The 224,147-nt window shown below is 42.2% G+C and overlaps 1 protein-coding gene across 3 annotated transcripts; it reads left to right on the top strand.

Annotated features, from left to right (window-relative positions):
* The first annotated feature begins 16,400 nt into the window (after positions 1-16,400).
* LOC135547079 (collagen alpha-1(XVIII) chain-like) lies at positions 16,401-199,011 on the top strand. 3 transcript variants are annotated; one of them, XM_064975733.1, is made up of 43 exons: positions 16,401-16,573; positions 16,668-16,735; positions 123,925-124,466; positions 127,536-127,619; positions 127,880-127,942; positions 129,296-129,364; positions 132,566-132,647; positions 149,135-149,256; positions 150,320-150,346; positions 151,214-151,420; positions 152,148-152,174; positions 152,803-152,865; positions 153,417-153,500; positions 153,753-153,803; positions 154,457-154,585; positions 154,878-154,940; positions 157,088-157,132; positions 161,606-161,737; positions 166,381-166,452; positions 166,568-166,594; positions 166,764-166,862; positions 167,483-167,509; positions 167,792-167,881; positions 168,532-168,564; positions 176,441-176,476; positions 176,688-176,747; positions 176,888-176,965; positions 177,049-177,084; positions 182,308-182,361; positions 184,133-184,204; positions 184,290-184,346; positions 187,430-187,457; positions 187,970-188,023; positions 188,137-188,171; positions 188,660-188,791; positions 188,958-189,117; positions 189,779-189,843; positions 195,223-195,351; positions 195,515-195,547; positions 195,704-196,099; positions 196,222-196,419; positions 196,650-196,765; positions 197,501-199,011. In XM_064975733.1, exons 1-43 carry the CDS (start codon positions 16,563-16,565, stop codon positions 197,712-197,714), a joined length of 4,170 nt encoding a protein of 1,389 aa, XP_064831805.1. In that variant the 5' UTR covers positions 16,401-16,562; the 3' UTR covers positions 197,715-199,011. The 3 variants fall into 3 exon arrangements, with proteins under 3 accessions (XP_064831805.1, XP_064831802.1, XP_064831804.1); XM_064975730.1 differs by lacking the exons at positions 16,401-16,573; positions 16,668-16,735 and adding an exon at positions 104,444-104,909; XM_064975732.1 differs by lacking the exons at positions 16,401-16,573; positions 16,668-16,735; positions 129,296-129,364 and adding an exon at positions 104,444-104,909.
* The last annotated feature ends 25,136 nt before the right edge of the window (positions 199,012-224,147 follow it).

The raw sequence follows: 224,147 nt of genomic DNA, 5'->3' as shown, positions 1-224,147 counted from the left end.
CAGCACGGCCAGGTGGACTGGGGACATCATGGAGTCATCATGTCAGGTAGTCCTGAGGCATGGTCCTAGGGCTCAGGTCCTCCGAGAGAGAGAAAGAAAGAGAGAAAGGGAGAATTAGAGAGAGCATACTTAATTTCACACAGGACACCGGATAAGACAGAAGAAGTACTCCAGATATAACAAACTGACCCTAGCCCCCGACACATAAACTACTGCAGCATAAATACTGGAGGCTGAGACAGGAGGGGTCAGGAGACACTGTGGCCCCATCCGATGATACCCCCGGACAGGGCCAAACAGAAAGGATATAACCCCACCCACTTTGCCAAAGCAAAGCCCCCACACCACTAAAGGGATATCTTCAACCACCAACTTACCATCCTGAGACAAGGCCGAGTATAGCCCACAAATATCTCCGTCACGGCATAACCCAAGGGGGGCGCCAACCCAGACAGGAAGATCACATCAGTGACTCAACCCACTCAAGTGACGCACCCCTCCTAGGGACGGCATGAAAGAGCACCAGTCAGCCAGTGACTCAGCCCGTGTAATAGGGTTAGTGGCAGAGAATCCCAGTGGAAAGAGAGGAACCGGCCAGGCAGAGACAGCAAGGGCGGTTCGTTGCTCCAGAGCCTTTCCATTCACCTTCACACTCCTGGGCCAGACTACACTCAATCATATGACCCACTGAAGGTTCACTTACATGTGCCAAGTGAACCTGCAACCACAATACTTCAGTAACACTTGATATTCTCTAAGCATTACAGGGATATGTCTCTGAATATATACAGCAACACCTCCCCCATAAGCATTTCTGTCTCTTCTATAGCTGTTATATCCTTCTATTGTTAGTGGTGTATCATCTCGTGAATTATCTACAGTGGTTCCTCCTTTAAATGTTGTGAGCTTACACCACAGGACTTAGAGGTACCCAGCGTTACAGCGTCATTTCTCCAGACCACCGCAAGAGGGAGTTAGATCACTTATTATGCATTTTGGTCCCAAGGTTTTTATATGACCAATCATATTGAGTGGTTCCAATGACAAATTGGACACAAGCCACCCGTCCTTGTTGACTTACTTCAGCAAATGGCTGACAAAACATTACGGGGGAAGCAAAGTAAGTAGTAAGTAGTTATAACATCATAACGAGTCAAGCTAAAAATGTACAATTGAGAGGAATATGTTAGTTAATGTAGAGACAAATGATAATGAATATTTTTTTGTCATGAAGTTAATTTATGAAAATGGCTATTTAGCAAGTTAGCTGACTAGCTAACATTAGACAGCTCGCTATCTGGTGTAATGACATGAGTTTGACAATGTCATTTGTGTTGTTTAATGTTTTAGGGACTCCTTAGAAAACCAGCAAACCAGGCTGTCATCTTGGGAAACACTAGATTTAAAGAATCTAGCTAGCTAAAGCATTTACTGCAAATTAAATTTACAATTGTGTAAGTTTGCCTTGACATTCAACGCAGCTGAAGTAATTGTCACGAGTCCGACCGAGGGTGGTTCCCTTTCGCGGGTGGGTGGCGCTCGGCGGTTGTCGTCACCGGCCTATTAGCTGCCACTGATTGTCTTTCATTCCCCTCCTTGTATGTTTAGTGGTAGCACCTGTTTATGTTTTATTAGTTTGTCTTTATTAGACAGCCGGCCCGCCTGGTTGTTGTGCGGGATTATTTCAGTGTAACCTTCGGCTCTGTTGTAGAGGTACGTGTTAGTGCCTGGTCGTGATTTGTTCCGTTGTACATTTTGATTCCCTGTGTTTGGGAACGTAACTATTGTGAGCACCCTGTGGTGCGTTGGTGCTATTAAAGACGCACAGCATTGAACTCTCCGTGTCCTGCATTTGACTCCACACCCATGACACCCGGAGCATTACAGTAATATAGCCAGCTAACTATTTACTTGCTTATTGTGTAGTGGAGGATAAAAATAACTGTATGCCTATGTCACGTACATAAGGAGAGATGCATTGAGCAGTAGATGTTGAGTTCCACATAATTTATTAACAAAGTGAAACTTAGCAAAAACAAAATAATAAATCAATAAACTAACAACGAAATGTGACTACGTGGTGCACATGCACAAAACACAAAATAACATCCCACAACCCAGGTGGGAACCATGGAGAACTTAACTCAATTAGAGACAATGATAATCCGCTGCCTCTAATTGGGAACCATACCAAGCTCAGCAACATAGAACTAGGAAAACTAGAACACAACATAGACATACATATACTAAATCACCCCCTAGTCACGCCTGACCTACTACACCATAGAGAAACAATGGTTCTCTATGGTCAGGGTGTGACAGTACCCCCCCCCCCCACAAAAGGTGCGGATTCCTGGATCTGGCTATCGTGACAGGCTGAACGCCGTGCCTGGACTGGGCATTGGTGCAAAGGAGGACTCCGGTCATGGAGCTGGGTTGGACGCCGTGACTGGACTGAGCACCTCCACAAAGGAAGGCTCTGGCCTTGGAGCGAGACTGAATGCCATGCCTGGACTGGGCACCGGCACAAAGGAGGGCTCCGGCCATATAGCTGGACTGGACGCCGTGCCTGGACTGGGCACCGGTGCAGAAGAAGGCTCCGGCCTTGGAGCTGGACTGGACGCCATGCCTGGACTGGGCACTGCAGCAGAAGAAGGCTCCTGCCCTGGAGCTGGACTGGACTACTTGCCTGGAAGCTCCTGACCATTGACCCATGCTGGAGGTTCCGGAACGTTGACCGTCCCTGGAAGTTCCGCACTGTGGACCGTAGCAGGAGGTTCTGGACTGTAGACCATCACAGGAGGTTCCGGACTGTGGTACCGTCGCAGGAGGTTCCGGACTGTGGGCCGTCGCAGGATATTCCGGACTGGGGACTGTAGCAGGAGGTTCCGGACTGTGGACCGTCGCAGGATGTTCCGGACTGGGGACCATTGCCTGAAGCTCTGGACTGTGAACCGTCGCCGGAAGCTCCGGACTGTGATCCGTCGCCGGAAGCTCCGGACTGTGAACTGTCGCAGGAAGCTCTGGACTGGGAACCGTCGCCGGAGGCTCGGGACTGAGAACCATTCCAGGCCAACATAGAAATAAAAAAACTAGACTACCCACCCTAGTCACACTCTGACCTAACCAAAATAGAGAATAAAAAGGATCTCTAAGTTCAGGGCGTGTTCCGCATTGCGTCCAACAACAACATTGACCAATACGCTGATTCGGTGAGCGAGTTCATTAGAAAGTGCATTGATGATGTTGTTACCATAGCAAGGATTAAAACATTCCCAAACCAGAAACCGTGGATTGATGTTAGCATTCGCGTGAAACTGAAAGCGCGAACCACTGCTTTTAACCAGGGAAAGGTGACCGGAAACATGACCGAATACAAACAGTGTAGCTACTCCATCCTCAAGGCAATCAGACAATCAAGCGTCAGAGACGAAGTACAGTCACAATTCAACGGCTCAGACACAAGAGGTACAGTATGTGAGAATGCTGTTCATCGACTACAGCTCAGCATTTAACACCATAGTACCCTCCAAACTCGTCATCAAGCTCGAGACCCTGGGGCTCGACCCCGTGCTGTGCAACTGGGTACTGGACTTCCTGACGGGCCGCCCCCAGGTGGTGAGGGTAGGTAACAACATCTCCACCCCGCTGATCCTCAACACTGGGGCCCAACAAGGGTGTGTTCTGAGCCCTCTACTGTACTCCCTGTTGACCCATGACTGCGTGGCCATGCACGCCTCCAACTCAATCGTCAAGTTTGCGAACGACACTACAGTGGTAGGCTTGATTACCAACAACAATGAGACGGCCTACAGGGAGGAGGTGAGGGCCCTTGGAGTGTGGTGTCAGGAAAATAACCTCACACTCAACAAAACTAAGGAGATGATTGTGGACTTCAGGAAACAGCAGAGGGAACACCCCCCTATCCACATCGATGGGACAGTAGTGGAGAGGGTAGTAGGTTTTAAGTTCCTCGGCGTACACATCACGGACAAACTGAATTGGTCCACCCACACAGACAGCATCGTGAAGAAGGCGCAGCAGCGCCTCTTCAACCTCAGGAGGCTGAAGAAATTCGGCTTGTCACCAAAAGCACTGAAACTTCTACAGATGCACAATCGAGAGCATCCTGGCTGGCTGTATCACCGCCTGGTACGGCAACTGCTCCGCCCACAACCGTAAGGCTCTCCAGAGGGTAGTGAGGTCTGCACAACGCATCGCAGGAGGCAAACTACCTGCCCTCCAGGACACCTACACCACCCGATGTCACAGGAAGGCCATAAAAATCATCAAGGACAACAACCACCCGAGCCACTGCCTGTTCCCCCCGCTATCATCCAAAAGGCGAGGTCAGTACAGGTGCATCAAAGCAGGGACCAAGAGACTGAAAAACAGCTTCTACGCCATCAGACTGTTAAACAGTCACCACTAACATTGAGTGACTGCTGCCAACACACTGACTCAACTCCAGCCACTTTAATAATGGGAATTGATGGAAATTGATGTAAAATATATCACGAGCCACTTTAAACAATGCTACTTAATATGTTTACATACCCTACATTACTCATCTCATATGTATATGTATATACTGTACCCTATATCATCTACTGCATCTTTATGTAATACATGTATCACTAGCCACTTTAAACTATGCCACCTTGTTTACATACCCTACATTACTCATCTCATATGTATATAATTTACTCGATACCATCTATTGCATCTTGTCTATGCCGCTCTGTACCATCACGCATTCATATATCTTTTTGTACATATTCTTTATCCCTTTACACTTGTGTGTATAAGGTAGTAGTTTTGGAATTGTTAGGGTAGATCGTACTCGTTGGTTATTACTGCATTGTCGGAACTAGAAGCACAAGCATTTCGCTACACTCGCATTCACATCTGCTAACCATGTGTATGTGACAAATACATTTGATTTGATTTTGATTTAATTTGATCATCCCCCCCTGTTGGGGAATTGACCCCAGTCTCCCGCGTGCCCTCCCCATCTCAGGAAATGCCAATATGGAAGACTATCAAATGCTTCTCAAAGATGCCCTCTGGTTGTCAAACTAGCACTCTTGCAGCAACAAAATAAATGGCTGACAATTAAATGATGTGCTACAGAATGCTGCAGAATGCTTTTAAAGGAGGAACCACTGTAAGTGATTCTCAGAAATGGCTAATATATGAATGTTATCTGATGTTATTAAGTTATTGATTTCATGGACCTTGTTTCTAAGGCTACATATAGTATTAATATGGGCTATCTTCAACCCTTTCCCGGGTAGCATATCAGAGATAGACATAATACTGAAAAGAGCAAACAAAGCAAGAGAGAAAAATATACATTCAGCAGTCCATTAATCAATTGATTTGTGTGTGCAATTAACATATTGTTCAGTGTTGTGTTGTGTTGTGTGGTGGCTTATCTGGCATGCATCTAAAAAAATGTTGGGAAGTTTGCCCCATCAAGATTTACATGCTGAAAATCGCCACTGCCAAAGTCAGCCTTTTAAAGATAATAAAAGTATGTGCCAGGGATGGTCTTTAAACTGATACATATCTTCATTTATTTGAGAAGAACAATTTACTGCCTCATTTTGAAATTATAGCATAGAAACACACACACACACAAAACAAAGTTATTTGTCTGGCTGGATCCATTAAACATTACCTGATTAATTGACTTGGAGATAGGATCATTCAAGTTTGAAATCTATCTCCATGACCAAAATATTCTCCTATCTAATCTGGAGAATATAGAGACAAAAGTTTTTACTCCTGGAAGAGCGGGGATAATGGTGGCTATCTTGTGTAAACATATGGCTTTGAGAGGCATGTGGATGTGCGCTGGGGCAGGACTACAGCCGAGCAGGGATGGTTGGGACATGCCTGCACTGGCCAGGGAGAACGTCACTCATTTGAGGTGATGGCCCGTTGCTCTGTCTGGGCAGTCCGATTTGTTCAAAAGTCTTAGTGGCTTTGGACAGGTTAAAGCACATTCAGCAATATCAAGGGAACTACTAGTCAAATAACAAGGGATCAGCAAGGGATGTTAACAAAGGATCAAGCTTTTTTCTTTTGGACAATTGAATAACACTGACTGTGTTACATCATGCGCCTATTTTTGGTGATAAGTTGATAGTGATATCGATATCAGCCACAGTATTGTTATCTCCTTTAATGATAGACAGTGACGTTTTGGGTTTCCTGCCAGCAGAGTGAGGGATGTACTGTGAAGGTTAGCAGGGTTAGAGGCAACTTGTATTCCAACACCCCTAAATGTTTTCCTGTCCTTGTGACATCTCCGTATCGACCACAAAATAAACAGAAGATATGAATGCTACTGTCACCTATGTGGGTACTTTCCAGATATACTAGAGGATATAAATAAATATACTGGCATACCACACACCCCCGCAGCCCCCTCACCAGATAGCATATGAATATGCCATAAACCATAACAAAAATGTTTAGGAAAGTGGCTGTAAAACTGCATAATTTACTCTCAGCCTCATGGAAAAATGTATAGAATTGCAAGAAATTTGCTTTAAAACAGCAACATTTTATTTCAGTATCATGTAAAAATGTGCAGAATAACAGGACAACTAGTTATGTTATTAGGGTTACTCTGTGTTACTAACTTGAGCAGTTACAGTATACACTGCTCACATCCAGTTAGCATCTCCTATGTATTTGACCCCAGACAAGAATTTATAAGGGCAATTCCTTCCCGGTCAAATGACCTATCAAATCCTACTGATGTCAGGAGAGTATTTATAAGTTATGACTGCATCCTCTGTAGTACGTCATACAGCACATCTCGCCACGCTAATGTACTTTATTAGCTGACTTAACTGAGTTTAAGGGAATTGACCACAACCCTGGCCAATAGATTTATTTAATGGCCTGACTGGTAAACTCAATAGAATATCCTAAGCTTTGTTCAGAGAATGGTCTGCATGAACACCGTATTTCTACAATTTTACCTCTAACCTACACTAGTGAGTGGTGTCAACTTACTTAAATCATACGTCAAGAGTTGAATACATTGCACTACCTCCAGGCACATTTCTCAAGTTATAAAGGCCATCTGGGCCTCTTGAGGTCACACTTTCATGTTAATGTGAGGAGAAAAAAATCACAGCCAAAAGATAGTTGAATTTCCAATGTGTCATCAATATGCTTTCAACCATTTAGAAGTACAACCAAATTCCAATGAAAAAACAATGTCTTATTTTTGGTTTAGATGTCACCCAAATGTCTATCACCATTCAAAGCACAGCAAAGTCCAGATGGGAATACAATGTCAGATATTTTGTTTATTTATACAACATAAGTGTTATCACTGTGCTTCATCTGATAGCAGAACAAAATGACCTGGATTGCAGTTGAGATTACATTAAAAGTACATGGTGTAAGAGATTCTGCAACAATTGTGAAGATCTTCACAGACCTGTGATATCCTGTGCATGTTATCTTGAACATGCACACTTTATATAATTACATAAGAATAAATGTATAGGTACAGTATCCTCAACTGGGCCATGAATGTTTATTCATTTTAAGTTTGAATGTTATATTAAAATCTCACTACCATCAAATATTTTATTATTGTCAATTTCTGTCTGATATTGTAACGTCTGCTTCCAACTCACACTCTCAAACACATAGATCCCCTGAATGCAGCTCACTTTCCAGCTCACTTTCCAGTCCACTTTCCAGTTCACAAAGACATAGAACCCCTGAACGCAGCTCACTCTCCAGATCTCAATCACCAGAATTCTGGTCACCTGTTCACACACCTGTAGGTCATTTACACACACGATTTAGTTCTTTGCACCAAGGTATTGTTTGTTTTGTTACGCTTTCTATTCGGAGCTCTGTTCATTTTCCATATTAGTCCTCCTGTGTATCATAGTTTTCTGATTTCCTGTCATCAGCCTCTTGCCTGATCTCCCAGATTACCACATTAGCCTTTACCCTGCCTCTACCGTTAACTGTTTGGACTCCCTGTGTATGACCTTCTGCCCGTCCTTGGACCAAGCTACCTGCCACCTCCTGTGGTCCTTTTCTAATAAACACCTGCTGCTCCCTGCGCTTGAAACAAGTGTCTCTCTCCTATCGTATTCATTGCAGATATGGACACCATTTATCTTTAATCCCGTCACAGACAATATGAAAGTTGTCTGAATATTATTATAAAAGATACTTGTTAAAATACATTTATATTTACCTAATGCTCATGTGTCCCCAAACCAATTAAATATGGTTGTCAATATGTATGTCAAATCTCAGAATTTTACTATATTAAACCCTGAAATAGTGTCAACAGTTAAATAAAAAAATGCTTTCAATTCAGAATTTTAACATACGTCTAAATTTCTTGGGATTGTCCTTAACATTTCAGACAGCTCAGAAAACATAAAATTCATATTTATTAATTGTTGACATTTTATTTAACAAATATTGTCATGTGACGGGGTTGAGACTAGGGTGACAGGGTTGAATACTGTAACGGGGTTGAAGAGACACATCACTTTCCATATTAACTTGTTTAGTTTACTATCAAGATCCCTCCCAGATTTACCCCAAAACATTGCATGCATTGTATGCAATGATGTACTTGCGAAAGTATTCACACCCTTTGCATTTTTTTCTATTTTGTTGCCATACAACCTGGAATTAAAAGTTATATTTGTGGGGTTTGTATCATTTGATTTACATAACATGCCTACCACTTTGAAGATGCAAAATATTTTATTGTGAAACAAACAAGAAATAAGATTTTTTTTAAACTGAAAACTTGAGTATGCATAACTATTCACCCCCTCAAACTCAATACTTTGTAGATCCACCTTTTGCAGCAATTACAGCTGCAAGTTTCTTGGGGTATGTCTGTATATGCTTGACACATCTAGCCACTGGGATTTTTGCCCATTCTTCAAAGCAAAACTGCTTCAGCTCCTTTAAGTTGGATGTTTCCCCTTAAACCACTCGAGTGTTGCTTAGCAGTAGGGCCATTGTCAAGCTGGAAGGTGAACCTCCATCCCAGTCTCAAATCTCTGGAAGACTGAAACAGGTTTCCCTCAAGAATTTCCCTGTATTTAGCGCCATCCATCATTCCTTCAATTCTGACCAGTTTCCCGAGTCCCTGCCGATGAAAAACACCCCCACAGCATGATGCTGCCACCACCATGCTTCACTGTAGTGGATGGTGTTCTCGGGGTGATGAAAGGTGTTGGGTTTGCGCCAGACATAGCATTTTCCTTGATGGCCAAAAAGCTAAATTTTAGTCTCATGTGACCAGAGTATCTTCTTCCGTATGTTTGGGTAGTCTCCCACATGACTTTTGGCGAACACCAAACGTGTTTGCTTATTTTTTTTCTTTAAGCAATGGCTTTTTCTGGCCACTCTGCCGTAAAGCCCAGCTCTGTTGAGTGTACTATGGACAGATACTCCAATCTCCACTGTGGAGCATTGCAGCTCCTTCAGGGTTAACTTTGGTCTCTTTGTTGCATCTCGGATTAATGCCCTCCTTGCCTGTTCCATGAGTTTTGGTGGGCAGCCCTCTCTTGGCAGGTTTGTTGTTTAATAATGGATTTGATGGTGCTCCGTGGGATGTTCAAAGATTTTGATATTTTTTTATAACCCAACCCTGATCTGTACTTCTCCACAACTTTGTCCCTGACCTGTTTGGAGAGCTCCTTGGTCCTCATGGTGCTGCTTGCTTGGTAGTGCCCCTTGCTTAGTGGTGTTGCAGAATCTGTGGCCTTTCAGAACAGGTGTATATATACTGAGATCATGTGACAAATCATGTGATACTTAGATTGCACACAGGTGGACTTTATTTAAATAATTATGTGACTTCTGAAGGTAATTGGTTGCACCAGATCTTATTTAGGGGCTTCATAGCTAAGAGGCTGAATACATATGCACGCACCACTTTTCCGTTTGAACTTTTTTTAAACAAGTGATTTTTTTTATTTAACTTCACCAATTTGGACTATTTTGTGTATGTCCATCACATGAAATCCAAATAAAAATCCATTTATTAAGAAGATTCCTGGATGGCAGGAAGCTTAGCCTCAGTAATGTACTGGGCCGTACGTACTACACTCTAGCGACTTGAGGTCGGAGGCCAAAAAGTTGCCATACCAGGCGGTGATGCAACCAGTCAGGATGTTCTCGATGGTGCCCCCCATTGGAGGTGCCATAATACCCATAAAACCTAGCAATCGAACAGGGAAATGGTTCCAATTGTTATTCCACCATTTATTTTTCCCGTAGCAAATTTTTAGAAACACTTAAAATAAGGTCTGTGTTTCATGTAGGCTTACCCTTGTGTGATGTTTTGATAACCATGTAAAACTCTGTTTACTCTGATTCAAAAATGTGAATTATCATCAAAGTAGACATCATGCAAGACTAAAAATCTATGCAAGCTCCTACACATCATCTGACACTTTTGCTAACAGGTACTGTTTCAATATAAAACTTGAAATTTTGTAAATTATTTCATCACTCTAGAGATTCTTACCTTTGCCCTGATTCGGCAGTCTCGTCCAACTCATAATGGCATTTGTAGCTCTTTATGACAGCCACACCAGCAGGTAATTATTATTTCAGTTTTGGGGGTAAATACAGGCGAATATATTGTTAAAAGCCACCGTGTCCTCGAGAGATATACACAGCTATCAAAACGTCATGCCACGGGAAACCTACATGAAACACTGCCCTTATTTTAAGTGTTTCTAAAATCACCTATCTGAAAAATGTATGGTGGAGAAATTATTGGAACCATTTCCTTGTTTTGGTTTTATAGGTATTATGAATCATGCTGTGGTACTCTATACTGAACGATGTAAGAGCAGCAGGACAATGTCAAACTATGCACCTTAACAGACACAGTAGGTTCACACAACATTGCCGAGGCCAACTGTTTAAATATGAATCAAAAGTTAATGAAATGTAATATGTTTCTCAGCATACAAGGTGAGTAAAGAGATACCTGTCTATTTCTGTGCAACTTGTTGCTTATAGCATATAATAACAGTCAAGGAAATGTACCCACAAGTGCAGTTACAATGTTGTCTGTTAGGTGGCACCAGCCATCTAATATCTATGAAGAACACTAGCCAAAATGATATGATGGCAGGCATATACAGTGTATTAGGAAAGTATTCAGACCCCTTGACTTTTTTCACATATTGTTACATTACAGCCTTATTATGAAATTGATTTTTAAAAAGTCCTCATCAATCTACACAGAATACCCCATAATGACAAATCGAAAACAGGTTTTTAGTAATGTTTGCAAATGTATAAAAAAAAAGTATTTACAAAAGTATTCAGACCCTTTGCTGTGAGACTCAAAAGTGAGCTCAGGTGCATCCTGTTTCCATTGATCATCCTTGAGATGTTTCTACAACTTGATTGGAGTCCACCTGTGGTAAATGCAATTGGACATGATTTGGAAAGGCACATACCTGTCTATACAAGGTCCCACAGCTGACAGTGCATGTCAGAACAAAAACCAAGCCATTAGGTCGAAGGAAATGTCCAAAGAGCACCGGCCTTCATAGTACAGTGGCCAGACGTAAGTCACTCCTCTGTAAAAGGCTCATGGAATTTGCCAAAAGCCACCTAAAGACTCTCGCACCATGAGAAACAAGATTCTTTGGTCTGATGAAACCAAGATTGAACTCTTTGGCCTGAATGCAAAGCATCACGTCTGTAGGAAACCTGGCACCTTCCCTACAGTGAATTATGGTGGTGGCAGCACCATGCTGTGGGGATGTTTTTCAGTGTCAGGGACTGGGAAACTAGTAAAGATCGAGGGAAAGATGAACCGTGCAAAGTGCAGAGAGATTCTTGATGAAAACCTGCTCCAGAGTGCTCAGGACCTCAGACTGGGGCGAAGGTTCACCTTCCAACAGGACAATGACCAAAAGCACACAGCCAAGACAATGCAGTGGTGGCTTTGGGCCAAGTCTCTGATTGTTCTTGAGTGGCCCAGCCAGAGACCGGACTTTAACCCGATCTAACATCTTTTGAAGAGACCTGAAAATAGCTGTGCAGATATGCTCCCCATCCAACTTGGCAGAGCTTGAGGGGATCTGTCACGCCCTGGTCGAAATATATTATGTTTATTCTTCATTTATTCGGTCAGGCCAGGGTGTGACATGGGTTATTGTGGTGTGTTTTTGTCTTGGGGTTTTGTGGGATGTCTAGCGTTAGTCTATGGCTGCCTGAGGCGGTTCTCAATCAGAGTCAGGTGATTATCGTTGTCTCTGATTGGGAACCATATTTAGGCAGCCATATTCTTTGTGTGTTTCATGGGTGATTGTCCTTAGTGTCCTTGTTCCTGTATCTGTGTTAGTTTACACTAGTATAGGCTGTTTCGGTTTTCGTTACGTTCTTTGTTTTGTAGTGTTTGTATTTAGATTTGTGTTACGTTTTGTTCATTAAACATGGATCGCAATCTACACGCTGCATTTTGGTCCGATTCTCTTTCACCGCATGAAAACCGTTACAGGATCTGCAGAGAAGAATGGGAGAAACTCTCCAAATAGAATGTCACATTGTTAAAATACTGCTTCATCGTAATGTACAATCAAACACAAAATATGTGTAGGCTGTGCATACAATTAATTAAATGTTTGTGTTAGAAAACAACATATTTAAGTAATCCATGTTCCTAAAGTAGGCTATAGGGCTTTATATACTCAAGATGGAAATGGTTGGCTATTACATTGTTAACATAACATGTTATTATTATGTAATATAAACATATTATTGTTATATTATTATACATACTTGCATCAATAAATGTTTCTTAAATCTGATTAAATTAGTAATATTATCTAAAAAACAAAACTTAACTAATTAGAATTATATGTATTTGACCAAATCAGACAAGACAAAAGCTTTTCAATGGATGCTACAGATGATATCTGGCCATGGTGGATGTTGATGGCTTTCTCAATGGCGTATAGGTGAGTCACATCTTAAACTGTGTACACTGAATTGGTGTTATGGGGGGATATCATGCTGTGTAAACTATATTGAACTCTCTGTTTCCTGTGCCTGACTTCCCACTCACGACACCCAGAACGTTACAGATGGTAATTACATTCCCGAGTTCCCGGAGTGTCCTGTAAGGATGTAGGAGGTTGCATGAGCTAGGATCAGGGCCATCCAGCAGGTCTCCTATGTGGAGGAGCAGTGAAAATAGCTGAAGGAGTGAATAAAGAAGAGATGTTAGTGAATGTCCCACAATCTGCAGTGAATGCCATGCAGGAGTAGGATCCCGACACACTAATAGTGAAGGTGGATTTTGTTGTGTTTATAGCGCAAGTGATAAATTGTGCTACTCGAACTAATAAAAAAAATCAAAGCTATACATCATTGTCAAGGCGGCAAATAGATTTCTGGCTCTCCAAGGCTTTACGGCTGAAATATTACAGTGAGTACTGAATGACGAGGTTCCTCCTCCCAGGTTCATGAGCCTGTATAGTGATCTGACATTTAAATCCAACTGAAGGAGTTTTTGTTTGAAATTCAGGGTAGTAGCATGAATTTGGTTAGTGTTTTTTATTTATTAATTAGTATGAATTTGTTCATCAAAAACATATTTTATTTTAGGGGTATTTTTACTACCCCGTACAGCAGGTGGCGGCACTACACATTATGAGCGTAGTCTGTCAATAAACCTCAAAGAAGAAGAAGAAAAAAGAAGACCACCTCATGCAGTCAGGCCCCTACAGGGCGAGAGAGGCAGGTTGCAGTTTCCTGAGTTAGGAGTAGTGCAGATGTTGTCATATGCTGAGGCAGTGAAGAAAATAGAGTAAGATGGGTCATGGGCAGTGGCAAGCGGTCATTCAGGGCAGAGCCCCACCTGTTTTGAACCCACATTTTTAGCAAAAAATGTATAAATAAATACATACAATACATACATAAACAGTGGGGAGAACAAGTATTTGATACACTGCCGATTTTGCAGCTTTTCCTACTTACAAAGCATGTAGAGGTCTGTAATTTTGATCATAGGTACACTTCATCTGTGAGAGACGGAATCTAAAACAAAAATCCCGAAAATCACATTGTATGATTTTTAAGTAAAAAATTAGCATTTTATTGCATGACATAAGTATTTGATACATCAAAAAAGCAGAACTTAATATTTGGTACAGAATACTTTGTTTTCAATTACAGAGATCATACATTTCCTGTAGTTCTTGAACAGGTTTGCACACACTGCAGTAGGGATTTTGGCCCACTCCTCCATACAGACCTTCTCCAGATCCTTCAAGTTTTGGGGCTGTCACTGGGCAATACGGACTTTCAGCTCCCTCCAAAGATTTCTATTGGGTCAGGTCTGGAGACTGGCTTGGCCACTCCAGGACCTTGAGATACTTCTTACGGAGCCACTCCTTAGCTGCCCTTGCTGTGTGTTTCAGGTCGTTGTCATGCAGGAAGACCCAGCCACAACCTATCTTCAATGCTCTTATTGAGGGAAGGAGGTTGTTGGCCAAGATCTCGCGATACATGGCCCCATCAATCCTCCCCTCAATACGGTGCAGTCGTCCTGTCCCCTTTGCAGAAAAGCATCCCCAAGGAATGATGTTTCCACCTCCATGCTTCACGATTGGGATGTTGTTCTTGGGGTTGTACTCATCCTTCATCTTCCTCCAAACACGGCGAGTGGAGTTTAGACCAAAAAGCTCTATTTTTGTCTCATCAGACCACATGACCTTCTCCCATTCCTCCTCTGGATCATCCAGATGGTCATTGGCAAACTTCAGATGGACCTGGACATGCGCTGGCTTGAGCAGGGGGACCTTGCGTGCGCTGCAGGATTTTAATCCGTGACGGCATAGTGTGTTGCTAATGGTTTGCTTTGAGACTGTGGTCCCAGCTCTCTTCAGGTCATTGACCAGGTCCTGCCGTGTAGTTCTGGGCTGATACGTCACCTTCCTCATGATCATTGATGCCCCACGAGGTGAGATCTTGCATGGAGCCCCAGACCGAGAGTGATTGACCGTCACCTTGAACTTCCTACATTTTCTAATAATTGCGCCAACAGTTGTTGCCTTCTCACCAAGATGCTTGCCTATTGTCCTGTAGCCCACCCCAGCCTTTTGCAGGTCTACAATTTTATCCCTGATGTCCTTCCACAGCTCTCTGGTCTTGGCCGTCGTGGAGAGTTTGGAGTCTGTTTGATTGAGTGTGTGGACAGGTGTCTTTTATACAGGTAACAAGTTCAAACAGGTGCAGTTAATACAGGTAATGAGTGGAGAACAGGAGGGCTTCTTAAAGAAAAACTAACAGGTCTGTGAGAGCCGGAATTCTTACTGGTTGGTAGGTGATCAAATACTTATGTCATGCAATAAAATGCTAAACAATTACTTAAAAATCGTACAATGTGATTTTCTGGATTTTTGTTTTAGATTCCGTCTCTCACAGTTGAAGTGTACCTATGATAAAAATTACAGACCTCTAGCAAGGGCATTGAAGATGAAACGTGGCTGGGTCTTTCAGCATGACAATGATCCCAAAAACACCGAACGGGCAACAAAGGAATGCCTTCGTAAGAAGCATTTCAAGGTCCTGGAGTGGCCTCGCCAGTCTCCAGATCTCAACCCCATAGAAAATCTTTGGAGGGAGTTGAAAGTCCGTGTTGCCCAGCAACAGCCCACAAACATCACTGCTCTAGAGGAGATCTGCATGGAGGAATGGGCCAAAATACCAGCAACAGTGTGTGAAAACCTTGTGAAGACTTACAGAAAACGTTTGACCTCTGTCATTGCCAACAAAGGGTATATAACAAAGTATTGAGATAAACTTTTGTTATTGACCAAATAGTTATGTTCCACCATAATTTGCAAATAAATTCATTAAAAATCCTCAATGTGATTTTCTGGATTTTTTTTCTCTTATTTTGTCTGTCATAGTTGAAGTGTACCTATGATGAACATTACAGGCCTCATCTTTTTAAGTGGGAGAACTTGCACAATTGGTGGCTGACTAAATATTTTTTTTGTCCCACTGTATGTTTCAGTAAGATTGGATTTTTTAGCATTTATAGCAATGTTTAACAATTGTACTGCAGGGACAGAATGTAAATTGCAGAAAATTGAGGCATTTGTCACAGCTGCAGAGGTTTTAGGGTGTGCGAGACTTTTCCTCAGAAGAGTTACATGGTGTGTTAAGTGGTGTAAGGGAGTTATACTACAGTGTAATAGGTGGCGGTAAAGCAACATTTATTGGATGCCAACCGCCACTAAACATCATTGAAGAAGAAGACGCAGAAGGCCCAGACAGAAAAAATGCACTCTTTAGGACCCAGAAGGATTCTCCTTTGTCAGATTATGTAGGTCACTTTTCTCTCCCACAATTTTCTCTGTAACCAGCAGAGCCGACAGCCGAGCATCAGCTGTTCAACCGGCTTGGAATCAATCGTGGGGGACCAGGGAAATAGCGAAAAGTTTTACATTTATTTGCCCAGAAATCACATGTAGCCTTTGAACTTGGTCACTACCAAAACAGAGATGGAAATGAGGTATTTTTTAAAATTCATTTACACTCTTGGGGGATGTAAAGAAATCGAAAGATATGATTATTAATTTAATACACGATGTGCTACCTCGTTGCAGGTGTTGCTTGTGGCCACCACTGTGCTTCGTCCTGGTTCTTCTGACACCAGTAGCATCGCAATGGCCAGGTAAGCCCTAAGAAAAACTATAAACAATTTGGAAATGTAGCTGCTCAGATGTCTACAACTTGTTGGGTCTTTGTCTCTCGAAACGTCGTAATGTTACCGTTGACAGAAACGTTTGGGAAGAGTGTTGGTAATGTAGGGTTACCGTTTTAATAAAACAGTAACATATTGAAATACACTTAGACGATGGTTTTACAACTTTCATTGACCAAAACTATTGGAAGGTTGACACCTGTAGGCTAATGTAAGGTAGGGGCTGTCAATAGGCCTGTCTATGCTAAATTACCTTTTGTCCTGAAAATAATCTACAGTTATTTGGGAAATGCTGTTTGCGATGATGTAACTGTGCTATAATGTAACCAGCGTCAGCTATTAGAAACAGTGTCCGTGTCGTTTCTTATTGTAGACGGTAGATTACTTTCTTCGAGTCAATATTTATTGTATGAGTTATTTTATATTGGCACTGCTGATAAGGAACCATCAGGGGAGAAAAGAGTTGCAGGTGTACCGGTTAATAAACAACCTCAGGCTGTATTTCAACTTGCAAGGCTTTCTGAATTATTAATTTGATCATCCCTGCACGTTTTTTTTTCCTGAAATAAGTGTAAATGGACTGAGTGATTGATATATTTAATTCCATGTGATCTTATAGACCAATAACAGAGTTCCAAACCTGTTGGCCAATTAGAGCAAATTTTCAGTTTTCCTGCATTGGACCTTTAAAGCTGCATCCACAAAAAATCTCTCTGTCCAATTACAAAATGTGTAGATTTGCAGGAAAGTAGCTTGGAAACGGCAAAATGTTCTCTCTGATGACAAGAGCCAAATCTTTAAAATTTTCCTAGCCGTTGCCGGAGATTTGGTTAGTCTGGCCATGCACTGCAGAAGTCCTAGTAAAACTCATTGTATGCTATTTTTATCCAACTCTAGTTGTTTTCTGATTATGATGGGGTCCCTGATTAATTTGCCATCACCAGAGGGGTCCCCATTCCAAAAAAGTTTGAGAACCCCTGCTCTAAAGCAAAAATATTGGTGAAAGTAATAATACAATTAGTTTTCATTGGTATTTGGTGAATTATGTTGAACTGTGTTTTTAAGATTTTGGTCGATTCAGTGATAGTTGCTCAGTGAAAGTGTGTTCCATAGCATAGTCCCATGGATAGCATAGTTCCACAAGCGAACACTATGTGCTGGATTGACATTGTATACCCAATAAAGATTGAGAACTAGTCTATTGAACGTCGATAATCAGGTCAGGATGCAAAGAGAACGATATCTTTCATCTGAACTTACAATTCCACTTTGATGTGCACAGAATGGCTTTGGTCTGTTGACAGGGGCTTTCTCAAGTCCAAAGTCTGCCCTCAGAACTCACATTCCTTCACTGTTTGTCCAGTGTCTTGCTTTATATCTAACCAGAGGTTGGGATGGGGACCCTTGAGTAGAGCTGGGATGATAAAATGAAAATTAACATCACCGACATTGCCTTCCTCTTACCAAAGCATTTTGATTATGTTGGTCATTTACTACACAACTGTTTCTGTAAATTGTTCTAAAACCATTATTTAGTCAACAGTAATAACCTATGCATTATTTTAATACTTGCTATGAAAGTTTATGTGCCTATCCCTGTTTCACTGTGGGCTGCTGACTCTCACTCCCTCTCCCAACCGTGAGCAAATAGGAACTGAGAAGCACAAGCATGACCGTTGCTCAAAATGCTATTGCGGGGAAAAATACATTTTTCATAGCAGCTACTATTGTGGTTATAGAGAGGAGTTTCACAGCTTTCTATAAATATAGAATGTATTTCTCACCTCTTAATATTGAGTTGAGTGCACCACTTCACAACCGGATTAGGAACTAGTTAGTATGGTTTTCATGCTCCTGCAGTGCGCGCCGTGCAGTGAATATGCCTACATCAAGAGAGCGTAGTTATGGTAAAAAATGTTTTGATTTATCAGTATGTATTTTTGTTAATATCGCCCAGCTCTTCTCTGGAGTGTACTAAGCTCTACAGTGCACACTAGTCTTGAGAAAGTGGAGTTACATAATTTAGTATGGAATAGTTCCATTCTGAATCTCTGAATCTCACTGCAGCTCATTATTGAATTTTTCAAAGTTCTGTCCATTGAATTGTACAGCTGTCAGATTGAATACAGGGAGGAGATTGACACTTTACTCACTTACCTCATAGAAGCTGTAGTCAAAATTGATAGATTGGGGAGCATTATCTACATAAATGTAATAAATGTTTTGCAATCATTAATGACGCTTGTTATTGTGTTAATAGTAGTAAGAACTCACAAGGGAAAGCTTAGTGGTGTAATACTGTGAGTAGGTGTTATGTCCAACGAGCTGGGATATTTTACACCTGTATAATTTGGTCCAAATGTCTTTCACATGATTTAAATAACTATTGCTACATAAGAACCAAGTCAAACTAGAATTGAATCATGTTCACTTTACCTAGCTCATTGGGATACATTTCTCCATTTTAAACAGTGTATTGTTGAGACCAGTGCCTCTGATAAAGCCTTCAGACTTTTACAAAGTGCCACGTTGGCAGCAAATACTTCAGAAACACTCTAATTCCAGTTGAAAATACAATGTTGGCGACAATGCCGTGGAGCTTATGGTGCCATTAGTTTGGTGAATCCTTATTTGAGGCTAAATTGATTTTATTGATGTATTATATTAAGTTAAAATAAGTGTTAATTCAGTATTGTTGTAATTGTCATTATTACAAATAAAAAAAATAAATTGGCCGATTAATCGGTATCAGATTTTTTTGATCCTCCAACAATTGGTATCGGCGTTGAATAATCATAATCGGTCGACCTCTAATACACACATATTATTCATATTCCGGACACCTGCAGCTAATTTCCTGCAATTCTATCCAATGTGTTATGGGGTTTTGTACTGTGTTTTTATATACTGTATTCTCGATATACATTTGAATTCGTAAGTTTACAAACACTTGGGTTGGAGTCATTAAAACTCGTTTTTCAACCACTCCACAAGTATCTTTTTAACAAACTATAATTTTGGCAAGTCAGTTAGGACATCTACTTTGTGCATGACACAAGTCATTTTTCCAACAACAGACAGATTATTTCACTTATAATTCACTATATCACAATTCCAGTGGGTCAGAAGATTACATACACTAAGTTGACTGTGCCTTTTAAACAGCTTGGGAAATTTCAGAAAATGTCATGGCTTTTGAAGCTTCTGAAAGGCTAATTGACATAATTTGAGTCAATTGATGGTGTACCTGTGGCTGTATTTCAAGGCCTACCTTCAAACTCAGTGTCTCTTTGCTTGACGTCATGGGAAAATCAAAAGAAATCAGCTAAGACCTCAGAAAAAAATGTAAGACCTCCACAACTCTGGTTCATCCTTGGGAGCAATTTCCAAACGCCTGAAAGTACCACGTTCATCTGTACAAACAATAGTACGCAAGTATAAACACCATGGGACCACACAGCCATCATACCGCTCAGGAAGGAGACACATTATGTCTCTTAGAGATGAACGTACTTTAGTGCGAAAAGTGCATATCAAACCCAGAACAACAGCAAAGGATCTTGTGTAGATGCTGGAGGAAACGGGTACAAAAGTATCTATATCCACAGTAAAATGAGTCCTATATCGACAACCTGAAAGAAGCCACTGCTCCAAAACCGCCATAAAAAAGCCAGACTACTGTTTGCAACTGAACATGGGGGCAAATATCATACTTTTTGGAGAAATGTCCTCTGGTCTGATGAAACAAAAATAGAACTGTTTGGCCGTAATGACCATTGTTATGTTTGGAGCAAAAGGGGGAGGCTTGCAAGCCGAAGAACACCATCCCAACCATGAAGCACGGATGTGGCAGCATTATGTTTTGGGGATGCTTTGCTGCCGGAGGGACTGGTGCACTTCACAAAACAGATGGCATCATGAGGATGGAAAATGATGTGGATGTATTGAAGCAACATCAAAACATCAGTCAGGAAGTTTTAAAGCTTGGTTGCAAATGCATACTTCCAAAATTGTGGCAAAATTTACATTTACATTTAAGTCCATTTGGCAGACGCTCTTATCCAGAGCGACTTACAAATTGGTGAATTCACCTTATGACATCCAGTGGAACAGCCACTTTACAATAGTGCATCTAAATCATTTAAGGGGGGGGGGTGAGAAGGATTACTTTATCCTATCCTAGGTATTCCTTAAAGAGGTGGGGTTTCGGGTGTCTCCGGAAGGTGGTGATTGACTCCGCTGTCCTGGCGTCGTGAGGGAGTTTGTTCCACCATTGGGGGGCCAGAGCAGCGAACAGTTTTGACTGGGCTGAGCGGGAACTGTACTTCCTCAGAGGTAGGGAGGCGAGCAGGCCAGAGGTGGATGAACGCAGTGCCCTTGTTTGGGTGTAGGGCCTGATCAGAGCCTGGAGGTACTGCGGTGCCGTTCCCCTCACAGCTCCGTAGGCAAGCACCATGGTCTTGTAGCGGATGCGAGCTTCAACTGGAAGCCAGTGGAGAGAGCGGAGGAGCGGGGTGACGTGAGAGAACTTGGGAAGGTTGAACACCAGACGGGCTGCGGCGTTCTGGATGAGTTGTAGGGGTTTAATGGCACAGGCAGGGAGCCCAGCCAACAGCGAGTTGCAGTAATCCAGACGGGAGATGACAAGTGCCTGGATTAGGACCTGCGCCGCTTCCTGTGTGAGGCAGGGTCGTACTCTGCGGATGTTGTAGAGCATGAGCCTACAGGAACGGGCCACTGCCTTGATGTTAGTTGAGAACGACAGGGTGTTGTCCAGGATCACGCCAAGGTTCTTAGCGCTCTGGGAGGAGGACACAATGGAGTTGTCAACCGTAATGGCGAGATCATGGAACGGGCAGTCCTTCCCCGGGAGGAAGAGCAGCTCCGTCTTGCCGAGGTTCAGCTTGAGGTGGTGATCCGTCATCCACACTGATATGTCTGCCAGACATGCAGAGATGCGATTCGCCACCTGGTCATCAGAAGGGGGAAAGGAGAAGATTAATTGTGTGTCGTCTGCATAGCAATGATAGGAGAGACCATGTGAGGTTATGACAGAGCCAAGTGACTTGGTGTATAGCGAGAATAGGAGAGGGCCTAGAACAGAGCCCTGGGGGACACCAGTGGTGAGAGCGCGTGGCGAGGAGACAGATTCTCGCCACGCCACCTGGTAGGAGCGACCTGTCAGGTAGGACGCAATCCAAGCGTGGGCCGCGCCGGAGATGCCCAACTCGGAGAGGGTGGAGAGGAGGATCTGATGTTTCACAGTATCGAAGGCAGCCGATAGGTCTAGAAGGATGAGAGCAGAGGAGAGAGAGTTAGCTTTAGCAGTGCGGAGCGCCTCCGTGATACAGAGAAGAGCAGTCTCAGTTGAATGACTAGTCTTGATCCAAATCAGTCAGGTTTCAAGAAGGTCATTCTGAGAGAGATAGCGGGAGAGCTGGCCAAGGACGGCACGTTCAAGAGTTTTGGAGAGAAAAGAAAGAAGGGATACTGGTCTGTAGTTGTTGACATCGGAGGGATCGAGTGTAGGTTATGAATGCTTGTATTTATTTTATCACATTCCCAGTGGGTCAATGGCTTAAGGACAACAAAGTCAAGGTATTGGAGTGGAAATCACAAAGCCCTGACCTCAATCCCATAGAAAATGTGTGGGAAGACCTGAAAAAGCATATGCCAGCAAGGAGTCCTGTAAACCTGACTCAGTTACAGCAGCTCTGTCAGGAGGGATAGGCCAAAATTCACCCAACTTATTGTGGGAAGCTTGTGGAAGGCTACCTGAAAAGTTTGACCCAAGTTAAACAATTTTAATGCAATGCTATCAAATACTAATTGAGTGTATGTAAACTTCTGACCCACTGGGAATGTGATAAAATAAATACAAGCATTCATAAATCATTCTCTCTACTATTATTCCGACATTTCACATTCTTAAAATAAAGTGGTGATCCAAACTGACCTAAGACAGGGGATTTTTACTAGGATTAAATGTCAGGAATTGTGAACAACTGAGTTTAAATGTATTTGGCTTAGGTGTATGTAAACTTCTGACTTCAACTGTATGTACTGAGATCATGTGACGGATCATGTGTATCACATGATTGCACACAGGTGGACTTAATTTGTAAAATAATGTGACTTCTGAAGGCAATTGGTTGTACCAGATCTTATTTAGGGGCTTCATAGCAAAGGGGGTGAAGACATATGCACAAGTTTTTATTTTATTTTTTATTTCACTTCACCAATTTGGACTATTTTGTGCATGTCCATTACATGAAATTTAAATTTTAATGCAACAAAATTGGAAAAACTCCAAGGGGGATGAATACTTGCAAGTTTTACAAGGCACTGTGGGTAGGGTAGTGTGACTATGCATAGATAATAAACAGCGAGTAGCTGCAGCGTAAAAAATGGGGGGGAAATATTCCAGGTGGCCATTTGATTAGCTGTTCGGCAGACTTATGCCTTAGGGGTAAAAGCTGTTAAGAAGCCTTTTGGACCCAGACTTGGCATTCCGGTACCGCTTGCCGTGCAGTAGCAGAGAGAACATTCAATGACTAGGGTGACTAGATACTTTGGCAATGTTTAGGGCCTTCCTCTGTCACCGCCTGGTTTAGAGGTCCTGGATGGCAGGTATCTTGGCCCTAGTGATGTACTGGGCAGTACACACTACCTTCTGTAGCGCCTTGCAGCCGATGGCAACTGCTCGGTCATACTAGGCAATGATGCAACCAGTGCTCTCTGCTCTCTGGTGCAGCTGTAGAACTTTTTCAGGACCTGAGGACCCATGCCAAATCTTTGCAGTCTCCTGAGGGGGAATAGGCATTGTTATGCCCTCTTCACGACTGTCTTGGTGTGTTTGGACCATGATAGTATGTTGATGTAGACACCAAGGAACTTGAAGCTCTCAACCTGCTCCATTACAGCCCTGTCGATGAGAATTGGGGCGTGCTCTGTCCTCCTTTTCCTGTAGTCCACGATCATCTCCTTTTTCTTGAGGGAGGGTTTGTTCTGGCACCACACTTCCAGGTCTCTGACCTCCTCCCAATAGGCTGTCTTATCATTGTCAGTGATGAGGCATACCACCGTTGTGTCGTCAGCAATGATGGTGTTGGAGTCATGCTTGGCCACACAGTTGTGGGGGAACAGGGAGTACAGGAGGGGGCTGGGCACGCACCCCTGAATGGCCCCTTTGTTGAGGATCAGCATGGCACATGTGTTGTTGCCTACCCTTACCAACTGGGGGTGGCCCATCAGGAAGTCCAGGATCCAGTTGCAGAGGGATGTGTTTAGTCTCAGGGTCCTTAGCTTAGTGATGAGCTTTGAGGGCACTATGCTGTTAAACGCTGACCTGTAGTCAATGAACAGCATTCTCATGTAGGTGCTCCTTTTGTCCAGGTGGAAAAGGACAGTGTGGAGTGCAATAGAGACAGCATCATCTGTGGATCTGTTGGGGCAGTATGCAAAATGGAGTGGGCCTAGGGTTTCTGGGATGATGGTGGCGATGTGAGTCATGACAAGCCTTTCAAAACATTTCATGGCTACAGGCGTGAGTGCTACGTGTTGGCAGTCATTTGGGCAGGTTACCTTGGTGTTCTTGGGCTCAGAGACTATGGTGGTATGCTTGAAACATGTATTTATTACGGACTTGGCCAGGAACAGGTAAAACATTTAAGTGAATCAGAGTACATATCCTGGGAATCTGTCTGGCCCTGCGACCTGTGAATGTTGAACTGTTTGACGATCTTACTCACATCGGCTACGGTGAGCGTGATCACACAGTCGTCTGGAACAGCTGCTGCTCTCATACATGCTTCTGTGTTGCTTGCTTTGAAGCAAGCATAGAGGTAATTCAGCAACCCTTTGTTGTCCATAATATTTTGCAAGACCTGCCACATCCGACAAGCTTCGGAGCCGGTCTAGTAGGATTCAATCTTAGTCCTATATTTATGCTTTGCCTGTTTGATGGTTCGTCAATCAAGGTCAATGGCAGCTTCCACAGGTATAACAAGCAGTGAACAGCTACCATGCTCATTCTGTTCAGGTGGCGCAATTAGAGCTGGGCGAATGTATGTTTTTGCGTGATATTCCAAAGGTGGGAAGGCAGGCGACCCAAGCTTAGGCCAAAATAAGCCCAGAGAAACGCATTGAGTTTATATTGGACAGAATGTGGTGAGAGTGATACCTCTCGCGTCACCTCTTCCTCTCTGTTTACACACACACACAAGTAGCTCCCCCTGCCACAACAACAAAGACGAGATCACTTCTTCCTCTGAGAAGGGTCTTCAACTAGCTATGCATTTGAGGTTTGATCCAACCTTTGTAAAGATACCATTTTTATGTCTCAACTACTCAAATTGCGCAGAGCAGACACTGCTAAAATGGGAGAATTAACAAACATTTATTGTGGAAAATTAATTCTTAGTTTGTCGTGCGCAGCATTCCAGTACCAGAAAACATCTGAACTCATGAGGGGCTGCAGTTGCTCGCATTCCCACATCCAACATAATTTTTGTTAATTTTGATCAATTCCACACAGTTTGCCATAGTGTAGAGCAAATTTGCTGTTTTAAAGCAAGTCTACTGCAATTCTGCAAATATTCCCGGTGGCGGAGCGAAATGTCTTATGGCTTGGGGGTAAAAGCTTGGTAGCTGGTAGCTGACGTGCACATTTTTTTGTTAACCTTTTATTTAACTAGGCAAGTCAGTTAAGAACAAATTCTTATTTACAATGATGGCCTACCAGAAAGCAAAAGGCTTCCTGCGGGGACAGGGGCTGGGATTTAAAAATAATAATAACAATACATTGACATATAAGAGAAACTGCTGATGCCCAACACGCTTTCGAAATTGTTCCTTGTGTATTCTACCATTCTTTCTTTGCAATGTTGACTGAGTTCCTAAATTAATCGGATACATTTTTTGGGGGGAATTTAATCCGTGGGCCTTTAGTTGCCCATCCCAGATATACGGATTTGGCAACTTGTTCTCTTTCTGAGAAGGTAGGCCACATGGTTTCAAAAAGTGGACAGGCTAGCATGCTGTTCAAACAGCTGGAGACAGACAGAAGAGTGTGTTCATAACCATTTAACTGTTCTGTCTTGTTGGCTAGCAAACAGATTCAAGTTGGCTAAACTTGAAATATAGAGATTAGCTGGCTACTCACTATCACGTGGGCTTGTGGTTGAGAGATTGTTTGAGAGCTGTGTTCTTTTTCTATAATGCCTGCTACAAAGTTAATAATTGTTAGTGAATGTGCACTATGCATGATTCTGGTTAAATTTGTAACAAAAATATTTTAATGGACTGACTTGAAAGCCAGATCAGTGATTATTGTAAACAAATGAGTGTGTCTTATGATTGTGGAAGGTTTATATTTAGCCTAGGTATAACTTCACAAGACTTGAATTCCATTATATTATTACTGAGTGTTTTGAAATGCAGTGTATTTGACCTTTTATTATACAACAAAGCTTTTTTGCAGAGAAAACATTTAGCTATAGATCATGAATCATCCATAGTTTTAAAATAACTGAGATATATATGATTTCAGGCCATGTCTCCCAGCCCAAGGCCATGGTGTCTAATCCATAGATTTTCCGGTCAATAAACTGATTTACCCATGGTTGAAGTCTCTAAGCGTGCCCATTGTCATGGCTGGGAATGTTGTTGCTAGGACATGAGTCATGGTGTAGTACAGTTTCTTGCCCACTCTATGCAAAGTGCCACTGTAGCCTGGCCAATAATTTAACCCACTTGACTGTTGTGGGAACTGGGAATAGCTGGGGGTTGAAAGGTTGTGTGCGTGTGGCAAATAGTTCAACCCACTTGACTGGTATGGGGGTTGACGTGTGTGTGTGTTGCAGGCAGGGCTCTGCAAGCTAAAGTCTTGCTGTGTTTGGGTTCTAATTATATTATTAATTGTAAATACTTGCTAGTACTCACATATTCCATTACTCAGAATTAGGGATGCACAATATATCGGAATCGTCCGATATTAGCTAAAAATGCCAACATTGGTATCGGCCCGATGTCTGTCTAGTTTAACGCCGACGTTAAAAACCAATGTCAAAGCTACGATGCATACCTAAACACAGCAAAAAAAAGAAATGTTCTCTCTCTGTCAATTGTGTTTTATTTTCAGTAAACTTAACATGTGTAAATATTTGTATGAACATACGATTCAACAACTGAGACATAAACTGAACAAGTTCCACAGACATGTGACTAACAGAAATTGAATAATGTGTCCCTGAACAAAGGGGGATTCAAAATCAAAAGTCAATCAGTATCTGCTGTGGCCACCAGCTGCATTAAATACTGCAGTGCATCTCTTCCTCATGGACTGCACCAGATTTGTCAGTTCTTGCTGTGACAGCCTTATTTTAAAATTGATGGGGATTTTTTATTTATTATTTAATTCAATCTACTCACAATACCCCATAATGACAAAGCGAAAACAGGTTTTTAGAAATGTTTGCAAATGTTAATAAAAAAAGCTATTCATTCCCTTTACAAAGTACTTTTTGAAGCACCTTTGGCAGTGATTACTGCCTCGGATTTTCTTGGGTATGACGTTACAAGCTTGGCACACCTGTATTTGGAGAGTTTCTCTCATTCTTCTCTGCAGATCCTCTCAAGCTCTGTCAGGTTGAATGGGAAGAGTCGCTGCACATCTATTCTCTCTCCAGAGATATTAAACTCTGGGCTCTGGCTGGGCCACTCCAGGACATTGAGACTTGTCCTGAAGCTACTCCTGTGTTGTCTTTTCTGTGTGCTTATGGTCGTTGTCCTGTTGGAAGGTGAACCTTCGCCCTAGTCTGAGGTCCTGAGAGCTCTGGAGCAGGTTTTCATCAAGAATCTCTCTCTCTTTGCTCCATTCATCTTTCCCTTGATCCTGACTATTCTCCCAATCCCTGCTGCTGAAAAACATCCCCACGGCTTGATGATGCTGCTGCCACCACCATGCTTCACCGTAGGGATGGTATTGGCCGGGTGTTGAGCAGTGCCAGGTTTCCTTCAGATGTGACTCTTGGTATTCAGGCCAACGAGTTCAATCTTGGTTTCAGCAGACCAAAGAATCTTGTTTCTCATGGTCTGAGAGTCCTTTAGGTGGTTTTGGCAAACTCCAAGTGGACTGTATTGTGCCTTTTTTACTGAGGAATAGCTTCCTTCTGGCCACTACCATAAAGGCCTAATTGTTAGAGTGCTGCAGAGATGGTTGTCCTTCTGGAAGGTTCTCCAATCTCCACAGAGTAACTCTGGAGCTCTGTCAGGGTGATCGAGTTCTTGGTCACCTTCCTGACCAAGGCCCTTCTCCCCCGATTGCTCAGTTTGGGTGGGCGCACAGCTCTAGGAAGAGTCTTGGTGGTTCCAAACCAATTTTTTTGATGCCCTTCCCCAGATCTGTGCTTCGACACAATCCTGTCTCGGAGGTCTACGGACAATTCCTTCGACCTCATGGCTTGGTTTTTGCTCTGACATGCGCTGTCAACTGTGGGACCTTTTTATATAGAGAGCAGTGTGTTTCCATATCATACAATTATTTAATCCATTTTAGAATAAGGCTGTAATGTAACAATTTGTGGTAAAAGGGTAGGGTTCTGAATACTTTCCGAATGCACTGTAAATGTTAATAGACATGGGTACTCCAGCAAAAATGTTATATTTGGGCAAATTCGTTTTTGCTCAAATGCTTTCCATTAACGTCTATCAGGTTAGCAGCACATTGAAGTTCAAAGACTAAGTTGAATCGTGAAAATATGCATTACACAAAGTATCCCATCCAGAAATGCCATGTTTGTCCCTGAGAAGGTGAGGTGGAGAAACCTCTGTCGTCACTCAAACCAGCTGCTCTCTTATTGCGTTTACATTTGAATGTCCTTCAGATAAAAAGTGTTGGTCTTAGATCATAAAGCAGTGACCACTCTGAGGTGAGATGATTATTCCTGCGTGGTTCTAGTTGGAGATGTGGAATGAACTTTGGGAGTGATTTTTGGCCTGACTCCTAGCATAATTGTTGGCCATCTGGAAAGGTTGCGTGTGGCTTAGTTGGTAGAGCATGGCGCTTGCAACGCCAGGGTTGTGGGTTTAATTCCCACAGGGGACCAGTACTAATAAAAAATGTGTGAAATGTTTGTACTCGCTACCGTAAGTTGCTCTGGAAAGCAGAAACCCCTCCTCCCGAATGAATTGTGTCACAGCATGGTGACCAGGGCTTTGAATTTTTTATTCAAATGTGCAATCTGTAGCTTTCATCTCCTGTCAAGTGTGGCCCCCAAACAATTTTTTTTGTTTGCCTGAATGTGTTTTCTAGTTGGCTTCCCATTTTATTTTGAACTGGTGAAATGAAGTTAATGTTTGTACCTTTTTTAACCGCATGAGAGATCAATTGCTTGGGTTCACAACGGGTGGGTCAAAACGAGTAAATGAAGATTCGGTTTGGTTACAATTATGTAAACAAATCATGCCTCCTTTTGCCAAGCTCCACGTTCAAATCACCCCTCCGTCCACTTCGCTTGCCTTCACTGAATGGGGCACCGTTATTTCATCACCTCCAACGCGTTCAAAGGATCAGACGTTTAAGACTGAAAAGCCCAATATGGATTGACCATGCAAGGACTGCTTCAAGCAGGATGCACAGCCATCTGGTTTGCATGCCCTGCCAGAGGACCCTATCATGCAGAGCAGGTCATTGGAGTTCGCTGGTCCCTAGTGGTGGTGAGTACACCTGTAGCTAGACCATAGACTGCTGGTTATGTATCTGCTTATGTGTATTTTGATAATCATTTTCACTCTCATTGCTAGCATAGCTGACATTTTAGCAAGCAAGCTACCCTAACTAGAAAGCTGGCTAATGTTAGCCTACCTCAATACAACCCGGATTTGGTTTGGAAACACTATCATTTCTAAAGAAGGCATATAATTATTAGGAAAACCTTTTGTCATGATTGAGACGCCAGATTGACTTTAGTTGTAATATAACTTTAGCCAGCTAACTAAGATTGAGGGACCACCGTATTTTAGATGGCAAACATAGGCATTGGTAGCTATTTTTGAAGAACTTTGTGGCTCAGTCGGTAGAGCATGGCGCTTGCAACGCCAAGCGTCGTGGGTTCGATTCCCGCTGGGGCCACCCATATGTAAAAGTAGTGGCCCCAGCCGACTTGTAAGTCGCTTTGGACAAAAGCGTCTGCTAAATGGGATATATTTTTATATATTTAACTTTGCTAGTAACAGTAATGGCAACATTGGCATCTCTCTAAAGTAAATGTGACAACATCATAATATATATTTCCTACTAATTATTTGCCTACTTTAGCAATGTCATTGTGTTTCCAAGCCACTCTTAGTGTAATTTAGACTGTCACAATGGTCTCAGACTTTTTCCACATTTTGTTACATTACTGCCTTGTTCTAAAATGGATTACATTTGTTTTTTCCTTCATCAGTCTACACACTTTCCCCTAATGACAAAGCAAAAACAGGTTGTTAGAAATGTTTGCTAATTTATTAAAAATGTACAACTGAAATATCACATTTACATATGTTTTCAGCCCCTTTACTCAGTACTTATGTTGTAGCTCCTTTAGCAGTGATTAAAGCCTGGAGTCTTATTGGGTATAACGCTACAAGCTTGGCACACCTGTATTTGGGGAGTTTCCCCCATTCTTCTCTGTAGATCCTCTCAAGCTCTGTCGGAATGGATGGGGAGCGTTGCTGCACAGCTATTTTCAAGTCTCTCCAGAGATGTTTGATTGGGTTCAAGTTTGAGCTCTGGCTGGGCCCACTCAAGGATATTCAGAGACTTGTGCCGAAGCCACCACTGCATTGTCTTGGTTGTGTGCTTAGGGTCGTTATCCTGTTAGACTGGCGCAAAGGTTCACCTTCCAAGGTCCTGAGTGCTCCAGAGCAGGTTTTCATCAAGGATCTCTCTGTACTTTTCTCCATTCATCTTTCCCTCAATTCTGACGTGTGTCCCTGCCACTGAAAAACATCCCCACAGCATGATGTTGCCACCACCATGCTTCACCGTAGCGATGGTGCCAGGATTCCTCCAGACGTCATGCTTGGCATTCAGGCCAAAGTGTTCAATCTTGGTTTCATCAGGCCAGAAAATATGTTCTCATGGTCTGAGAGTCTTAAGGTGCCTTTTTGGAAAACTCTAAGCGCCCTCATGATCCTTTTTACCGAGTGGTTTCTGTCTGGACACTCTACCATAAAGGCTTATTGGCGGAGTGCTGCAGAGATGGTTGTCCGTCTGGAATGTTCTCCCATCGGGTTCTTGTTCACCTCCCTGACCAAGGTCCTTCTCGCCCGATTGCTCAGTTTGGGCGGGTGGACAGCTCTAGGAAGAGTTTTGGTGGTTCCAAACATCTTCCATTTAAGAATGATGGAAGCCACTGTGTTCTTTGTGGACCTTCAATGCTGCAGACATTTTCTGGTACCCTTCCCCAGATCTGTGCCGCTGCATAATCCTGTCTGGGAGCTCTACGGACAATTCCTTCGACCTCATTGCTTGGTTTTTGCTCTGCCAAGCGCTGTCAACTGTGAGACTTTATATAGACAGGTGTGTGCCTAAATAAGGGGATTCTGTTTTTATTGTTAATACATTTGTAAACGTTTCTAAACTTGTTTTCGCATTGTCATTATAGGGTATTTTGTGTAGATTGCTGAGGTTTTATTTCATCCATTTTAGAATAAAGCTGTTACGTAACAAAATGTTGAAAAAGTTGAGGGCTTTCCCAAGGCACTAAGTATTTGATGCAGCTATGGTGGAACTAGTTAACCCATGTCTGACTACAACAGTGTACTAACTAGCAGCAACAAACTCAAACCAACCCAGGACCATAGCGAAACATGTCAAAGTTGGTTGCATAGTGTAACGGCGTCACTAGCCTGAATCTAATCCAATCTGGAGCCATTCAGTCTGCATCTGTAAAGCATAGAATGAGCTTCCAAACAAGATTACACTATTTCCCGAGCTATGTTTATAATTGAGAGATGATGACAATCGTTTACCCTGTTTTTCAAAGTGCACAGTTGGGTACCAGACTGATCCCCTGGTCATGAAAGGATGCCGGGACCTACGAGAAGGAGCAAAGGTGGGTATCATAACATGTCGTCCACAATGTGATTGCAGTGGTTTAGCGACCTCAAAATAATTTCAATAATTGTTCACTTGCTATTTTCACAGCTTGGCAGGCAAGACCTCAGAATAAAAGTATCATGCGACACAAGTACTCGAGTTACTGCCCTGATGACACAGGCGGCTTCATCAACAACAGGCAATGTGTTATGATGTGAAAAAATTCTGTTTGATAAACTAGTAAGCTCATTCCCCAGTCAAGCAGCTACAACTAGTAGAGTATTTTTTGTTGTGAAGTGCAGTAACAAAAATCTTTGTCCTTTAGACAATTCAATTCACCACTTGATTGTCTATAAAATCACCCTGTCACAGGCCTTCCCATTCATCACCACCTCATAAGATTGCCTGCTGCAGTTTGCAGCCGAACATGCAGCATAGGGAAGACCAGCAATTGTACAAATACACAAGGTAACCTTCGTTACTTTAATACATTTGATAACCCAATTGTGAAACATAATTTATGTAAACTGACATTTATTTGTTACTTGTTTTCTACTTGGATGCATATAATGTCCAGGGCATAACCTAGTCTGGTGGAACCAGCCTGATCGCTGTCTTCATTCTTTTTCACTTTCTATTTCACTTCAGTTATAAAATGTAAAGGTGAACGCAGCGAACAGGTTAGTTCCACCAGGCTAATCATAACCATCATTAATAATGTAATACATGCTCTGTCTGTGTGTGACCGACCAGTATTTTTGGTGAGGCCAGGAGCTGATCTTTGCAACAGTGCCCATCAATGGGGCTCTGTCAAAGGCCTCACCTCTTGCTTGCTCACCAACATTCGTCAATGGGGAGAACAGAATTCTGTAGGTTTAGTCAGACCTGTTCAAACTTGAACATAGTATATGTTTTTGTGTCAGATATTACGTATCCCTAACTACCATTGGTATTAGAACAGTTACTGTGTGTAAGTGTTCACAGATACATGAGGTACAAAGAGACCTGGCACTCAACACATCCACAATGAGGTGATGACTAATAATACAGTACATCACAAATGTCCAGTAATACAACACCCTTTTCATTCCATGTGTCAGTGATGAACTCTGCCTCAGCTCTGCCTATTTCTACAGATGGACTGGAAATGCTATTGCCAGACTGCAGCCTCAGTCATTTGATGGGGAGACCATAATTGGCTAGATTCAGTCTGATCTGTTCAAGCTTCAACATAGTACTTGTTTGTGTGTCAGATGTTACCAATCCTAACTGCCATTGGTAATAAAACAGTGATGATGTGTGCATGTGTTCACAGAAACATGTATGGAACCTGCACATGGAGACTTCCAAGTCCAAACTGACAGACGGCCTAGATACTGACATTGGAAAGACCTGGCATTCAAATTTTACTACACAACTTTTATTTGTACTGTCTTTTTTTATTATTCAATTGAATGGTATCAGTCAAATTGTATTGTGCACCAGGATTAGGGAACTCCTGTTCTATACGGGACACCACACAGGAAGGTATGGCCACTCTGGCATGTTTGCCAAGATAGCCCCATTACCACCAGACAAAATGCCACAAGGCATAGGCATCTGTATCAGCTGGGAATGACAATGAAAAGTGCACATTGTTATATTAGCGGAACAATACTTCTGTGGTATTATGCAAAGGGTTATTTATTCTACATGGATTTCTTCCTACATTTGAAAGTTATTATCAAAACACTTACTTTTGAATATCTACATAAATTCAGCAATTGCATTCTCATTTTACTCTGTAGGCTACTGACCTATTCAATGTTTCCTCTGGCATCTCACCATACATCTGTCTGTAGTTATTGAACTCAACCTGCAGGACATTTGTTGTGATTGAGTGGGGCGAAACAGCTGTGGTCAAGGTTCTGACAGGTGGGTGTGTCTTGGTGGTGGCAAGGACATACCCAAGAAACAGCCACATCAAACAACATCCCCAAGCCAACGCGCGTTTGGCTTCTGTCATGGCCGCCAGCATTTCTTGAGGAGGAAGCCAAAAAATGTGATATAGATTCTGTACTCCTATAAAGATGATAGACCAGTCCCCTCTCAAATATCTGCTTTGAACCATCAGACATTGGATTCTGATGTGCGCACAGAATAGGGGGTTAATGTCAACAAAAGCGGTGCTATTTGCTATCATCTATCTTCCCTTTCAGGAGAAGTATTTTACAAAACATCCTTTAGAATCGCACTGACAGCTGTTATTAGTATTTTAATGTGCTGTCTCCGCTTACTGTTTCAGGTGCTCTCGCCCAGACTCATACCAGCCCAATGTCAAAAAACTGGTTTGACAGTTCCAAAACACAGAGGGAAACAATAATTACTGCTTATGTTTTAAGGACGGTGGATTTGTACCTCCACTTCTTGTGTACCTAGCCATCTCCAGTGATAACAGCACACTGAGCCACCTTCTAGCTCACATAAGTCTTTCCTGTTCAATGTGAAACCCTCACTTGTTTGCTCTTCTTTCACAGCTGTAATGTAAGTGAAAGCTAACAGAACTTGATGCTTCACCCAGCAAATGACAGGTCTCCCGATACCATGTTTCCCTGAAATTGCAATTCACTTCAGAACGGGGTGCCAAGTAGAGGTCTGAGTGGGACTGATTTTTTTTTCCATCCCACTCCTGACTGCACCTGCAGCTTTTCATACCACATACGCCCTCTGGCTTTCTGTCCGACTCGCTCCCACAAGAACTGGTCCCGAACCCAACCGCATTCCCGCAATGTTATTTTAGGTGTATGTAATGGAACTCTCTTGCCAGCCATGGTCCAGGCAATTTTGTGCCCTATAATATAATATAGGGCACATAATAATATCAAAATCTGCAAAATAACCAGCTATTCTTAATTAAGTTGCCCATTATATTAGGTAATCTGCATTAGGCCTACTGGGCTATACCTACCAATAGATTAAATGTAATTTGTAGAGAGCAGAGTTGGAGAGAGAGTGGACACTTGCACATAAGCCTATCTTTTTAGGAGAGGGATGATTTTCAGACGGACACAGATTTGGGTGATCAATATACATTTTTAGGAAATGAAGTAAACTACAGTAAATTTCCTTGGAAAGATAACCTCATGCTTCACCGCCCATGCATAGGCTGTAGCTTACTCCTCTTGATTTCGCACAACGAACTAGGTTGGCATAGGCTAACGCATACAAAGCAGAAAGGCTTTCCAATCAATCTGCGGGACCCCAAAAATATTTTAATCCCAAAGTTGTCCATCTGACCGCCTGCTCCCACCTGCAGCATGAAAAATGCAGAGCGAGCCACAGTGATCTCTGTCAGGACTCGCATATTGAAAAAAAATATTTGTAGATATACTGTTAAATGGTATAGGTCATTCATTTAAAGTACATATTGAAGTTAGAAGTAAAAGCCTACAACTATTTTAGCACTGTTTCATGCTGCGGTGAGACGAGCCTACTCCTTCCTCCCCGTCAGGGATCGCTCCAACTCTCGCACCTGTACATAGCCCATCTATAATTTAGCTCAAACATCTCTTCCCCTACTGTATTTTGCTCCTTTGCACCTCATTATTTATATCTCTACCTTGCACATTCTTCCACTCCAAATCTACCATTCCAGTGTTTTACTTGCTATATTGTATTTACTTCGCCACCATGGCTTTTTATTTGCCTTTACCTCCCTTATCTCACCTCATTTGCTCACATTGTATATAGACTTATTTTTCTACTGTATTATTGACTATGTTTGTTTTACTGCATGTGTAACTGTTGTTGTATGTATTGAACTGCTTTGCTTTATCATGGCCAGGTTGCAATTGTAAATGAGAACTTGTTCTCAACTTGCCTACCTGGTTAAATAAAGGTGAAATAAAAATAAAAAACTGCTGACCCTCCACATTGTACAGCACCATATTTTCCGTTACATCCAAACGCCATAATATTAATCAAATCAATTAAGCAAGTACCAGTCACAATTTGACACACCGACTCATATCTAGGGGCATTTTCCATTAGGATCTGTGAGAATATCTGAGAATACCTAAGGGGCTTTTATCCTTTTCTAAATGAATTTATAATAATTATCACTTTGTTTAAATAGTTGCAATATTTTGGAGATTTTGTTTTCATTTAACCAAAGAGTGAGTGAGAAAAAGCCAATTCTTGAACATGGGGTGAGAACTTCTCACCAATTTGTAAATAAAGCCAGTTTGTTATTTAAGTTCCTCCAGATACAAATAATAATAATTTGAATATTTAGCTGGCATCACTTGCTTATATTCAGTCAACACATAGTTGAATTTGGAAGTTTAAATGTGAGCTGCTCTGACAGCTGGTGCTTAAAGCTGGTGAGGGAGATACGCGTTTCTAGTTTCAGAGATTTTTGTAGTTCGTTCCAGTCATTGGCAGCAGGGAACTGGAAGGAGAGGCGGCCAAAGGAAGAACGAGAGCGTACAGGTCACAGTGGTGGGTAGTATATGGGGCCTTGGTGACAAAACGGATGGCACTGTGGTAGACTGCATCCAATTTATTGAGTAGGGTATTGGAGGCTATTTTGTAAATGACATCGCCAAAATCGAGGATCGGTATGATGGTATGTACAAGGGTATGTTTGGCAGCATGGGTGAAGGATGCTTTGTTGCGAAATAGGAAGCCAATTCTAGATTTAACGTTGGATTGGGGATGTTTGATGTGAGTCTGGAAGGAGAGTTTAGTCTAACCAGACACCTAGAATATGTGGACAGCTACAAATACCTAAGTCAGAACCGTCCAGAGTAGTGATTTTGGACGGGCGGGCAGGTGCAGGCAGCGATCATTTGAAGAGCATGCATTTAGTTTTACTTGTATTTAAGAGCAATTGGAGGCCACGGAAGGAGAGTTGTATGGCATTGAAGCTCGTCTGCAGGGTTAACACAGCATCCAAAGAAGGGCCAGAAGTATACTGAATGGTGTCGTCTGTGTAGAGGTGGATAAGAGACTCACCAGCAGCAAGAGCGACATCATTGATGTATACAGAGAAGAGAGTCGGTCCAAGAATTTAGCCCTGCTATCGAGTCTGCCGATGAGGATGTATGGATTGACAGAGTCGAAAGACTTGGCCAGGTCAATGAATACGGCTGCACAGTATTGTTTCTTATCGAAGGCGGTTAAGATATCGTTTAGGACCTTGAGCGTGGCTGAGGTGCACCCATGACTAGCTTTGAAACCAGATTGCAGTACAGTACTGGGCTATTTTGCTCAAGAATCCCTGTGTCGTGTGGACGAGAGACCGGGGTTCAAATCCCTGTCGTGGAGGAAGGAGTAGGCTTGTCTCAGAGCAGCATGAAACAGTGCTAAAATAGTTGTAGGCTTTTACTTCTAACTTCAATATGCTCTTTAAATGAATGACGTTACTGAGTCAGGTTTGTAGGCCTCCTTGCTCACCCACTCTTTTTCAGTTCTGCCCACACATTTTCTATGGGATTGAGGTCAGGGCTTTGTGATGCCCACTCAAATACCTTGATTTTGTTGTCTTTAAGCCATTTTGCCACAACATTGGAAGTATGCTTGTGGTCATTGTCCATTTGGAAGACCCATTTGCGAACAAGCTTTAACTTCCTGGCTGATGTCTTGAAATGTTGCTTCAATATATCCACATAATTTTCATGCCTCATGATATCGTCTATTTTGTGAAGTGCACCAGTCCGTCCTGCAAAAAAGCACCCCCACAACATGATGCTGCCACCCCTGTGCTTCACGGTTGGGATGGTGTTGCTCTGCTTGCAAGCCTCCCCCTTTGTCCTCCAAACATATAATGATGGTCATTATGGCCAAAATTTTCTATTTTTGTTTCATCGGACCAGAGGACATTTCTTCAAAAGTACAATCTTTGTCCCCATGTGCAGTTGCAAACCGTAGTCTGCCTTTTTTTATGGCGGTTTTGGAGCAGTGGCTTCTTCCTTGCGTAGCGGCCTTTCAGGCTATGTCGATATAGGACTCGTTTTACTGTGGATATAGATACTTTTGTACCTTTTTCCTCCAGCATCTTCACAAGATCCTTTGCTGTTGTTCTGGAATTGATTTGCACCTTTCGCACCAACGTACGTTCATCTCTGGGAGAGAGAACACATCTCCTTCCTGAGAGGTATGACGGCTGCGTGGTCCCATGGTGTTTATACTTGCGTACTATTGTTTGTTCATGGTACCTTCAGGCATTTTGGAAATTACTCCCAAGGATGAACCAGACTTGTGGAGGTCTTCAATTTTTTTCTGAGGTCTTGGCTGATTTCTTTTGATTTTCCCATGATGCCAAGCAAGGAGGCAAGCAGTTTGATGGTAGGCCTTGAAATACATTCACAGGTACACCTCCAATTGACTCAAAGGCTAACTGACATCATATCAGAAGCTTCTAAAGCCATGACATAATTTTCTGGAATATTACAAGCTGTTTAAAGGCACAGTCAACTTAGTGTATGTAAACTTCTGACTCACTGGAATTGTGATACAGTGAATTATAAGTTAAATAATCTGTCTGTAAACAATTGTTGGAAAAATACTTGTGTCATGCACAAAGTAATGTCCTAACTGACTTGACAAAACTATAGTTTGTTAACAAGACATTTATGGTGCGGTTGAAGAATGAGTTTTAAAGGCTCCAACTGTAAATTTCTGACTTTAACTGTGTTAAGAATATCATGGAATATTTGCACGTTTTCATTTGTCCTTGCTTATCTCAGAGCAGAGCAAACCGGTGCTGAAATAGACATCCGCAGTGGGAAGACTATGTTTTCTGTGTGTGTCTTCCTTCAGTTACACATCCTTGGAATAGCAGAAAAGCACTACGGTCCGAGCGGCCCTTGCTGTGCCTGGTGAGAAGTTGGTCAAGTTCTGTTGTCAGAAGACGAACCCACCTTGTATGTTGACTCTGTCGGAGGTGGAGTTCCAGAGCTCACAGGTGTGCCTGTTATGGATTGTGGCTCCATCTCGTTCCTGGCTGTTTGCAACGCATGAGTTAGTCAATGATTCGTCTGACAAACAAACTTTGCGTCCTGCAGTCCCAGGCATGGATCAAAGCTGGCGAGACATTCAATAACGTCATCTTCACAGACGAATCAACCGTGGCCCTTGAGCAATTTGCTCAAAATTGCTACAGAAAAAAAGAAGATCAAGAAGATTAACGAAAGCATAAAGATGTTGATGAAGAAATGTTTTGAGTTAGAAATGTAAACACTTTTGAGTACTTAAGTACTTTTGAGTACTTAACATGCAAGTTGAGGGATTTTCACAACAGTTGCCGGGCTATAAATAGTCTATTGTCCTGCTAATAGGAAACATTTACATGATGGGCTACGGTCTTTATTGTATCCCCAATGTCACACATTTGTATCTACCTTTCCAATTGCTTTTCTAGTTTGGGATTTACAAATGTGCGCTTTTAATTATTAGTTACATTGTTTTAGTTCGAACTTGCAGACTTTTTTTCTTTAAATGATTGTTTTATGTAGGATGCTACATTTTTGACCTGTTACAATTGTAAGTAGGCCTAATAAAAAAATCCTACTTCTATTTGGCTGTTCAGCCTCATAGCCTACCTCAGCAGTTATTTTTTATAGGTCTAGGCTCCAAAGAGATAAACTCCAATTTCAGCCTTCTTGTTGTTTGTGAAGTCAAATTAAGATGAAGATTATTGTTGAAAGAATTGCTCGACTGGTGTAGGTTTTCGCCATCTGTTAGGGTGCAATACTTGCATAACAAGTTAGCTATATTTTCAGCACCAGCCACTGATCACCTCCGATTGATTGCGCTGTGGTTGCCGCCAGTTGTTTTTAAAATTGAATCTTTATTTAACTAGGCAAGTCAGGTAAGAACAAATTATTATTTACAATGAAGGCCTATCCCGGCAAAACCCGGATGAAGCTGGGCCAATTGTGCCTTGTCCTATGGCACTCCCATTCACGGTCGGATGTGATACAGCCTGAATTTGAACCAAGGACCATAGTAAAGCCTCTTGCACCGTGTGTAGGTAGATGTGGAAAGATGGATACAGATGATTTGTTGCAAGTTGGGGTGGGGGGTTGGGTTCACAACAAGCTTGGCTATTAGACAATTCTTTAGTAAAGGTTGAATAGTCTATTGTTCAGCTAATAGCCATCCTGCTACGCTTGTGAAAAATAATAATAATACTTTTTCCACTTTCCACATGTTAAATATTCCAATTGATAGTGTTTTTAGCCACAATCGGCCCCAACCCCAATTAATTCATTTGGGCACAGTTCATAGCGTGCTGGACTTCGTGCTAGAATGTTGTGAGTTCGAAACCTGCTTGTTTCTGCTTGTTTCATTACATTGTTATGCCGGTCTCAGCAAATAGGCTGGATTGTTACTACCATCTCGTTCCTCGCTCTCTTCTACGCGTCATTCAGCACGCTTGTGGGCGTGCTGGCAGGATGTACTGTTTTTTATTCTGTATATATGAATTACAAATCTGCCTTTACTTAAATCAAGTTTCTAGTCTATTACATAGTTACAATGTGTAATCATTGATGTCCCAGGAGCAGGAGTGGTAAACACTGTTGAAGTATATAATTGTAATACATACTTGCAGACACGGCATCATTCAAATAATGGAGTTTGATACACCTGGTATTGGCTATGACTGAAAAAAACTTGCTAAAATAGCGATTTTCCTAAATTAACTTTATAACAAAGAAATATGCACAATAGTTTGCAATACGCATAAGCTGTGACGCTGGGTACCTCTAATTCACGCGGTGTAAGCTCACAACTTTTATATGAACTGTGTGCTGAGCAATGACTGTGGCTCTGTCTGGTGGGAGATTGATTTGCAGTGGATGGAAAAGATGTTGGCATTCAGATGTGCTCATGCCCTTCACACACTCACCTTTTGCAAGTTTTTTTTTATCCACTTCCACAGTGGAAGAACATGAGTTAATCATTGAATCAACATTTTTCATCAGACATTTGACAGGGACTTGTGTGGGTGTATGTGTGTTTCTGCTAGAACAGAGAGTGCCAACAATCAGTGCTCTGCTCCGATGCTCAACCCTTATTTTGGTTGATTGGAAATCAACATGGACTTTTGAAAAATCTGTATTCCACCTTCAACACCTTCATACGAAAGTGTTCCTGTTCACTCCAATCGGCCCTCTCAATGGTCAAAGAAGCCCTGAGAACCTCCATAATTAAAATGCCAGTGATCCAAGAAATCCGCAGCCTAAAGGTTGATGAAAAATGTATGCGCATAATGTTCAGGATTAAAGTGTGATTTCCCTCTTGCTCACTTTCTTTTATTATCCGATTTCCTCCAACCCCATCAACTGGTAAACTCTTGCTCAGCATGAAACATTGATGACCCTCTTCCTACGTGGAGCGCCCCTCTCTACATTGAGAGGTGGGAGCTGGTGGGGTGCCAGCTATAACCACTGATGGCTGTGGACAGGCAACTTCCGCTTACCCGCATGTTAAAAAGCCCATTCTGCTAATTATAATTCTGTCGAGGGGCAGTGGGAACCACAGTGGTCAAACAAAGAAATGGTTCCAATCATAAAAGTAATCTTGTCCGAGAGAGATTTACACGGTTATCAAAACGTAATGCCAGGATAAGCCTACACGAAAGACAGCACTTATTTGAAGTCTTTTGAAATCTAAAGTCTTTCTTTTTTTTCAACCCCCCCCTTTTTCACCCCAATTTCGTGGTATCCAATTGTTAGTAGTTACTATCTTGTCTCATCTCTACAACTCCAGTACGGGCTCGGGAGAGACGAAGGTCGAAAGCCATGCGTCCTCCAAAAGACAACCCAACCAAGCCGCACTGCTTCTTTATACAGCACGCATCCAACCCAGAAGCCAGCTGCACCAATGTGTCGGAGGAAACACCGTGCACCTGGCGACCTGCTTAGCGCGCACTGCGCCCGGCCCACCACAGGAGTCGCTAGTGCCTGATGAGGACAAGGATATCCCTACCGGCCAAACCCTCCCTAACCCGAACGACGCTAGGCCAATTGTGCATCGCCCCGTAACCTCCCGGTCGCGGCCGGCTGCGACAGAGCCTGGGCTCTAACCCAGAGTCTCTGGTGGCACAGCTACCACTGCGATGCAGTGCCTTAGACCACTGCGCCACCCTGCCTTAGACCACTGCGCCACCCTAAAGTCTTTCTAATATTCTAACCATTTCTGTTTGACCACCAGGTTTTATGGGTATTATGACTCATACATAAAAAATAGATTTATTTGTCAGATGCTCCGAATACAGCAGGTGTCAACCTTACTGTGAAATGCTTATTTACAAGCCCATTAACCAACAATGCATTTCAAGAAATAGTTAAGAAAATATTTACTTTGATTACTTTAAAATAACAATAAAATAACAATACTGAGACTATATACAGTGGTACCGGTACTGAGTCAATGTGCGGGGCTACAGGTTAGTCGTGGTAATTTGTACCTGTTGGTAGGCGTGAAGGGACTGTGTAAATATTCTGGGTGGTTATTTGATGTATTGTTCACCAGTCTTATGGCTTGGGGGTAGAAGCTGTTAAGGAGCCTTTTGGACCTAGACTTGGCCCTCCGGTCTCGCTTGCTGTGCGGTAGCAGAGAGAACAGTCTATTTCTTGGGTCTATGACTCTATGACAAGTCTATGACTTGGTATCTGGAGTCTTGGGGAAACAAATGTGGCCTTCCTCTGCCTAGTATATAGGTCTTGAATGGCAGAAAGCTTTGCCACAGTGATGTACTGGGACGTATGCACGACCCTCTGTAGAGCCTTATGGTTGGATGCTGAGGAGTTGCTATACGAGGCGGTGATGCAACCAGTCAGGATGCTTTCTGTTGCAGCTGTATAACTTTGTGATGATCTGGGGACCCATGCCAAATCTTTTCAGTCTCCTGAGGGGGAAAAAGTGTTGTCGTGCCCTCTTCACGACTGTCTTGGTGTGTTTGGACCATGATAGTTTGTTGGTGATGTAGCCACCAAGGAACTTGAACACTTGAGCCTCTCCGCTACAGCCCTGTTGATGTGAATGTGGGTGTGTTCGGCCCTCCTTCTTCCTCTAGTCCATGATCAGCTCCTTTGTCTTGCTTATGTTGAGGGAGAGGTTGTTGTCCTGGCACCACACTGCCAGGTCTCTGACCACCTCCCTATAGGTTGTCTCATCGTTGTCGGTGATCAGGGCTACCACTTGTGTCATCAGCAAACTTAATGATGATGTTGAAGTTGTGCTTGTCCACGTAGTCGTGGGTGAACAGGGAGTACAGGAGGGGCCTAAGCACTAAGCTGTAGTCTCAGCCTAATGCTGAGCTGTAGTCTTGCTCACATTGGCTACGGAGAGCGTGATCACACAGTGTCCGGAACAGCTGGTGCTCTCATGCATGCTTGACTTTTGCTTGCCTCAAAGCGAGCATAAAAGGCATTTAGCTCATCAGGTAGGCTCGCGTCACAGGGCAGCTCGTGGCTGGGTTTACATTTTGTAGTCTGTAATAGTTTGCAAGCCCTGCTACACCCGACAAGCTGGTGTAGTAGGATTTAATCTTAGTCCTGTATTGATGCGTTGCCTGTTTGATGGTTCGTCTGAGGGCATAGCGGGATTTCTTATAAGTGTCCGGATTAGTGTCCCGCTCCTTGAAAGCGGCAGCTCTAACCTTCGCTTCCGGAAAATAGTCCGGTCTGTGCTATCAAAATCAGTCCTGTATCCTAGCATCCGTATCGTCTGACCACTTCCGGATTGAGCGAGTCCCTGGTACTTCCTGCTTTAGTTTTTGCTTGTAAGCGGAATCAGGAGGATATAATTATGGTCAGGGTTGCCAAATGGAGGGCGAGGGAGAGTTTTGTATGCATGTCTGTGTGTGGAGTAAAAGTGGTCTAGTTTTTATTTATTTTTCCTCTGATTGCACGTGTCATGCTAGTAAAAATGAGATAAAACGCATATAAGTTTGACAGCATTAAAGTGCTGCTTATGGATCAGCATTTTATTCTTTTCTTATTGCCTTATACAGCTCATTGAGTGCGGTCTTAGTGCTAGCATCGGTTTGTGGTAGTACATAGATGGCTACGAAAAATATAGATAAACTCTCTTGGTAGATAGCATTGTCTACAGCTTATCATGAGGTACTCTACTTCAGGCGAGCAATACCTCGAGACTTCCTTAATATTAGACATTGCACACCAGCTGTTATTGACAAATAGACCCCCCCCCCGCACACCTCTTGTCTTACCAGGTGTAGCTGTTCTGTCCTGCTGATGCATGGGAAACCCAGCCTACTGTATATTATCTGTGTCATTATTCAGCCACGACTCTGTGAAACACAAGATGTGACAGTTTTTAATGTCCTGTTGGTAGGATAGTCTCGAACAGAGATCATCCTATTTATTCTCCAATGATTGCACGTTGGCCAATAGAACGGATTGTAGAGGCGGGTTACCCATTCGCCAATGAATACTCACAAGGCACCCCGATCTCCACCCCCTGTATTTCTGTCTTTTCTTCATGTGAATGACAGGGATTTGGGCCTGGTCTCGGAGAAGGAGTATATCCTTCACGTCGGACTCATTAAAACCTCTTTGGGCTAGGTGGGACGCCAACATCCGGTGAAATTGCAGAGCGCGTAATTCAAAGTACAACATTCGGAATATTAAAATACAAGTGTCTTACATCGTTTTAAAGCGTAACTTCTTGTTAATCCAGCCGCTATGTCAGATTTCAAAATAGCTTTACGGCGAAAGCACACCATTCGATTATCTGAGGACAGCGCTCCGCATACAAAATTGCAAACATTTTCCAACCAAGCAGAGGCATCACGAAAGTCAGAAATAGCGATAAAATAAATCACTTACCTTTGAAGATCTTCCTCTGTTTGAAATCCAAAGGGTCCCAGCTACATCACAAATTGTCATTTTGTTTGATAAAGTCCTTCTTTATATCCCAAAAAAGTCAGTTTAGTTGGCGCACTTGACTCAGTAATCCACCGGTTTCCCTCTTTCAAAATGCATACAAATGAATCCCGAAAGTTAACAAAAAACTTTTTCCAAACAAGTCAAACAACGTTTCTAATCAATCCTCAGGTTCTCTAATATGTACATAAACTATCAAATTTAAGACCTGAGAATAGTATGTTCATTACCGGAGATAAATAACGGAGTGTGCACTCTAATCCACGTGCGCCACAACACTACAGCCGAAATGGGAGCCACTTAGAAAAACTACAAATTCTAGCTAATTTTTCTAAAAACTAGCCTGAAACTCTTTCTAAAGACTCTTGACATCTGCTGGAAGCCCTATGAACTGCAATCTGGGAGGATTTCCATTGATTTCCCTGAAGACAGGCATTTTAAATGGTGTCGCGTCCAAAACAACGTTTTCCGGATGGATTCTCCTTGGGTTTTTGCCTGCTATGTCAGTTCTGTTATACTCAGACATTATTTTAACAGTTTTGGAAACTTTCGAGTGTTTTCTACCCAATACTACCAATTATATGCATATCCTAGCTTCTGGGGCTGAGTAACAGGTAGTTTACTTTGGGCACCTCATTGATCAAAACTTCTGAGTACTATCCCCTATCCCAAAGAAGTGAAAGAAAAGCTCTTCGTCCAGGTTGAGGTGTGTAACCACTGTTCTAATATCCATAAGCTCTTTTTGATCATGAGAGACGGTAGAAGCGACATTAAGTACAACATAAGTTACAAACAATGCGAAAAAACACATAAAATAGCACAGAAGCCTTTAAAACGGCAGCCATCCCCTATGCCGGCATTATAATACGCTTACTATCTACTCTATTAGGTACTCTATTCACAGGAACACGTTGGGAGGAGGGGGAGGCTTTTATGGGAACCCAACCTTTTCCACAGCATCCAAATGCAAATCTGGGAAGAGTTTTGGTGTTAGGTGACTGTTTCATGTCCCAGTTTAATGACGATTCAGGATATAATAGCAACATTTAGGCTATGTCTCCACAGCTTTCATGAAACTTGTATAATCATGATCCCTTTAAGTAGGACGTAGCCTTGCTAGGCCTAGTATTGTGCAATTAGTTAGTTTTGTGACTCTTTATTAACCAAATGAAAAGTTCAGAAATATAAGTGGTAATCGTTTATAAATGCCAGAGTTTTTGAAAAACATTTTAAGGCGTAATTCTCTTAGTGCTAAATCATATGCTTTATGTTCGTCTAGTTCCATTAACATCAGTCAGTACGTCAGCACTCTGTCTGAATGATGGTTGCCATGGCTACTAGGTACAGACTTGTTAGACACAAAGCAGTGTTTGGCCCCAGTGAGAGGGAGAAACTGGATCCCCGGACCTGGTACTTTGTCCCCTTCTTCAGCTTTAAGGAGTGTTTACATGTTTACAGGGAAGAACAAAACCAGAGAGCCCCCCCCCCAATAGAAATCCATACCATTGAATGGAAACTGAATTGGAATAACTACCATTGTAAGGTAGTTATTAAATAAAGGTAACCAAAAGTAAAGTTTAAAGCTATGCAGTGGGGAGAAGCTTTCTCAAGGCCCTATATATATTTACATTGCACCTATTTGGACCTCAGTCATGGCTATACCCCTCTTCCTCCTCTTATCTCCTGACTGACCATCAAGATGGGCAGCCGTTTCAACATCTGAAAATTCCTCCTATTCATCTGTCCTTCAGGAGTGGCAGTCTCCATAGACAGTTCTCGTCTCGCTTGCTCACAAATCTCACACCATGGGGGGGGGGTGAAAGAAAATTTGCCCCTGGGTAGGGGAGATTAACATTGAGTGCACAGCGACAAAAAGGGGATTTGCAGAGTCTGTTACCTCGTCCTCTGGTCTCTTTACGGATGCCGATAATGGGGGTTGTGGGTTGAATATGGCATAAGTTGAAACGCACATTTTTTTTTTTGCTCGTCTGTAGATTTTTATTTTTTAATGCAATACAGATATTTTGATTTGACATGTACACATGCATAGATATACTAAATTCAGGGGGGGGGGGTTAAGAAATTTTGGGCAGTATACTGGGGTATTTGGAAAAAGCCACGTTATATGTTTGAAGTTTTTCAATATTTTTTAATATTTGTAGCTACTTTTTGATGTAAATTCCTGGAGTCAACTTGTGTAATACTTTAGGAGATAAAGTAGATTGCATTCTTCATTTCACCTGCCACATTATTTTACATTATGAATCTTACTGTAGTTCCCCAGAACAGTTGAGCCAGTCATGTGTTTGTTTGTAAATAGCACAACGGGAGATAACAGGAGCTGGTGAGTCCATAGTGTTCCAGATCTATCGGCGAGTCTATGTTGTGTGGCCCACATGAGGTGATGAAGTTACACTTGTATGTAATTCACTACTAAATGTTTGCCATCAGTTATCTCCAAATGGCAATCTGCCAGAAGTCAAAGCACTCTGGATGTGTTATCTGAACAGCTGCCATTTGTTCCATGTGCTTCCTACTAGCATTTTCTTTCTCCTCCTTTATTCTCCCCTCTGCTCTGTGTACAGATGCATGTTTTTCTGAAGGAAGAGCAGCATCACAACTTTGTTCATTTGCACAATTTCGCTCATTTACTTTCGCTTGTAAATGTCCACACACTGAAAATGACACCCAGTAGCTACTAGCTATGCTTGCATAATTTGAGCTGGATTTGCTTGTCTTTGCAGTTACTTTGTTGGTTTTTGCTTGTTAGAATTCAGCGAACAGCGTCTATGATTTCGCTATTAGATTGCCATACAGCTAAAGCCTAGAATTAAGTAATTACAAAAGTTTGACTTCTCTGTAAAGCATGAACACTGCTCTTGTTTGGTCTCTTGTGGGGGCATTCCCTGCATGGGTCATGCCACTGCATCCTCTAATATCTCAACAAATATCTCAGTGTCACCTAACAGCTATCAACTCCTCTGCTTGAATCTGGTTCTAGGCTGTATTGTGTGCTTTTGTGTTGGGTTGAGGTTTTTGATCGTTGTAGAGAAACTCTCATCTTGCCATGACTAATGGTATATAAGAAGGTAAAACATGTTCACTAAAATTCTCTTAAATGTTCACTAAAACCAAAAGGTGTTGAGTATTCACCTCCCTTTTAGAATATATTATCAATGGACAATATTGGCTGCAAGGTGCCTCGAAGAGGCACAGAGAAGGGACAAGAGGGTCTCCTTTCACAAAAAGCCTGTTTCAGCACTTGATGCCAAAGAGCCAAACTGAATGCCCCAGCTCAGAGGCTGCTAAGGTCTCATTCGTGAATCGAGTGTGGGGTGGACAATGAAGGAAGCCCTATATTCACTTTGGCCGGTGTGGCCAGATGGCACAGTGCCATGCATTGAGATACACAGAGAGGATAAGAGGAGAAGGTGACTTAAGCCGACCGTAGGGTCGTTAAAGCATTTTAGGGAACCAGTGAAATATTTCAAGGTGATTATTTTGGCCCAAGCCAGTGACATTATCAATCTTGCTGAGTGGGAGGTCCAGCAGTCTTGACATGTCTGTCATTATTGGCCCGTTGGCAGAAATATCCAATGAGGCTCCATTTTGTGCCGTCGGAAAGAAACTAACAGAGGCGGGCCCTATGTTTTCACGTTGCCAGTTTGCAGCCATAGTATCTTGTTCTGAAAATGGACTCTTCTTCTGGAGATATCTTTTTTCTGTCTCATATAGAACCGACACGCTGTCAGATACATACAGATTTGCATTGCCTTGAGTTTCCTGTCTTGAAGCTGCCGGTCTCAACTTAATAGCCCACAGCAAGGTGAAAGTAAAGAGACAACCTTGTCAAGTGGATTCTGTGCCTCTCAGTATGGCGTTAACTGGGCTGGGAGGTTGGTTAGAATCGGTTTGTTCACCCACACCCTACAGCTAATATTACTGTCTTTGTATTACTCTCAAAGGTGTGAGGGATATATTTCTTTAGTTAATATAATACTTCCCTCCCACTCTACTGTATTCTCTTTTCTCCCAATGTCTTTCTTTTTCTTCCTCACTGAGTGAAATAAATACCCGGTAACGTTATACCACGCCTCTGACAGAGAATAAATGTTGATGTTATCATGTGCTTATATGAATGAAGTTGTAATGTCTTATCGTGGCAGAGAGCAAATATCTTCCTCTCAATCCAGAGTAATATTTGCCTGCCCCAGAATGTCTGCCTGCCTTCCACCTTGAAATTGAATGCTTCCCTCTTATCACACACACCAAGGAGCAGTCAAAATGTTTAGTCCATATTAGTTATGCTATATTATACTCCTTATCGTTTATAGCTGGAGAATGTCACCTATGGCTGCTAAGATAATTCAGTGATTCAAGTCACATTTCCATTCCTTGTATGAACATATCACAGCAAGTGTGTAAATAGAGTAGCTGTCATAAACAAGCTGCAGATGTCAGTTCTACGTACCCGCCTGTAACCCTTTAATTACAGTGCATTCTGAATGTGGACCCCTTGACTTTTTCCACATTTTGTTATGTTACAGCCGTATTCTAAAAATGATTAAATCATTTTTTTCCCTCATCAATCTACACATAATACCCCATAATAGGCAAAAACTGTTTTTTAGACATTTTTGCACATTTATTAAAACAAAGAAACTGAAATGTCAGATTTACATAAGTGGTAAATTCAATTGGTTGTACGTGATTTGAAAAGGCACACAGCTGTCTATATAAGGTCCTACAGTTGAAAGTGCACGTCAGAGCCAAAACCAAGCAATAAGGTCGAAGGAATTGTCCATAGAGCTCCGAGACAGGATTGTGTTGAGGCTCAGATCTGGGGAAGGGTACCAAAAAGATTCTGCAACATTGAAGGTCTCCAAAACCACAGTGGCCTCCATAATTCTTAAATGAAAGAAGTTTGGAACCACCAAGCCTCTTCCTAGAGCGAGCCACTCGGCCAAACTAAGCAATCGGGGGAGAAGGGCCTTGGTCAGGGAGGTGACCAAGAACCCAATGGTCACTCTGACAGTGCTCCAGAGTTCCTCTGTCAAGATGGGAGAACCTTCCAAAAGGACAACTATCTCTGCTGCACTCCACCAGTCAGGAATGATGCAAAGATGAACAGTGTGAAGTACAGGGAGATCCTTGATGAAAACCTGCTCCAGAGCACTCAGGACCTCAGACTGGAATGAAGGTTCAACTTCCAACAGGACAACGACCCTAAGCACACAGCCAAGACAACGAAGTGGCTTCGGGACAAGTCTCTGAGTGGCCCAAACAGAGCCCGGACTTGAACCCAATCGAACATCTCTGGTGAGACATAAAAATAGCTGTGCAGACACTCTCCCCGTCCAACCTGACAGAACTTGAGAGGATCTGCAGAGAAGAATGCGAGAAACTCCACAAATGCAGGTGTGCCAAGCTTGCAGCATAATACCCAAGAAGTCTAAAGCCTGTAATTTGTAAAAATTTCTAAAAGCCTGTTTTTGCTTTGTCATTATGAGGTATTGTGTGTAGATTGATGAGGGGGAAAAAACAATTGAATCAATTGTTTTGAATAAGGCTGTAATTTAACAAAATGTTGAAAAAGTCAAGGGGTCTGAATACTCTCCGAATGCACTGTACCTACCTTCTAAGTGTTGCCAAATCACTTCCATGTAGCCAGTGACTGCCAGACTGAATTCTCTCTCTCCCCTGAGATCAAGAGTGGCCACAATTTTCAAAAGTCCCTCTCATGGATTAACATGCCTTACCTTGGTTTTAGGGAAAGCAGAGGAAGAGAGCCGTGGCCTGCCTTTACTCTTTTTGCGCTAAACTGCCCACTGGGGGACAATGAAAGCTGGCACCCTTCTTCATTCTCGGCCAGACTTAATTGAGGGCCTGATATTGTCATCCCGATGAAAGTTCCCTTTTCCCGCCCACTTTTCCTCCTGTGTACCTGGGCCTCTGATGTAGCTACAGGCTGAACGTCATCCCCTCCAAGCTATGTGACTCTCTTTATTACTGCGAATTAAAATGTGATTTGAAGGTAGGGGTAATCTTCATTTTGGCTCTTGTGGTGCTTATAAAGGGGCATCCGACCCTATGGGGACTGTCTTCCATCAGCATTCAAGGGAGACTGACAGTGTCTGCTTTTTTTGTGTTGCTTGAATATCAGAAAAAGTTCCATCTGCTCATTAGAGGTCGACCAATTAATCGGAATGGCCGATTAATTACGGCCGATTTCAAGTTCATAACAATCGGAAATCTGTTTTTTTGGGCGCTTTTTACATTATTATTATTATTTTTGTTTTATATACCTTTATTTAACTAGGCAAGTCAGTTAAGAACACATTCTTATTTTCAATGATGGCCTAGGAACGGTGGGTTCAGGGGCAGAACGACAGATTTTCACCTTGTCAGCTCGGGCGATCCAATCTTGCAACCTTACAGTTAACTAGTCCAATGCTATAACGACCTGCCTCTCTCTCATTGCACTCCACAAGGAGACTGCCTGTTACGTGAATGCAGTAAGCCAAGGTAAGTTGCTAGCAAGCATTCAACTTATCTTATAAAAAACAATCAATCATAATCACTAGTTAACTGCACATGGTTGATGATATTACTAGATATAATCTAGCGTGTCCTGCGTTGCATATAATCTGATTGAGCATACAAGTATCTAAGTATCAGACTGAGCAGTAGGCTCAGCAGCAGGCTCGTAAGCATTCATTCAAACAGCACTTTCGTGCATTTTGACAGCAGCTCTTCGTTGTGCGTCAAGCATTGCGCTGTTTATGACTTGAAGCCTATCAACTCCCGAGATGAGACTGGTGTAACCGAAGTGAAATGGCTAGCTCGTTAGCGCGCGCTAATTGCGTTTCAAACGTCACTCGCTCTGAGCCTTCCAGTAGTTGTTCCCCTTGCTCTGCATGGGTAACGCTGCTTCGATGGTGGCTGTTGTCGTTGTGTTGCTGGTTCGAGCCCAGGGAAGAGCGAGGAGAGGGACGGAAGCTATATTGTTACGCTGGCAATACTAAAGTGCCTATAAGAACATCTAATAGTCAAAGGTTAATGAAATACAAATGGTATAGAGGGAAATAGTCATATAATTCCTATAATAACTACAACCTAAAACTTCTACCTGGGAATATTGAAGACTCATGTTAAAAGGAACCACCAGCTTTCATATGTTCTCATGTTCTGAGCAAGGAACTGAAACGTTTAGCTTTCTTACATAGCACATATTGCACTTTTACTTTCTTCTCCAACACTTTGTTTTTGCATAATTTAAACCAAATTGAACATGTTTAATTATTTACTTGAGGCTAAATTGATTTTATTTATGTATTATATTAAGTTAAAATAAGTGTTCATTCAGTATTGTTGTAGTTGTCATTATTACAAATAAATAAATAAATAAAAAATTGGCCGATTAATCGGTATCGGCTCTTTTGGTCCTCCAATAATCGATATCGGTACCGGCGTTGAAAAATCATAATCGGTCGACCTCTACTGCTCATTATTCCACAAGTATAAGATGTCCTTGACAGTCAGCACCCAGGCAGCGAGGATTAACACAGAGGAATGGGAAATGGAACTCACTGTGCCCTAGAATGAGTTTGAGCCAGTCACAGGTTCACAGACTCTATGCCCTCTCAAATACATTTCCAGTGGGCGAGCTGACATTTTTCGTTTTTCGCACTTTGGGATCTGTGTTGGGCCTGAGCCCTCTCGTGTCAAGGGCCACATAAACCTACAAAGTGAAGCTCTATGATGAAATGGGGGATCCTTATTAAATACAAAAGAAAGTACAAATTTCTTCACAGTCAAATCTACTGTCAAAGTCTAGATATGCATTGACATGATCTTGGCGTGCAGTGCAAAGCTGAAATGCAATACTCAAGCGTGTGCCTTGCTGTTTCTAAGAACTGCAAAAGGACAAAGAGCTGAGCTGACCATGGAGTGATCTAACAGACTCTGTTTCCCTCAGACCTGAGCAGCACTCAAAATGAGATCTCCATACACATTTTCTGATGAATCCTTCCCCCCTTCAATGAAGAATCTTATTTATTTATGCATTAAAATGCATCAACAAGCATGAAAAATGGATCCCCGAACCCGTGTATAAAGTTAGAGGATGTGCATATGTGTCAGGATTTGGCCAGGGTTGTTCCGGGTTTTGGTCACTAGATGCCCCCATTGTGCTTTTTGACCTTATGTTTTTTCCCTTGTTCCCCATTATTATTTGCACCTGTGCCTCGTTTCCCCTGATTGTATTTAAACCCTTAGTTTCCGTCAGTTCTGTGCTCTGTGTTTGTATGTTAGCACCCAGCCCTAGTGTTCTGTGTATTCTTGTCGATTCCGGTGGATGCTCTTGTGGAATTCTGTTTTTGTTTTTGAGTATCTCTTGAGGCTTTTTTGTGCTATTCCTACCACCTTTTGGATTTGCCATTTTTGTATTGAAGGACTTCTCCTTTTTACTTTATTAAATACACCGTCTTAAGTACTGCTGTGTCTGCCTCATCTTCTGGGTTCTGCTGACTATTCGTGGCTCAGTTGGTTAAGTGACTGTTTCTCACTCCGGAGACCCAGGTTCGTAACCGGGTTCTGACAGAAGGCTCTGTGTTTCTGTCAGGACCCGGTTACGAACCTGGGTCTCCGGAGTGAATGGTCAAGACAAAAGTGTTAAGTGCCTTTGAACGGGGTATGATAGTAGGTGCCAGGCAGCCCAGTTTGAATGTGTCATGAACTGCATCGCTGCTGGGTTTTTCATGCTCAACATTTTCCCGTGTGTATCAAGAATGGTCTACCACCCAAAGGACATCCAGCCAACTTGACACAACTGCGGGAAGCATTGGAGTCAACATGGGCCGGCATCCCAGTGGAATGTTTTCGACACCTTGAAGAGTTCATGCCCCGACGAATTGAGGCTGTTCTGAGGGAAAAAGGGGGATGCAACTCAATATTAGGAAGCTCTTCCTAATGTTTGGTATACTGTGTTTTTTCACATACCTAGAATGCGTCATGAACGATTGCGTTGTTTCCCCACTATTCGTTGATTTCGGTAGTGCATCCACATATCTAATTGACCAGCCGTTGTCAAAAGCTAAATGAGTATGACATCTGGGCATTTAAAGTATACTAGTTTTGTTTATGTCGCATACTATTAAACTTTTCTTTCACATATTCAAAGTGAAACAAACAGGGATCTAATCTGAGTGTTATAATTAGAGGTGTTGGAAATGACAGACAGACCCTTCAGTCTGTGTGTGTGTTCTTCTTACCTATAGTAACAGCATTTCATGTAAACATACCAGTTCAGCTTTTTGTATCATCTCCCAATTATAACTTCAAAAGGTTATTGTGGAAGAGTGGATGTTTCATTTGTGTACAGTTTTACTTTTGATTGAGCAAGGGATGTTATTTGTTTGCAGTGATGGTATTCCATGGATTCTGTTTTCCCTTAGTACAGTATTCTATAAGTAAGTGCATTCAGCATAAACATCATAGTACTGAATGGAATAATAACCCAAGCACACATTAAAATACACAAAGAAATTGATAATTAGCCACAAACATTTTGCTTTGGCCATCTCAGTCTCCTGATTTGAAACCCACTGAAAACCTGTGGTTTGAATTAAAGAGGGTTGTCCATAAGCGCAGACAAAGGATATCAAGGATCTGGAGGGATTCTGTATGGAGAAATGGTGTAAGATTCCTACCAATGTGTTCTCCAACTCATAAAACATTTCAGCGCCGTTATCGTCGCAAGGTGAGGTATTGAAAACGGGTGTCAGTCATTTTGACCCGTAGTTCTTTGAGATAAAAAAAGATACAGTTCCTTGTGAAAGTATTCGGCCCCTTGAACTTTGCGACCTTTTGGAGAAAAAAAAATTGGGCATGCAAAATTATTCAGCCCCTTTACTTTCAGTGCAGCAAACTCTCTCCAGAAGTTCAGTGAGGATCTCTGAATGATCCAATGTTGACCTAAATGACTAATGATGATAAATACAATTCACCTGTGTGTAATCAAGTCTCCGTATAAATGCACCTGCACTGTGATAGTCTCAGAGGTCCGTTAAAAGCGCAGAGAGCATCATGAAGAACGAGGAACACACCAGGCAGGTCCGAGATACTGTTGTGAAGAAGTTTAAAGCTGGAGTTGGATACAAAAAGATTTCCCAAGCTTTAAACATCCCAAGGAGCACTGTGCAAGCGATAATATTGAAATGGAAGGAGTATCAGACCACTGCAAATCTACCAAGACCTGGCCGTCCCTCTAAACTTTCAGCTCATACAAGGAGAAGACTGATCAGAGATGCAGTCAAGAGGCCCATGATCACTCTGGATGAACTGCAGAGATCTACAGCTGAGGTGGGAGACTCTGTCCATAGGACAACAATCAGTCGTATATTGCACAAATCTGGCCTTTATGGAAGAGTGGCAAGAAGAAAGCCATTTCTGAAAGATATCCATAAAAAGTGTTGTTTAAAGTTTGCCACAAGCCACCTGGGAGACACACCAAACATGTGGAAGAAGGTGCTCTGGTCAGATGAAACCAAAATTGAACTTTTTGGCAACAATGCAAAACGTTATGTTTGGCGTAAAAGCAACACAGCTCATCACCCTGACCACACCATCCCTGCCTGCTTTTCTTCAGCAGGGACAGGGAAGATGGTTAAAATTGATGGGAAGATGGATGGAGCCAAATACAGAACCATTCTGGAAGAAAACTTGATGGAGTCTGCAAAAGACCTGAGACTGGGACGGAGATTTGTCTTCCAACAAGACAATGATCCAAAACATAAAGCAAAATCTACAATGGAATAGTTCAAAAATAAACATATCCAGGTGTTAGAATGTCCAAGTCAAAGTCCAGACCTGAATCCAATCGAGAATCTGTGGAAAGAACTGAAAACTGCTGTTCACAAATGCTCTCCATCCAACCTCACTGAGCTCGAGCTGTTTTGCAAGGAGGAATGGAAAAAAATTCAGTCTCTCAATGTGCAAAACTGATAGAGACATACCCCAAGCGACTTACAGCTGTAATCGCAGCAAAAGGTGGTGCTACAAAGTATTAATTTAAGGGGGCTGAATAATTTTGCACGCCCAATTTTTCAGTTTTGGATTGTTAAACAAGTTTGAAATATCCAATAAATGTCGTTCCACTTCATGATTGTGTCCCACTTGTTGTTGATTCTTCACAAAAAAATACAGTTTTATATCTTTGTTTGAAGCCTGAAATGTGGCAAAAGGTCGCAAAGTTCAAGGGGGCCGAATACTTTCGCAAGGCACTGTATAAAAAAAAAGCTAGCTTCTATTTACGCACCATTGCATCAATTTAAGTAACATAGTGAAATAATCCCCGGCAATTTAAGATGGTGATTTTGCTTTTTTTTTGCATGGGCCCTTCCACATCTGCAGTGGAAAGTGGCAGAGCTACAGCAATGTTTGTCAGACCAGAATACCTCCCAAACTCGTTTAAAGGTAACCCATACAAATTAATGGAAGTATGGAGGTAGTTTTGTGGAATCAAAAACGAGGGGTAAATATGTGTAAATCTCCTAGATATAGGGCAGACACTTCAAAACCTTATTCTTAAATTTTCTGTATTTTTGACCATTTATGAATGTGTTATTCAATGCATATCTATGGGCAATGGGATCCTAAAATTCAAAATAAAATAAATAAATGATCCATGGTATGACCTTCTTAAACAATTACCCCCACCCCCCAAAAAGCTTAAACGTTTCAGAAATGTTAGAAAATTAGCAATTGTATTAGTATAAAATAATATAATAAATATTTATCTTTAATAAGGGTGTCAGTAATTTCAGATCCCACTGTATGTAAAATGATATTCGTATTTGTGGATTAATTGACTTCTACCTGATCCCTTTTATGAAGGTTTTCGATCACAACAAAGAAAATGCCATTCTCGGGTACATCAAGGTTTTTTTGTGTTGTGCCGGCCATTGGTTGAGACACAACATACTTTTGAATACAGGGTGAGTGTCATGTTTTGGCTGATGAATGTACTCAAATTTGAATAAAATTCAATGTTCACCTTTTAAATGGTACCACAAAGATGGTTGGAGGGCTTCACATCAGAGAATGTTGAGTTGAATGGAAATATCTGTTTTGTTAAATTATGCTGTCAATCCTCCATAGGAAACTGATTAGAAATCATAGATATGTATATGAAAAATATATAATATCGATAATAGAATAGACATTACCATTTAAGTTGACATTCGACGATGGGTGGAAGGGTGGACCAGCCGTCATCTTTGCGGTAGTAATTAGAAATAACAAACATTTAAATGGCGTACCAGCTTAATTGCAGTGGTCTGAAGGGATCGGCCCATTCTATGAATTCTATTTCAATGATTGAAATGACACCCACCCTGTTCAAGACCATGTTGCGTTTCAACCGATGGTGGGCACAACACAACCTCAGATGATGTGAAAAAGGGTATAAACAACAAAAATATGTGAATATAAAACAAATCTGTGAGTTTACGCATTTTTAGATGATTGACCTGAAAGGTTTAAAAATTAATACTTTTTTTTCAATAAATAATCAAATAGTTTCGCAACACTGTTTGTATGCTTTTTTATGGTATCAAACTCAACTGTTGATCTTATCCAGTGATGAATACATGGATGTCTCATGGTATAGTGGTGTATACAAAATGGCTAAACTTTGAGCACCTTTATCTCCTGAATGTTTTGGCATTTAATTCCAAAAAGTAACTTTCTGACCACTTCTTCCATGAGCAAACATGTATGGAAAGTTTATTGAAATCAAAAGGGATGCTGTCAAAAAGTTATCGAATTCAAATAGATTTACCAAATCGAAAAACTTTAATGAAAGGCATCAGGTAGAAGTAAATTCAACCAATTATACGTATATAATTTAGCATATTTTAGATGACCATGTTTTCAGAAATTTGATTATATAATCTTGAAGCCCAATGGAAAAATAGTATGGGACAGGATCCAGGAAGTAGGCGGGACAATCATAGCCTATACATAATGTTAAGAGGTCCAATGTTAGCGGTATGCTAGCATTTTTGGGAGTGTGACGTGCAGATTGCAAAATCTAATTCAAACTAGAGCTAAAACATGCTAGCATACCGCTAACATACCTGCAGTCATTGTGGTAACGCTAGTCAGCATTGGCTTGTGAAAATACCTCTAACTTCCTTCATACTGCACTTCGAGACATAAAAATGTCATCCATTTGAATCGTATAAACGCTATTGGTTGGTCGTATAAACGCTATTAAAATGGTTGTCCTACCCAGTTTTCTTTACCTCTTCCAATGTCTACGCAATTTTATACCACAAAGCTATTTTAAGAAACTGGATTCAATAGTAACTCCATTTTTATGGGATAACAAGGCAGCCAGAATTTCAAAGAAGCATTTATGCAAGTACAAAATAGAGGGGGGCTTTGGCCTTCCTCACTTTAAACTGTATTATTGGGCTGCTAATCTGAACATTGTGTCTTTCTGGAGGGAAAGTTTACCTGCGATGAGACAGAAGGATATGCCTGCATGGCTTTGATTGAGCAGGCTTCCTGTCAACGTTCCTCACTCCCTGCACTTGTTAATAGCCCATCATTTGTGAAAAAATCCATTTATGACTCTAACCCAGTCATTTGTCATACGCTTAGGATCTGGAAAAAGATTAGGTATTTTCTTAACATACCCATTGTATACATTGACAGCCCGATTTGCCTGAATCATGCATTCCACCCCGCATTGGATGATGTGGTGTTTTCACAGTGGAGGGAGAAGGGGCTCACAACAATTGGTCATCTATAAATAGATGGTCAGTTAGCTTCATTTCAACAATTACAGGGAAAGTTCAACATGCCAACAACACATTATTTCAGATACCTCCAAATCAGGATTTTCGTAAGGACACATATCCCACAGTATGGCATGAAGCCAAATAGTCCTACATTAGATAGCTTGATCCTTGTCAAACCCCATTCAAAAGGGCCGGTCTCTAGACTGTATGATGTGCTACAGGCCCACATAGAGGTATCCACAGACACCATTAAACGGGCTTGGGAACAAGAACTTGGGTCAGAAATCTCAGATGAAGACTGGGTAGAAGCTCTCAGGAATATAAACCACAGTTCAGTGAATGCCAGACACAACCTTGTACAGTTTAAGGTGATATACAGGTTACATTACTCAAAAGTAAAACTGCATAAAATATTCCCGGACACCTCACCACTGTGTGAGAGGTGCAAGCAGGATGAGGGGACGTTGACCCACTTATTCTGGACATGTCCTAAGTTACATGTTTACTGGGCTCTCATTTTTGATTACTTATCTAGAGCCTTTGATAGAGTTCTAGCCCCAGACCCATTGACCGCTCTGTTTGGTACAGTTGATGGGAATAACCACGAAGGGAAAGCTGTCTCCCTTTGTACTCTATTAGCCAAAAGGCTCATATTGCAGTTTTGGAAACTGGAGACTGTACCTACCTTTGAAATGTGGTTACGGGATTTAGGGAATGTAATACATATGGAAAAGATTCAATACAATACCTCCAATAGAAGTCCAATGTTTTACAAAATATGGCAGCCGATACTGGATAAATGGTCTAGTCCCGCTTCATAACTGGGTTGACGATCTGCTGCTACTCTGTGCTGTACTCCACTCAATATTTATTTTTTGGCTTAACTACACTGCTTGTAATGACTATATGCTGTCTTCATACATGTACCACCTAATAGGATTTTGTTTTATTTTGTGTATGTGTGAGTTAGGTTTTGTTTTGTCCTCTAAATTGGCCATCCCATTCAACAGTACAATGAATGTCATTGTTAGTATTGCTGTCTTTTTTATTCGATTTTTTATTGTAAAATAATAAACATATTATAAAAAAAAGAAATATATCACCTTCTGAAAAGTTACAGTTGGATTCCCAGCTTACCTTGTCCAAAGCTGTAAACCAGGTTAGGCAGAGTGAGACAGTAAAAAGACAGCAGATCATACTGCGCGACAGCAGCTCCTTGCAGAACCAAGAGAGTGAGGAAATACATTGCTCAAAAAAATAAAGGGAACACTAAAATAACACATCCTAGATCTGAATGAATGAAATATTCTTATTAAATACTTTTTTCTTTACATAGTTGAATGTGCTGACAGCAAAATCACACACAAATTATCAATGGAAATCAAATTTATCAACGCAAAGTGGAAAACCACACTACAGGCTGATCCAACTTTGATGTAATGTCCTTAAAACAAGTCAAAATGAGGCTCAGTAGTGTGTGTGGCCTCCACTTGCCTGTATGACCTCCCTACAACGCCTGGGCATGCTCCTGATGAGGTGGCGGATCTCCTCCCAGACCTGGACTAAAGCATCCGCCAACTCCTGGACAGTCTGTGGTGCAACGTGGCATTGGTGGATGGAGCGAGACATGATGTGTTCAATTGGATTCAGGTCTGGGGAACGGGCGGGCCAGTCCATAGCATCAATGCCTTCCTCTTGCAGGAACTGCTGACACTCTCTAGCCACATGAGGTCTAGCATCGTCTTGCATTAGGAGGAACCCAGGGCCAACCGCACCAGCATATGGTCTCACAAGGGGTCTGAGGATCTCATCTCGGTACCTAATGGCAGTCAGGCTACCTCTGGCGAGAACATGGAGGGCTGTGCGGCCCCCCAAAGAAATGCCACCCCACACCATGACTGACCCACCGCCAAACCGGTCATGCTGGAGGATGTTGCAGGCAGCAGAACGTTCTCCACGGCGTCTCCAGACTCTGTCACGTCTGTCACATGTGCTCAGTGTGAACCTGCTTTCATCTGTGAAGAGCACAGGGCGCCAGTGGCGAATTTGCCACTCTTGGTGTTCTCTGGCAAATGCCAAACGTCCTGCATGGTGTTGGGCTGTAAGCACAACCCCCACCTGTGGACATCGGGCCCTCATACCACCATCATGGAGTCTGTTTCTGACCGTTTGAGCAGACAAATGCACTTTTGTGGCCTGCTGGAGGTCATTTTGTAGGGCTCTGGCAGTGCTCCTCCTGCTCCTCCTTGCACAAAGGCGAAGGTGGCGGTCCTGCTGCTGGGTTGTTGCCCTCCTACAGCCTCCTCCACATCTCCTGATGTACTGGCCTGTCTCCTGGTAGCGCCTCCATGCTCTGGACACTACGCTGACAGACACAGAAAAACCACAGCTCGCATTGATGTGCCATCCTGGATGAGCTGCACTACCTGAGCCACTTGTGTGGGGTGTAGACTCCGTCTCATGCTACCACTAGAGTGAAAGCACCGCCAGCATTCAAAAGTGACCAAAACATCAGCCAGGAAGCATAGGAACTGAGAAGTGGTCTGTGGTCACCACTTACATAACCACTCCTTTATTGGGGGTGTCTTGCTAATTGCCTATAATTTCCACCTGTTGTCTATTCCATTTGCAAAACAGCATGTGAAATTTATTGTCAATCAGTGTTGCTTCCTAAGTGGACAGTTTGATTTCACAGAAGTGTGATTGACTTGGAGTTACATTGTGTTGTTTAAGTGTTCCCTTTATTTTTTTGAGCAGTGTACATGCATTTTCATACAGAGCTAAAAAAAGCGGAGGGGAACACAGAACAGAGACAGACGTGGAGAAAAGAGTCATAGACAGCACCAGTAGCTAGTTCAAATGTTTGTTGCAAATCTGGGAAATCCCCTTTCCACAGATGGAAAGATTGCCCAGCAAAGGATGCAGAATGCAGGAAATTGTCACAGCAGAGGACACTTTTCAGCTGTCTGTCGATTAAAGCAAATGCATGAGGTTTCAGCGGAGGTACAGCCGGACAGCATCTTTCTGGGAGAAGTGAAGGGAAACACTACTGGCTGGCATACAGCAGAGACTGACCACAAACCACTGTTGGCTCTATTAGGGACAAAAGCACTGGACGACTTGCCTCCCAGAGTTCTGCGCTTCCACCTCAGATTACTGAGGTTCACCTACAAGATGGTGTATATGCCAGGGAAGGCACTGATCACAGCAGATGCACTCTCCAGGGCCCCAATTAAACGTCCATTATCAGAGGAGGAGCAATGTACCTAAGGTACAGGTGTCCATTAATGCAATAAGGGACAGTCTACCTGCATCTCAGACCAAACTGCAGCAGATTGCAGAGGAGCAGCAACGAGACCACATCTGCCAACAGATAGTGCAGCAGTGCAAAAAAGGATGGCCCAGGCAGGAGGAACTGCCTCAACTGCTGAAGCCCTATTGGGTGCACCAAAGTGACTTCCATTGTAATGGAGACCTTCTCATGAAAGGACAACGGATAGTTATCCTCGAGACTCTACAACCAGAAATGCTAGACAGAGTGCATGATGGACACATGGAGAATGCAGACTGAGGGCTCAACAGTCAGTGTGGTGGCTTGGTCTGAGTACTCAGATTGCCAAGCTATTGGCCCAGTGTGAGGTCTGTACAAAATGTCAACCTTGTCATCCGGAGCCAATGATGGCAACGGAGTTGCCAAAACGGCCATGGCAAAAGGTAGGGGCGGATATGTTCTATTGGAAAAATGACACTTATCTGCTAGTGGTAGATTGCTACTCAAGATATATTGAAATAACAAAGACACCCATAACCACATCAGCTGGTGTTATCAATGGATTAAAGTACATTTTTTCCAGGCAAGGGGTCGCTGAGGTCCTGGTTACAAATAACGCTCCCCAGTTCTCTGCAAGCTCATTTTCTTCTTTTGCTGCAGAATATGACTTCATACATGTGACCAGTAGCCCCTACCATGCACAGAGTAATGGTGAGGCAGAGAGAGCTGTGAAAACAGTCAAGGGACTGCTGAAAAAGAACAAGGATCCATACAGGGCTCTGTTAGCTTACAGAGTTACACCACTGCATCATGGGCTGTCACCTGCTGAGCTCCTGATGGGCAGGAGGCTGCGTTCCCCATTGCCTGTCTCGCCGGCTCAGCTTAAACCCTGATGGCCTAACAGGAAGGCCTTCGCTGAGATGGACAAACGTCTGAAACAAACGCAAACTGGTGACACCGTGCTAATCGGAGACACCGTGCTAATCGGAGACACCGTGCTAAGGAGAGGCCAGAGCTGACCGAAGGTCAACATGTGTGGATTACAAACTCAGACACCAGCAAAAGTGCTGAGGAAAGCAGATGCCCCACGCTCCTATGTGGTGGACACAGGCTCAGAAGAGGTACGAAGGAACAAACCACACCTCAGAGCTCTTCCAGATCTAGCAGCCACACAGACTGAGGCCACAGAAAATGCACAAAAAGAGGATGAAGGAGGGAGAATGCTCACAGAGCCACAAGCGTGCCCAAAAAGGAATGTGAAGCCACCAGAGTGGCTGAAAGACTATGTTACGTGAAGAGAAAACATACTGTTGGGGACCATACCCAGCAAAAAGAGACTGCACGTACCTAAGTTAATGTTCATACTGTGTGATTTAATGCTTTCATACTGTTTCAGGATGGGAAGTAGCATGTTAGAGAATAATACTGGTTTCTAAATTGCATTTCAGTTATGCTTCAGTGGTTATGCATGTTGAGTTCTTGTTCATGGGAGAGGGGAAGATGTAGTAGGATGTCCCTTGGGGGTATCCGTACCTATGTAGGACATGCGAGGGTTAGGTTAATAAACAGGCTGGAGCTAGAACCTCGTTGTCGCGCGTCCTTATTTTAGATATTACTACAACAATAATGCAAAATATGCTGGTTTCAAAGCTGATTGTCAACAAAAACATTATTTATTCATGGTCTTCCTCGCCACCAAAAACTCATTCACTTCTTCGTCTCCCTCACTTCCTGTCTGGTTTCCATAGCCACGTTCTGCCTCACAAATGATGTCATTATTGTCTTAAAGAGAAAGCACACACTTTCATTGGAGGTTTCTTCTATGCAAATTGTTGATCAGTACAATAAAATATGTTCTCCTAGCCGTTGCTAATAAAATGTCTTGACAAAGTAAAAATGATTATATAATTGATTCATTAGTACATGGCTGTCTCTAAAATAATTGCAATAAAAATTTTCAAATGTAATGATATTGAACTCAAAAGATGATTGAACAGAGCAATAACTGAGGTGTATCTGTCTGGATCAAGTGCCATTCTGTGACTGGCTAACACGCCTTAGTTTATTTATTTATTTTTTTTGGACTGTTTTGGTGTTGAGTATCGTCATACTAAACCTGGTATCAGTATCTAAGTCAAAACGCTGGTATCGTGACAATACTACTCGGTGTATATGTAACGGATGTGAAACGGCTAGCTAGTTAGCGGTGGTGCACGCTAAATAGCATTTCAATCGGTGACATCACTTGCTCTGAGACCTTGAAGTAGTGATTCTTCCTGCTCTGCAAGGGCCACGGCTTTTGTGGAGCGATGGGCAACGATGCTTCGAGGGTGACTGCTGACGTGTGCAGAGCATTCCTGGTTCGCACCCAGGTCGGGGCGAGGGGACGGGCGTAAAGTCTATACTGTTACATATAGTCATACCAGGTGGAACATCATACTGGTCATTTTGTCTTTAAATATCCTTACATATGGAGCAAAGCGTCATGAGCTGTTTTGTGCCTTACAGTACATGACATGGACTTGAAATGCCCTCTGCCAATTAAGCCTCAATTTGGGATGGTCCCTCTCTTATACACTACAGTGTTTTGACTTTGACAGCTGAGATCATTTGGAAAGATATATTTAGGAAGTCAATGGCTCATTCATGCTCTTTTTCGCTCTTTGAGCTCAGTTTCTCCCCTTCACTTCATTGACATTCGTCACATCAGTGAAACAAAAGCCTAACCCTATTTTTCTGCTCACTGCCAGTGGAATTCTGTGGCCTGGTTGCGCAGCGCAGACTTACCTTGTCATGAGGTAGGGATTATCAGTGTAATTAGTACACTTCTGAAAGGGTCTGTTCCCACCGCTATCTGGTTAGGGGATCAGCTGAACTGCCCCCATCTAATATTGCCCCCATTTTTCTTCTATCCCACAAACCACCATGCAGCAAGGACTCATGGTCAACGGAAATTAACTGATTATGAAGAGAAGTTTTGCCTTGATATCCTGGAGTTGAATCAGTTTATGAGAATAATAATAGGTTCTTGTCCCCAGTTTATAAAAAAAAATGTACTAATGATTCAGCAATTTGTGATGAGCTCTCTTACTTATCTGAAAGGATAAACTTGTAAGCTTCCCTCTCTGAAAGTCCCCTGAGTCTCTCTGTTTGAATAGCATCAAACTTGAATCAAACTTGTTGCCAAGTCCCTGCTGAGTTTGTATTTGAACAGATGCTAAGTAAAGGACTTGTGCAAAAGTAGGTCAAGTGGTGTATGGAGAGGCCTCAAGTGTGCGAAACTTGTTGATGGTCCTTCTCCTGTTCAGTGTTCCCCTTTTCCAATTGATTGTCCATTTGATGGTTTATTTGTCACAGTATCATCCTACATTGGGATTTTCTGTCCTCTAAAGCCCTATTCGAACGGGATACGTTTTACTGGGGGAGCTCAGGTAATGTAATTATGTGCACAAGCACAAATCACCATAATTTTACTCCCGTCTGAATCTGTCATGTCAGTAATTTTTACTTGGTAGGAAGGTTATTATCCCAGCCCTAAAAACCTACTGTTTTTTTGGCAAACTCCGATGTCCTCTGATAATACTTATCCTGTGCAAATCGTCATTCCTGTGTTTTGAGGGACGTTACAGAGTTTAACATGTGCTGCATCCAGTTTGGCTAAGAACATGGGAACAAATTGATGCTTAAAACAAAGTGCTATGCCTGTAGCCTACAGATTGATTATCTGTTTTGTCATATATCAACTTTCCAAGTGCCATACTTTTAAAATATGAAGTGGACGATATTGTGCCAATGAATTGATAAATTGTCAAATTCGTCAGGTAAGTAAATGTATGCATAGGTGCATTAGGCCAGTATCAGGCTATCCCTAGACATTTGAAATATCTTCACACCTAGAAGAGCCTCCAGGCTTCCTTCATAATGGTCAATTGTGAATGAGGGAAATAAAATGTGTTACAGAGGCAGTTTTTTAAAACAAATCCTGTCCTAATCGTCTGCTGGAAAAACGGACATGCCGGGGTAATAATTACATATCCAACGTTCTATACTAATACCAGTTACTTAGTTGTCTAGTTGAATAAAGGTAAAAAAATATATATATATATGTATGTGTGTATGTGTGTGTGTGTGTGTGTGTGTGTGTGTGTGTGTGTGTAGAGTTGAAGTCGTAAGTTTACATACACCTTAGCCAAATACATTTAAACTCAGTTTTTCACAATTCCTGACATTTAATCCTAGTAAAAATTCCCTGTTTAATCCTAGGTCAAAATTCACCCAATTTATTACTATTTTATTAGTCCCGTGTGAATAGGGCTTAAATTGGACATGGACAACCATTCAAAGCTACAAATGTAACAAGTCAACATTTTGTTAGGCTCGTCCCGTTCTTGTTATGAATGTTGTTTTAGGTGACACAACTTTGGCAGTACATTGCATATTTACTCTGATGTCTGGTGACTAACACTTGCAGACATATTATGCAGTAAGATAAATCATTTTTTTTTAAATTTCATCACCTGAAAAGGGAAGTTCCTCTCCATAGATTATTTTGTTGTTAGACAATGTGTGTTGAGGAATTGGTTCTACGACGACCCCTTAAAATATTTAAACTGGCCTGTCTTCATTACTTCTCTCAATGTCTCCTTATCTCCAGATGAATGTGCTTAGGACTTGTCTAAATAGGTCACTGGCTAACAAAGCAACTGTCTTTTTGATGTTTTGCAGACTGGCAGAAAAGTGGTGATTCATCAGACCAATTTTCTTTTGGAGTGCTAGGTTGTGATTCCAAAGTTTCATTGCTTTAAAGTCTGACCTCTTGAAAATCCTTACAGGCCCCAACAAGAAGCACAATGTTGAGATGGAGGAATTGAAAAAGATAATTGTGTTATGTAATCCTCTTCAGGGTTCATTTTTTCATGAATCATGTGGAGGAAATCACCCCTCCTGTGAGTTTATGGTCACAGTCTTTATAGGTGCGAAATCCCCTAGACAGTGTATTTATAGCCCATTATGTAAGATTTAATCCAGATTGTGACCCTTCTCTTAGGGCTGAAAAATTAATCAAATTCAGATCTAAATATCGATATTGTTATGTGCAATATCAATATCGCAAGAGGCTGTGATTTCTTCCTTTCTTTGACACTCCCTTAATATGACAGAAACTAAACTATGGTACCTCCTCCAATGAGATGCTTTAGGCTCTGATCATTCACTCTCTACATGCACAGAGGATGCTGACAAATCAGAAGCATGCTCTCTCACTTTGGCACATGCTGTCCTTGCTTAGAGCACGCAGTTAGTCGGCAGGTAGCCTAGTGGTTAGTGTTTTTTGTTGTAACCGAAAAGTTGCAAGATCGAATCCCCGAGCTGACAAGGTAAAAATCTGTCATTCTGCCCCTGAACAAGGCAGTTAACCCACTGTTCCTTGGCTGTCATTGAAAATAATAATTTGTTCTTAAATGACTTGCCTAGTTAAAAAAAATTATTTGAGGAGAGAAAGGGCTTTACCAAAGCCAGTGCAGTATGTGGTTTAGAAACTCTGTGGCTTTATCTCCGTGTCGGAAACATGAGTGCTGCTAGTGCTAACAAGAAGGTCAATTTAATGCCAAAGAAGGGCGCATCTGCAGTGGTTTGGCAGTATTTCGGCTACAGGCGAACCGATGTCAACCACATGCAAGTGTTGTGCAAAATGATCCTCAGACTTGTGAAGACCACAATCAACATGGCAAATGTGTTCAATAATTTGAAGAAGAACCATCACCTACTTATTAGGATTGAATGGTAAAAATAAAGCCTGACAGCAGCAAAACACCTCAACCACAACCAGCAACTGTCAAGACTTCTGCCAAAGTCGGATCCTCTCCTTGTTAGGGCGATGTTCGGCGGTGGACGTCACCGATCTTCTAGCCATCGCCGATCCATTTTTCATTTTCCATTTGTTTTGTCTTGTTTTCCCACACACCTGGTTGTCATTCCCGCATTACATGTTGTGTATTTAACCCTCTGTTCCCCCCATATCTTTGTGTGGTATTGTTTGTTGTAAGTGCTTGTGCACATTGTTGTCTGGTGCGCTACAGGTCTTGTACCCATTCTTTGTTATTCTGGATGCCGGTGGTTATATATATTTATATTGAACTGCTCCGGTTATTACCCAGTTCTGCTCTCCTGCATCTGACTTCACTGCCACCAGTTACGCACCCCTTACAGCAACCTACATTAAACAGGCATTGATTGCCAATGCGTTTTCAAGTGTAATGCCCTATGAAAAAACATCCCGTAGACACACAGAAATCACTGAGTCTATCACATAGCCAAAGACATGATTCCTATTTACACAGTCAGCAAAGACTGCTTCAAGGTGATTAAGGAGCTGGACAGGATATACAAGATTTCATCTCGCACATATTTCTCCCAAGCTGCCATCCCAACACTGTATAACAAAATGAAGGGAGAAGTTGAAATGTCATGTTGAATGACTGGATCAGACTCCAATGTTTGGACACAGACTGCACCTTGCAATATGTAGGCTATGTGTTACATGTTAAGGCTATTTATTTATTTACCAGTTCAATGATGATTTAACCTTTTTAACCATATTTTACCTTTATTTAACTTGGCAAGTCAGTTAAGAACAAATTCTTACAATGACTGCCTAGGAACAGTGGGTTAACTGCCTTGTTCAGGGGTAGAATTACATAATCATAAGCTTCCTATTCCATCTGCAGCCAATGGTGCCTGAATAAATAATTAACTTGGGTTATTTAAGAACTCATAGTGGTAAAATAGCTGGCTGTTAGCAGGTGGCTGTAGGCAGAATGGGATATCTACATCGAGGCCACTGCCTTTACCACATCAGGTGTTCCTCACACCCCTGTATTGACTTAGTGCCTTAAAGTATTCACACCCCATTACTTTTTCCATATTTTGTGTTACATTACAGCCTGAATTTAAAATTGATTCAAATGTAGATTTTGTGTCAATGGCCTACACACAATACTACAATGTCAAAGTGGAAGTGTTTTTATAAATGTTTACAAATTAATAAAACATGAAAAGCTGAAATGTCTTGTCAATAAATATTCAACTCCTTTGTTTGCAAGCCTAAATACGTTCAGGAGTAAAAATGTGCTTACCAAGTCACATAATTTGCATGGACTCACTCTTTGTGCAATAATATTGTTTAACGTGATTTTGAAATGATTATCTACTCTCTTTACCCCACACACATAATTTTCTGCAATGTGCCAGTTCAGCAGGGAATTTCAAAAACAGATTCAACCTGAGAGACCAGGGAGGTTTTTCAATACCTCGCAAGGAAGGGCAACTATTGGTAGATTGGTTAAAAAAAAGCAGACACTGAATATCCGTTTGAGCATGGTGACATTATTAATTACACTTAGGTTGGTGTGTCAATACAGCCATTCGCTACAAAGATACAGGCGTCCTTCCTAATTCAGTTGCCGGAGAGGAAGGAAACCACCCAGGGATTTCACTATGAGGCCAATATGGACTTTAAAACAGTTAGTTTAATGACTGCAATAGAAGAAAACTGAGGATGGATCAACAACATTGTAGTTACTCCATAATACTAAACTAAATTACAGAGTGAAAAGAAGGAAGCCTGTACATAATAGAAATATTCCAAAACATGCATCATGTTTGCAGTAAGCCACTAAAGTAAATTGCAAAAAATGTGGCAAAGAAATCAACTTTATGTCCTGAATAGAAAGTGTTATGTTTGGGGAAACATCACTGAGTACCACTCTTCATATTCCCAAGCATGGTGGTGGTTGCATCATGTTATGGGTATGCTTGTCATCGGCAAGGTTTATGGAGTTTTTTTAGGATAAAAAGAAACAGAATACAGCTAAGCATTGGCAAAGCTGGTTGTCTGGTTTCCACCAGACACTAAGAGACAAATTCACCTTTCAGCAGGACAATAACCTAAAACTCAAGACCAATGGGTGTCATGGCTTGCACTGCTTGGCTCCAGGTTAGTTCACTCTGAAGTGAGTCTAGACTACCACAATGCTTATAGCACAATAGTTCAAGCAGTCATGAAATAAGTATGTGTATCTAGGCCTAGCTGCTGTTTTCACATCACTTAAAATAGGTTATATTGCCTGTGATATGTAAACCTTGTTTAGTGCAGCAATAGCATGTTGTTTTGATGGACTGTAATTATTGGTAGTGTAGTTATAGTTTTGTTCTAGAAAGTGCCACAGTTGATACACACTATTCTACGGCATCTTAGTCACTTTTAAATTGTGTTTACATATTTCATCATCGATTTCATACAGTGGAGAGAACAAGTATTTGATACACTGCCGATTTTGCAGGTTTTCCTACTTACAAAGCATGTAGAGGTCAGTAATTTTTATCATAGGTACATTTTAAGTGATTAATTTGCATTTGATCACCTACCAACCAGTAAGAATCAGTTACGTACCATCGGTTACGGCTTCACATATGAACTGGAAAGGATTGTCTATAATCCCACTGAGTTTAGCCCCACCTTTCACGACAATTGAGTGCTTGAGTGTTGTTGTTTTGGGCTAATGTTAGCTAAGTATCTTGCATTTGGAATGACGTATTTGGAGTAAACTTGAGTGTACCACAGGCATGTATCAACTGAAGAGTTACCTGAAGCTTGAGAGGAATAGGAGATGCAGTAGAGCAATACAGTGCTGAGGCAGAGGGCTCGTAATGAGGACGACTGGCGGCTTCTATGAAATGTGTGTGTTGGGCATTCTGTTGCCCAGAGCTGCTGAGGCATCACCCAGGTGTGTTCCATGCATTGTGAAGGATAAGTCCAGTGTCTATACGACTCAGGCTGGCTCTAAAAGATTGTCACCAGACTCCATCTTCATCAACCATCTCCCTGAACACCTTCTTCTGATCAAGCTATGAAAGTACAACACCATTTTTTTAATGTTAATGTTTAAAGTAAAACACACCAACAGTAGATGTGCAGGTATTATTTAAAAATACAGTATATCAACTTTTAAATGATGAAACACTTTGGGTTTAGAAAAAGTACTTCACCAAAAACAGTAGAAAATCAATAAATGAATAGCTATGAATACATAAATAAATACAACTATTTCATAATCATGGCCTCTAAAGTGGCCATAAGGCGTACCTCCCTGAAGTACAACATTAACCAAAACATGAGTAGAGTTGTGAACTTTCTGTAGCTAGAATGCCACATACTTTACCAAATTGAAGTGCCAAGGTGAAACGGTAATGACAGCAGCTTACCATTACTTTCACCATAACAGGTTATGCGCAATGAAACTAGAACCATTCAGGCTGTAACTAATATTGCATAGCATGAACAAGGCTTGGGCTGGATACCGGGGTATTTGGAAAAGGCCACGGGTGGGATTTTCAATAGCGTCAATACTGTTAAAGTTTATCAATAAATGTTTATTTGTAGCGACTTTTTTAGTTAAATACCTGCAGTCAACCTGTGCATTATGTTAGATCAAGCAAATTGCATTTCACCTGTAACCTTATTTTACATTATGAATCTTACCGTAGTTCACCAGAACAGTTGAGCCAGTCACGTGTTTGTTTGTAAATTGCACAATGAGCGAAAGAGAGAGCAGTCCAGCTTTGTATCGACAGGGGTCTGTCACGCCCTGGTCGTAATATATTGTGTTTGTCTTCATTTATTTGGTCAGGCCAGGGTGTGACATGGGTTTATTGTGGTGTGTTTTGTCTTGGGGTTTTGTGGGGTGTTGGGTGTGTGGCTTCGTGGGGTTATCTAGCAAAGTCTATGGCTGTCTGGAGTGGTTCTCAATCAGAGGCAGGTGTTTATCGTTGTCTCTGATTTGGAACCATATTTAGGCAGCCATATTCTTTGAGTATTTCGTGGGTGATTGTTCCTGTCTCTGTGTTTGTTGTCACCAGAGAGGCTGTATAGGTTTTCATGTTCCGTTTGTTGTTTTGTATTGTTCGTTCGTTCGTTCTTCGTCATTAAACATGTATCAAAGATACCACGCTGCATTTTGGTCCGCTTCTCCTTCACCAGACGAGAACCGTTACAGGGTCGTGTTTTGTATTGAAAGTCAAGTGTTTTTTTGCTTCAATAGAAAGATCAGGGACGTGCAACTATAGATCCTACTTAACAGAAAATACATTAGTGCAACATCAGGCAGAAAATTGCTTCATTTTCATCAGATGACAACAGAATTGCAACACTATTTGGCTGGTAACCACACGAGTAAATGAGCTTATAATGGAAAAACGTTTTTGTTGTTATAGATTTAAAAATAGACTTGAACACCACCGCTGAAGCTTTCATCTTCCAAGTTGTTTTGTTGTTTACCTGAATAGATCTAGCTATCAAAAGTCGCAGCCCCCTCTTCCAATGCATTGTGGCTGCATCCAATGCAGTGTTTAGTGAATTCTGCTAGATGAAAAGCCGAAATGAGTATAACCTTCTGACATTTAAAACATACTAGATTTTTCAAAATTCGAATAATTTAAAACGTTCTATTTTTGAATACTCGGACTGCGTCATGCGTGATAGCGTTGTTTCACGCAATTGGTTGATTTCAGTAACGTGTTCCCATATCTAATTGACAAATGATTATCAGTTGTTGTCAAAGCAGAAATGAGTATGGCATCCAGCCATTTAAAGTATACTTGATATTCAAAATGTCACATACTATTAAACAAAACAGTTTTGCATACTAAAACGGTCTACTATTTAGTAACAGCCCCTTTATCTCTGCTTTTGATTCATCTCTGCTCCCCTCCACTGAATTCCAATGGCCGTTAGTGCGGTATCCTTAGTGAAAGGTCTGGCCTGTGAGGAATTCCCCGGCCTGCGAGGAATGTCCCGGTAGACAATAGAGCCTGGGTTCACCTCTCTCACCACCAAGCTGGGCCCAGTCAGAGAAGGGAGGAAGAGACTAGAAAAATGGGCTAAACCCAGGGCTCAGCGCAGGGATTGAGTGTGTGTGTGCTCTCGTTTTTAAGTGTATTTTCTGGGCCTTTGTTGCAATGTCACATCTTTGATGTTTGGGATGAAAAGACCCCTCCCCTCCCTTATCTTCCATAAGCATAGCTTTAGCCAGTTAAGGTGCATTTTGGGTCCCCTACACCACTGGAACCTTCTAGTTACACACAGGCTTTTTGTGTCGGTCTGCCTGGGAGCCTCTTTCACATGCAGCACTTTGGTAATGCCCAGCCTGAACATGATTGGAATGCTTTTTTCAATTAATTTTTTACATATTTTTCTTGTATAAAGGCTCTTTTGTTCCAACAGGATAATTAAGTTGGAATGTATTCCCATCACGGGGGCTTGAGTTTGGGTATGAGAGGAAAGAGAGAGAGGGGGAGACAGACAGGCCTGGGAGAGAGAAGGTCTTATCTGTCCAACACTTATTCCAACACTGTCGTAGCGGTTATAGCCATTGTCTTCCACTTTACAACTTTTTACCCTCAGAATTTTTGAGGTCGTTCAGCAGTCTTTGTTACTCATCAAGACACTAGCATTTCCTAAACCGCCATCTTTGCATGCTTATTGTCCGGTCTTGTGTAGAGGCTGTTCTTCTACAAACACAATGACTTTCCTTTGTTTACAGAGGATTATGTAAATGTGTTCAATGAACATGAAAAGCGACAGCATGTCCTCTTTTTCCTCTATTAGCCTTTCCGGAATACATTCCATAACCTTAAACAAAGGGAAAATGCCTTAGAATTAACTAAGAAAGTGAGTCATGCTGTGAGGTCGCAGACTGCTTGAACCGCAGGGTCAGCTGACACTGTGAAGTGTCAGCCATCTTGACTTATCCTTCTCTGGCCACTGGAGTCCAACTTAACTCTGATGCACGTACAGCAGTCAGGGACATTTCTGCTGAAATGTCAGTTTAGTTGAATGTTCGTCACAGTCCATTTGGCACATTCTATGCATGTTTGACTTAGATGGACCATGTAAGAACATTTAGTTAAGAATAGAAGCAATGATGTGTGCACAGTAAGCAGAATAAGGGCCATATTCAATCAAAAGTAAATCAAGTTAAATCAAGACTTTGTTCCACCATTTCCCTGCACCAGTCTGGTTTTGTCTAGTTCCAGACATGAACCTGTGTGAATTAAAGTATCTTTCACTGTCCTGCAGCAAACTTCCAAATAAAGCTTTAGGTTTTGATTAAATATGGGGCCTGACTCTCTCACTTTGTAAGCTGTTATTGGAAAATGGCATGTTGAAGCGTGTCTGACAGACAAATTCATCAGTTGGTTATCATTTGGAAGTGCAATAAAGCTCCTGAAAATGACTCCCTTTCAATTTCATGGTTGCAGAAGAATGCCTCCCAAACGCCACGGTCCCATGGGCCTTTCGATGTTCAAACCTGTGACCATTTGTTGAGTCTCATTTCAGGATTAAGAGGTCAGAGATAGGCATGGATGGTTGATGGATAGACCCTAGTAATGCCTTCACTGCCTTGTGTTCTCAAAACAGGCTGAGTAACAAGTGTTTGGCAAGCCTTCTTGAAAAATCCTACCACTGAAGGAAACTATCGAGTTAGTAGACAGTTGCCATATTTTATCTATGTTATAAATAAAAGATACTATCAACTGCTGTGTCCCAGCTATATCCTTAATGCATGCGAGGGATACTTATAGCCACCCGAGTTATCCTAAATACCCCGGGAGGCTTTCACCTTCTGTATCTGAGACTAAAAAAGTTAGAGCTTGGTGTGGGCTCACATTGGACAATGGCTTGTTGTTCCACGTAATACTTGCTTTCAGGATAGTCCTACTCCAAGCTTGTTTGTGTCTCTGATTTCCTCCCTCAAGCTGAAGAAATCAAATAGAAAACAGAGGTCCCAATGTAAACTGTCCAGACTATAAGGTATAAATGTTTGTAGAGCTGGCTCTCGCATGCAAGAAACCCCTGGCGATACAACAGATTTGCGTTCATTAAGCACACGATAGCAACACTTTTTGCATTGGAAAATGAGAACAAGGTCCTCTGAAATGTATGCACCACCCAGGCGCCTGGATTTCCCCCCTCTTACTTAGCGGGGGTAGAAGAGTTCCGATTCAGCTGTCTGCTTGTCCTGACTCATTGCTTTGCTTGCAGAGGAACTTTATTTGTTTTGGCATGAGTCACTCGTCGGAATTACTTTTGTGAGTCTGTGAACATTTTTGGTGGGATATCAAGACACGCCATATGAACCATAGTTGTCGTTAAAGCGACTTATACCTCTATCGAAACACCAGTCATTCCATTTCATGTCATTCTCTCATATCTATACTCCTTTGTCAAATACTGCACTTTGTTACTTGACTCTAAAGTGTAATTTCACCTTGCATTGGCTGAGAGGGTAAGACTGCTCAGTAAGCCAGAAAAAATGTGTTCGAGCCATGGAAAGGTAGGCCTGTTCAAGCATTGAGACAAATATAATGTCCAATCCTAATGACGCCTCATCCTGTGGGTCATGAAAAAGTTACGCTTTTGCGAAGTCCTGTTTTGACATACACACCATGACCAGAAGTATGTGGACACCTGCTCGTTGAACTTATAATTCAGAAACCATGGGCATTAATATGGAGTTGGTCCCCACTTTTCTGCTACAACAGTCTCCACTCTTCTGGGAAGGCTTTCCACAGATGTTGGAACATTGCTGTGGAGACTTGCTTCCGTTCAGCCACAAGCATTAGTGAGGTTGGGCACTGATGTTGGGCAATTGGGCCTGGTCCGCAGACAGTGTTCGAATTCTGTGTAGGATCGTCAAGCTTTCCCACACCGATCTCGAAAACCATTTCTGTATGGACCTCGCTTTGCGCACGGGGGCATCGTCTTACTGGAACAGGAAAGGGCCTTCCCCAAACTGTTGCCACAAAGTTGGAAGCACAGAATTGTCTAGAATGTAATTGTATGCTGTAGCGTTAAAATTTCACTTCACTGGAACTAAGTGGTCTTGCCTGAATCATGAAAAACAGCCCCAGGCCATTATTACTCCTAGTGAGTGTTGCAATGGAGGACAGACTATTTTTATGTGCTACGCACTTCAGCACTCCGCACTTCCGTCCGTGAGCTTATGTGGCCTACCACTTCACGCTGAGCCATTGTTGATCCTAGATGTTTCCATTTCACAATAAAGCACTTACAGTTGACCGAGGCAGCGCAGAAATTTGACGACCTGACTTGTTGAAAAGTTGGCATCCAATGATGGTGCCACGTTGACGGTCCATGAGCTCTTCAGTAAGGCTACTGCCAATGTTTATCTATGGAGATTGCATTGCTGTGTGTTCGATTGTATACACCTGTCAGTAGTGGGTGTGGCTGAAATAACCGAATCCACTAATTTGAAGTGGTGTCCACATACTTTTGTATATATAGTGTGTCAGCTTTTTTCTGAATCTATTCCTTGGGGTGAAACAGTCATTTTATGATGGTAGCCAGGACCCATTAAAAATAGTAACAGTCAAGGAAAGGCTTTCTGTGTAAGCGGAAATAAACGGCACTTGCTATGAGGGCAAGACACACAATGCAACAGTTTAGGTCAAGCCAAGTCGTAATAATATTATAAAAACCAACGTTAAAGCGGCGTAAAAGGACACTTTGCACCAAATCTGGATTTTTCTAACTGTCTTATCTGCTTGATATCAATGTTTGAAGAGGGTTAACAAAGTGGATACATGTACACACACTATATATATCTGTTCACTTCATGAGGGCATTTTCCTATAACATGCAGGGCCAGTATACATAACAAACCAAACATTGGCTCCTTCATGAGGACCTTACTGTTGGAATGTCTCATTGCACCTGTATTTAGAAGCCTTCTAATTTCCTATCTTCCACTGAAATGTTGACAGAAGACCGTCCACAGACTTGAGGGTGAACAGGGTGAAAATGACGTCTCTCCGCCACTGTTGTTGAATTATGTTTATCTCCAGTAGAATAGAGATGGGCGATGTGGACTTAAATCCATATCGTGATAAATTGACCCATTTTTGCGATAACGATACACCTCAAAAAAAATGTTTTGCTCGATAACAAATGCAATAAGAAAAACTGTAAGACAACTGAGATAATAGTTTACTTTTTTAATCATAGGCTATTTCATTTTAACTATCCAATACATTCATGATTGATATTTTGATGTGCAACCAGTCAAAAGAGAATCCAGAATTATCTGATTTATTTTTGGCTCTTCAGAAAATTTCCCAACATCTTTGTACATATTGGCCTATAGGGTGTATTATACACCACCTAAGGAAGTGGGAACTTTAAACACTTAGCTAGATTGCTAACTTGAAATATGATATTGTTGCTAGATAGCCATATAGGCTAATTAATTCATCTATCAGTAAATGTAGGCTAATGTCCTGCAAAAACGTTCCAGCGCTAGGCCTAGGCTACTTGATGTAGGCCTAGTCACTGCGAGTGACAAGCTCCATTCCATGGGCGCATAAAAAACTACAGCCTACTGCGGTTGTAAAGTGGTGCCATGAACTTAATATTAAGAGGAGAGAAATACATTATATACTTACAGAAAGCTGTCACTCTCCTTTCTGTAACTAGAAAAACAGTAGTTGCTTTGAAAACTGTATTTTTCCTGCAATAACATTTTGAGCAGCGGTCATATGCTTTTGTGCTGCTTCTCAGAATGCCTCTTTCCCTCCTCCATGCGCACAGTGGTGAAAGGGAGTGAGAGGCAGCAGCTGTCAGCGAAAAAGGGACAGGCAGATACTTTCATAGCTGGAATTACCATAATGGATATGATATTATTGTTGTTGACCAAATAATGGTTTTAGAACAATCTACAGAAAAATCGGTAATTTTCGGATGATCGTCTCAGCTCTACAATATAATGTGCTTTATTCTCTTCCATTTGTCAGCACTTCAGTTGGGGTGTGCGTTGTGTTCTTTTGTTTTACTGCCATCCTTCAAATATACCCAGTATTATAAGTCTATGAGTAATTTAATGTTTTTCGTCAAAGTAGAGCTAGCTTAAAATGCTAGAGGGAGCTTAGCTTGCTAACTGACATGGAGTTCCTTTGGCGTGACCACTCCAATGTTTCTGACAGATTGCATTTTTTCCACCTTTTCATCATTTTGATGGGGGTCCTTTGTTTCCAACCCCCACCCCCACCCCCTCACCCCACATTCTCTTTCCTTTTCTGTTAGTTTTTTTCTGGGAAAATACCCTGTAATAACAACAGGCAATTTTTCCAAGATAAATATGTACACTGCAAATCCCGAGGGGACAAACAGTCAGATGCACTTGATGAGTGATAGAAATGGTCATTGTTGCGAATGGAGCATTTGTTAAAAGAACACCAAGGCCAAATTTGAAGGATTGGCAGTCTTGTCTTTCCATACTGGAAATGGGTTCTTTACTCTTTACATTTTTTAAATTTAACCCTTATTTTGTCTTTTTGAACTTTTATGGATTTTGTATCAGTTCTTCCCATTCCAAACCAGATGTTATGATCCCAGAAGTCAACACCTCCACTTCCTGACTTCCGCCTCTGCTCTGTCCGCTCTTCACTGAGGTGAGAGTGAGGCGGATGACATGACCTGCGTGCCAGCTCCGTTCATTCACATCCAAATTACAGCTCATCACCTAGCCAACCCCTCCCCTCCCCACTGCACACCCCCACCCTTTCTCATTGAGCTATCAAACCACAAAGCCCTATTCTCCTGTCCGACTCAGGGCAAGACAGACCACAGTGAGTACAGTCCATATTTCAGCTTACTGACAATTTGCTCATTGGCAGAATCCACTGGCTTGTGTCTTGCGAGCCTTCACTGAAACGATAGAATTCTTGGAACAATAATTGTGAGGTGAAGCTTTGCCAGAAGGTTGGAGTTTACAGTTCACCGAAAGGAAAATACTTTGGCTGGAATCCAACCCATTTATCTGAGGGGACAGGATAAGGCTTGACATTTGGTCTCTGAATAAGGACCATCTCCCTCATTTTTGTGTCTGATGTTATCATTAAGAAGCCTCGACTTCCTCCGAGTGCTTGTATGTAGCACAGGTCTACTCCTCTTGGGCAGCTGCCCTTGCACTGTTCCTCAAAGTACCCCACCCCCCCTTCCCAGTAAACCAGCTGCTGTCTGCAATGTCCCCCACCCATCACCATCACCATCTCCACCACCCCAATCACTCCCCTTGCTCCTTTTCAATGGAGATTTTGAGCAGGGGAAGGCTCTCTTTCAGTTTGCAAGATTGATGGTGGTTTAAAAGACAGACTGGTCACAAACAAAGTGACAGGTGGATTTTGTGGTCAGGGTTCAACCCAGATGTAGTCATCGACAGCAGGGCACAAAGCTCAGGCCCTCCATTTTGGTCACACTGGAACGGACGACTTTCAACTCAGCTACTTGACATTGGTGGTTACCCTCATCTAATCAGAATCGAACCAGGCTTACCCCAAATGGGGTTGGGTTAGGGTCAAGTGGCTGAGCTTTGCACAGCACCTTGTGTGTGTGTGTGTGTGTGTGTGTGTGTGTGTGTGTGTGTGTGTGTGTGTGTGTGTGTGTGTGCGCTGACTGCCCCCATGCGCCATTGGCCAGTAATTTCATTGTATTGTAAAAGCAGTAGTTGTGTGGTGTAGTTCTTGGTGAGAGTTGCTAGTTAAATCATGTGTGCTCAACCCTTTTACACTTGAGATGGGCATTTGAAATATTTTTTTAATAATAATAATTTAATAATAATATTTAATATATCTAGACTCTTTTTCTTGTTTGCTGCGCGTGTCGGTACCGCTTTGTTTGTGCAGGAAGGGCAAGGGCCTTTGTGTGGGGAGGGAGGTAGAGGTCTTCATGGGTCCCAAAAGTTGCACCTGTTCCGAAATGGACTTGGGGCTTTCCCAACTAGACCCAAAATGCATAAAGTTAAAAAAATATTTATATAGATACACATTTTGAATGGACCGAGGACAACTAGACCTGTTCTGTGAAGACCTTGACGGATCTCTTTCTGGTTCAATCAGAGTGAGGGAAGAAAATACTTTTTTTTTAAGCTACATTATTAACTGGAGCTTATTAAGCGCAATAGGAAGGAGAGAGGTACTGCTCTAGCAGGGGCTGTACTGTGAGCGAGATGAGAGAGCAACAAACCAAACCGACTTGCACAATAGTAGACTAATAGCTGCCATAGCTAGGTTATTTATCATCAAATATGATTACGTAGTACCTGTCTTGGACGGCATCAAACTGGGAGACGCTAGTTATTGTAAGCTAGCTAACGTTAGCTAGCTTGGCTTTCTCATCCTACAGTTACAAATAACAACATCTCCATTCAGATTATGAAGTAGCAGCCTGCCTGTTGGCTCTTGGTCATTGTAGCCCGTCCTTCTCCTCTAACTTTTAATTACATAATTTTAATTTTTGCCACTCACGGAGCAAGGCTATATTACTGTAGCCTATTGCCTTGATGAGTTTTGATTTGCCAACAACAAGCTACACTCACCACGCTTCACTCTCGTGAAATTAAGAGTTGCAGTATAAATTATAACATTTTTCACTTCTTTTTCTACTGCAGCAGTTGCGTTTGGATCTGTAAGGGCCCTTTCGTCTACGCAGACGACATCATTCTGTATACATCTAGCCCTTCTTTGAACAATGTGCTAACAAACTCTCAAACAAGCTTCAAACCCATACAACACTCCTGCTGTTGCCTCCAACTGCTTTTAAATGCTAGTAAAACTAAATGCTCTTCAATCGATTGCTGCCCGCACCCTCCCGCCCGACTAGCATCACTACTCTGGACGGTTCTGACCTAAAATATGTGGGCAACTATAAAAACCTAGGTGCCTGGTTAGACTGTAAACTCTCCTTCCAGACTCACATTAAGCATCTCCAATCCAAAATTAAATCTAGAATTGGCTTCTTATTTTGCAAAAAAGCCTCCTTCACTCATGCTGCCAAACATACCCTCGTAAAACTAACTATCCTACCGATCCTTGACTTTGGCGATGTCATTTACAAAATAGCCCCCAACACTCTATTCAGCAAACTGGATGTAGTCTATCACAGTGCCATCCATTTTATCACCAAAGCCCCATATACTAACCACCACTGCGACCTGTATGCTCTCGTTGGCTGGCCCTCACTACATATCCGTCGCCAAACCCACTGGCTCCAGGTCATCTATATGTCTTTGCTAGGTAAAGCCCCGCCTTATCTCACCTCTCTGGTCTCCATAGCAACACCCACCCTTAGCATGCGCTCCAGCAAGTATATTGCACTGGTCATCCCCAAAGCCAACACTTCCTTTGGCCTCCTTTCCTTCCAGTTCTCTGCTGCCAATGACTGGAGCAAATTGCAAAAATCTCTGAAGCTGGGGTCTTATCTCCCTCTCTAACTTTAAGCACACCCGACTACCTCATCCCCGTATTATTACTTATTACCCTCTTGCTATTTTGCACCCCAGTATCTCTACTTGCACATCATAATCTGCACGTTTATCACTCGAGTATTAATGCCCATGGAGGGTGAGCTGATCTAACTTTGATGTAATGTTTTTAAAACAAGTCAAAATGAGGCTCAGTAGTGTGTGTGGCCTCCACGTGCCTGTATAACCTCCCTACAATGCCTGGGCATGCTCCTGATGAGGTGGCGGATGGTCTCCTGAGGGATCTCCTCCCAGACCTGGACGAAAGCATCCGCCAACTCCTGGACAGTCTGTGGTGCAATGTGGCATTGGTGGATGGAGCGAGACATGATGTCCCAGATGTGCTCAATTGGATTCAGGTCTGGGGAACGCGCGGGCCAGTCCATAGCATCAATGCCTTCCTCTTGCAGGAACTGCTGACACACTCCATCCACATGAGGTCTAGCATTGTCTTGCATTAGGAGGAACCCAGGGCCAACCGCAACAGCATATGGTCTCACAAGGGGTCTGAGGATCTCATCTCGGTACCTAAGGGCAGTCAGGCTACCTCTGGCGAGCACATGGAAGGCTGTGCAGCCCCCCCAAAGAAATGCCACCCCACACCATGACTGACCCACCGCCAAACCGGTCATGCTGGAGGATGTTGCAGGCAGCAGAACGTTCTCCACGGCGTCTCCAGACTGTCACGTCTGTCACATGTGCTCAGTGTGAACCTGATTTCATCTGTGAAGAACACAGGGCGCCAGTGGCGAATTTGCCAATCTTGGTGTTCTCTGGCAAATGCCAAACGTCCTGCACGGTGTTGGGCTGTAAACACAACCCCCACCTGTGGACGCCAGGCCCTCATACCACCCTCATGGAGTCTGTTTCTGACCGTTTGACTAGACACATGCACATTTGTGGCCTTCTGGAGGTCATTTTGCAGGGCTCTGGCAGTGCTCCTCCTTGCACAACTGCGGAGGTTGCGATCCTGCTGCTGGGTTGTTGCCCTCCTACGGCCTCCTCCACATCTCCTGATGTACTGGCCTGTCTCCTGGTAGCGCCTCCATGCTCTGGACACTACGCTGACAGACACAGCAAACCTTCTTGCCACAGCTCGCATTGATGTTCCATCCTGGATGAGCTGCACTACCTGAGCCACTTGTGTGGGTTGTAGACTCCGTCTCATGCTACCACTAGAGTGAAAGCACCGCCAGCATTCAAAAGTGACCAAAACAAAACAGCCAGGAAGCATAGGAACTGAGAAGTGGTCTTTGGTCCCTACCTGCAGAACCACTCCTTTATTGGGGGTGTCTTGCTAATTGCCTATAATTTCCACCTGTTGTCTATTCCATTTACACAACAGCATGTGAAATGTATTGTCAATCAGTGTTGCTTCCTAAGTGGACAGTTTGATTTCACAGAAGTGTGATTGACTTGGAGTTACATTGTGTTGTTTAATAAAGTAAAGTGTTCCCTTTATTGTTTTGAGCAGTGTATACTTGTGATAATGACAATTCCAACAATACTGTATGAACAGTATAACTTAATATATTTTATATTTTATTTCATTTATTTCACCTTTATTTAACCAGTTAGGCTAGTTGAAAACAAGTTCTCATTTGCAACTGCGAACCTGGCCAAGATAAAGCATAGCAATTCGACACATACAACAACACAGAGTTACACATGGAATAAACAAAACATAGTCAGTAATACAGTAGAACAACATAAAACAAAAAGTCTATTTTCAGTGAGTGCAAATGAGGTAAGATAAGGGAGTTAAGGCAACAAATAGGCAAATTAATTACAATATATATACAATATAATACATCAATATAACAATTTAGTCTGAAATAAATAATGAATCATATTCAAACGGGAATACTTTCGCAAGGCACTGTATATATTGTTATTTTTTACGGCTGCTCTTTATTTACTTGTTACATTCATCTCTTATTCTTATCTGTATTTTTTTGAAACTGCACTATTACTTAGGGGCTCGTAAGTAAGCATTGTGACTAATACAATTTTATTTGATATCTACGCTAGCCAGATACGGTGCCTTGCGAAAGTATTCGGCCCCCTTGCGTTCTACTGCACGCCCAATTTTTCGGCTTTTGATTTGTAAAAAAAAGTTAAAAATATCCAATAAATGTCGTTCCACTTCATGATTGTGTCCCACTTGTTGTTGATTCTTCACAAAAAAATACAGTTTTATATCTTTATGTTTGAAGCCTGAAATGTGGCAAAAGGTCGCAAAGTTCAAGGGGGCCGAATACTTTCGCAAGGCACTGTAAGTTAGCCAACTAACTAGCTAGCAAAGCTAATTGGAGGCAATTTTGCTGCTCTTCATATCCTTTTGCACAACAACTCCATTCGGATTAAAAAACAGCCTACCTGTTGGTTACTCATTTTAGTCTACTCCTTTCATTAAGGTAACTTAATTCCATAATTTGAATTCCATTTGGCATTGATTAGAAGTATCCCACTACATCTGCTAGGCTATATATGGAGCCTCTGACTGTAGTGCCTCTTTGATTGCCCGGCAATAACAACAAGCTACAGGCATGGAACATGTGCAGGCTACTGGTGTCTTTATTTAGGCACACCTTTTAAAAAACAACATAAAAAAACAATGTTAAAGTCATGGTACAAACAGTACTTGTATGTAGTGATGTCACATGAATAATTCTATTTAATTCCGGCAAATAATTTTCATTGTTAAAATATGGCTATAAAACTCTCACAAGTTATCAAATATTTAAGTTTGTTCGTATATTAGATGAATCAATTGACCGTGCCCTTCCCTATTTTTACACTAGCTGCAAATAAGCCCAATTCTTAAACCACCTCACCCTTCACTCTCAGTAAATATTTAGCCAGTCAGTCTGAACCCACAGGGTCCTCTTCACCTCTGTGATCCCACCTGCCCAGCCCTGTCCAGTCAGTCACAGACAAGCAGACATCTGGATTCCTGGTGGGGAGTGCCACTTTGTTCATTCTGGGTCTGGGAAGCAGGTAAATTATTAGCAGTAGTTGGTTTACTCCTCACCTTTACACTCCACTGATTTCTGGCACAAAATGGCTACTGGCGGCCTCCCGGGTGGCACAGTGGTAGCTGTTCCACCAGAGACTCTGGGTTTGAGCCCAGGCTCTGTCGCAGCCGGCCGCGACCGGGAGGTCCATGGGGCGACGCACAATTGGCCTAGCGTTGTCCGGGTTAGGGAGGTTTTGGCCGGTAGGGATATCCTTGTCTCACTGCGCACTAGCGACTCCTGTGGGGGGCCGGGCGCAGTGCACGCTAACCAGGTCGCCATGTGCACGGTGTTTCCTCCGACACATTGGTGCGGCTGGCTTCCGGGTTGGATGTGCGCTGTGTTAAGAAGCAGTGCGGCTTGGTTGGGTTGTGTTTCGGAGGATGCATTGCTTTCGACCTTTGTCTCTCCTGAGCCCGTATGGGAGTTGTAGCGATGAGACAAGATAGTAACTACTAACAATTGGATACCACGAAATTGGGGAGAAAAGGGGGTAAAAAAAATAATAATTAAAAAATGGCTTCTGGCGACAGTGGCATCACACAAATTGATGTTGCTGCACATTGGTGACATGGATGAGGTGAATTTCCTCCCCCTCAAATCGTAAAGCGCTTTGAGCACCTGGAAAATAAACTATAAATCACATCCATCAAGAGCTCCTCCTATGCTCAGTCTCCCTCTGTGGATGGAATGGTGGTTTGAGCTCAGTCTTGTCCATGGCCGTGTTTGAATATCCCCTTAATTTAGCCGTTGCTCAAAGTGATCACTGATCCAGCCATTCACAGAGGAAGGAAGAATGCATTCTTAAAAGGATAGTTCAACCACATGACGAAATAGGTATTCGAACATGGCCCATGTCCCTATGTCCCATGACCCCTGATCTTGGTTGGCCTCTGCTCCTCGCCCTTGCCCATGTTCTGTCTGAACTGTGTGAACAGGTCCGTCCTGTGGGCTGTCCCTTAAGCCCTGCTAATAGTCTTGTGATTGAGCCTCTCCACTTCTAATGAGGTTGAATACTCTGTGGCTGGCTGTGTCACCCAGCAGAGCTCTCCAGGATTTGAGGACTCCCTCTTGTGTTAGAAGGGCTGTATTGCATTGCATTGGTGAATTGGATAGAATTTGTTGTTCACGATTCGTTTTCGTACCTCAGGTGCGTAGGCTTGTGCTACTGTTTAAAAATAGGATGTATTATCAAACATCTTGGCACTGTATAAATATGTTTCGTGGCCTTATGTCAGAATGTTATGTAGATTTGGCAGCATTTTGAAGCAGAATTCTCACACATACCTAATATTGGCGCACACAGCGTGTTAGTTTCTGATCGCGTCATTCAAGATACATTGTAACAAAGAACACGTTCCTGTAGTCTGACGGGTGCTTATGAGATCAATATTGCAAAATTGTTGAAAGGTTTTCGCTCTGGGGGTGGCTGCTGACTTGTTAGACGTTTATTACGAAAATAAGCAGTCTTCTAATTAATTTATCTCAGTAAACATTGTTTATGGGCCTACTGGTGGATTTTTCTGTTCACCCCCTCCCCTGAACAAAGCCCCCTCTCCACTTCGTTTATTGACGTTGGATGAGAGGCGTTGAGCTTCAGGATAGTCAGCAGTTGCATTGTCGTTGTGCACGTACCTACCAATCCCTCTGTTCGTTTACCTGCACAATCACATGCTTTATCTGACAGGAGGTGCCAGCGGGTTCACTGTTGACAAGCCTTATTAATACACATACAGCGCATGTTTATGTTTCCACAGGTGTCTCTTTGTTTGGAGAATGTCTCTCTCCTTCCTTGCACTCTCTCTACCTCTCTCTCTCTGTCTCTCTCTCTCTCTCTACTCGCTCTACTCTCTCTTTTTATATTGTAAGCACATGTTCTTTTATCTGTTTGGATCAAGGCCCAATTATGTCAGGGTTTTCATCACGACCACTTCAAATCAATTAAATCAATGTTATATTCTATTACATTTATGTATCTTCTAAATCGTATGTATTACGGTAACACCTACATTTTTACCAATTGGAGGAACTGTTGGTCCATAAATACAATTTTATGCAGATATCCTTCAATATTTGTAAGCAATCGGATCCCTTGTGGTTTGTGTTGGATTACAGTCAGCCCCACTTATAAAGTTATAGAAATGATTAATCTGTCAGCCATAACACATATTAACATTGGTCTCATTTGATTAAGTATGGCAAAGTTATCACTTTCTCAAAATGTATTGTAGAGTACAGTTATTTGGTCATACATTAGGCAGCACAGAGAGCCACTTGCATGAAGCTGACTTTTCATCCACTGCTGTGTGAATTAAATGTATACATCAGGGCATTATTCTAGCAGCGATTCTGTCCTGGGTGCATATTGAATGGAACAGTGTAACATTGTACTGCGTGTGTTCTTGTTATTATTATTATTATAATTACACTTGTTGGTTTCATAATACCATCATCGTTTTAAGAATGAGTCAGAACATGGTTGTGTGTATATGGCAGCTGTAGAGAACGTGTGAATTCATTGATATGTTATAGCTATCATACTGTATCCATGTTATAACACAACAAAAAAGCACATCCTTTTGATGGTAGAAGAAAGTGACATCCAAAGTGTTTGAGTTGTGCCCACTATTGGTTGAGACACCTCCAGGATTAGAAGTAGAATCCAGTTGCTCATCAATTACTGAGCGGAATGCCTGGTGGCAGGAACATAGTGGCCCAGCTCTAAAGTTGGCTAACCTCCCTCTCTTTCTTTATTTATCCCTCTTTCTTTCTCTCTCCCCCCTCTCTATCTTTTCCCCAATCTCTCTCTTTCCCTGCCTCTTTTTCCCCATCCTTTTCTTTGCTCTAACCCCTCCATCCTGTCTTTCTCTCTCTCTCCCTCTCTCTATCTCTCTGTACTCTCTGTACTGTATCTATTTGACTGGGCTGAGCACTATGGGCTACATTCTCCCCTGTTGTTCAGGAATGTAGCAATGAAGGCGGGGGATGCTGCTTCTGCTTGCCTGAGCAGGACCACGAGACCACGTAGGGCTGAGCTGGCTCTTGGGTTTGTCTGTACAGGTTGGGTTTGTCTACGAAGAACGAGTCCGCTGAGAGCAGACATGAAAGATGTCTGTCAAATGAACTCCCCTCCCTCACTCCTTGGTTGGAGCCCCCTCTACCCCTCCTTGTCCTCCTCTCCTCTATCTCCATAAATGCAGCTGAGCTGCGACACATCTCTAACAGCATCTGTGAAAGGCCTCTCCTTCCTTATCTGCCAATGGCTTTGTGATGTCTCTCCTTGTTATAGCCTTTTCAAACACTCCTTCAGGTGCTGCGATAGTGCCCTGGGAAACTTGTGCACACACACACACATAATTGTCCATACAGTCTATACACACCACATATTTATATTCCAGACTCTGACATTGCAAGTTTTGATATTTCTTTATTTTTGTCATTGATTATTTGTGTATTATTATTGTACTGTACTGTTAGACACTTACTGCACTGTTGGAGCTAGTAACATAAGCATTTCACACCTGCTAATCTGTGTACTCAACAACTAATCCATTGCTGGAATGCTCCTCGCAGTGTGCACATTTCTGCTCTGGCCCAGCACGAACACACCCAATTCAACTTTGTTTATTCTTTGTGTTGGTGCTGGGCTAGAAGACAAAAGTGCACCCTCTGTGGGTCCCCTGGTTATGGATTGACAAACACTGCTATAGGCATAGCAGTTCTGGGATGATTACCTTCTTGAAGGCGTTTTGAGATGTTCCTTTGAGTGCTGCCATCTGCTGGAATGGGTTACCACTGATGTTTTCATGACACCATAGCTACGGTAACATCCTTGGCTTTCATGCAGGACATGAGGAGAGTTGAGAGGGAATCTATACCTGAATTGTGTATTTTCAGCTTTGCATATCTGGATTTGGGGATTTTCTCCCATTTTTCCTTGTAGATTTTCTCAAGATAGGGAGTGGCGGTGAACAGAAATCTTCAAGTCTTTCCACAGATTTGAAATTGATTCAAATCTAGGCTTTGGCTGGGCCACTTGAGGACTTTCACATTATTGTTCTGAAGCCTTTCCAGCGTTGATTTGGCTGTATGCTTGATGTCCTTGTCCTTTTGGAATGTAAATCTTCGCATTTTGTCATTTGCACTCTGGAGCAGGTTCGCATCAAGGATTTTCTTGTATTTAGCCTCATTCATTGTTCCCTCTAACCTTACCCCTCTCTCAGTCCCTGTCGCTGAAAAGCATCCCCATAGCATGATATTGCTACCACCATGCTTCACGGTAGGGATGTTGTTAGACAGGTGTTGAGCTATGCCTGGTTTTCTCCAGACATAGCACTTTGCATTCATTTACATTTACATTTAAGTCATTTAGCAGACGCTCTTATCCAGAGCGACTTACAAATTGGTGAATTCACCTTCTGACATCCAGTGGAACAGCCACTTTACAATAGTGCATCTAAATCATTAAGGGGGGGTGGTGAGAAGGATTACTTATCCTATCCTAGGTATTCCTTGAAGAGGTGGGGTTTCAGGTGTCTCCGGAAGGTGGTGATTGACTCCGCTGTCCTGGCGTCGTGAGGGAGTTTGTTCCACCATTGGGGGGCCAGAGCAGCGAACAGTTTTGACTGGGCTGAGCGGGAACTGTACTTCCTCAATGGTAGGGAGGCGAGCAGGCCAGAGGTGGATGAACGCAGTGCCCTTGCTTGGGTGTAGGGCCTGATCAGAGCCTGGAGGTACTGCGGTGCCGTTCCCCTCACAGCTCCGTAGGCAAGCACCATGGTCTTGTAGCGGATGCGAGCTTCAACTGGAAGCCAGTGGAGAGAGCGGAGGAGCGGGGTGACGTGAGAGAACTTGGGAAGGTTGAACACCAGACGGGCTGCGGCGTTCTGGATGAGTTGTAGGGGTTTAATGGCACAGGCAGGGAGCCCAGCCAACAGCGAGTTGCAGTAATCCAGACGGGAGATGACAAGTGCCTGGATTAGGACCTGCGCCGCTTCCTGTGTGAGGCAGGGTCGTACTCTGCGGATGTTGTAGAGCATGAACCTACAGGAACGGGCCACCGCCATGATGTTGGTTGAGAACGACAGGGTGTTGTCCAGGATCACGCCAAGGTTCTTAGCGCTCTGGGAGGAGGACACAATGGAGTTGTCAACCGTGATGGCGAGATCATGGAACGGGCAGTCCTTCCCCGGGAGGAAGAGCAGCTCCGTCTTGCCGAGGTTCAGCTTGAGGTGGTGATCCGTCATCCACACTGATATGTCTGCCAGACATGCAGAGATGCGATTCGCCACCTGGTCATCAGAAGGGGAAAGGAGAAGATTAATTGTGTGTCGTCTGCATAGCAATGATAGGAGAGACCATGTGAGGTTATGACAGAGCCAAGTGACTTGGTGTATAGCGAGAATAGGAGAGGGCCTAGAACAGAGCCCTGGGGGACACCAGTGGTGAGAGCGCGTGGCGAGGAGACAGATTCTCGCCACGCCACCTGGTAGGAGCGACCTGTCAGGTAGGACGCAATCCAAGCGTGGGCCGCGCCGGAGATGCCCAACTCGGAGAGGGTGGAGAGGAGGATCTGATGGTTCACAGTATCGAAGGCAGCCGATAGGTCTAGAAGGATGAGAGCAGAGGAGAGAGAGTTAGCTTTAGCAGTGCGGAGCGCCTCCGTGATGCAGAGAAGAGCAGTCTCAGTTGAATGACTAGTCTTGAAACCTGACTGATTTGGATCAAGAAGGTCATTCTGAGAGAGATAGCGGGAGAGCTGGCCAAGGACGGCACGTTCAAGAGTTTTGGAGAGAAAAGAAAGAAGGGATACTGGTCTGTAGTTGTTGACATTGGAGGGATCGAGTGTAGGTTTTTTCAGAAGGGGTGCAACTCTCGCTCTCTTGAAGACGGAAGGGACGTAGCCAGCGGTCAGGGATGAGTTGATGAGCGAGGTGAGGTAAGGGAGAAGGTCCCCGGAAATGGTCTGGAGAAGAGAGGAGGGGATAGGGTCGAGCGGGCAGGTTGTTGGGCGGCCGGCCGTCACAAGAAGCGAGATTTCATCTGGGAGAGAGGGGAGAAAGAGGTCAGAGCACAGGGTAGGGCAGTGTGAGCAGAACCAGCGGTGTCGTTTGACTTAGCAAACGAGGATCGGATGTCGTCGACCTTCTTTTCAAAATGGTTGACGAAGTCATCTGCAGAGAGGGAGGAGGGGGGGGGAGGGGGAGGAGGATTCAGGAGGGAGGAGAAGGTGGCAAAGAGCTTCCTAGGGTTAGAGGCAGATGCTTGGAATTTAGAGTGGTAGAAAGTGGCTTTAGCAGCAGAGACAGAGGAGGAAAATGTAGAGAGGAGGGAGTGAAAGGATGCCAGGTCCGCAGGGAGGCGAGTTTTCCTCCATTTCCTCCATTCAGGCCAAAGAGTTTAAAAAATGTCTTATCAGACAACATAATATTTTTTCTGATGATTTCAGAGTCGTTCACATGCCTTTTTGCAAACTACAGGTGTGCTGTCATGTGCCCTTTTTCAGGAGGATCTTCCATCTGGCCACTCTCCCATAAAGCCCAGATTGGTTGGCTTTTTGTGCCCAAGTGCTGGGTTGAGGTCAGGCTATGTGCATGCCAGTCAAGTTCTTCGACACCGATCTCAACAAACCATTTCTATATGGACCTCGCTTTGTCCACGGGGGAATTATCATGCTGAAACAGGAAAGGGCAATCCCCAAACTGTTGCCACAAAGATGGAAGAACAGAAACTTCTCAAATTTCATTGTATGCTGTAGTGTTAAGATTTCCCTTCACTGGAACTAAGGATCTGAGCCCGAACCATGAAAAACAGCCCTAGACCATTATTCCTCCTCAACCAAAGTTCACAGTTGGCACTATGCATTGGGGCAGGTTCTCGTTCTCCTGGCATCCACCAAACCCAGATTTGTCAGTCAGACAGCCAGATGGTGAAGCGTGATTCATCAATCCAGAAAACACATTTCCACTGCTCCAGTTGAAGTCCTGTATTGCTGTTTTAATTGTTTGATAGCTCGTTGGAGGTTATACCGGGATTGCATTTTAGCGTCCGGATTAATGTCCCGCTCCTTGAAAGCGGCAGCTCTAGCTTTTAGCTCAGTCGGATGTTGCCTGTAATCCATGGCTTCTGCTTGGGATATGTACATCATCGATGCACTTATTAATGAAACCGGTCTCTTGTATTGTAAACTCCTCAATGTTATTGGATGAATCCCAGAACAAACAGTACCAGTCCAAAGTTTGGACACACCTACTCATTCAACGGATTTTCTTTATTTTAACAATTTCTACATTGTAGAATAATAGTGAATACATCAAAACTATGACATAGTACATGTAGTATTCAAAAAAGTGTTAAACAAATCAAAATTAATTTTAAACTAGCCACCCTTTGCCTTGATGACAGCTTTGCACACTCTTTGCATTCTCTCAACCAGCTTCACCTGGAATACTTTTCCAACAGTCTCGAAAGAGTTCCTGCATATGCTGGGCAGTTCTTGGCTGCTTTCCTTCACTCTGCGGTCCAACTAATCCAAAACCATCTCAATTGGGTTGAGGTCGGGTGATTGTGGAAACCAGGTCATCTGATGCAGCACTCCATCGCTCTCCTTCTTGGTCAAATAGCCCTTACACAGCCTGGAGGTGTGTTGGGTCATTGTCCTGTTGAAAAACAAATTGTAGTCCCACTAAGTGCAAACCAGCTGGGATGTTGTATCGCTGCAGAATGCTGTGGTAGCCATGCTGGTTAAGTGTGTCTTGAATTCTAAATAAATCACAGCCAATCAGCACCCCCACACCTCCTCCTCCATGCTTCATGGTGGGAACCACACATGCAGACATCATCCGCTAACCTACTCTGCATCTCACAAAGACAAAGCTGTTAGAATCAAAAATCTCAAATTTCAAATTTGGACGTCCTAAGTACATATTTACACCAGTCTAATGTCCATTGCTCGTGTTTCTTAGCCTAAGCAAGTCTCTTATTCTTTTACATGTCCTTTAGTAATGGTTTCCTTGCAGCAATTCGACCATAAAGGCCTGATTCTCCTCTGAACAGTCGGTGTTGAGATGTCTATTAATTGGACTCTGTGAAGCATTTATTTGGGCTGCAATTTCTCTAAAGAACTTATCCTCTGCAGCAAAGTAACTGGCTCTTCCTTTCCTGTGGCGGTCCTCATGAGAGCCAGTTTCATCATAGCTCTTGATGTTTTTTTGCGACCGCACTTGACAAAGTTCTTGAAATGTTCCTGATTGACTGACATATCTTAAAGTAATAACTGGATTGTCGTTTCTCTTTGATTATTTGAACAGTTCTTGCCATAATATGGACTTGGTCTTTTACCAAATAGGGCTATCTTCTGTAAACCACCCCTACCTTGTCACAACACAACTGATTGGCTCAAACACATTAGGAAGGAAAGAAATTCCACAAATGAACCTTTAACGAGGCACACCTGTTAATTGAAATGCATTCCAGGTGACTACCTCATAAAGTTGGTTGAGAGAATGCCAATAGTGTGCAAGGCTGTCATCAAGGCAAAGGGTTGCTACTTTGAAGAATCTCAAATCTAAACATTTTTTGGGTTACTACATTATACTTTGTGTTATTTCATAGTTTTGATGTCTTTGCTATTATTCTACAACATGGAAAATAGTAAAAATAAAGAAAAACCCTTGAATGATCTGGTGTGTCCAAACTTTAGATTGGTACTGTATTCCAGTCTGCTACCATGTTCTGTTGCCTATCTTTTGCTTCATCGAACCACTTCTGTATTGAATGCGTCACTCGTACTTCCTATTTGAGTTTTTGCTTATAAGCGGGAATTTGGAGGATAGAGGTATGGTCAGATTTTCCAAAAGGAGGGCGATGGAGAGCCTTGTATGCAGTTCTGTGATTGGAGTAAAGGTGATTTAGAATGTTGTTGCCTCTAGTTGCACAGGTGACATGCTGGTAATGAGATGAAACCGGATTTCAGTTTCACTGGATTAAAATCACAAGCCAGGAAAAGTGCTTCCTCTGGGTGAGCATTTTCTTGTTTGCTTATGGCCCTATACAGCTCGTTGAGTGCGGTGTTAGTGCCAGCATCCGTATGTGGTGGTAAATAGACAGCTATGAAAAATATACATGGAAACACTCTTGGTAAGTAGTAGTTTATGACATCCTTGGAGAGCTCTTTGGTCTTGGCCATGGTGGAGAGTTTGGAATCTGATTGATTGATTGCTTCTGTGGACAGTGGTCTTTTATACAGGTAACAAACTGAGATGAGGAGCACTCCCTTTAAGAGTGTGCTCCTTATCTCAGCTCATTACCTGTATAAAAGACACCTGGTAGCCAGAAATCTTTCTGATTGAGAGGGGGTCAAATAATTATTTCCCTCATTAAAATGTAAATCAATTTATAACATTTTTGACATGCGTTTTTCTGGATTTTTGTTGTTAAAATTATAGACTGATCATTTCTTTGTCAGTGGGCAAACGTACAAAATCAGCAGGGGATCAAATACTTTTTTTCCCTCACTGTATGAGTGAATGACAGAAAAGTGAAGTGTGTTTTTTGTGTAAATTTGAATATGAATGTGAGTTGGTAAAGTGAGAAGTGTGTGTCATTTGATACACCCATGTCTGGAGTCCACGTACCTGTGCTTGTTTATTCACTACTGCCCTGTCTTCATGGTGACTTCCAGTAAGAGGCCAATGACCCTCGCTAGCTGTAACAACAAGGGCCAGGGGGGCTGCCAAAAGGCCCCTGGGTGTGTGGAGTGTTACTAAAGATCCCCTCATTGCAAGTTGGTTTATTGTCACCGTCGATCCTGCCTGAGTTATTTCCATGTTCTGTTTGTTTGGCCTGCAGTCAAAATGGCACCAACACTAACGGTCACCCTCTTGAAATGGACCCAGATATGTTGCACACTTCGAACTAGCTGCAGTCTTATGGCCCCCAGTCTATGTCTTTCTTACGTCTTATTTTCACCATTCTGCTTTATCAAATATATGAATGAGAGCTAGGTCTGAGGTTGTAAATAGAGTTGCAAATACCCATAAATGATTCACACAAGCTATATTTAGGCCTAGCCATTGCATATTTGCTGTACGATTTAAGAAGACACCTAATCTCAGATGTTGTGTATTGTGAATAGTAGTGCGTAGTGGCAGATGATTGGACGGCGTTCGGATTACCCTGTTTTTGTTGCCGTTTTTAATTACGCAAGTCCATTCATTGACCCATTGACAACGGCAGCCTTACGAGTCATTCCTCGGGTTATATTACATAGGTATTGTCTGAAGAAGGGGAAGCAGGTTAGGAGACAGTGCTTTGGTATCACTCCTGCTTCATATGAACAGTCATACCATTTTGTCATAATTTCCAGTCACAATTTGAGTGACAAACTCCAGGAGAGGTTTATTGAGACTACGGCTTTATAGCCTATTGATGTCTCTTTCTTTGTACATGCTATGTAATTTTTTTATGGGTCAAATTCATCTTCAATGAACTCTATGTATTCTTATAAACGAGTGCCTCTAAAAATGTTTCAGGTTTCTTTTGACTTTTGACTAGTACTTTTCTGGAAAGATGTCCTCCCACCTTCCTGTTTGTGGGAAGAGTGTTCTGCTCACAATAGGTAGCAGCTGTGGAGGAGAGGTGGGTTGGATGTGAACTGGACAAGAGGAAGCGGATGTTTCAAACCCACGCACAGATTGTCTGTGATTTCAGCGCACAGGGCTTTACGAGTGATGCCAAAAACACAATAAGCATGCAATTCAACCATTTTCTGCTTCTTGTCCCAGTTTTTCACGTCGATGGGCATCCAACTGCCCTTGTCCACTATACACATTTCCAGTGCCAGTCATTCAACAGCCACCTCCTGATTGCACAGAATAGGTTCAATGCCAAGTTCACATCTGCCACACTATGCCTCCACGAACCCCTCAGACTTGGTATACAATCACGGCTTCCCAAAATATTTTGGACTCTGGCCAAAGAAGATATTACATCCAATAATAGTTACTGCATGGTGTAACAAGCATTCTCAGGCCAGGTCCTTGTTGGGTGCTTTTCACATAGGGTTTCTTTGTAGTTAATTTGGCATCTGTGCAAATGTCGGTTCCTTGATGGTGTTAAGTGGTGATCCCTTGTGACTCAGCTCAACTGTGATTCCTTCCAACAGTAACCTCTGAGCCTATTTCAGTATGCTCCAAACTGAAGAAAACAGACATGGGATTTCACACTTGGTTCCTTTCAGCCAATTTTATGTGAAGTGTGAACACTCCAAAGGAACTCAGACACCTCAAAAGAGCCCCTGGAGCAAACTGAACTGAGACCATCTCGAGAGGTGGTCTGAGTTCAGTTCGCTTGAATTCTGTGGTCCGTGGACTTCCCTTTGGTCCTGTGGACTTCCCTTTTTTAGACAAAATTTAACATAAAGTTCCCCAGGTTCCCTTGTTATTATTCCTGCACCACACACTAGACTACTACAACACCGTTTCCCCTGCCAGTGCCATAAATTCTAACATTGGTGACACAAAAGAGGGAAGATGATGATGTGCAGGTTCGCAGGAAAAACGTGAGCTGTTTATGGATATTGATTAGCGTCTGTCAAGGATGCACATACATTCCAAAATGTGTGGATTTTTTTGTTCAGATTATTGGTTTTTAATATGTTCTCTATAGGATTAGAGTGTTTTGTAAATTATTTATTTGATTGGGGGGTTTGAATAGTGTGAGAAGACAACATATTTGGGGAGGATCACAATATAGGGTACAAAATCAATTCTAGCTCTTAAAGGGGCAATGGCCTACATGGGGTGTACAATGTTCAATTCTAGCTCTTAAAGGGGCAATGGCCTACATGGGGTGTACAATGTTCAATTCTAGCTCTTAAATGGGGCAATGGCCTACATGGGGTGTACAATGTTCAATTCTAGCATTATTTAATACGCAGTTATTCTTCTGCTATGTATTATGTTACCAATAATATTGACATGTTCAATTCTGATCGAATGGATTGTCCTCCACATGGTAAAAACCCAGAGTGCATTGAGTGAATGTTGGAAAAACCTGTTGGTTCCTTTCTAAACATAACAATGTGAATGCAAAGTGGACTAGGACCACAAAATAGACTAAGTGAACTGGAAAAAGAGTTGAATCCTCATTCAAAGGCAAATGCTGTGTGAATACAAAGAGAACTGTGTTCTTTTGTTTTATTTTAGCCCATAGTTCACTTTAATGTCGGCTGAGATCGGTTCTTTTAAAGAGGACTATATGTGAAAACACCCTTAAACAGGGAGGAATGCAGATTTTAAGTTTTCCCGTTGCATGCCGTAATGAACATGATCCAGGTGTCTCTGTCTGATGTGGGATTGGGACGTTCTCCTGCAATATCCCGAGCTAATATCTGGACACTTTCAGAATTATGCCCCAAAGGGAATTTAAATTAATGTAGACTTTATTTTTTCAGGACAGTCATTTGACTTCCTCTGCTGCTGGAATAGTACTGTTTTAGTGTTGTTTCGATCTATGCAGCATTTACTTTCTGATCTTTCTCTCCACTGGTGGGAGACGGTTCTTCTGAAATGCTGTAATTTGTGTATTACACTTCATCAAGTGCTATTCAAAATATCTTCATTTGATTGGCTTACCTACAGTGTGATTATTTTATTTTATACTGGAACAGGAATTTATGGTCTATGTCACCCAGATATCATTAGTTAAAGGAGTAAAGTTTCAAGTATGGGTCCATCCAATTTACTGAGAATTTGTGTGCATGAAAGTCTAAAACAACACAAATTAGAAATGGTCTTAGTTGTATTATTCCATTGTGCATAAATACAAGTTACAAAATGCAGCTTAAAACCTTTATTATGGTACTGCTAACCTTTTCCCAACATGCCAAGGGCCCTCAAGTAAAAAATGTAAACAAATTAAAGAATGGTGTCCAAGTTTCTTAAAACTGAACTTTGTTGTCTTTGTTAGACATAACAGTGCATACCTCACACATCCTCACAAATAATTATCAGTTACAAATGAACATGCCTCACATAAGAAGACGACAGGATGTTTTCGATCTGCGTTATCTTTACAGCGGACGTGAAATAGATGGTGAAAAGCTGGGGCATTTGCCTTTAATTTTCAACTGCACTCAATGTACTCTCGTTTCGTGTAGATTTCCTGTGTTGAAAACTTTCTGGCGCTGTCACTCAAAAGGCAACTTACACGGCATCAGTTCAATGGAATTTTTCTCTACATCGTCGGGGACGTCCAGGAATAAGCAAATTTCCTGATGCGGAGGAGACTCCAGCAGAGAACACGCCAAGCAAAGGATATTCTTGGGCACCCACTCTTTTGGCCTTCTCCGCCCCTCCCAGACCTATGAAACATTGCAAACCCTGTGAACTCTCTTTGTCACACATTACATTTCACATTAAGACACCTTTAGGCCCTGCCTATTCATTTCATAGCTGCAATAACAACACTTGTGTGAATTCTCCAGTTGATTGCATCCATGCAGTATGTTTCTCTCTTTGGGGACTGTGGGAGACAGACGGCTTTGGCATCTGATGCAGTGACGGAAGGGAGTGAGGGACACACCCACAGGAGATGGAGCAGAAGAGGGTCAGGTTGTGTCTGGTTGTCAGGGATGGAACTAATTACAAATACTCTTGTTACTGTAATTGAGTAGCTTTTCCATGCAATTTTAGCATTTTTCAAAGACGATCATTTAACTTTTACTTAAGTATGTTTTGACTGAAGTATTGTACCTCTACCTCATTAAAACCATCCGTTACAGAGTACAATATTTTGTAGGCTATAGTAATAGTAATAGTAGATCATGAGGGCAAGGAAAGTTTGCTATTGAGCCCCTCCAAAAAAAGGTAATCGTTGTTTAGTCAGTGACCAATCAAACAAAATGTCACGCATCACACCAATATAGGCCAATCATATCAAGCTGTGCGCACAAAGTGAATAGAGATTTTATAAAATGCAAAAATAACTTAGTTTAGTTCGAGACGTGTCATGAAAGAGAGGAATGTTTTTATATCAAAGCGGTGTGTGTGAAAACAATGGAGACGGAGGAGACTGTGACCAGTTCTTCAAGCACAAGAGAGGTGATGCAATGCAAGCTTTGATTACCCAGGATGGCAGAGGTGGCAGCCTACACAAACTCTGCCTCGAACTTCAGGAAATATTTTAAAGGTAAGATAACTAGCTCGCTAGTAGAGATAGCTATCTAATATTCATGACACAGTATTTAGAGAGACCTAGGATTTTTTTTGCTATGTACTGTAAATTGTCTTTGTAAATTAGGATAACGTTAATCTAAAAGCCAGAGACTCAGTTAGTCCAACTGTGCATATACAGTGCCTTGCGAAAGTATTCGGCCCCCTTGAACTTTGCGACCTTTTGCCACATTTCAGGCTTCAAACATAAAGATATAAAACTGTATTTTTTTGTGAAGAATCAACAACAAGTGGGACACAATCATGAAGTGGAACGACATTTATTGGATATTTTAAACTTTTTTAACAAATCAAAAACTGAAAAATTTGGCGTGCAAAATTATTCAGCCCCTTTACGTTCAGTGCAGCAAACTCTCTCCAGAAGTTCAGTGAGGATCTCTGAATGATCCAATGTTGACCTAAATGACTAATGATGATAAATACAATCCACCTGTGTGTAATCAAGTCTCCGTATAAATGCACCTGCACTGTGATAGTCTCAGAGGTCCGTTAAAAGCGCAGAGAGCATCATGAAGAACAAGGAACACACCAGGCAGGTCCGAGATACTGTTGTGAAGAAGTTTAAAGCCGGATTTGGATACAAAAAGATTTCCCAAGCTTTAAACATCCCAAGGAGCACTGTGCAAGCGATGATATTGAAATGGAAGGAGTATCAGACCACTGCAAATCTACCAAGACCTGGCTGTCCCTCTAAACTTTCAGCTCATACAAGGAGAAGACTGATCAGAGATGCAGCCAAGAGGCCCATGATCACTCTGGATGAACTGCAGAGACTCTGTCCATAGGACAACAATCAGTCGTATATTGCACAAATCTGGCCTTTATGGAAGAGTGGCAAGAAGAAAGCCATTTCTTAAAGATATCCATAAAAAGTGTTGTTTAAAGTTTGCCACAAGCCACCTGGGAGACACACCAAACATGTGGAAGAAGGTGCTCTGGTCAGATGAAACCAAAATTGAACTTTTTGGCAACAATGCAAAACGTTATGTTTGGCGTAAAAGCAACACAGATCATCACCCTGAACACACCATCTCCACTGTCAAACATGGTGGTGGCAGCATCATGGTTTGGGCATGCTTTTCTTCAGCAGGGACAGGGAAGATGGTTAAAATTGATGGGAAGATGGACGGAGCCAAATACAGGACCATTCTGGAAGAAAACCTGATGGAGTCTGCAAAAGACCTGAGACTGGGACGGAGATTTGTCTTCCAACAAGACAATGATCCAAAACATAAAGCAAAATCTACAATGGAATGGTTCAAAAATAAACATATCCAGGTGTTAGAATGGCCAAGTCAATGTCCAGACCTGAATCCAATCGAGAATCTATGGGAAGAACTGAAAACTGCTGTTCACAAATACTCTCCATCCAACCTCACTGAGTTCGAGCTGTTTTGCAAGGAGGAATTGGAAAATATTTCAGTCTCTCGATGTGCAAAACTGATAGAGACATACCCCAAGCGACTTACAGCTGTAATCGCAGCAAAAGGTGGCGCTACAAAGTATTAACTTAAGGGGGCTGAATAATTTTGCACGCCCAATTTTTCAGTTTTTGATTTGTTAAAAAAGTTTGAAATATGCAATAAATGTCGTTCCACTTCATGATTGTGTCCCATTTGTTGTTGATTCTTCACAAAAAAATACAGTTTTATATCTTTATGTTTGAAGCCTGAAATGTGGCAAAAGGTCGCAAAGTTCAAGGGGGCCGAATACTTTCGCAAGGCACTGTATATATATATAATTGTGTGTCTACACAATAGGTACAGCTAGGCATGGACTCATCGCAACATTAGACAACTTGTTAGGTCTGAGAACGTGATGAACTCACTACAGTCCCAGTATCTGTATGGAAAGTCTGTCTGGGCTATTGTATTGTCCGTGATATGATGAACTAAGTTGCCACATAAAGCAGAATTTATTTGCTGAAATATTCCATATTTGTATGTTGTGTATTTACAACTAAACAGGTTTGGTCTACACAAAACATAATCTTGGCACAATGACAGAGGACGAGACAGAGCAGCATTCATCATATGAAGATGATTTCTTCTCATCACTGATGCCAAAAAGGTCACAAGGTACAGGGGAGTTGGATGGGTACCATGCCTGTGTGTCAGACAAGATGGACTTGCTTCATTCCTTTCCATACATAAAGAAGCTGTCCCTCAAAATGAACAAGGGCCTGCCTGCCTCTGTGAAATTCTTAGCCGTGTCGGACTGCTCTTCACTGCAAAGCGAGCCAGGATCGACTTGATTCACTTTGACAATCAGTGCCTGATGAAATGGAACAGCATGTTCAGCATGCTCAGAGAGATGTTCAGAGAGAAGTAGGCCTTAGAACAGAACTCCTTTTGTTTTTGCTCAAGGAACACTAAATAATCTAATGTACTCTGTACATGGAGCCTATATATAGTTTGTCAATCTAATACAGCCCATTTTCTATTTTGAGGAGTTTACTCATTAATTTAGCATAGGACGCTAGCGCTGTGATCACGCTGGTGGGAATGCACATTGCTTATGTGACTGCATAGGACAACACATCAAGTCCTTCATCCTCAACCAGGGATCATCAACTAGATTCAGCCGCAGGCCGTATTTATTTTTCAGTGGATGGTCTGGGGGCCGGAAAAAGCAGGGTCGGCAGTTAGCCTAGCAGTTAAGAGTGTTGGGCCAGTAACCAAAATGTCACTGGTTTGAATCGCAGAGCTGACTAGGTGAAAAATCTGTAGATGTGCTCTTTGCGCAAGCCACTTGACCTTAATTTCTCATGTAAGTCGCTCTGGTAAAAAGCGTCTGCTAAATGACTAAATTGTAAACATAATTACAAATCATTTTTAGACTGCAAATTGACCTCAAGAAGCCCACACAGATGTAATATTTGACTAAGACATAATCATTTCAAACCTTGCTTACATTTGTATACGATCATGTGTCTCTATTATGAGTGGGAAGACTAGGGACAGATTTCAACTTCTTGCGACTAGCAAACCCGTATCCGGGAGCGTAATCATAGCCTCAAGTGCATTACCATAACGCAACTTTTCCTATTCATGAAAATCGCAAATGAAATAAATATATTCAAACACAAGCTTAGCCTTTTGTTAACAACACTGTCATCTCAGATTTTCAAAATATGCGTTACAGCCAACGCTAGACAAGCATTTGTGTAAGTTTATCATGGCATATTGCTATGCTAGGCTCTGCTGGCAGCAGGCAACATTTTCACGCAAATAAGAAAAGCAACCAAATTAAATAATTTACCTTTGAAGAACTTCAGATGCTTTCATTCAGGAGACTCCCAGTTAGATAGCAAATGTTCCTTTTTTCCAAAAATATTTTTGTCGGCGAAAAAGGTCCCGTTTTGTTCATCAGTTTTGGCTGAGAAATCGACTGAAAAATACTTCAACTATAATGCATTATCATAACACAACTTTTTCTATTCATGAAAATCGCAAATGAAATTAAATAAATATATTCAAACACAAGCTTAGTCTTTTGTTAACAACACTGTCATCTCAGATTTTCAAAATATGCGTTACAGCCAATGCTAGACAAGCATTTGTGTAAGTTTATCATGGCATAATGCTATGCTAGGCTCTGCTGGCAGCAGGCAACATTTTCACGAAAATAAGAAAAGCAACCAAATTAAATCATTTACCTTTGAAGAACTCAGATGCTTTCACTTAGGAGATTCCCAGTTAGATAGCAAATGTTCCTTATTTCCCAAAATAATATTTTTGTAGGCAAAAAATGTCCCGTTTGTTCATCCTGCTTGGCTGAGAAATCGACCGAAAAATACTTCAACTATAACGGCAAACTTTTTTCAAAATTTGCTCCATAATATCGACAGAAACACGGCAAACGTTGTTCAGGATCCATCCTCAAGGTGTTTTTAACATATGTATTCGATAATATATCCGTCGAGGCATTTGGTTTCTCATAAGAAACGATTGGAAAAATGGCTACCTCAGTATTTTACGCACGATTTTTCCGGGAGACACCATGCAACCACTCGCCCTATATGGTCCCTTACAGCCATTCTCCAATGGAAATGCCTAAAAAGACGTCACAATGCTGTAGATACCTTGGGGAAAACGTGGAAAACGTATGCTCACTCCAAGCTCCTTCACAGCCATATAAGGAGTCATTGGCATGAGGCGGTTTCAAAAAATGCAGCGCTTCCTGATTGGATTTTTATCTGGGTTTCGCATGTAACATCAGTTCTGTGGCACTCACAGACAATATCTTTGCAGTTTTGGAAACGTCAGAGTGTTTTCTTTACAAAGCTGTCAATTATATGCATAGTTGAGCATCTTTTCATGACAAAATATCTTGTTTAAAACTGGAACATTTTTCATCCAAAAATGAAAATAGCGCCCCCTATATCCAAGAGGTTAAATTAAGATCACTTGGATCTGATTTCCTGGTATTATTACAGTCTATTGTGTCCAAAAATAAAACATTTATTTTTGATTTATTTATAGAAGACTCGGGGTGACAAATAAAAGGACCCGTGGGCTGCCAGTTGGGGAACCCTGTCCTAAACTATAATAATCAAAGAGAGTTCTAAAGGAGATTGGTGTTGTGGATTTTTATGACGTTGTGACCACAATGAAAGAGTTATCACTTGGACTGCAAATGTAAATAAATCAATAAACTGCTTTATTCTAAAGTTGTCAGCACCTCCTCTATCTCTTGTGCTTGTGGTTGTGGTCAACTTAGTTTGGAGTGACTTGTTCATTTCCTTAGAAACTGGCAAACAATCGGCAACAATGGACATTTCATTTTGACAGTGTTGTGCCAATATCCTCTCCAGTGAGGGAAAATTATATTATGAGTCCATTAGCCTGTGTTTCAACTACAAGTGATCATTCATACAGTCCCAAACCATCCTTTCTGCTCTTAATTGCGAACCCCATGTGGCCACTGGGGAGAAACGCATGAGAACAATATACCAGATTAGTTAAATCGCTGGATGTGTCTGCAAATAATTACACAACACACACGCACACACACGGACACAGAGGTCTAAGGCACTGCATCTCAGTGCAAGAGGTGTCACTACAGTCCCTGTTTTGAATCCAGGCTGTATCACATCCGGCCATGATTGGGAGTCCCATAGGGTATCGCACAATTGGCTCAGTGTCGTCCGGGTTTGGCCGAGGTAGGCCGTCATTGTAAATATTAATTTGTTCTTTATTGACTTGCCTAGTTAAAGGTTACACACACAGATACCACACCACACTGACCAAAAAGTCAGTACAACATTAACAATGGCACATAGCCCATTTTCAAAGGGATTAGTTGTTTTTTTAGGGTCAGTCGCTCTTTAAGAAATTGTATTATTAGACTATTCTCTGGATCATAATATACAATTTTGACAGTGTTTCTTCCTAACCAAAATTGATCTTTGCATTACCGCTGTCATATGACAGATAGCTAATAGGCTATTTTATAATTTGTCTGGTGAAATTAATAAGTGAATGTTCACCACATATGTTTATCTTTCACAGAAATGGTGGAGTATATAATGCATTTACAGTTTACGTTTATAACCCTCTAGACTTCAGATGAAATGACAAAGGTAAACAAGCAAGACCATAAAACCCTGCACATTCTCTATGCCCTTCCATCATGCGCCTACAATTTTCACATACTTTAGTTTTTTAAGATAGGCTGGTGGATTTTCTACTTTTCATGTTTGTACAAAGAGGTTAACTCAGGGGGAACAAATGGCCCTTTTCTGTAAAACATTGAAAAGCACCAACATTTACATTGAAAGTCAACCAGCTTTTTTCTCTAAAGGTATCCTTTCTAAAGAGACCCTTTTCACTGCTGGGACAAAATGTGGGTAGGAGGAGGAGGAGCTGTGGGAGGGAAAAGTTACAAGGGCAACCAATAAGGATGAGACCTCCTTATCCCCGCCTTCGAATTAAGGCACTTCTCTTCACTTTTCCCCCTCTGGCTGGTGGTCTGCAGTGTGCTGGAGGAGAATGGAGCATGTGGAGTGAATCAGTGGCAGTGGGCATGTCACAGTTCACTCTGGGAACTTTATCAACACTGCTGGTGGAGTAAAATTTGGGCAGCAGCGGGATGGATTGCAAGATTGGATTCCAGCTGAGTATCTCCCTTTTGGTGGTAGTATTGGTGGGCCGTTGTGAGGCGTTGTGGTTTTCCTGGGGCAGTACAGATGGCACCACTGAGGCCCCATCGCTTGACAATGAGGGATCTGAGAACCCAGTGACTAGCAATGAATCACCAACGCCAGAGAACATTGAGGAAATGGGGGCAGATATCATTGACATAGAAAGCGGGATACATAAGTTTGCGCAAACTTGGAACCAGAATGCAAAGGCCACGGAGGCCCCCAAGCTGACCACTTTGAGGTCAAAAGCCAGGAATGAGCGCCCAATGGAAAAGGGTGCCGGTCGGCCCACGTCAAGGGGAAGCAAACCTGGTAATGACATGTCCACAGTACAGGGTGTGGGATCTGGTCTCTGGGAGTGGTCAGGGGTTGGGAGTGGGTCTGGATTTGGATCCTGGTCGGGATTTGGGTCTGGCTCTGAATCCGGATCTCGGTCTGGATTTGAATCTGAATCTAGTTCTGAATTTGACTCAGAGTCTGAAATCAGACATGGGTCTCAAATTAGACCTGTGTCTGGAATTGGGTTTGGGTCTCAATCTGGATCTAGCATTGAATCTGGATCTGAAACAGGAGCCTCTATTTGGGATAGCCAGGAGGGAACAGTTTTACCCACAGACCTCATCGGTTTAGCAGAGAATGTCAATGTGCTTGCAGGGAAAGAGAATGAGATGCTGGGTATTGTCAAGGTGGACCTAGCAGAAAGTGTTTTGGATGCGCACAACAGAACAGCTGAGTGGACTGCTACGGTTTTCCCCTTAGACAGTCCCAAGCCCGTCCCAAGTGTTAATGTCTCTCTTGAGACAACTCCCAGTAACAGAAGTAGCAACAGAGTAATTAACAGTAGCTCTAGTTGGAACGCCAATAATTTTAACTCGACAGAGTATTCTGATGAATACACTGTCTCAGGTGATTTTCTAACCCCTTTTGACAGCAACCACTCTCTCTTAGCTACTAGTGAGACGCCGGCCCCGGAATCCCCACGTTGCTGGCCAATAGATTTCCATTTGCCTTTCTGCAAATCCATGGGTGGCGACAGCTTTGTGTTGCCCAACTATTTCAATCACAGCAGTGTGAAGGAGGTCCGGGCTGTTTTGGGCTCTTGGGCGTGGCTCTTGAGGTCGCACTGCCACCATAGCCTGGAGTGGTTTTTCTGCCTGCTGCTGTTGCCCAGGTGCCCCCGGGGACTGCCACCGCCTTTGCCTTGCCGCAGCTTCTGCGAGGTCCTGCAGGACAGCTGCTGGACAGTCCTCGATGAGGGCAGCCTCCCTATGGAGTGCCACTCTTTGCCTGATGAGGACAATGGGTATCAGTGCTTGTCAGTTAGTAACCAGAAAGGTAATCCCTGGTTAAAATGTATTCCCTTTTTGGAAATCCATTTTCAACCATCCCCAATCCCACCCCCTGTTTGTCTTTTTTTGTCACCCAGTAGTCCTTGGACATTTATCTCGTGTTTTTTGGGCTAATCCTGACACAGTGTATTTTAAGTGTATTATATGAAGGTTCAGGGGACTAACCAGTGTATTTCTGTTTGCAACTCAACCCTTCGGCAACAACAATGGTGTGTGCAAAGACTAAACAAGCATGGCACTAGTGTTTTCCTCACAACCCAAACCGGTCGCATGTCAATGTATGTCCAAGTCGTCCGGTTGGCAAGTGACTAACTAAAATGTATAAGAATGTGTCACATACACACATGAACGCACACACATTCCCCAGAAGTAAAATATATACATTTTCTTCTGGATAGCTATAGACTTTAGCATAATGTAAGTTAGGTGCAGGATAAGTAGTCTACTTTTGAGGGAGAGAGACTTGATGAAGCTGAAGTTGGAAGTTTATGCATATAGAGTTTGAGATGATGTAATAAAACCAGAGTAAGGGGCTAAAGGTCACAGTTGGATTCCGTGTTATATGATTTGTCCCTCCCAGACTTAAATGGAGTATTTGTAGAGACATTTTATTTCTTTCATGTGCACTTAAAGGAGTGAAGGTCACCCCGGCATGTAGTGTACATTCTATACATAATCTTTTGGCATGCCATCTTTATATCAACAAGCTGTCACGTGTATTCATAGAATAAACCATTGCAATACACATTACAAGGAGTACATGGTAACTTTGAAATGAAAATGATTTCATTTTGGTTGTATGAATTGCTTGTCAAAGTTTGTGCATTCTGCTCTCTACATGGTCAAATGAGCTGTCGTATTACATTGAGCACAAGGGAAGTGATTATTTTATTTGTGTGGTTTGGTGTGATACATTCAACAAGCCCACCTTTGTGTGTGACTATACTTGCATGACAGTTGATCTTATTTTAGCTTGGTGACTGTTTCAACTTGGAGTCATATAGACACCAGTTGCAGCTATTTCAATGGCCTTGAGCATGATGGGGGAAAGATAAATGCTGCTGGTAGAAAACAAAAATCCTTTCCCTGTCCAACATAAACCCTGTTCAGTCTGCATATAAAAGTGGGAAAATTGCTTTCAGCAACAAACTTGTTTTGGATGCCACTGGGTGCACATGCAACATTTTTCTTCTGCTAGTTGGGTTGAGCAATAATTTGCCTATGCCATCAGTGTACCAGGATGGTAGCTCATTATATTCAGTTAAGTCAGCTCTCAGCCATCACTGACCTTTCTAGCCTCCGATCTCATGATTAAATCCCACCCTGCTGTTATGGTACAGTGAGAGGGGGCTCTCAGGATTCACTTTTGGCCTAAGCATGCTGTGGCAAAATCTCTTAACCACATGTTGCGCTCCAATTGACTTTCTTCTCTTTGCCAGGTAGTAATGTGGAAACACATATGCTTATGGCTTCTATGTCAAATGAGTGCATTTTCTTTTTTAGGCGTTTTTCTGAATCTGCACATAACTTTTCAAATACTTCAGCAGACACATTTCCTAAAATGGAAAAACATGAAACATAAAAATATTCTTACAATGTTGGAGAGGAGGTGGTGTAGGTACACTACATGACCAAAAGTATGTGGACACATTCTTGTCGAAAATCTCATTCCAAAATCATGGGCATTAATATGGAGTTGGTCCCCCTTTGCTGCTGTAACAGCCTCCACTCTTCTGGGAAGGCTTTCTACTAGATGTTGGAACATTGCTGCGGGGACTTGCTTCCATTCAGCCACAAGCACATTAGTGAGGTCGGGCACTGATGTTGGGCGATTAGGCCTGGCTCACAGTCGGCGTTCCAATTAATCCCAAAGATGTTTGATGGGGTTGAGGTCAGGGCTCTGTGCAGGCCAGTCAAGTTCTTCCACTCCGATCTTGACAAACCGTTTCTGTATGGACATTGATTTGTGCACAGGGGCATTGTCATGCTTAAAAAGGTAAGGGCCTTCCACAAACTGTTGCCACAAAGTTGGAAGCACAGCATAGTCTAGAATGTCATTGTATGCTGTAGCATTAAGATTTCCCTTCACTAAGTGGCCTAGACTGAACCATGAAAAACAGCCCCATACCATTATTCCTCTTCCACCAGACTTTACATTTGGCACTATGCATTCGGGAAGGTAGCGTCCATCAAACCCAGATTTGTTCATCGGACTGCCAGATGGTGAAGCGTGATTCATCACTCCAGAGAACTCGTTTCCGCTGCTCCAGAGTCAATGGCGTCGAGCTTTACACCACTCCCATAACCGCACTTTCAGTTGACCGGGGAAGCTCTAGCGTGTCAGAAATTTGACAAACTGACTTGTTGGAAAGGTGGCAGCCTATGACAGTGCCACGTTGAAAGTCATTGAGCAGCCATTCTACTGCCAATGTTTGTCTATGGAGATCGCATGGCTGTTTGCTCCATTTTATACACTTGTCAGGCACGGTTGTGGCAGAAATTGCCGAATCCACTAATTTGAAAGGATGTCCACATACGTTTGTGTATATATAGAGTACATTTCAATGAATAAGTCATTCAAAAAGAAGAGACACCTTGTTTGCCCTATTAAGACCCCATAAATGTTTACAATAAGTAGTTGTTTAAAGGTACTGAAAATGGCTCCAGATTACGAAGTTGTCAAATAAATATAGTGGTGGAGACTGATGCCATTTCACCCTGATCAGGGTGGTGTATTTGGAGTTTCAGTGCTCACATTCATATCATCCGGCTTTGCACTATCTCTTTTTACGGCACTGCTATCTCTAGACGGCTTGCTCCACTGACAGGTTTTAGTGGACAAGATGTCTCTGGTCCGACACTAAGTGAATCTGTAGAGTGAATCTGAAAAGTCTCAGAAATGTAGGAAACACCAATGTGATTCTCTGAAACATTCAGAGTATGTGCCAGGCTAAATTAAATAAGTCACATTGTAAATGACCTCAGGGCAAGTCATGCTATGCACTCATGTTATAAAATGAGACCTTGAGGGCAGGAATTTTATTGCCGATATCCAAGAGCAGTTGTTCAGCACTGAGGCTGAGGCATCTGTGCTTGGTATTGCCTATTAGAGCTGCCTTGAGGTACACCTCTATTTATCCATTACAGCCTATCATCTAGGTCAAGACCAAAACAAAAAAAATCCCGCTGACAGACCATCTGGTTGCACTCACCCACATCATGGTCCCTTGGTTGAAGTCCATCAGCCTGTGCAAAACAAATGGGTTTTGGGTTAACAAATGGCTCTCATATTACTTCGTTTTTGGGTGATCACTGAGATGCTGAGTATGCCACATTAACATAATTGCCCTAAAACATGCACAAATGTGTGATTTACTTTTGTAAACATTTGTGGTCATACTGTATATTACACTACTCATGTGGTACCTGTTGCGATAGCAAAATTGCTTGATTTTCTGAAGTGAACTGCAGTGGTGCAGCTCAGTATTGAAATGTTAACAGGTTGACGGCTTCAGCTTTCATTAGACTGCAGGTCACAGTTGAATAGCCGAGCTAATGTGTCACAACCTGTAAAGACCAACCCTAAAGCCAAAATCGGTCTGTTTCGTTGTTTATTAGCCCAGGGTAACTCAATATGGGTATTTTCCCAACCCCCAACACTCTTCCACCAAATACTTCCCTCGCTGGTAAATACTTTCATGGTGTTGTGTGTGTGTGCTTCGTCATGGCTACTATTTCAGACACTTCCCACTATCTACAGTTCCTGTGGACATCGTGTGTGGGAGAGGGCACTTTCTTTATCCCTATCTGTACCCCCTCATGCCCCCACTTATCATTTGAATGGTGATGGGCCGCTTATGGAAGAGTCTCTCATCGCTTCCCTTCATAATTCTGAGCTGGAATTTGGGCGGGTGTTCAGTGGGTTCACAGGGGGTTGTCATGTTGACTTCATCAGGGCCCTGCACAGCAGAGTACAATGAGGCAGTTTACACACTTTCTATATGGAGAGATGTGTGGGAGGGTCACTGCCAATGGGAACATTGCACTGCTGTTGCCCTTGTGCATGAGTGGATCAGATAATGGGTAGTTCAACCACTTCAACAACTGGGAGCACCTCAGTGGCATGAAATCAAATGGTTTAACTCATTAGCCATGTTAGTAATGTCTAGGGTTTTGTCATGGTCACTTGCTTTCCTTTGAAAGATAAGCTTTTACAGATTTCAGGGTTGTTGGGGTCAATTGCATTTACATTTGATTTGTTTTAACGTGGCATATTGGAGAAATGTCCAAGAAAGTCCTCTTTGAAAAGAAGGAGACATTGGGTAAGGGCATTGACTGACCTAGTATGGGGTCCATTCCTGCAGTGGTCAGCAGGTGGAGCTAGTACCTAGTTATCCATGCTCTTAGATGCCCCCACATTTCTATATCATTAATGATATTCTCCCTTCAATGTGTACCATACCAGATTATGACCTGATGATGAATGAAATTGTCTCCCTGAATTGTGTATACATTGGCCTATATACAGCATGACCATGTAAAAATGGAAAAGAAGAATGACCTGTAATATTTGTTGGCACCTCTCCAATGCATTGTTTTCTTTTTGTTTTGTGTTGCTTTGTATGCACTTACATCATTCAGTAGGCCTATTGGCCATTTCATAGGCTACAGGCCTATGAAATGTGGGTTCACAGGGGGTTGTCATCTGGATGGGATAGGGTGGGTGGGAATAGAGATAGGAAAGTCATGTTGATGTTAGGCTGTATATGTTTGTGCATGTGTATGTATCTTGTTTGTTTATTTTGGTCTCGTCTGAATAAATAAACTATATAAAAAGGAGACATTGCTTCGTAAAAGGGCAGTCTGCTGTTCAAACAATAACAAAGTAGCCACCCCGCCTCTGCGGGATGGAAAAATGTAATCACTCTTAAATTCATTGACTATGTATGCAAGGACTATACAGCTATGATATCAAAATTATAGTTTGAACAATGTTTTGAGGCTCTACAGTGTTTGTTTACAATGCATTGATTACAAACAAACGAGTAAAACAAGCTTATATGTTTGGTTATAGTGGGGTACGACAGTTGAACTAGGCTCATGAGGCATTTATATAGTTATGTTCTTAAAGAATCAATTGGTGTAATACCCCAAAAATCACAATTGCCCATGTAGTTTAACTTTAATTTAACATTTCTGGAATTTACTGAATTTAAATAGTTAATCCCAACGTCTCTAACTGCTACGGTGGTCCGTATGTCTTCCCCACTGCCAGACAAACTCTGGCAGTGGGATCATGTATATATTAGGGTATGTGTTTGTGTTTTTGTGGCTTTGCGGTTTCTATTCCCAGGGGTTCATACTATACTGTGTCTGACACTGATTATCCACAATGCAGTGGTTCCATGCAGGGAGTTTAATATTGTATCCCATGACAGGAAGGCTTAAAGCTGGCAGAGATCTCACGTAGGTGTTCGCCATGGAAAAACTTTTCTAAGCTGCACTCTGAGGGTTCCAATTATGGGCACAATGTTCTCAATCGTTCACTAACAGAAGCTCCTAGCTCCCTGGTTTCTGTTACAATGGGAAGGCCAATTAAATGGTCCTTAGTATAGTAGAGATACAGAAGTCATTTTCAGCTGGAGTATGACCATGCAGAGTACCTCTTGATTAAACAGTTTTCAATGCATAGCATTCCCATCTCGTCATTTTCTGAGGTGATACGATTAGGGCCCGGTACCGAGTCTGCAGAGCTTAAGTGGTACCCACTCCGGCAGCACTTGGCTTTTTGGAAATCGTGCTCAAATCTTACTGCTGGCAAATCCCACACACACACAGGCCATAAGTTATGCGCTATGGTCATATTCAAAGAGAATGCAATTTAGGCCTCGTCACCAAAAGTGCAAAAATGTTGGATGCGTGGAAAGGGTACAACCTGGTGGTCATCAGAGTGCAATGCATTTCTTTTCCACCCACATTTGAATATGACTTTACCTTGAATGCATCCTCCATATGCACCATTGAACTCTCACTTGTTTCCAATGGGGAAAATGAATGGAAAAATAAGTTGGAAGTTTCCTTGCCTGTCTGTGTGTTATTTAAATAAGAAACTTGATAACACAGAAGTCCCAAACGCTAGTGTCATGTTTAGATATCAGATTTCAAAATCCTTCTAGACATTTTTGCACAGTGAGGTACTAGCCAAACCAGATCAAACCAGACACATCTGATATTCTAAATTTCTTAAAAGAAGCAGTCACATCTCTTTACTCAATGAGGTTCTGTTTAACTCCAATAATATAATAGACAAAACTCAAATTACCAACAAGTTGAAACAACATTTTATAGCAGCAGGCCATTTATTTGAAAGGGGCAACTCTGAAAAGACTGTTCATGACACATGCATCTCTGATGCACCCCTGTTCAATCACAGACATGCCTGCTATTGTAAATGTTGAACAACTGTTCTCTCTTCAGCAAGTCACTACTAAGAAAGTTCTTGACGCTCATTTAGTTATTGTTGTTAAAAAAGTCCACTGGGGCAGACATGCTTGACCCGTGTCTTCTACGGCTTGCTGCACCTCTGATTGTGGAGCCCTTGACACATATTTTTTTATCTATCCATTATCTTGGGTATTATTCCTTTGTTCTCTCACTCCACAAAGGTAGTGATCCCTGCAATCATAATAATTAGCGGCCAATCTCAAAACATTCACGTTTAGCAAAAAATGTAGAACTCTTGGTAAATTCTCAGGTGTGGTCCTTTTAAAATAGAAATTGTATTCTGAATGCTCAACAGGACACAGCACTATCTCGGCTGCTTCTCAAGTAATAAATTACATAGTTAATGAACTACACAGGAAACCACACTGCGATGCCCTTTTATATAGATCTGTCGAAAGCATTCAATACGGTTGATCATACAGTCCTGCAACAGAGGCTACCCGTAATTGGTCTAGACCGAGCGGTCTACTGCTGGTTAAAAAATTACCTGCACGATAGAAGTCCTGTATATCTGCTGATGGAGTTCAGTCTAATTTTCTTAACATAACCAAAGGAGTGCCACAAGGCTCAGAATTAAGCCCTTTACTGTTGATTACATTAATAATGTTAGCTTGTCCCTGAATAATAACTGGGGCCATCCGGATGCCCCCTCAGTGCAGCAGGCCATTAACGATATTCAGCTTTGATTCAATTCAAGTATTGCTTACAGATTGCTTACAGATGTTAAATGTTGATTAAACCAAGTTTGTTGTTCTCCAGGTCTTTTCAAATTTAACCTAAAGATCTGCGTAGCGGCACTTCAAGGGAGCCTAAATTAAGCCAATCCCTCATTAGTATTTAGGTATTTGGATTGATGAAAATGGTCTTTTAATACACACATTGAATAACTGAGAAAGATTGGTAATTAAGATTGGTTTCCTTTATACAAATAAATCCTGCCTTGCTTTTGAAAACAGGAGGAAGATTGTTAAAGCATCGCTCCTCCCAGGACTTGACTATGGTGATATAATCTACATGCACGCAGCAGCTTCTGTTTTAAAACCTTTAGATTCAGTCTATTACTCAGCCCTGCATTTTTTATCATAGGAGACAATTTTCATTCATATACAGTAGTTCTGTTGGCTGGGAGTCTCTGACTACCAGAAGTGCCCAACATTGGCTGATATTTGTATATAAAGCAGTTCTCCAGACACTCCCATACTACCTCACCACTTCTTAATTGGAAATCCAGCCACCATCAGATTTGCTTTCAAGACTGGCTGGTTCTCGAGGTTCCACGAGTCCGGGAAGATTGTTTTTAGTTATTGTGCCCCTAGAGCTTTGAATGACCTGCAGGCCACATTGAGGCTTGACTCTCTGGTCTCGAAGGGTCAGTTCGGGACTTTAATTAGGAATGTGGTGAAGGAGAACTGCACTTGCTTTGATAGATTTGTGTTTTTATCTGTTGCTTTTGAATGTGATTTGTTTTAATTGTAAATGTTGTTTCGTTTTTTCCAGAGCACCCTTGTAAATGAGACTCTGGTCTCGGTGGGTTTCCCCTGGTTAAATAAAGGTTACATTATTATGTTTTTTTTTTAAATTGTCATTCGTGCCACTATATATGAGAAATATGAGAAAAAAATATCTGTACAAAAAACAAATCCCTTTGGAATGGTAATTGTCTACGTATTTTATTTCAACCCTAGATTTTCAAATCTCTTATTCCCCAACAATTTAGGAACCAATGCCAACAGGACCCTTTCAGAAGCTGCACTTTTTTTCTGCCTGATTGGCATATATCAAGTCTTGTTAAACTGTCATAGGATGACAAAAGCTTTTCTGGGTGTTGAATGGAGATCCTAGTTAAAATGCTAATATTATAGGGCTGGACAGTATACCGGTATTGATGCATGGACCGGTTTCGTTTTTTTCTTTACCTCCTATTTGGTTTTGTCACTCAAGGAGTGCGTTTGTTGTTGCTCGGCCACAAGATTGTTTGCCGTTCACTCTTCAGTTTGCATGGTCATTGCAGCAGATGCAACAATATGTTGATGACAACGATGCTGCTTTCTACTTTGCTTCTGAATATAAAATTGCAAGTGTTATATAATTACACTTAGTTTGCGTGCAATATGTTACCGTCTACAAACAGCTAATTGTCTTTTCTTAGCAAATTGTGGTTAAAATAAATCATTAGTCACTAATCGCTAGCTAGCTCGCTGGCTAGCTAACTAGCTAGCTGACTAGCTAGCTAATACATGTACTGAGTCAGATAAACGTAGCTAGCTAATACAGCCTAATACCTGTGCTGGTGTAAACTTAAATCAGCATGTTTTTTCAACAGCATCTTCTAAATCAGAGAGGAATAGACGCTGCTTAGTGACATGAAGTAAGATACAACATTTAATGTAGCCAAAGATGATAGGATCCGACTCCCCTGAGAAACACTGACCAACACTTTGGGTCCTACCCTGTGACAATAAAGCCTCCATAGAGATCCTACTAGAATTCATATTCCTAATTCTATGAATGCCTCCTTGGCTTTTTAATTTGGTGTCATGTCAAACAACACTGTATTCAAAGTGCCCACTATTCCATTCTGAATAATCATTATATTTCCATGATTGCAACAGTTCACCTAAGTGTTTTGACCTAGCCTAGGCAGCCGATAGTGGCTGCTAGATCTGCACTATTGATGTGCATTCCCGGTAATACACTTATGTCGCCCGTGGACCGGCTCATACATAAAGCGTCCTCCATTCAGGGGATAATTTTCCTCATTAATTAATTAATTAATGCACATAATTAATTAATTGTATTGGCGAGCCAGCAGATTTTCCACCACCATTTTTGGATTTTCAGACAACTTAGGATGTTGCACACCGCATTCAGCCAAGGGTGTGCAACGTCCTAAGTGGTGTGAAAATACCAAAATGGACGTGGAAAATTGTGTTAAAGCTAGTTAAAGAGGAAAATGATGCCCTTTAAGCCTGAATGGAGGATACTTAATATACGAGCCAGTCCACAAGGGACACGACTGTATTACCGGGAATGCACATCAACCTTAGTGCAGATCTAGAGGCCACTATCAGCTGCCTAGGCTAGTTTTGATCTATATCGCAATTGCAATATTTTGTTAAAAATAAGGCCTAGATTTCTTTACCCATATCGCGCAGCCCTATTTGGCAGTGTGTAAATTGGCTCAAATTATATAAACTTTAGTTTTGAAGTTTCTTTGAACAGAATAAAACAACCTGAATTGAGAAATCCCAATTTAAAATCACATAGAATGTATGTGTTGCCACTCTAGGGTCATGCACAACTCAGAGAGCATATGTAAAACTTGTATTATTAAAAAACACAAAAGACCACCAAAGACTGTCAAAAATGTGAAACATATCGTGATATGATATTTGGGCCATATCGCCCAACCCCTGCACACATACCAATTTGTTTTCATCATTTCAAATGACTCACTGCCTTTTAGACGACACAATACGGGTGCATTCACCAACATCAGCAAAGGCATTCCTTTGGCTTTAGGTTTGAAGGGGAAAGCCTTACAATCATAAATTATAAAGCCGGTAATTCAATTGACTTCCGTTTCTCGTTGTGTTGCAAGACCCTTTGCCATTGTTTTTGACGAGTGATTGATTCTACATTGTTTAATAGGCACGTCAACATCTCCCAGCTTATGTCAGTATGCTGAGCAACATAGGTTATTTTAGGGACTATGGAAAGAACCACACTGTGGATGCTTGTCACTCAGCAGCACACATTGCCATGAACTGTCAGATGTGTGCCTAAGATATCAACTGAGTCTCCCTTGATATTGTTTATGGCCATGCCTGTGGGTGAAACTAGATCTGGTCGGCATAATAGGTGAACTGTTCCACAATGAGGGGGCTTGTGTTTGGGAAACTCAGAATGCTGTAGGAGCACACAGTTCCAGGAAAATGAGGACTCGTGTCGTAGAATTGGCAAGGCACATCGAAAGATCAGATGACCGTATCATAGGAGAATGAGGTAAGGGCATTAAGAAGGTGGAGAGGAGGCAAACTTTCCCTCCAGATGGAACGTTATGATCGCAGACTGAGGGACTATTGTCACAAGACACAGATCTTTGTCTTTTTGTTTTATCCCAAAAACCCTGAGACACCCCCACGTGTCAGCCAAAGTGCAACACCCCTGCAGACGTGTAGGGGTTAAGTGGTGCCTTGCACAAGCGCAGGAAATTATGACTAGGACCTCGATGCCAGCAAACCTCCAGTTGCCAGCCCACTCCCCACCAGACTTTTTACCATTGAGAACTGGCAGAGAGAGTTAGGGGGGTTCCTGTGTCGACCTGCAAGCGCAGGCCTGCCCGTCCATCTGTGGCCCCTCGAGCTGTCATTCTCACTTTGTCCTGACTAACATCTTGTAGGGCAGTGCGAATGATGATTTATTGTTTTCTGTTCAACAGTCATGAACCCACAACTCCCTCTGGTGATTTGAGTGGGGCCCTCACTTGCAGCAACAAATCCCGAGTCCTGTTTAGGGTCATATGTCTGCTTAATTCGGTCATATGTGACAGACCGGCTCAATTTGGTCTTATGTAGCAAAATTTGAAATGGTGTATTTCACATTGGATGAAAGTAGAGACCCAGAGCTAGAAAATGGTACATCCTACACTTCAGTTGAGGAACAACAGGAAAGTAATTCCGCATTGAAAGTTGATAAACGTGTCACCTCACTTTTGAGAAAATGGCCTTTGAATGTTTTGGTAGACCTACTGAGAGTTCTTCTTTGTCTACACCCATTCAGCATTGTTTACACCCTCTTAAGCTTTAGCCCCACCCATCTCGTTAAGGGTTGATCCGCACGTTCTGTCCTAACAACAGCAGTCAAGCACCCAATCTAACTGGCTAACGTTGGCTAGCTTTCTAAGAGAATAGCTCACTCTGACTATTTTCCTCTGCCCTAGCAGAGCTGGTTTGGTTGTTTTTATGTTATCCAGAACATTGTTGACTGCAACTGTGCTGCTGGCATCAATTTACGTTTTTTTGCCAACATTTACGGGCACCGGCCATATTCAATGGATGTTGAGCATTCGTAGATGTGTCCGTTATTCTGCGCTCTGGCTATCTAATCCGATTTCCGATTTCTCTTTTGTTGTGCAAGAGCGCAGAATAATGAATTTACCAGCCACATCTATCAACAGTTGTCAAAGTGACATCATTAATATTCTATTGAAATGGTTACTTGCATAGTGGAGTATTTTATTAAGATATGTACAGTGGGGCAAAAAAGTATTTCAGCCACCAATTGTGCAAGTTTTCACACTTAAAAAGATGAGAGAGGCCTGTAATTTTCATCATAGGTACACTTCAAGTATGACAGACAAAATTAGAAAAAAAATCCAGAAAATCACATTGTATGATTTTTTATGAATTTATTTGCAAATTATGGTGGAAAATAAGCATTTGGTCACCTACAAACAAGCAAGATTTCTGGCTATCACAGACCTGTAACTTCTTCTTTAAGAGGCTCTTCTGTCCTCCACTTGTTACCTGTATTAATGGCACCAGTTTGAACTTGTTATCAGTACAAAAGACACCTGTCCACAACCTCAAACACTCCAAACTCCACTATGGCCAAGACCAAAGAGCTCTCAAAGAACACCAGAAACAAAATTGTAGACCTGCCCCAGGCTGGGAAGACTGAATCTGCAATAGGTAACCAGATTGGTTTGAAGAAATCAACTGTGAGAGCAATTATTAGGAAATGGAAGACATACAAGACCAATGATAATCTCCCTCGATCTGGGGCTCCACGCAAGATCTCACCCCGTGGGGTAAAAATGATCACAAGAATGGCGAGCAAAAGTCCCAGAAACACACGGGGGGACCTAGTGATTGACCTGCAGAGAGCTGGGACCAAAGTAACAAAGCCTACCATCAGTAACACACTACGCCGCCAGGGACTCAAATCCTGCAGTGCCATACGTGTCCCCCTGCTTAAGCCAGTACATGTCCTGGGCCGTCTGAAGTTTGCCAGAGAGAATTTGGATGATCCAGAAGAAGATTGGGAGAATGTCATATGGTCACATGAAACCTAATTGGAACTTTTTGGTAAAACTTTAAAGTGTACTGCTAGCTAGCAAACAGTACACTTTAATTTGAAACGAAAATTACTTTCTAACAAAATTAGAAACGTGTAATGTCTTAAAATGTTGCTAGCTGGACTTTCCTACCCGTTATACATGGATGGCTGCTTCTCCCTCTGTCATAGATGCCATGGTTGCCCTTAGTTTGAAGATGTAATCCGGAGGTGTTTTCTTCATCTCCTTAGCTGTCATACTTAAATTCCACTGATTACAAAATTCGATCCAACAGAAAGTGGAGAGCAACACTTATGCAGTTCTACTACGCAATATATATATATATATATATATATATATATATATATATATATATATATATATATATATATATATATATATATATATTACTCTTAGACAGGATTACCTACACGTACTGACCAACTCAAATAGACAGAAGCGTGCTACATGGCAGACCGTTCTGAACTCATCTCTCGGCATGTCCAGCCCACTCATTATCTCAGCCAATCATGACTTGCGGGAAGGATGCTATTTTTCTGTTGCTAAACCAACTAGGCTCATGATTTAACTATTGTATTCCTATTTACAGATGGCATACAAGTTTTGTATTAAGGCAGATGACAGTTCACATGTTCTAGATGTTCTGTAAAGTAGTGACGTGTGACATATGCCTAGTTTCCTGAAACGAGTCACATATACAGTATTATGCATGTTGAACATTCAAATGTAACATTATAGTGTTGATATGCGCACATTAGTGTCAGAACATGACCCACTTGAGAGTTGTTTGGATTTTTTTTCAGTTCTGTCAAATGATGTTCTAATCTCTCTCACACTGATAGATTGGCAATGCAATAAACGAGACACAGGAAGGGGCCCCTGTTATTTGTTTTTTTAAATTACGTTTATAGGAGTGCTCTTCCGTAGCTTTGGCATTGGGTTAAGTAGATTACCTCATATATTTTACCTTTCAACCTAAACACCTGCAGGCCCTAATGGCCTACACTTCTCATAGATCCTCAGGAGGACTTTGAACCTTGTGTAATGACTCATAGAACTTGTTTATCCATCATCTGAAGGTTCTCAAAGAATGTTTTGTAAAGGAGGAAAAACATGTCAGCTGATGCTCAAAGATGATCAAACAAACTTGTAGAGGCTTTGTAGGAAAAAAAAACATTTGTTTTGCATTACTTCCCATTTGAAGTGTCTTCTTTATCCTTGACTGATAAGATTTTTATCTCCCATAAATGCAATATTTATAAAGATGTATTGATTTATATTTTGAATTAGAATTATGATGAAATAGGACAATTTGTGCAAGGTTATTTGCTTATCACCGTGCGATAGAGGTGCATTTTCTCACTACAAATCACAAGATGCGGATTTGAGGTCAAGAGGACACACACGTCTTTGTGTTCTCTGTTTCTTTCCAAAACTTCCCCCATTATAATACACTGATCCCATACCATTCACCCGGGGTGACGGAAGAGGGAGCACAGATATTTGGGGAACACAGCTGTAGGTTTCCTGTTGCACTGACATGATAGCATTTAACAGATGTCACCGAATTAAAGGGGAACTGTTGTGTGTGTGCTGAAAGGTGTTAGAGTAGAAGTCAGGAATTCTTTTAAATAAATTCCATAAAATGAATTAATTCACTGATTCCATTCGGTTAAATTCAGGTATTGATAGAATTTGAGAAATGTATCATTATTTTGTATTTTTTTTATGGAATTAATTTCTTATGCAGAATTTATCCTCATGCAGAGTATGCAGTGCATGATTATCTTCTACTTACAAAACTACAGCCTGGAAAATCTTAGACTTACAGTACCAGTCAAAACTTTGTTGCACCTACTCATTCAATGGTTTTTCTTTATTTTACTATTTTCTACATTGTGGAATAATAGTGAAGACATACCTATGAAATAACACATATGGAATCATGTAGTAACCCAAAAAGTGTTAAACAAGTCAAAATATATTTTATATTTGAGATTCTTCAAAGTAGCCACTGTTGCCTTGATGACAGCTTTGCACACTTTTGGCATTATCTCAACCAGCTTCATGAGGTATTTACCTGGAATGCATTTCAATTAACAGGTGTGCCTTGTTAAAAGTCCATTTGTGGAATTGATTTCCTCCTTAATGCGTTTGAGCCTTGTTGTGACAAGGTAGGGAGGTATACAGAAGATATGCCTATTTGGTAAAAGACCAAGTCCATATTATGGCAAGAACACCTCAAATACGCAAAGAAAAGTGACAGTCCATCATTACTTTAAGACGTGTAGCTTTGATGTATTCACTATTATTCTACAATGTAGAAAATAGTAAAAATAAAGAAAAACCCTTGAATGAGTAGGTGTGTCCAAACTTTTGACTGGTACTGTGTGTTTCTTTGTGATAATCTTGTGATTATAATTATGTGTTGTGATGAGTGTCATAAGCATTCGGTTTACATGTACATCTACAGTATACCCCTGGAACAAGAATCTGGGTGATAATATCTCAATGGTCTTAGGAAGTGTTTTCAGTATTTACTGCATCTGATCTAACTGAAGCATACAGTGTTAATTAACTCTGTTTTCAATTGAGGTACAATCAAGGATGATCATCCTCCCTTTTTTATATTAACTTTTTTTCCAAAACATGATTGCGTGAGAAGTGATTCAAATTTCGAAACACAAAGGAAAAGGCGGTCGGAGGCACTTGTTAGAAAAAGCTTACAAAGTCTATTCAATCAGACTTCCCGTTTTCTGTTCAGCTGTGTCGAATTTTGTTAACGATCTTGTAAGATCCTAGTCACTTCAAATTTATACAGACAAAAAGGTCCACAGACACTGGTCGTACACTTTGTGCCTTGCAATATTGCATACAGTCAGTCATATCCGCCTTGGATCTATTTGAAATGCTGTCGTTTGAAATCAAAAGAAGTATGGGGTCACTTAAAGTAATGATTCACCCATTTTGAATGCTATGTTGTTTTTGCGCATCTCTCAGCGATGTTCTGTCGATTACCTGGGTCATTTCATGATTTCATCTGTATCTGAGCTATTCCCGTTCAAGCATACGTACATTTGGCCGGTATGACATAGCATTTAAGACTCCCAAGTGGTGCAGCGGTCTAAGGCACTGCTTTTTGGTGCTAGGGGCACCACTGCAGACCCTGGTTCGATCCCGGGCTGTATCACAACCGGCCGTGATCGGGTGTCCCATAGGGCGGCGCACAATTGGCCCAGCGTCTTCCGGGTTATTAGGAGAGGGTTTGGCCGGGGTAGGCCGTCTTTGTAAAATAAGAATTTGTTCTTGACTGACTTGCCTAGTTAAATAATATAAAGCCTCTCTCACTACACTGGAAGTTAACAGGAGTATGACTTTTATATCGCGAAAACGTCTATCATACATGTCAGATTTCAATACTGGCTGATGTCATAACATGGGAGGTTGTCTTCTCTCGAATGAGCCATTGATCATGCTTTTGCGATATTCCAACCTCAAGGAATTTATAATTTAACAGAGGGACTAACACATTTCTCCTATTTGTCTGCCTCTTCAGTGCATTGCATAGTGCCGTTCGAATGTCAGACTCGACTCACATCGATATGCTGGTTGAACATGGTGAGATTGTAGAGTCCTATATTGATGGAGCAGTTTGTTTGGTGATTTTACAGCTAAATAGCTATTTCACATGCTGATATTGACTTTAGTATTATTGTAGCTTCGTCCAGCCAGCCCATAGAGAGAGCATTGCATTGTGGGCTTTGTAGTCGACTTGAGCTGCAACAGATTACCGCAACGATTTTCACATGTTGCTACCAACCTTTGCTCACTAAAATATTTTTCTCACATATTAGTGTTATGTAACACTGGGAATTATAGGAATAAGCGGCACCACACCCTAATAGCATTTGTATTCATTAAATATGCACATACTGTGTTTGCATGTAACACTAATAATTTTTTTCTGGACATTGTATGAAGTCAGCCTACATTTTTTGTTTCATTTTGTTAAGACACTCTGGACTTACACACAGCAGATTGTGGATAAATATTTATTTCATAATATCTGTAAATACTTTTGAGGAAAATGTCATCGAGAATTTTTTTGACAACATATCAACAATTCCCTATGTATAAGTCTGAAGAATTTTTCAAGGTAACCACACAAATTGTGATGAATGCAGATGCTTCTGAGAGGCTGAGAAAAATGTGTTGGCATGCAGGAAGAGTCTGACTTTCGGGAAAAGTACACTGAAATTAGACTACCAAATGCCAAACACCTATTTAGACCCAATCACCATCTCTTCAAAGTCAGTTACTACATATATTCCGGTTTGTAGCAGGACTTTTATATTATGCGATTCAATGAAGTGAGCTTTGAAATTATGGATGGATGTCTATTTAAGTGGTTACATTTCATGACATGTTGATAATGCTAGTATGATAAACTAACAAAAATATTTCATCTACTTTTTGAAATGTTTATTTTAAATGGACCAAAATCCCCCAAAATGTCAAAATTGATATGAAGCTGCAAAAATTACATTTTTGCGTGTGGTGCCTGTCCTTACCTGACCCCATGTTAAAACCAATCTTAGACTGGTTAGCATGGAGTTCCCCTTATCCAATGTCAGTGAGGGAAGAATGTCATGTCGGCATGCCTTCACAAGGGGCTTTGGGCTAAAATAACTCCATCTGTTGAAGGGATCTAGATTCTTGTAGGTCCCAGGAGAAGTGCTTTTGGGGGGATGCTTTTTGAGGGATGTCATAGTTGCTATTAGTTTTTATAACCCACTCCATTATTTGAAGGCAGGCAATAGGAGTTGGCTTGTTTGAATTGGGTCCTTTGAGAAATGCTCACATATAGGGTTGGCTTTCAAAAGATAAGAGCAAAAAGTCATTGTAGCTTTGTAAAGTATTTTTGCACAGTGATTTGTTTGGCTGTGTGTCAGTTGCAATTAACTTCAGCCATATAATGTATTTGTTTGTAATGTTTCCCTGATATCTAAGTTGATTGACACGTTGATATGTAATGCACAATTTATCTTGAAGTTGTGATAGATGTTTTACAAGTCCAAGGAAGTTTCCCATGTCAGGTGATATTTATCTTAAATATTAGACCAGGAATCAATGAAATATCATTACATTAATGCAGATCTTCAAGTGACTCTGGACACTGGGTACTTTAACATTGCTGCCCCCTTCCCTCCCCAAAAAACTCACGAAACACTACAAAGAAAGTGTTGGCGGTCTGCTTTTACCTCACAGACCAAAACCCACTGTGTCAAACCCCAACACACTAATAGAGCACGCTAACACACTCTCGCCATGCAGCCCACCCCATCATCGGCGTTTCCTGTGTGCTGTGTACTAACTTCCTGTTTCTCTACTGTAGATGAGATCAGTGTCTCCCTCCTGCAACTGATCGGGGACCCTCCCCCAGACGAGATCACCAAGATCTATGGTCCCGACAACAGCCCCGGCTACGTTTTCGGTCCCGACGCCAACACGGGCCAGTTGGCACATGCCCATCTTCCCAGCCCCTTCTACCGGGACTTCTCCCTCCTCTTCAACCTGAAGCCCCAGTCCACCAAGGGCGGAGTCATCTTTTCGGTCACAGACGCCTCGCAGAAGATCATGTATGTGGGCGTCAAGCTGTCGCCGGTCAAAGCGAACAAGCAGAATGTCATCTTCTACTACACGGAGCCCGACTCGCAGGTGTCGTACGTGGCGGCCACCTTCCCCGTGCACAACCTGGCCGACCAGTGGAACCGCTTCTCCATCTCCGTGCTGGACGACAAGGTCACCTTCTACATCAACTGCGACGACCAACCCCAGGTGGTACGCTTCGAGAGGTCCCCGGATGAGATGGCGCTGGAGGCCGGAGCCGGAGTGTTCGTGGGCCAAGCCGGAGGGGCCGATCCCGATAAGTTCCTGGTATGTATCATGCTATGACTGGACTTTTTAATATCAGAGTTGGGGTCCGTTGTGTTTCAACTTGGTCAATGCGAAAATGTGTCATTTGTAATTTCCTGGATTGAAGGACTTGAAAGGCAATTCTACCCCAAAATCTCTTATATTTTACTCAGGGCCCTATCCTGAATAGCCTATTAGCCTATGGTATAATAATAGCATAAGAGTAGGATCTGTAGTCCGCAATTCTGGCTCAAACTTGAGCAGAAATCAGAACGTCCTACGCAGTCCAAGATGAATTCATAGTTTTGACTTATGTGCACTTATCTCAAGCCCTACTATCCTTATAACATTTCCTACTTGACAAATATATCGGTGTCAGGGGCAAGTGGAATCGGAAATCAGACCAGTCAGTGTTGCCCTCCTAGTCATGCTGATTCAGACACGTGAAACCGAAACCGTCGTGTTTGGCAACCCCTTTATGATTTGATTGCCTTTAATTGGCCTGCTTTAAATCAAAACATAAAAGTGGTCTGACCCCGACCATCCCCTGTCTCCTCCGGGGAAACACAGAAGTATAATTGGTGGACTTCATGGTGGGGGATCATTTAGCTCCAGTTGGCTCTCCCCTCCATCCCCCTGTGTAAGTGCTGCAGCTGACCCTACTGTCCCTCTGCAGCACCCAGCACACAAATACAGGTCTCCCTGTAAGTAGAGAGCACAAGCAGACAGGTGCTTCTGTGACCAGGACAATTGGCCTTATGTTCCGAGCACAAGCAAGATGGTGCCTATTGACGGCGCCCTTTGTTTAGTTTTTTGCTGACATCATCTGAATTTGTTGTATCTCCTCATTCAGTAGATTGTAGGGTAATATTTAAGCATATGAATCACATAGTGGTCACTAATATGCAGTTTAAAAGTGTATAAATAAGTAGCTAGTTAGGTCTTTGTGTGCTATAAGCTATTCATCAAGCCTTTATTCACTGTTTTATTTTCTACTTGTGTGAATAAGGAAACAATGAATATGCTACTTATATTGCAAATCGGTGGCTTAATGTCATTCCTATACTGAAGTGTTACCAGTTGTACATTAAAATCTGTAAGTCTAAGACCTAACATTCTGAGAATGAACCCTGTTTGAAATTAATGAATGAAATTGAGTACATTTTATTTCAGAATATTGGCTTGCGCTGAGACACTGTTGCTAGGATAAAGCAAAAGTTGAGATTGAACTTAAATTGATCCCGCTCCAATAATAAGATTCAAGTCAGTATCGTAAGCTAGTGTTTCCCAACTCCAGTCCTTGAGTACCCCGTACATTACAAATTTTTATTGTAGCCCTGGACAGGCAGACCTTATTCGCAAAAATATGTGCTGTTGGGAGTACTCAACATAGTAAGCCATGCAATCATATGATGTCAGAATGAGAACAGGTAAGACATTTGACCTGCATTTTGACAAATAACGCAACATTGAATCTTTTTTATTGCTTGACTAACTTACATATTTCTGCAATGATTCATTAGTTCCCAGACAGCATTGTAACTATTGTTTTACTTTCTGTCTATGCATTTACAGATGGTAAACCCTGTCTGACTAAACCAAGATAATTGGATGATTTAAAACATGGTCAGAGGAAGCAATGATATCTTTATTCCAATAAAGCATTAACGGGCAACTCGAGGGAGTCTTTTTGTGCGTATTAACCCTGAGGTAGACATAGAAAAAGATTGACGGACGTGGGTTCGTTTTATGTCCATGGCATATCCTTTAAAATATGTGAATGTGTGTAGTTCTACCCACTTTTGACTGATTTTGCTGGGCATTTTCTGGGCATGTCTTCAAGCAAAGTACACCTCAGGGCCTCGGAATGCTCAGAGCAGAATCCCAAATAGCTCTCATTTGGGTTCAAGACAGCTCAGTCGGTCTGTCCTATCTTGACAAGACCAAATGAGGGGATTTAGACAAAAGGGTTTGGCCAAATGTCAGGGCATTGTCTCTTTTGTTCTCCAAGCTGTGTGGAAGGGAGGTTTTCATCTTTTTAAAGACAGTTCTTAGAGACAGCTGAGGCAAACAATGGTTGTTTACATAGACCTCAGGCATTGCCCAAGTTCCGACACTTATCATTGCATTATCTGTTGACTCAACGCAGGGTGTTGAACCCTTATGCCTGCACTGAGGAGGTATAAGCCAGAGACATGTAACTACTCAAGTCAAATGTATAGATCGTCCATGAGATTGACATGATAGTTTTAACATATTTAAAATTAAAATAAAGCTATACATTGTTCATTTACACATACTCAAATGACAACAGAAACATAAATAACAGAGTAATATAACCTGTTATTATTGGTTATGATAGGGTAAGATAGCACCTGCTCCCAGGCCTGGAAGTAACAGTGGAAAACGAAAAGGCACATAGGGTGCCTACAGCTTACTGAAGAAAAAGTCCTCATAAAATCAACGAAATAAATATATTTGATAGCTATTTAGGGACATTGAAGGCTCTGTGAACACATTTGTGGACATTCATCGAAAGAGAAGCTCTTCATATCTAGAGCTTTTATCCGTTTAAAACATGTTAAAAGCAAATTCCCCTGAATCACATGATTGGCTTTTTGTGATTGACTTGATAAGATGCTATTAATGCGATACATTGAAAGAAGCTCCTGTGGTGGAGAGTTTGATGGACTGGGACCGTGGAAGAGGAGAGTCATATCACATGCGTCCATTTCATTGCTCAACACTGGGACAACTGTAATAAACCCCTCAGCTTCTTCAACGAGGGGGGAATTCCACAACAAATCCACCACACAGATCAGGTACACATGTTTGAAGACACAGGACTTCAGAGGGAAGATTTATGTTTGTTTATGTTTAGAGCAGGGCCATGGCTTGTGGGTTTAATGGTGGGAGAAGAATGCAGACGTGTACAGGCAGAGGACCAGCTGTGCAGCGCACCGCAACATGCCTTGTTTTACATCACCCCACACATACAGACACCAGACATCAAAGACAATGTATTGACAACTGTCTGTGTGTGTGTCTGCCTGCGTATATGCGCTTGCCTGTGTGTGTTTTCCTTCATAGGGGGTGATTGGGGAGCTGAGGGTTGTTGGAAACCCCCGGGCTGCTGAAAGACAGTGTGAGGAGGAAGGGGACGACTCGGATGTGGTAAGTGACCCTTGACCTGCCACCCATACATTAACATAGGTGGGGCAGCGTAGCGCTTATATAGTTGTTGCCTTAGCAGGATATGTGGTGGCTTAAACTTAGAGGGAACTTGGGAAATTAGAGGGAACAATAGCAACCAAACAGAAGCAAAGGGGCTGAAGTCGGAAGGGACCTACCTGAAGAAACATGAGTTTTTCATTGCAAAACGTTTTGCTACGGGTTTGCACTAATGAATACACCCCTGGTCTCTCCCTGCCCAGGCTTCAGGAGATGGCGGAAGCGGCGATGTGGAAGGGAAACTGGACGGGAAGAAGAAAGGCTCGGTAAGATCGTTTGACATTTTTAATGTTAAAATTAAGGTTAAAACCAGGTTATCCGTGACGTTTCAAAGGTCAGAGAGTGTGAGCTGCAAGGCTTGGCTATGTACTGGTTGTAGGTTTGGTAATGTCAACACATGATGGGTTTTTACAACACTGAACAAAAATATAAAAGCAACATTGTGCACGAATTTGTTTACATCCCTGTTAGTGAGCATTTCTCCTTTGCCTATGTAATCCATCCACCTGAATGGTGTGGTACATCAAGACGCTGATTAAACAGCAAGATCATTACACAGGTGCACCTTTTGCTGTGGACAATAAAAGGCCTCTCTAAAATGTGCAGTTTTGTCACACAACACAATGCCACAGATGTTTCAAGTTTTGAGGGAGCGTGCAATTGGCATGCTGACTGCAGGAATGTCCACCAGTGATGCTGCCAGAAAATGTAACATTAATTTCTCTACCGTAAGCACATTCAACCGGCCTCACAACCGCAGACCACGTGTATGGCATCATGTGGGCAAGCGGTTTGCTGATGTCAACGTTGTAAACAGATTGCCCCATGGTGGCGGTGGGTTCATGGTAGGGCAGGCATTTGCAAGGGACAACAAACACAATTGCATTTTATCGATGGCAATTTGAATGTACAGAGATACCGTGACCAGATCCTGAGGCCCATTGTCGTGCCATTCATCCATTCATCGTGTGTTATTGACTGTACGTTTGTTTACGTGTAACTCTGTGTTGTTGTTTTTGTCGCACTGCTTTGCTTTATCTTGGCCAGGTCGCAGTTGTAAATGAGAACTTGTTCTCAACTGGCCTATCTGGTTAAATAAAGGTGAAATAAAAATATTTAAAAAATCTGCTGCCATCACCTAATGTTTCAGAAAGATAATGCCCGGCAACATTCCTCAAGGATCTGTACACAATTCCTGCAAGCTGAAAATGGCCCAGTTCTGCCATGGCCTGCATACTCACCAGACATGTCACCCATTGAGCATGTTTTGGATGCTTCAGTTCCCGTCAATATCCAGCAATGTCGTACAGCCACAGCCACAATCAACAGCCTGATCAACTCTATGCGAAGGAGATGTGTCCTGCTGCATGAGGCAAATGGTGATATCACCAGTTACTGACTGGTTTTCTGATCCATGTCCCTACCTTTTTTTAAGGTATCTGTGACCAACAGATGCGTATCTGTATTCCCAGTCATGTGAAATCCATACATTACGGCCTAATGAATTACAATTGACTGATTTCATTATAACGCTGTAAAATCTTAGGAATTGTTTTTTGTTGTGTTTATATTTTTTGCGCAGTTGTTGTAGAGCCTCCTTTGTCTTACTCTCCCCATAGGGTACTTTCAAATGGGACGCGGAGGTACAAAAATATGTGTGGGTTGAGGACGACAGACCGACAGTTACGGTATGTGCCCTGAAATCCATTTTATCTGTATATGTTGCCGTTCACTCACAAGCATGTGAATTTTTCACCTTTTGATGTGTCAGGACTTCACTCCTTTCTCGTGAGCGGCGGACACAAATCAAATCAAATTGTATTTGTCACATGCACCGAAAACAACAGGTGTAGGTAGACCTTACAGTGAAATGCTTACTTACAAGCCCTTAACCAATAATGCAGTTTTAAGAAAATACCTAAAAAAGAGTTAGAAATAAAAGTACCAAATAATTAATGAGCAGCAGTAAAATAACAATTGCGGGGGCACTGGTTAGTCGAGGTAATTGAGGTAATATGTACATGTAGGTAGACTTATTAAAGTGACTATGCATTATTTAGTAGGGATGTAGGGAACTCTGTAAAACTATGTAGGGCACCTTATTCACTACTATAGGGCACTACTGTATGTTGGGAATAGGGTGAAATTTGAGATGTAACCATCCACAGTTATGTACTTTTAACATATGGTCGACATTGAAACCAAGTTATCTGGCTATTTCAAACTATAGGGAGCTGTATGGGGAGGGGGTGGGTAGTGGGGAATGTATATGGCCAATTTGACTGTGGGTCATCACCTGGACAATGTCCTAAACTAACACGAGCATAATCTCCCCCACACAAACACACAGACGTGGACCATGCATTTTATGATATTACAATACCCTCTACAATAAGCAAATGTTGCAGCACAACCTCGAGCCTCCATACAACGGCACTGTCGGGGCACGCCGGTCCAATTACAGTGGAAGACTAGGTAGACAGCCAGATGTGTCTGTTCCAGCTCAGGGCGATGATATCGCCAAAGTTCCTGTTTTGTTATTTTGACTGGTTTCTCAATCAGACTTAAAAGTTGAGAGAACAGGAATAGGGAGGTAATGGAAAGAGATGACAGGGGAAGTTGGCCTGTCTTTGGCCTGCCAGACCTTGTAGGTTCCACAGGGCTCCAGGTGCACAGGCCAACTTTGAAGCCTTGTGCCACTTCACACGGGCTTTCCATCCTCCCGACGTGTTTATTAGCATTGAATGGAACAGCTGTTACCCAACATACTGGTGACTTTGACTTTCCATCAAGTTGTTTCATTGCAACATATAATGCCTGTCTGACCAGATTGTCTGAGTTTTAGCCTGTTTGACTCCCGCTCAAGCTTGGGAATGCAAAGAAGGAAACGCAGAGTTATCTGAGGAAACTTTCTGTTGTGCGACTGACGGCGGATTTGTGTGTGATTGAAGGACTTGTGAGTTGTCATCATTACACAGTGCACTAAGGGCAGGATTTCACTCAAATCCGCACTGCAGAAAAAAGCGACAACATCGTTTCTGCTCCTTTAAACAGCTTTTGGTAGAATGAGTTACCTACCGTCAAGCTTAAGAAAACTCGGAAACTCCCATTACGCAATTGTCTGGGTGAAAGTGCGTATAATTTAATATTGTCTGAGATATGTTTTCTTTTAAGACTCTGCTCGTGACAGTGAAGTAAACAGACTTCTTATTTCATTACATTTCTCACACAATTGTGTCTCGAATCTCATGTGGAGTCCGGGATTACGCGTGTGTATATTCGGTGTGTGAATCTGGTCCTTGTGCCAACTTTACCTTGTTGCATCAGCTTTGTGGCCTAAATAGTTTTGTTCAGAGAACATATAGCAGACAAGTTTAAATCTGCATCGGGCAAAATTTGGCTTGTGCCTTCTATGGTTAAATTATGCTGTGTTTTTCAAATCCATCACCACCAAGTGCCTCGTCTGTCCCCACCCTCTTCACTCCCACCTCTCAGAAACGATGAATGCATGGGAGTATGCATGCAGGTCTGTTTTATTATATATATATATCCCCTTGGATCTGTCATATAACAGTCATGAGTCAAATTCTTCACACAGTCAACTTCAGGCCCTACAAAAGGAATAATGTTTGCCCACAGAGGAAACTGCTTAATTTTGTGAAGAATTCCATACTTTTTATTTCAAATTGCCCCCCTCCATCCATCTATCCATTCATCTGTCCCACCCAGTACTCCCCTCTCAGATTCCACAGGAGACAATGTGAGGCGTGTCACCTGGTGAAGAATGAGTTTAGAAAACGGGGGTGTTAGGTGTTATCTTCCTCTCACTGAGGGGGATGAGTCTGGAAATGGCCTCCCCTCTTCCCCTCTGCAGATTGTCCCATCTGTAGAGCGCTAGCAGTGATGACAGATCTTTGGCAGTACTTCCTTGTCTCTACTCCCCAACACACACAACCTGACACTTACACCCAGACACACACACTGAAACATGTACACACACACACACACACACACACACACTGAAACATGTGCACACTCTGACACACACACCCTGACACTTATACCCAGACACACACACTGAAACATGTGCACACACACACCATCTCCTCCACTCTATTCTCTGACCACTATCTTAAGAGCTGGAGCCCAAAACGGGTCACATTCCTGTTGCCAGACATGTTCCTCCCAACCAAAATACCCGCTGCTTGGCGCCATCCCATCCACTCCCAGTGGGAGAAAGTACACCCACCATCTCGCTCACTGGACCAACTCACTGTTGTATATTCATTCATAATGGGCGCACATAAACTTGGCGCCAACATCACAGCTCTTTGCAACACCACTGTAGAGACTACCTCACAGAGGGGAAGAGAGAGTGTGTTTGCTTGGTAATCGGTATCAATTTGTTTAGGGTAAGCTAGCCCGAGAGGAAATTACATAATGGACACCGTCTAGTCTGTGCTCGTCTGCCAACCATTACCACTGTGCTAGTCTGCCAACAAGTAGCACGTATGATTACGCCATAACAAAATAAAACACAAAACATATAGTACATACAGTGGAGTCTGAAATTATTGACATCATACCCCCAAGGCTAATCTCCCCTGTTATTGGTAATGGTGAGAGGTTAGCATGTCTTGGTGTTATGGTCTTTGACCCTGACCCAGTTGGGAAGCCAACTTTGAGTTGTCCTTGGAGCTGGATGTATTTTTATGGTCATATGAGGTCATATTATTACCCCATAACAACAAAAACATGAACATGGTTTTCTTTGTTTAAGATCTACAAATACTCATGTGGGATTAATATGCATGTATTTTTTCCTTTGGAGCTCAGCTGGATATATTTTTATGTTTGTTTTTCAATGCTGTTTTAACGTCTTTCTCCAGACTACCCCTCCGTCGTCACGCCCAATTCAGCAGCCCCCAGTGACCCGGCAACAACCAGAGGTGTCTTCCAAGAAAGAGACTGGTGAGTTCAATAAGGTCATAGTCTAGATCAGGACTCCTCAGCCCTGTGTCTGGAAAGCTAACCTACTTTAGGTTTTAACCCCAGTTGTAAATAACTTGATTCAGCTTAACAAGCTTATTATTGGAATCAGCTGCACTAGATTAGGGTTGGAGCGAAAACCTACAGGACGGTAGCTTTTCAGAAACAGAGTTGGAGAGTCCTGGTCGAGACAAGACAGAATGTTGTATGGGTTTGCAAGACCACTCGTCACATTGGCTGACTATTGTAGATGAGTTTGTAGCACTTTATAGTAATATTATTATAAGATAAGATGTACTTTATTATCCATGAACTTATAAAACACAAATGTGTCTTTATACACAATCCAACCCCCCGAGCATCATTTATAAGACGTGTGATTTGTGTAACATGTGTAAGTCATTAACACATGCCTTATAATTATCTATTATTGGCTTGTAAAAAGTTATTATAAAGTGTTACCAATGTGTTACATGCATCTGTATTATATTTTTATGTAGTAACAGTGGATAATTGATAAATATTGACATGGACCAAATTTGACATGATGGTTATGATGTTATGAGAAAAGTTCATGGTTACCATACCATATGCATGCTATGTGTGATGACACTTCATTTTCATGATTTAGGTAGACTACTGGTTATTTTCAGTGGTGAAAAGTAATTAAGGAAAACATACTTTAAACTACTACTTAAGTAGTTTTTTGTGGTATCTGTACTTTACCTTGTAATTTCAATTTTTAACAACTTTTACTTCACTATAAGGGCACACGGCGATACACAGGAGGCAGATCGTTGGAGTCTTAGATGTTTATTATTCCAAAAAGGGGTAGGCAAGAGAATGATCGTGTACAGGCAAAAGGGCAAAAACAGTTCAGAGTACAGTAGGGTAGGTACCGAAGGGCAGGCAGGCTCGAGGTCAGAGCTGTCAGAATGGTCAGGCAGGTGGGAATGGAGTCCAGAAAACAGGCAAGGGTCAAAACCTGGAGGACTAGTGAAGAGTAGAGAAAAAGGAGTACATGAAAAAAACAACTGATTGAGTTGGCAAACATACAAGACGAACTGGCACAGAGAGACAGGAAACAGGGATAAATACACTAGGGAAAATAAGTGACACCTGGAGGGGGTGGAGACAATCACAAGGACAGGAGAAACAGATCAGGGTGTGACACATCACTACATTCCTAAAGAAAATACTGTACTTTTTACTCCATACATTTTGCCCTGACACCAAAAGTACATTTTGAATGCTTAGCAGGACAGACAATGGTCCAATTCACACACGTATCAAGAGAACAACCCTGGTCATCCTTACTACCTCTGATCTGGTGGACTCACTAAACACATATGCTTCATATGTAAATTATGTCTGAGTATGGCCCTGGCTCTCAGTAATATATCCATCACAAATAGTACAAACTTGCCCAAACTGTGAACTGGACAGATAAGCTTTTGAAAACTTCTGGTATGAGACATACAGTAACTTCAGAAAGCATTCATACCACTTGACTTATTTCACATTTTGTTGTTACAGACTGAAGTAAACATTTATTAAATAATGTTTTTTTCTCACCCATCTACACACAATACCCCATAATGACAAAGTGTAATATTTGTAGAAATGTTAGAACATTTATTGAAAATGAATGACAGAAATATCTCATTTAAATAATTATTCACACCCGAGTCAGTACAATGTAGGAGCACCTTTGGCATCGATTACAGCGGTGAGTCTTTCTGATTATGTCTCTAAGATGTTAATGGATAACATTTGCTCATTTATTGTTTTCAAAATTCCTCAAGATCAGTCATTGATAAACAACCATATTCAGGTCTTGCCATAGATCTTCAAGTAGATTTAAGTCAAAACTGTAGCTTGGCCACTCAGGAACATTCACCGTTTTCATGGTAAGCAACTCGTGTAGATTCATCTCCCAGTGTCTGGTAAAAAGCAGACTGAATCTGGTTTTCCTCTAGGATTTTGCCTGTGCTTATCTCCAATCCATTTATTTTTTTATCCTGACAAACTACCCAGTCCTTAATGATTACAAGCATACCCATAACATGATTTAACCACTACTATGCTTGATAATATATAATAAAAACCACTGAGTGGTACTCAATAATGTGTTGTATTGGAATTGCCCCAAACATAACTTTTTGTCCTGAATAAAAAATGTTAATTGCTTTGCCCCATTTTTTCAGTATTACATTAGTGCCTTGTTGCAAATATAATTATATTTTTATTCTGTCCTTTTCACTCTGTCAAATAGGTTAGTATTGTGTAGTAACTACAATGTTGTTGATCCATCCTCAGTTTTCTCCTATCATAACCATTCAACTCTGTAACTATTAAAGTGGCGGCAGGGTGGCCTAGTGGTTAGAGTGTTGGACTAGAAAGGTTGCAAGTTTAAATACCTGAGCTGACAAGGTACAAGTTGTTCTGCCCCTGAACAGGCAGTTAACCCACTGTTCCTAGGCCGTTTTTGAAAATAAGGATTTGTTCTTAACTGACGTGCCTAGTTAAATAAAGGTAAAATAAATACATTTTTTTAAAGTCACTATTGGCCTCATTGGGAAATCCATAGCGGTTTCCTACCTCTTCAGCAACTGAGTTAAGGACACATATACCTTTGTATTGACTAGGTGTATTGATACACCCTCCAAAGTGTTATTAATAGCTTCACCATGCTCAAAGAGATATTCAATGTGTACTTTTTTTACCCATCTACCAATAGGTGACCTTATTTGTGAGACATTGGAAAACCTCCCTGGTCTTTGTGGTTGAATCTGTGTTTGAAATTCACTGCTTGACTGAGGGACCTTACATACTTTTGGTCATGTAGTGTACAATTATGTGGACACCTGCTCGTTCAACATCTCTTTCCAAAATCATGGGTATTAATATGGAGTTTTGCTGCCATAACAGCCACCACTCTTCTGGGAAGGCTGTCCACTAGATGTTGGAACATTGCTGCGAGGACTTGCTTCCATTCAGCCACAAGAGCATTAGTGAAGTCAGGCACTGATGTTGGGCGATGAGGCCTAGATCGCAGTCGGCGTTCCAATTCAAAGGTGTTCGATGGGGTTGAGGTCAAGGCTCTGTGTAGGCCTGTCAAGTTCTTCCACATCAATCTCGACAAACCTTTTCTGTATGGACCTCACTTTTGTGCTGATTGGCATTGTCTTGCTGAAAAAGCAAAGGGCCTTCCCCAAACAGTTGCCACAAAGGAAGCAAAGAATCGTCGAGAACGGCATTGTATGCTGCAGCGTTAAGATTTCCCTTCACTGGAACTAAGGGGCCCCAGACCATTATTACTCCTCCACCAAACTTTACAGTTGGCACTATGCATTGGGCTAGTTAGCGTTCTCCTCTCATCCGTCAAACCCAGATTTGTCCGTCGGACTGCCACATGGTGAAGCGTGATTCATCACTCCAGAGAACACATTTCTGTCACGCCCTGGTCTATATTTATTATGTTATATTCATTTATTGAGTCAGGCCAGGGTGGGACATGGGTTTATTTGTAGTGTGTTTCGTCTTGGGGTTGTGTGGGGTGTATAGATTAGTCTATGGCTGCCTGAGGCGGTTCTCAATCAGAGTCAGGTGATTATCGTTGTCTCTGATTGGGAACCATGTTTAGGTACCCTGGGTTTCACTCTGTGTTTGTGGGTGATTGTTCCTGTCTCTGTGTTTGTTGCACCAGTCAGGGCTGTTTCGGTTTTCGACGTTTGTTATTTTTGTATTGTTCGTGTTTCGTCATAATTAAAGTATCGAACGAACCACGTTGCATTTTGGTCCGATCCTTATTCCACCTCTTCGTCAGAGAAGGAGGTAGAAGAAAGCGGTTACAATTACCACTGCTCCAGAGTCCAATGGTGGGGAGCATTACACCACTCCAGCCAATGCTTGGCATTCGCATTGTGGTCTTAGGCTTGTGCGTGGCTGCTCGGCCATGGAAACCCATTTCTTTAAGCTCCCAAAGAACAGTTATTGTGCTGACGTTGCTTCCAGAGACAGTTTGGAACTCAGTAGGGAGTGTTTCAACCGAGGACAGACGATTTTTATATTCTACGCACTTCACACTAAGCGGTCCCTTTTCTGTGAGCTTGTGCGGCCTACCACTTCGTGCCTGAGCCGTTGTTGCTCCTAAAAGTTTCCACTTCACAATAACAACACTTACAGTGCAGCACTAGCAGGACAGAAATTTTAACAACTGACTTGTTGGAAAGGTAGCATCCTATGATGGTGCCATGTTGAAAGTCACTGAGCTCTTCAGCAAGACCTTTCTACTGCTAATGTTTGTCTTTTGAGATTGCATGGAGGTTTGGCTGATTTTACACACGTAAAATGTTTTCTATTTCTTTGTTTTTGGCCGTGTGTGGTTCCCAATCAGAGGCAGCTGTCTATCGTTGTCTCTGATTGGGGATCACATATACGTTGTAATTTTCCTTTTGGGTTTTGTGGGATCTTGTTTTCTGTTTAGTGTTTCTGCCTGACAGAACTGTGCGCTTTCGTTTTCACGTTTGTTATTTTGTGTTTGTTGAAATAAAATAATCATGAACACTTTGCACGCTGCGCTTTGGTCCACTCTTCCTGCCACCAACGAGAGCCGTAACAAAATTAAAGGGGGTCCACATACTTCTGTTTATATAGTGTATGTGTGGGGTCCAGAGATGAGCTGGTCATTCAAAAACCATGTTGAACACAATTATTGCACACAGTGAGACCAAGCTTATTATGGCAAGTCTTTACTCCTGAACTTATTTAGGTTTGCATTAAGAAAGGGGTTGAATACTTATTGACTCACAACATTTAAGTTTTTCATTTTTTGTGAAAATTTCTAAAAACACAATTCCGCTTTGACATTATGGGGTATTGTGTGTAGGCCAGTGACAAAACATCTCAAATGAATCCATTTTAAATTCAGGCTGTAACACAACAAAATGTGTTATTGAAGTTATCGCAATAGTGGTATTTAAACTGTAATTTACTCTGGAGGGTTAACTTTCCTGAGTGAAGGCAATCATGTTTACATTGACTGCATTTAGACCTTTAGAACACACTATAAATGTGACAAGTGAGAGTCACCTAAACTGAAGTAGTGAGAACAAAAATTTCAATTCACTTCCTTGCCCCTATCCAATCAATAAAGAACAATGAAACTAGCTTTGCCAACTATTGGGGCCGTTATATTTATTTATTCTCAGACTACAATTGGTATTGTAGTTCATGCCACAACAATGCATATTTACCTGTGTACCAATAAATAGTGTAAAAATACTTTTCAGTCAATGTTGATGACAGGTTTACTGAGTCCAATCCTGGTGATCCAGGACCGCAAGGTGGGTTACTGAGGGCAACAGAACAGCTGGGGTGTCATCTCAATAGTCTGAAATGGACAGTGTAGCATGTAAATCTTGGTGGGGCTAACTCCCCAGAATGTTTTTCGATGCATGCCAGAAAATCCACTACACCACCCAACACAACAATAAACAATACATTAATTCCACTATAACGGTGTCAAATGATGCCCACAGTCTGTTAGGGTCTACATAAAGCTGTCCCAACCACAGAGCTTCGTTTCAGCACAATGGAGTGGATGCTTACCACAGCTACACCTGGCTATTATCGGGGCCTAGTCTGGCAGCGAAACAGTTCATTTGGTCTCATTTGCTGCCTTTTTAAAAAACATAGCTGCTATGGCTGACTTGCTTAAACAAATGTGAGTTCTACTGAAAATGAAGATGTACGAAGTATGGCATAAGGGAACGATGAGCGGATGAAAGGCACTCCGTAATTTCGATGAAGACATTAATGAGCGAGCTAATACGGACATAGTCAATATAATTATTTGTTCAGCACTTTTGAAATGTACAGCGACATAATTTAGAATATGGGCTGTTCTTACAGTAATCTCCCTTTACACCAAGTCAGAACCGTAGGATAAATAAAAGAGGCATATAAGCAGACAATGAATATTCGATGATGAAATTTGTCTGAAACAGGCTATAAGCTGTGCACCACCAAGTCAGAACAGTAGGCTAAGTTATAAGGGGGAAAGGGACCAAATTATTAGGGTGAGGCACATGGGCTACTAAAAGCTTACTACACAACATGCTGACCACACCAAAATAAATGTAAACATACATGTTATTCAATCACTGCACCCACACTGCTCGCGCGAGCGTCTGTGTTGGCAAGCGCTAAAATAGAAGTCAGTTCTATTTGTGAGGCTGAACGCGTTGCAAGTCCTGCCTCTCTCATTTCCTTATTGGTTTATAGAAGCAGATACCCACATGCCATCTCCTCATTGGTTATACCCACATGGGTGATTGAAAGATGAACTGTGGGTGGTCGGTCGTGGTAATACACCTATGAAAGTTAGATGCCAATCGCCATATAAAATCCAAAGAAGAAAAAGCCCGGAAGGAGGAGAGATGAAAAGAAATTATTTGGTTGACCGTTTTATGTATGGATTAATTATCGGAGTAGAGGACCTTGTGCATTTCAGGTAAAATAACAACTGAGCGTTTATATACCAGGACGAATTAGCTAGCAACAGCAAACTAGCTAAATATGGCAAATTAGCTAGCAACTGCAAGCTAGCTAGCTACATTGCCATAAATGTTTCATGCTTTTTGATCTGTCCCCAAATTAATATAATTGGTTCAGAGTTTGTTTTGATATTTCAACCTGCGTGTCGTGATCGTGTTTGGTGTGGAGGGACAAAATTAATTTGCGCACGATGGAGCACGTGCGCGTCCGGTTTGGGTATTGTGTTAGCATTACTTTCTTAGATACAGTATACGTATCTCCCTCGCATATTAAATCATTTATGCAGCAGCATAAAATATATTTTTGGACGTTGTTGTGTGGTGCTCACCTGAACGGGAAGGGGATGCGGCTGTCTTGTGGGCAAATTTTGCCATCAAAGTCTGGCATTCTCTGGATTTAAGGTGCTTTTAAGAGAACTGGGAACTCTGGAATTTTGACATCAGTAATCTTCAGGTCGAAGTTCTAGAAAGAGGCAGGAGTTCCCGACTTGGAATTACGAGTTCGATGACTGTTCAAAACTGTTTTTTTCCCTCCCAGAGTTCCCAGTTGTCTTAAACTTAATGAAGTCTGACATTTCCCAGTATTTGTGATTTCCAACTTGTGTAATGTTGATTTATTTATTTTTATTTCACCTTTATTTAACCAGGTGGGCAAGTTGAGAACAAGTTCTCATTTACAATTGCGACCTGGCCAGGATAAAGCAAAGCAGTTCGACACATACAACGACACAGAGTTACACATGGAGTAAAACAAACATACAGTCAATAATACAGTATAAACAAGTCTATATACGATGTGAGCAAATGAGGTGAGATAAGGGAGGTAAAGGCAAAAAAAGGCCATGGTGGCAAAGTAAATACAATATAGCAAGAATAACACTGGAATGGTAGATTTGCAATGGAAGAAAGTGCAAAGTAGAAATAAAATAATGGGGTGCAAAGGAGCAAAATAAATAAATAAATTAAATACAGTAGGGAAAGAGGTAGTTGTTTGGGCTAAAATATAGGTGGGCTATGTACAGGTGCAGTAATCTATGAGCTGCTCTGACAGTTGGTGCTTAAAGCTAGTGAGGGAGATAAGTGTTTCCAGTTTCAGTGCTTTTTGTAGTTCGTTCCAGTCATTGGCAGCATAGAACTGGAAGGAGAGGCGGCCAAAGAAAGAATTGGTTTTGGGGGTGACTAGAGAGATATACCTGCTGGAGCGTGTGCTACAGGTGGGAGATGCTATGGTGACCAGCGAGCTGAGATAAGGGAGGACTTTACCTAGCAGGGTCTTGTAGATGACATGGAGCCAGTGGGTTTGGCGACGAGTATGAAGCGAGGGCCAGCCAACGAGAGCGTACAGGTCGCAATGGTGGGTAGTATATGGGGCTTTGGTGACAAAACTGATTGCACTGTGATAGACTGCATCCAATTTGTTGAGTAGGGTATTGGAGGCTATTTTGTAAATGACATCGCCAAAGTCGAGGATTGGTAGGATGGTCAGTTTTACAAGGGTATGTTTGGCAGCATGAGTGAAGGATGCTTTGTTGCGAAATAGGAAGCCAATTCTAGATTTAATTTTGGATTGGAGATATTTGATATGGGTCTGGAAGGAGAGTTTACAGTCTAACCAGACACCTAAGTATTTGTAGTTGTCCACGTATTCTAAGTCAGAGCCGTCCAGAGTAGTGATGTTGGACAGGCGGGCAGGTGCGGGTAGCGATCGGATGAAGAGCATGCATTTAGTTTTACTTGTATTTGAGAGCAATTGGAGGCCATGGAAGGAGAGTTGTATGGCATTGAAGCTTGCCTGGAGAGTTGTTAACACAGTGTCCAAAGAAGAGCCAGAAGTATACAGAATGGTGTCATCTGCGTAGAGGTGGATCAGAGACTCACCAGCAGCAAGAGCGACCTCATTGATGTATACAGAGAAGAGAGTCGGTCCAAGAATTGAACCCTGTGGCACCCCCATAGAGACTGTCAGAGGTCCGGACAGCAGACTCTCCGATTTGACACACTGAACTCTATCAGAGAAGTAGTTGAACCAGGCGATGCAATCATTTGAGAAACCAAGGCTGTCGAGTCTGCTGATGAGGATGTGGTGATTGACAGAGTCGAAAGCCTTGGCCAGATCAATGAACACGGCTGCACAGTAATGTTTCTTATCGATGGCGGTTAAGATATCGTTTAGGACCTTGAGCGTGGCTGAGGTGCACCCATGACCAGCTCTGAAACCAGATTGCATAGCAGAGAAGGTATGGTGAGATTCGAAATGGTCGGTAATCTGTTTGTTGACTTGGCTTTCGAAGACCTTAGAAAGGCATGGTAGGATAGATATAGGTCTGTAGCAGTTTGGGTCAAGAGTGTCCCCCCCTTTGAAGAGGGGGATGACCGCAGCTGCTTTCCAATCTTTGGGAATCTCAGACGACACGAAAGAGAGGTTGAACAGGCTAGCAAGTAATAGGGGTGGCAACAATTTCGGCAGATCATTTTAGAAAGAAAGGGTCCAGATTGTCTAGCCCGGCTGATTTTTTGGAGTCCAGATTTTGCAGCTCTTTCAGAACATCAGCTGAACGGATTTGGGAGAAGGAGAAATGGGGAAGGCTTGGGCGAGTTGCTGTGGGGGGTGCAGTGCTGTTGACCGGGGTAGGAGTAGCCAGGTGGAAAGCATGGCCAGCCATAGAAAAATGCTTATTGAAATTCTCAATTATGGTGGATTTATCAGTGGTGACAGTGTTTCCTATCTTCAGTGCAGTGAGCAGCTGGGAGGAGGTGTTCTTATTCTCCATGGACTTTACAGTGTCCCAGAACTTTTTTGAGTTAGTGTTTCAGGAAGCAAATTTCTGCTTGAAAAAGCTAGCCTTGGCTTTTCTAACTGCCTGTGTATAATGGTTTCTAGCTTCCCTGAACAGCTGCATATCACGGGGGCTGTTCGATGCTAATGCAGAACGCCATAGGATGTTTTTGTGTTGGTTCAGGGCAGTCAGGTCTGGGGAGAACCAAGGGCTATATCTGTTCCTGGTTCTAAATTTCTTGAATGGGGCATGTTTATTTAGGATGGTTAGGAATGCATTTTTTTTAAATATCCAGGCATCCTCTATTGACGGGATGAGATCAATATCCTTCCAGGATACCCCGGCCAGGTCGATTAGAAAGGCCTGCTTGCTGAAGTGTTTCAGGGAGCGTTTTACAGTGATGAGTGGAGGTCGTTTGACCGCTGAACCATTACGGTTTATGTCCAATGGCCGATGAGCACCGATATGTTTTATCTATAATTCCTCTTCATATGACAAGGATTGAAAAGGATTTGCCAGTAGATTGTCGAATTGATTCATGACGATGACTGCTTGTCTAGCTTGCTAGCTAAGATTTTAAAGTATGATGTTGCCATGATCAGTTCAAGCAAAGCCACATGATCTGTGGCCAATGACTTTGAGCCTTCTTGGATGGGCAATCTATGGCAGCACCCAAGGGGCTTGATTTTTCGTGCTCTCCCTGTAGATTTTGCGGTGACGTGGTCTCCCCATGAGTGACATGAGCCACTCACGGCGCAACTAGAGAACATTGCCAACCCCTACGCTCTGTATTTTCCGCTGGCTGCCCCACCACCACAGAAAGCACTGAGCTAGGCTGAAACTAGTAATGCACCGATATGACATTTTTGACCGATACCGAAATCCGTTATTTTCTTTGCCCCAAAAAACAGTACGATAACCGATATTTAAAAAATGTACAGCCTTTTAAGCATTCTAGTACGGTTAAATAGTTAACACACACACATGGACGCAGCAGTCTAAGGCACTGCATCTCAGTGCAAGAGGTGTCACTACAATCCCTGGTTCGAATCCAGGCTGTATCACATCCGGCCGTGATTTGGAGCCCCATATGGTGGCGCACAATTGGCCCAGCGTCGTCCGGGCCGTCATTGTAAATTAGAATTGGTTCTTAACTGACTTGCCTAGTTAAATACAGGTTACACACACTACACTGATCAAAACTTAATTTTGTTGGCATTTATGTATGTCCCCATTACCAGTAAAACATAATCAAAGCCTATTTCTTTCACTTACTTGCTGTGCTGTTTGGTTGTTCATTTGTTCAGTCATTTCATGCTCAACCAGGATTTCTATGGAACGCCGTTTGGGTCTTTGCATGTCAAAAAAGATAACACTTAGACATGTCAAATAACACTCTTTGATATGTCAAATAACACCATGTCAAACAAGCTTGTTAACACCGTGTCAAACAAGCTTGTTGACCAATCAGGCCTGAACTTGACTGCACGGCACATAATAATTTAAAGCTTTCATTAACTTTTGTCGTAGTTTTTACACATTGATTACACCATCACTCGTATATCATGTGTCACAACGATTCATTGATACGTATGCTGTGATGATGGTAAAGTTGTCTCGCGCACCTACTGTGATGGTCATAAAAAAAGTTAGCTCGTTCATGGATGCAAACAATTTTCTTCCCCCAAAACATGGCAAAATGAAAATCTGTTTCTGTAGTTATAGCTAGGTTTCATAATCTAAAATAACCCTCATTTATAAGACAGTTCTTATTTGATTAACGGTGGTTGGACCCATCTATGTGAAGCTAGCCACAATAAGGATTAGCCACAACAGTGGACTTTACAGTTAGCCTTCAAAATAAAAGTATGGCATAATTCTTATATTTGTATATATTTGCATCACTGTCAATTACATACTTTTATTTTGAAAGCAAACTGCAAATTCCACTATTGTGCCTTATCCTTATTGTGGCTAGCTTCACAATACATAACCCGGTCAAGTCGAGCCTCACTAGCCAGTTGAAGATAACTGGCTGCTTATAACCTTAGGTTTGGCCAACAGGGTTAAGTAGCTGTCTAACTAACTATTCATTATTTATTATTTTCATGAACTGAAGTTCAATTTCAATAGGCGAACAACAAGTGGCAAACTAGCTAATACTTACTCACAAGGATTCCTATGTCATTGCTAAGAATACTGAAAATGACTGCAGTTTCTACTGGTCATTATTTTCATGGTGGTTATATTGGTGCTAGCTAGGTTCCAAGCCAAAGCAAGCTACCCCAGAAGTTGCGGTCGAACAAATGATGCTTTATTACCAACGCGGTATTGTAAACACATATTTCGTGAACTGTGTTTGCTTGTTTTCTTTTTTTTGTACAGCTTTGACAGTGCTACTGTATCTTTTTTGACACGCAATGACCCAAATGGCATTTCAAAGTGTATATATGTCATGTAGCTAAAAGCAGTGACGGTATTACTGTGTATCTCCGGTAGGGCAACATCTGAAAAAAATCACCCACGACAGAGAACAGTTGACTGTCATGGGCAATGAGTTCCATTATCTTGACTTTAATGGATTTCACCTTTGAGGTGTCTCGCTGAAATGTTCTTACTCTTTCAAATGACGGCACAACATTTTGACTGCTCCATCCACACAGCAGATCTTGAGGGCTATGTTAGGAATGCTGTGTTGCACCTGTAGGGCAACATTTCATGTGGCGTCATTACGTCATGTACCTACGTTGTAAAGGTATGCATGGTAGCTTTGACATCGGCGTTAAACTAGATATCAGGCCGATACCGATGTTGGCATATGTTCACCGATATATCATGCATCCCTAGCTGAAACACCTGCGTTTTGGTGCTGCCTTATTCAAGAAAGCAAAAAAGAGAGCATGTTGTATGCGGCTTTATTAACACAATTCATTTTTTTTATATTGTTTTGCAATCTGATATGTGATGTATTAATGCCAAAATAACATGCAAAACAGGCAAATATATAGACACTACTGTTCAAAAGTTTGGGGTCACTTAGAAATGTCTTTGATTTTTGTTAATTGTTAATGTTGTAAATTACTATTGTAGCTGGAAACAGCTGATTTTTTTAATAGAATATCGACATTATCAGCAACCATCACTCCTGTGTTCCAATGGCATGTTGTGTTAGCTAATCCATGTTTATAATTTTAAAAGTCTAATTGATCGTTAGAAAACCCTATTGAAATTATGTTGAGGTCAGGGCTTTGTGATGGCCACTCCAATTCCTTGACTTTGTTGTACTTAAGCCATTTTGCCACAACTTTGGAAGTATGCTTGAGGTCATTGTCCATTTGGAAGACCCATTTGCGACCAAGCTTTAACCTCCTGACTGATGTCTTGAGATGTTGCTTCAAAATATCCACAATTTTCCACCTGAATGATGATCTATTTTGTGAAGTGCACCAGTCCCTCCTGCAGCAAAGCACCCCCACAACATGATACTGCCACCCCTGTGCTTCACAGTTGGCATAGTGTTCTTCGGCTTGCAAGCCGCCCCCTTTTTCCTCCAAACATAGCGACGGTCATTATGGCCAAACAGTTCTATTTTTGGTTCATCAGACCAGAGGACATTTCTCCAAAAAGTATGATCTTTGTCCCCATGTGCAGTTGCAAACCGTAGTCTGGCTTCTTTATAGCGGTTTTGGAGCAGTGGCTTCTTCCTTGCTGAGCGTCCTTTCAGGTTATGTTGATATAGGACTCGTTTTACTGTGGATATAGACACTTTTGTACCTGTTTCCTCCAGCATCTTCACAAGGTCCTTTGCTGTTGTTCTGGGATTGATTTGCACTTTTCACACCAAAGTACATGCGTCTCCTTCCTGAGCTTTATGACGGCTGCGTGGTCCCATGGTGTTTATACTTACATACTATTGTTTGTACAGATGAGCGTGTTACCTTCAGGTGTTTGGAAATTGCTTCCAAGGATGAACCAGGCTTGCAGAGGTCTACAGTTTTTTGTTTGAGGTCTTGACTGATTTATTTCGATTTTCCCATTATGTCAAGCAAAAAGGCACTGGGTTTTAAGGTAGGCCTTGAAATACAATTCACAGGTACACCTCCAATTGACTTAAATTATGTCAATTAGCCTATCAGAAGCTTCTAAAGCCATGACATAATTTTCTGGACTTTTCCAAGCTGTTTAGAGGCATAGTCAACTTAGCGTATTTAAACTTCTGATAAAGTGAATTATAAGTGAAATAATCTTTTTGCAAACAATTGTTGGAAAAAGTACTTGTGTCATGCACAACGTAGATGTGACTTGCCAAAACAAGACATTTTTGGAGTGGTTGAAAAACAAGTTTTAATGACTCCAACCTAAGTGTATTTAAATTTCCGACTTCAACTGTATATATATATTTTTAACTAAACAGGTAAGGCTCAAAGCAGGTGGGTTTCTGCCTGGAATTACAAGTCGCCACAGGAAATAGCTGCCTCCTTGTTTCCTTAATTTTTTAAAAGTGATTGGGTGAGTGACTGACTTTTTTTCCTCATGGATTTTCAGTGAATATAGACAGCTAGAGATGCAGGTGCCATTTGGTTAGCTAGCAACAACTTGAATGAATGTTATACACTTAGCATATCTCTTGCATTCACAAATTCACTCTGGCTATCTACTCCAATTTCCAAACACTCTCTTCTCTTGATAATATGTAAATAGCCTAACCAGCTCTGCTACGGCAAGTAAAATGGGGAGGGGACACTACTTCACCGCAAAATCTACTGGGAGAGCTTGAAAAATCAAGCCCCTTGGGTTCTGCCATAGATTTACAGTGAGGTGTTCTCTCATTTGTTTCTGGACGTAGCTAGCTAGCCTACTTAAGCCAGTTAGCTTGAGTGCTTGGTTGGGATAAGCATGCGTTGGCAGGCAAGCTGCAGAAGGACGAGGAGGCTTCAATTCCCCATCGTTTAGCAATTTTGACGGCCAACTATATGAAAAAGTTTTGTGTTTATCGAATGTTTCTTAGCTAGATTTGAGCTCATCTTGCTCTAGCTAGCATTAGTTGTTGATCTTGTTGTTGCTTATGTGTATAACTGAGGGAGCGCCTACCTTTTCATGGTTTATTGATCAATATGACTGTAAAGTTCTCAAATGTAAGAGGATTCCCGTGGTGTTTCCATATTTGCAGAAATGGATTTTATTTGCAAAAATCGATTGTAGCTTTTGGCGAATGCGTATTAATGATCTAAAGTCGCACTGTTGCAGCTGCCTGTAAACACACAGTCCAGTTCAAAGTGAATGATGGCAGCGCCGTGTGGCAAATAGCTTGTTTGTATAAAGGTCTTCTGTAGCTCTGATTGGCTATAGCTCACCAGTCTGTGTTGACTCTGGTCCTGGACAAGATGCATGTTTTTATTTGGTTTTATTTACTGCAGTGTCTATTAATTGTCCAAACACACTGCCGCTTTCACAATGCCTTAGTATACGTAATTCCTAAAAATTGTAAGAATTTATGAAAACAACCATATCCAAGTGGTCGCTTGTCAGATTTTCTTTTTAAGTGTCATATTCTTCCCAGGGGTGTATATGAACAGATTTTAATAAAATGTCATGTTGCTAAAATGCTGTCAGTTCCACTTTAAATGCAACAGTGTTTCACACATAAGTTATTTTCAAAGAGATGGCTAACAACAACAAGCACGCTGCAATAAAAAACACAGTTCCACTCACCAGATGATGATCACTTGAAACTTAGGTTATTCTTGAAAAGAAAGAAAGAAAATCATCCGCCCCATGGAAAAAATGTGTAGAATTGCAGCAAACTTGCTTTAAAACGGCTAAGTTTTCTCTACGCCACATGGTAAAATGTGCAGAATTTCTGGAAATGAACTTTGTGATAACAGTTGCTGCAGCCGCTGCAAACTACTGACAAGAAAAGCTGTCTAGCTAGACCGTGGGAAAAGTACTGCTCGCTATTGCACAGTGACCTGTTGGCCTTCAACAAGGCAAAAGTTTCCATACATTTTTTGTAAAAAAAAAGGTCACACTCAATAAGTCAAAATGTGTTTGGTTGATTCCAATGTCACTACTAAATTTTGCCCCAATACTGTTGAATGGCAGAAACCTTTATCTAGATTTTGATTGCCTAACCAATGACTGCCTCAGCTAGCTAGATTCTATCTGAATGTCTAAAGAATCCATATGTTGTTCTGAAATATGAATACAGAAATACTGGACATTTTGATCTCTTATTATGGTGGTTATTTTGGTAAAATTACAATCATTGTCTTGAATTGGACTTGCATTTTTCTGGTCTCAAACCCCTTGTCCCCCTCCCGATCTTGATCTTGACTCGGTCTCGGACCCCTTGTCCCACCTCCGGTCTTGGTCTTGACTCAGACTCGATTTCCTCCGGTCTTGGTCTTGAATCAGTCTCGCTTTAGGTGGTCTTGAACACAACATTTACCAGGTATTTGCTTTTATCTCCACATCAGTGGAGATGGAAGAAAAGGGACACAGAGAGGAAGTCACTTGAGATGCACCCACAAAGTGTCTGAGTTGGATGCTCTCACTCTGGACTGCAGGATATGCAAGACTCTGCATGTTGCATTGCCATGCAATGGGGGGGTCTATCCAAATTAAAGTGCCTGCTTGGTTGGTAGAATTGGGCAGCAGGGTAGCCTAGTGGTTAGAGCGTTGGACTAGTAACCGGAAGTTTGCAAGCTCAAACCCCCAAGCTGACAAGGTACATATCTGTCGTTCCTGAACAGGCAGTTAACCCACTGTTCCAAGGCTGTCATTGAAAATAAGAATTTGTTCTTAACTGACTTGCCTGAGGACTAGGCCAAACATGGATTTACCAGGAAAGATGATGGGAAATAATGTGCATGCAGTTGTGGAATTTTAACTCTGTCAAGAAGGTTATGACCATATCCTCCAAGGCTTCTCAACAACCTATAAATTACAGTCGGTAGTAAGGACACAAGGATGCTCTGGCCAACAAACGAGAAAGCCATTTCCTGCCGGTAAACTGGGGAAGGAAATGTTGGTTTAGGATAAGGATGCAACCGTTCATCATTTTGTAAACATTTATTTTCAGGAGGTAATAACTTTTGCCTTTCTTTTTCTCTATCTTTCTTTTGTTTTCAAGGCCCAGGTGGATCTAGAGGAGAGAAGGGTGACAGAGGAGAGAAAGGAGACAGGGGTCCTTTCGGTCCAAAGGGAGATTCTGGGTCTGAGTTGGGCACACGAGGAGGGGCACGTGGAGAGAAGGTGCAGACTTATTGAATAATTTTAAACAAACAAAATAGATGACACATTCATACAGTGTACTAATTAAAATTCCACGAAACAACATTGTTGGTCTTAAACTTCAATGAAAAAACATGTGTGTTCAAAATGTCTATTCATTTTCTATTTATTTTCTATTGAAGTCTATTTTTACAACACCTTTCATACACCAAAGCAGCTCAAGAAGCTTCATATGCTCTAGGTGCATTAGAACCTGAGTTCAATATCCATATAGTGAAGTGAATACAGGATAAACGCTGAGTGTAACAAAAAAGATTTCGATGACATAGGCTGACCAGGTGAATCCAGGTGAAAGCTCTGTTCCGTTATTGATGTCACTTGTTATATCCACTTCAATTAGTGTAGAGGAATAGGAGGAGACCGGTTAGGGATCTGATCCTTTTTTTCAATTTTCACCCAAAATTACATATCTAACTGCCTGTAGCTCAGGAACTGAAACAAGGATATGCATATTTCTTGATACCATTTGAAAGGAAACACTTAAGTTTCTGGAAATGTTGAATTAATGTAGGAGAATATAACACATCAGATCTGGTAAAAGATAATTCAAAGAAAAAAAATGTTTTTATTTTATTTATTTTTACCATCTTTGAAATGCAAGAGAAAGGCCATAATGTATTATTCCAACACAAGCACAATGTAGATTTTGCCCAATAGATGGCAGCAGTGTATGTTAAAGCAAGCATTGGAGTCAACATGGGACAGCATCCTTGTGGAACACTTTCGACACCTTGTGGAGTCCATTCCTCATGAATTGGGGCTTTTCTACGGGCAAGAAAACAATACTAGGATGGTGTTCCTAATGTTTGTTATATTCAGTGTATGTGTTATTTCTTAACCACTTAGTCTCAATGCTCAATGTCACAACACTTGCTAGTTGTGGCATGATGCTTTTTGAAAGAACTCATATAGGGACCAGGTGAAGCCTGCACCCATACCTCTTATTGCTTTCAAACACACCAAAATTGTTTGGTCATATACATATGTAGATACTAAAATGTTCTTTTGTGTTTTTTTCCTGCAGGGAGTGCCTGGAGAAAAGGGAATGAAGGTATGTTCAAATTATCTATTATTATCACCTTGTTGTGGTCCCAAATACCGTTGAATGCTCCCTCAGGTTTATTATTTATTGTCTGGTCGAAGACCTTAAGGTTGAAACGTTGCACAATAAAACTGCACGGGCATTCAACAGAAAGCAGGTGTTGGGCTTTTTAAAATTATATATCTTTGGGCTCCCGAATGGCGCAGCGGTCTCAGGCACTACATCTCAGTGCTAGAGTCTTCACTACAGACACCCTGGTTCTAATCCAGGCTGTATCACAACCGGCCGTGATTGGGGCTTACCATGGGGCGGTGCACAATTAGTTTGGCCCGTGTAGGCCGTCATTGTAAATAAGAATTTGCTCTTAACTGACTTGCCTAGTAAAATAAAGGTTAAATAAAATTAAAGCATTTCTGACTTTACTTTTTGTACCATGCACCTGCAAGTTACTGGATGTGTGTGTACACTACTTCTTAACCTGTTGTCCTAATAACCACATAATAATGAATGGCACTCCAATTGTCGTGTTCATGTGCTGGTCTTTTGTATTTTATTATTGGTCTCCTCCATACCTTTTGATATAACCTCATTATGATCAGTCAATGCATTTTGAACCTCCTGAACTGCAACAAATTATGACAACTCCCACCATTATCATCTTCTTTATTATCTTTATTTAAAGTCACATTTACATCTAGTATGTGTAGCATGATGTACTAATTACTCTACCCATATTGTTATGAACAACACAACCCGTTTTATTTTTAAAGGTTGTTCCTGAAGCTAACATAATGCTTTCCCGTCTCCATACCAAGAGGGTATTCTTTGGAAACAATAAAGATGTATAACTTTTTGAATGTCCTATTGTCTCCATAGGGAAAAGCAGGCTTCGGATACCCTGGGTCGAAGGGCGACCCCGGCCCCGCTGGTCCCCCCGGACCGCCAGGCTCCCCGGGGCCCGCGGCTGAGGTGGTATCACGTGGCGACAGCTCCGTGATTGGGACGGTTGCGGGTCCCAGAGGACCAGCTGGAACTCCGGGACCTGCAGGCCCTGAGGGGCCCGCAGGAGCTGATGGAGAGCCTGTGAGTTGCCTGCCCTGACCTTCCACCTCAATACCAGCAGAGGGCAATCAATAAGAAAGTTATTCAGTCAGCCGTGATCTGATTCTCCATATTTATCCCACTGCACTTGCACACTCCCCGTCATGGATTTAAAAGCATTGGATTGGGGTAAACATTGGCCTAATGGAGTTTCAACCATTGTTAAATCCATTAGAGGGAAAACATCTTACTGTGTCCAACCTAACCTCGAACACTTCGGAAGGTTACAGCTCTCATGGTCACTTCGGGAGAAGTATTGAGAATCGGAACGTGGCCACAGTAGGATGATTTAAGCCTTATGGGTAATCCTATATCTGTGCCTATCGACAACTTCTACCTGGAGTAGTGCTTAGCGTTTATGGCCAAGTGCAACTAACAGGTATAACTTAATTATTTAGTGACATCTTAGACCAGGATATATTTTTTCTTTTCTTGATAATAAATAACCATACTTTATTAGACAAGTTGTAATTAATGGATTGCATAAATTGGAAAATATAAAGTAATGTGTGTACTACCATGAGTTTTCCATTCATATAACCTGTACGACCTGTGCGGGTAATCTAAGTGCGTATTGATGGTTTAACACCTGGAGATAAAATGGTGGTCAACAGTGGTTGCAATTAACCTGTAGTTTTAAATAATTTCCTTTTTGATCAGTGTCGTAGACCATACTTTTAATGATGTTTTATTTTCCTCCTCTTCACAGGGTGATCCTGGTGAAGATGGTTCTCAAGTAAGTTGCAAAAAAGCGGAATTACATTTTTGCCAGCAGCACAGTTAGTCACTAATGCTCTGGATGACATGAAAACAACCTATCCAGCTCTGCTAGGGTGTTCTCTCATTTGTATCTGGAAGTACAGTAGTTAGCAAGTTAGCCAGTTAGCTTGGGTGCTTGACTGCTGTTATGAGGTCAGAACGCTCTGTTCAACCCTACTCCTCGGCCAGAGCGTCCAGTGTGTGCTCTGAATGCTCCGAAAGCGAAACGCTCTGAATTTACGAACTGACAATGCTCTGAATTTATGAGCGCACTCTGGCACTCCAGATTTGAATTTAGGAACACACCCGAAATCCTAAGATGTCTAGCAAGTTATTTGTTATGCTAACAAGCTAGCAAGAGGTTGCATAGCAACAGCATCAACTTCTGGTAGACAGGCGAAGCACTAGTACGCTCAACTGAAGGGATAACGCTCGTTTACAGTATACTAAAATTTGCAAATAGTATGTAGTATATACTCATTAAATATGTAGTATACAGTATGTTATTATGGGTATTCAAACACAGCTTAGGATTAGCATATTTAAGTGCCAATACTTGTATTTCTCAAGATACTAGTCAGCTCTCTGGTCTGTCTCTTACCCAGGGCCTTGTTGGACCGCCAGGCTTCCCTGGAACCCCAGGAGACTCTGGGCTCAAAGGAGAGAAGGTACTAAATGCTGTCATGGCATGAAGAAGCTGGCATAATGTAGCCTGGTCCCAGATCATTTTGTGCTGTATAACCAACTCTTATGGTTGTTTGGCAAGACACTGAACATAGGAGTTAGCAAGAAAACACAAACAGATCTGGGACCAGGCAGGCATTATGCAGCAGTCATCAGTTGCAGTCTGTTATCTGTGGATTGCCCTCCCCAATGAGTCAAAGACCAGTGTCAGCATGAGCGGGGGATCAATCCAGTTCAGAAAAAGTCAAAGAAGACTTATTGATTGAAATGTTTCAAACACTGCTTCAGATCTTGTGTAAATAAACACATGACCATATTGAGATGTACCCCTTGTTTGTGTCCCAAATTGCACCCTATTCCCTTTATAGTACGCTACTTGGGCTCTAGTCAAAAGTAGTGTGCTATGAAGGGAATAGGCTGCCATTCGGTGCGCACCCCATGGCTAGGTTATTCAATGCAAGTTTATTTGTCCCCTTAGGGCAATTACTAGCTAATTACTAATGCAGTCAATCGTTCATGTGTGTCTGCTCCACAGGGTGACCGTGGTGAGGGCCAGCCGGGCCCCAGTGGACCTCCCGGACCCCCAGGACTCCCAGCGCCATCCAGTCACGACCGGCCGGTGAGTCCACATTGACCTCAGTCATTTGAGCCAAAATTCTAGTTATGTATTTTCTACAACCACTTGCAGCTAGCAAAGGACACTGAAACCAACACAACAGGGTTGTTGATACCAAAAATTGTCAGTTGAGATCAACAAATCATATTTTAGCTAAATTATTTCAGATGGGAAGAAGGGGCAAGAGAGCTGCTGTAGTTGTGGAGCACATGACTTCTATGACGTCTGTGAGCTATTTCACCTTCTTTGTTTCAGACCTTTATGGACATGGAAGGCTCTGGGTTCCCTGACTTGGAGGCTCTTCGGGTAGGTCCACTTTTCTTATATTGGCTCCACTCTATAAGCAAAAGGGCCATAGATTGCCTTGTCATCCAACACTGGTTCAGGTGCAGTTGTTAGGAGTGTAGGGTCAATTTGCCCCTAGATGCTGGTCTTTGGCATTTTTTTTGCATTTTCCCAACTAATGGTTAAGATTAGGATTGGAGGAAGGAAAGCTGATCCTAGATCTGCACCTAGGGGAAACTTCATCCCAGAGCGTTGTTAGGGCTCCACTACACCTGTATAAACAACCCAAACTCAGTACATATTGTTTTATGTATTCGCCTGACAAAACATCCAACTCAAGGAGCGCACAGCGTCCTACCTCAAATTGGATCCCGTCTTGAGCTGTGAAATGCATTTGAAGGAATTTGGAAAGGCCTTGATTTACTTAGCCGATGTCAAGCTGAAACTATTACAAACTAGGGTTCATGGATTTCCATCAGCAGTTTACTCTGACAAAAATGTATTCATTTAATTTATTTTTATTTGACTAAATTGACTGAGAATTGTACATTATTTTTGCAGCAACAAACTAGGAGAACAGTTGCAGGAGGAGGAGAGGAGTTGAATGTGCAAAAATGAAATATGCAATAGTCATGATTCGTGATGTATTCTCTGTGTATTTTCTGGGGTGTTAGGGACTGCCTGGTTTGCCTGGCCCTCCTGGACTCCCCGGGGCCCCAGGTCCTGCCGTTGTTGGTACAGGGCTCTCTAGCTCGTTTGGCCCCCAAGGTCCCCCAGGACAAGATGGTGCCCCTGGTCAACCGGTAGGTCCTCAGGAGATGGACCCTTCTCTCCGTTTGTTTGCCTTTCATGTAACATACCACAGTGGAACCATAATAGTCATAAGCATTTGATTGTGTTTTTATCCATGATTATTTGGGATGGATGTGCTGTGCTTTATCATCATGTAAGACGGAAGGTGACCTATCTGCAGTGAAAGGACCATATGAGTAATCAATTGATCCACCACACTGCTGATAGTGTGCAAAGTGTAATGATTATGATGATGATTAAGTTAATAAACATAATATTAAGTACTAAACTTGTGCTTTGTAGGGGTTACCCGGCCCACCTGGTACTGATGGTCGCCCAGCAGTTGCAGGGGCCAGGGGAGAGAAGGTGACTGAAAAAACACAAATGATTCTAACGATCAAGTTCTTTCCATCTGTTAGTCATGGCTTCTTTTGTCATTACCAAATTACATCATTGATTGTTTTCTGAAGATAAGTACCTATGGGATTTGAATGGGATCAATTCAAGTTGATCACCTCTACATTCGGAGTTGCAATCTACTGTGGAGATAGCCTGCAGAGTTCTGTAATACTATCCAGGTCTATGCCAAAACAGTTCGAGCTTCTACTTTTAAAAATCCATCTCTCCAGAAAAAGTCCCCCACTGTTAATGCTTGTTATAGACCCCCTCAGCTCCCATCTGTGCCCTGGACACCATATGTGAATTGATTGCCCCCCATCTATCATCAGAGTTCGTACTGTTAGGTGACCTAAACTGGAATATGCTTAACACCCCGGCCATCCTACAATCTAAACTAGATGCCCTCAATCTCACACAAATGATCAATGAACCTATCAGGTACAACCCCAAATCCGTAAACATGGGCACGCTCATAGATATCATCCTGACCAACTTGCCCTCCAAATACACCTCTGCTGTTTTCAACCAGGATCTCAGCGATCACTGCCTCATTGCCTGCGTCCGTAATGGGTCAGCGGTCAAACGACCACCACTCATCACTGTCAAATGCTCCCTAAAACACTTCTGCACGCAGGCCTTTCTAATCGACCTGGCCCAGGTATCCTGGAAGGATATTGACCTCATCCCGTAGTAGAGGATGCCGGGTTGTTCTTTAAAAGTGCTTTCCTCACCATCTTAAATAAGCATGCTCCTTTCAAAAAATGTAGAACTAAGAACAGATATAGCCCTTGGTTCATTCCAGACTTGACTTCCCTTGACCAGCACAAAACATCCTGTGGCGTACTGCACTTGCATCGAATGCTGGGGGTGATTTATTGATCCACCTCTATGCAGATGACACCATTCTGAATACATCTGGCCCTTCTTTGGACACTGTGTTAACAAACCTCCAAACTAGCTTCAATGCCATACAGCACTCCTTCCATGGCCTCACACTTCTCTTAATAAGTAAAATTAAATGCATGCTCTTTAACTGATCGCTGCCCGCACCCCCCTGCCCGATTAGCATCACTACTCTGGACGGTTCTGACTTAGAATATGTGGACAACAACAAATACCTAGATGTCTGGCTAGTCTGTAAACTCTCCTTCCAGACTCATATTAAGCATCTCCAATGCAAAATTTAATCTAGAATCTGCTTCCTATTTTGCAACAAGCCTCCTTCACTCATGCTGCCAAACATACCCTCGTAAAACTGACTATCCTACCTATCCTTGACTTCGGCGATGTCATTTACAAAATAGCCTCCAACTCTACTCAGCAAATTGGATGCAGTCTATCACAGTGCCATCCGTTTTATCACCAAAGCCCCATATACTACCCACCACTGCGACCTGTATTCTTTCGTTGGCTGGTCCTCGCTACATATTCGTCACCAAACCCACTGGCTTCAGGTTATCTATAAGTCTTTACTAGGTAAAGCTCCACCTTATGTCAGCTCACTGGTCACCATAGTAAGACCCACCTGTAGCACACACTCCAGTAGGTATATTTCACTGGTCATCCCCAAAGCCAACACCTTATTTGACCTCCTTTCCTTCCAGTTTTCTGCTGCCAATGACTGGAGCGAATTGCAAAAATCACTGAAGTTGGAGACTCATATCTCCCTCACTAACTTTAAGCATAGGCTGTCAGAGCAGCTTACCGATCGCTGCAGCTGTACACAGCCCATCTGTAAATAGCCCATCCAACCAACCACCTACCTCATCCCATATTTGTTTTTCTGCTCTTTTGCACACCAGTATTTCTACTTGCACATCGTCATCTGCAAATCTATCACATCTATCACTGTTAATTGCTAAATTGTAATTACTTCACCACTATTGGCCTATTTCTTGCCTTACCTCCTTACTTCATTTGCACACACTGGATACAGATTTTTCTATTGTGTTGTTGACTGCGTTTGTTTACCCCATGTGTAAATCTGTGTTGTTGTTTTTATCGCACTGCTTTATCTTGGCCAGGTCGCAGTTGTAAATGAGAACTTGTTCTCAACTGGCCTACCTGGTTAAATAAATGTGAAATGAAAATATTTAAAAATTCCCCCTCTACAGGGTGACCCAGGTGAACTCGGTCTTCCGGGAGCAGTCGGCGCAAAGGTGGGTACCGAGCCTTTTACTTTACCTTGTCAAAGACTCAATTGAAAACACAGAAGTCAGATTTAAAAACATACAGTGTTCTACAAGGGCTCAAGCTTTTGCTCTTTTCCTCTCTTCCTCCAGCAAAGCTCCTCCTCCTACTTTCCTAGCTATCTCTCCAACCTGTTATCTTCTTACTGTATGTCGTCTTGCTCCCCTAGACCTGCTAATATGCAGCAGGTACCAGGTACCCAGCATGGGAGTGTGGACTTTCTGTGTCTCTAAGGCATGGTTGTGTTCATTAAGCACCAAACAGATGGAAACAGGGAGGGGCTTCCTGAACTTTACTTGTAAAAGGTTAATAAAAAAATATGTTGGGTTCCCTAATGAACACGACCCAGGTTTATCTTACTCACACTTCCCTGAAGAGCTACTGGGTGTGCAGGCTTTTGTTCCAAATGCCTGCACACCCAGTATCTCTCCAAGACCAGAGTTGGTGACCCTTGATTTTGTGCTGTACTAAATGTAGTTTTAAAACCATGTTAAGAATGTGGAATGCCTAAAATGAATCAATTTAGCGTGTGTGTATGAACTGTAGTGCTGACCCAATTTAGTTGACTGGTCGATTGTTTGGTCAAAAGGCTGTTGGTTGACTGAGATTTCTTTAGTCGAGCAGTAGCAAAAAAATAATTATTTTCATTGTGTACATGACACCTGTCTGATTCGTGCCTGTCCATCACTCTGACACTCTGACATTGCATTAGGAGACGAGAAAAAAGCCCTTGCCTTAAGAAAGTTAAAGGAGAGAGGAAACCCCAATTTATTTAAGTCTATAATCAACAGCCTAACCGTTAAATGTGTCTGGCTTTATAAATCATCCATACAGTGTATTCAGAAAGTATTCAGATCACTTCCCTTTTTCCACATTTTGTTACGTTACAGCCTTATTCTAAAATGAATGAAAACATTATTTCCACCTCATCAATCTACCCCACAATACCTGATAATGACAAAGCAAAAACAGGTTTAAATTTTTGCACATTTATAAAAATAGGAAAAACATACCTTATTTAATAAGTATGCAGTCCCTGTGCTATGAGGCTCGAAATTGAGCTCAGCTGCATCCTGTTTCCATTGATCATCTTTGAGACGTTTCTACATCTTGATTGGAGTCCACCTGTGGTAAATCCAATTGAGTGGACTTGATTTGGTGATTCTTGATTCTATATAAGGTTCCACAGTTGACAGTGCATGTCAGATTAAAACCCAACCCATGAGGTCGAAGGAATTGTCCGCAGAGCTCCGAGACAGGGTTGTGTTGAGGCACAGATCTGAGGAAGGGTGCCAAAAAATGTTTGCAGCATTGAAGGTCCACAAGAACACAGTTGCCTCCATCATCCTTAAATGGAAGAAGTTTGGAACCACCAAGACTTCCTATAGCTGGCCAAACTGAACAATTGGGGGAGAAGGGCTTGGGTCAAGGAGGTGAACAAGAACCTGATGTTCACTCTGACAGACCTCCACAGTTCCTCTGTTGAGACAGGAGAAACCTCCAGAAGCCCAACCATCTCTGTAGCACTCGACCAATCAGGCCTTTATGGTAGAGTAGCCAGATGGAAGCCACTCCTCAGTACAGAATATTTACTCAGTACTTTTTTGAAGCACCATTGGCAGCGATTACAGCCTAGAGTATTCTTGGATATGATGCTACAAGCTTGGCACACCTGTATTTGGGGAGTTTCTCCAATTCTCTGCAGATCCTGTTAAACTCTGTCAGGTTGGATGGGGCTCGTCGCTGCACAGCTATTTTCAGGTCTCTCGAGATGTTCGATCAAGTTTAGTTACGGGTTCTGGCTGGGCCACTCAAGGACATTCAGATACTTGTCCCGAAGCCACTCCTGCGTTGTATTGGCTGTGTGCTTACGGTCGTTGTCCTGTTGGAAGGTGAACCTTCGCCCCAGTCTGAGGTCCTGAGCGCTCTGGAGCAGGTTTTCATCAAAGATATCTGTACTTTTCTCTGTTCATCTTTCCCTCAATCCGACTACTCTCCCAGTCCCTGCCCTCCCACAGCATGATGCTGCCAACACCACGCTTCACCATAGGGATGGTGCCAGGTTTTCTCCAGACTTGACGCTTGTCATTCAGGCCAAAGAGTTCAATCTTGGTTTCTTCAAACCAGATAATCTTGTTTCTCATGGTCTTAGAGTTCTTTAAGTGCCTTTTGGCAAACTCCAAGTGGGCTGTCATGTGCCTTTTTACTGAGGAGTGGCTTCCGTCTGGCCACTCTGCCATAAAGGCCTGATTGGTGGAGGGCTGCAGTGATGGTTGTTCTTCTGGAAGGTTCTCCCCTCTCCACAGAGGAACTCTGGACAGAGCCCCAGAACCATCTGGCTGAGGGGAATTTTCTCTAGGTTAATCTCTTTGTAGGTGAGGGCTTTGTGGTGGAATGTGTGGGCATCGCAACCTTTTAGTATTTTGATAAGGCCCTACTCCCCCAATTGCTCAGTTTGGCCGTGCGGCCAGCTCTAGGATGAGTCTTGTGGTTCCAAACTTCTTCCATTTAAGAATGTTCTCCCGAGTGGTCTAAGACACTGCGTCTCAGTGCAAGAGGCGACAGCAGTACCTGGTTCAAATCCAGGGTGCATCACATCCGGTCATGATTGGGAGTCCCATAGGGTGGCACACAATTGGCCCGGCGTCGTCTGGTTTTGGCCGGGGTAGGCCGTTATTGTAAGTAAGAATTTGTCTTAACTGACTTGCCTAGTTAAATAAAGGTTAACACCAACAACAACAACAACAAAAATATATAATATATATATAATATGACGGAGCCCACTGTGTTCTTGGGGATCTTCAATGGTGAAGACATTTTTTGGCACCCTTCCCCAGATCTGTTTTGGCTGTTTTTAATCTTTGCTATGATAAAGGATTTACTTTTTTTAACAGCTTCTCTGTTATTATTTACACTTTATTTTGTGTTATTTACACTGTTCAAGTTGTCCAAAAAAGTATATTTATAGTCATATTAACACTCCTTTTTCCTTCTTGTTCTTCTTCTTATAATTATTATTATTTAACCACCATCGTGCCGTAGGCCTAGGACCGCATCCAGTTTATTTCTAAATACCGTAACTTATTTAGGCCTATATTTCAGTATTTATATAGGCTACTGTATCAATCAATCATTCATTTGTTCATGTCATCACACAGCGTACGAGTCATTCATGATTTGAAATGCAATCAAGCATTTTAGTTTTAAAATAAAATAACAAAGCAACCTTGAATAGGCTAATTAGCGTAAACGATAAATAAACCGTTACATGACAGCAATTGTATTCACAAATACATGCAACTGTTTTTAGTCTGCTGAAATAAAGACTTTCCCCCAAAAAAGGCATTACAACAGGCTCTCTGGTATGCATATCATTTATTTTGCGTTGTTTACATTGTTCCAAATGGTCAGAAGAATTATATTGCAATCGAACAGCACCTGTTTTTCAATTTTTCTGACACATGCGTTATGATGTTCGAAGTATATAACCAATTTATTGATGTGACTATGATATACTATAGGTCAGGGCCTATTGGTCACGTACATGCGATGCATACATGTGTCACTAAAGAGAGCAAGGATTTCGGGTGATTTCAGTAACAGAACTTTCAGTCAAAAATCGCTGTAATTATATTGCAGCTTCAGCAACATGGACAGCGCAATAAACACTGTCGATGTTCTGCTCTGGTCGCCTGAGCAGGGAGGAAAGACAACGAGTGCTAGTCACACAGTCACTCGCTGTAAAAAAAAATAAAATACACAGCACAGCAAGTCTGAGCCCAGCCCGGCATAAATCAATTGTAGTCTGACTCGCTGTAGTGTGTTTGTGTCTTCATTATTTAATCAAACAGTTATCTTAAAGCGTCAGACAAACTCAGTGCATATACTTGTCTATATATAGTGTCTATATAATGAAAAATACACATTTTACATTTTTGACCAATCGATTGGTTGAAAGAACAGACAACTTTTTCCGACTAAGGTTTTGTTGTCTGGGACAGTCCTAATGATCTCTAAGTCATGTTTCAGGCTAGGGGACTATTTCAACTGTCCTATGACTGTATCTGCAGTTGGTCAGTTTCTCCTAATGTTGCTTAGATTGCCCTACAATGTGATTAATACCTGTGTGAAGTGTGTCCTACTAGTACACTATTAGAAAAGAAGGTGCTATCTAAAACCTAAAAGGGTTGTTTGGCTGTCCCCATAAGAGAACCCTTTGAATAAATATGTATTTATTTCCACAGAGGGTTCTACATGGAACTCAAAAGGTTTCTACCGTGAACCAAAAAGGGATCTACCGGGAACTAAAAATAGTTATCTATGGGGACAGCCGAAGAACCCTTTTTGAACCTTTTTTTAAAAAGAGTGTAGTGTGTGGATTGGATGGCTCATCAATATGATAATGACTGTTTTTTAATCTTGACCTTCATCCTATTCCACAGGGCGCACAGGGATTGACTGGTGTCCCTGGTCAGCCAGGACTGGGCGGATTGGCTGGCCTTCCTGGACCAATGGGACCAGTGGGACAACCCGGGCCACCAGGACCCCCCGGACCAAGCTATCACACTGGCTTTGTGAGTCCCCATGAGAGATGGGTTTCCTTATCTCAATGGTCTTTACGATGCATGATTACTAATGCCCAATGTTAAAACTGAGTGTTTCTTAGTATCACAAGGATCTCACTAGCTTATCAAACAAGCTGTAAACATTACCCAGTCTTAAACTATTGCTGCATCAACATTCATTTACCTTTTACTTATCAGTTTTAGTTCAACAATAGTTTTTGGTAGTGATGCACCGATATGACATTTTTGGCCGGTACCGATTACTAATATTTTTCTTGCCAAAACAAACAATGCTGATAACCGATATTCAAAATTTTAGCTGCCTTTTAAGCATTCTAGTACAGTTAAATAGTTAACACACACACACATGGATGCAGCAGTCTAAGGCACTGTATCTCAGTGTAAGAGGCATCACTACAGTCCCTGTAGTGATAGAATTATTTGTGTGCTCTAGGGCAACAGTGTCTAGATAGAATTTGTATTTGTTGTCCTGGCAAATTTACTTGTTTTGGCAGATCATTTTTTGGGCTTACTGAGATTCACTATCAGAGCCCAAGTCTGACAGAATCTGTGCAGAAGACGTAGGTGCCACTGTAGACCCACAATGGTTGGGACAGCACCAGATCATCAACAAACAGTAGACATTTGATTTCCGAGTCCAGTTGGGTGAGGCTTGATGCTGCAGACTGATCTAGTGCCCTCGACAATTCATTGATATACATGTTGACAATGGTGGGGCTCAAGCTGCGTCCCTGTCTCACCCCGCGGCCCTAAGGAAATAAATGTGTTTTTTGCCAATATTAACCGCACACTTGTTGTTTGTGGACATTCATTTTATAATGTCATATGTTTTTCTTCCAACACAGATTTCCATCCATTTGTATAGCAAACCTTCATGCCAAATTGAGTAAAAAGCTTCTTTAAAATCAACAAACCATGAGATGATGATTTTGTTTTGGTTTGTTTGTCAATTGGTGCACAGGGTGTATACGTGGTCTGTATTTTGGTAAGAAGGACACTGAGGACATTTTGGAGTCTGCTGTTGATACTGCAGACAGTTTTTTTGAGATTACTGTTGACACAGATTCCACAATAATTATTGGGGTCAAATTTGTCTCCACCTTTGTGGATTGGAGTGACCAGATCTTGGTTCCAAATATTGGGGAAGATCCTAGAGTTGAGGATAATTTTGTGAAGGTTTGTTTTTGTTTTTGGTTCTTTGTTATATGGCCAAAAAAGTTGGAGAAGTGGTTTATCCATACATCTACATTTTTGGATAGGTCGCTCGTTTGTTTAGTGTGTTCCAAATTTCCCAGAATGGATTTGATTCTATGGATTCTTCAATCACATTGAGCTGTTTTCTGACATGCTGATCCTTAATTTTTCTTAGTGTGTTTTTGGAATGTTTTAGTTTTTCCTCATAGTGAAGGCGTAAACTAAGATTTTCTGGGTCTGTGTTTTTGGTTGGATAGGTTTCTACATTTCTTTCTAAGGTTTTTGCATTCTTCATCAAACCATGTCTCATTCTTAGATTTTATGCTTGAATAAAATGTTTATATGTTAGCTGATAGTCATATATATTGTTCATGATTCCTCAAAGTGAGTAAAGAAGTTGTTTCATTTGTCTGGGACCAAGACGTTGATATCCGCGACGGGCTGTTTTTCTTTTTGTTATCCGTTTTTGACTGTAGACCCTGCCACGTACATCTCGTGTTTGAGCCGTTGAATTGCGACTCTACTTTGTCTCTATACTGACGCTTTGCTTGTTTGATTGCTTTGCGGAGGGAATAGCTACACTGGTTGTATTCGGCCATGTTTCCAGTCGCCTTGCCAAAATTAAAAGTGGTGGTTCGCGCTTTCAATGCTGCCATTAATTCAAGGTTTCTGGTTAGGGACGGTTTTAATAGTCACAGGGGGTACAACATCACTGATGCTCTTGCTAATTAACTCGCTCACCTATTCACTTGTATACATCAATGTTGTTGTCTGAGGCTACCTGGAACATATCCCATTCCACATGATAGAAGCAATCTTCAGACCAGCATTGGATAGACCTCATGGGCGTTTCCTGTTTTAGTTTCTGTCTATAGGCTGGGAGCAAAAAAATAGAGTTGTGACAGATTTTCTGAAGGGAGGGCAGGGGAGGGCTTTGTATGCATCGCGGAAGTTAGAGAAGCAATGGTCCAGAAGGCTACCAGCTCGTGTCGCTCATTTGATATGCTGATATAATTTAGGAAACCTATGTTCTCAGATGATCTTTGTTAAAATTCCCAGCTACAATAAATGCAGCCACAGGATTTATGGTTTCCAGTTTACATAGTGTCCAGTGAAGTTCTTTCAGGGTCGTCAAGGTATCTGCTTTAGGGGTGATATACACGGCTGTGACTAATAGAAGAGAATTCTCTTGGTAGTTAATGTGGTCGGCATTTGATTGTAAGGGATTCTAGGTCAGGTGAACAAAAGGACTTGAGTTCCTCTATGTTGTTATGATTAAACCATGAGTCGTTAATCATAAGGCATACACCCCCACCCTTCTTACCAGAGATATTTTTTTATTCTGTCGTACAATGCGTGAAGGAACTGGGTGGCTGTACCGACTCTGACAACATATCCCGAGTGAGCCGTGTTTCCGTGAAACAGAGAATGTTTCAATCTCACTCGTGCCATAATTTCGTTCACCTTGTTGTCTAGAGATTGGACATTGGTGAGTAATATGTTCGGAAGCGGTGGATGGTGTGCTCGCCTTCTAAGTCAGACCAGTAGGCTGCTCCACTTCCAAATATATGTACGATAAGTTGACTCTCTTTGTCTCTCTTTATCGTTCCCCACCCCCTTTCCATTGTGTAACAAGCCATCATATTATGTCAGTCCACGAGGTGTCTTTTATCTCATGTAAGTGTCTATGGGTATTCTGTGTTATTATTGAGTTAGTTAGTAAATAAATAATTTAGCCTATTTGTGTATTGCTGATTCATCAATGAGGTTAGGGTTCTTGCAGATATCAAGGAGTATGTGATGTTCAAAAGAGACTGATATGAGGTAATAATAATTAATAATTGACTGTTATTGTTGTACAAGATCCCTATATATCTTTAGAGTTTAAGTTGGGAGAAAGTAACTCGTTAAACAACTTTTCCCGTGGTGCCCCAAATTGCTAATGAGTTAATTGTTACATGATTAATTTAATCGAATAACAATTAAACATTGTTAGTTGATAAAATAAATGACAGTTATCAGATTAATGATTGTCACGACACATCAAACCGTAAACTTAATGCATAATCTATATATGGAAAAATACATGCTTAAAAATGTTGGCAAAATAACAAGACAACTTTTGGTAGACCAAGATTTATTTTTGCCGGGGACAGTCCTACTCTCTCATGAGTTGTTCATTGTTGCACCTTAGCTTTCTCACTTCCTTCAGCACTCTCCCCTCCTCCTTCAGCAGGACTGTTTTTCCGTCTCCCTCCTGTTAGAATTTTGTCACCACTGTCCAGAGTGCAGACATTACTCTCCATCTTCTGCTCTCTGGGTCTGGTTGAGGGGGGGGTTGTTGTGCTGGTCTGTTGGGGTCTGTACTGTCTGTAATGTGTTGAATTGCTGTTTGAGCTCTACCAGCTCGATCTCCAGCTGGGTGAATTTATCCCTAATATTAATGCAGGAGCAGTGCTGTGGGTGCTGACTCTCCTATTGGGGTTGCTTATCTGTCTGAGGGGGGGGGGGTGTTGTTATCTGTCTTGTTCGTGATGGGGGGGTCATCACCAGGGGTGAGATTCTCATACTGTGCTCTCTCTTTGATCCTGTAAAAGTCCTGCTAAAAAGGTTTGAGGTTTCCATTCACCATTACCATTCCAGACCTGTACAGGTTGACACAGGCTGTCTCGATATCCTCAATGTGCAGTATTCTGAGTTTCCACCCTGGGTTAATACCCTTTCTCTTGACAGAGGGTTAGTGTGCTCTTATTGTCCTGTGCCATGCCAGGGGCTCGTCTGTGTGGAAGATGAGGTTGCTTCCGTTCCCATTCTTGTAACAGTCAGCAAATTGTGTCTCTGGAGGGGTTTAATCTTTGTACTTTTTACGTGCATGATAATTATTTTATGTGGGGAACTGCACATTGATGGCCTCTGCATAAGGGTGTGAGGCCTCTTCATTTGGGTTGGGATTGTGTTCAGCTGGCATTGTTATATTCAAGGGCATTCACACCTCTCACTTTGCACCTCAATGAAAATGGACATTGCTGCCAGGATATCTGTCCTGTCCTAACTAAGCATTTGAGTCTTCATATAGTAAGGTATCTTATAGTAATATATCTAGAGATTATTGTAACATTTTGCTCTTACTTCTTGGCCTTGGAAGTAGCTCTCAGTTGTAGGTTTGGTGGTATTTTTAGTTTTTTTTCTGTGCTTTTTCTGCTGGTTGTTGTTTTGCTGGGTGGCCCTTGGCAATTTTTGGTAATAATATTTTTGTCCAAATTCAAGGTTGTTTGCTTGAATTTTCTTTTTGGAGTGAAGGTTCTGTTGTAAAGGGCAGTTTCCTGAGTAAGTCCATGTGCAAAAATCCAGGTTTATCACACAAATTTCTGGAAAAAGTTAATGAGCTCATGACCTCTGTCTCTCTGTCTCCTTCCTTCCTATCCTTATGTGTGAAGGATGACATGGAAGGCTCTGGTGTGGGAGTGGCCAATGGGGTTCCTGGAGCCCGAGGGCCAGATGGGCGACAGGTGGGTGTCCTCTGCAGCTGGCATTCAATTTTAGCTACAATATATACTGTATGTTTTGATTCTGCCATTTTAATAGATTCTCTCACTGATTCCACTTTATTTTGTTCACTTTCAGGGTACTACTGGCATCCCTGGCCTACCGGTATGAGCTTTACTTTGGTATAATTTCATATAATTTCATCAAGAAAAAATACAAATCATTAAATAAAAAGTTTAGACACCAATACAATGCAATCCATCTCAATATTCTAACATTAATTCCTTGTGTGATCAGTTTCAATTTAACTTGTGGTTTGTATTTCACTCGTTAGGGAAAGCCTGGTTTCCCTGGTGCTCCTGGTGAGATGGGAAATGAAGGACTACAAGGAAGAGATGGCCGACCAGGGTTGGACGGTTTCCCTGGACCTAATGTATGTCAGAACCTGCTTCCCTCCACCCACCTCACAATATCTACATAAGGTTTCTGAGCCATGTAGTTAGCGTTAGCTAGCTATCTGGGAACACCAATTCAGGTCGGTCCAGGTCAGTCCTGGGCGGCAGGGTAGCCTAGTGGTTAGAGCGTTGGACTAGTAGCCAAAAGGTTGCAAGTTCAAATCCCCGAGCTGACGAGGTACAAATCTGTCATTCTGCCCCTGAACAGGCAGTTAACCCACTGTTCCTAGGCCGTCATTGAAAATAAGAATTTGTTCTTAACTGACTTTCCTAGTAAAATAAAGGTAAAATAAAACAATTTTAAAATACAACCGTGCAGGTTTTTCTCCTCCAGACTGAAGGTCATGATTAGCTGATTACATGTGACTGGTTTGTGGTGCAGCTGGGCTGAAAATGACCGCCTGTCTTGATTTCATCTGCTCTGGTACACAAAGACAACGATTAAAAATCAAAGTGGGGGACAAGGTTGGGGTTCAATCTTCAGCAAGTCAGCTCAGAGAAGGAACTGAAATTGAATTTATGGACATCCTTTTTCTAAATAATGGACTTTTTCTCACAAATGTATGTTTTTCTGTTTGGTTCCCCTTTCATCTTCCAGGGACAAAAGGGGGACAGAGGAGAAAGAGTGAGTTTTTTCACGTTTTCCTAGAATTAAAATGTAATTCAAGGGACATAATAAAAGGACAATTACATGCCTAAAGCAAGACAATTTAATACAGATATTGTGTACCAAAAACTAGCTACCAGGAAATCAATGTGTTTAGCAATTAACCATCAGGCGGATGAGAAAATCTCTGACCCTGTGTCAGTTATTAGGGACAACTTCCACCTAGTCCCATGAAACGTATGGATTCTGTGCCAGCATTTCTTTGTCACTAAAATGTTCTATTCGGTCTGTTTTTTTTAGGGCGAAACTGGTCGCGATGGAAATGGACAGCCTGGACCACCAGGCCCACCCGGCCCACCAGGACAAATAATCTACCAGACCTCCAGCAGCGTAAGGCCTCCTCCCAAAACAACCCCTATAGCCCCTACCCACCTAGACACTAGCCCCTCTAGTCCCTACACCTCTAGAACCTACGCCTCTAGACCCTCACCCCTCTAGACCCTCCCTCTAGAAACTTGTTATGATCTGAAAGGCTTGGATATTATCTGAAAGTCATGGGCTCCCGAGTGGTGCAGCAGTCTAAGGCACTGTATCTCAGTGCAAGAGGCATCACTATAGTACCTGGTTCGAATCCGGGCTGTATCACATCTGGGCATGATTGGAAGTCCCATAGGACGGTTTACTATTGGCCCAGCGTTGTCAGGGTTTGGCCTTAATAAGCCATCATTGTAAATAAGAATTTGTTCTTAGCTGACTTGCCTAGGTTAAATAAAGGCTAAATAAAAAATGTTGAAATAAAAAAAGCAGCGGCAATATGTTACAACGACAAAATTCCTGGCATATCAATTGGCAAGGTTTAGCTTCTAGCATATTGCTTATTTCTATCTGACTATTTTGTATCCACATGAAGTGCCTAGGGGTCTGGAAATAAACATACCCATCCTTCTGCATGATCATCTTTAGCTCTACTGTATCTCCACCTCCAACATGGATGGTTGAGTGTGCATTGATATTAAGCTGTTTAGTTTCTCTCTTTGCAGTATGATGGTGTCGTTGGAGGAGCTGGGCCCCAGGTAGGTGATTTTTTTAACTCTGTTACCATTTATGTGGTTCCAAGTTACTCCAATAGTCTTTAAAGCTTATTTTATAAGACCTGCAGGACACTGCCTTTTGATACGACTAAGTGTTTAATTGATGAACTAGGTCATTTATTTATCCAAACTTGATTGCTCAGTTGCAGTAATTATTAGGGCTGTCAAACGATTTAAATATCTAAATCGATTAATCGCATGATTTTCTGTAGTACATTTGAGAATTTGCTCAAATTTGGTGCTAAAGAAAGTTTTTTTCCATTGGAAAAAGCAGTGCATTGAGTTACAGGCATACTATCCTTTGATTGTAAGAGACGGGAACACAAAATAATCTGTATCAGAAACAAATTACTCCCAATGTTTAAGTAGGCCAATCAATGTTCACAAACACATACTGTTAAAGCTTCAGGCATTCTAAATGAGTGTTCTCCCAATTTCTGAATGAATGGTTGACTACAGGAAAACAATTATTTGCTCTAAGGATACAAAGAACATTCGAACCTGTCTAACAATGTTATGAATTCCACAGAAAACAATAACAACAGGTCCCCCAGGTCTGAGTTCCTGCAATACAGCTATTAGATCTAGTCTAGGCTACTTCAACATGAACTAGTCCCAAGCTACTACTACTAGAATTGGAATAATTTGCTTAAAACCTTTGACATGAGAACTACAACAAAAACAGTAGCTAAATGGAATGGATGTCCTGTTCTGATTTACAATCATTGTGGGAAGTTCTAGTTATATCAATAGACATTCAGCCATGGCATTATAAACATTAGTTTGGTTAGATTGCATTAGAATAAATATCTAGCTACTTCTGTACAAATATGTTTTTGCTGTTATCTAAACAAACGCCTGAGAATGTGTTTATGGTTTAACTTTCTGTACGTTTTCCTTGAAAATTGTTGCTCAAAGCTGTGCGCGTATTCTATGTTTAAGAGACAGTAAGCACTACATAACAGCAGCTGCCACCGACTGCAGTGTCCATGTGTCCATTTTCTTTTTACAGCAGAACATTTTATATGCATTATTACCGTGTAAAGAACATTATCCTTGGTAATGTTATTAACATGTTAACTTTGACAGCCCTAGTCATTATGCTTGATGTAATTTCATCGATGTTTGAAATCCAACCAGAGACTCAATCAAAAGCCACAATTAAAAGGAGCCAATGACTATAAACTTGAAACTAGTGGTGGGCACCAATATTGATAATTCGATTTGATATTGATATGATCGAGGCATATGTTGATATCACTTTATCCTTGCTGGTACCCTACACTATTATGTAAAAGAGTATACATGTGCCAGACACAAAATCCTCTCGCAGGCTCTCAACTAAGAAGCATACTTAACAGGCTAATGATGGGCCATCAACGCGCGTTACATTGTATTCAAACTGGTTGGGTAGGTTCTCAGATCATTCACACTTTCCCTAATAAGCTGGAAGTTTTCTAGACACTAAAGCGGTGAAATTGAAGTGTACACAGTTTCAATGTTATTTATTCAAGCCAATATATCGGTTTCTGGAAAAAAGCAGCTGATATTGATATAGATGTTCCATATCGGTGCACATCACTACTTAAAACCTTGGGTCATAGTCATTCACACCAAATGGAAGAAAACAGACCGAAATACGAAGGGACTACCTGAATGTGTCCAATAAGATAGTAATTTTGTTTTCCGTTGCAAAAGGGACCTTAATGAATACAACCACTGTATATGGTCCTCATTACACTTTGGAAGTGTAGCTTCTATAACAAAGGTTAGGCTACACATCTACGGAGATGGCAGTAACCTTCTGTTTCTATTTGTTGTATGTAATTAATATATAACGCTATCGCTGGCGTAGTGCAGTTTCTCTGAACACCCCGCAGAGGCTGAGGGTGCCCCCCTCCCACGCTTCCTACCATTAGGGTATCAGATCACACTCCTTCAGTGGCCTCCAACTGCTCTTAAATGCTAGTAAAATGCATGTTCTTCTGCTGCCAAATACTGGAACAAATTGCAAAAATCACTGAAGTTGGAGACTCATATCTCCCTCACTAACTTTAAGTGTCAGCTGTCAGGGCAGCTTACCAATCGCTGCAGCTGTACACAGCCCATCTGTAAATAGCCCATCCAAACAACTACCTACCTCATCCCCATATTTGTTTTTGTTTTTCTGCTCTTTTGCACACCAGTATTTCTTCTTGCACATCCTCATCTGCACATCTATCACTCCAGTGTTAATTGCTAAATTGTAATTACTTCGCCACTATTGGCCTATTTATTGCCTGACCTCCTTACTGCATTTGCACACACTGGATACAGATCTTTCTATTGTGTTATTGACTTTACATTTGTTTATCCCATGTGTAACTCTGTGTTGTTTTTGTCGCACTGCTTTGCTTTATCTTGGCCAGGTGGCAGTTGTAAATTAGAACTTGTTCTCAACTGGCCTACCTGGTTAAATAAAGGTGAAATAAAAACATTTTTTTAAATTATGTGGCACTAGTGCTTGTAGTAGCATATAGCTTTGCTTTAATGGATACATGTTTATTTTTTTTGGTCATCATTTTCTCATGTTAAGCCTAATGTTTATGTTTCACGAAGCTATAGACCTCTGCTATTGAGAATGCTGGCTGGTGGCAATACTTAATTAAAGTGGCATGTTCAAACATTGCAGATTGTAAATTGAATTTTTGATGCAACAGTATTAGAGCTCGACCAGCTCTGATTTTTCAACGCCGATACCGATGCCGATTATTGGAGGACCAAAAAAGCCGATACCGAATAATCGGTCGATTTTTTATTTTTTACATTTATTTTTTTATTTTTTTTATTATTGATTTATTTGTAATAATGACAATTACAACAATACTGAATGAACACTTATTTTAACTTAATATAATACATCAATAAAATCAATTTAGCCTCAAGTAAATAATGAAACATGTTCAATTTGGTTTAAGTCAGGCAAAAACTAAGTGTTGGAGAATAAAGTAAAAGTGCAATATGTGCTATGTAAGAAAGCTAACGTTTCAGTTCCTTGCTCAGAACATGAGAACATATGAAAGCTGGTGGTTCCTTTTTGACATGAGTCTTCAATATTCCCAGTTACGAAGTTTTAGGTTGTAGTTATTATAGGAATTATAGGACTATTTCCCTCTATACCATTTGTATTTCATTAACCTTTGGATGTTCATTAACCTTTGGATGTTCTTATAGGCACTTTAGCTCCAACCTGGGCTCGAACTAGGAACACATCGACAATAGCCATTTCACTTCGGTTACACCAGCCTCATCTCGGGAGTTGATAGGCTTGAAGTCATAAACAGCGCAATGCTTGACGCACAACGAAGAGCTGCTGGCAAAACGCACGAAAGTGCTGTTTGAATGAATGTTTACGCGCCTGCTTCTGCCTACCACCGCTGAGTCAAATACTTAGATACTTGTATGCTTGTATGCTCAGTCAGATTATATGCAACGCAGGACATGCTAGATAATATCTAGTAATATCATCAACCATGTGTAGTTAACTAGTGATTATGATTGTTTTTTATAAGATAAGTTTAATGCTAGCCAACAACTTACCTTGGCTTAATGCATTCCCGTAACAGGCAGTCTACTTGTGGAGTGCAATGAGAGAGAGGCAGGTTGTTATTGAGTTGGACGAGTTAACTGTAAGGTTGCAAGATTGGATCCCCCGAGCTGACAAGGTGAAAATCTGCCGTTCTGCCCTGAACGAGGCAGTTAACCCACCGTTCCTAGGCCGTCATTGAAAATAAGAATGTGTTCTTAACTGACTTGCCTAGTTAAATAAAGGTATAAAAAAAGAATGGGCAAATTGGCTCCCAAAAATACAGATTTCCGATTGTTATGAAAACTTGAAATCGGCCCTAGTTAATCGGCCATTCCGATTAGTCGGTCGACCTCTAAGTATACTAATCAGTAACCAATAGATTTGTTTTATTTTATGTACAACTGTCCTGTAGGCCTACAGCCTACTTTAGCCTTCCTCACGTTCTCTCCGAGCTTGAATAGAAAGACTGTGCTGTATAAAACCAGTCTATTAATGTCAAATAGTACAATCAGTCAACCGTCAAAATAATATCTTACTAGGGATTGTTTAATTATGCAGACAATGCAGTCTAGCCTCTTTGCCTATCTTTAGCTAAACAGTGCATTCGGAAAGTATTCAGACTCCTTTCCTTTTTCCACATTTTGTTACAGCCTTATTCGAAAATTGATTAAATGCATGGTTTTGAAATCGAGCTCAAATGCATCCTGTTTCCAATGATCATCCTTGAGATGTTTCTAGATCTTGGAGTCCACCTGTGATAAATTCAATTGACTGCACATGATTTGGAAAGGCACACCTGTCTATATAAGGTCCCACAGTTGACAGTGCATGTCAGAGCAAAAACCAAGCCATGAAGTCTAAGGAGTGCCGAGACAGGATTGTGTTGAGGTTCAGATCTGGGGAAGGGTATCAAAAAATATCAGCAGCATTGAAGGTTCCCCAAGAACACAGTGGCCTCCATTCTTAAATGGAATAAGTTTGGAACCACCAAGACACTTCCTAGAGCTGGCGGCCTGGCCAAACTGAGAAATCGGGGACAATGGCCTTGGTCAGAGAGGGAACCCGATGGTTACTCTGATTGAGAATTCTTCTGTGGAGATGGGAGAACCTTCCACAACGACAACCATCTCTGCAGCACTCCACCAATCAGGCCAGACGGAAGCCACTCCTCAGTAAAAGGCACAAGACAGCCCGCTTGGAGTTTGCAAAAAGGTACCTAAAGGACTCTGATCATGGCAAACAATATTCTCTGGTCTGATAAAACCAATATTGAACTCTTTGGCCTGAATGCCAAGCGTCACATCTGGAGGAAATCTGGCACCATCCCTACGGTGAGGCATGTTTTTCTGTGGCAGGGACGGGGAGTCTTGTCAGGATTGAGGGAAAGATGAACGGAGCAAAGTACAGATAGATCCTTGATGAAAACCTGCTCCGGAGCACTCAGGACCTCAGACTGGGGCGAAGGTTCACCTTCCAACAGGACCATGACCCTAAGCACACAGCCAAGACAACGCAGAACTTGCTTCCATCTCATATTGCATATTTTCAAATAAACAGCAAACCTGGTTTCAAAAAACAGATAAAGCAACACCTCACGGCACAACGCCTCTCCCTTACTTGACCTAGGTAGTTTGTGTGTGTATGTAGGCTACGTGTAAGGGGGTGCGTGCTGGTGGCAGGGAAGTCAGGCGCAGGAGATCGAACTTGGTATAAACGGAGCAGTTTAATAAGTGCTCAAAAACTCCAAAAACCAAAATATACAAAATAATACAAGTGGGTACAAAACCCTTCGCAAACCAAAACATAACTTGCACATTACTTACAAACAAACAATCACCGACAAGGACATGAGGGGGAACAGAGGTTTAAATACACAACATGTAATTGATGGGGTTGTATCCAGGTGTGATACAAGACAAGACAAAAACCAAAGGAAAATGAAAATGAAAAGAGGATCAGCGATGGCTAGAAAGTCGGTGACTTCGACCGCCGAACGTCACCTGAACAAGGAGAGGGACCAACTTCGGTGAAAGTCGTGACACTACGTGTGTCCTTTCAAAAATGTATGTTGTTCTGTCCTAGAGCTGTTCATGTCTAATGATGTTCGGTATTATGCCATTCTGTATTATGTTTTGTGTGGACCCCAGGAAGAGTAGCTGCTGCTTTTGCAACAGCTAATGGGGATCCTAATAAAATACCAAATACCAAAAAAAGTACTGAGTAAAGGGTCTGAATACTTGTGTACATGTGGAAGTTCAGTTTTTATTTTCAATACATTTGCAAAAAAATCTAAACATCTGTTTTTGCTTTGTCATTATGGGGTATTGTGTGTAGATTTAATCTATCTGTCTCATCACTCGTAGGCTTACCAGTGTACAGTACACAGAAGTGGGGCCTCTCTTATGAGTGCCATTCGGTCTGGCAGTCATCAGCTTGGTTTTCTGGTAGAGGAGAAGTAGGGTCGGCCCTTTCAATAGAGCAGGGCTCTCCATCCCTGTTACAGGAGAGCTACCCTCCTGTAGGTTTTTGCTCCAGCACTATTTGGAACTTACCCGATTTTGCTCTCCAGGAACAGGGTTGGGTGGAATCAAGAAGAGGAGGAGCAAGCTTCCACCTGCCATAGTGTTTTGTCAGTCGGGGTGGTAGCTTTGCTGATATGATTATCTTCTGTAATTTAGCACAAGCTTGATCAGATAAAGCATCTTTGTAGCCATGCTGGTTAAGTGTCCCTTGAATTCTAAATAAATCACTGACAGTGTCACCAGCAAAGCACCCCCACACCATCACACCACCTCCTCCATGCTTCACGGTGGGACCACACATGCGGAGATAATCCGTTCACCTACTCTGCGTTTCACAAAGACACGGCGGTTGGAACCAAAAATCTCAAATTTGGACTCATCATATCCAAAGGACAGATTTACACAGGTCTAATGTCCATTGCTCATGTTTCTTGGCCCAAACAAGTCTCTTCTTCTTATTGGTGGCCTTTAATTGTTGTTTCTTTGCAGCAATTCCACCACCGTGAATTCCACCATGGTTTTTGTGACTGCACTTTTCCGCATTGACTGACCTTCATGGCTTAAAGTAATGATGCTCTTTTGTTCTCTTTGCTTATTTGAGCTTTTCTTTCCATAATATGGACTTGGTCTTTTACCAAATAGGGCTATCTTCTGTATACCACCCCTACCTTGTCACAGCACAACTGATTGGCTCAAATCCATTAATAAGGAAAGAAATTCCACAAATTAACTTTGAAATGCATTCCAGGTGACTACCTCATGAAGCTGACTGAGAGAATGCCAAGAGTATGCAAAGATGTCATCAAGGCAAAGGATGGCTACTTTGAAGAATAAAAAATATATTTTGATTTGTTTAACACTTTTTTAGCTTACTACATGATTCCAAATGTGTTATTTCATAGTTTTGATGTCTTCACTATTTTTCTACAATGCAGAAGAACGTAAAACTAAAGAAAAAACCTGGAATGACTAGGTGTGACCAACTCTTGACTGGTACCGTTTATTAGGCGAAAGCTACATTTACACAACCCACTTTTAAGAAATACCATTTGAAGTTGTTTTCCCAATGGCCTGTGTCATTTTCATAACTAACATTATTAATTCATCAAGATATTTTATTAATGTTCTCATAGGAAACAAATGTTGTTTTGTTGCAAAACCTATTGAGAGCATATAATGCGATGAAATCATGGTAATGATTCATGTCCTTAGACATTTGAGTTGATTGGAAAACTATGTTGTAGGGGGAGATAGTGGAATCCTTTACAATACCACTAAGTTTCGATTTGACTTAATGGGTATACATCCCTACAAAATATTTGGAACGATGTGTGTGTAACGGTTGAAGAAGAGGAGGACCAAAATGCAGCATGGTTACTATTCATGTTTTTTTAATAAAGACTCTACACATGAACAAACTAACAAAACAAGAAACGCGAAAACCCAAAACAGCCCTATCTGGTGCAAACACAGAGACAGGAACAATCACCCACAAAACCCAACACCATACAAGCTACCTAAATATGGTTCCCAATCAGAGACAATGACTAACACCTGCCTCTGATTGAGAACCATATCAGGCCAAACATAGAAATAGACAAACTAGACATGTAACATAGAATGCCCACTCAGATCACACCCTGACCAAACAAAACATAGAAACATACAAAGCAAACTATGGTCAGGGTGTGACAGTGTGGCCTTACTTATTAACCAGGATAAATCATTTTAACAGATTTTATGTTGTCTCTCCTTTTCTTTTCTGTAGGGTGAAACTGGTCTTCCTGGCCAAGCTGGATTCCCTGTAAGCATTGATTTTCCTAATGTTATCCTACAGGTCACTTAACTTTGTCTTGCTACAGTTATCCTACAGTTCTTCTAACGTTGTGTTCTAACACATGTGGATGTCATAGTGTGGTGGATATTTGACCTGAAGGACTAAAGAAAGAAAAAATGTGTGCTAGTTTGATGTGTGATAAACAGCTAATTTTCAACTTTATTGTATTTTCTAAAAGGGTCCTATTGGATCAAAGGGTGACAAGGGAGACCCAGGCCAGCCCGGTTATGGAGTCAAGGTCAGTGATGTGACTGCACAGCAACATAGCCCTATCATTAGTGCTACAGTGCACCACTATGTAAGGCCTATTCCCAGCAAGTGTTTCTTCTGTGGGGGTTAACAAATTAAAAGATTGTCTTTATATGTGTCTCTTCTCAGGGCGAGAAGGGCGAGCCTGGCTTAATCATTGGGCCTGATGGGAGTCCTTTGTACCTGCGAGAATTGTCGGGTGAGAAGGTGAGTGTCTCACTATTGACCTCTGTTTGCCTCTATCTTATCTGTCTGTTGGCCTCATTAAACACCAACTTCATCTTCTGTAGGGAGACAGAGGACCTGCCGGACCCGTCGGGCCTCCTGTAAGTACTTTTAGGCTCATTACTTTACATTACCTTCTTACTATTTGAAGCTGCCTTAAATTAAACTGACTCAGCGATATGACGTGGTCACGAGTTTCAAGTTGTATTAGTCGTATGACCAGGATACACATAAGAATAAAAAGTAAATGGCTTGGTAGAATAGAAAAGTCTAGTAGCAGCAGTTGTGATTTGTGTGTAGTATGAGTGTGGATGTGTGTGTTTGGGTGGGGTGTGCTAAGGTGCAGAGAGTCAGTGCAGTTGGTCAGTCCATTTCAAGTGTTCAGCAGTCTGATGGCTTGTGGCTAGAAACGGTCTCTGAGCCTGTTGGTCTGAGACCAGATGCTCCTATACTGTCTGCCAAACTGTAAGGGAGTGAACAGTTAGTGACTGGGATGTGTGGGGTCCTTGATGATGCTGCGGGAATTCTTCAGGCACCATTTTGTGTAGATGTCCTGAATGGATGGGAGCACGGCCTCATTGAGCGACAGTAGGGCAAGAGATATTGTCAAGAGAGAGTGTGAGGCAAGAGTCTGCACTTGTCAGCACCAGCACAGATCCTGTTAAGCATCTTTTCATGTGCACGACAGTTCACGTCTCTCTTCTGCAAGGGTATAGCTGCATATGATAGCAAATGCTGACATGTGCAACCACTCGCTTCATGCGGTCTTAGTTTGTGTTGGAAGTAGCCCTGTTCCTCGTGGTAAACACATATTGCTGAGTCTACCTTAAATAAACTGAGCTGCCATGTAGATCAATAGCTATGTTTCCATTAACTTGTCTAGTGATGTTATTGTCAATTTAAAATGTTTGCATAGAAAATGGATTCAGCAATTTCCTGCTAGGGTGCATTTCAATTGAACTATCTTGTGTCGATTAAAAACAGCTGGACGTAATGATGTCCCACCTAAAACGGCAAATAGCGGCAAATTGCACATTAATAAATTGCCAACAGGCTGTATGCCCTCGCATTATTATTTTCATGTCTCAGGTATAGCCTGCAAAAGCCAGCATGTATAAATTGCAATAATTAAATTTTATAAACAGGGTAGTTTGGCTCCTGGATGCTGAATGGTTGAAGTCTGTGGTATATCAGACATTATAAACATGGTGGTTCGAGCCCTGAATGCTGATTGGCTGACAGCCGTGGTATTTCAGACCATATACCACGGTATGACAAAACATTTATTTTTACTGCTCTAATTACGTTGATAACCAGTTTATAATAGCAATAAGGCACCTCGGGTTTGTGGGATATGGCCAGTATGCCACAGCTAAGGGCTGTATCCAGGCACTCCATGTTGTGTTGTGCTTAAAAACAGCCCTTAGCCGTAGTATATTGGCGGTGCTTTATTGCTTAATTTTACCATGGCATTGTTGAATAGTAATTTCTGATTGGCTTGAAGGGCATTCTAGAGTGTGCGTTATTTCCCTATAATGCACAGTATCAGCATGGTAGAATTCAGTGGCTATAGTTCATTCTTATAGCCATATTTTTATTCCTTATAACTGGAACTTCCATCAGGAGCTCGCCAGGTAACTAGATACTAGTCTTTGTTAACCACGGCTAGCGGTCGTCTTCTTTTTTCCCTTCAGAATCAGCCAGCCTTAGCTCGGACAATCACCTGCCAGTCTGCACAGCGCGATATCAACCCAGAACATATCGGACTGCTTCTCTCTACCATATCACTGGATTTCTGCCGCTCTGGATCATTACACCGGATCATTACTAGCTAGCTGCTACTGGTAGCTAAAGCCTCTGTCCCGAAGCCAACACCAGCTAGCCTTGAGCTAGCCTCACACTAGGCAGGGGCGGCAGGGTAGCCTAGTGGTTAGAGTGTTGGACGAGTAAAGGAAAGGTTGCAAGTTCAAATCCCCGAGCTGACAAGGTACAAATCTGTCCTTCTGCCCCTGAACAGGCAGGTAGCCCACTGTTCCTAGGCCATCATTGAAAATAAGAATTTGTTCTTAACTGACTTGCCTGGTTAAATAAAGGTAAAATAAAATAAATATACCAGCTAATTCTAGGACTACAATACCTCCTTTGCCAATTGGCCTGGACCCTTTATTGTCGAAATGGAGCCCCGCCAATCCATCACGACTGGACTGCCGACGTGAACGCCCAATATGGTCTCAACAGGCTATTCTGTTACGATATCGCCGCAGGACCATCTACTGGCCCCGGCACGCTAGCTTTTCTGAATGCTGTGTACCCTGCTCGCCCATCGTAGTAGTGACTACCGAACAGCACCCTGACTCTCCTATTGCTGCTCTTTTGACCCTATGATCACTCAGGTACACAGCTGATGCCCCCTGGACTGTTTCAATAACACGGTACCTCATTTGGTTTACCTGTCAGCCCCAGCCTTGAACTCAGGTCCTGTATGTACCTAACTGACCTGCTTTGCCCATTCATTGCCATTTACCCGTTGTTGTCTTAGGTCTCCTGATCAACACCTGTGATTGCTTTATGCCTTGAATATGCCTTGAATCTATTCTGTCACGCCCAGAAATCTGCTCCTTTTATTCTCTGTCCCCAACGCACTAGACGACCAGTTCTTATAGCCTTTAGCCGTACCCTTATCCTCCTCCTCCTCTGGTGATGTAGAGGTGAACTCAGGCCCTGTAGCCCCCAATTCCACTCCTATTCCCCAGGCGCTCTCATTTGTTGACTTCTATAACCGTACAAGCCTTGGTTTCATGCATGTTAACATCAGAAGCCTCCTCCCAGAAGTGTTTTTTTTTCATTGCTTTAGCACACTCCGCCAACCCTGATGTCCTAGCCGTGTCTGAATCCAGGCTTAGGAAGACCACCAAAACCCCTGAAATTTCCATCCCTAACTATAAAATGTTCCAACAAGTTAGAACTGCCAAAGGGGGCGGAGTTGCAATCTACTGCAGAGATAGCCTGCTGAGTTCTGTCTTACTATCCAGGTCTGTGTCCAAACAATTTGAGCTTCTACTTTTAAAAATCCACCTTTCCAGAAACAAGTCTCTCACTGTTGCCGCTTGCTGTCGACCAGCTTCTGCCCCCAGCTGTGCCCTGGACACCATATGTGAATTGATTGCGCCCTATCTATCTTCAGAGCTCGTGCTGTTAGGTGACCTAAACTGGGATATGCTTAACACCCCGGCCATCCTACAATCTAAGCTTGATGCCCTCAATCTCACACAAATTATCATGGAACCTTTCAGGTACAACCCCAAATCTGTAAACACGGGCAACCTCATAGATATCACCCTGACCAACCAGCCCTCTAAATACACCGCGTCCTAAACAATATCATACCCGCCACCGATATAAGACAATACTATGCAGCCGTATCCATCGACCTGGCCAAGGCTTTCGACTCTGTCAATCACCGCATTCTTATCAGCAGACTCAACAGCCTTGGTTTCACAAATGACTTCCTTGCCTGGTTCACCAACTACTGCTCAGACAGAGTTCAGTGTGTCAAATCTGGGGTACCTGTTGTCCGGACCTCTGGCAGTTTCTATGGGGGTGCCACAGGGTTCAATTCTCAGGCTGACTATTTTTTTCTGTATACATCAATGTCACTCCTGCTGCTGGTGATTCTCTGATCCACCTCTATGCAGACGACACCATTTTGTATACTTCTGGTCCTTCTATGGACACTGTGTTAACTAACCTCCAGATGAGCTTCAATGCCATACAACACTCCTTCCGTGGCCTCCAACTGCTCTTAAATGCAAGTAAAACTAAATGCATGCTCTTCAACCGATTGCTGCCCACACCTGCCCGCCCGTCTAGCATCACTACTCTGAATCTGAACGGTTCTGACATAGAATATGTGGACAACTACAAATACCTAGGTGTCTGGTTAGACTGTAAACTCTCATTCCAGACTCACATTAAGCATCTCCAATCCAAAATTAAATCTAGAATCTGCTTCCTATTTTACAACAAAGCGTACTTCCTTCTTCATGCTGCCAAACATACCCTAGTAAAACTGACTATCCTACTGATCCTTGACTTCGGCGACGTCATCTGTTTTTATCACCAAAGCCCCATACACTACCCACCACTGTGACCTGTATGCTCTCGTAGGCTGGACCTCGCTTCATATTCGTAGTCAAACCCACTGGCTCCAGATCATGTATAAGTCAAGCCCCACCTTATCTCAGCTTACTGGTCACCATAGCAGCACCACCCATAGCACGCACCCCAGCAGGTATATTTCACTGATCAACCCCAAAGCGAATTCCTCATTTGACTACCTTTCCTTCCAGTTCTCTGCTGACAATTACTGGAACGAACTGCAAAAATCACTGAAGGTGGAGTGTCATATCTCCCACACTAACTTTAAGCATCAGCGGTCAAAGCAGCTAACAGATCATTGCACCTGTACATGGCACATCTCTAAATAGCCCACCCAACTACCTCATCTCCATATTGTTATATATATATATATTTTTGTTCCTTTGCACCCCAGTATGCACATTCATCTGTTCATCTTTGAGTTGCTTTTGAAAGCAAAAGTTAAATATAAAAACATTATTGGCATTGTTGAATTCAATTACCATAATAGCAAGCTAGGACTGATGGTTTGGTTAGCTAAATTAGCAAGTCTGTCTGTTTGGTTACCAAGGAAACTACTGTAGCTATCTAGTAAACTTGCTAGCTACTTCAGTGGATGTTAAACACAGTTGAACAAATGTGTTAAATTATAGCCATGGTAGAAAAGGGGCTCTATGCATTCTCTGGAAAATAATGCAGTTCCGTGGAAGGTTAGTTTCACACACCTTCCATGTAATTTGTTATTTTCCATAGAACACATAACCCTTCATTGAGAATCCCTTACATATTTGCCATATTCTAATAATTGTCATGCGCCAATGTATTGCCATGGACCGTGCCATGGTGAAACTCCTGTAGATCTGAAATAATTGGATGGTGAAACTTGCCAGCCAACCAGAAAAGCAAGGTGAAGCAATTCAGGCATTGAAAGTCAGGACAATCCTTGTCCTGCAAAGAAGCATATTTTTGTAGTTGAAAAAAAAACAGATTTTGCATGCAATTCAGGAATTTAGAATAATATGTGGAGCTTAATTATTACTCGGTGACATCATGTACCTTGAAAATGATTTGAAAATCACAATTTAAAATAACACAAAACAAAACAAAAATCCACCCCTGTCGAATGGATAAAAATGTGTCTAGTGAATGTGTTTTTGTCACATATGATTGATGTGTCGTTTGTGCAGGGGCAGTATGGACCTTCTGGGATAAAGGGTGAATTTGGAATGCCGGGAAGACCTGTAAGTACTGGAGCTAAATTTCTAACTTTACAATTACAGTAGGGTCTCAGTAGCGTGACAGTAGTAGTGTCACACAAAGCAATATGGATGTAATTACTGTTGCAGTTGCAAATTGCTTGTGACATCATCTCAAGCTAGCAAGCTAACCACGCTAGTGACGACCAAGCTAATGCAGTTCATGTTAGACATTTCCAGTTAAAACTGGACAGAGAAACATCTGGTTTCACTTGTAAAATTACCTTTATTGACTTCCAGACTATCTACTGTACATAAACCATGACTAGCCAGGGTGTCTAGAGTTGTTTATATCAGGGGTGTCAAACTCATTTTTCCCCCGCGGCCGCATTTGGTCTCTCGGATTTCCTCGCCGCCCAAAATGATGGATAAAAAACCTTTATCTAATTTTCTATGCTCCCTGACTGTCAAGCTTTCATTTCGGTGATTATTAGTGAGCTGGATACAATCAAAACACTGTACTAATGTTGGTCCATTATCATTTCAACACAGTTTCGATTTGGTTTTAGTAATTTAGAAGTAGATTAAGTCCACCCCCCACAATTGTTTTTATTTAAAAAACACAAATATGTGTATATATACATACATACATACATAGTCTCTGTATATATCATTTGCAAATAAATTCATAAAAAATCCTACAATGTGATTTTATTTTTTTTTTTTTTTGTCTGTCATAGTTGAAGTGTACCTATGATGAAAATTACAGGCCTTTCTCGTCTTTTTAAGTGGGAGAACTTGCACAATTGGTGGCTGACTGAATACTTTTTTGCCCCACTGTATATATACAGTACAAGTTAAGAAGGGCTGTCTTCTGTATACAACCCCTACCTTGTCACAACTGATTGGCTCAAATGCATTAAGAAGGAAATAAATTCCACAAATTAACTTTTAACAAGGCACACCTGTTAATTGAAATGCATTCCAGGTGACTACCTCATGAAGCTGGTTGAGAGAATGCCAAGGGTGTGCAAAGATGTCATCAAGGCAAAGGGTGGCTACTTTGAAGAATGTAAAATCTAAAATATATTATGATTTGTTTAACACTTTTTTTGGTTACTACATGGTTCTGTATGTGTTATTTCATAGTTTTGATGTCTTCGCTATTATTCTACAATGTAGAAAATAGTAAAATTCAAGAAAAACTCTTGAGTGAGTAGGTGTGTCCAAACTCTTGACTGGTACTGTCTATTTTTTTTATTCAAACCACCCGCGGGCCCTATGTTTGACACCCCTGGTTCATACATTTTCCATTTGGCATGTATTTTTTGGTCGCTATTGGTGCAGCACTGACAGCTGTGTTGACATGGAAACTAGGACGGATTTCCGATTGGAACGATATCAACGAATCATGTAAACTCTTTTCTGCTAACTGATTGGATATTGAATACAGTCAGTTGCACGAAATAGGATTGATTTCTGTCTCTTGCAATGCAGGCAATTTTGGAAGGGAGACATAGAGCTACCTGGATGCAACTTTGTTGCAAGCAACATAAATTACATCCATATTCCTTCGTGTGACATCAATTTAAGAGATACAGATTTTTCCTTTCGTTGAGCAGGTGTGGAATAAGTCAAAATGTACATAACATCTATTGCCAGTTTGAGTGTTATTATGGAAAGTAAGTACGGAATGCTACTACTACTACTACTACTACTACTAGTATTATCTCTATTATTATTATTATTATTTCTAGTGAATGCTCCTTTTGTAAGGCCTGTGTAGTGTCTAACTGTCCATGTCTGTTTCCTACAGGGTCGCCCTGGTGTAAACGGATACAAGGGTGAAAAAGGAGAGCCATCCACAGGTGCCGGATTTGGCTACCCAGTAAGTGTGACATGTGCATATAACATTGCACTGGGCCGGTTTACAATCCAATGGAAGTGCACTGACTAATGTGATCTCTTTTCAGGGTGTCCCAGGCCCACCCGGACCCCCAGGACCACCCGTGCCTGTGGACCGCTTCAACGTGAGTTTATCAGAATCCTTATTCCCAAAACCAGGGTTTTGTTCATTCAGCACCAAATGGAAGACTGACAACTTTGACTTGTCTAATAAGCAACAATCACTTTAATTTTCCAGTGCATGCCCTAATGAACACAACCCTAAAGATCATATACAGTTGAAGTCGGAACTTTACATACACTTAGATTAGTCATTAAGACTCATTTTTCAACCACTCCGCAAATGTCTTGTTTTTTTTATTTAGTTTTTATTTTTACCCCTTTTTCTTCCCAATTTTGTGGTATCCAATTGTTAGTAGCTACTATCTTGTCTCACCAACTACTTTGCAGATAGAGTTCAGTGTGTCAAATCGGAGGGCATGCTGTCCGGTCCTCAGTCTCTATGGGGGTGCCACAGGGTTCAATTCTCGGGCCGACTCTTTTCTCTGTATATATCAATGATGTTGCTCTTACTGCGGGCCATTCCCTGATCCACCTCTATGCAGACGACACCATTCTATATACTTCCGGCCCGTCCTTGGACACTGTGCTATCTAACCTCCAAACGAGCTTCAATGCCATACAACACTCCTTCCGTGGCTTCCAACTGCTCTGAAACGCTAGTAAAACCAAATGCATGCTTTTCAACCATTCACTGCCTGCACCCGCACTCCTGACTAGCATCACCACCCTGGATGGTTCCGACCTTGAATATGTGGACATCTATAAGTACCTAGGTGTCTGGCTAGACTGTAAACTCTCCTTCCAGACTCATATCAAACATCTCCAATCTAAAATCAAATCTAGAGTCGGCTTTCTATTCCGCAACAAAGTCTCCTTCACTCACGCCGCCAAACTTACCCTAGTAAAACTGACTATCCTAACGATCCTCGATTTCGGCGATGTCATCTACAAAATAGCTTCCAACACTCTACTCAGCAAACTGGATTCAGTTTATCACAGTGCCATCTGATTTGTTGTTAAAGCACCTTATACCATCCACCACTGCGACCTGTATGCTCTAGTCGGCTGGCCCTCGCTACATATTCGTCGCCAGACCCACTGGCTCCAGGTCATCTACAAGTCCATGCTAGGTAAAGCTCCGCCTTATCTCAGTTCACTGGTCACGATGGCAACACCCACCCGTAGCACTCGCTCCAGCAGGTGTATCTCACTGATCATCCCTAAAGCCAACACCTCATTTGGCTGCCTTTCGTTCCAGTTCTCTGCTTCCTGTGACTGGAACGAATTGCAAAAATCGCTGAAGTTGGAGACTTTTATCTCCCTCACCAATTTCAAACATCTGCTCTCTGAGCAGCTAACCGATCGCTGCAGCTGTACATAGTCTATCGGTAAATAGCCCAACCATTTTTACCTACCTCATCCCCATACTGTTTTTATTTATTTACTTTTCTGCTCTTTTGCACACCAGTATCTCTACCTGTACATGACCATCTGATCATTTATCACTCCAGTGTTAATCTGCAAAATTGTAATTATTCGCCTACCTCCTCATGCCTTTTGCACACAATGTATATAGACTCTCTTTTTTCTACTGTGTTATTGACTTGTTAATTGTTTACTCCATGTTGTCTGTTCACACTGCAATGCTTTATCTTGGCCAGGTCGCAGTTGCAAATGAGAACTAGCCTACCTGGTTAAATAAAGGTGAAATACTTTTTTTTTTTATCGCTACAACTCCCGTACGGGCTCGGGAGAGACGAAGGTTGAAAGTCATGCATCCTTCCGATACACAGCGCGCATCCAAACCGGATGCCAGCTGCACCAATGTGTCGGAGGAAACACCGTGCACCTGCCAACCTTGGTCAGCGTGCACTGCGCCTGGCCCGTCACAGGAGTCGCTGGTGCGCGATGAGACAAGGATATCCCTACCGGCCAAACCCTCCCTAACCCGGACGACGCTAGGCCAATTGTGCGTCGCCCCACGTACCTCCTGGTCGCTGCTGGTTACGACAGAGTCTCTGTTGACACAACTGGCGCTGCAGTACAGCGCCCTTAACCATTGCGCCACCCGGGAGGCCACACATTTCTTGTTAACAAACTATAGTTTTGGCAAGTCTGTTTGGACATCTACTTTGTGCATGACTCAAGTAATTTTTCTGACATTTGTTTACAGACAGATTATTTCACTTATAATTCCCTGTATCAAGTTTACATACACTAAGATGACTATGCCTTTAAACAGCTAAGAAAATTCCATAAAATGATGTCATGGCTTTAGAAGCTTCTGATAGGCTAATTGACATCTTTTGAGTCAATTGGAGGAACACCATCCCCACCATCCCAACATGTCATGTTGTGGGGATGCTTTGCTGCAGGAGGGACTGGTGCACTTCACAAAATTGATGCCATCATGAGGAAAAAAATGATGTGGATATATTGAAGCAACATCACAAGACATCAGTCAGGAAGTTAAAGCTTGGTCGCAAATGGGTCTTCCAATGGACAATGACCTCAAGCATACTTCCAAAGTTGTGGCAAAATGGCTTAAGGACAACAAAGGCAAGGTATTGGAGTGGCTATCACAAAGCCCTGACCTCAATCTTATAGAACATTTGTGGGCAGAACTGAAAAAGCGTGTGCGAGCAAGGAGGCCTACACATCTGACTCAGTTACACCAGCTCTGTCAGGATGAATGGGCCAAAATTCACCCAACTTATTGTGGGAAGCTTGTGGAAGGCTACCCGAAAAGTTTGACCCAAGTTAAATAATTTAAAGGCAATGCTACAAAATACTAATGGAGTGTATGTAAACTTCTGACCCACTGGGAATGTGATGAAAGAAAGAAAAGCTGAAATAAATCATTCGCTCTCCTATGATTCTGACATTTCACATTCTTAAAATAAAGTGGTGATCCCAACTGACCTAAAACAGGGAACTTTTACTTGGATTAAATGTCAGGAATTTTGAAAAACTGAGTTTAAATGTATTTGGCTAAGGTGTATGTAAACTTCCGACTCTACCATCGATGCCATTGGCCACAAAAAAAGTCTAATGCCATCTTCACATAGGAATAAGAAATAAGATATCATGTTTGTGTGCAAAATACTGGAGAATACTTTAATGTTTAATTACCCATTTGTTGCAGGGATATGACGCCTCAAGGAATTATCCAGGTATGCTGACAATGATTTGTATTATGTTTGACGTAAAAACAACATCTTGAAGATAGAGGATTAAATTTGGCACATGAGCATACCCAGCAGTCATCCAATTGAAGAGTTGAAAATGAAGAGACAATTTTTATTCTTTAAAGAGACAAACATTTCCCCATCAACCTTCAATTGTATTCAGCTATTGAAGAAAAAGGGATTTGTGATCAATCTACCGTCAAGAAATTAGGCTAATGCTTTCATAAAAAGCACCTAGATTTGGGGAATTTACTGATAAAAAAAAACTGGAACATCACATAGTGCTGTCAAGGTTTAATTTAGACTTCGAAATCCATTCTGTTTTAAAACCATTCCATTAGCCCATAAAAAGTTACATTTGACTGCCATTGGGCATGGGTAGTGCAAACAACCATTACAATACAGTGATACAAATTTATATTTATTTCTAATAGAAATGTATCCATATTTATTTTCTAAACTGTGTATATTCTTCACATGTTCTCTGTTTTTTGTAGCGACAAAGGGGGAGAAAGGTGATCGCGGAGCTCAAGGTCTCCCAGGAACGCCAGGTAAGACTTATGTCTCAATACAGAACAGGGGATAACAACAACCACTTGGTTTTATCTTAAGGCTACAATTCAACCTATATGCTTTTCGTGATTTTTAACATTTTTATTTCCAGGTGTGGCCTCTAACTTAGATATATTCACATTCAAGGTACAGTATTATCATTAATAGTACTACAGTGTGCATTACATACAGGGATTTAGTAGCTAAAATAGTAGGTTTGTACAATTTGGAACACTGGTTGAGATGGCGTAAACATTCATGCAAAAAGCACTAATTTGCCGGAACAGGTGGTTAAAAGATATTCACAGAATAAAGAGGTGCATAAACAGCGTTTACAAACATTTAACCTCCACTACATCGCTGTTGAATTTTTAATCTAGCCTTAGAGTTCTCCAATAAAAATGTATCTGGATTTCACTCATCTCTTTGTATTTTGCCTTTCTATTTCTCTCACCACTCTGATTTGGTGTGAAGAGCTCTCTACTGCCAGTCCAGATTCTGCACACATCTTCAATTAACCTAAAACCTAACAAGAAGTGAAATGCTTTTATCCTATACCTACATAATCCTATCATCCTTAAGAAGATGGCTACGTTTGACAGGACAGAACATTTAATAGATGTTTGTCTTTGCAGAATGACCTGAAAGGAGAGCGTGGGGATTCTGGCGTGAAGGGGGAGAAGGGAGAGCCAAGTGGTGGCTATTATGACCCCCGTTTTAGAGGACAACAAGGCCCACCAGGACCCCCTGGAAACCCAGGACTTATGGTACGAAATTGAGAGGACATAAAATGAACTTGTCACAACCTGATATCAGTCATTAAGACACCTTACAATATCTGTCATGTCTTGCTAACAAAAATGAAAATAGAGGGCCTTATGGTGAATGTGGCACAAGTAAAGTTAAATGTTATTTTCCTTTTTTTTATCACAGGGTCCAAAGGGAGATTCAATCATGGGCCTCCCTGGTCCCCAGGGCCCACCAGGCTCCCCAGGGATCGGCTACGATGGTCGTCCAGGAATTTCAGGCCCACCAGGTCCTCCCGGGCCCCCAGGGTCCCCCTCACTACCAGGGGCCTATAGACCTAACCACTGTGAGTTTCCTAACCAGTGACAAACACAATGTCACAATAGTCTTCAATAGCATATACTCCCAGGATAAATTTTACATTGGTGGTGGTTTGGAGTGAGGTACAAGCAACTGCACCGATTATACAAAACATTAGGATCACCTGCTCTTTCCATGACATAGACTGACCAGGTGAAAGCTATGATCCCTTAAGTATGTCACCTGTTAAATCCACTTCAGTCAGTGTAGATGAAGAGGGGAGGAGACAGGTTAAAGAAGGATTTTTAAGCCTTGATGCAATTGAGACATGGATTGTGTATGTTTGCCATTCAGAGGGTGAATGGACGAGACAAAGTATTTAACTGCCTTTGAACAGTGTATGGTAGTAGGTGCCAGGTGCACCGATTTACGTCAAGAACAGCGACGCTGCTGGGTTTTTCACACTCAACAGTTTCCCGTGTGTATCAAGAATGGTCCACCACCCAAAGGACATCCAGCCAACTTGACACAACTGTAGGGAGCATTGGAGTCAACATGGGCCGGCATCCCTGTGAAACGCTTTCAACACCTTGTATGTTGTTCTGAGAGCAAAACGGGGGTGCAACTCGATATTAGGAAGTTGTTCCTAATGTTTTGTACACCCAGTGTATATATCATATCGTCATTTATTTTTTTCTTCATCACAGCCATCAATATTCCTGGCCCCCCCGGACCTGCTGGACCACCTGGAACTCCTGGTCACACTTCAGGGGTAAGGGGTCATCCCACAGTCTGTCATACAGTATTTGATTTTCTTTATATTTGTTTATCTTTCACACTGAATGTTATCAGATCGTCAACCAAAACCTAATATTGGATTAAGGGAACACGAGTGAACAAATAACACATTTCTATTAGTGTTGCACGGTATAAAAGTACCATGGTACCATCACAGTACCAAAACGTCATGATACTTATGATACCAATGCGGTAGTACTGTTCCAAATGATACTACCACATTTTTCAGCCCTACTGATCTAGTGTCTGCTATAAAATGTTTAAAAAGACAGTCTCTTGTATGCGCAGGTCCAATAATATCCTATTCATTTTCATGCGCGTATGAGGTGTGGCAGCTGTATCAGCCAGCGGGAAATGTAGATCCAGATGCATCTTCTGTGGTTAGATTTCTACATTTGTTACATTGGATTACCGCGCACAGCGAGTAATGTTTGTACATTGTATAATTTAATCACCTTTTATAACCAAGAGTACAGGCCAATCTGAGTAGACTGTGCAAGTTCATTGTCATGCAGCCTCTGAGTGCCAGAGAGTGAAAATGGGGCAATGTTTCGAGTCAGGCATGCTGCAAGACCCTTTTCCTATATTCCTGTGGCAATCAAATTTGCCTAGACCTACTGTCAAGTTACCAGGTTAGCAAGCTAGGTAACATGACTGAACAAAGTTGTTTATCAAACTAATAAGTAGAAACCCGGGATTAGTTTAAAACGGCCCGCGACACTTCCCGCCACATGGTTTGTCAAATTATATAAAATTCTTGAGAACAACTCGCCTCTAGCCTAAATGGTTTTGAAGAAAATACCCATATTTCCAGAGATGCCTTTTTTTCTTTCTATTGGGATTCACACTCATTTTATTTTATTTGACAAAACTTTTAAACTAATCCCGAGTCGCTAATTATTTGTTTATTTTTTAATCATGTTACATAGCAAGCTAACATGATAACTTGACAGTAGGTTCTATTGGTTGCAAGAATTTTGTATAATTACACATTTGAATTCGGCGTTGTTTTGTGTATCAGCTCATTAACCATGTGCCATTGAATCGGTATGGGAATCTCTTCCCAACTATTTGGCAATCTACAGTTCCTTCAGAAAGTATTCAGACCCCTTCACTTTTCAAAATGTTGTTAGGTTACAGCCTTATTCTATAATTGATTAATTTTTTTCCCCCTTTCAATATACACACAATACCCATAATGACAAAGCAAAGCAGGTTTTTATCATTTTTGCTCATTTATCTAAAAAATATATATTATATTTACATAAGTATTGAGACCCTTCACTCCGTACTTTGTTGGCACACCTGTATTTGGGGAGTTTCGCCCATTCTTCTCTGCAGATCCTCTCAAACTCTGGCAGGCTGGATGGGGAGCGTTGCTGCACAACTATTTTCAGGTCTCTCCAGAGATGATTGATCAGGTTTAATTCCAGGCTCTGGCTGGGCCACTCAAGGACATTCAGAGACTTGTCCCCAAGCCACTCCTGCGTTGTCTTGACTGTGTGCTTAAGGTCATTGTCCTGTTGGAAGGTGAACCTTTGCCCCAGTCTGAGGTCCTGAGAGCTCTGGAGCAGGTTTTCATCAAGGATCTCTCTGTACTTTGCTCCGTTCATCTTTGCCTCGATCCTGACTAGTCTGCCACTGAAAAACATTCCCACAGCATGATTCTGCCACCCTCATGCTTCACCGTAGGGATAGTGCCAGATTTCCTCCAGATGTGACGCTTGGAATTCAGGCCAAAGAGTTCAATCTTGTTTTCATCAGATGAGAGAATCTTATTTCTTAAGGTCTGAGAGTCCTTTAGGTGCCTTTTGGCAAACTCCAAGAGGGCTGTCATTTGCATTTTACTGAGGGGCTTCTGTCTGGCCACTCTACCATAAAGGCCTGATTAGTGGAGTGCTGCAGAGATGGTTGTCCTTTTGGAAGGTTCTCCCATCTTCCCAGAGGAACTCTGAAGCTCTGTCAGAGTGACCATCGGGTTCTTGGTCACCTCCCTGACCTAGGCCCTTCTCACCCAATTGCTCAGTTTGGCCAGGCGGCCAACTCAAGGAAGAGTCTTGGTGGTTACACAGCAAAACCCCAGATAAACCTGCAATAGTAATTGACAAAAACTAGAAACCGCTGCACCTCCTTTACCGTGGTGGGAGTCGGCCAATTACGCACGGCTGAAATGCGGTCACTCTCCATCTCCACCCCTGAGGTGGAAATATGGTACCCTAGGAAGGAGACGGACTGTTTGAAGAACAGGCATTTCTCAGCCTTGACATACAGGTCATGCTCCAACAGATGACCAAGCACCCTGCACACCAGGGACACATGCTCAGTGCGTGTAGCGGAGTATATCAGAATGTCATCAATATACACCACTACACCCGTGCAGGTCCCTGAAAATCTCGTCTACAAAGACTTGAAAGACTGATGGAGCATTCATCAACCTGTACTGCATGACGAGGTACTCACAATGCCCTGAGGTAGTACTGAAAGCTGGTTTCCACTCGTCTCCCTCCCGGATACGCACCAGGTTCTAAGCGCTCCTCAGATCTAGTTTGCTGAAGAAGCCAGCGCGCCCCGTGCATTGACTCAATCGCTGTGGCTATGAGAGGTAGCGGGTAACTGTACCTCACAGTGATCTGGTTTAGACCTCGATAGTCAATACACAGGCGCAGACCTCCCTTCTTCTTCACAAAAAGGAAACTCGAGGAAGCGGGTGAAGTGGAGGACCGAATGTATCCCTGACGCAGGGATTCGGAGACATATGTTATCATAGTCGCCGCCTGTGATGGGATACACACGACTCCTGTGAAGTGCGGCGTCTACCAGGAGATTTATCGCACAACCCCCCCCGTGGGGTGGTAATTGAGTCGCCATCTTTTTGGAGGAGGCGAGAGCCAGATCGGCATATTCAGCAGGAATGTGCACGGTGGAAACCTGGTCTGGACTTTCCACAGTAGTAGCACCAATGGATATCATGGGAACAATGGGGATCCCTAAACTATGGGCGAACGTTCTGTCTATAAAATTCCCAGCTGTGCCTGAATCGACGAGCGCCTTATGCTGGGACTGCGGGGAAAATTCAGGAAAAGTGACATACAAAAACATGTGTGCAACAGAGGGCTCTGGGTGAAAATGGTGCAGGCTCACCTGGGGTGACACCAGAGTGCCCTGCCTGCTGCCTCGATCCCCAGAGGAACCAAACCGGCACCGACAGGCAGTGTGACCTCTGCGGCCACAGTTGGTGCACGAGACGAAACCTCCTCCGGTCTCCCTGCGCACAGAACCTCCCAGTTCCATGGGCATCGGAGCGGTGGTGCTGGGGGATGGAACCGACAGACCCCACTCTGGACATCCGCGGGTAGCCAGCAGGTTATCCAACCGAATGGACAGGTCCACCAGCTAGTCGAAGGTGAGGGTGGTGTCCCTGCCGGCCATCTCCCGACGGACGTCCTCGCACAAACTGCAGCAATAGTGGTCGATCAGGGCCCTGTTGCTCCATCCCGTGCATCCCGAAGACTGCCCGGAAATGGCGGGTGAAATCCTCGAAATGGTCCAGCGCCGTGTCTCCTTCTCCAGGGCTTTTCCTGAGAGGCACGAGACGAGGGCGGACACCCTCTTACAGCCCGAAGGAGTCGGGTGTATGGTTGCCAGGTAGAGATCTAACTGCAATAGGAAACCCTGGCAACGTGCAGCCGTCCCGTCGTACTCCGGGGAAGGGCGAATCCCACTGGGACCGGGTGAATGGGAGGCGAGTAGTGGAGGCCCTGGTTGTGCTGGTGGAGGTGCTGGAGGAACTCCCTGTCTCTCCCAGCGGTCCATGGTTTGGACGACGCGGTCCATTGCGGCGCCGAGATGGTGGATCCTCGCCACTTGCTCCTGGACGCGCTCCTCCTCGACCCCTATACCAGGGGCACCTGCTCCTTCTGACTCCATATGTTAAGTGTGGAATTCTGTAAGGGGTGCGTAACTAGTTGCAGGGAGATCAGGCGCAGGAGAGCAGAACTAGGTAATAGCCGGAGCAGTTTAATTTCAAATCCAATGGCATAAAGAAATAACAAACATGGGTACAAAACCCGACACGCACCAGTAAACATATGCACAAGCACTTACAACAAACAATTCCACACAAAGATATGGGGGGGAACAGAGGGTTAAATACACAACAATTAGTGAGAGAAATGAAAACCAGGTGTGTAGGAAAACAAGACAAAACAAATGGAAAATGAAAAGTGGATCGACGATGGCTAGAAGACCAGTGACGCCGACCGCCGAACGCCGCCCGAACAAGGAGAGGAACCGACTTTGGTGGAAGTCGTGACAAAAACTTAGGATGGATCAACAACATTGTAGCTACTCAACAATACTAACCTAATTAACAGAGTGAAAAGAAGAAAGCCTGTACAGAATACAAATATTCCAAAACATACGTCCTGTTTGCAAAAAAATGTGGCAAAGCAATTAACTTTATTATAGTGTTATGTCACAAAGTGTTATGTTTGGGGCAAATCCAATACAACCCATTACTGAGCATAGTGGTGACTGCATCATATGGGTATGCTTGTAATCGTTAAGGACTGGCGAGTTTTTCATGATAAAAAATAAACGGAATGGAGCTAAGCACAGGCAAAATCCTAGAAGAAAACCTGGTTCAGTCTGCTTTACACCAGACAGTGGGAGATGAATTCACCTTTCAGCAGGACAATATCCTAAAAGACAAGGCCAAACCTACACTGGACTTGCTTACCAATGAACAGTTTAGACGAGTTACAGTTTTGACTTAAAAAATGTTTGTCTAGCAATGATTCACAACCAATTTGACAGAGCTTGAAAAATTTTTTAAATAATAATAGGCCCTATGTTGCACAATCCAGGTGTGGAAAGCTCTTAGAGACTTACCCGGACAAATTCACAGGTGTAATCGCTGCCAAAGGTGCTTCTACAAACTATTGACTCAGGGGTGTGAATACTTAAGTAAATGGGATATTTCTGTATTTCATTTTCAAAAAATTAGCAAAACAAATGTTTGTCATTACGGGCTATTGTGTGTAAATGGCTGAGGAGAAAAAAAGATATAACCCATTTCACTTCAGGCTGTAACACAACAACATGTGGAATAAATCCAAGGGTAGGAATACTTTCTGAAGGCTCTGTATATGTACCATTAACCAGAGATTGATGTATTCAGTTAAGTGGAGGAATCTCAGAAAAAAAGCAGATTCAAAGATTGTAAAGGTGTACTGTATTTTGCATTGGTCAAAAGTGAATGTATTCATCATAACTAATATGATTCATTGGTTGTTTGACTGATTTGATATATGTCGTCTTGTATATGTACTATAATATGTACTGGTCTCCACAGGTGACAGTTTTGAGGTCATACGACACCATGATTGCTACTGCAAGACGCCAGTCGGAGGGCACCCTCATCTACATTGTCGACAAAACAGATCTCTACATCCGAGTCCGCAATGGATTCAAACAAGTCCTGGTACAGTCATACATTTTTATTTCATATGAGAAATGGGTTCGTAAGGTAGGAAGGAGCTGGAGATGCACATTCAGAAAGTTGAAGTGCAGACTAAAAGAAACAGACTAAAACACAACTCAGCAAAGAATGTATGTACTTTTTTCATATGCTTATTGTTTTTCAGCTCGGTGACTACAGTCCCTTCCACAGAGATCTGGTAAGTTGTTCTATCAATGTAAAAATGTGTAAATAAAAGAGAAAATGTATCAACTTATTTAATGAATAGCTATTGATATATTTGAGGAAACAAGGTCATAGTCATAAAATCAAGTACGACTTTTCATGTCAAATAAATAATGCTCTTAATCTTCAGGACAACGAAGTAGCGGCTGTCCAGCCCCCCCCTGTCGTCAACTACCCCCAGTCCCAGGATCACTCGGCCAACAATGGAGCTGAACACTTCTCCCAAGGCGGTACCGCCACCCACCCCATCAAGCCTCCTCCTCACAAGCCGGTGGAGATCCCCAGGCCTGCCAGACCCGACATCCGCAACCCCGACCCCAGATATCCCCCTCAGTACGACCCCAGATATCCCCCTCAGACTGACGCTAGGTACCCCCCTCAGACAGATGGCCGCTACAGCCATGTGCAGCCTGAGAACAGGTATCCCAACCAGCCCGAAAGCCGATTCCCAGTCAACCCCCAGAGAAGACCCGTTCCCCTTCCTGTTCCCCAGCCTGGCGGTCACTTGCATACATCAGGGCCAGGAGTGAGTACCTTTATCATACTTTCTGGGAAGGCACATAAATTATGTATTGTTCAAGTGTTTTCATCTAAATAGTGTGTGTAGACCTGATCTGTTTTTATAACTCATCTCTCTTTCCTGATCAGCTCCACCTGATCGCCCTGAACATGCCCCAAGTGGGCAACATGCGGGGCATTCGTGGGTCAGACTTCCTGTGTTTCCAGCAGGCTCGTGCTGTGGGCCTGAAGGGCACCTTCAGGGCTTTCTTGTCCTCCAAGCTCCAGGACCTCTACAGCATTGTTCGCAAGTCCGACAGAGACAGCCTCCCCATCATAAACCTGAAGGTGTGTAAACATACTACTGAAAACACAAGTCTAGACTGTGGGATCCCACTTCTGATACCAAATTGACATTGCATTTAGTGAAGTAACCTATTCATTAGCATTTCAGGAAATTCTAGAGATTGTTTCAATCCAACACTGTTCAGCATCAAATAAGTAATGAAATGCTGCCATGGGTTTTCATTTTAACCTTGTTTCTCTTGCTGACAAACATATATGCTTTCTCCCTTTAGGACCAAGTGCTGTTTAATAGCTGGGAGTCTATGTTCAGTAAGTCTGGGGGCAGGATGAAGGAAAATGCACCAATCTACTCCTTTGATGGCAGAGATATCCTGAGGGACAGTGCATGGTGAGTGGTTGCCTCTCAGACACACCTACACAGTAACATCTCCAGTGTTGAATTGACTCTAATAGTGTTAAATCTACAAAGTCCATTAAAGTCCCTGAAGCTAGCTAGCAAAAAAAAAATCTATATTATTATGCTACACAGAGTAAATGTTACACTTTCTAAAGTGTTTGCCAACACCAGTTATTGTTGCATTCATTCGCAATGGTGTAACGTGTTAAAAATCTAGTCATTTTATTCTAATAGTTCACCACCTTTTAACACTGTAGAGTGTTACCTTTTGTTTTACAATATCAACACTCTCTGTGAAATGTTTTACTCTAATAGAGTTGAATACCTTTAAACACTGTATGGTCTAACCTTAAATTATGCACATGTAAAGCTGCTTAATTTATCAACGTACCTTAATCGATGGGACATTCTCTTTTTGGCTGTTAGAGAGAATTTGCCATTCTTATTATGGCAAATAGTTACTTTCTCATTAGTCATAATGAGTGTCGCCATAAGCAAAAATAATGTTTTATAAAGAGTGGTAGCTTAAGTGGTAGTCTATGTATGTATGGTATGCCAGGGTTTATGCCATACTGCTTATAACAGTGACATGAAGGCACTGTATAATCACTGTTAACTGGATTGATTTTTTTTATTTTATTTTTTATTTTTTTTATAAAAATGTGTCTAATAAGGTGATGTACTTAAGGTGATTAACATCATTTCCTTCGATTTGTTTCCCTTCAGGCCTGAAAAAATGGTCTGGCACGGCTCTAGCAACGAGGGTCACCGCCAGACTGACAACTACTGCGAGACATGGAGGGCCGGAGACCGCGAGGTGACAGGTCTAGCGTCCTCACTGCAGACCGGCCAGCTCCTACAACAGTTGCCCAGCAGTTGCTCTAGCTCCTACATAGTGCTGTGTATCGAGAACAGCTCTCTCTCACACTCCAAAAAATAATTTACAAAAACATCCCTGTCACTTTGGTCCAAGTAAACGCATTACAAGTGTACAAACAGGCCCATTCCTCCTCCCTCCGCCCCTAGAAATATGACGTCTTTCGAACTGGGTCTGCAGCGCTTGCCTGGCAGAGAAGTTTCCCATTATCTTTTCTATCCCTTCCATAATGCCAAAGAGACGGGTCGAACAGAGAGGTGTTTGCCTTTTTCTCGGGGCATTGGCACATATTTTCCAAGGGGTTGAACAAGAGAAGAGAAGCTAACTGCGGCAGCATTTTTTAAATTGTGTGCGTAAAAAAATCTGTTTGTATATGATATGTCTGTTTTGAGTTTTATTTTATTCCTGATTTGATGTTACTTTTGAAGCGGTCTTTAAATTTGATATATTCATTCATATTTAATGTACCATTTTCCACATTTTCATTTTATTTTCATTCCATTTAAGGCTTGTAGGTTACAGCAACCTTTTAAATGATATTTTAAGAATTAAAGAAGATAATAGATATTTATTTTTAAATGAAGTTATGTTAGAACACACAATTTGATTTGGAATAGTAACACATGAAAAATGCCTTAATCCATTTTGTAGTCAGCACTTTTTCACAGACTATTTCATACATTTACACAGGTGAGGGTGTTTCTAACCTAATATGGAAAACTGTACGTTGCGAAAAGGAGTGTGTGGTTTTAGAAATGCATGTCAAAAGAGATTATGCTTTGATGTCAAGATAGTTTTATTTACTTATTTTTAAAGGTAAGATATGATGATTCTATGACTAATTCCTACATCTGTAGAAGTTTACTGTACATGTCTACTTGCCATTTTACATTTGGTGAACATTATGTTTTATATGTCTTCATTGGGCATAGCCTACACTAAATTCACCATACTCATATCCAAGACGCAAGTTATAATGTCTTTCGTAACCGTAAAGCAGATGCTGAGACAAATTTGATGTAAGGGTCAATTTTGCGATTAATCAAAAAATATATAATCCTGTTGATAATAACCTGCCATTGGGGTTTGAAAATGTTTTGAGTTCAATTTGGTGCTAATCTCTATTGGAGTGACTGCTGACTGTATTGGTTGAGGAAATCCAGATGTGTTTTATTAAGACACATTGTAGTGTCTTAATAAGCAACCTTGTGTTGATTAATTTCTGAGACTATCTTGGCTATAGTGCTACTGTTGTGTCTTGACTGAACCAGTATGAACCTGTGGATATTCATTATTTTTGTAACCAGTATGTGCTGTACCATTTCTCAGAGGCACTAAATAAATGTTGTTTTTTAATTCATGACACTGTGGATACAACGTTTTTTGCGGCCAATATTTCAATGTAGTGTTACATTATGACTGGTTTTGTTGTGGAAAATGTATGTGCTGATCCAGTAGGTTTAAAATATGTAAACTCATTTCTACCGACACTTTGACATTAAATATATTCTGCTACTATCATGTGGATAGAAATACAGAAGTTTATATTCTTATCCAATTACGTGGTTATCATAATTTGTCTGCTTACCAGCCAAATTAACAAATGTTTGGTCTCCCTCGCAAAATCTTAAAGGTAAACAAGGAATAGAACTAATAGTCCCATGAATTGAGATTGGATTTATTCAATGTAATGACTGGAATTTTAATTTGTTTGGAATTTCTCTTCTCTGTTTTCTCCAAAGTAGATTTTTAACCCGTGCCCCAGGAAACTAGTTCCCTATCCAGATTCATGGTTGTCACAGACAACCACCTTTTGATGAGATTGCAATCCCACCTCAGCACCTTTTACTCCAACAGCACTGTTTTATGGCCCACTCAATGGGATTTAGCTGTGTGTGGCCTTGCAAGCACCTTCTTAACACAAATCAATGTCCTTGGTGACAGAGAAGGATGCTCAAGGTTCCTTGTAGGTGGTCCCTTATATAAGGCCGTTGGAGTAGGGCTCAAGCATACTGCATTATGTGCCCTCAGTGCATATATATATATATAGGATGATTGTCCATGCCAAAGCTATTGGCACAAAGGTCCAGATGATTGTAAAGTGAACAATCATTCAATACAGATTGGTGGTCCAGGTCCTCCACATTGTTGTTGGTCATTGTGATGTGTGCATTCTGTTCAATTAGATACATTTTTCTATAGAACGACACATTGTTGTGAAAGATGGATGAGTATCTGTCCTGTGTATCTGTATGATTTTGTTCATTAACTTCATTGTAGTGATATGGTGTGGTATGTGTTGCTCCAGTGACCTTTGATTGACATTCATACAAGCTGGGACTCTTGCTGGGCTCTTGAGCCATCCCAGACAAGACTGGATTTGTTAAAAATTGCAACAAAAAGACCATTCGGAGGCAATGGAGAAGGATGGAATTGGAAAAGAGGAGGGCTCCTGATGCTGAAAGTGGTGCGCCTGGTTGTCAGGTGATTCTGCTAAAATATAGGAAAAGGCTTCATTTGTAACATTGAGTTACCACGATGACATCATTTTTTGATAACGACTATGAAAGCCAATTTACTAGCGGCTAAGTGTCCTGTATGCTCAAAACAAAAAGGTGCCTGAGTGTGCAGCTCATATATACAAACCAACATCGAAATAAAGCATAGCACCCTACTAAATTGTATCTCATCCACAGCTTTCTCTTAAGCGTCTCAACCCATCATGCTTCTGTAGTGTGACTGGTATGGGGCTAATATTAATTGACTGGGGGGCTCAATGTCATCGTGGCTGTCTTTGGTTGAAAGAAAAATAACCAGCATTACACACTGTTCGCTATTGTTCAAGGTCTTTGATTGAGTAAATCTTTCAGGGAAAAGAACATATTTTGCTGAGTGATGTAGTATCCACGTAAGTCTCCCTGACAGAGTGGTGTGTTAGAACAACGTACAGCTGGCTGCTCTGAAGTGCCTGTTGACCATCTCAACAGCCCAGCTGCCATGGGAGAGCTATATTTAGGAGCTGGTAAGTAATAACTAAGCACATCCAAATGATTCACACGGACGGTAATAATACAAGAGCGAGATGACTAGATATTGGGCTTAATTACATTTGGGGCGGAAGCGAAAGCCATGTCTGTCAGAAGATCTGCCTCTGTTTATACTAACCGATTGACTCACCCGCGACCGATTTCAACAATACCTCGGCTAACAAGCAGGGTTTTCTTTCAGCTTGACCAAAGCTGTTCATAAGGAGAGGCATTAAACTATAGATTCAGTTTCTGTAATCATATATTTTATTGACATATTGTGTAATCCATGCTGGCAGTGTCGATGAAATTGGAGTGTCTAAAAGTCTCATCTGAAATTTATGCCATACAAACTTCATTCAATGTTAAATGGATTTGATTATTTGAAAAGCAAATTAATAAAATTAATTATTTTTATTTTTAATACTAAATCAACCCGATTTCAAAACAGCGACCTCGTCAAGACCCCATTGGTATCAAAAGTGGGATAGCATCATTGTAAAGCATGTTCTGGCCTGGTCTGAGACGCAGTTTATTTTCCATAATCTGAGAGGAGTTAGTGTATCTACTGGATGGTTGAGAACATTATTTTTGCTACTCTTATATAAATGTATTTTATATTTTTAAGAAATCTGAAGAGGGGCATCCCTTAAACAGTAAATACACATTTGACTATTAACTTTTCCTTTCATTTAGTCAGATAAATGAGCAACAATTTCCTACTCCTTACAGTAAATCCCACAGTGATCCATCTGACATTTAAGTACTCCTTTATTCTTTAAATATTTGATGAGGATGAGGTTATCTTGAGTGGCTCCTCCTGGCATACACAGCTATTGCTTGATCACTCCAACTCCTCTCTCTCCCACTCTGACTTAGAACGGATGCTCCACTGATTTCCAATGGACAACTGCCAAAACCAAGTATAAAATGGGACAAAGGCAAAAGTGGCACTCTAGGAATGCAATATGAGTTTAAACGTATAGGACAGACCATCCAAAACTTACCATAGTTGTGGTTAAAAAGCCTTGAATTGGCAAGTTAAAAAAGGTGCTAGATGCTAAGGTTAGCAGTTGGTGAAAGTGGATAGGTAAAAACAACCTAAACATGGATTGTACTCTGTCATTGTCAGTAGACTAAAAAAAGGTAAAGAAACCAATTTCATTTTGAGTGAATTATCCCTTTAAGAACTTCACATCGTGGGTGAGCTACCCCTTAATGTACTGTCAATCCATAATTTACCCAGGCCCGGTTCACGGTTTCCTTGCATACATAGCTCACAGCTCACTACCCTCTCCTGTCTCTGCAGAGCCAGCTGGCTGGATATCCAATGTGACATCTCCTTCCATCTCCCATTAATTTTTTATGGGCCTCTCATCCCACCCCTCTCACATAGAGAGGGTCATGTACAGCATATCAGACCCATTCTATAAAAGCATGCTGTTGTAACTGCCAGTTTTGCTTTGGAATGGGTGACTTCTCTTATCCCTATGGTATCATCAGAGATGGAAGGGAAAGCGAGACATCCCACTCTCAATTTTTCTGTTTCAGTGGAAGTCAATAAACTACAGTGCCTTCAGAAAGTATTCACACCCCTTGACTTTTTCCACATTTTGATTCAATGTGGGATTAAAATTGAATGAATTGTCATTTGTTTGTCAATGATCTACACAAAATACTATGTAATGTCAAAGTGGAAGAAAATGTTTAACATTTCATATAATAAAACAAAATTGAAAAATAAAACGAATATATCTTGGTAAGATAAGTATTCAACCCCTTGTGGTCAATACATGTTTGAACCACCTGAGGCAGCGATTACAGCTGTGAGTCTTCCTGGGTCAGTGTCTAAGAGCTTTGCACACCTGAATTGTACAATATTTGCCCAATACTCTTCTCAAAATTCTTAAAGATCTGTCAAGTTGGTTGTTGATCATTGCTAGACAGCCATTTTCAAGCCTCGCCATAGATTTTCAAGGCGATTTAAGTCAAAACTGTAACTACGCCACTCAGGAACATTCAATGTAATCTTGGTAAGCAAACATAACGCTTTGTATTCGGGACATAAAGTTGATTTCTTTTCCACATTTTTTGAAGTTTTACTTTAGTGCCTCTTTGCAAACAGGATGTATGTTTTGGAATATTGTTAATCTGTACAGGCTTCACTCTTTTCACTCTGTCAATTAGGTTAGTATTGTGGAGTAACTACAATGTTGTTGATCCATCCTGAGTTTTTTTATCGCAGCTATTAAGCTCTGTAACTGTTTTAAAGTCACCATTGGACTCAAGGTGAAATCCCTGAATGGTTTATTTCTCTCCGGCAACTGAGTTTGGAAGGATACCTGTGTCTTTGTAGTGACTGGGTGTATTGATACTCCATCCAAAGTATAATTAATAACTTCACCATGCTCAAAAGGGATATTCAGCTTCTTTTTTTTACCCATCTACCAATAAGTGCCCTTCTCTGTGAGGCATTGGAGAACCTCCATGGATTTTGTGGTTGCGAAGCGTTTTTTGAGACATGGCCCTTACATTTTCGCTGATATGAAAAATATCTTTCAAATAAAAAATATACACTTACTGTAGCAGATTTTCATAGATACAAACATGAATGCACTCATTACTGTAAGTCACTCTGGATAAGAGCGCTGTTAAATTACAAAAATGTAAAAATGTAATCCATATGCTCTGTGTCCATCCAGCTGAAAAACTACTCTTCCGCTACACTTCCTCCCCAGTTAAGCTCCTGTTACGCTTACACACAGGTGTAAGCATGGAGATATGGCCATGTGGGAACACTAACCCTATAAAGGTGTGTAGTAATTGAACCTTTTTCTGTTGTTATTTCTTGCTGATATGAAAGATAAGTTCCTTATGTTTCCAAAACTGTACCTCAACTTATGTGTGTTAACGATCAGACCGAGCATCGTGACTCTTAACGTAGGTCTCCTAGGAAGAAGATACTACTGTCAATAGGTGCTAAAGGTAGTTAGCATCTTGGACTGGGCTAGGGTTGAACATACGCATCAGGAAACTTTGGAAACAGCTTGATTGGAATGCTAAACACTTCTAATGATACACTCGAAATCCGAACAGTGCTATACATTAATTGGATTATGTTTTCAGAACATGTGAAAAAGATGTAGTAACATAACTGTTTTAGGTTTCTTAAAACTGGAATCCATAGCTGTGCAATTGTCACATCCATTTGCAATATTACAACAAAGAAGTTACTTCAAACAACCAACACTGTTTTTCTCCCCCTCGGACATCATTGCACTGACAATAGAACAGCAGAGTACAATTATATATCTTTTGCAACGATACTGGATGCTGGATTTCCTCAAAACAATAACAAATGCGCCTATCAACCATTTCAGCTTTATCATGCACCTCAGTTTTGATTTTGTGAGACTAGTATTTTTTTGTAAATGATTTTTATCCCCCCTTTTTCTTCCCAATTTCATGATAACGATCTTGTCTCATTGCTGCAACTCCCAAATGGGCTCGGGAGACGCGATGGTCAAGTCATCTGTCCTCCGAAATATGACCCGCCAAGCTGCGCTTCTTAGCAGCTGCCCACATGTTGTAGGGAACAACGTTTGAACTGACAACAGAGGTCAGCCCGCAGGCACCTGGCCTGCCACAAGGAGTCACTAGAGCACAATGAACCAAGTAACGCCACCCCGGCCAAACTCTCCCCGAACCCGGACAACGCTGGGCCAATTGTGCACCGCCTTATGATTGAACCCCAGGCTGTAGTGACACTGCAACACTGCAGTGCCTTAGACTGCTGCGCCACTCAGGAGGCCGAGACTAGCATTTTTTATTCCAATAAAATGTATCTTAGTTTTTATGCGAAAATACCTTCTGTTGATAGATGTACAGACACTCATATCTCTCAGGTTTGAACTTATTTACGTTTGACGTCAGACATGTGTAAAGATAGAGCTCTACCTGTGTAGAGCACATACCCCTTTGTCCTTCCAATCTCCGAAGTGCCCTTTTGGGTGGTGGTATAATTTCCCCCCCAAAATGTCATTTTTTAAATAAATGTTTTGTCATTGTTGTTAAAAACCCACTGCCCACAAGTCGTCACCCAGTATTTTGGCTGGCAGCATACCACCCTGCATCTCACTGCTGGCTTGCTGCTGAAACTGAGCAGAGTCGGTCCTGATTTGATGGGAGATTAGGTGCTGCTGGAAGTGGTGTAGTAGGGCCAGCACTCTTTCCCCTGGTCTGGAAAAATATCCCAGGGCAGTGATTGGGGAACATTGTAAGGCGGAACACTGTAAGAACACAGAATAAACCAATTAATAAAAGTCCCATGATGGTAGTGACTGCCCATTACTCCTATCACTTATTAACCATCAGTTATTTTACACTACTTTAATAAAATATTTAAATTGTTGTGTATATTCCATTTGTTTTATTTGATGACTTTATAATTTCATTTCAAGTCTTGCTCTCTATAGAGCTGATGTCTATGCTGTCTGACAAAATCACTATTTTAGTAGTTTGACGTAAATAAGGCATACTTTTATGACTGATGAATAACAACTATCTATCACTTAGATCATGTATTTTTAGGCAGAGATACCTCAAAGAAACTGCTCTCTATGTATCCCCTCTTCATCATGCTTTGTTTCCCCTTATGTAGCAGGCATAAAAGAAACACATACCCAACAGGGATTATGGTCATTGTAATTAATTATCACTTTTTATGCTCTAAACTATGCAGAACATTGGCCTGTTGGAAACAACAAATCCCTACTACATCATAGTGTTCAGGCATGATCTAATTTTCTCTAGAGAAACTGCAGCACAATGTACGCATTGAGCTCAGAAAAAAACGAACAAAATGTAATTCAAATAATTTAACCAACGTTGGTCAATTAGTTGTTTAAAAAATGAAAAATAACCAACATTTCGGTTAATCACTCATCACTACCTCAATTGCAGAGGGGTTCCAGAATGCTATCTGTCAGACATCCCAAGGCATTGCAGTTGTGAAAAACCTGAGTGACGACATCATTGTGTATCGAGCAACACTAGCTGACCATGATAACGGCCTGAGAGCAGTGTTTCAGACGCTCAAGGAGAGTGGACCGACTCTCAACTGCAAGAAATGTGAGTACGTGAATAAATCCAGACTGAAGTTCTTTGGTTTCATCTTCTCTGCTGGCAGTATCTTAGCTGACCGGAAAAACACAGCCATGCACCAGGCCAGCAATCCCCAAAATGCAAGTGACATCAAGAGTCTTCTGGGCATGGCCAACTGCTGCGCACGTTTCATCCAGGATTATGCCACCATCACTGCACCGCCATTACAGGAGCTCACAAAGAAGGATGTTCTGTGGCAGTGGGGTGAGGAACAGGAAACAGCGTTGAAGAAGCTAAAAGACAGACTGAGCAGTGACAACACCACGTCATACTTCAATCAACAATAGGAATCCAAACTCATCGTGGACGCCAGCCCTTTGAGACTGGGTGCCATTCTCCAGCTGCATGCTCAATGATGTGGAGACACGCTACTCGAAAACAGAACGTGAACCACTATCCATCATATCCACTATCCATCATACACTTCCATTTGTACATACAGTATATGGAAACCAATTCACTCTGGTGACAGATCACAAACTACTGAAGACGATCTGGAATAATCCAAGGTTAAAGCTTGGTGTGGAGCCGACAACCCAGCAGACTAAATGCTCCGTCACCCACTCCCAGCAAAGAGCTGAAAGCACACAAGCAGTGAAAGTGGCAGAGGAATATGTCAACTTCGTGGCACAGTACACGCCACACCCAAAGCAATGACACTGGAGGAAATCAAAACTATAAGAGTAGATGGCCGTCAAGGCCAGATCGTTCTTCAAGATGTTCAAACATTCATAGATGACCAGCAGGGTCAAATAATAATCACAGTGGATGTAGAGGGTGAAATAGGTCAGCACCTCAGGAGTAAATGTCTTGGCTTTACATAGCGGAGCATTCAGCGGTCAAGACAGCAGATGCATGAGAGGGAGGGAGATAAGGAGAGTCGAAAACAGCAGGTCTGGGACAAAGTAGCACGTCCGGTGAACAGGTCAGGGTTCCATAGCCGCAGGCAGAACAGCATAAACTGGAGCAGCAGCACGACGAGATGGCCTGGTGATGGGGACAGCCAGGTATTCCTGAGGCATGGTCCTAGGGTTCAGGTATTCCTAAAGAGGAGAGAGAGATGGGAGAATTAGAGGGAGCATACTTAATATCACAGAGGACACCAGATAAGACAGTAGAAATACACCAGATAGGGCAGACTGATCCTAGCCCCCCCCCCCGCACATACAGTAGACTATTACAGCATAAATACTGGAGACTATAGCCCAGTCCGACAATATCCCAGGACAGGGCCAACCAGGCAGGATATAACCCTGCCCACTTTTCCAAGCACAACCCCCACACCACCAGAGGGATCTCAACAGGTCATCAACTTACTACCCTGAGACAAGGTGGACTATAGCCCACAAAGATCTACCCCTCCACACGAGACCGAGGTGGCACAATGCCAGACAGGAAGATCACGTCAGTGACTCAACACACTCAAGTCGAGTATAGCGAAAAAGTCTGCCACGACATCATTCACTCCTCCTAGGGATGGCATGAGAGAGCACTAGCAAGCCAGTACCTCAGCCCAGGTAATAGGGTCAGAGGCAGAGAATCCCAGTGGAGAGATGGGAACCCACCAGGCAGAGACAGCAAGAGCGGTTTGTCACTCCAGTGCTATAGGCCCTATACTGAAGAGATGAGTCTTCTATAAAGACAAAGGTCGAGACTGAGTTTGTCTCTCACATGGATCGTTCTATATGGACCATTCTATAAAAATTGAGCTCGATAGGAGAAAGCACTGCCAACAGCTGTTTGCTTAGAAATTCTAGGAACAATAAGGAGGCCTGCGTCTTGTGACCGTAGAGTATGTGTAGGTATGTAATGGAAGGGCCAAATCTGAGAGATAGGTAGGAGCAAGTGCATGTAATGCTTTGTAGGTTAGCAGTGAAACCTTGAAATCGGCCCTAGCCTTAAAATGAACCCAGTGCAGAGCGGCTTGCACTGGAGTAATATGATCACATTTTTGGGTTGTAGTCAAGATTCTAGCAGGTGTATTAAGCAGTAGCTAAAGTTAATTAGGTGCTTTATCTGTGTAGCCGGAGAGTGGAGCATTGCAGTCGTCTACTCTTGAAGGGACAAAAGCATGGATTTGCTTTTCTGCATACTTTTTTGGCAAAAAGTTTCATATTTTTGCAATGTTACAAAGATGGAAAAATATACTCTTGAAAAAAATGTGATATATTCGTCAAAATAGAGATCAGGCCCCAGAGTAACATTGTGGTCCTTCACAGTTTTATTTGAGACAACTGTACAACAATCAAGATTAATTATCAGATCCAACAGCAGATTTCTTTGTTTCTTGGGACCTAGAACAAGCATCTCTGTTTTTAGTTTAAAAGCTGCAACCATCCACTTCCTTATGTCTCAGTTCCAAGATGGCATAGCAGTTCAGACGTCTTTTGTCCTCGTCTTGTCATGTCCCGTATATATATATATATTTACAACTTTTTTCACATACATTTTAACTTCTTGAAACTCCCCATCCCGGATCCGGGATCGTGACTAAAGCCTCAGGCTCATTAGCATAACGCAACATTAACGATTTCTGAAAATCACAAATAAAATGAAAATAATGCGTCTGCTCTCAAGCTTAGCCTTTTCTTAACAACACTGTCATCTCAGATTTTCAAAATATGCTTTTGAACCATAGAAATTGACTAATTTGTGTAAGAGTATGCAAAGCTAGCATAGCATTTTGAGTAGCATTTAGCACGCAACATTTTCACAAAAACCAGATAACCAAATAAATAAAATCATTTACCTTTACCTTTCATTTACACAATGCTGCAGACACCTTGGGGAAATGACAGAAAGGGCAGGCTCATTCCTCTCGCATTCACAGCCATATAAGGAGACAATGGAAAACAGACCCTCAAAAATCCTGCTCATTTCCTGGATGCCGTCTCATCTTGGTTTTGCCTGAAGCTCACGTTCTAGGGCACGCACAGAAAATATCTTGGTAGTTCTAGTCAGAGTGTTTTATTTCGAAAGCTATCAATTATATGCATAGTCGAGCATCTTTTTGTGACAAAATATCTTGTTTAAAACGGGAACGTTTTTCATCCAAAAATGAAATAGCGCCCCCAGAGCATCAACAGGTTAATATATATTTTTAAATTTTCTATAAACTCATCTTCAAAACACTCTCCTGCAACCCGCCTCACCAATTTATATTTATAAAAAAAGTATTATTTACCTCAAATCTGTAATCCTCCAAGAAGCTAGCCAGAAACTAGCCAGAAGCTAACCAGGAGCTAGCCAGAAGCTAATCAGAATCTAATCAGAAGCTTGTTAGCTTCTTTACTGGCTAATCGTTAGTATTCAGCTAACCACGGTTTGTGGTCATCAGCTATCCTTTAGCTCGAAAATCTATTGCCAGTTTTGTACGGTGCAGCGCGGCTCGGAACGGAACATACCGGACCAATTTTTCTCTCCATGTCCCTGGATTTCAACCGCTAACTCTGGACATTCATACCTGGATCTCACAGTTAACTGCTATCCGTGTGACTATCGGCTTTCGTCGATTCCGGAGCAAACATCAATTATTCCGGAGCTAGCCAGCTAAAGAGTTCCATCAATCACTCCTGGGCTACAATCACCTATCCGGACCCGTTTTACTGCCTACACGGAGCCCCACCGGGCCTTCACAACTGGACTGCCGATCTACCCGAAGGAGTTATCCGGCTGGCTCCTCCGTCGCGACATTACCTGAACGCCCATCTGCGGCCCGCTATCGGCTGCTATCTGAAAAGACAATCGGACAATTTATTTATTTATTTTTAACATTATTATTAACTATATCTATTGTTTTTTTGTTGTTGTGTGATTTGTATTAATACCCTCTACCACACGGAACCCTACTAATCTACTGACGGAACGCAAGAGGTGGCTAATAACAGACCTCCTATGCAAACTTGCTACCGATGGCCTGGCTAGCTGTCTAAATCGCCGTGACCCCCAACCAACCTCCCTACTCACTGGACCCTTTTGATCACTCGACTAAGCATGACTCTCCTTAATGTCAATATGCCTTGTCCATTGCTGTTCTGGTTAGTGTTTATTGGATTATTTCACTGTAGAGCCTCTAATCCTGCTCGCTATACCTTATCCAACCTGTTAGTTCCACCACCCACACATGCAATGACATCTCCTGGTTTCAATGATGTTTCTAGAGACAATATCTCTCTCTTCATCACTCAATACCTAGGTTTACCTCCACTGTATTCACATCCTACCATACCTTTGTCTGTACATTATACCTTGATGCTATTTTATCGCCCCCAGAAACCTCCTTTTACTCTCTGTTCCAGACGTTCTAGACAACCAATTCTTATTGCTTTTAGCCGTACCCTTATTTTACTCCTCCTCTGTTCCTCTGGCGATGTAGAGGTGAATCCAGGCCCTGCAGTGCCTAGCTCTGTCACGCCTTGGTCTTAGTATTTTGTGTTTTCGTTAATTAGTTGGTCAGGCCAGGGTGTGACATGGGTTTATGTTGTTGTATTTCGTAGTGGGGTTTTTTAGTTATTGGGATTGCGGCTGAGTAGGGGTGTTGCATAGGTTTGGCTGCCTGAGGCGTTTCTCAATCAGAGTCAGGTGATTCTCGTTGTCTCTAATTGGGAACCGTATTTAGGTAGCCTGGGTTTCACTTTGTATTTCGTGGGTGATTGTTCCTGTCTCTGTGTAGTTCACCAGATAGGCTGTAATTAGGTTTCACGTTCCGTTTTGTTGTTTTTTGTATTTGTATCAGTTATTTCATGTACCGCGTTTGTTCCATTAAAAAACATGAGTAACCAACACGCTGCATTTCGGTCCGACTCTCTTTCGACAAACGAAGAACGACGTTACAGAATCACCCACCACACACGGACCGAGCAGCGTGTTAACAGGCAGCTGGAGCAGCGAAGGGAGGACGTTATGGACAGCAGAGGCTTGGAGTATACGACGTGGGAAGAAATAGACAGGTGGGCGGCCGACCCAGAGAGAGTGCCAGAGCCCGCCTGGGATTCGCTGGAGCAGTGCGAAGAGGGCTATAGGAGAATGGAGTCGAAAAGAAAGACATGGGCGGCGCAGAGCGAAACCCGCAAATCAGCCCCAAAAATGTCTTGGGGGGGTGCTCAGAGGGAAAGTGGCTGAGTCAGGAGACAGACCTGAGCCAACTCTCCCTGTTTATCGTGAGGAGCCAAGGAGGAGACCAGAACCGGTGTTGGAGGTGAGCGAAACAGAGACTGTGAAGGAGTTAATGGGGAAATTGGAGGAGAGAGTAATGAGGGAGTTGCTAGTTTGGTGCTTTAGGTAAAATATTTGTCCGACGGAGCGTGTCGGGGATTTAATGGCACCTGGGTCAGCGCTCCATACTAGTCCTGAGGTGTGTGTTAGTAGGCTGGTGAAAAATGTGCCAACCTCACGCACTAGGCCTCCTGTGTACCTACCTAGCCTTGCACGTCCTGTGCCAGTCCTGCTCTCAGGCTCTCCAGTACACCTTCACGGTCCAGTCCATCCTGTGCCACCTTCACACACCAGTCCTCCGATGGCAGCTCCCCGCACCAGGCTTCCTGTGCGTGTCCTCAATCCAGGACCACCAGTTCCAGTACCACGCACCAGGCCTTCAGTGCGCCTCGCCTGTTCAGCGCAGCCAGCGCTTTCTCCCTCTCCTGCGCTGTCGGAGTCTCCCGCCTGTTCAGCGCTATCAGAGCCCTTCTCCTCTCCAGCGCTGCCGGAGCCTCCCGCCTGTTCAGCGCTATCAGAGCCTTTCTCCTCTCCAGCGCTGCCGGAGCCTCCTGCCTGTTCGGAGCAGCCTGATCTGTCAGTCTGCATGGAGCTGCCAGTCTGCATGGAGCAGCCAGAGCTGCCAGTCTGCATGGAGCAGCTAGAGCTGCCAGTCTGCATGGAGCTGCCAGTCTGCAAGGAGCTGCCAGTCTGCAAGGAGCTGCCAGTCTCCATGGAGCAGCCAGAGCTGCCAGTCTGCATGGAGCAACTAGCGCTGCCAGTCTGCATGGAGCTGCCAGTCTGCAAGGAGTTGCCAGTCTGCATGGAGTTGCCAGTCTGCATGGAGTTGCCAGTCTGCATGGAGCTGCCAGTCTGCAAGGAGCTGCCAGTCTGCAAGGAGCTGCCAGTCGGCAAGGAGCTGCCAAAGCTGTTAGTCTGCATGGAACAGTGAGAGCTGTCAGTCTGCAAGAAGCCGCCAGAGCTGTCAATCTGCATGGAGCAGCCAGAGCCGCCAGTCAGCATGGAGCAGCCAGAGCCGTCAGTCAGCATGAAGCAGCCAGAGCCGTCAGTCTGCCAGGATCCGCCAGTCAACCAGACTCTTCCAGATCTGCCAGTCAGCCAGACTCTTCCAGATATGCCAGTCAGCCAGACTCTTCCAGATCTGCCAGTCAGCCAGACTCTTCCAGATCTGCCAGTCAGCCAGACGCTTCCAGATCTGCCAGTCTGCCAGACTCTTCCAGATCTGCCAGTCTGCCAGACTCTTCCAGATCTGCCAGTCAGCCAGACTCTTCCAGATCTGTCAGTCAGCCAGACTCTTCCAGATCTGCAGATCTCCCAACCTTCCAATCTCAGGGCGGACACTGAGTTGAAACCAATAGTGGTCCTGAAACAGAACCCTTGAGGAACACCAAAACGTGCTATAGATTTCACAGAGGACAAACCATCCAGAAATGAAAGTACATATTTCTGACAGATAAGCTCTAAACCAGGCAAGAACTTGTCCGTGTGTAGACTAATTAGGGTTTCCAATCTCTCCAAATTAATGTGGTGATTGATGGTGTCAAAAGTGGCACTAAGGTCTGGGAGCATGAGGACAGATGCAGAGCATTGGCCTGATGCCATTAAAAGGTAATTTACCACCTTCACGAGTGCGGTCTCAGTGACGGAGTCTAAAATTGGAACGTTTCATATACACTACCGTTCAAAACTTTGGGGTCACTTAGAAATGTCCTTGTTTTAGGCGAAAAAGCTCCCGTTTCTTCACCATGCTTGGCTGAGAAATCGACCGAAAAATACTACAACTATAACGCCAAACTTTTTTCAAAATTAGCTACATAATATCGACAGAAACAAGGCAAATGTTGTTTAGGATCCATCCTCAAAGTGTTTTTAACAAATATATTCGATAATATATCCGTCGAGGCAGTTGGTTTCTCATAAGAAGCGATTGGAAAAATGGCTACCTCAGTATTTTACCCAAGGTTTTCTGCGGGAGACACCGTGCGATCACATGCCATATATGGTCCCTTACAGCCATTCTTCAAGGGAAATTCCTAAAAAGATGTCACAATGCTGTAGACACCTTGGGGAAAACGTGGAAAACGTAAGCTCATATTTGTAGCTCATTATCAGCCATATAAGGAGTCATTGGCATGAGGCGGTTTCAAAAAATGCGGCCCTTCCTGGTTGGATTTTTATCTGGGTTTCGCCTGTAACATCAGTTCTGTGGCACTCACAGACAATATTTTGCAGTTTTGGAAACGTCAGAGTGTCTTCTTTCCAAAGCTGTCAATTATATGCATAGTCGAGCATCTTCTCGTGACAAAATATCTTGTTTAAAACGGAACGTTTTTCACCCAAAAATTAAAATAGCGCCCCCTAAATCCAACTGGTTAACAAAGTCGACAAAATTAGGTTAAGAGTTGCTTTCCAAGGAGATATCCGGGATTGTAATATACTGTTTCACGGAAACATGGCTAGCTTGGGACTTGCTGTCGGAGTCAGTAGAGCCAACAGGATTTTCAGTGCATCGCGCCGACAGGAAAAAACATCTCTCTGGCATGATTAATGACTCATTGCGTAATTATAACAACATACAGTCCTTTTGTTCACCTGACCTAGAATTCCTCACAGTCGAATGCCAACCGTATTATCTCCCAAGAGAACTCTCCTCCGTTATTGTCACAGCCGTGTATACACACCCGCAAGCGGATACCAAGACGGCCATCAAGGAACTTCACTTGACTTTATGCAAACTGGAAACCATATACCCTCAGGCTGCATTTACTGTAACTGGGGAATTTAACAAAGCTAATTTGAGACCAAGGCTACCTAAATTCTATCAGCAGTACACGAGCAAGTAACACGCTCAACCATTGCTACTCTAACTTCCGCGATGCATACAAGGCCCTCCCCCACCATCCTTTTGGCAAATCTGACCATGACTCCACCTTGTTGCTCCTCTCCTATAGGCAGAAACTAAAATAGGAAGCGCTTTGCTTAGGTCTGTCTAAAGCTGGTCCGACCAATCGGATTCCGCGCTTCAAGATTGCGTTGATCACGTGGACTGGGATATGTTCCATGTAGATTCTGATAACAACATTGACGTATACGCTGACTCAGTGAGCGAGTTTATAAGGAAGTGTATAAGAGATGTTGTACCCACTGTGACTATTAAAACCTTCCCTAATCAGAAATCATGGATTAATGGCAGCATTTGTGCAAAACTTTAAGCACGTACCACCGCATTTAATCTTGGCAAGGCAACTGGGAATATGGACAAATACAAACAGTGTATTTATTCCCTTCGTAAGGCAATCAAACAAGCAAAGTGTCAGTATAGAGACAAAGTGGAGTCGCAATTTAATGGCTGAAACACGAGACGTATATATGGCAGGGTCTACAGACAATCACTGATTACGCAAAGAAAACCAGCCCCGTCGTGGACATCGTTGTCTTGCTTCCAGACAAATTAAACAACTTCTTTGCGTGCTTTGAGGACAATACAGTCCCAACGACGCGAACAGCTACCAAAGACTGTGGGCTCTCCTACTCCGTGGCTGACGTGAGTAAAACATTTAAACGCATTAACCCTCGCAAGGCTGCCGGCCTAGATGACATCCCTAGCCGCATCCTCAGAGCATGCAGAGACCAGCTGGCTGGTGTGTTTGCAGACATATTCAATCAATCCCTATTCCAGTCTGCTGTCCCCACATGCTTCAAGATGGCTACCATTTTCCCTGTTCTCAAGAAAGCCAAGGTAACTGAACTAAATGACTATCGCCCCATAGCACTCCTGTCATCATGAAGTGCTTTGAGAGACTAGTCAAGGATCATATCACCTCCACCCTACCTGTCACACTAGACCCACTTCAATTTGCTTACTGCCCCAATAGGTCCACAGATGATGCAATCGGCATCACACTGCACACTGCCCTATCCCATCTGGACAAGAGGAATACCTATGTAAGAATGCTGTTCATTGACTACAGCTCAGCATTCAACACCATAGTACCCTCCAAACTCATCATTAAGCTCAAGGCCCTGGGCTGCCCCCAGGTGGTGATGGTAGGAAACAACATCTTCACTCTGCTGTTCCTCAACACTGGGGCACTGAGACAGCCTACAGGGAGGAGGTGAGGGCCCTTGGAGTGTGGTCAGGAAAATAAACTCTCACTCAATGTCAGCAAAACAAAAGAGATGATTGTGGACTCAGGAAATTGCAAAGGGAGCACCCCGTATCCACATCGACTTGACAGCAGTGTAGAAGGTGGAAAGTTTTAATTTCCTCGGTGTACATATCACAGACAAACTGATATGGTCGACGCATACAGACAGTGTGGTGAAGAAGGCGCAACAGCGCCTCTTCAACCTCAAGAGGCTGAAAAAATATGGCTTGTCACCAAAAACCCTCACTAACTTTTACAGGTGTTCAATTGATAGCATCCTGTCGGGCTGTATCACCGCCTGGTACGGCAATTGCACCACCCACAACCGCAAGGCTCTCCGGTGGGTGGTGCGGTTTGCACAACGCATCACCGGGGGCAAACTACCTGCCCTCCAGACCAACAACACATGATCTCACAGGAAGGAAAAAGAGATGATCAAGGACAAGAACTACCCAAGCCACTGCCTGTTCACCCCACTTCCATCCAGAAGGTGAGATCAGTACAGGTGAATCAAAGCTGGGACAGCAATTGAAAAAAAATATTTTATTTCAAGGCCATCAGATTGTTAAACAACAATCACAAGCACAGAGAGGTGGTGGCCTATCTACAGACTTATTATTGGCCACTTTAATAAATGGAACATAGTCACTTTAATAATGCCACTTTAAGAATGTTTACATATCATGCTTTACTTATCTCATATGTGTATATTGTATACTACACTATCTATTGCATCTTAGCCGCTCTGTCGCTACTCATCCATATATTTATATATTCTAATCCCATTCCTTTACAAGATTGTGTTTATTAGGTTTTGCTATGGAATTTGTTAGGTATTAGGTTTTGTTGTGGAATTGTTAGATATTACTTGTTGGATATCGGATCTAGAAGCATAAGCATTTCGCTACACTCGCAATAACATCTGCTAACCATGTGTATGTGACCAATAAAATTTGATTTGATTTGAGACAGCCTCATACCTCCATGACTATGGGTAGTCTCACAGACAAAAAAATTAAGACTGTTCCAAAACCAGAGACTGTTAAAAACAAAAGACTGTTCAGAAGCAAAAGAGACAGTTGGTTATTAAATGCAGAGAAATAGTCAAGTTAAAATGTTTGTTTAAATACACAGACATGTTTGACAGTACGAGAACTACAACTGTATTGCTGTAATGTTCTAGGCACGACAGTGCATTAACATTAATAATTGTTTACGACAACACCTCCTGGTGGATCCATAGTACTACAGTTTATTCTAGTCAGTCAACCACTGAACAAGCACAGTGCCTTGCGAAAGTATTCATCCCCCTTGGCGTTTTTCCTATTTTGTTGCATTACAACCTGTAATTTAAATTGATTTTTATTTGGATTTCATGCAATGGACAAAATAGTCCAAATTGGTGAAGTGAAATTTCAAAAAATTATACAAAATAAAAAACGGAAAAGTGATGTGTACGTATGTATTCACTCCCTTTACTATGAAGCCACAAAATAAGATCTGGTGCAACCAATTACCTTCAGAAGTCAAATAATTAGTTAAATAAAGTCCACCTGTGTGCAATCTAAGTGTCATATGATATATCACATGAACTCATGAACTCCGAACATGAACACATGAACTCTGGTTCCGGTTGGAGCGAGCGGTCGCATCTACACTTCGGTCCGCAGGTAGTATAACTTTTCATTACATATAACATTTCTTTATAGTACAACGGTTTGATTTGTCTAATCTTAGCAATTTCTTCTTAGCCAGCTACATAGCCGTCTTTGTATCAACGACAATTGCTTAATTATCGTATTTCGTCGTCCTAACGTATCTGCCCAGCAGCTAGCTAAGCAGCTAGCTAACATCCACTGTCCACTAGCACTGTAGAAACTATTACACTCAACTGAACGACTCGATTAGCGTAGTGTCAGCTAGCTACATAGTTGTCTTCGCTGTCTTCGTATCCAAGATAATTGTGCAGTTTAGAGTGTGTAGACTTAGAATGATTATCTTAATTTACCGAGGTTAGCTAGCCAGCTATTTGTCGTCCTTAACGTAGGAAATGCTGCTAGCTAGCTAGCCAACAGCTAGCCAACCTCTACCGAATTGAACTCCAACTACCCGGTCAACATTCCGCGTCGCTCCACAGGTAGTATCACACTTTCATTTCACTTCATTACAGTACAACGGTTTGATTTGTTTGATCGTAGCTAGCCAGCTACATAGCCGTCTTTGTATCTAAGACAATTGTGTAGTCTAGAGCGATTTTCTAGGTTAGCTGGCCAGCTATTGTCGTTCTTCTAACGTAGCTAGCCAGCTAGCCCCCGAATAGCAGCACTGTAGTAACTATTACAGTACAACGGTTTGTTTTGTTTGATCGTAGCTAGCTAGCTACATAGCCGTCTTTGTATCTAAGACAATTGTGTAGCCTAGAGCGATTTTCTAGGTTAGCTGGCCAGCTATTGTCGTTCTTTTAACGTAGCTAGCCAGCTAGCCCCCGAATAGCAGCACTGTAGTAACTATTACAGTACAACGGTTTGTTTTGTTTGATCGTAGCTAGCTAGCTACATAGCCGTCTTTGTATCTAAGACAATTGTGTAGCCTAGAGCGATTTTCTAGGTTAGCTAGCCAGCTATTGTCGCTCTTTTAAAGTAACGTAACGCAATTAACCTGCTAGCTAGCCAGCTAGCCCCCGAATAGCAGCACTGTAGAAACTATTACACTCGACGGAACGACTTGATTAGTGTAGTGTCAACATCGCACCCACTACCAGCTAGCCTACTCCAGCAGTACTGTATCATTTCAACCATTTTAGTCAATAAGATTCTTGCTACGTAAGCTTAACTTTCTGAACATTCGAGACGTGTAGTCCACTTGTCATTCCAATCTCCTTTGCATTAGCGTAGCCTCTTCTGTACCCTGTTAACTATGTGTCTATCTATCCCTGTTCTCTCCTCTCTGCACAGACCATACAAACGCTCCACACCGCGTGGCCGCGGCCACCCTAATCTGGTGGTCCCAGCGCGCACGACCCACGTGGAGTTCCTGGTCTCCGGTAGCCTCTGGAACTGCCGATCTGCGGCCAACAAGGCAGAGTTCATCTCAGCCTATGCCTCCCTCCAGTCCCTCGACTTCCTGGCACTGACGGAAACATGGATCACCACAGATAACACTGCTACTCCTACTGCTCTCTCTTCGTCCGCCCACGTGTTCTCGCACACCCCGAGAGCTTCTGGTCAGCGGGGTGGTGGCACCGGGATCCTCATCTCTCCCAAGTGGTCATTCTCTCTCTCCCCTTACCCATCTATCTATCGCCTCCTTTGAATTCCATGCTGTCACAGTTACCAGCCCTTTCAAGCTTAACATCCTTATCATTTATCGCCCTCCAGGTTCCTCGGAGAGTTCATCAATGAGCTTGATGCCTTGATAAGCTCCTTTCCTGAGGACGGCTCACCTCTCACAGTCCTGGGCGACTTTAACCTCCCCACGTCTACCTTTGACTCATTCCTCTCTGCCTCCTTCTTTCCACTCCTCTCCTCTTTTGACCTCACCCTCTCACCTTCCCCCTACTCACAAGGCAGGCAATACGCTCGACCTCATCTTTACTAGATGCTGTTCTTCCACTAACCTCACTGCAACTCCCCTCCAAGTCTCCGACCACTACCTTGTATCCTTTTCCCTCTCGCTCTCATCCAACACTTCCCACACTGCCCCTACTCGGATGGTATCGCGCCGTCCCAACCTTCGCTCTCTCTCCCCCGCTACTCTTTCCTCTTCCATCCTATCATCTCTTCCCTCTGCTCATACCTTCTCCAACCTTTCTCCTGATTCTGCCTCCTCAACCCTCCTCTCTTCCCTTTCTGCATCCTTTGACTCTCTATGTCCCCTATCCTCCAGGCCGGCTCGGTCCTCCCTCCCGCTCCGTGGCTCGATGACTCATTGCGAGCTCACAGAACAGAGCTCCGGGCAGCCGAGCGGAAATGGAGGAAAACTCGCCTCCCTGCGGACCTGGCATCCTTTCACTCCCTCCTCTCTACATTTTCCTCCTCTGTCTCTGCTGCTAAAGCCACTTTCTACCACTCTAAATTCCAAGCATCTGCCTCTAACCCTAGGAAGCTCTTTGCCACCTTCTCCTCCCTCCTGAATCCTCCTCCCCCTCCCCCCCTCCTCCCTCTCTGCAGATGACTTCGTCAACCATTTTGAAAAGAAGGTCGACGACATCCGATCCTCGTTTGCTAAGTCAAACGACACCGCTGGTTCTGCTCACACTGCCCTACCCTGTGCTCTGACCTCTTTCTCCCCTCTCTCTCCAGATGAAATCTCGCTTCTTGTGACGGCCGGCCGCCCAACAACCTGCCCGCTCGACCCTATCCCCTCCTCTCTTCTCCAGACCATTTCCGGGGACCTTCTCCCTTACCTCACCTCGCTCATCAACTCATCCCTGACCGCTGGCTACGTCCCTTCCGTCTTCAAGAGAGCGAGAGTTGCACCCCTTCTGAAAAAACCTACACTCGATCCCTCCGATGTCAACAACTACAGACCAGTATCCCTTCTTTCTTTTCTCTCCAAAACTCTTGAACGTGCCGTCCTTGGCCAGCTCTCCCGCTATCTCTCTCAGAATGACCTTCTTGATCCAAATCAGTCAGGTTTCAAGACTAGTCATTCAACTGAGACTGCTCTTCTCTGCATCACGGAGGCGCTCCGCACTGCTAAAGCTAACTCTCTCTCCTCTGCTCTCATCCTTCTAGACCTATCGGCTGCCTTCGATACTGTGAACCATCAGATCCTCCTCTCCACCCTCTCCGAGTTGGGCATCTCCGGCACGGCCCACGCTTGGATTGCGTCCTACCTGACAGGTCGCTCCTACCAGGTGGCGTGGCGAGAATCTGTCTCCTCGCCACGCGCTCTCACCACTGGTGTCCCCCAGGGCTCTGTTCTAGGCCCTCTCCTATTCTCGCTATACACCAAGTCACTTGGCTCTGTCATAACCTCACATGGTCTCTCCTATCATTGCTATGCAGACGACACACAATTAATCTTCTCCTTTCCCCCTTCTGATGACCAGGTGGCGAATCGCATCTCTGCATGTCTGGCAGACATATCAGTGTGGATGACGGATCACCACCTCAAGCTGAACCTCGGCAAGACGGAGCTGCTCTTCCTCCCGGGGAAGGACTGCCCGTTCCATGATCTCGCCATCACGGTTGACAACTCCATTGTGTCCTCCTCCCAGAGCGCTAAGAACCTTGGCGTGATCCTGGACAACACCCTGTCGTTCTCAACCAACATCATGGCGGTGGCCCGTTCCTGTAGGTTCATGCTCTACAACATCCGCAGAGTACGACCCTGCCTCACACAGGAAGCGGCGCAGGTCCTAATCCAGGCACTTGTCATCTCCCGTCTGGATTACTGCAACTCGCTGTTGGCTGGGCTCCCTGCCTGTGCCATTAAACCCCTACAACTCATCCAGAACGCCGCAGCCCGTCTGGTGTTCAACCTTCCCAAGTTCTCTCATGTCACCCCGCTCCTCCGCTCTCTCCACTGGCTTCCAGTTGAAGCTCGCATCCGCTACAAGACCATGGTGCTTGCCTACGGAGCTGTGAGGGGAACGGCACCGCAGTACCTCCAGGCTCTGATCAGGCCCTACACCCAAGCAAGGGCACTGCGTTCATCCACCTCTGGCCTGCTCGCCTCCCTACCATTGAGGAAGTACAGTTCCCGCTCAGCCCAGTCAAAACTGTTCGCTGCTCTGGCCCCCCAATGGTGGAACAAACTCCCTCACGACGCCAGGACAGCGGAGTCAATCACCACCTTCCGGAGACACCTGAAACCCCACCTCTTCAAGGAATACCTAGGATAGGATAAGTAATCCTTCTCACCACCCCCCCTTAATGATTTAGATGCACTATTGTAAAGTGGCTGTTCCACTGGATGTCAGAAGGTGAATTCACCAATTTGTAAGTCGCTCTGGATAAGAGCGTCTGCTAAATGACTTAAATGTAATGTAAATGTAACTCAGTATATATACACCTGTTCTGAATGGCCCGGAGTCTGCAATACACTAAGCAAGGGGCACCACCAAGCAAGTGGCACCATGAAGACCAAGGAGCTCTTCAAACAGGTTAGGGACAAAGTTGTGGAGAAGTACAGATCAGGGTTGGGTTATAAAAAAAATATGAGAAACTTTGAGCATCCCAAGGAGCACCATTAAATCCATTATTACAAAATGGAAATAATGTGGCACCCAATAAAGCCATTGCTTAAAGAAAAAAATAAGCAAACACATTTGGTGTTTGACAAAAGGCACGTGGGAGACTCCCAAAATATATGGAAGAAGGTGCTCTGGTTAGTTGACACTAAAATGGAGCTTTTTGGCCAACCGCTGTGTCTGACACAAACCAAACAACTCTCATCATCCCAAGAATCACCATCCCAGCATCATCATGTGGGGATGTTTTTCATGGGAAACTGGTCAGATTTGAAGGAATGATGGATGGAGCTAAACACAGGGAAATTCTTGAGGGAAACCTGTTTCTGTCTTCCAGAAATTTAGGACTGGGACGGAGGTTCACCTTCCAGCAGGACAATGGCACTAAGCATTCTGCTAAAGCAACAGTGGTTTAAGGGGAAACATTTAAATGTCTTGGAATGGCCTAGTCAAAGTCCAGACCTCAATCCAAATGAGAATCTGTGTATGACTTAAATAGTGCTGTACACCAGCGGAACCCATCCAACTTGAAAGAGCTGGAGCAATTTTGCCTTGAAAAACGTGCAAAGATCCCAGTGACTTGAAGTGCCAAGCTTATAGAGACATACCCAAAAAGACTTGCAGCTGTGATTGCTGCAATATTTGGCTCTACAAAGTATTGCCTTTGGGGGGGGGTGAATAGTTATGCATGATCAAGTTCTGTTCTTTGTCTTATTTCTTCTTTGTTTCACAATAAAATATGTTTTGCAAATTCAAAGTGGTAGGCATGTTGTGTTAATCAAACCTCCCCAAAATCTATTTAATTCCAGGTTGTAAGGCAACAAAATAGGAAAAATGCCAAGGGGGTGAATTATTTTGCAAGCCACTGTATACTGCCTTCCGAAAGTATTTTACACCCCTTACTTTTTCCACATTTTGTCTTTACAGTCCGAATTTAAAATTGATAAAATTGAGATTTTTGGTCATTTGCCTACAAACAATATCAAAGAGGATTTATGTATTTTGCACATCACTTTTTCACAAGGGACGAGAACAACATGTTTTCATTTGAATTGCAGATTGAAATGAATTTTCAGGTTCACATGTGGGGGTTTAATCATTTTATTCTCCTCACATATGAAAAGGTGGTGTTAACATGTGGCAGAAGCAATGTTTCCAAATTATTTACCTTTATTTAACTAGGCAAGTCAGTTAAGAACAAATTCTTACTTTCAATGATGGCCTAGGAACAGTGGGTTAACTGCCTCGTTCAGGAGTAGAACGACAGATTTTTACCTTGTCAGCTCGGGGATTTGAACTTTTGGTTACTAGTCCAACACTCTAACCACTAGGCTACCCTGCCGCCCCAGGACTTGTGTGGACTTGCCAATTCTGTAATGCCCTTCTGTAAAGGTGTAACTTAGCCTATCCCTGGAACTCGGTCTGTTTATTACAACAAGTCTTGTTTTTGTATGTAAAATATAGCTATTTATTTATTTCTGATTTCTAAGCCACCCCCTGCATTATTAGGCTGAGGCTACAACTAGGGGGAGACATTCGGAGTGTTACTTTCTCTTCTTTATGTTGGTTTGTAACCGTTGGAAGAAAAGCCAGAGATACTGAGAGAAGCTAACTAGCTCTATGTCTCCTTATTTATCCTGTTTTCAGGTTTGTACACATTGTTTCATTTTCAAAATCTAGAGATAACGTGTTTACCTAGACTCAGAGTTTTCTAGTCATTTTGATGTATAATTTAAGTGTTTTGACCGAGTGAAAAACAACAGAGTTTTTTCCCATTCATGTGTGTAGTCAAGTTAAGTAGCTACCTAACTTTGATAATGATGGTGCCAATGGACAAGGCCAACATCTGACAAATTCAAACCCGACTGCCATTTAATTTAAAAAATAGTGTTTATCTTTACTTTTTTTGTACAGAAAGTTATCACATGGCCTCCCGAGTGAGGCAGCGGTCTAAGGCACTGCATCACAGTGATTGAGGTGTCACTACAGACCTAGGTTCAATCCCAGGCTGTGTCACAGCCGCCTGTGACCGGGAGATCCATGAGTAGGAGCACAATTGGCCCAGCGTCATCCGGGTTAGGGAAGGGTTTGACCGGCCGGGATTTCCTTGTCTCATCGTGCTCTAGCGACTCTTTGTGGCAGGCCCGGGTGCCTGCAAGCTGACTCCGGTCCCCAGCTAGATGGTATTTCCTCTGACACATTGGTGCATGCGCCTGCCTTCTGGGTTAAGTGAACAGTGTGTCAAGAAGCAGTGCGACTTGGCAGGGTTGTGTTTTGGAGGACGCGTGGCTCTCGACCTTCACCTCTCCCGAGTCCGTAGGGGACTTGCAGCGATGGGACAAGACTGTAAAAAAAAAGTTAGCACATACTATTACATACTATTAACACATATGACCGCCAAGCACTTTTGGACATAAGATTGCCAATTACTAACATTGATTTCGACATCAAATCCAACTTCAACCACTGACTCAGCTGTTCTCCTGATCACTATTCCTAAACTATTCCTTTGTTTCATGGGCTACCAAAACGCCGCAGGCATAGACTTGGTAGTACTGGCATCCTTGTGAGACTGAGACTTAGAGAAAATCGACTGGTACTGCCTTCATTTTATTGGCAAATGTCCAGTTACTCGAGAATAAGATGGATGAGCTTCGTTCGAGAGTCTCCTTTCAGATAGACTTGAAAAACGGCAATATTATAAGCCTTGCAGCGGTACGATCGGATGACGGCAGCCTTGGGCAAATCC

The sequence above is a fragment of the Oncorhynchus masou genome, chromosome 10 (assembly GCF_036934945.1).
Source record: "Oncorhynchus masou masou isolate Uvic2021 chromosome 10, UVic_Omas_1.1, whole genome shotgun sequence".
NCBI lineage: Eukaryota > Metazoa > Chordata > Actinopteri > Salmoniformes > Salmonidae > Oncorhynchus > Oncorhynchus masou.
This window is presented reverse-complemented; position numbering and strand designations above follow the sequence as displayed.

Excerpts from the sequence above, each read along its gene's own strand:
- LOC135547079 (XM_064975730.1), top strand. The coding sequence starts at position 104,546 with ATGGATTGCAAGATTGGATTCCAGCTGAGTATCTCCCTTTTGGTGGTA. Across the intron at positions 161,738-166,380 it reads CAAGCTATCACACTGGCTTT|GATGACATGGAAGGCTCTGG; the intron begins GTGAGTCCCCAT and ends TTATGTGTGAAG. Across the intron at positions 195,548-195,703 it reads GTCCCTTCCACAGAGATCTG|GACAACGAAGTAGCGGCTGT; the intron begins GTAAGTTGTTCT and ends CTTAATCTTCAG.